The 262613-nt window shown below is 41.7% G+C and overlaps 7 protein-coding genes across 15 annotated transcripts in view; 4 read left to right on the top strand and 3 right to left on the bottom strand.

Moving 5' to 3' along the window:
- Positions 1 to 8129: 8129 nt before the first annotated feature.
- Positions 8130 to 19009, bottom strand: lhx4 (LIM homeobox 4). The gene is made up of 6 exons (XM_080878465.1): positions 18294 to 19009; positions 14487 to 14658; positions 13003 to 13205; positions 12311 to 12465; positions 11573 to 11744; positions 8130 to 10764 (listed from the first exon to the last, which is right to left on the bottom strand). The coding sequence occupies exons 1-6, from the start codon at positions 18370 to 18372 to the stop codon at positions 10382 to 10384; spliced, it is 1164 nt and encodes a 387-aa protein (XP_080734591.1). The 5' UTR covers positions 18373 to 19009; the 3' UTR covers positions 8130 to 10381.
- Positions 19010 to 27235: 8226 nt separating this feature from the next.
- qsox1 (quiescin Q6 sulfhydryl oxidase 1) lies at positions 27236 to 51256 on the bottom strand. The gene is made up of 13 exons (XM_080876909.1): positions 50755 to 51256; positions 49832 to 49932; positions 47966 to 48014; positions 47548 to 47650; positions 46232 to 46322; positions 45960 to 46105; positions 43606 to 43740; positions 43394 to 43523; positions 37387 to 37509; positions 35838 to 35973; positions 34650 to 34826; positions 30028 to 30189; positions 27236 to 29690 (listed from the first exon to the last, which is right to left on the bottom strand). Exons 1-13 carry the CDS (start codon positions 51038 to 51040, stop codon positions 28864 to 28866), a joined length of 2466 nt encoding a protein of 821 aa, XP_080733035.1. The 5' UTR covers positions 51041 to 51256; the 3' UTR covers positions 27236 to 28863.
- Positions 51257 to 52709: 1453 nt separating this feature from the next.
- cep350 (centrosomal protein 350) lies at positions 52710 to 85532 on the bottom strand. Of its 3 annotated transcripts, none has more exons than XM_080878392.1 (38): positions 85189 to 85532; positions 82926 to 83014; positions 82746 to 82789; positions 82505 to 82610; positions 82189 to 82354; positions 80106 to 80701; positions 79882 to 79995; positions 79532 to 79660; positions 77429 to 77548; positions 75708 to 76423; positions 75460 to 75578; positions 73930 to 74942; positions 73636 to 73789; positions 73014 to 73183; positions 72667 to 72853; positions 70860 to 71002; positions 70616 to 70779; positions 69904 to 70014; positions 69607 to 69747; positions 69308 to 69447; positions 68089 to 68193; positions 67752 to 67972; positions 67355 to 67572; positions 66924 to 67202; positions 66665 to 66814; positions 66296 to 66456; positions 64782 to 64904; positions 62874 to 63130; positions 62554 to 62729; positions 62126 to 62270; positions 61443 to 61603; positions 61188 to 61312; positions 61045 to 61106; positions 59013 to 60916; positions 58096 to 58620; positions 57785 to 57931; positions 57387 to 57509; positions 52710 to 55998 (listed from the first exon to the last, which is right to left on the bottom strand). In XM_080878392.1, exons 2-38 carry the CDS (start codon positions 82999 to 83001, stop codon positions 55831 to 55833), a joined length of 9459 nt encoding a protein of 3152 aa, XP_080734518.1. In that variant the 5' UTR covers positions 83002 to 83014; positions 85189 to 85532; the 3' UTR covers positions 52710 to 55830. The 3 variants fall into 3 exon arrangements, with proteins under 3 accessions (XP_080734518.1, XP_080734519.1, XP_080734520.1); XM_080878393.1 differs by having other exon boundaries at positions 62569 to 62729; XM_080878394.1 differs by lacking the exon at positions 64782 to 64904.
- Positions 85533 to 86024: 492 nt separating this feature from the next.
- cacna1ea (calcium channel, voltage-dependent, R type, alpha 1E subunit a) lies at positions 86025 to 204849 on the top strand. The gene is made up of 49 exons (XM_080877175.1): positions 86025 to 86113; positions 86926 to 87022; positions 87319 to 87412; positions 98068 to 98618; positions 134341 to 134607; positions 144433 to 144538; positions 144692 to 144831; positions 162786 to 162889; positions 163605 to 163763; positions 164247 to 164437; positions 165482 to 165585; positions 166218 to 166333; positions 166566 to 166619; positions 169823 to 169918; positions 170080 to 170289; positions 170673 to 170785; positions 170986 to 171098; positions 172722 to 172853; positions 175856 to 175925; positions 176108 to 176225; positions 178024 to 178091; positions 178266 to 178357; positions 180851 to 181735; positions 182837 to 183081; positions 183573 to 183684; positions 185085 to 185214; positions 185684 to 185743; positions 186071 to 186177; positions 186586 to 186682; positions 188693 to 188853; positions 189084 to 189221; positions 189936 to 190137; positions 190411 to 190575; positions 191317 to 191427; positions 191515 to 191595; positions 191678 to 191863; positions 191967 to 192058; positions 193384 to 193552; positions 193674 to 193801; positions 196226 to 196322; positions 198200 to 198305; positions 198397 to 198504; positions 198645 to 198745; positions 199926 to 200032; positions 200152 to 200317; positions 200499 to 200627; positions 200894 to 201041; positions 201940 to 202121; positions 202264 to 204849. The coding sequence occupies exons 4-49, from the start codon at positions 98101 to 98103 to the stop codon at positions 202825 to 202827; spliced, it is 7548 nt and encodes a 2515-aa protein (XP_080733301.1). The 5' UTR covers positions 86025 to 86113; positions 86926 to 87022; positions 87319 to 87412; positions 98068 to 98100; the 3' UTR covers positions 202828 to 204849.
- A 4289-nt stretch (positions 204850 to 209138) lies between these two features.
- Positions 209139 to 239282, top strand: LOC308393810 (uncharacterized protein). Of its 5 annotated transcripts, XM_080877820.1 has the most exons (63): positions 209139 to 209305; positions 211342 to 212403; positions 217254 to 217298; positions 217577 to 217696; positions 218323 to 218361; positions 218561 to 218614; positions 218717 to 218770; positions 219249 to 219356; positions 219463 to 219516; positions 221817 to 221870; positions 221952 to 221996; positions 222145 to 222198; positions 222292 to 222336; positions 222436 to 222489; positions 222569 to 222613; positions 222705 to 222758; positions 223028 to 223072; positions 223178 to 223231; positions 223321 to 223365; positions 223507 to 223560; positions 223640 to 223747; positions 223852 to 223905; positions 223997 to 224050; positions 225410 to 225454; positions 225529 to 225582; positions 225773 to 225817; positions 226513 to 226566; positions 226814 to 226867; positions 226951 to 227004; positions 227198 to 227251; positions 227420 to 227473; positions 227569 to 227613; positions 227712 to 227756; positions 228578 to 228685; positions 230638 to 230691; positions 230840 to 230893; positions 231131 to 231184; positions 231289 to 231396; positions 231532 to 231585; positions 231706 to 231813; positions 231944 to 231994; positions 232838 to 232891; positions 232980 to 233033; positions 233152 to 233214; positions 233401 to 233508; positions 233639 to 233692; positions 234117 to 234170; positions 234270 to 234323; positions 234408 to 234461; positions 234589 to 234642; positions 234790 to 234843; positions 234935 to 234988; positions 235099 to 235152; positions 235242 to 235295; positions 235377 to 235430; positions 235568 to 235585; positions 235687 to 235749; positions 235902 to 236027; positions 236160 to 236289; positions 236365 to 236471; positions 236790 to 236855; positions 236939 to 237148; positions 237675 to 239282. In XM_080877820.1, the coding sequence occupies exons 1-63, from the start codon at positions 209252 to 209254 to the stop codon at positions 237804 to 237806; spliced, it is 5121 nt and encodes a 1706-aa protein (XP_080733946.1). In that variant the 5' UTR covers positions 209139 to 209251; the 3' UTR covers positions 237807 to 239282. The 5 variants fall into 5 exon arrangements, with proteins under 5 accessions (XP_080733946.1, XP_080733947.1, XP_080733948.1 ...); XM_080877821.1 differs by lacking the exon at positions 223321 to 223365; XM_080877822.1 differs by lacking the exon at positions 211342 to 212403 and having other exon boundaries at positions 237675 to 239278.
- A 2745-nt stretch (positions 239283 to 242027) lies between these two features.
- soat1 (sterol O-acyltransferase 1) lies at positions 242028 to 249571 on the top strand. The gene is given in 17 exon segments (XM_080878529.1): positions 242028 to 242163; positions 242666 to 242817; positions 243738 to 243796; positions 244456 to 244604; positions 244734 to 244793; positions 244904 to 245011; positions 245127 to 245412; positions 245545 to 245623; positions 245747 to 245831; positions 245935 to 245980; positions 246081 to 246210; positions 246333 to 246430; positions 246519 to 246617; positions 247912 to 248047; positions 248198 to 248343; positions 248458 to 248498; positions 248500 to 249571. Coding segments are annotated over 16 exon segments (1707 nt in total). The 5' UTR covers positions 242028 to 242163; position 242666; the 3' UTR covers positions 248534 to 249571.
- Positions 249572 to 250621: 1050 nt separating this feature from the next.
- Positions 250622 to 262613, top strand: part of abl2 (c-abl oncogene 2, non-receptor tyrosine kinase) — a 28588-nt gene continuing 16596 nt past the window's right edge. For 2 of the 3 annotated variants that reach the window (XR_013970950.1, XM_080876896.1), the window contains exon 1: positions 250623 to 251264. Coding sequence is in view for 2 of the 3 variants with exons in the window: in XM_080876896.1 (XP_080733022.1) it covers positions 251048 to 251264 (217 nt within the window). In the remaining variant the exon portion in view is untranslated. Of the gene's footprint in view, positions 251265 to 262613 lie in introns of all 3 variants that reach the window. The other variant, XM_080876897.1, reaches the window with a different exon arrangement.

The raw sequence follows: 262613 nt of genomic DNA, 5'->3' as shown, positions 1-262613 counted from the left end.
ATATTGGCAATATATAAATGACATTGTGTGCATCTGTGTGTTAAAGCATCTGTATTTATCCGGCATCACCAGATCAAGCAAAAACAGACATCCCCATTCACTTATCTATAAACGCTATAAGATATCACAATATTTATCATCATCACGACATGGTGTAACATCCAAATCCATCAGAGAATCCCATACATATCACCCACTCCTACTGCAACCAGCCAGGCCTTTTAATCAGTTTAGTCTGTTCTAGTGGTTTGTTCATGATTCTGTTAGGTACCAAGGAATGCTTTCCACGTGTTTCATTAAAGTGTTCTGCAAACCTGCGTCCTTGACTTCCTGTTATCTGTTCAAAAAGAAGCCTTAAGCACTGTTCTAGAGTTCCCCGTGTGAGTGATGTAACCCGATTCCACTTGGGCGTCTTTCTCCACGTACATGTTTACATAAATGTGTGAGGCCATGGCCCACACTGCTGACGAGCGACGTCCGCAGAGCTGCTCGTCTTGCCAATGGACCAATGAGCTTGTGCAATGGTGATGCATCTGCCTGCGCCTGCTTCACATGTGTCGGAGCTTTCGGATTTTAGTGAAACCTGCACATGATGATCACCTGATCCAGATTGTTCTCACGGTCATGTTTGTAGTTTTACGCTCCTAGATTCATATTTTTGGATAAATCTATTTTTTGTGAGCATTCTTGATTTCCAAGTCTGTAAATGCATCATTGATGATCTGCTTGAATCCAAGGAGGGCGCATTGCTATGGTCAGTGTTGGGGAGTAATGGAATACATGTACCTGCGTTACATATTTAAAATACAAAATATGAGTAACTGTCTTCCATTAGTTACCGTTTAAGAAGGTGATATTCAGAATATGCTCTCTCTATTTTTAGTAATTCCACTCCGGTGGAAACCCAAACAAAACGCGCATTAAGAGGCTCTAATGTCTGTCTCAATCTCGCAGCTGCATAATGACGTGAAGAAATATTTTTAAAATTATTATTCAAAAAATGATTTAATATGAAGGCAACAGGCAGAGTGTTGCAGGCATCGCCCTAAAGCATGTAGCCTGATGGGTGGTGTAGTCCGTGATGTGTCTGTGAGCGAGGGAGGAGAAAAGGAAAAGTAGGAGCTGTCACGGAGCAGAAACGGGAGCTGGAAGCATGTAAATATAATAATAATAACCACTGCAGCCAAACAGAGCCTGACGAGCCCAGCTGTAAGTAAGCTGTTAAGACTCGACTCTACACAGTGTTCGTGTTTTCCTCCGAAAACAATAAGCTCCGTTGGAGCCTTTCAACGCCTCTCTCTGTCTCTCACTAGCAAAGTTGACCCAGACAACAAAGTAAAGCTAGTTTTCAGCTACGAGCCCGACACGAACCCGACGAACCCTTTACTACGGTTCGGAGCCGCGGACCTGTTTTATATACGCGCGGAATAGTTTTCTACACGAGATCGCGGCAAAAAGTGCAGCTTTACCTAATGTCCACCTACTGTTACTCATTTATATTAAGATTTAAACATCTTGTTTGTTGGTGGTGTTGGTATGGTGAGTAACCTTCAGTAATAGTAATAAATCACCAGTGTTGGGACTAACGCGTTATTAAGTAACGCGTTACAGTAACTACGTTATTATTGTGGTAACGAGCACGGTAACTAGTTATTATGCCAAAATCAGGAACGCATTACTCGTTACTGGGATTTAGATAGGGTCGTTACTCGTTACTTCGAGTGGTGGCTATCGCGGAGCTTCCACAGATTCAGTAACATTAGCAAGTGGTGGAGGCCAGCAGGTGGATGAAGGAAAAGAGACCCGAGGCGGCCGCCGGTCCAAGTGTGAACTGAACTTCAGGTAAGAAGTTATGACCTGCAGTCTCTCTGGGTCAGATATGAACCAAGTTTAGGTGGAGTTTATTTTCATTATTCTGACTTTTTCCGTACTGCGTGCTAGCTAGCATGACGGAGTTTCTATACAGCTGGGTGGTGCTATGTTACTGATGTTGAACTTTATTTTGTTCATAAGTTATTAGAGTTGCCAACCGTCCCGTCTGGTATTCAGAGAAAATATTACGCGTTTCTTATTGAGGTGAAAAGGAACAGTTTGTCCCGTAATTCAGCTACAATGAAAAAGACACAAAGCTGGAGTTATTCTGTGTCTTTGCTGCACAGCTGCCTCTTCTTTCATTCTCCCCCCTCCCTCTCCTGTTTCTACTTCAATCATGAAACTGATCAATGATCAGCTGATCGGCTCTCTTGTTTGTTTATCGCTCACTTTGCGCCGAAAGAGGAAACCAGCGGATGTCGCGCTAAACAGCAGCAGCACGTTTAAGCTTGATCAGCTGTTGTTAGAATTTATTTAATATTAATTTCTAGTATCAGCTGATGTTTGCTGGAGCCACAGCTGTAAAGCTGCTGGTCATGATATCGGTTTGGATATGTGGTGAGAGGGAAACATGAAGATGAAACCAGGAGATGTCCTTACTGGATCATCAGAGCTGAACAGGTGATGGAGAAACAGGTTTACCTTTTAGGTGACATGGATGAGTTGAAGGGAAGTTATGAACTGTTTCTGAGAGACAAATAACACCAGGATCCTTTTTTAGGTAGCTGACAGCTGGTAACTGTGCAGGGGCGGGTCTAGCAAAGTGTTGCCAGGGGGGCATGTAGGGCATTAACAGGGAGAGGAGGGCACAAAGAAATACTTTTCTTTCTTATTCTCATTTAAAATGTCTCGCTTTTAAAAAATAATTATCTGAATCTTACAACAAACGATTGATAGATTGATGCATATATACCATCAGAACAGTGAACATCACTGTCACAACTGTTTATTTTCACTCAAAGGCTTTATGATTTTTCCTATAACGGTGGGCCGGTCTCTAGTCAAAATGTCCGGGCCAATTTTCTGTCCCAGTCCAGCCCTGTATGCAGCTCATCTGCAGTCTGCTGTTACCTACATCTTCCTATTCAGAAGGCAGAATTTCTGAGTTCTGAGTACAATCAAAGCACCACGACTGCAGTTTTTGTGTTGGATGTAAAAGGCGCACATGACGCTGTGACGTAGGCTAGAATCATGGCAGCAGTCAATGACGGTCCAGGCGTGGGATTTCTCTCGTGGAAATGTGCACATTATCTTTTCCTTTCTATTGGTCGGTGGCACAGTGCACTGTGGCAAGTAAGCAAGCTAGAAGGCTGGCAAAGTTATGGAAGCAACACATTAACAAGAGAATTCTGAGTAAAACCAAAGTTACTTTCCCTAGTAACTAGTTACTTTGAAAGTAACGAGTAACTTGAAGTAACTGAGTTACTTTTGAGAGAAGTAACTAGTAATGTAACTAAGTTACTATTTTAAAGTAACTTACCCAACACTGTAAATCACACAGCAATAGTTCATTCATGTAGTTGTAAGAAGCATGATAATATATTAAGTAATCCAAAGTATTTAGAATACGTTACAAAATACATTTTGGGACATGTAATCTGTAGTGGAATACATTTTAAAAGTAACCTTCCCAACACTGGCTATGATTAAGTGCACGTGCAGTTGCACATACAAAACACCTGATCGTTAACAGCAGCAACGTCGTTTAAGGTAGAAGCAGGCCTCATTACAATAAACCTGATCAATAATCAAAACCAAATCTGGGGGGGGAAAGTTTTATATATTCATAATTACTAAGACGACATTTACTGGAGCTTAAACTTCAACACATGCACAAAGTATTTGTTCTTTTCTAACCTCCAACAACATGTTCGGTTCCTTAGGTTTCGGTGGCCTGATGGACACAATTGTTTTAATTCAAACATTTAAGCCACGTCCCCACGTGACCAGCAGAGACTGTAGTCCACAGAGCACAAACACAACATATTGTATATAGAGAGCAGCCTGTGCATGATTATGTCATATAAGGAGGAATCTGGATGTTCTCCAAAAATAACCAACACATGGTCAGAGTCCAAATCAGCTTTACTGGTCCTCAGCTCTATGACACACACACACACACACACACACACACACACACACACACACACACACACACACACACACACACACACAGTGCAGCAGATGAGAATGCACTAAATCTGGATCCTGCTTCTTAACTACAGATTCACGAAGACGTCGTGCACGTTTTGGGGACAAAGCTTAATCCTTTACTCTCAAACACACAGCTTTGCTTCCCCCACCCTCCTGCACTGTGTTGCACTGGAAATCTGCTCTAACACACAAGGCGTTAGATAACTGTCTCAACATGTCAGCCACTCGCAGATCTGTGACAGCTTTACATGGCCTGGTGAGGATCAGTAGTCATCGCGTAGGGGGGTAGCGGTTCAAATTCGATTTACGTCCTGACAGGTGTTGTTGTGCTGGCAGTAAATTCAGATGCAAGTGAGGTGTGCTGTACACGAGTTGAATTAAGATCCCTCCACGTGATTTCGAAATCTGCATCCGTGTCTCGTTCAGCCCTGCTTTCACAAGTCTCAGCGGGGAAGAGGCCTCAGAGTTTTTATTTCATCTTCCACTTTTGTAGACTCCGGCCAAAGAAGCTTCCTCAATGAAATTGTGTCCATGTCAGCTCATGAATTTTGAGGAGGAACCCTGCATAAGCTAAGACGGCGCCTTTTGAGTATTCAACATGAGTCCGAGACATGATGCTCTACAATCCCACAAAGAGACAACCGCTGACCATCTCGTCGTTATGAATTCTGTCCACATCCAGCCATTAGGCTGTTGGTGTATCTCTAAAGCCTGTTTGGGTCTCGGCGTTGTCTCCCCGTTGCTTCCTAAACCCCGTTATACTTGCTTGAGGTAAGAGAGAATGACGGCAGTCGTGCTTCCCTCCCGGCTCGTCTGCGAGACTCTGACACTAAGCCCATTATGCTTCCATTATGGGGCTTCAATTTTCCTCTGAGCTTTTCACTTCTGACACGGCAGCTCCCTCCCTCCTCAAACCGCAGACTCATACCCCCCAAGGCCTAGTGCTGCACGGCCGTTCAGTTAGGAACTTCAGTACGTTTTTAAAGTACCAGCCCTGATTCTTATTCAACGGCAGTTATTTAAAATTGCACTAAGATGCATAATATGACAACGTTACATGTAAGCAGGCGTCAACAACAAAACATACGAGACAAAGCTAACTTTGCACATTTATACTTCAGTAATGTTTTAGGGCAACTTTAATTTGACAGCAAAGTAATTAACACTTATGAGATTCAGCGTCTTCCTCAAGAAGCTGACATGTGGCTGCAAAACTAGTGAGTACAATTAGCCACATAGCAACACAGCAAACCATGTCATTTGTAAGATGTTATTAAAAAAGACACTAACACCACATACATGACAGCAGTGTAGCCTTGCATGTACCTGAGGTGAGGCCTAGCATACAGTTAGTGGCCGAGTTGGCACCCACCTGTCACGCCAGCCCAGACCCATCTTTAACTAATTTGGCGATCATGTGGAAAAATAAAATCCAAATGGATTCTCACAGGGAAAACAAAACCGTGCTATTCCTAACTGTGGGAAACTACTGCACAGTCTTCAGAGGCAGATTCTGGGGCGATTTTTTAGTTTCAGGGTGAGCCAGCAGGTATTTATAACAAGCATTATTGTCAGCATTACTGACACCTGCATGCAACCAAAGCCTCCTTAATCCCGACTAGAAACAGAAACCCAAACTTCTTGTTCCTTGGCTGATAAGTGTACACAATTTATTTACTATTTATTTATTCGTCAGTACAGAAAAGCGTAGCTGGGATGTTGAGGAATTATAGCGTCATTCTGCACACTGCCTCTCCTTTACTTTCTCTCTCCCGTAAAAGCCATACCATGTTCCTGCTTTGGCCCGCTCTTAATGCAAGCCTTTACCTCGCCACAGCCCTTCCTCCATCTTTTCTTTATGCTGCAGCACGCCCCCCACACCCACTCTCAGCAGCAGCGTGGTTAGGAACCCAGCAGTAAGCAAAAATCCCCCTGCTGCTGAAACAGTCTCCACTAATACCAGATTGGTTTAGTGGTGGCTTGGACTGCGCTCGTGTGCGTTTGTGCAGGTTTGTGTGTCCTCCACTCTGGTGCCTATGTGTAGTTTGCGTTGATGAAGAAGCGTTGCCACTAACTACCGAAACCAAAAAGTTGATGTTTAAGACTTAAGGCGGCAAACAGAGGCTTGGTTCTGAGTTACATTCGAGATTTTTCTTCAGTACAGCTACACGTTGTCATCTACCTGATTTGGCTACCTGTAACCTATCGGATTTCTGTGGAGTGGAAAAGTCCCAGTTTCACATTAAAACAGCATTGAGCTCACAACCTTGAGGGTGTCATTGAGAGGCCTCCGTTTGACTCCAGCTCCTCTTTAAGACTCACTCCGTCATGCTGCGGATCATTGTTCACTGCAGGCTGGATGAAGTTGTTTGGGGAGAAAAATGTCCTGTCTCAACGCTGCAAGATTGACTTTCGGTCTGAAAACAAATCCTATCTATTTTGCATGTTAATTTATTCCCTTTTGCTTGAGAAGGAAAAAAAAACAGTTTCCTTGAGGAAGTTTGTAATAAAAGCCTTGCGATCGATGATAATGGCATTTGTGCTTGTGTTTGTCATCTTCGCAAAAGCAACAGTGGTGGAGTTTCCACAGATTTATTTGTATACTAGTGCTGTAAGTGGCGTGTAAATTATCCTAACTGTCCGTGTGGCTCTTTATCTTTGTAAGCCAGTACTATTAGACCCTATCCATTAATGCCCATAACCCAGCCAATCAATGCTTAAATAAAAATCAGCTCAATTTGTAGCATTTTATGCAAACGTGCAAACTCCAACCAGGCTGACTCTTTGCTTTTTGTTTTTATAATGCTACAGGAATAGCTAAAACACAAAGGAATCGATATCACTTACGTTTGGGTTGTGTTGGCCTGCTCTCAAACAAATGCTGCACGTTGCTGCATAGAAATGAGTTTCATACGGATGTACACTGTGCTGTAATTTCATTATAATTCTATACATGCTGCGCTTAGCCAACACCATAGTCACAGGGAGTAAATCCATTGTAACTCGTGAGCTTTTATCAATGCAGCAGGAACTGCATGTGTGTGAGTGCCAGTTACAACTAACGACGCTGGGTTCACTGCACTGACACGGAGCCGACACGTGACTGTTTTGTGTCATTTCGTGGTAGCGTCTCAGGGGTGACGGCGCCGATCGTTCTGTCTGCTGTTTTGGTTGAAATGTGTTCAACATGTGAATTTTAACAATTTTGAAATCAGTGTCTATGAAGCAGCTCCAGCGTTACTTTATGTTGTGCATGTATTAGGATGCTTATGTGCTAAACTAAGAAGGCCTCTGTCACACCCTCACGTTTCCATTGCAGACTCCTGCTGGGACTCACTGTTATTTTCTGTTTTCACGTTAAGTACAGATGAAAATGTGCAGAGGAGGCCTTTTAGGTAATAATTACTGCAACTAAAATTTAATTTAATAACTAAATAATTTTTTGTAGTATTACAGTCATCTTAGGGTATTTTTTTACTGGCCTCTCAGCAAATTGTTTATTTACCAGCTCGACATGTGCGAGCACGCTGCCTGCATATGGATCATGTTCCCGCTTTGCCTGACTACAAAGCACATTTGCCTATATTTCACAATTAGTTAGCAGCTCAGGGATTAAGGGTAGATTTGACAGTGCAGTGCTGCAATCTGCTGTTGTGTCTCTTTAGCACTGAGAGGATCAGAGAAATAGCCAGCGAGCATCTGTTTCTGCACTTGTTTTATTTCTCTCTCCGGCTTTCTTTCCTTAATCTCTCTTCATGCATCTTTCTTGTCACCCCCCCCCCCCCCCCCCCCCACCCACCCGGAGAGCGAGAGCGGAAAGCAGTATCAATCACTGTTAACTGACTGACCACTGTCTGTTGGTGGTACTAAATGGATCCCCACAATTGAATAGAGGCCTAAGTGTGTGGTAAATGCTCTCAATGGGTAAATGAATTTGCGGGTTAACTCTAAGAGCGTTTCAATAAGGCAAAATAATAAAAACACCTACAGCACATATTTTTCTTTTGATATATTAAAAACAAAGTCCAGCTGAAAATCTTAAGTCTCGCATTCATCACCGCAGGCCCGGAGTACGAAAAGAAAGCAGCCGAGCGTAACCCAAACACAATCCAGCTTTATTTTCCTCATATAGATTTGACTGTACACAGTTCAGACCATTACACAGAAGGCATAAATGAATAAATTCAGTGCTCTCTTTTACATCTTTTTCAAAGACACATGGCAATAATAAATAGCGCTCATGAAACAAGACGATCAACACGTTTTCAAACTGTACAAAATTTACAGCAATTGAGATGCAAAGTTTGGAGGCAACACAGACTGAATGAAACTGTCCTGGTAATATGTTTGTTATTTCATTTAACTGTGAAACTTCGATAGAAGCTCAAACATTACGCTGTAATTACGGTGCACTCATCCTGGGGGTAACAGATGTTTACTCATGGTTGATGTGGGTTATAGACTGCATCCCTTTTTTAACTGTCACATATGAACACATGAACAATTGTAATGTTTTACAGTAGCTCAGTAATTTAAAACGAATGTTTTGATCTCGAGTACACTATTCTTCTTTCAAAACTTTGTCCACGTTGCTTCCAACTGTCATTTCTAAGTGATAAATGAAATAATCAAATATGAGATCTTCCTAAATTTGTTTTTTCTATAATACATTTATTCTTCGTTGTTTTGGAATTTAACTAACTGTAATACATCTAAATGTTACCCCCGTGTTACACTTTATATAGTTTTAATTTTATCAACCAAATAATTACGCTGTAATTTTAGAGCTGTAATCTCGAGTTTCTCTGAATAGTGTCATCTTGTATTTCTTTATTTGCTTCCTGGTATTGAAAACACTCGTTTTTTTCCCTCTTTTCCTTGTTTTTTTTTTTAACAAAAGAAGTACCCACATGAATAAGACTCTGTTTCTCTTTTGAAGCAGAGATCAAATCTAAATGATGGTTCCTGCATGCTCAGCAGGTCAAGAATCAGAAACACCGAATCGTTCCACTGTTTCAGTTGTTGTGGGTCTTTAAAGATGCAGCTGTGGGAAATGCATCGGCCCGGCAGTCGTGCCAGCACTGACGCTAAAGCATCAGCCCTGAATGTGGGGGACTATCGGTAATCCCTCTGACATGCAGGCCAGGCAGTGGGAGAACAGGCTGACGACACATCTGGGGTCAGTAAGTAGGTTGATAGCAGGCAAAGCTGCACTGAGTAGATTACCAAGAGGCGCCTGGATCAGACCGAAGAAACTCAAGAGAGTTTTTATCTGTGTTCCTGCTTGTTAGCATTTTAAGTGTCAAATTTATGTTTGCTTTTCAACGTCTGCAAAAGAATCTGCATGTGCATACAAATGGATAAGATGCGGGGCGTCTTTAGCGGTTAGAACTGAATATTTCCAAACCGTATACATGTCTTGACTTTGCCTTAAACATATAAGCTTTTTATTCCTGGCGAGTCTGTGTCTGAGATAATTTAATACTGACGGACGTCTGCTTCCAGACCAGCTTTTACACAGATGACAACAAGTCAAGCACCTATAAATATAGAAGAGAGATCTGCTTTGTAGCAAACAGTGATCGCCCTCATTCAAAGAGGGGAGACATAAACTTCTAATGAACAGACGGACGGACAGAGGAAAGGACGGGCAGACCAACAGTCATCTATTTCCTAATAAGTTTGAGCACTATGTTAAAAACAACAAAAGCATCAGCGTGGTTCAAAATTAACACTTGTGCCGCTCTTTTTTTGTAAATTTCTCTCCCAATGAAACACTGTTTGTTGCCTTGTGCATACGTCTCTCCTCCTTTTCTCTGCTCTCCCCACATTCCTGTCCACACGTGTAGAGAGACGAGGAGAGTAAAGTGCATCGCCAATGTAAAGGCTTGGATGTGGCTGTACGGCAGGCCTGCTCAGTATGAATGAGAAGCATGCAGGTGACTCCTGGGTTTCGTAGGGACTTTGATCTGGATTGTGTCGCCCTAATGTTGTGTGGTTTATTTCAAGGGATGAGACGTTTCTCCCCTGTGAGCATTACTCCACCGATATATTTGAGATCCGGTCTCACTTTCAGAGAGTGAACGAACAAAACAAAGTGTAAAAAACGATCGTATGATGCAGAGTTGACTCATTCTGTGTGGAGGCGTTCTCGCTGCTTCCGCTCAGACTACATATCTCGATGGCTACCTCACCAACTACGACTGCTGCGGGACTCTCCCTTCTCCTTCGCCCAACATCGCACCCGAAACATACCAGCAGTGGACCGTGGAGAACGATAGAAAGAAATGTAAAAAGCCTTCTGAGTCCACTTTGATGTTTCCCCACAGTACTTTTTTTTTACCATGTCTGAGACTCAAAACTGGGAATGGTCCATCTCGTCCAGCCATGAGGCGGGGCTGGTGGGGAAGTCAGGGTATCCCGTACTGCTCCCTGTGGAGAGGTCTGAGGTCGGGCCTCCTGCCATGGCCCTCAGAGCCTGTCCCACACCACCCGGCCCCCCCTGTGCCACCAGGCTGTCCATGTTGAAGCTCAGGTTGTTGAGGAGAGGAGTGTGGCCGGGCAGAGAGGCGATGGAGGAGGGCGACTGGGGGAGACCGTAAGGGCTTCCCGCTCGGATGTCGTGGTAGGGCTGTCCCGCCGCGTCGACGGAGAAGCCGCCGTTCAGCGTGTTGGTCACATCGCCGACGCTCCCGTAAAGCCCGTTGGCGTGGCCGAGATCTGACAGGACCTGGTCGTCTGCAGAGGAGAAACCGTCACTTAGCACGAGGAGTGTAAAAACTTTGAGACATCAACAGCGCCGTCACCTGTGCGAGCATTATACAGTTGTTATATTTCAATACAGTTAAGTGCTTTTACGAGTCAGATTTATTGTGGCAGATTTCATGGAGGTACAGTAAATGGACGAGCCACTGAAGTCTTTGAAAGGCTTTTTGGTTCTCTTAGCGAGAAAGTGAGAAAGGATGCTCTTTCTGCTTCATCTCTAACCGAGCAATTACTGCAGCACAAAATATTTGTTTCCATCTCGTCCCTCCCCTGGGTGGCTTCAATAACAACAACGCCCCAGAGCGCTTTCTCTCTAATTGACTAAAAGCCTCACATGCTTTATAGAGTTTCTGTCACCATGTTTTCATTTCTCATAAAAATAGCCTTCTTTGGCTTGAGGACTTTTATGACTACCAAAAACGGGGTGTGCAAACATTAAATAACATGGCATGTCTAAAACGCCGTTTGCATCCCACTAAGGACCCTCTCTCTTTTCCAATAAGCTCCATCATGGTGACAAACAGAGGCAGGAGGATGCGTCAGCAGCCACAGGGATGTGTGACGGGAATGTGAAATGAGAATGCCATTTTGGATTTGCCCGACTGCGACGCCACGCGTTGATGAATGCTAGAAAACAAATGAAACGCCACAAAGACACTTCCAATTGCCGCGGCGCTCGTGTCATTTAGCAGCTTCTAGGCTCCCTCGATCCCATTAGCACGGCAGCATGACGGACAATTCCCTTCAGGGATCTCACTTTTAAGCACTAAAAGCTGCATACCTCTGAAGCTCAGCTCGCTGTCGCTGAGTCCTGCGTCGTCAGCTGAGCTCTCCTTCTCCACTTTAGTTCCTCCTCGGCTGCGTTTGACACTTTTATAAAACTGAGTCCAGCGATGCCGCCCTGCGTCTTTCTTCAGACGCTTTTCCTTCGCTCGCCGGTTCTGAAACCAAACCTGTGGAACATTTTATTTATCGTTAAGTGCAAATGAAATTATGAAACACTCTCTGAAACATTATCTCCAACTAAAAATAAATGACAACAGGAACGATACCTTCTTAGTCTGACTTCAGCCTCGGCCTTTGTTTGACGCAATATAGCGTCACTCTTTATAAATGTGTTTATTTGCAACCTGAGCTTTTAAATTCACAAATAAACTCATCAAATTTTAATTATCTCACAACAGTCGATACCAGAAATTTTAGGTAGGAAAACAAACGCATGACACTAAAGTGAATATGTGAAAAAAATGTAAGCTTTGCACGTGGATTCTCAATAAGGTCTGATCTTTTTAGCTCTGAAACACTCTAAAATACTAAATATGCTCATTTAAATTAAAAATTCAAGTAAAATGCATGTGAATTATGTTGTTTCCAAATATGTATTTGCTTTTTAACATTTGTATCAGCACTTGAGAGGCCGGGATTCAGCGATTCCAAAGTAACTTGCTTCATTACAAAAACTCGATCCCAGTGAGTCAGCTTTCTCAGGGACCTGCAGGATATAGCCAAAATACTCTACCTGCACCACTCTCATGTCTAACCCCGTCTCTGATGACAGCTGCTCTCTGACGTGGCGTGCAGGCTTCGGCGAGTTTTTGTAGGCACTTTTGAGGGTCTCCAGCTGTTTGGCGGTGATGGTGGTCCTTGGTCTCTTGGTCCCTGCCTCTGAATCATCTGAAAACACCACACACACGAGCGTGAGTGACTTCTTCCTAGATTTGTCATGTTGCCTCAGCAGGCACTGCCCTCAGGCCTTCACATTGAGCGTGTCTGTGCTCAGTGAAGTGAATGGTCATGTATAGAAGTGTATTATTGTCCTTGTGCATCTGTCCCACTCCCACAGCAGAGGACATAAATCTATTCACTGCCGGAGGAATGGAGTGATTGGAACAGCACCATATAAGAGCATTGCTTCACTTTGCATAATCAATCAGAGATGCATGGACATCTGAGGAGAGAGGGAGGGAGAGAAGCAGCACACACCCACAAACAAACAACACGGATCCACCGGCAGGAGTCGTATTACCGCTTTGCACCGTGAATACAACTTTATCCATGATTCATAGTGTTGTGATTCTGGTGTAGTTAAGTGAAGTCATCAGCACTAAACCAGGTGGATAAAAACTGCTAAGAGTTATTGAAACATCTCTTTTGTCATATTTTCAGTAAACGCTCGTTGTAGCCTAACATCGAATGCTCCTGCACACCTACCATTTTGTTTGGCGGCCTCGTAATCCACCTTGCACACCAGCCTCCCGTCTTCCATGAGGTAAAACTCGTCCCCGGTGGCCAGCTGTCTGCTGCACATGATGCAGGCGAAGCAGTGCAGGTGATAAACAAAGTCCTGCGCCTTCCGCACAACCTGTGTCGGCGGGATGCCCTGCTGACACGATGCACATTTTGTACCAAAACGTCTGCAGGAAAACATGAAGGAGAGAGAGAGAGAGAGAGACGCCATGAAAAAATTTGTAAAACGCCGGCAGGGTGGACTGATGGAAAGAGTGCGAGCAGCTGAGATTAAAATTTCACACACTACATGACTATTTCTTCATCTGCAGCCAAGAATGATGGCACAGTGTCTGTATTAATAGGAACTCCAGCTGCTGAGGAGGGAAAAACCATCCCTGGAATGTGTTTCTGTTAACGGTAGATCTGCCAGCAGACTGATAGATGGACTGGATCAGTGCACTGTGTGGGTTTGAGTGTGCATCTGCATGTTTGCATGTTTATGTGATTGCAGATGAACTAGAGTAAAAAGAGAACAAGAAGAGGAGGAGAAGGAGGAGGAGGGGTCCTCACAGTAAAGACACCCCGAGGAGAACCAATAAAACACTGACTCGGGAGAGGCTTTAAATCACAGCACAGACACACAAAAATAAAAAGAGCAAGGTGAGGCCTCCAAATCACCTCTGGGAAGCAAACACCAGCAAAGCTATGTGTATGTATTATTTAGTATGTGTGTCTGTGTGTGTTTGAACATGCTACAGCCCCCACCAGCACTGCCCCCTGGGTCACCTAACACAGTTAGCTCCCAGTGAGACTCCGGAGCTCTTTAGGTCTCTTTCTAGCTTTGAGCATTAAAACCTTTCAAACATGATTTAGTAAAAAGCCCCAATATGCCGATCGTGTTATGGATAAAAGTCAAACTCAATTTTCTCCTGCAATGCCTCAAACATCCAATTGTTGAAAGAATAAATGGCAACTAGACTGTGAAATAAAGGGATTTTTAATCTTTCCTACAGTGTGACAGAGCTGCCACTACACTGGGAATCAGGCAAACTGTGCACATTATGAGGGCAACCAGCATCACACATGTTCAGTCACAACAAAGAAGAAAACCATCAACCCAAGCAAACACACCTGCAAGCTGTGTTTCTGTTGTTCTTCATAAATTAGGGGAAAGTGGTGAATATGTATTATTAAATAATTAAAGGTAAAAAGACAAAGGTTAGCCTAATACACATGTATGGCACGATGTTATATTGCTAGCATTTTAACCGTGTTAGCAAACGGAAACCAGTCGGTTGCAATACTAAATGCACCGGAACTATTACAGGTCACAGTCGGATTTTTGTCAAGGAAAATTGTAATATTTGTTAGTGCTGCCCTGGAGAAAGGCTGGGCCAGTGCTCACTCTGCAGGAAACAATCCACGCGGATGGTAAGGGGAGAAAGCAAAGGAAGAAGCGCACTTACTTGAAGAAATCCTCCTTGCAGTAGACGCTTCCTGCCCGGGAGAAACATTTGTCCGCCAGCGGTGTCTGGCAGTCGGCGCACTTGAGGCACTTGGAGTGCCAGTGTCTGTCCAGCACCTTCAGGATGAACTTGTCCAGGATGTGCTGACTACAGCCTGCACACTGAGGGATCTCTGTGACGGAAACAAGCGCAGTCCCGCGTAGTTAACAGAGAAGCAAAGAGGCAAAGAGAAATAAGCGCTTTACGCGAACGAAATTCATTTCGTTTTACCTTTACAAAAACAACAACAAAAAATGAAATGACATTCATGGTGACGGAGAATTGTTTCGCACATTAAAGCAGGTTTTCGGGGTTTCCCCTAAATCTGCAAGCCTGTAGTTTAGTTTTAGACAATAAACTCGGGTTTCACTCATATTTCCGTATAGATATAATAACAATGAAATCTGGAGATTATGTGCATGGATGTTTATTTTCTAAAGGCCCGTCACTGTAACAAACACCGTGACGTGGTATCATATCGGTTTCATTTTTTTTTAAATGTTATTTATTTTGCTTCTGTTTATATATTTATTTTATTTTATTACGACTTATTTTGCTGTTGCTATCACAGCTAAACAGGACAAAAAATATATAAATTTCGCGTATTTGTATTGTCCGTCTCTGTCCAAAGTGCTGAACTCGGAGCTGTTCGCTTGTAGGGCGAAAATAATTTTCTGACGAAATATTGATTTTTGTTTCTCTTAATTTCGTTAGCCAGATCTAGTTTGACCCTAATTAATCTCCTAATGATTTTATGGGAAGCATGGTGGCAACCAGTGTTAGAAGGTGAGGCGGTTTCTGGATGTAAATCAGGGTCAAGGGGAGATTAAATTTAATTTTTGTTAATGTAAAAAAAAGAAAGGGAAAAAAGGTGTCTTGGCACACCACACGTGCCCATTCAGAGGCAGATATTAGCAATTAAATTTGGCATCGATGATAAACTACAGGTAAGCTGCACATTTCAAGACGTCTTAAAAAGCGAAATAAAATCAAAACATAATTTCTTTCAAAACAAAAACCGATTTTCTGTCGAAGTAGCACATTTATAGAGATCAAACAGCATATTTTTTATATTTTAATATTTGTATTTGTAGCATTTTTATTATTACAGTAACTCCTACTCCTTCTATTAAATTAAAGATTGTAAAAGTCCACCTGCAATGCTCCATAAACTAACATCACGTCAGCATTTGTCTTTAAAGACCTTTAGACTGTTTTTATTCTCGGCCTGTCTTTGTCACACATCTGCATGATGCTACACGACGAGAAAAAACTGTAAAAAAAAAAAAAAATACTGAGAAAAAACAAGTGACCGGGGCCGGTGACCATGAAGCTAAGACACCCACATATCACAACCTTTGCTGTGGAGAGAAAACATATCGGCCGTGAAATCATCTTACAATAACCGTGTAAAGCGCCGGGTGCCTCATGCGTAATCCCCACACACAATACTGCGTGCAAAACCAAGCTCACTGACTCTGCACCGTGGAGGCGCGGACACGCACATTTTAGAGGGTTTTTATGTACTACTCTTAGTACCTTTGGCATTTCTGTGATTTTAATTTTAATTTCAAGGAGGAGAAATAACTGTAACTCAGTGAAAATGAGCTTTTTTTTTAAAAAAAATCATTTTATTTTCAGTATTCATTCGTTTATTTTGCGAAGAGTAAGAACAGATAACCTCATCGAAATATTCGGTCCTTATTACAGAAGCTTAAATAACCCAGTGCGCACACTGTTACACACAGAGGAACATTCCGGCACAGACACAGCTTGGACTGGCTTTGTGTCTCCTCGGCGAGGTAATTCTCATAGAAAGGGTAGAAGAAGGCAGTGAAATTATTATGAAAGGGTGGCCTGTGTCTCGGACTTTAAAATGGGAAAGCATTTTAAATATCCAGAGATAAGTGGTGGGTGGGTGAAGCCGAGCGGGATGGCTTTGGAGAGAGAAGTGGTGCTGAAAGGAAAGCAGCACGATTCTTGGCAACGACAGGGCGTTCGCCATCCAGCTTCAGTGTGTGTGTGTGTGTGTGTGTGTGTGTGTGTGTGTGTGTGTGTGTGTGTGTGTGTGTGTGTGTGTGTGTGTGTGTGTGTCAGAGAGGGAGAGAGGGAGAGAGAGTAAACCTCGTGTATTCAGGAGGTCTTCTTCGTATCTTATTATCTGTTGCCACCACTCTTCACCACGTGCAGTCTCATCGCTTTGCTCATTTCACACAGCGGGTGAAACACACTTTCAGACTCTTTTAGCAGGGGTGTTGTTTAGAAGAAGAAACGAAAGGAGGAGGACGAAGAAGAAGAAGTGCACTCTGGCAGCCGTTGGTTGTCAAGCGATTTGTGTTAATTAAACGTGAAGTAAACACTCTATATCAACGACTAATAGCCTGCAGGTTAAGGTGTGGGTGTAATTGCCCTGAGTCAGCAGAGGACTGTGTGTGTGATATAAAATGCTCAGATATATTCTGCTTTGCTTTTATTCCTGAAATAATCCAGGTTTAAATCCAGGATGCCTGCTGGCTCTGCAGGGGGCTGAGTGGCAGGATCTTTATCCAATCTTTTAATCTGTCTCGATTTATAAAATTAAAGAGCATAAGCCCACCATATAGAGGCTTCCCCCCAGTTGGTGAGGTTTAAATACTTCACTGAACAGGCTGGAAGTCTTAGATGACTCTTGTCATATTTCACCGTTGTTTACGGTTTTTTAGTTGGATGGGAGCAATGTGGAAAAACCTGAAAGATTCCCCTCAGTTTTGTTATATAGTTTTAGCCATTTGTTAACAGATTTCAAACCTTGAATGTGCGTCTTTAAATGTGCATCATGAGTATTTTGAAAACAGAGCAGTCCAGTAATTTCGCTCGACGTTATCCCGTTCTGTTGTGGATTATTTTTGACGTTACCCTATTAGACCCGGTCCATCTGTACATTGTTACTAACTGGCATATTAAATAATTAGGTCAGAACAGAAATGTATCCAGTTGCACTTAGACCTTGATTGCGCGAACAGATTGTAAAAAAGAAAGAAAGAAAAGGTTTGGCACAGATTAACAGGAGAACAGATGTAAGGCATTTCTCGCCTTTGATGCTGGAAGGTAGAAAATACAGTGATACATCGACAATTAACTACTAAATATCTGCCCTTATCCTCAATAATAATAATAATAATAATAATTTCACTTTTATTAGTGCTTAAATTGTAATAAATAAAAGTGTTTCAAGCTATTTAATTCGACCCAGTGATGAGTGTCAGTCAAAGTCAGTGTGTTTGTCTGAAGGGTGATGACAACTGCGCCTGATCTCTTGACCATGCAGACTCTTTTACAAATTAACAGCTGGGAGGCTCCGTGTGAGCCCAGCAACCTGACGCGGGAAGTTAGAGGCCAAACTAGGGAATCATAAATGTTGCCTTTCACCAGAAATTATTTTTCACCCAGGATGAGTGAAAAATATCACAGTTTGCGCTTCTACTCGCAGCCTAACGCAGAATACGTCTTCGCTATCTGAGGCTGCGAAGATTAATTGGACATGCGGGTGGCTGTGAGGCCGTGAAGCAGAATCGTCTACGAGGCGCTTTTGCACCGTGAAATAAAGACTAAGCATGGCACATTAGTGGTGTACGTGACAAACTAAGACTCCCCAATCTCGCTCGGGTTGCTGGAACTAAGCCCCTCTCCCTACAGTCAAATCCCCGCAGCACCGGTTGCGCTCGCCAACCAGTTTCCAGACTGATCGTGGACAGAAGAAGAGGAAGAACAGGAGAAAAAATGTCTTACGCTGCAGTGGCACTCCGAGAATCTCCGGTAAACTCTTCACAGGACTCTCTGTCGGTAGGACCGCCGCACTTTGCATCATCGTGATCCAAACCGGGAGACAAGCGCACGCACATACACCCGCAAAACGGTGGGCGCACTCCCCCGTCCTGTCTCGTGAAGAAAACAAACAATGATGCTGATGTTGTTGGGCCTTCGTGCGATTTGGAGGCTGATCTCTGTCGCTGTCCCGTCAAGCCTCTATTCCTGTTATTTTCCTATTCCCGGGATGGTGTCCGTGCTGTGCCGTGCCGTGTTGAGCTGTTTTGGAGTGGATCAGACAGGCTGCTTGGTCCATTCAGCGCTGCAGGGGCGGCGGGGCCTGACGTCACCACGGCAGAGGCTGACCAGGAGCCAATAGGAGAGCAGGAAGAGGAGGCCCCCCGAAGGCGGAAAGCATCCTCAATAGGTGTACAAGGAAGAAGGAGAAAGGAGAGGAGCAGGGGAGTCTTACATGGTATATGAGAAAGTCTCTGGAGAGGCGGGGCCTCGCTCCCTTGGAGACCATAAATAGCTCACTGCAGTGGCTTCCGGAGGGTCCCCGGGCAAGCAGGGCTCCTTTAGGAGAGGAGGAGAAGGGACCCGTGTTGCCAGGAAAATTAGAGTTCAGCTACATGTCATTTTACTTTAGAAATGATCCACGAAGCAACAAAAAAGAAAGCGTGTCTGCTGTCCACGCAGATTTCCCTGCGGATCGTCCAGACTACAGTGTTGTTTCTTCAGCACCCACGTCTGTGACCAAATGCGATGCAAAAATGTACTTTTATAGAATATCAGCAGGTGGGATGGCGGCATCAGTCAATTCAATGCAAGTAAACGCATTTTTCTTCATTTTTATTATTTGGTGATGGGATTGATTGGCCCTATAAAACACGCATGTAGGCACCATCACACCTGAAAAGTATCCCTGTAATCTGAGGTCTTACTACAGCTAAGGGTGCAAAAAAAGGGAAAAAATAATAAATGAAGCCACACCACAGAAGGAATATTATTGGACACGTCTGAGTCACATTCACAGCACCGTCACCTGTAGCCCTTTTCCCGGCAGTGGCAGCTCCCGTGCAGCTGCTCTCTCAGTGACAGGTAGGATTAGGAGTCTGGGCGCAGTCCTCCTGACACTGCTCATTTCAAACCCCATCGTCTGAGACTGCTCTCCCGGATAAGATATTCCCTCCGGAGGGCCGCTAGTTCAGGCTAGATGAACTCAATCTTCGCTTCCAATTTACTTCAAGCATGGAAAGAAAAGCACACAGTGGCGCTTTGCCGCCGCGGTCCGCCTCCAAACCAGTGCAGGTTGTTTCCATCAACTCCCAAGTCCGTCTGAGGGTCCCAGGTGATTGTTTGCAGCTCGCTCTCTCTCACACACACACTCACACACACCACATGTTCAACTAAAACAAAACCAGTAATTTTTCTTTATTTAAAAAAACAAACAATAAGTGAAAGCATTTATTTTTAGTTTATTTACCGCTTGGCTATTTTAGGTGAGGTTTTAGTAGTTCAAGCGGTGTATCAATTCGACGCATTTATACCCTTTAATATCCAACACATATTTGAGATCTTCTGTGATGTGACTCAATATTTTGCACTAGTAATAGATCAAAACTAGCGGACTATTTTATTTGGCTTTACAAATATCAGAAAAAGGGGAGAACAAGCTCTGGCAAAGTAAATTTAAGTTGGCGTCATATTATGCATATTTCCCCCTTTTTGCCCATAAACTGATTCTATCTCTGTTTATTATTTATTTTTATTTATTTATTTTATAGCCACCCTATGGTGTTTGGACCCACAATCCCCTTCGCCTGTATGCGTGGCGTTTCCAGATATAATTTAGTAAAATGAAAACGGACATCAGGATGATTAAAAGGCAGGCTGGGATATTACAGGAATTTTATCCGTCCATCCATCCATCAGTAACGCGCATGTGTGGCGAGGGGATCATATGGTCTCACTTTATTTTCATTATACACTTTTCCCCTCAAGATCATTCAATTTATTCGACTATTCAATTACTCTGATTGTTGGAATCGAGGCCCTTTAGCTGTCCTAGAAAACAATGCAGATAAAATGCTCTTAAACTGTCAGCAAAGGGCAACACAATTAGAATAATTGACGGATGCAAATGCAGCGAGAGAGAAGATACGAGCGCGCACATCTGGTTTAGTGGGACAGTAAATGATGAGGTGCGTTTTTCATCTTTAAATGAGATGGCAAAGCAACGTGGCTATTAGTGCACTGAATGATGTGCAAAACAATCCGCATTTGGGGGGTAATCGTTTTGCATTTTACAAATATATGTATGCTGCACACAACAGTTAAAAATAATAGTAATTGAAGTGTGACATTACAGAGAAGATATATTTAATGTTATTATCCAAGGGGACTCAAACGGCTTCCACTCTGTTAAATTCGCCCGGGCAGTCAAATTAAGTTTAATTCGTAAACATTTTTAACACAAATCAGTAAAGATGTTTTTGATTTTTCTGTTTTTATGATACATATTTGGAAGGAGGTTATTTATCTAAATGAATGTAATCTTGAGAGGAGGCAGCTCTCGGACAATAACTCAAACAGAGGGCGACTCCTTTGCCACCGCCGTTGACCCAAGCACCTCTAATTAGATCTAATATTTCAGTGGATGAGTTCATTGTCACCAAAGCGCAAATCTGCGATTCACAGATCCATCTTAGTGAGAGCAGAGAGTCAGGATATCTTATGTGATCAGGCTTTCATGGAGCGCGATTCATTTGTGGGATGAAAACCTGCAGCAGGCCTGGTTCATAACGAGCCACAACAGAAAAAGCTTCATCTGAGTGTTTATTATTTTTGTGCGTTTAAATCTATTATTTGAATGTTAGTCACACAAACCAACGTGGATGTCAGCTGAGCACATTTGCCATGCAATGGTGATAACACGGTTCAGAGCACAGATTCAGCCTGGGTACGATCAAATTCATGCAGAGACTGCGAGCAGAACAAATGCGTTATGTTCCAGTGGCTTCCCTTCGTGCAACACTTACACTTTAGAAGTGCGTAAATGTATTCTCGACTTCCAAGACGAATTACAGCCCAGCGCATCGCGCAGACCTACCTGGCAGTCTGTCTCCTCTCTGCTCTCCCTCCTCCTCCTCGCCTTCTTCTTCTCCTCCTCCATACCGCCGAGGCTCGTTTCAGCGGGGTGAGCCAGAGCTCGCAGGGAAACTGCAGTAGTCAGTCCACACTTTCTCCGCCGTCCACCCGCAAAACAACATCAGGTAGCAGTGGCACCGTGTCCCCACGCATTTGGTCCGAAAGCAGGAAAGGAACAGAGAGAGGGAGAGAGGCAGAAAGCGAGGGGGAAACCTTAGGAGAGAGCTCGGAGGAGAAAATTAAATTGCACTTGGGGGGCAAATTCTATTAGGGAATAGTTATTGTCTCCTGACAGCTCCTGTCCATTTGGGTAATTAGTAGAAGAGATTGGTTGAACAAACGAAATCTATTCCCGTCAGAAATGATATTTTCCAATTCCCTGATTGAACCTGACCCTGTCCTGCTAAGACGAGGCGGTAATAGGCTCATTTGACTCGAATAACTACAACAGTTTAAGCCAAGCCTGCCCGAAGAAGGATTTCATTTGGATTTTGCTTTATTTTCACGACACACTGATAAGATTTAATTGAAACACTATTAATATTATTTATTTATGACAAGATAAAGACACACAAACAGGAGAATTCAGCAGGATCCCCCTTTAACTGAAAGCCCTTTAAATTATCCAGTTTCAATTATAAGTCCTGTGATGCACTGGCACCTGCCCAAGGTGCTGCCCTGTCTGAATGCTGCCCGTCGTGCTGGAATAGACTCCCGACCCTCACGAACTTCATTAGATAAGCGTGGAAAGCAAATGGATATAAGGATGAATGAAAGCTGAGACCTGAAGCTTAAGCTGCTCTTGCAAACCAGAGCGCAAAAAATAATCTGGATTCAGGTGAAACCTCCTGATGCAAAAATGATGTTAATGTGTGATTAGCAGAAGCCCAGAGCTGCAAAAACACATTAACAGCTCCTATAAGATTACAGTTCCTCTGCAGCTCCTGTTGTTTTCTCTGCATTCTCAGATTTAAAATAGGCATTCTGAATTAGTTCGCATTTTCACCGTTCATGGGGCACACGCAGCTAATGCATAGCATTTAAAATACAAGACTGATTTTGACCAACATTATTGAATGAAACCATATTGTTTTTTTAATTTCAGCAAATAAAACCCAAAACCAAATAAAATGCATTTACTCCAGTGTTGTATTTTGATATTTCTATTTAAGATAACTATTAAAATCAGATTATTTTACTGCAGATGACTGATCATAACAAACTACTCAGTAAAAATGTGTGAAGGCCCGCATCCACAACCTAAAGATTTCCACAGAAAGCCTGTGTTGCGTCTTTGATGCTCGGTGAAAGGAGCAGTGTTGGCTGAGTGAGTGAAAGCGGTGTGACTGACAAGTGTTGGCTCTTCTCCAACTTCATTATCCAAGCACTTCCTGTAAGCTATATGCTAACTCTGGAGGGGAAGGGGTGGGGGTAAAACAGGAGCAGAGCCCCGTTTCCCAAAATCATCTATAAGGTAGTTTCATTGTAAAGAAGTACAATGGGAACAAGATGATCCAGGCTTAACAATGTTTTTGGGAAACTGAGCCCAGATCAGCAGAAGTGAAGGTCGGGGTTGTGTTGTAATGAAATGATGCGGAGACGTGAACTCACAATTTTAAGTCCTGAAAGTTAAATTATGAGATTAAACAAGCATGAAGCAGTGAAAGTGATTATATTGGAGGAATTTAAAAATAGTTACTTAAAATGATATAAAACCCATGTCTGCATTATTAATGTGGAAGGAATCACAAATGAATTCGAATAAGACAAACGCATCAACCTGGGTGTATTCCACAGTTTCATCTGGTGTAACTCTGGTTGGCTGGTTGTGCTGGGTGTGCTGGGTGTGCTGGGTGTGCTGGGTGTGCTGGTTGTGCTGGGTGTGCTGGTTCGGGGTCTTTGGGAGCAAAACAAAAACTTATAATCTGTGCTCATTCATCAGCCATTAATTTGAGTGAACTGACAGAAGTAGAAGTTACTGCATAAACTGAAAACCTTGGTACAGGCTGCATGAACACTCACTGAGATGTTTGCAGATCTCGGCAGATGAGCGTCCACATGAAAGGGGGAGGGACTGCAGCAGAGAAATGAGATGGGTCTGACCCTGCGTGACTCCTGCGTTTAAAAGGCTGCATGTTTAAAACCCGAAAGGGGATCTGGCTTAGTTAGGATGCAATGTATACCAATACCATATATTAACCTCTTTTTCATAATTTATTCACCCCCACACCACCCCCACACCCGCATTCTCCCTCTACCCACAGCAGGAAGCTTTATAGTATTATTAAAGTCAGAAAGAGAGATGACAGAAAAATGCATCAAGCCCCTCCTGCATTTTAATATCAATACCGGCGGGGTAATAAACATCGAGGCAGAGAGCGTACAGGAGACGAGTGACTATAAAACTCTGCATTGTCTAATTTATGGAAGACAGCAACAGGGCAGGAAGGTGAGGTTTTTACCCTTCAGTCAGTGGTTTCATAACGCAACTTTGTCTCAGTTCAAAGCATCAGTTTTAGACAAAACACACAAAAAAGTTTAGAAGAAAGTAATCAGCTCGTGTTACTCCAAGAAGATATACGGTGACAAGGTATGCAGGCAAAGCTCCGCCATGACGGTGTCACCTTAAGCTCAATTTGCTGTTTGTATGGTTGCTTTTATAAGCATTTGTCGTCTTTGACCTTGAAAACAAACAGATTTGTAACAAGGTCAATCGGCAACATTGTAAACTGAACAAACGGATGTTTTCAGATGTTGGTGGACTGTGGAAACCTTCCTGTAACACAAGTCAAAGAAAAACATGTAGATGAGTGAAAACACATCAACTGCAGCTTAATCTGTAGGGATTTATGTTTCCTTCCAGTCTGCGTGCGAAAGAACTGATTATTTCTGAGCCTTCTTATAATGCGATTTATTCTTTTCAGTGTTAAATATGAAACTCGAGGATAGGCAACATGGACAAACACTAACAGCTGGAGTAATCCACTGATGAGGCCAAACTACTATCATGTCTGTCCATCACATATGAATATTAAACTGCAGCTGCTATATGGATGGTTTTCAATAACCATAACTAACACTCACTAATTAGTGACATACCAGACATTTTGATCACCAAGTTAGCCAACCTGGGGCTCCTGCCATCCACCTGCTCTTGGATAAAGGACTTCCTGGTCAACAGACCCCAGCGGGTGAAACTGGGTCCTCGCCTTTCGTCCCCTCGCACTCTCAGCACCGGCTCTGCCCGGGGCTGTGTACTAAGCCCACTACTCTACTCCCTCTACACATATGACTGCAGTCCCGCCCACCCAGAGAACATCATTGTCAAATTTGCTGATGACACAACAGTGATGGGGCTGATCACAGAGGGAAATGAGGCAGCTTATAAATAATTTCCCCTACAGATCAATAAAGTATTCTGATTCTGATTCTTACAGAGATGAGGTCCTGAGACTGGGTGAATGGTGTGCATCAAACAACCTGGTACTTAACATCACCAAGACCAAGGAACTCATCCGGGACTTCAGGCTGTGCCCCCCTGCACATCAACAGAGAATGTGTAGAGCGAGTGGAGTCCTTCAAATTCCTTGGCCCACATCTCTGCAGACCTCTCCTGGGCAGCTAACACCACGGCCCTAGTCAAGAAAGCCCAGCAGCGGCTACACTTCCTATGGGTGCTCAGGAAGGAGCAACTAAACACCTCGCTGCTGATGACCTTCTACAGATCCACCATCGAGAGCCTGCTGACCTGTGCAGTGACAGTGTGGCACGCCAGCTGCACCGAGGCAGACAAGAAGAGACTGCAGAGGTAAACACAGCACAAAAAATCATCGGCCGCCCCCTGCCCTCCTTGTCTGCCGTCTACAACTCCCGTTGTCTTAGTAGGGCCAGAAACATTTTAAAGGACACTACCCACCCTGGCTTTTCAACCTAATGCCGTCTGGCAGGTGCTGCAGATCCATACGGGCCAGAACAGACTCAGGGACAGCTTCTTCCCCAAAGCCATCACCGTACTCGACTCAACTGTACAAAAGTAATCTGCACTGAAATATCATCAATTCCCTGCCTGTCTGTCACTGTGTCAGCACTGTACTGTGTATTTATATTTATAGTAGTGTATAGTTATATTATTGTATAGTTTTTATAATGTGCTATAAGCATGTGTGCACTTATATAGAGCTGTTTCCAATTTCATTATACTATGTATAATGACAATAAAGGCTTTCAATTCAATGCAACTATATTCATACTGTCACATAACTGACATTTTGTGGTTTGTGTGAATTCGATTAAACGGTGTAAAAAGCGCAAACAGCTCCGAATGTGTCCTAATTTAGATTTGAAGCCTCTGTCCTCGGTGTGAACTGCTCACCTCAGCCTTGGCAAAGCTGCAGACAGATATTACACTGCTGCCAACTTCCTCATTAACCATCATTAGTCTGAACCAGCATAACACTTGCAGCTCACTGAAGCTCAAGACACCTGATAAAGGGCTTGTGTAGCGTGAGCAGCACACAGCGTGGCTGACGCCAATCCTCTAACAAACACAGGTAAACGTTTAAACAGATTAACTGATCGGACGTGCGGGAAAAGTGCTCGAGAAAAACAACGTTTCCAAGATTTTCATGATGTGCAAAAAGTTTAAGGATACATAATTCCTGCTTCACTCTGATGGTCTTCCATCCCAGCTGATATTTTAAAAAGTGTCACGGTGCACTGGATAAAAGGCATAAATAAACAACTTAAGGAAGGTTTCTTGTGATGAACTGCTTTTCTCAATCCATTCTGGCAATCATAATGTGTCATTGAGGATCTCATTGAAAGTACCTGAGAGTTTGATTAAGTCACACAACCACAGCTGCTCAGCTGTGATGCTCTTCTGCTTTAATGTGGGGCTATTAATCACCCTATTGTGTGTGTGTATGTGTGTGTGTGTGTGTGTGTGTGTGTGTGTGTGTGTGTGTGTGAGAGAGAGAGAGAGAGAAATTGACTGCCTCAACTCACCTATGTCATCATCAAAACTGCAAAGGCTGAACACATGGTTTGGATGAAGGGATAGAACGGGCTATAGGATAAGATCAGAGGTTTTATCCACGTATGCTTTGGTGACAGGTTGGAAGGTGGAGGTAAGGGGCAGGAGTCGAGGGAATTCAAGCCGGCGTTCCAGGAAACACAAAGCTCAAGATCAAGCTTTGGTTGTCCTTCAGCTGTGCTCGTTGTGATCTCAACATCAAACCCTCATCCATCCATCCATTTATCCCCCCCCCATAGTACTCCTTTCATCCACCCCTTATCCCATCATGTTACCGCCCCTGAGGGTCTGCCGTTGCCCTTCCTTAGCAGAGCCCACCTCCAAGTGTGTGTGTGTGAGGATGGAAGAAGCCTCATGAAAGCCGATTGCATTTTAATAAAGTTTATTATCTGCTGGGAGCTAATCCTCAAGGGTAATCTCTCCTCTCTAGTCCTAAAGGAAAGCTGGATTACTCACTTGCTATAATCCCAATGAAATTGTTAGGATTTAGCTTGCGCTGCACAGCAGATGGCAACAGGCTTTTTCCTTCAACCTTGCATGGTTTAACCCCCATTTCTACATGTAACACCCTTCTCCTTCTCGCCATGTCCTGATTGTTTTTTGTTTTGACCTAGAACAACAGGAAGTCACTTTCAAACCTGTAACAAAAACATATTTCGACATTAAAGACAACACAGACGCCATTTACGCGTTTAACACGACCGCCACGTCAGAACAAGGAAACAAAAGACGAAAATCGTTATCAAAAATAATTTTATTGATTCAGACCAAAGCAAATGGAAACATCGAAGAAGAGCAGCGCTTCATCATTCATGGACCCCAGCCAAGAAAACAAAAACAAAACAAATCCCGATTAATCCAAATCCTCGTCCAGTGTGAACATATTCCTCACTCCACTTCAAGAACCAGAGTGGCTATTACGTGGACTCAGTGTGATGTAATATTCAAAGACATCATGTCAAGCTCAAGTGTAATTTGGACCAATGCAGCTCATCTGCTTCTCTCTGGTCGAGTCACAGTTTTCAGCAATAATTTAAGATTCAACACGACTGCTCTGAATCACTCAAAGTTCATTTAACCGTTAGTGCGTTAAAATTCACAAAATTGAGACTGAAATGAAAAAGCAACCAAAACAAACGTAATGTGACTAAATTCTCAGCCACACAACACCGTTAAGGAGGGAATCTGACAGAAAACAGTAACAAAAGCAGTAAATTTAAAAATCCACCAAAAGTGAAAGAAAACCAAACACAGCTGAAACTTATTAGACCACCCAGTACAGCTTTATGCCATAACTAACAGTATTAGTCATTTCCAAAATCATCTGTGTTTCTGTTAATCCGCCAGTTTGTGCAAGCTCTTGAATCAAAATGATATTGGTCCAGTCTTCCTCCCATCACCCCCAGTCAGTCTCTCTTCTCTCAGCCAGGCTCTGCCTGGGGGTTTGTTCCTGTTAAAGGGGAGTTTTTCCTTCCCACTGTCACCCATGTGCCTGCTCAGAGGGGGTTTATCTGATAGGTGGGGTTCTCTCTGTACTATTGTAGAGTCTTTACCTTTATAATATCAAGCACCTTGAAGTGACTTGTGATTTGGTGCTATATAAATAAAAATGAACTGAAAATAAACTCATTGTCATGTGAATTTTCAGATTTACCATTTTACAAACAAAAATACAATAATAAGATAATAAAGCACATTTTCCAATCAAGACACCAAATTAAAGCTATTTGCTTGAATTCCTGCAGAAAAAAAAATGTTTTGGTGGTTTGATGCTTTACCCGATTAATTTCTGACTCCTCTCTGAGTCCACTGTCGGCTCAAATTTGGGATTAAAAATGTGAATTTAGTTTATTTTGCCTAATAAATGACAGCTGTTAGCTATAAACAAGCTTTTTGACACATTTCTAAAACATTTGTGTTTTCTTGTTTTTGATGACAGGTGATCTAATACATTTTAAGCGCTGTATCTATATCACACAGATTACAGAAAACATTTCAGCTCATACTGGGGTTTAAAGTGGTGACAAAAACTGATTTTCCTTTATTTCATGTAAATATACATCTAAACACACATTTTTCCCACAGTCAGTGTGGAAAGAATGAAATTCCCTGCAGGCTGCACGGAAAATAAAATCATGACTGTCCTGATTTTTTTAAAGTAACTTGCTAACTTTCCCTTCTCCTCGTCTGTAGTTGGACAGAAAATAGTGAAATTCACAGTAAAATGTGTCACTGCAGGTAACATTTAACTGGACAGTTATGGAGGGCAGCATTTTATATTTGTGTGCAGTGCGCTCAAACTTAGGAGACATTAACCAAATGAATGTTAATCTTTGTTATGACTCAGGTGAAATTAGCACACATGTTGGCTCAGGGGACGGAGATTTTAGGCCGCCGTCGTCTGAGGCGGTTTTTGAAGAAAAGGTACATGACCAGAAGACACAGGGAGGACAGGAAATAAAGGAAGACACACAAGCTGATGTCCACTTTCGAGAAGCCAATGGTCAACACGGACATCAAGCGTCCCTTGTGCCTCAGCTCAGCCTCCTGACCAAAGTACTGGCCCGCCACGTCTCGCTTCTGCAGCCGCTTCCTTGGCCGCGCAAAATCCAGATCAAAGCCTGCATCCACTGGTTCCAGACCCACCATCCCCAACCCTGCGCCCAGCTCCATGCCGAGCCCAAACACCGGCCCGGGCTCCTGCTCTTCCTTTCTCTGCAGGCTGCGTCGTTTGACTCGGGTGGAGGTAGCCATCTGCAGCGCCTTGGCCTTGTAGTGCTGGTTGACAAACGAGTCGAGATCCACAATGTCCTCCTGCGGGTCTCTCCTCATTCTCACAAAGCTCGGTCTCCTCCGAGCCTGCTGCCGGCCACGACCCAGCTCCATTTCAGGCTTGGCCCAAGGCGTTGGCTCAGACGATCTTCCTACCATGTCACCTGCTAGTCCATCCTCTTCATCTTCCTCTTCTTCCTCTGCTGCCGTTTCATCCTGTGGGCCTTCTTCCTCTTCCTCCACCTCCCCGCCTTTTTCTTCCTCTTCCTCCTGCTCAGTGGGTTCTGTTTCCAGAGGATGTTTTCTGAAGTCCAAGGCCTCCCTGGCTCTTCTCTCTGCGTGTCTCTCAGCTATGTGAACGACCTGCTGGCTGGCATGTTTCTCCCTCTGTTTTTCCAAAATCTGGCTTTCACTCTCCAGGTAGTCTGATGGGAAAAGGGCAACAAACCCAAAACAAATAAAACATACGTGGTTCTCCCTTCACCAACTTTCCAAAAATTACACTCTATGAATCTAGGACCAAATCTTCTCAGAATCTTAAGATACACAGTTACTAGTTTACACTTAGAAATTTAGCAGTCAGTCATTAAATGCATTAAAAATTCAATTAGTAAACAATGCTGCTTCATATATGTGTAACAGGCATCCAGGTATTGATGAACAGGTACAACATTTTTTTTTAAATTTATGTTTGGATCAGTCTAATTTTGACCTCCCAGTTTGGTAAAGTTCTTGAAGTTCATAAAATGTTTTCAGTCAAACCTGTGAGGATTCTGTCGGAGGAGAAGTAGGTCAACAGGAACTTGAGAACCTCCGTCAGGTTCCACGTGTGCTCCCCGTTGTCCTTTACTGCATGGCAGGCTGAACACATGTTGGGCGGAGGCCACTGGATCTTTGGAAATTGAGGATCTTCACTCAAAGCACCTGCAAAAGAAACAGGGTGAGCAGATCGCACAGTGGAGTTTTAAGCACTTTGTAACTGGGAGAATATCAAACGTGCAACAACAGACAGGAAATCAGGATCAACTATCACTGCAGGTTACATGCACCTCACTGTCAGAGGCCTCAGAAGTAAACTTCACATCTTCCTTCTACATTTATGACCATTTCATTCAGAAAGATGTCCTACACTTTATTACTGATATCCTTTTTATCCCTTTTACAACAAAGAGAAATCTTACAGTTAACGTTACAATGTTACCATGAAAACAGACTTTTTCTGTATTCACACTGCTGACAGAACTCAAGCATTCAAGAGATTTTTAAAAAACAAATGCAGACCGTCTCAGTGGCTTCTTTCACAGCCTCAGAGTCACACTAACAAACTCAGAGACTGTCTGTGGCAGATGAAGCGACTTCCAGTCAGATGCTTCTTCTATTGTTGGTGCACGCTGACAGCAGGATGTAAGTGCTTTGAGGACTGGATGCAATCTGCGCTGAACCCATTTGATCTTGTCACAGTGCTCGTAAAAACTAAGTGCCTATATGCATATGTGTATGTATGTATTTAAGAGTGTATATGTAAATCATCTGTCTGGGTGTGTGTGCATGTAATCTATGGATTGATACTTTTGTGTGCACTTGTGTGCGCGCTCGTATGACAGGGTCTAACAATGATCAATGGGCTTCTGGGATGTCCCAGTGGGAGGGATGGTGAGATAATAGATGTGGCCAAAGTGGACAGCATCCCCACTCATACGCGCACCCACCCGCCCACTCACACACACACCCACCCTGTTTTCAGGCACCTTGGTGCTCTGAACCACCTGTCTTGTCCCTTTACACCCCTTTGAAAGCAAAGTCCAATCTCCAAATTGAACATGAGACCAAGAGCAGCCTCAGCGGGGAGCTGCCCTTCTAATGAATTAGAAACTTTCTCCTTTAACGTGTTTTCTTTTATGTAGCCGCTGCCCACCAACGCCGCTCATCGCTCACACATCACTCGGCCTTTGTATGCTTGCAAACACACTGGCAGAAGACACGTACACCCACACACAGGGCAGCATCTAGTAATGAATTGCTTGTTGTCACCAGCAGGCCATTGTGTGTCTGAGTGTGTGTGTTGGTTTGTGTTGGAGAAAAGAAGGGCGGGGGGGTGCAGAGCAGCAGGTCTGTCACTTTACAGGACTGTCAATTTACATCCTCCTGCAGCACCACCACCACCACCTCTACTCCCCCTTCTCTCCACTGCTCAAGATTAATCTCAGTCATATGCATGGGTGTTTGTACTCTGCATACAGTACTTTACATAAAGGATACATCAATTTTACTGTGTGCTGAATGGGTGGCTGTGTGTGAGTGAGAGTGAAGGGGGGCTTTTAAACATTTCAGCAGGTGAGGGTGCACGTGCACATACATCCAGTATGCCTTGCATCTCCTTCCTTAGTCTAATCAGCTCGCCACGTTTGCAGCCAGGGTGACTTTAGCCACAGTAGCCATATCCAGATTGCCACAATAGCCCGTCACAGAGATGTCATCACTGCCAGGCATACATATTCATCAGGTATAAATATGTATTGTTCAGCACGTCAAACTAGCTTCTTCAGCAATAATCCTGCAACCACACATGCTATGCCAGCAGCATGGGGTGCAGGGGTGTGAGTGAAGGGGGCTAATAGTCAAGATTTCATGCTTATTTAAATAATTGGAGAGGAAAAACTCATTTAGGGATTGTTTATTGTATATCAGAGTTTCTGCTGGGGTTGGATAATAAATATCAATATTTCTTGTTTTAATTGAAAAGTGTGAACATGTAGCCCGATTCATTCAGGTGACACGTGCTCTTTATGGAACTACTTTCTGACTTTTGCTAATTTTAGATCATTTCATAGCAAAGTTTTTATGCAATCTATACTTTTATTATGAAATTCTCTCATTACCTGGAAAGATTTTATTGGACAAATATTTTTGGGAAAAGAAAATGTTGCTGAAAAAGTTTAACTTGACATTTTTATTTATTATTTGCTTATTTGTTTGCAATAGCTGCATGTTTGAGTTAGTTTATGCTATTTAACCAAGCTGTCGTCCTGTGTGTGTGCGCGTTATGTTTACTGGGACGTGCACAACAAGCAGATTCTGATTTGACATGCACTTGTGATTTTGTTTAAAGGGTCACATTTACAGCAAACCTCAGTAGTATTGATGCATCTTGAATAGATTGTGTGGATCAAGAAAAAGCAAACGCGAAAACACCAACGTTTCAGATAAAGGACGTAGCTGTGCTCGCACAATGTCCGGGTAACGACGCGTTAACAAAAACAGAAACTACACAGAAGCAATAGTGATGGTTTTAATAAATCAGGAACATTTTTATGCATCATTCGTTGTTTGTTTTTTTCTCCATTTGATCTTACTGTTAAAAAAAAAGTGCGATATAATTTTAGGGGAACCATCCACAACCAACAAAAACATCCCAGGAGGCAGCTGGAGCCGCTGCAGCAGCAGTGCTCTTCCATCTGTAGAAATGTGAATCAGTCTCAGCTGTTGACAAGCAGCAACAGGACTGAGCTGCCACCAGTCTTAATTCTGCCCGTGCAAGAAGGCCGAGGGCCCTGGGGCCTCTTTGTTGCCAGCTAAATTAATTGTTGGGCTGCTTTACAAATAGCTGCTCTTTCATGCATGGCTGCTTCTGAAAGGAGGGGCGGGGAGGCCTGCTAAAGAGCTCCACTTTAGGCAAAGAGGAGGGGAGGGGTTGAGTGGATGGAGCGCGCTTTCCTCGGGGAGACGCCGCCACTCACTGCAGCAAACGCTGCCAAACCCTCGGCTCCTCCCTCGCTCTCCCCTCCTGATTCGCCCGATTTAACCTCAGTGCCCCCCCCCCGGCGACAACTTAACCCATACAGAGGAAAAAGGGGAGGAAAAAAAAGGAAGTGTGTGTGGCTTGTGTCATGGTGTTTGCCACCTGCTGTCTCACATTACCCTGGGAATTGTACGCAAAGCGGGCCGGCTCCTGGGGGACGCATCCTGTGAGGATGCTGCACTATTACTTGTCAAGCAGAGGATATGAGTCCCAGGGGATGGTGAGTGGAAAGAGTGTAAGCTACAGAAGAGGAAAGATGGATGCATGAAGGGGGAGGTTAGATGGTGTTTAACTGTCTGAGGAGCCGCGGGGACGGTGTACTGCTGGCCTCTGCTGCTGAGGACACAAGCTGTCCCTCAGATAGAAGAGGGGGCAGTCACAGAAACACAAACAAAAGGCAGTGATTTAACAAAGTAGGCTGTTAATGACCACGCCACGCCTAATAAAATCAGGAACACAGAAGAGGTAGGAGAGACACTCTGTTTAGCACTCGTGCCTGATGTGAAGAGAGGAATTTGCTGACAGAGCACAGCGAAAACTAAAAGATTATATTTAGAAAGGACGGACAAACCTGGAAATACAGAGAAAGTTATGTTCAACATTAGATATGGATTTGATTTGTAGGCAGCAGTAAAAGATATTACTTGATTAAGCAGAATATAAAACCATAATCTGGCATGGATTATGAATGAGGAAGGGCCATTCAGACAACAGTGGGGGTACACTGGGTGTGAGAGAATGGGAGATGGCGGGGGGGGGGGGGGGGGGGGGGGGGGTGTCAGGAGAAAATGGGCGAGGTGGAAGCAGATGATACTTGGAGGGCTAAGACGTGGTGACAGCTGGTGTCTGATCTGAGGATCCATCCTTCCTCCCCTCAGCCTCTTTTAGTCATATTACAGAGACTAACTGGACACACACACACACACACACACACACACACACACACACACACACACACACACACACACACACACACACACACACACACACACACACACACACACGAAGAAAGAGGCAAGTATGTGATGGGAAAAGTGGGATGGAGTAAAGTAAAGTTTAAAAGAGACTTACTTTGATCTAACGTACATTATTGCAGAAGCAGCAACAAACCATCAATTTATTTTTAATCACTGATTAATCCATGTGGTCCAGTAATGAAAAATGCAAATATAATGCAACAAGTGCAACATCTTAAATGTGCTTGTTTGTCAGATAAACCACCTGAACGTTTCATTTTATCATCTCCATATTTAAACAAATAAACTGGTTTTTCAGTTTTTCACACACATCTCTTAAACATTACGTCACCAGTTTAAACACTGGTGGCTTGGACTGCATTTCTCATCTTTTTTTAAATTGTGGGTTTCATACAACTTGGCTTTCTGTTAGTTTATCTAATATTTGTGAAACCATGCTCGCTTTGGCGTGACTCACACTTTTATTTAAAGCCGTGTTACTGTATGTTAGTTTAAGTTAGTTCCACGATAGAAGATCAGAGACATTTTAACATCATTAAAGTTTGAGAGCTGAAAGAGGGAAAAGAAGATTCTACAAAGAAGCGACAGATGACCGAGCCAACTCCTACCTGCCAGTCTGTTGTTGACCACGTTGTGTCTGGACCACAACCACAAGACTGCTGTGGGCAGTGATGTCACCTGCTCCAGAGTCTCTGCTGCCATGTTCTCAAAGTGTCCCGCACACTCCCTGCAGCCAAAGAAGTTGTGGACGTAGCTTCTCATCGCACGCAGCACCTCTTGAGGATCTGAAGGGGAAAAGCAGAGCAGTGCACAATCCTTTAAAATACATTACAATACGTTTAAATTCAACTTTACTGTAGCAATTATTAAATCTGTCATTTCCTCCAAAGTCGCTCACAATCACAGGCACATCTAAATGAGGTCACAGCTGCAGAAACGCACCTGAGCATGCACCTCCTGAAGGTGTGCCAGTGGCAGCGAGGATCCAGCACCCGCTGGATTCCCACGATTACGTAGGAGTCACCCAGAGCTGGGTTAACCCCCATATTGAGATGAATGGGATAATGCAATCTGGAGATTAAAGGCCGTTAACGCTCTATGTGAATGGTGGCCCGGCTGTTGTCTCAGGACTCCAGCAGCCCGCAAACATATTTCCCTTTAGCCGTTTGCTTTTGTCCTCAGCTTAGCAGATCCTTTAGATGTTCACCAATCAGCTGGTGAGAGCACGGACAGGAGCTTTGAGCCCTTTATGAAAATAACGATAGGCCTGTGGAACACACCTTTGATACTGTACGGGTGTATGCAGATATGGATAAATGATGTTTTCTCTGATAGTCAGAAGTGTGTGTTAGTGTGTATGCCGTGGTGGTCTGCGGTGGGCCAGATGGACACCATTTTTGGCCAGTCCATCTGCAGGTCACATAATGGTCTGTAAACCTGGGGATTAACCTCGGTGTGGATGTATCTGAGTGTGCCTGTCTCTGTGCGTACTGAAGGGAGATTAACGTCCCTGCCAGGAGCGGAGCCTCTGGTCATCTGCCTCCTATTTTTATTAACCACTCACATTCCACTAATCTACAATAATCCCTTTTCACACAAACAATTAGGCTCAATTTGAACTGTTAAAAATAAAAATATAAACTAACTCATCTCTGTCAGATCAGGTCACTGTTGGGAAGGAAAAAGGCCAAACCAGAGCTCATGTGTTTACAAAGCTCTCTCATCCTCAGTCTTCCACTGCATTTTTGACCTCTCAATGACCTTTTAATTCATTGCAACACAAACTGTGTTTGTACCTGAGCCTTTGCTGTTAGCTTGAACAGTAAGAACATGGAAGAGAGTCCACACCCCACAGGGATAACGTCTGAAGTGGGGCTGTGAACCCTGGCAGCCCACCCACCTCACGCCGTCTGGCAGCGTCGAGTTTGGAGACTGAGAGAAACAAAAAGAAAAACAGAAGAAAAATCAAATTACCGGTAAATGTGAAGTAAGGACAGGAAACAAACAAGCTAAATAAAGGAAATCACATTTTCTTTCTCGTTGTTTTAAAATAAAGCAGGAGGCCTAATTTATCATAAACCTGCACGCTGACCTCTTACTCCAGTGAACATGAGATCTGCTGCATCTCTGCACAAACCCCTGCAAACACCTCTGCACAGGCCCAACTCTGCAGATGAAAACGGACCTGAACAAATGATTACTTAACCTCGTGTGGTCACTAGAGCTTCTTGGCAAACGCTATTCAGCTTTTTAGGAAATGTGGGGGGGTTTTCAACAAAAGGGAGACCCATTTTATGATTCTTCAAAGGAAAGAAAGTGTCTTAGTGTTCAGAGAAGCTGGAAAGTATCACCAGGCTTTTCCTCTAAATGAGACAAAACTCTAAAAGTAAAGAGTCTCTCCAGTATCTCGAGATCCGTTCAACTTAATGAAAGCAGCTGCGTGGAGTTTCCTGATCAATGGGAAGTCAATCTCAGGTTAATGGCTCAGCCCTCCACTAATGAACAGAAGCTATCTGCATCTCTAACCACGAGCCACAGTTGAATTCAACAACATATTTTCTCTGACATAAAGTCGTTGCGCTCATTGCACTGCACTGCCATCACTGGCTTGATTGACAGGGTTACTCAGATGTCAATAGTAAAGATTTGGTGCAGAGTCCATTTCCTCCGAGGCGGAGTCTATTCATACCTTCCCATTGATTCATTGATCCATTGATTTGCCTGCTAAAAGCTAATGATGTAAGTAAGTGAGTCTTTCAATTTGTGAGCGGCTGTACGCCGGAGGCACGCGGGCTTCATTCCAAAGACAACAGCACATAGATTTCCAGCTGCATGCGCTAGCACAGAGACAAGCGCAAAGCAGATACGGCAACATCTGGATGCTCATCTTTAAGAGTATTTTTCTACCCCTAAACTTGTACAGAAGGTTTTTTTTAAGATGTATTTTTATGCCCATTTTGGCATTTCTTTGACAAATTATTGTGCTGCCTCTGAACTGATTAAGTGTCCAGACTGACAAGTGACCTTGTGGCTAAGCAGAACGACGAGGCTACTCCCAGCCAGACGCTCGGACATCAGTCTGGGTGTATTTTGTGATGACCTGCCCTCTGTTCTCCCTGCAGCTGCTCATCTGTCTGCTACTCTCTCCTCTCCCTTCCTTCCATTGGCTGCTTTGGCTCTGTTTGCATTTATGTACTTTCTAAATGTAGTCTGCAAACTACAAACTATTTTTGAAACCAGTAAACGCCACAGACATAAACAACGTTACTACAAATGATTCGGATGCACCAAATTCATTTTAATAATAATAATAATAATGTATAATTTGTCCCTGTCAGAGCTCACCTGTGCATCATTTTCCAGTTTTTCTTTAAATGCTTCGTATGAAATGCGATCTCCAGTCTGCTTCTGTAGCCAGGAGTTTAAATCCTTCAGCAGGTTCGTCACTATAGGACGGCCTGGGAAGTACTAAGGAAGAACAAAGCACAACATATTCATGGTTCGCAATACAAACAAGGAAAACATCTCTACTGAGTTCCAGTAAACAGACTAGAAAATGAAGGGCATTTTGGGGAACAGTTGCAGGTTTGAATCCGTCGATTCATTACTGGAATAAGAGACATATCACCAGTGTTGGTCAAGTTACTTAAAAAGTAATCAGTAACTAATTACTGATTACTTCCCCCAAAAAGTAATCCCGTTACTTTACTGATTACTTATTTTCAAAAGTAATTAATTACTTAGTTACTTTTTAAAAACACGATTTACAACCTGAATAGGTGATAAAGCGATAGATCTTTCAGCCCAATTCTACTTTTTCTGCAAGGAAAAGTTTAGGGGTTTAGGGGTTTTTTCGCTGTAAAAAGAAGTTTTCTTCCCACGCACAGCGGACACTAATGTTTTTGTCCCTTTTTATGGAATCAAACTCAAAGTAAGGTCAGTACTTCCACGCTTTAAACGCTGCACGCTCATACTCTCTCTGCACTCGATATATGATCCACTGTTGATCTGCACACAGCTGTTGTCACGAACGTTGCACTCGCTGACGTCACTGTCATGAGACGTTCTCGCCAAAAAAAATAAAAAAATAAAAAAATCACGGTTTTAGTAACGCAGCAACGCAGTGTTCCTACGGGAAAGTAACGGTAATCTAATTACCGTTTTTGCAATAGTAATCCCTTACTTTACTCGTTAGTTGAAAAAAAGTAATCCGATTACAGTAACGCGTTACTGCCCATCTCTGCTCCTCACTCAGGCTGTCACTGTATATGTAGTTCGAGAACCAGAAATCTCATTTCATGCATGTCACTCACTCTAATTACATTTGTGTTGTTAGACTGCAGTGTAGATTACATTAATGCAATAATGATTCCAGCTGAAATTTAATTGCTTGCACAAAGTTTCTACAACTAATTTAATTCATGTTATGAGCTAAACATGCAACTTAAACTAGAGCCAGAAGAATCAATCTTAAATGAAACATTTGTTTGTATCCATTACATCCAATTCAGCCTGATTCATTAGAACCCAACTCCTGAACATGTTTCTGATAGAGCCACTCACCAGCCAAAACATGTTTTCAAATCAACATCTCAGTTTCAACCAGCAGTAGAAATCCTGCAAAGGTCCGAGCAGCGCTTCTGAATAATACCTCCAGATCATTAGGATTATTGGAAGTCATTGCATGCATGCCTAAATGATGCAGTTTGATGGAAAACACTGCGGGCTTCCCATTTACGTCAAATTTAGTTTTTTGCTGATTACCTTGAAATCTCCAAACACCCTGTACGGCCCCCAGACCCCCCAGAGAGCTGCTACATGTCCAGGTTTAAAACAAAGGGGGAGCACGCAGTCGTGGTTTTAGCCTCAGTGATTAGATTTACTTTTAGAGCAAACCACTTTTATCTCTGTTTAAAAAGAATAAAAGAAGTTTGGCTTTTTAAAAGATAACATTTTTACACCATCTTTAATTATTACATGTCTACTTATAAAAACACCCTGTAGCTCTGGTTTAGAAAGAAGCTACGGAAAGAAAAAATAATGTAGTGATGAAGATGTGACGACACGGGTCTTGAGGCTTCTTCGAAACGCACGTCTTCACCCGGGTAGAACATTTGTTTCCTAATATTTTACAAAAGATTGTGGTTTAAGGTTTGTTCCTGCTCAGCACCTAAAGAATTTCAGTAAATGTGACAAAAGCCAAGCTTGAGCTTCTTCATTCATTAAGATCCATTTCCTAAGCCACTAACAACCACTTAGGTGTTCCTCACTCGGGCTTTCTCCTGTTGTACATTTACTCCTCACGTCACCTTGGCAACAGGCACAGCTGTAAAGAAACGTGACACTGTAACTAGCAAAGTGGGTAAACGAAGCGGGAGAGGAAATCCAGCTGATGGGTGTCTGAGACCAGTGATGACAGCCTTAAGACACACACAGAAAACACGTCTGCCCGGTGACTGTCAGACAGACAAGACCGCTTTAATAAACTTTGGCTTAATGTGCTTCCTATTCTTACATTAAGCCTCTCTCTGGAATAGGTTATGATAACGTCTCGTTTCTCAGAAACAGACACAGCAAGTAAAGCTTTTTTCCACAACTTATCCCGTTTTTACGAACACACTGGGCCTCTGGAAGCAATACGAGGCAAGAACAACAAAGCAGGGGAGGATGTGTTCATGGGAACACGCCTGCATATAAACACACACTGATCTGTGCGTTACTCCCACTTCATCAGACCTGCTGCGATGTGCAAAGAGTCCTGCTCCAACACATGTGTCCCTTACATAAAGCACTAATAACTGAGCACAACCTTCCACTATACTTTTTTCATAATCCATTAATAGACAAGTTGACTGAGTATACAGAGGTAAACGGAGGGTTTTCTGCAGTTTCAGAGTTACTTAAGTAATTTATTGGTGTTCATGAAACTCAGATCTCCAGCTCAAATAAAAAGCTGACATCATGCGCAGGTTTGACTGACTTATAAATATATAATTACAAATAAAGAAACCAGATGAATCCTGTAGCCTGACAGCTTTGAGCGGACCGACCGACTCACCAAGCCCCGCCTCCATACACACGTACACAAAGTTGGAAAGTTGGGATGTGAAGAGCAGCACAAAGGCTGTTTGCTGCTCCGGAGGCACAGTGATAATAGGTTTAGGTGTGGATCCGAGGTCTGAATGCCAACTGGTTGGAAAAGCTCATTAAACAGCCATATGAATTTAACCAGAGGAGAAAACGCAGATGTTTTCCACTAATGCGTTTAGGTCAGCATCACCAAGCAGCCCTATTCATGAGCTGTGCAGGTTCGGTAATCGTGTGAAAAGAAAATTTAAAAAGGAGAAAAAAGAGACTCAGACGGTTTCGGTTTGCTCACATTGATCTAAATAAAGCTTCATCCTGCCTGCCTGGTTCACAATCAGTCAGTTTTCACCAACAGCTGCTTAAAGTAATGCAGGCAACACCGCAGCATTTAACAAGTTTCCTTGTTTAAAAAATGTGTTAATTATTAAACTAAAATGTCATTGTGTGCTTTTTCTTTTTCACAGCAACAGTAGGCTGGCATCAGGAGAAATTATACTGGCAATATATTAACAAAATAAAACCATTCAGCTGACAGGACGATTAAAATGATTCATTTATGGATGAAATTCTGAATGAGGGACGCCTGCTGATTATTGATTTTCTTTTGCTACTACTTTTATGATCTCTGCATCTCTCTGCTCCAGAGATCTTCATCTGTATCTGTCGCTGTATCTGCACAATGTGCACAAACACTTCACCCCCTCCTGCACCCATCCCAGTTGGACCATGACAATCCCATTCACCCTGGCAATATGTCATTCCTGATCCGATTAGTATCAGCAGCACTTGAGAAACCGCAAGCTCCTTGTGGTGAGGGTCCTGAGAGGGAGGCATCTGTTGGCTCTAACAGGGGAGACCAGGCCAGGCCGGGGGTGGAAGCCAGGGGTGAAGGCCCTCGGTAATCTACTGCAGACACGTGCCCGAGTGGAAACCAGAAAACAGCAGCCTCATCCTCACACACACGCACACAAAATACATCAAAGCGAATTGACAAATTCTGAGGGAATGCTCATTAAATCTGTAATATGATTCATAATTATCTGGACAGCTAATTTTAAGAAAAGCCAAGGCAATCTTGGCAGCAGAGGCACTTTTACACATTATGTCCTGGGCCGTGGCGTGAGAAGGCAGACGTCTGTGTTCCTTTAAACTAAACCCCTCCTCTTAATTCTTTGTTTTATTCCTCAGCCCCTTTGTCCCCTCTGGGCTGAAGGGCTTCTTTCGAGAAAAGCAGGATAGAGGTGTAATCCTTAAAAACCTCGCTGTAATGCTCTCATGCTTCCCAAGATCCACTTTTTTAATCCTCATATACATGTAGAGGATTCATAAATCAGGCTCCAGCCTGACAAGATAGTAAATCTAGTAATATTACGACTGGGTGCAAAAACGCTGCCATCTACAACATGTGGCACAGAGATGTGATGATTGTATGATTATGGAGAAGAAAGAATTCATGGAAGTGTGATTCTTTGACAAAGCAGACTAATTAAAAAAACGAATCCAGGAAAGAAGACGCTCAGGAGGCTCAGGACACAGTTATTTGTCTAATAAGAGTCAGTTTTATATATTTATTGGTTTTCTTGTCTTAGTTGATGAAAAACAATCATTAGAATCACTTAAAACTATAATTTTCAGACTTTTTAGACAATTAACTGGATACGCAGAAGAATGACAAATGAATATGCTGATTAAATTAATACTGAAAGCCTTACTTGTAGGCACACGTGAGCCTGTGCATGGAGCTTTCCACTCACTGTGTGGTTCAGCTCACATTAAAGAGTCATGATTAAGGAGCATGACAGCAGAGTGAAATAACACTGACATTAAAGGTCAGGCCATCGTGAGTCACTTTCACTCTAATCACATGACTCACACGTGGCGCTCAGGTGTTTTTGTGTTTCGTTTTAAACGTAGCGCTTTAATAATAAGGTGCAGAGAACAGTTTGAAAGTGAGCGATTTTAGACGAATCAAAAAGCGAGTCAAAGATTATCCAGCTGGCTGCACTGTAAACATGACCTGCAGGCATTTCCTGCGCTCGTGTCCAACCCGGTCTCACAAACCACGACTAACAGCGAGTCGAGTCTGGCTTAAAGCATTCTCACCATGCAGCGAGACCTCTCAGTCAAATGTCAATAAGGGCCGTCGAGTGGCGGTCGGCTGTAACAATGACGCCCTCCTCAGCAACACAAAGCCCCGCTGGGCTGCCGCTCCATTCTGGTAAGGGGTGGGGGCATGCTAAAAATACCACTGGGACCTGCTGCTATTCACTAAACAAACTGGAGCTAATAGGAGGCCACAGTGCTCTGCCACACACACACTGACGGAGATGGCTCTCTACGATGCCTCCCTAGAGAGCGAGATATAATCAGAGAGATTGGTGGCGGACTAGGGCAGTGAAACAGGCTGGTCTGTAGCCAACAGGAGCAGGATAGCAGGTCAGGCCTCATCATCACAACATGTTTGCCTGGCTGGCTCACTTCACACAGAAAGGATTTAGCAAATAGAGGTGTAAGAATGCAGCCAAAGGCAGGGCGGTAAAAAGAGTGGAGACACTGAAATATTTTGGAAAAACAACAACAACAAAAAGGAGGAAAGGGTAACAAATGACAATGAGAGACAAACATCACTCGCACGCACCCACAAGACTGGCATGGTCACAAATATTTACAGAAATGCTTGTGTGAAACCACAAGCAGGAAGACAGCATGAGCCTGTGGGCAGCAAGCACCCTGAGAGGCACCATCAATGCCCACCAGAGTCTTTGGACTTCTGCTCTAGTCGGTGCCATTCACTCCGGCTTTCTGACACGTTTGTGTGTTTATGAGTGCGCATACAAACAACAGCACGCACAACAGGATATAACTGTAACAAAGTGACGGAGACCAAAGTTAATAACGTATGCGAAGGAAAACAAAAGCCAAACGCTGGAACAGGAAAACTCAAATCTGCAGCTTTAACCCACATTCTGCTGTCTCAATCTCCACCTAGTGGTGACCTGCTGCAACTGCAGGACTTGAGCTACAACATTGCCTGGTGAAGCAAGTTCATGTTCAGCAGATTTGCTAAAATTGATTATTTTTAGTTTATTTTTATCAATATCTAGAAACAAACAGTTTTTAATGCTTTTCTGACCACAACAGTTTTCAGTAGTCAGTATACGTCAAGATAACAAATCCAGTCAGACAACGAGGAGCAAACTGCTTTAAAAAATACAAATCTGCTGTTTTTTGTACTTGCTGTGTCTGAAAGTTCTGCTAAGTGTACCTTGGCCAAGACAGAGATGTAAGCCTTGAGAGAAGTCAGTGCCCGCCCTTGGAAAACAGACTGAGCACCCAGCTCAACGCGCAGGGAGTAGTGCAGCGTTGACTCCAGGTCTGCCATATACACCCTGAACCTGAGTGCAAAAAGCAAACAATCACATCAAGGCGAAATATGAGTCAGTAAAGATGTTTGTGGATGTTGTGTCTCATTCATACTTGTCGAACGGTCTCCAGGGATCCTCTGTGTTGTTTTTAAGGAGTTCGGTGGAGACTGGTGGAGGCTTCCCTGACCGCACCACCCCCGGTAGCCTCTGGAGGGCATAAGAGTAGAAGGCACGAGCCTCAATGTCACTGTGGGAGAAAGGGAGAAGTGAGGCCATCACTTACACAGGTTAATACAGGATGTTTTCAGTGTGAAAGTGCATCTGTGCAGAGACGTGCACACTGAGAAATGCAACAATCACACCTGAGTAACATTAACGTGTCCATATCTGCAGCGAACCTCAAAAAGCAGTTTTCTGTTTCGTTTTTTATTTCAGTTTCAATCTTTTGTCTCAGCAGTCCAACGCCATAAAACCCTTTTTACGACCTGTATTTTTCACGGCCGTATATTTTACACACTTACGGGAATGCATTTTAAATACTAGGCAGATGGTGCCAGGGTAAGTAGGAGAGAGAGGTATGGCTGATCATTTAGGCATGTGATAACCCTGCAACCACAACCACTAAAGCGCTCACCACCCTCCATCCCTCACATCCTCCCCTCATTTTCCTTCTCTCCTTGTCACGGACGGAGAGAGAGGGAGGGGGAACGAGAGAGGGAGAAAGAGCGAGCGAGAGCATCGTAAAACTTGAACAGGATGGTAATAAGGAGGATGGATACTCGGGGCCAACGCTTACTCACACCAGCCTGGGACTCAATTACACCTGCGTGTGTGTGGGAGTGTACAGATGTGGAGGGGAAGCCATTCATCCAGCGATCCCCAGGGCCAGCAGGCAGGCAGGCAGGCATCAGGGTGAACTGAGGGGGAATGCATTCACCTGGGACCAGCACACATTACATGCATGAAGGATGTGAGACGCCACCCGCACGCTCGCGCGCAGACACGCAAACACAGGCGCACACCACTGTGCTCTCCCAGGATCAATCAGACATTCAGCGATGATGGGAGGCCATCTGTCGCCGTGTGTGGCTGGGGCTTGTTTGGCAGGTGAAGCCAGAAAAGCAATGGCATTGTTTTCATGCAAGAAATTAAAAAACCTCCCTTCTGTACAGTGATGGAGATGAGGGGGGCTGGAAAGGGGAGAGATGGAGGGTGAATAAATAAAACAGCAATAAATCATTTCCTCTTTGCATTTGTCAACTAAAAAGAGTCCTCTTTGCATGCCAAGTTATTGAAACAGCCAAACAAAAAGGCATAAACAGCAGATGAATTTGCAGGGTGAGGAATGATCAGCGCCGCTTTATGATGGTGAATAATGGAGTGATTTTGATGCTCTGATCCCATTAAGAGGCCAGATGTTTAAAAATATTCTCATGAATAGCGTTCAGATAATGAGAACACTACCAAGCTTTTCGGAAGAGAGCGGTGCAGCCGCGTGTTGAACAATGACAACCAAAGGGGAATAAACTTGGTGTTTGTGCAACTCTGACCCAGTTTGAAAGGAAAGAAAACAGGTAGGAGATCCATGCAGGGCACGGACCTTCTAGTTCCACAATATTGGCAGATGTTTCCACAGCCAGCGTGAGCAATGCATGTGCTTCTCTCAGGCTCACTGCCTCAGCTCAGCCATTCAAAAAGAACGGCCTCATTATAATAATGCAGAAATCAGATTTTTACGTTTTGTGCGCTTGTTTCACGTTTCATTGCTTTGGGCAAGGAGCAACTGTGTTGGACTGAGAAACAGACATTTCTACTGGAGCCTTAGACTTTCTTACGTTCTGTTAGTGCTTAGCCAAGGTTACTGTCACATTTTAGCTGGCTGCCTCCACTTATGTGTTTACATAGTGTGGTCGGTTTTATAGTGGTGCTAAACTGGTGGAAACTCCGCCCGCGAGCCTGCACTGGTGCTCACTGCACTGGTGCTCACTGCTACCCTCTTTTCTCACCTGTATTCTCCTCTAGTAACTGCACAGCGAGGCCAAAGCGCATGAAGGACACGTCGTACAAAGACCTGTAACTGCCCTTTTATGTTTGTGCTGTACAGTCCAAAGTTCTGCCCACCCACAGAGATGTTTTCACTTTCTGGCCGATTCTCACGATGTCCAAGAGTTTATACGGAAACAACAAGGTCACCAAATAATGAACAATAACAAATATCAGTCAGAAAAATCAAGGAAATCCGTGAATAACAAGGTTGATTAGACAAACTGAGTAAAAACATTAGATAAGGAGTGTGTGGGTTGTTTCAAATATTTTGATTTTTTTCCATAAGATCATCAGTATTATTATAGAGCGTGCTGAACGCCCTTACATTTTCCTTATACTAGAAAAATGTGTTTATAAACTTTATTTTGTCACTTTTTCAAAAGCAGTTTGACATGCAGTAGATACTGTAAAGACTCTCACACTCTGAGTCTGGTGAAGTTGCCTCCAGGATAATAAAGGTAACAGGATGGAAACTCTGTGACGCCCAGTTTGGTCACCAGGCTTTCCTCAGTGTTCAGGACCCTGCGCACCGCAATGCTGTCAAACTGTAACAGGTCCAGGGTCACCTAACGTACAAAACACACACACACTTTACCTCGCCATGTTTCATAACACGGACCTATTTAATGTTAATACGCCGCCGTTTGACAACAAACACTGCGAGCGTTTCAGTCACATCTCCGACGTGTTACCTCTCGGCCAACGTACGACGTGGCATCTTCAAAGATGAGAGCCAGGTGTTTGACATCGTTCGTCTCAAAGAAGACGTCGACCTCCATTTGGCTGGGGGGAGGGGGGGGGGGGGGGGGGGGGGGGGAGGGAGAGGGAGAGACCCACATCTGACTTTTTAAAAATCAGCAAAGATAAATAAATAAAAGTGAATCATTATGTGTCTAAAGGTCATAATAACAGTATTTAGGGTGCAGAATGGTTTGCGTGTGTTTAATGTGTTACATGCTTTTCAAGAATGTAAAAATAAACTAAATGAAAAACACAAACAAAAACACCACCTTTCTGTCATTTCTCTGCCTCCACCTAAAATACTAAAACTTTACAACAAAATCGTCTCCACCTGTGAAAAAATAAATTTAAAAAATTCTTTTTTTGCTTAAAAAACCCCAAACAAAAAAACCAACTGCATTTCTGAATTTCTGCTCTAACATGACGCTTTCACTTTAAACCCAAAGAGAAAGACTTCCTGGGCCTTCCCCTGCTGAACTATGTGTGCTTTAGTTCACATGTCTGTATACTGTATGCGTGTGTGCCATGCACCAGGGCGGCCATGTAGTAATAATGAGCTAATGGGGAGTCTTCTGAGTCAAACTGAATTTGTCATAAACTTTAGAAATCAACTTTTTTAACCCCTTATTTAAATTTAAAGTGAACAGTTCTTTTTTTTTTTTGCTTATAGGAACAATTCTGCAAACAAAACTACAAAATCCACAGAAAGTTGAAGATATGAATTAAGTTCAACAACAAAAAAAATAAATAAATAAAATACACTGGGAACATGACAGATACTGGAAAGGCTCAATTTTAGGTGCATACACAATCGAGTAAGAGGACAGAAACGAATTCAAAACAAGTTATTTTATGAAGGCAGGGTAACAGGAACTGCAAAAGAAGAGCGAAAAATATTGAAATAGAACCCGTTTTGTGGAAACATGTTTTGTATGCTTGTAAAAGTATGGGACGTGTGGAAATACATTTTGTGGATGTTATTGTTGTAAAATTAAAGTTAAAAGAATCTTTTATAAGTTGCTATATGCGCATTAATTCCTTCAGCTGGTCGTTTAAGCCCCTTGGTAGGTGGTTGCTAGGCAACACAGAGACATCATAATATCATATTAGATGAGAACCCTCGAACCCCTAACTGTGTAGGAGTTACTGCAGATACATCAGCTGGCTTCAGTCGTGAGTGATGATTGAACAGACGATAAGACTGCAACTGTAAAACTGCTGATAAAAATAAGTTTATAGAAACTAGTGTTTCTGCTCGTGTGTTTACCTGGTGGGCTCCAGTGGGGGGCAGGCAGGGGGCCAGGGTTCACCGTGGGTTTCCAGTTTGTCTAAGATCTTGTGACGGAGGTCTTGAACATTACGGCTAAACTCTAAAAATAAATAAATCAAAAATGCAAAGATTTTATTACAGATGATCTTAAACTGACACAAATCCGTATTTACCAAAACATCAATACAAACGAGTCCAAAACAGGTAACTGTACTCTTAGGTTGGTGAAATAAATGATGCACAGTGGATATAGAACACGTTTGAGCTAAACCAAGACAAAATAATTAGAAACAAAGGAGGAAGTTTGAGGGTTAAGCATATTGAAATAACACCATGACTACACAAGACAACTTATGGTGGTGTTTCCAAGAAAACAAGCTGAAGGCTCGGTGAGTGTCCTCTCTGTGTGTAATACCTCTAAAAGGCAGTCCTTCATAATCAGGCTTGGAGTAGGCATGGAAGAACTGAGAAGAGAAAACAAAGAGGGAGGTCTCAGTTAAGAAAAGACGAGAGAGAGAAGTGAGATGTGATCAGACGGGCCTCACAGCTACGAGTGAAGCAAAGTCATGTTCTGTAATATCTGATGGGGGGGGGGGCAGCCCTCCTCTTGACCTCTTCCTGGTTAAAATGAGTAGCAGATGTTAAAGCTCCAGTGCAAGTTCAAAACAGAAGGAGCTCTTTGTTTTATTGGCTTTTGATGCGTGAGCTTGAACACACTCTGCTGACTAATCAAGTATGAGTGCAGATGTTTGAATTTCTGCGATGTGGCTGTTGATCATGCAAACGTTGCATGTGGCAGACTGACGAGATACTGCAGCTAATACAAGAATAACGTTTTCAAAATGACTCCTTGATGTTGAGACTACTAAAGGACAAACTACACAAAGTATTGTTTGTTTTTATATACACACTGTTTTCATACTGCCTTAAACAAATATGCATAATTACAACAGTATTAAAATCTAGAACAGGACCCGTGAATATAACAGTGTTTGATTCAAAGAGTAAAAAAATGGGACCGTTACTCATGCAAAGGTTTAACCATCATCTGCAGAATATGATCAAATCTTTGCATCACTGCTGGAAGAGCTGAGAAGGAAAAGCATGGACCTTCATGGGATCCATCTCCATGTGCCACCCCTGCACGGGGGAATGTGCTGGACTCATTTCTAAACAGGATTCATTAATGCAAACACGGCGAGCAGATCCCAACAAGCTGAATGTAGGACAACGAGTATGTTTGTATAACACAATTTGCAGTTTCTGTGATAGTTTTCTAACAGTCATGTGCTACTTTTTTTTTTTTTTACCCTGTGTCTGATAATCATCTGCTTTTGTACGCTCGTACACTGACACGTCATTATTTCCCCAGTGCAAAACTGAAAATAGAATAGAGAGGGGGAAAGACAAAAACACTGAGTAACAGTTGTAGGTTGTGTCAGCCTTTATTTTAACAGCATGTCTTTTTCCTCTGTGAAAGTTTCCAGCCTCTTCTAGTGAAATATGCACACCTGTGACTTCAGCACGAGCAGTGAAACAGTGACAGTCTGATGATGGTCTCTCGTGCTTTCGTTGTAGCTACTGAATAAAAGCCAGACTTGGTAAAGAGTCTATTTGACAGTGTTTACTTTTGAAAACTAGAACAAAATCTAAATGTGGGACATGGCCTCAGTATGTGGGACAGGGGGTGGGAACGAGGGGTAGAAATGCTGTGTGCTCAAATCTAAGGGGGGGCTTTGGTCACCCTACATGCAAACTGTTACATAAAAGCCATATCAATGCCCAACCATGTGAAACTGAGGAGTTAACAACAAACTGCCTTTTCAATTTCTTTCCAACTTTCTTATTTCTTATGTCTGAATAATTGTGATTTAATTTATTCGGAGAACTAAGTTGTTTACTTTCTTTATGTTCTCCTTTGTGGATCACTGTAAGGATCTTAACTCCAACTCATTGTCAGCGTGCTGTGGTGCAGCACCTGGAGACCAACTACAGCTCTAAGCTTAGTCAAGGGAACTATGGGAGTCAGGTTCTCCTGAGAAAACCTGCAGGAGCAAAGAGGGGTAAAAACAAGCGAACCACACAGAAACATCCTGCCACTCAGGGGGTCCGAACATGAGACTTTCCTGCTGTGACAAGACAGTGAGCCACTGTTTTTGGATGCCTAATTCAGCCTCTTTTTCATATAATCAGCAGCTTTAGTGGAAAGAGTGAATTTCCACACAACACTCATCATAAAGGAAGAAACAGCCATGCAGACAGTTCATATATAGCATACGACCTTTATTGTGGGGTACCCTCGGACTTTGTAGGTTTTGCAGACCTCCCTGTTCTCCTGATCAGCGCAGTCTACAGCTGCCAGATCCACAGCCGGCTTCCACTCTGAACAGACATCAAACAGAGGGAGACAGACCCACAGTAAATATTTATTTACAGTCTACTTTGCTGTGTACAGTCCATCAGCACTGGATGGGGCCCCGAATTAGTCTCGATCCATGAATCAATATAGAAGGTACGGCTTTTAGGATAAAAACTTCTAGCTATAAGCAAACTGTCAGCTGCTACAGGTGAGCAGCATTTTCCTTTGATATTCATTTTAGAAACTTTGCTTCACGAGCAGGATCGTGGGAGTCCACACACCCGACAGAGGTCCAAGGCTCATCCGGTGCTGCTCCCAGTGTAAAATCATTACATTGCGAGCATTCCTAATCCCTCCAAGGCAGGCCGTTTGATAGCATGCCAAGCCATGGATGCCACTGTGGACTGCGAGTGAAAGCACTGGACTGAAATACCCTGTGACTGTGTTGGGCCCCAGCCATCATCAGAAACTTCGTCCTTAACCATCATCCTAATTATATTTGCTCGGATGCTTCTGTGAGATTTTCGTTGGCAGCGGCTGCAGGAGCAGCTCTGAGTTGGAGAGGACGTGAGAGCAGCGAGCAAAATAAAAACACTTCCATTAGATCTCATGCTCTAATTAACAGATGGAAAGTGCAGCTTGGTGTTCTCATCATTTCCGCGCAGAGATGAAGCTCGGGAAATATTTAAAAAGACTAAATTATAGATTTTTTTTATCCTTAAAATGTTTAGCAGAAGTTTCTTTTTAAGGCAGCGAACAAGACCAGCTGTGCAAAGCTGGAAGTGAACACAACGAGAGTCAGAATGACTGAAAGCTTTCAAATGTTGCTGCTGCTCTGTACACACCTTTAATGTCTCTGGCCAGGGCTTTGTACGTCGGAGAAAAGGCGACACAGTGTCCGCACCACGAAGCGTAAAACTCCACGATCATAGCAGCTGTGGAGTTGATCAAAATAGACTCCACATTTTCCTGAGTTAACAACACGATCTGGTCCGAAGCCGTGTACAGTCCGGCCTCCGCGGACGGAAAAAGGAGGCACAAGCACAACCAAACCGCAGATGTTGCCATCTTTCTGGGATGTGTTTGTATTTCTTCACACCGAGACGTGGCACGGCCGGAGCGCCGCGTCATCTTCCCCCTCCGAGCTGCTGCTGCTGCTGCTGGAGCTCCGAGTCGTCTCTCTGAGCGCACACACTCACTCCGCTGTCACAAAACTTGTCACAACTTTTTCTGCCTCTGCTTTTTTTATGCCCACCGGGCTTCGTGGGTCCTCCCCCTGCCGTGCAAACCAAAAGTGCCATACAAACAGCGCAACTCCGCACGATCGCCCATTTGTCGTCACTTTAAACGCACGCTAGAATAAGATGAAACTATTAATTCATGACGATTTAAAGTCACGTGCAGGACACGACTCTACACAGGAAATGTCATTTAATGGCTGTAGAGACTTTAACTGCGAAGTGATACGCGTCCGAGCACACGTTTAGTTTTACGTGTTTAGTTTGTGGTTTTCTGCAGAAGATACAATTTTGTGACGAGACAGAGTTTTGCATTTTGAGGGCAGGTGTCCTTTAACAGAACAGCCACAGAGACACAATATTCAGTTTATTTCCAGCTTTTTATCTATAACGCAAACACACTAGACTAATGAAGAAAGATCCCTAACAATAAAAAAAAAAAAAAAAACACTCTTTGAGGAAGCATTGGCAACTGTGGGAAGGAAAAACTCCCTTTTAACAGGAAGAAACCTCCGGCAGAACCACGCTCAGGGAGGGGCCGCCTTCATAGACTCACAAAGACTACAAAGTTATGAAATCAACAATGAATGGGAGCAGAAACAGAAGTAAACCTGTGCAAAACTCACCCACAACAAAAAACAGACTTCCATGTAGGGGGAGCTGGAGACAATTTACAGGTGTGTGCAAAACAATTCATTACTTGGAGAAATGAAAGTGAAGACCATTTCACAGAATAAGCTGCATTTGACTGTTCAGGTATGACTATATTAGAAACTTACTTTGACACAGAAGGAAACACAACTAAGAATCAAACTATGTTAAAAAAGGAGACCTTGTTGTATGCTTGTTTTGACCAGACTTGTATCCTACACGGTGAAAAGAGCCTTTAAAAGTTACCCAGGACACACTTTGTGAGTTGTTTTCAGTGAAAACAGATAAAACATGGATGGTATCCGTGTTTAGGTTTCAGGTGACTCTAATTTAGGGGGGAAAGTGCAGTTTTATTGAAACTGTGATAAATCCAATAAAACTGATACCCAGCAATTGGGGAAAAAAAACAAACTCTGGTGCTGGTGTCACTTGGGTTGATATAAAGTTGATTCGTTTGCAGTTTTTAGACGAAGCCTAAATGTGTTTTTCAGCCCTGCTCATTATGCTGGAAAAGCAAAGGCCACGATCTTCAACACAGCCCTGCGTGTTTTGGAGGCCTGTAACTTTAGGGATGGGACTTCAGTGAATATGGTAAAGTTATTAAAAACACAATCTTCATTTTCCCAAACTTGGTTGGTTTTATGTTGAATGAGTCTTTTTTTCTTTTAAATGAAAACGATTCACTGATGCAGTGAGATGGATCTCCAGCTCTTCTGCTAATTTGCAGATAGCTTTGCAACAATAGCCTCACGACTGCGCCCTAAAACAATGTGACAAACAAACATCAACACCTCTGTTTGGTCGCACAGTCGAACATTACAGAGAGATTTGTTATCCTGCCGTCAGCACTGTAACATGTGGGAGCTACTTCTGCACACCCTAAATTAAAATTGAAAACATTTCACATCACATTCCTTTAGAAACAATGAAAGCTTTATTTACAGTTTCAAATTTCATTTAGTAAACAAATATATACTATGTACATATTTGCAAAGTAAACAGTGTTTTTTTTTTTCCTTTTTATACAACAATCGTTAAAGTTACCGTAAGTGTGGGTCAGATTGGACAAACAGTATATTTACACCCATAAAAGATTTGTACTAATTTTCAAGTGCACTTGCAGCACACTCACAGCACATTATTATAAATATTCAGGGAAATCTAATTCGACTTGTTAATATGATACTCAAACATCTTGTGCCTACTTTTTACAGAGATCAAACGGCAGGTGCTGCGTCTCCTGTGAAGACCTCGGACCAGACGATAGGAACGACACCGCTACACCAAACAGCTTCAAGCTACTTGAAGGCTGAGTTAATCTACAGACTACAGCTGAGGTCTTAAGCTGTTTGGTCCAGACACACAAAACAATAAGTACAACCAAGTACTGCATAGTTACAGAGGGGAACTTAGCTTCCACCAACATACAATCAATTGAAGAGGACAAAGACGGAGGAGTCGCAATAAAGCCTTGCAGAAAACGTTTCTAAGATACTAATCATGTCACCAGACTTTAATGTCATATAGCATGGAGACTGGTATGAAACGTTTTTGGTCTTTTCCTACATTATGTACAGTTTGAACATACACCTCAACACGTATTCAAACAGCATCAGGAAGGGGAAAAGAAAAAGACTCAGTTTAAGGTCACTTTAGCTCCAAGCAGTCAGTGAGAATTAACAAGCTCTCTCATACATGCCACAATGAGTTTCTACAGTTTGTTGGATCAAAGCCACACTGACAGTGGCACAAAAAAAAGCCCTTAGATACAGTCCTACGTGCTGAACCACATCAGCTCAGTGACTCACACTGTGCAGCCTGTCAGCTTGAGCCACTTGTTCCTGATACAGTACATCAATAACATGACTCAACACTGTCTATATGCACAGACACATGGGCTGGCCTGATAAGAAGCAGGTTAGACGCAAACATTTCCTCGGGCTGAGGCACAGAAGCAAGAGGAGATTTAAAAAACTGTCCAAAAAAAAAAAAAAACTACACAGAAATATCTATAAGGCAGAAACTGAAGCGCTGGTTAACTGGTCAGAAGAAGAGCAGCCTTTGTAGGATCCTTTATAAAACGGTAGTATACAGCAGTTTAAGGGAGACATTCGAAGAAAATAGGTCCAAATGATGCAGAGACATCAGGAAAGTCAGTTTGAAACAAACAACTCAACTTGAAGAAGGCACTTGAACTGAATATGGAGTTCGACCACTTCTGGCTACTTTGTGATGCCTCGTTCGAACTGGTCGATGACTCGCAGCGGCCGTGGTTTTACATGACAGGGTGTTTATTTTAGGGCAAATGTTATGCAAACAAACCTTTCAGAGAGTAAATAATAAAGAAACGAGAACCACGGGTGTTTTCTCAGATAAGACGAAGTAAATGGACCGTAGGACAGCTGAGGCTCAAATCCAGCATTTCGGTACTGTCCCGTAATGTAAGTGTAAAAACATCAGCCTACTGCAGTTGTTTCTCTTCTGTTTTCGTGCTACACACTAAAGTGTCGGTTGCGTTCACACCTACCACATAGAGAAACCAGTTGATAAGGTTTCTCTGTGTGGTCAACACTGTGCTACAATGTGAACATGCTTCCTAAAGTTAGCATACAGCACAGAAGAGGAACGCACTGTTGACCGACTGGACAGCTGTGGCCACAATAAAAAGTCACACAGTTTAGACAAACAGTTTCAATCGATTATTAAGAGAACGACTTTAAATATTTAAAACACATTTCTCCATCTTCTCTGCCTGGATTCTCCTCCCTAATGTATTGCCATATTCACATTTTTTATTTGTGCTTTTACAACAATGTTAGACTTTCTTTACACAAAGTTTAAAGGAGCTCTTCTCTGTATGTTTACTTACAAGATCATTTACAATTCTGAATGTTCTTTGTGCCTCTAATTAAACATTTTCACGCAATAAATAACTAAGGAAGCAAACATGTTTCATAGACTCTTTGAACTCAGCGGTCCAACACAGCAAAGTCTGTCCAGATCTGATCAGAGACCAAGTGTTGCAACTCTAGATTTGTAATACAGCACTGACTATTTAAAGCCCCAACTCTCTGCTTTAAAGGCGTTTGATGGTCTTTAAACTGTAATGGCTGAAATACTTTTTCACAGACAGAACGTGGAGCAAGCCTTTAGTAAACCTGCAGTCAAAGCAAACCATGAGCGTTGTGAGCCAAAGAGTTGAATTTTATCATTACTGGTAGGCAAATCACTTGACCCAATGCCAACTAAGGAGGTGCTGTATTTGCCAAAGACCAGAAAGTGATCTAAAAGTCCCCGTAAACAAGCAAGAGCTACAGCGGTTAAGGCAAACTTACAGAACCCTGCAAAGAGGACTGTGAATAAAACGAGCTGCAATTACCCCCCCAGATCACTGGGTCTGGATGTGAAACCTACAAATTAAAGCTTAGAGTTGGTACTTTAACCTGTTTAGTTTCAATGTGCTGCATTACAAAGCCAAGGCTATAATGTATCACTGTCAAACCAGACTGCACGTTATATTGCTCATTTGTTGTTCTACTACAATTTTTGAATCCACATATATACACATTTACCTAAAGATTTACAATTCAAAAGAATTATCTACTACTGTTCTGAGTGGATGTTATTCCAAAGTCCACGACAAAACGATCACTTAGCAGCATTCATGGACCTTCGCATGCTTGCAAATGGCACAGTCCATCTCATCATCATCAACAGTCTGCAAAACGGCCGGTCCAGGCGAGAGCTCAGACTCGTGTTAAGGTTTTAGAGGGCGGGATTGCTCAAGAGGCGTTTTGAGCGCGACCGTTGTCGCTATTACAGTCAGCTGATGCGATTCAGCGAATGAATGTTGGAGAACTAAGGACAATTTGTTTAGCTGCGAGGTAATACTGAGACTGAAGGCATCAGAGGGTTGCTGTTGGCACATCAGCTGGTGGAAGCCCGAGCAGCGACAGTTGGCTGGAGTTCACCGTGGTGGGGAAAGAACAGGATTGAGCTAGAAGTTGTAGTTTAAACTCAAGCAGAACGCCATCAGGAGAGCGTGTCTCTGTTGGCTCTCTTGTCAGAAATGAGTGTGAGCACATTCACTGTGTCCTTCAGTAAAGAATCGAAGATGCTGTCTGCTAGCTGCATTTTGACAAACAGCTCGTCCTCGTCATAGTTGACCCACTGGGCCTCCTCCTCGTGGAGTTCCTGAACCTGAGAGAGAGAAAAACTGGTTTTACTACAGAAGCACAGTGACTGACAGCTGTCCCTATGACAAAGAATATATAGTAACGCAGTAATCTTACTACTATGTAAAGTAGTCTGAGGTGACAAACACCGTGGTTGGCACCACACAAATAACATCAGAGACATTTCAGGGAGCGAAGATAAAAAGTTAATGTTCTGTGTTTATGTAAACCAGCATTTGGTTTGTCTGTTATCCTGGCTAAACATTAAAACATAGCATGATAAAGAGCTGAAAGACTTTACAATAATTTCTATGCTTTCTTGGCACAAAAGGGGAATAAATAAATTAAAAACAAATAAAACAACTGTTTGTTTTAAATATCTGCCCAAAACCTTCGTCCGAGCACATCTATCCATCTGGACCTTTCCTCTCAGGAGTCATTTCCATGGAGCCAAAAGGTTCCACTGTTTGTGTTTCCACTTTGGTGAAGGCTCATAAAGATTATCAAGTCAGCCTGCTGACACAGCTGTTGCACAGGACCGTGGAAAGCAAACTCTCGTTCATGTTCTCTCCTTATAAAAACTTAGCAATCAGTCTTACTACTTCCCCCCCAATCTCTTCAAACACACGTCTGTGTGACGGCCGGTAAAGAAACAAACACAAAGCAGCAACAGTGGACTCGCTGCTTATAACCTGCCCTGTGGTAACAAGCTGCACCTCCTCACAGAGAACTGGACCATAGCTACTGTAAAACAATCAGAGTCACAGTGTCTTTATTAACACCATTGTTTGGCTCAACCACTAAAGCAAAAAATCCTCATCAATCCATTTTCACATCTTAGCATCTCTTTTCTATTTATTCTATCTGGTTTCACATAGTTTCCTCTGAGAGGATAACCACATTTGTGTATGTTCCCACCAGGTTAATCCCCTCTTTTGATTGCAAAATGAAAATGAAGACCCCTAAAAGTAGAACTTTCTCACATTTTCATTTTGCAGTTGTAAACGAGGGAATTAACCTGGTGGGAAAATGGTTTAGGCTTTCCAAAAACCATCTGACAGTTCCTGTTGTGGAAAATGGCCTGTGTGGAGCACTTCTCCTGCTTAAAATTGCTCCTCTTCTCTAAAGACATTAAATGAACCTGCACCACCTGAAATAAACCATCGCAGTATGAAGCTTTTCAGGCAGATTATGTTCAACTTCCTGTAATTTTAATAAATCATTAAAGACTCTAATCTGCAATGCATGTTTTCCTAACTCTAAGTAATCCTATTACCTCTTTAAAGCTGTTGCTGTTATTTAGTGGAAATAAAATCATTTCTCATGTGTTTACTTCTAAAAATGAAAAAGGCAACATTTACAAGATGCTCCGTTTGGGCCACAGAGAAATGCAAATGGCATTCGGGGGCCTACCAGTATGTGATCGACTCTGTCTCGCTTCTTTCTTCCAAACTTGAGCATCTTCTGCCAGTCGTTCTTCTGGTTCTGGTCTTTTGTCAGACCATAAAGCTTCAGTACTTCTTCTGTGATGAACTCCTGAGAAACAGCATAAGGGGGACAAAAAACATGTTAGTCGCGATGCTGGATTTGAGTGACTGTAAAATCCTTATTAAGAATTTCTAATTTGGTGGTCAAAGGCCACTAAAAGTAATGCTCATGAAAAGGATTATAGAACATAAGTCAACTATGAAACAATTTCACAAAAATGTAATTATTTTATAGTCAAAAATATCAACAGTCAACATCACTACAGCATCATTATTGTCACTGTTCAACAGTTTCTCTCAGTGTTGCTGCCATCGTTCTTTTACCTGGATCTTCTTGATGTCTCCCGGTGTCCTGACTTTGTGAAATGAAGAGGACTTCACTCGACGCGGTTTGACCCACTGAGGCTGATTAGTATTGGGGTCTTCAGCATAGATCTCCTGAAGGATCTCCCACGTTAAGTCATACACAGCCTGAGAAAAGAGCACAGGTAAAAATATGAAGTACTGTATGAAATTTACATAAATAAAGCTTCTCAAGTAGAATAACCTCAATTTAGGTGGTTTAGCCCAAAGCCAGCTTTGGAGCTTTAAAAACATGACTGACATTTTCATGGGTCCACACGTCTTATTTATACCTTTCTGTAGCTGCGAATGGACAGCGACTCCTGGTTCTGGGTGCTGTCCTCTTTGCCAAGGTATTCTAGTGAAGGTTGTGGACTTAGCAGCTGCCCATGAGTGAGCGTTCCCTTGTTCCCGAGGTCAAAGCTGTCCCAGAGCTCCCGTGTGGCAGCATGGACCATCTTCTCCACCTCTACAGCTGAGTGGGGTACCACCATGGCAGGCTGCTCAGGTAGTTTAGGAGGCAAGGGGAGAGGCAGCTCCGGTCTAGGTGGCGTCTTTACCTGGGGTTCTCCACCTGATGACGGACCCATTTCCCCCATAGCTGGGCCAGCTGATGAGCTAGATCTCCCAAATCCCGCTCCCAGTCGTGCCTCTTCCTCTTTGAGTTTCTGCTGTTTCCTGCGGGAGCTAAGGCCAAAGTCTTCATCAAACCAGTCCTGATCATCACCGAGGTCATCGAGCAGTTCACGGCTCAGTTCCAGCTCTGCTAGACGCTTGGCGAGCTCTTCTTGACCAATGGCTCCTAACACTGGACTCTCCTGTGTTGAAAAAGTAAAAATAAAAAAGGACAACATCAACATCAAGCTTACATTCAATTCTAGATTTGCATAAATATTAACATCTGATTGCAACATCACACCACGAGGCCTACAATAAGTTTCGGTTTTGCATTTTAGTGTCAATTTTGCTTACAAATATTTCACAAAGGCTTCAGCACCGACCACCAAATTCAATGAAGTCTGTCAATATAAAGTTGGACTTTGGCTGAACAAATCCCGAGGACAGGCTCAAATAAACAAGTTACTATCTTGATGTCATCACTGCCAGCGGTTAGCTGACTGCTTTGAGCTTATTATTATTTTTATCCACAACTCATTACAAAACAAAGAAGCGGAAATTAAATAATCTGCTATTAAACGGTTAGACTCACCGGTCGGTTACACAGTTCTGGAGAGGACAGTTCCTCCTTTTCAACTGGGAGAAAGAAGGGGAGATCATCTTTTTGATCCACTGTAGATTTCCATTTTTCTTCTTCTTCTTCATTTTCACCAAACAGGTCTCCATTCATCTGCTTGGCAGCTTCAATCTTCTGCTCTTTCGCCCTTTTAATTTCAGCACACTGTTTAAGAGCGTCTTCCACAAAGTTGTTGACAAGCCTGTCTGCAACTGTGTCCAGAAAATCCTTGTCCTTTTCTTTCCTCTTATCATCATGTGACTCTACGTCTTCTTTTTCAACAAGGGCTGTAATCTCCTTTTTACTCTCCATCACCTGACCTGTTTTATCCAAGTCAGAGATGATGAGAGTGTGCGATGCATCTTCAGAATTCAACATCATGTCCTTAATGTTCTCATCAGAAAATTGATGTTTAGATTCTTTGTGATGTTGTGAATTAAGCTGGGGCCTGTCCCAATGTGGATCCTGGCTCTTGAGAACAGAGCCATCAGTTTCCTTCTTATCATTTGACCCAGTCTCCTTGTGAGAGGTCTGTTCATTTTCCCTGTTGAGATTTTCTTGCATTTGGAAATTGTCTTCCTTAGTTTTAGGTTCATTTCTATCTTTATCTGACAAGTCATCAAAGAACGAGTCCTCATCTTCTGTGGTATCGGTGTAGAGCTCAAACTTGTCTGGGAGGTGTGAGATTTTGTCTGGTGGAGCGAATATACCATGGCGCTCGTCACACTCAAAGTATACTACTCCATCGTAAGTGCCATTGTTGCTCCCTTCAGACTTGTCCAGCTCAACCCCTGCCCAGAAACCATTGGCGAAGCTGGTTGGACCTTTGAATCGCAAAGTGCCGGGCTGAACACCACCAACAAGAACTCGGTCTCCAATGTAAAAATCCGGCATTTCATCTATAACAGGAGAGAGGGGGACCTGCAGAGAATAGATGGTTGGTGAGTGTCTGGAATTAAAGCTCTCATTGTCCCGTTTAAAATCTACTGCCTGCTTATTGAGATCCAGCAGTCTTCTGGATTTATGGCTAGGCACACTGATGCCAGAATGGTGACTCAGATCTTCAGCTATTTCTTCCTCTACAACTTCATCCGGGCTGTCAAATGCCAGGCCCCTGCTAGATGCGTCTTTTCTTGAACCCTTGATTTCATGGGAGGAAACGTGGGAGGTCTGAGACTCAGCCTTGGAACTATGATGTTCTTCCTTGGATGAAGAATCCACTGATGACTCAAAGTCATCGTGATAACCATCTGCTACTGGAGAAGCCTCAGTGTCTTTTATGGAAGCCTCCTTCATTGAACCAAAAGCATCTGAGTTTGGGGATTGGGCCTGGTCAACAGATGCAGAGCTGTAGTTTTGATGCGCTGAGGTTTTGAGGTCCGCTACCGCTGAATGTGGCTGACTAGAGGCAATAACGTATGGCTGTAAAGGTTCCTCTACATCAGATACTTCACTCTGCTTCATCTGATTTCCCTGTTCAAGGCCAACAGTTGATGAATGTTGTTCTTCTTCATCCACAGAAGAGGAAACACATTTAGATGTAGGCAACCTCTCCTGAGAGTCAAGTCTGTCTTCATTTTCCAGTTTTAGAAGATGCTGAGTTTGTTCATCCTCAACTCTGGAGCTTATTTCCACCTCCAGCTCTTCCTGAATATCAGATCTATAATCAGACACAATATTCTCATCTGCATGTTCTGACTTGTCTTCTGTGGAGTGCTGCCTAATAAGATCTTCTGTAGACTGATGATTCCTCTGTCCTGAGGTTGGACTTTCTGGGCTGCCGGATATTGCCACACCCGGAGTGACTCTTTGAGGCGCCTCAGCAGACACGTCTCCAGGCACTGAAGTGGATCTACTTAGATGTGGCTTAGGAAAGGCATCTGTCATAAGAGTTGGGAGAGCCGCATTATTACTGGAAAATATTTGTGAAAACACATTTTGAATAAACACTCCACGTATTCTATTTATTATAATAAAGTATTTATTATGATGACTTTAAAACACTCACGATGATCTAATGATGCATCAATTTGTGTCCTTTCAGACTCTGAGATTTTGATGAGTTCAGACCTGAGAAACAAGCATTTATTTTTAACTGCACACCATTCATTTGAAAATTATGTAGAAAAATATCATTATTATTCTCTGTACCTGTGTGAAGATGGAAGATGCTCTAAAACAGAGTTGGACTCGTTGATCTGGGAGTTGGTATCAAGTGTTAAGTCTGGCTCTTTGTTAAGGTCTGCCTTAGTTTTCTCAATGAAGTTGTTATAGTTCTGTAAAATCAAAATAAAACACAGAATGATAGCAGAGATAAGAATACACGCACAAGTAAACGTCCATAGAAGAAAAGAAATTATTCAAATCTAACTGGATGTTTAAATGTAGTTTACACATCATGTTTACCTCCAGCTGTTTCAACAGACTCGCCTCCTCTGCCTTCAGCCGCTCCTTATGTCGCTTCTTCTGCTCCTTCTTTAGCTCGGAGGCCATTAACTTACGTTTTTTGAGTTCTTCCTTGAGCGCCTTGATACGGCTCTCTATGTCACTCTGGTCTGAAATGGTTTCTAAAGAAAAATGTACATGACAAATCACAACTACAATGTGAAAATGGTGCCAGACCTCTGATTAGCAACGGGTAATCCAACCTTTAGCCCACTCAAACACTAACACATTTCTTTGGGGATTACTGTACATTTTCTTTACCGGGAATGTGTAAAGTTCATTTCCATAAACACACTGAACAAAAAGAGTATTGAAAACATTTAAAAAGTGACCTGGAAATGAATAAAGCACACTCAGCTACAACACGAGGCCAGCACAACAGTTTGCACTGGTACGATAAAGTGCAATGCAAAGAGTTCCCGTCTCCTATCACACAGTTAAGCTTGTTAGGGAGCAGGGAAGTGGTTGCATAATGCATTTCTGGCATCATCACATTCTTCCTGCCTACACAGCGCCAGCAATATAGCTGCATTATGTCAGCTGTCTGCTTTACCCATCCTTTCGTCTCTAAAAACTGTCGGGAAGAATTTCACACTCCAAAAGCGTTATAATCTCAGCGTGGGTTTTGCACACTAGTAACTCACCAGACTGGGTGGCCATTGGAGGGTCGGTGGGCTGAGTGCAGGGGCGGATAAGTGTCCGGGCGGTGGAGCGGAGCTGCATCTTTGTTTTACTGCTGCCCTCTGAAGGAGATGCAGCAGGGCTGTGGCTGCCTTCAGGAGCATTAGACTAGATGGGAAGACAGAGGAACACTACTTCAGGACATGTCACATGACATCACAGTCAACAGATCGTATGCTTACATTAATATTTTACAGTCACAGTAAATTAAGTAAGGCTTATGAACCCTTTTCCTAATCCTCAAGAAGTACAGCAGAGGAAAAAACGCAGCTATAAGATTCTTTCTCCTGTACACAGATGTGTGTTCAAAACCCCAAAAACTACAGTGAGTATCAAAGCAATTAGTTGAAACAATAAAATACAAAAACGCTAAAAATACAAAATCCATTACATGCAGTTGACTTGCAGGTGATTGTGATGCTGAAGTGAAGTCCTGGGTGTAATTTGCAGGGCTGCCCTGGACAGAGGCCAAAGTTATTTCAGAGACTGAGGCAGGTGGAGCCGGTCCCTCCGTGTGCATACTGGACTCAGGTGTCACTGACGAACAGTCGCCCTCGCTAACATCCTCTGAAAAATGAAACAAATCAACATTGTTATGTATTTTACTCTTACTCCCACACCACACTGTGTATTTTTTAAATCCCATTACGTTGTTATTTTCCGGTTAAACCATGTTCTACACTTGAAAATAAGAAAATTCGGCAGCTTCACCTTTCTCGCTGTCAGTTCTGGGCTCTGAGCTGCGGCGGTGACTGAGGTGGGAGCTTATATCAGAGATGTCCTTTTCCTGTCCCTCTGACACGTCAAGATGATTGTCCCGAAGTGTTTTCTGGTCCCATGCAGCCAGGGCCTCTTTCTCCATCCTACGGACCTCTGCCTCCTCCTTGTCCAGTTGCTGCTTCCATTGTAGCAGCTCTTCAGCGTGGTGACGTCTTTGCATCAGCTGTTGTTCTCGTTTGGTCAGGAACCTACAGAGGTGGATGGAAAGGAAGAAATGGGAAAGAATAAAGTGATGAAGAGGAAGTGGAAGAACGGTTAAAAAAAAAAAAAAAAAAGAGATGAGAATGGCAGAGAGGAGGAAGATGAAGGAAGAGAGTTGAAGAGAAGCAGTACAAATACACTGAGCATTAGAAAAGGTTAAATATGACCTGCAGAAGCAAGCAAACCCAGAATCACCTTGACATTCAGTTATTACTGCAAACTCAACTCAAACTTTTGTCCAGCGCACACAGAATTAAAACACACATCCCACACATGCCCAGAATAATCATCCAAATACAGATATGTACAAGTACCCATTATATACAATAAGTGATGAAATGTCCCTTAGGAGAAAAGAGGAGAAGGAAGATAATAGTAAAGATGTCAGATTCATGCATCAGATTCAAACCCAGGGAGCAATAAGCATAGTCACACACACACACACTAAGCAGTTTAAATATGATTTTTTTAAGTCCTAAGAACAAATTCTTCAGTCTCCGAGTGTTCCTTTACGTTCCTCCACCTCCTTATATATCAGAATAACAACTCAAAGAATAGTTTTGTTGTCTCGCAAAGCAAGAAGACCGTTTAATTCTTCAATTCAATGTATATCAGGGACACTAACACGTACAAATATCTGTCAAAATAAAGCGCAGTCAGGTATAGCTGTTTTGTAATATGGTCTCCCACAGCTATGGGTGCCATTACAGTGCAGTATTATTTAGCCTTGATCTAATTTAGAAGCCTTTCTCTTGACCTAATTTATACTGATGACAGCCCAGATACTAAAGACCGAGACTGGGGAGATTCTTTAGTGCCTTCCCAAACTCTATTAGAGCCAATGACCATCTGTACTTATTATCCCATCCTATGCAACAGTTACATAATAAAAGCGCTAGTTAAGATTTACTGGGCTCATTAAAGAGATAAACCACTCCATCTCTGGTCTTTTCTCTGAAAACTCCTTTACTTCAATGTCACTGTGCGGTTTCATTTCCAAACATTTTATTTTGATAACTAGGCTGCAGCTCTCAGCTAGAAGCCACAATGTAAAGAATAATTTCCACTGCAAATTTCGCTAATTCATTCCAAGAGGCAAGGAGGAGGGAAAGAGTTGTAAATTAAACATGACACAAATTAGTGAAATCCCAGTTTTAAGTCTGAGATTCCCATCCAGCAAGGAAGGCTCCTACTAAATAACATAACCTTTGACCATCGCAAATCAAAAGGTTTCTATTTCCCAATTTTCCCTCGTGTTTATTGTTTTACACTCGACCAGTGTGCTTTAATACCTTCTCTGGTAACACTGGATTTTTTTGTCTTGCTGATGCCACAAATATCAAGGACTAGAAAAAAAAACATGTTTAAGGTTAGCTTATTTCAGTAAAGCAGCTTTCCTTGGGCACTTTAAGCTTTCATCCAAACTCTGTCCCCATGAAAAAGCCCATCCTGAAAGTTACAAACCTTGAAATATCCCAACAAAGAACCTCAGACATATCAGCACACATCATTCACCATCCCACCCCACCAAGGTCCCAGTGCCAGTGGACAAACACAAGCATGTTCCATGGGGTGGGGGTGGAGTTGAGGCAGGGCAGGGCAGGGCTAGGTGCATAGGTAGAGAACACTGTACAGTACCTGACCAACTGCTTGTAGATAAAGAGCCTGAATTTAGGGTGAAGGTTGGGAAGACAGACACTGAGGGAGGCCCAGTGATGGGCCGTGAACACAGAGAAGAAGCAATGGACAGGAGAACAGTGTCTACAACACACAAGCACGCAGAGACAAAGTCAAAAGAGCCACACAAACGAGGATACATTTACAGCGCACACGCAGACACACGTACGTAATGTAAAGAAAACAGAACAAGACGCAGAGGAAAGAGACAAGCAGAGAGAAAGGGAGAGAGTGATGTGAGAAAATGTCGTTTTATCGCACCCGAGGTGTCAAGCTGTTACGTTTAAAGCACCACTTCTCATGTAACAATCCTTTTATCAACATTTGACTCAGTGTGTGTGTTAAGGTAACCTTGAGGGTTTGTCAGGATGTCATTACCGGCTAACCTGCTTACTGAGGCAGTTATGACAAACTAATCTGTAACTACGACAGTCAAACTAATTAGTGTTGGTTAACACCGTTAGGTGAAGTTGTTACTGGGTATTTTTGTGCAATTGCTTTTGCCATTGTTAACAAAACAGCAGATTTGGAGAACAACGGGGAAAAGGTCGTCTAAATGGTCCGATTATATTAAACTATATTACCTGCCTGAAGCCTGTAACATTATACAACAAAACCACAGTAAAACTGCTCAGATGTTTTTTGTTGTAAGCCTTTATTTGAAGAATTGAAGCCCTAAAAATTGCTGAAAACGGGTAATGGAAGGCTGGTCTGTCACTTATACGCAAATTATAAATCCCAGAACAATTCACACTTGTTTGTACCATCTAGATTTGAGAGGCTCTGCAGTCAGCTGACCAAAGCTGGTGACCAAGTTTAAAGCTTTAGGTGACCTACAGCTACTGCAAGCCCATGGCCAATATGAGAGTCATTGGGTGTAATAAACTTTATGGAATACACGGCATACATATAACTGAATGTTGCAGTGCTAAGGTTAAATGGTACTGTAAATATTTAGGGTCTTTGATTATTGTCTGATGTTCTTTCTTTCTTTCAAACATATGAGTAGGAGAGCTTTTTACAAAGTAGCTTATATGAATCGAAACTCAAAGATGTACTGAGGGAGTGTGTGGCTGCTTGTCTAAGCTAAAGAGACGAGCACTTTAAAACAGCAAGAGAAGCACGCCGAGCAGCAAGAGAAAGATGCCACTGTTTCAATTAGTGCTAGATAAGGTCTCCCACAGTAAATGTACATCTCTGCTTTGTATCCTGTCAAACTAGAATTAAAAAGAAGACATTTATAAACTACGATACCTTTTCTTTTTAATGAAGCTATGCTATCCAAGAACATAGCACTAATGGAGGGATGTCTTTGCAGCCACATACTAAAAGCAATTCAGATTTTAATCAAAGTAAAACTAAAGTTAAGTTGAAAAATAAATGAATACATGAATTCTTATCATTCAGTGGGAGGCTTGTCAATAAGGAGACAGCCAAGCCCAGTTAATCCATGAAGATTAAATTAAAGTCCTTACTTTTCATCCATGTGAGAGCGCATCTTCTTGAGCTTCTGCATGATGCTGCTAGTCTCACTTCCAGAGACAGAGAGTGAGGGAGAGGGGCTGCGGTTATCATCAGCATGCCTCATATCTGGGGAAGCTGGCTCAGACCCTGGGGTTTCTGACACCGGGGTCTCCTAGAGGATGATCGACACACGCAGAAAGATTGAGAATTAACAAGGGAAAAAAGAAAAGAAATGAGCACACCAACATGTCTGGTTGAATGTACGCTTTTTTCCTGTGTTTATTCAAGACTACCTGTCACGAACAAAGCATGAACTGAACTGAAATCGCCTTAATTCGCTGGTTCTTCTGCAGGAGCTGATAAATGACTGAGCTACTTACAGGAAGCGCTTCAATCCCAGCACACTTGAGACGTTCCTTCAGCCTGAGTGTTGAGTTTCTCATCCGTTCAATCTCCTCCTGCTGTTTCAGCAATAGCTGCCTTTCCTTCCTCGCAGCTTTGTTGGCCTCCTGAAGTCGCCTGATCTCAGCCTGAGAAAATGAGCACAGTGAGAGAGAACACTGCTTAGTAGCAAAAGTTAACACCACAGCATTCAGTGAAGCTCCCTCAATGTAACTGTGCTTTTGCCATCCACAGTACCTGCTCCTGCTGCAGCTTTAAGAGAAGGCCTCTCTGCTTCTTCCTGATTGGTGGCATTTTGTCATCCTCTCCCTTATCTCTCAGCTTCTTCTTCAGGTGCTCTAGCCAGGCCAGCTCTGTTCTGGTCTTCTCCTTGAGTGCTTTCTGGCGAAGACGCAGCAGAGAGCTCTGGTGCTGCAGTCTTACCTCCTCATCTTTCATGTACTGGCGAACCATGTCCATGGTGAACTGGGAAAAGCTGTCCTGTCCACCAGAGAAGGCTATGTTTGAGTCCTGTGACTGCAGGAGAACGTGAAAATGAGAAGACAGTGAGATTTAAGAAGGAAGAGAAATCACAAGTTCAGTAAGGAACAGGTAAAGAACAAGTAAAAAATGATTTCAGTTACATAGCTGCATCAACTGATTGTGCTGGCCAGTGTTTGGACTCTCACCTTAAAAGAATTGTGCAGCCCCGGTCCTGAAACCAATGTGCTGTGATTGGCTCCATCATCCTCTGACTCCTCGTGGTGGCGGGATTTTTTCTCCATGGTTCCCCGGCGATGTGCCTCTGATGGCAGAAGAGAGCGGAAGGAACGCTCTTCAATCTCGTCTTCTGTCATGGACTCGTCAAACTTGAGCGAGTACTCTGTGGCCACAGATGTACTGTCTCCTGAAGGGGCAGAGACCAAAAGAAACTCGGGGTGAAGTTTTGGGGTTTTTTTTTTAGATAAAGATCAAAGGTGGGCATCGTGTTTTTATATTTTCCTCTAACAGTGATGATATCAACATCTGACTGTTTACACGGGGAAAAGAAACAATTTAAATGCATGTCGAGTTTTTAACTTTTACCTTTTTCATCCAGTACAGATGGAATACTGTCACTGCAGACGGAGTCATTTGCTGCTGCTGCTAGAACTTCCTCTTCTATGGAGCTGCTGGCTGCTTCCTGTTTTGGCCTTTTCTCGAGTCCACTATTCCTCCATTTCCCCTCTATGGCCTCTTTTTTCATCTGCTTCTCATGGTTTGATAAGTGATGTGATGGGCTGTGTTGGCTGCTTAAGGCAGATCCACTGAGCGAAGGGAAAAAAGGCATATTGAGTGGGTTTGTTTCAATTCGTATTCCTCAAATATAATGAAAAAATTAAAACCTGCAGACATGGCACTGCATAAAGAGACTGACTGGTACCTGAGATTCGGTTTCCTGAATGATAGCGAGTCAGAATGACTCGTGCTCAGTGAAGACAGCGGCTCCTCTGACCTGGTCCTTCTGTTTGATGGTTCACTCTGAAAGCTGTAAGAGAACAAGATTTTAAATTTAGGCCTTTGAGGTAAAAGGGTTGACAACACTTGGGTTGTTACCCTAATGCATGTCCAACTAGTTGTTTAATATTATTAGAGATAGGCTTAGCTGTGAATATCTGAACAGTTCAAAGGTGGGTCCAATAGTGAAACCAGTTACAGCTAGCATGTCAAAAGTCTGCCACAGCTTTGCAGAGTCATGCCGACAGATAGAATTTTTATTTCGAACATGCAAATATAACTGAAATAACAAAGAAAACAAAAGTTAAAAATCGTCAAGTTTTCATGTATATATCCATGTCTACAGAATGTGTGTGCTCGATGAGGAGTAGGATGAAGTTTAGACTTTTCCTGTTCTACCCCCTTATTTTAAATTTCATTGCTTACAAATCCATACCCAGAATTCAACATTATTTGATCCATACATGTTTAACTATGTACAAGTCTAACACATGAACATACACAAATAAAACCATTTTCATCACGTAAACCAAAACAACAACAAACTACATTTTTACATAAACTAAGCACCTTGTGTTTGACACCAGCTTAATCTCTGAGCTTATTTTATATCTATGTGACAAACACCTTAATGAACACTTAAGCTTGGGGTCCTCTGGACTTGATCTGTGAAATAGATCAAATGGTAAATGGCCTGTATTTGTATAGCGCTTTACTAGTCCCTAAGGACCCAAAGCGCTTTACACATCCAGTCATCGACACGTTCACACACTGGTGATGGCAGCTACATTGTAGCCACAGCCACCCTGGGGCGCACTGACAGAGGCGAGGCTGCCGGACACTGGCGCCACCGGGCCCTCTGACCACCACCAGGCAACGGGTGAAGTGTCTTGCCCAAGGACACAACGACCGAGACTGTCCAAGCCGGGGCTCGAACCGGCAACCTTCCGATTGCAAGACGAACTGCCAACGATCGCCCGCATCAAGGCTCAGCACCTCATGTGATAACACGAGGTGAAGGGTAATCTTCAATTCGTCAAGCAGTTCCCTGCAAAAGCATTTTTGCTTTGCGTGCCCATCGCTGTTACAAAGGATATAAAAATCAGAAACTGACAGGAAAGTGAGTGTGATCGTTTGGAGTGTACCTGTCAGAGTCTACGTTATCCTGTCGATGCTCCATCGAGTAAGTGTCATTTTCTTTTCTTTGCTCCACTGTGGAGGAATCAGTGGCAACAGGAGGGACAACCACAGATCCTGACATCTGCGACCGGACTAGTTCTGTCATCTGATGAAGTAAAACACAATAAGGCGATCAAAATGTATGACCTCGTCACTCTTAGGCTGGATGTTATGCTTTTTCTCTTCTTCAACAATCAATTAGCTTTTGCTGTACAATTAGGACACAGGCTTTTTCCAGGCAGGGAGGAGGGAACTGATTGCTAACCTCTTTGATGTGTCGGGCAGCATCGGCTGTGTACTGCGCTGCCTCGGCCTGTTGAGTCATCATCTTAGTAGTTGATTCCTGGAGGCCTCCCAAAGTCTTTTTTTGAGATGCTGCCAAGGTTTCCTGCAGTTCTATATGAGCCTGGACAAAACCATATACATACATATACATTACACAGACAGAAAATCAAAGCGCTCATACGTTGGAAATTAAAAGGTTATAAAGCAAACGTTGAATCTATTATCCACAAATACATAAACATTTTGTTGGTTCTTGTGAGCTGATTGTGTGCAGTACCCTGGCCACTCTCTGCCTGTTTTCTTCCAGCTGTAGTTTTGTCTCAAGAGCTTCTCGTTCAGCCTTGATCTTCAGCTCATAGAGCTCACGTTCATGGCGCTGCTGCTTGGCCTGCAGGGTCAAAGTTCACAGAGTAGGTCAATAAAGTGTAATACAGTAAAACAGCAGGTAATATTCTTGTTTTCACCCCAGCTGGTGCTGCAACTAATACAACATTTAGAAATAAAAAGAAAACTTAAAGAAAAAGATATTTAAATACTGACCTGTGTTCAAAACATCAAATCATATTTCATGAGCCAGAAAGATTATAGAAACTAAGTAACTTGTAATCCTTTGAAACTTCTGATAGGTAAAGATTAATGCCACAGCTAATATATATCTCTGTCTCTCTTCCACAGCATGTCTTTATCCTGTCTTCCTTCTCTCACCCCAACAACAGCAGATGGCCCCGCCCCTCCCTGAGCGTGGTTCTGCCGGAGGTTTCTTCCTGTTAAAAGGGAGTTTTTCCTTCCCACTGTCGCCAAAGTGCTTGTTCATAGGGGGTCATATGATTGTTGTTTTTTTTCTGTATGTATTATTGTAGGGTCCACCTTACAATTGAAAGCACCTTGAGGCGACTGTTGTTGTGATTTGGTGCTGTGTAAATAAATTTGAATTGATCTGAATATATATCATCACATTAGTATTTCATAGGAAACATCTCCTACTTTACCTTGAGCATTTGGGCCAATGATGCACTCTCCTGCTGTGCCATGGACACACCCATTAACCTTTCCACATCCCCCAACTGTCTGAATGACTCCTCAATTGAGTCCAAATAATGGAGTTCTGCTGCCATACGCTGCTGCAGGACACCAGGTGAATACTGTAGCTCACCTGGGAGAAAGCAGAGACGAAGGGAGTTAGACATAAATAAAAATAGATAAAATAAATAAGCAAAAGAACTTTATTTTTACCAGTGGACTTGGTCTCTGCTCTACCACCAGGAGCTAAAGTGCCTGTGTTCTGGTTGGACGCATTTCTCAAAAGCTCATTGGGAGATTCTACTGTTGGAAGAGACCGGGGGATTGGAGAACTAGTAGAGGAAATCAATCTGGACCTGCAATAACAAAGCGATGAAACATCATCAGTATATGGGGTTTGTCAATGTAATAGTTAGCAACATGTTTTAATACATTATTTGATATAGAGAACAGAAGGGGAAGTGGGAAAAGCAGGCATGCGATATTTTTACAAACTGTTGCAAAATTGACATTATGAAACTGGCATTACATGTACAAGATTGTATAAATATTTAAATAAGAGTTTCAAATATTCACTAGAGCATGTTTTACAGAAATGGTTGCCTATTCTGAAGAACAGGAGCCGAATGGCAAAATGATAAAGAGCGAGACAGCTCGGGTCCAGCAAAGGTGAGAAAGTGAGAAAGAAAAAGGCGCTGCTGTGAGAGGTCAGAGTTATCAATTATGAATCGTTTCTTCAGAAAGAAGGAGCGTCTAAAAAATAATAATACTTTCTAAATCTGTACAAAAAAAAAAAAAAAAAAAGCAGACAGTGGCACTTTTTTCCTTTGATCAAAATCTGCACAATGACATGAAAGCATCTTGTCAAAAGTCAAAATACTACAGAGGGTGACTTCCCTTAAGAACATTTTTAACTGTTTTTGTCTTACAGAGTTAAAGAAAAAAAAAGAAAAGTGCATTACTAATAATAAAAAGTTTATAATTCTCTCACAAGTTTCTTCCTTTATTGTTGAAGACACACAGACCGTGCAGAATCCCAAGAATCTGCCACCTGGGCTTTGGAGTACCATTAGGGGGCTCAAATATCACTGCTGCACAGTGGGATTAGAAGGAAAACAAGTCTCTTTCCTTCTCTCTGGGAGCAGGCGCAAGCGGTGGTGAAGCTGAATGACCCGATCAACAACCCTGTGGGCCTCCAAAACAAAATAAGCAGTGTTTTCTGTCTTGGGTTGAACTACAGTGCGGTCCTGTTGCTGGGCACTACGCGGCTGCTTAAACCCTCAGGCCCTCAAGAGAACAGCAAACCACAAGACTGCTTAGACTGGCAGCCTCAACTGAGGCTCCTCTAAGTGTAGTTTAGTAATTAGTCATGCTTAAATACATTTACTTTTGGTTAATAAATAACAGTATATGCCAAGTGGAAATTTCAGAGTGGTTGGAACAGCAACAACCGAGGTTGCCTAGTTCAGAAAATATCCAAATGATTGAGATGACTGAGTGCACATTTTTAAGAGAAGTTTAGGTTAGTTTGGAAATACTCTGGGAAGCAAACAGTGTAGCTCGTGTGTGGCTTCCCAGGTTAATGTAAATTTTACTTCATACTTGCCCTGCATCCAGGAAAAAAATAAATAATTAAATGTTTTAATTTATGAAGCCGGACTGCATCCAGAAATAAAGAAATATATTCATGCGGTGATCCTAAATGAAAAATATATAAATACACCTATAACCTACCACATTCAGACAGCAAATAGATGCGTCACTGTAAGCCAGAAGAACCCCCACGACACAAAAGCAGTGTGGCATTAAAGCTTACTAAAAACCAGGAAGGAAATACCAGAGACAACTGAACGCGAGGGCAACGTAGATTTGTATGAACAGTACACACCATTCATCCTGCTCTCAAACAGTTCTGTACATACTTCAGTTGGATATCTTAGAAATGATCTTAACAGAAAAATCTGCTGATTAACATATCTGGTGACATATTGCAGCCTTTATAGCACTGAAATAAGCTTACTGTTGGTGAGAATGGCCTGAAGCTTCCCCTAGTGTGTCATTAGAGTGGACACTCTTGGCCTGGGTGTGGGAAGAGTTTTTGTCCGAGCCTCCCTTTCTGGATTCAGACGATAGCGCTTCCGAGGCTGGAGAGCAAGAGCTCCTCTGCTCCTCTACAAGAGTGGTGTCACTCTGATCTGATACTGGTCCTGCAAAGAGACAAAGCTTTGTTCTGTTGCAACTTATGACTCCAAAGACAGTTTAACTGAAATTCAGCTAATAAGCTTAAATGTATTAATTTAAAAAAAGTTTACAACCTGGTCATGTCAGAAAATAATCATTACAAAGATTAAATAACAAAAAACTCACCTCTTTTTCTGGCAGAGTGCCTGGAGAGGGGCGAGGAAGCAGGTGTTGAACCAGAGGAAAGATGCTGTGAGTGATTGGATGACTGAAAGGATGAATGGTGGGAGTGACTGCAATCTGTGCTTTTTTCATAAGGTGACCTCCTCATCAGTTCTTCAAAGTGATTATTCACACTAACAAAGAGTGCAGAAAGAAATCGTGAACATTGGACTTCTATCAAGAGCATATCTCCATTCTGAGTTCTGTTAACTCAAAATTTACAGAAATACATTGGTTGAAAAAAAAAAAACCCCATAACACAATCAGACACAACACCCCACTTCCTCACACATGACAACAGTAATATGTTGTCTTCTACTATAATACATGGAAATATGGATAACATGATAAGGATTCTATTTATCAAGTCAAAGCTTTGTGAGGACACACGGATGACCAGTTTTAAATCAGTTTCAGGGTCTTTGATACGACACATACAAAAACAAAGCAAGGAAACAAAAGTGATCCTGAAAGTTGATCTTTACTCTAAAAAGGAGGACAAATGTTTGTATCTGAGAGTGCTGGAGAAACCATCTGTGTGACATGAATGCCACCCAGTGGTGACTTTGAAGACGTCTTCAGTTACCTGGGGGAATTGGAGCTTCTCTTTATTTGCCCACTGGCTTTGCTGCTATGTGACGATACAAAGTCATCTTCATAGACTGCTGCGTCTCCAGGTCCATTTCCAGAGGCCGCAGAATGGGCGGAGGGAGAATTCCTCTCCACATTTCTATCACTCACTAAAGAACAAGTTGGAGACAGAACACACACGTCCTTATCTAAACTGACCGCTAGTGTTTTGCATACATATGACCACTGTGGTTTTCATATTAAATGCATCATGTGAAGCTATTATATGCATAGTCACACGTGAACTCACCTTTAACGTGGCTGTGATGGTTTTTAGTGAAGATGTTGATTACGCTCAGAGGGCTTCCTTTGTTCAGCTCTTCCCAAACTGCTTTGTCCTGGTCCTGCTGTGCAAAGGATAAGCTGAGGCCTGAGCATTTCTCTGCTTCCCGCTGGAACTCCATCAGTCGCTGGTAATCCTTTCTTTGACGTGCACAGTAGTCCGCCGCTTCCAGGCGATCTGCTGGTCTAGGTACATAATTATATCTAGAGGGGTGAGGAGGACTTTGCTCATCCTCAGAAAAACTCCCTTCACTCAGAAGAGGACCCTCACTAATAGATCCACCACTCGAATCATGGAGATCTGTCCTGTTCTCCCCCTCGTCCATAATTTGTTTCCTTTCTGATATTTTATTCATTCTTGATTCCTTCTCCAAGCCATTGACTAGCTCCCCCCTTTCTTGTGTGTAACTGTTAAAGATGGGATCGATTACATCAACGGAAGTCTGTTTACCATTCTTCAACTTCTGCTCCCTGAAGGAATGCAGACTGCCTGCTCCTGGAAGAGCTGTGCCATTGTATGAACTATAATTTGTGGTAGTCAAAATCTTCTGGATCCTCAGAGCCATGTTATCTTTTTCTGTGTCACGTGCTGCCGTTCCTGCCCATCCATCGACAAGAACAGAGGGCCTAGGCACTAAAACAGTATCCATATCCATTGATGTTGCATTACCGTAGTTGATGCCTTCCCCAGCAAGCTTCCGTGCCTCACTTTCTATGCGGTTAGAGAGGGATGCAGCTGTGGCCTTGATGGCTTCGATGCGGGACATTTTGGACCGGGACCTGCCGGAAGGGGCTGTGGCTGGTCGCAGGGTTTTCATGCCGTTACTAGCAGCCACTTCTGCCTCTATTCTTAAGAGTTGAGAGAAGAGACGGTCATCGTCCGATCCTTGAGCAGTGCTGCTGGGTCCAGTCAAAGGTCTAGCAGGTGGGTACAAACGTTCTTGATGAGGCAAAGGGGCAACTCCAAGATCAAGATCAACCCTGTGACAAAAAAAAACTTTATTTAAAATGTAAGAAGACAAAAGAAGACTAAACACATCTAAGTGCAACACCCTTGGTAAGTAAGGTAAGCAAACGGTAAAACTTCCACAGAGAGTAGTTATGGTTTCAAAGAGTCCCCCACTTCATGTTTTTAACACAGCATCCCAAACAATCATCCTGTACTTTGGTGGTAAGAGATGTAAAAAACTGATAGCAGCCTATGAGGCTATTGATTTCCAGTCACTTATCGCAGATGTTCTTTATCGTGCACTATTTTTGTTTGTTCCTGTAATAAAACACTCGTGGGTTGTTGCATGCGATGCTCATAAAACCAAACATCTGGATTTTTTTCAAAAGCCAGATGATTTTCTAGTTATCAAACAAAGATCATTTCAAGAAGACAGAGGACTGTGTGTACCGGCAGGCTGTTGTTGTCTATTTGTGTTGAATGTACTGAGCTTGTTACTTGTGACAGAGGTAAACACAGTTTTGTACTTGGGTATGAGCATGAAAGTACCTAGTTAATGGAGGTGGTGGATGATCATTCAAAGACCTGTCACTGCTTGATGGGCTCTGGGGTGCCTCTAGTCGTTTGTTCTCTTTGTCCGACTCTCCCGAGGGCTGGTACATCGGTCTCTGTAAAAGAATACATCAACAACACTTATTTTCGTTTTATTTTTCCACTACATAAGTGATCATATCTTTGTTTTTGCAGTTTCCATGTTTGTATAAATGACATTACCATGTTTTTGTGACCATACTTACCAGCTGAGTAGAAGGAATAGCAGGGAGTGTCTGCATGGCCCCTTCGCCCAGCTGGGCCTCCTCCATCAGCAGTTTGTTGTAGGTCTCTTGTAGTCGCTTTTGTACAGGGGCCACGGGAGTCTCAGTGGGGATTGCCACAGTTCTAGCAACCTCTCTTTGCTTCCTGTAGAGCTCCTGCAGTCTCTGGTGTCTCCTCTCCGATTCCTCCCTCATCGCCTTCTTCTCGTCCGCCTGACGCCTTTTTCTCTCTTCTTGTTGCCGGGCAATGTACTGGCGTACTGTATCTGCATCATAGTGCCTTTTCTTGTGCTTTGCGTCAGTTATGTTGGTAGTTTCTGGACGATGGACGGGGCTGGCACTGCGACAAACTCTCGATGAGCTGTTTGCTGCCGCAGTAGTTCCCCAAGTAGAGACGGGCGTCCTTGTTCGTGACCCTGAGCCCCCTCTCCTACCACTGCTGCTACCCCGGGACCTTTTTCGGGCCCTCTCGTCCTGCTCAGCTGCTTTGCACTCCAGCTGAAGGTCATCCAGTATTCCCTGGATGTCTGCTGACAACAGGTCTGAGCTTAACCCTCCTGGAACCTTGTCCTGAGGGATAGATGTTGGTGTGAGGTGGCTTTGTGATTGTCCCTGAAATCCACTGCACGGCCGCTCTGTGCTGTTTGGACGTGATCGTCGCTTTGATTCTGAGCGTAGATCTGAGCGGTGGCGGGAATCTGGTGAATATTTCCAGAAAAGCAGATATATCAGTAATTCATTCACAATGTAAACAATGACGCACACTAAAACAATGTGTGTTGTTAAATGACTTCAACCAAGAAAGACTCCTGTTTAATAAGTGTAATATCAACTTGACCTTCTATGCCAATAAAATGAAATATTTCATGATAAATATCAATAAAAACAGGTTCATCCCAGCTTGAAAAATGAGAGATCCTCCAACATGTGACTACAGCTGATTAAAAAATTCCTAAGCTGAAGCATCAGACATACGCATAAGCATAATAAATGAGGCTTAGGGGAAGGCATGCTATGGCAACTCTAATCTGGGCCAAATCGAAGATTCCCATGTCGTATATAATCCAGACTTTTTTTTGTTAACACTCCCCTGCCATCCCCATGGTACATGCTGCATGCACTTGGGTCAGCCTCTGGAAATCAGGTCATGTCTTGTGCATCCAACCAGAAAAGCCAGTCGATTTCTATTCCTTCTGGTCAGTGGTGGCCAGTACAGACACAGCGAGCAAAGACAGAGTGAGGTGTGGCTTTATGTAAGTGTACTGCAAGTGTGCAGCAGAAGCTATGGACTTTATTTAATGATATTCCTTTGGCAGGCTCGGTTTTCTGCATTGCTGTCAGATGTTCCAGACAAATGAAACTATACGTCTTTGAATTTTCTTATAATATTTTCAAACTACTTTATCACAGATAATAGCATCGAGAAATGTCCATGTATTTCAGGAGTTAAAAGGCTTAAAGCGGCATAGTTAACAAAGGCAGATTTAAGTCAACTGAAAACAGTACATTTTTTTTTAATGAGGAGGTGCGAGAGGGTTAAAAACCTATTTTACACTTCAGTTATTCTACAAGCAACTGAGTAAAGTCACACTGACACGCTGTGGGTGAGTCTTTAATGCTTAATAGACTTCTAATGATCTTTTCTGTCTCTATGCTATTCAATTTAACTTCTTTACTGTTAGGTGAGAGCTTGCTGTTCTCACCTGTTCGGCTCAATAAGTCAGCCGCATGTGGACTGTCCTCCTCTCTGGGCAGCTGAGGAACTGGACCTAGTACCATCTTCACCAGCTTCTGGCCCTCTCGCCATGATGCAGGGCTGATCGCTGCAAAGTAACAAAGTTCACACGTGAGACTGTGTGCTGCTATACTGAGTATAGTTGCTCTTGGCCTCATGAAACATAAGCATCTATATATCCATCACCAGAATAGACACACAGCTAAGAGAATGAAAGACAAGCAGCAATCTGACTTTCCTTTAGTGGGATTTAAATGATTATTCAATCAAATAGTATTACAATAAAAAAATAAATAAAAAAATGTAGGCAGTTGCTCTAAGTCTATTTTTCAAATCACTTAAGTTGCTGTGTGGAAGAGTCGATGCACCAAAGGAACAATGAGTGCAGAATACTGATTTTGCAGTACAACCAAATCCCAAAATGGATATTGTCCTCCTTGGCTTTAGTGACACAGCAGGTACAACACTCTCAGCACAAAAGCAATGTCCCTCTATCTGAAATCTCTAGAGCACCCTCCACCCTGAATTCTCGTGAAGAGCAGTTCCCGGTAATGAAGCTGCACTTCTGCTCACCCAGCAGCTGTTTGTGCAGGGTGAAAGAGCACACTGAACCTGGCCACAGATCTAAGAGGGCTATTTATAGAGTCGTGAAGGAAAGAGAAGAAACCACGAGACCAAAGCGAGCTAGAACACAAGATAAAGATCTTTTACGGCTTTTAGGGTGTTTTTTTTAACATCGTTTTCATTTCTGCCGTGGAAAAAAGAGGAACTACATGAAACAGGATGCCAGTTAGAGTCAAAAAGCTGAAGTTGGTGTCTTAACCTTTAGTAAGCTAATTCTGCACCAATAGCTGACAAATCAAAGGGCCATTACCTCAAAGCAAGGTTAGTGGGTTATCCATACCATAATGTAGAACACTTTTAATGAGGATAGATTAAGCTCAAACGGTGACCAATCAGATCTCTTAAAACAAGAAATCACACAAAAACCAAACATGTACACAGGAGTCTATTATAAAGAGACATAATGAACAGCAGACAGACAGGTATGTGACAGCTGAGACAAACTTGTCTGTCCCACCCTTTCAGTTTCGCGCTGACGAAAGAAAACTTCCTTCCAAACCAGTTCTCTGAAAATGTTGCTGCCTTTACATTCTTGATTCATTACAGCAGCTGAGAATAAGATTTTACCATGATAACTGTAAATTAAAAAAACAAAAACAAAGTGGTACATCCTTTGTCACTACAAAAATAATCATTTAGCACTCTTTGAGCAGTAATAGGACACTTTGGTCAGGCAGACCTTAACATTACATTCTAATTATTGAAGATGGATAACAATCAGACACATTAAATGTGTACTTTTGATGGCAACTTATTGAAGGGGTGAAGCTCTGCGATGATCAGGTTTCGCCAGTGTGTGTGGGCACAATTCTACTATGCTGGTGTCTGTACGCTACTAGCTGGCCACAAACTGCATGTCACAAATGCTGGACATTTCTTGAGAGGTTCGAGTCTTAACACTGCACCAGCAGCCAGCAATACACTGCCACACACATACACACACACACACACACACACGCACACGTTAGAGACAACTACAAAGATCAAAAGAACACACTAAATACTAAAGCACAAACACTTGCAGGATGTTTGGGCAGGCTGCTTGCATGTAAACAACACCAATTTAAAAAAACAGTAACATTACTCTGATTGTGTACATGCTAGCCAAAAGTTTAATATTTGAAAGCATCGAAATCACTACTCAACTGAAACTCAAGTGTGCTGGGTAAAGCAACAACAAGAACATCTATGAATACATATACAAGGGAATAAAGGTACATAAGAAACGCTGTATATACTTAGAGTGCAGACAGGAAATGAGCAAAGCAAAGAAATGAGAAAGTACCACAGAGATGGTGCAACATTTGAGGCTCTTGGTTGGCAGCAAGTTCACTGACCCGTGACAAAATCCTGCCAGACTGTTCCACTTGCTTAGCTTTCCCACTGTCACTAATTAAAAATAGATCAGGGGGTGGGTTTGCCCACACATAAAAGAGGATTATTGTACCTGGTTTTGGATTTAGGTCAGAGGCAGGGGCAGCTCTGTGGACCTTCCTAATGGTTTTGGGAGGCCTCCTCTCTTTGGACCTGTCTGCTCTCTGTTCCCTCTGCTGTTGGTGCCTGTGTCTGGTGCTCTCTGAAGACATAAAAGACATACAGAGTATAAGCTATAAAGCCAAACAGACAGGGACAATTCTAATATTTCAACATCTGGGATATTGTAAATCAAAGGCTGTGCATAAATCTAGATTTATGCAGAATCCAAAAACATTTAAATTAACTACTGTTTTCAATAAATCTGTTGTGTTTCAAAGCTCAGACAAAAACATCATGACATGAAGAGTGTTTTGTGTTTACCAGCAAACTGCTTTGACAGGTCTCTGTAAAGTTCTCTGCTGAGGTTATGGAAGTCCTCTTCCTTCCAAACTTTCCCATCAGGAGTCCGGATCTTTGTCTCTGTACTGTTGAAACCTGTGAATAAAATGATGGTTTAAATAAAACACAGCATCATGTTCCCTGCCATACAACTCAAATCTGTCAGAAAGGTTGAAGATGATGAACCAATCCTACAGTGGAGATACCTTTGTATATGGGAGCAGGTGGTGCAGCTGCTACTTTGCGTATTTTGGCTGCCGGCTTGTTGCTTGTACCAGCATCAACAAATGTGGCTAAAGGCTGTTCCAGATTCCCCATCAGCTTCTCCCTCTCTGCAGCCTCCTCCAGATGTTGTCTCTGCCTTCGAATACGCTCTTTGAGTTTCTCCAGCTTGTTGTCGGGTTGATGTCGTCTTAGGTTTTCCAACCGCTGGGAAGCTGAACCAGGACTGGTGGATGGCGTGCTTTCCTCTTGTCGGAAAGAGCCTGGGGTGGAAGCAATACATGGGCTTGACTGTTGGCTATCCATGCCAACTTGTGCTTTGGGGCTGCTTTCCTTAGTCCTTATGCTATCCAGGGCTGGCTGGTCATTGAGGTAGCGCACCTCAGTGCTCTCCCGACCTGAGGAGCGTGTGCTGTCTAGGTCCTTGTCAGCCTCCTTGTCTATGGTGTGTTTCTGGTAGACCAGCTGGCTGGGCAGAGAATCTGAGCGGGGAGGAGAGGATGGGTACAAAGACGCTGGCACCAACTTCTGACTGTAGGCCTCTGGCTGAGAGGAAGGATGTGGTGGTGGGGTGGCCTCTCTGGACACAAATCAGATTACATGGGATCAAGAAGAGGATCAAGATTTACTTTTAATTCATTGCTCACCGAGTTTACAGAAGAACATACTTACTGGCGACCATGGGTTATAGAAGGCTGGAAAAATGGACTCTACCAAAATGTTTAATGATGAAAAAGTGAAAACCTTTGACCACACTAAAATAATGATTTGGATAAATTCATTTTTAGTAATAAATTTTAACACTACCCGCAGTGCACAATGAGATCGTATGTGATGCTTTCTACGTATCATGGACCATTAAGTACATAGCAAAAAAAAACCAAGTCTGATCCATCTCCTTCCACTTCCCATACAATATTGATACCTACCAGTCAGTGTTAATACTTAATGAGTTAATGAATTAATCATTATAGATGTTGAAGGACCAGCATCAGGCTTGACTTAGTCAATGCTTTCCTAACACTGTAAAATAAAATGTAAAAGATATTTACATCCAGTTACTGGATGTAAATAAAGACACTGCTCTGACCTCAGTGTTAGAGTAACATCAGACTGCATACTGCTAATTTCTCCTTTTTCTGCTTGCACTGAGAGTACACTACACACACACACGTACACACACACACACAGCATTTCAAGTCAGGCTGACAAAGTGAACATTAACTGAGTTGACGACAGGTTATGTGACCGTAAGTGCAACAGAAGATTCCCAGTAACAGTTACATTGTACATAAACAGAAAAGGTGAGTAGGAAAACATCTTCGTGGGAAGTGTTACCGTAAGTCACCTGACCCCACTCTGCAGTGACGTAGAAAATTATTGCAAACATACAAAGAAAAAGCTGCTGGTCCCGCAGTTCAGTCTTTGCTGTTAGCATCTTCTATTCTATGCTGTTTCTCACACTATGGTAAATGGTAAATGGCCTGTATTTATATAGCGCTTTACTAGTCCCTAAGGACCCCAAAGCGCTTTACATATCCAGTCATCCACCCATTCACACACACATTCACACACACGTGATGGCAAGCTACATTGTAGCCACAGCCACCCTGGGGCGCACTGACAGAGGCGAGGCTGCCGGACACTGGCGCCACCGGGCCCTCTGACCACCACCAGTAGGCAACGGGTGAAGTGTCTTGCCCAAGGACACAACGACCGAGACTGTCCGAGCCGGGGCTCGAACCGGCAACCTTCCGATTACAAGGCGAACTCCCAACTCTTGAGCCACGATCGCCACACTAGTAACATACGAGTAACTTATGCACTGTATAGTACACACACACACACACACACACACACACACACACACACACACACAGCATTAACTAGATACCATGTGCATCTCACAATATGTCACAACTCCTCAACCATTTTGGGCTAGAGAGAAAATTCAAATGGTTCCAGAAAGATGAGAATTATGTTATAATTTTATAGCCAAAAGCAGCCAGGCGGCTTTGTAAAGGGTAATCGAGGTTTCATGAATGCATTTTAGTTCATTATTCGTACCTGTATGAGGCCAGCGGTTCCCTGAATTCCACGCTGTTGTTTCTTCTGACATTTCTGTCCTGGGTGGTATTTCTCAAGGGGCTACGTGAGCTGCTCTTTTCTGGGCTCTGCTGACTTCGACCTCTGGGCTTTGAAGACTCTCTGATGTCATCAACTTGTCGTCCATCTATCATAGAGAGCAATCTTATTAAAAATCATTACAGAACTCACAAGTGACCTTGTATTCAGACTGTAGTATACCAAAATAAAAAAGGAAACCCCAATTAGCCATACTACAATTTACAAAGAACAAGTTTTATATCTTAGAATAACCCACCTCTGTGGTGGGCCCTAGAGGATTTCTTCTTGTTAGAGTCAATGACAGAGTCCAGGATAACTCCTGTTCCTGGAGCTGCTTGTATACGATTTTCTATGTGCCGCAACTACAAAGAGGAAATACCATTGTCAGACTGCGCACATACTGCAAATTCAATTCTGCTTCTACAAAAAAGACAGTGATTTAGGAAGAGCTTACAAAAAGCACAGTTTCAACAGAAAACCATTTCAGTTGTACTTACAGCAACTTTGGACTGAGCCAAACTTTTCCATGCAGCTGTCAGCTCTGTTAAAGTGTAACAGTGAAGATAAAATGTAAATTCCAAAACCCATATCACCCATTTAGGTTACAAAAAGTCAAATTAATTCGTATTTCAAAAAAACAAAAACACCAAAATTAAAAAGGAAATTCTTCTACACACCTGTGCCAACATTATGATCAGAAAGGTGCTGAGCAGAACTTTTAAGAGATGCCTCAGTCCTCCTGCTGCTCCTCATCTCTCCCACTCACCTGCAGTTAAACAAATTACCAAATATATTACTGTAAGTGAGATCCACACAAAAACCAAACCAAAAATGTTGACTGAAACCAAAACAAGGAACAAAGTACTAAAAACAACACTGAAACAAGTCAGTGACAGACAAATAATGATTTAAAAACATGAAGCATTACAGTTCGTACCCAACATATTAACAAGTTAAAATGCAAAGTAGTCATGGCTCGGCAGAGGTATGCAATTTGTCACACAGCAACAGCATAACTCTGCTACTCTGCCATTTAAAACTGGTTCTACAGCCTCACATTCCTAAAATGTAAGCACAACTCAGATATGTGATGTTTACTCAAAACACCTGTAATGCTAGTCACATGTCTGCTTTAATGGTAGGCACTGCATATATCAAGTCTGTTAGCCGTTTTATCCTGAGTAGGAAAAAGTCTTCCTCTACAGCATTAATGGTTGCCAATGTATTCAGATAATTACAGCACAGATCTGTGAGAGTCAAGTCTAGTCAGTGAGACACTTAAGGGTGTTTTGCACTAACATTTAACACTTGTTGAGTCATGAGGAATTCTTGAGAAGTCATGCCTTTGCCTCATAACAATCACGTGACACAGCCCTGGGGCGAGATAGGAAAAAAGAAGAAGAAAACTAAATCCACTCTTCTTCAGTGGCCCTCCCTGTTCTGTTATCAGAGCCATAAACAAATTACTGATAGGATACACTCGACTCTATTAAAAGACTGTTTTCTACCACAGACCGCTGTATTTGCTGTTGTGCGAATCCAAAACGCCACACAAAGAGCAGCTAAACTCTGAAACATTAAACTTTTTGTAAAGTTAGTAAATTCAGAAGGAAATGTCATTTTGCTGGGCTGTCACGTTCACTACGGAAATATGCTGACGTTGGCTGAGTTTAGAAAAACTGCACACCCCAGCATTTGTGAAACACTCTCTTTTTCTTTTACAAGTTTAACCCAAATAACAGGGGCATTACAACCAAAGTGAACTTATTCTGCCGATTACCTTAAATGTAAAACCCAGAGAGTTTAAAATATTACTGTATACCTGAATGATCCTGTATTCCTGTATAAGGGAACACACTGCTTTTAGACATTTGGGACTTCTAAAGTTTGAAAACGATAATATATTGAGACCCCAAACTTCCAACAGAGAAATCAAACTCTTTAGCAACATATCAATGGAGTAAAGGAGGATACTCTGTGAGAATTTAATGACAAAAACACTTTCACCGATAGACTGGAGGTGTTTCCACCACTAAAGCCGTGTAAAATCCAAGATGGCACATAACTTCTTCTAGTTAACCGATTGACGCGGCTTTCAGCAGCAGCGGCTCGGTGCTGCCGCACACGGGAAGAAACTGTATTACAAAAACACTAACACCGACTTGACTGCTGCAATGCAGCTTCACACCACACGTGTCACTAGTGTGCAAAAGGTTACTTAACAGCACCTCAGTCGTTCAGCAAGGAGGAAATAATTGGCCATCTTCGACTTTACATGAGCTGTATTGACTTAAGCGTAAATCATCAGGACTCGATCTTAGTTGTGTTTTTGGTTTCTTTAGAGCCACCTGGAGTTGCATTTATGCCGCCGAATACGGCGCCGATAAGTTTACCTTACCTTCAAATAAAAATATCATCTAGTTGTAAAACGCTGAGTACCCAAAATAGACGAATTCAGACTGAGCGCATCCGGAGATACCCAAACGCTATCTGTAGTCAGTATTAACAGCACCCCTATTATTATCGATTCTGTTAAACATTAACTATGCGACACAGGAAGTGATAGTAATGTTAAAAACCTTTAAACTGTTCTGTAAAAGAATATAGCTAACAGTATCCAGGAATTATTCGCTCAAGCAACGGGGCAACAAAACTAATCGTATATCTCGTATTGGGTGTTAACTTAGAACCCACGGTATTATGGATTTTACATAATTATTGTTTTTAATAATAACTATGTTAAGTTGTCCAATATACTCTGCGTGCGCTCAAAAATCACGTTTGTAACTCCATCCGACTTAAAGATGAGGTACCGCGTAATGTCTTCGGTCCAGTGAATAGTCGGAGCCCCAACTCGAAAGAGTGAATAATAACGCTAGCTAACTAGAAAATCATGATTGTACTTGGCTATTCCAGCTTTAGGAGAGTAATAATATGTACCTTCAGTGAAACGATCCGGTGCGTCTAGATGTCCGCATTTATGTCGATATCCTCATGATAAGAAAATCCAAAGTTCTCCGGGTGACTTCTTCAGTTTCGTTCAGCTGTATGTTTGCTAACGTTAGCATCAGCTAACGATGTGAAAAACCAGTGTCAGTTAGTTAACCAGTGTCACTAAGCCAGCAACTTTTTTCTACATTCACCCATCGCTTCAGAGTTAGTCCAGAGAACAACGTCTCCCGTGTTTCGCTGTGAGATTCCTTCAAAGAAATGTCGCCACCCGCCTCCGAGGTCGCCTTTCCCGGGTTACTATGATGATGTTTCTCAACAGTGAAACTGGAGTATCCAGGACGTGTAGGTAACTGAGACACCGAAATCTCGCGAGAATTCAAACCCGAGAAACACCGGTAAAAGCCCACCTCCGCTCCCATGGCAGCAGTAATAATAATAATTATAATAATAATGATTAGAAACATACCTGATATACTTGAAGTGTCTGAAACTTAATTTAATGAACCAGTTTGATTATATTAAATCATAAAGTCTAAAAAGCAGCTGTACAAAAACCCCCAGATTATTTCACAGAATAACGAAGAAAAACTAAAATCTGAAATGTATTTTCTAAAAATACTTTAAAAAATGAAATAAAAACACATCTGAGAATCGAAGGGCATTAAAACCAGAAAAGACTTCTTAACTCAAGTTATTTTTGCCTATGTGAAGCTGGACGACACTGCGTCAAGAGTTCAATGAACTTCACCAACATATCAAAGAAAAATTTTTTTTTTACTTGTTCCAGAATTATGTGGTCAAAATGAGCAGCTGGAGAGAATGGAGACAGACTGTGGGAGGCAGCTGAGGCTAAATGTGTGTGTACAGATTAGACAGACTGCACACACAATAAAAGGGCCAGCGACTGTTTCAGGTACACAGCTCTACATGACGTATCCTAAGGTGTACTCAAAATGGTAAGATGTGTACCTAATAATTTAATCACAGTCAAAGCATGCTGGCAACACATTTCGAGGGTATATGTGTGTATTTTCTTTATTTCTGCTTTTAATGTGTACATTACATCAACACGCCAAATAAAGTTTTTATTTATTTATTTATTTATTTATTTATTTATTCAGATTAAATTTAAAATAGCTATTTGTTGAAACGCAGTAAAATATTGTGCATTACTGTAGCAGGATGGGCAGAAATTTTTACAGTGAAGTCGGGTTAATCACTTTTTACTCATTGCCAGACAAAATAAGAGAAAAAGTCTTTGAAAGTTTTTGTAATTTGTAACAAATTTCCCACGCGTGGGACTAATAAAGGTTGTCTTATCTTATCTTATCTTATCTTACGTCGGATTACATCCTGCGAAACTAACCTCAAGCACTCAGTTTTATTGTGTTGATTCGCCTGTTTGCACAAGTGTGACAATAGATGTATTGAAAAGACCAGGTACTCCCTGAGGCTTTAATCTTGGCATATAGGCTACACCCATGAATATTTCAAAGCTTCCTGAACAGCTAGTCAAGCCGCACAGCACGGCAAGAAGGATAACGCTCAACATATGTGCGATTACTGCCCCCTTGCGGCTCGATTGTGTATTACACACAGATATAAACTGCTGGTTGCATGGCGTCACCGTGAATGCTCCACTTATTCAAGAAGTTACCTCAGCCCACTTACCTTACGTTCAGCTCATTTAATTCACTTTCCCCCCTCGATTGATTTTTATTGTAGGCCACTCAGACTTGGCGATTGGTCTCTATGACAACAAATGAAGTGCGCAGAGAAAACTGGACAGAATAGTTTGATGATCTGTTCCCGGTGTTAATAGGTGAGTCATAAATATAAAAAACTGTGCAGCAGAGATTGCCATGAAGGTAGAAATTCAGGTTTCCAGGTTATGGCTGCTCGTTAGACAAAACGGAAAGCAACAAGTAAGCAGCCGTGCTTAATAACAGATTACGAGTACATTTTCTTATTGAAGTAAACAAATTGTCTAAAGGCTTTAATTAACATATGGAATATTTAGTATTTTCAGTAAAGATTTGCAGCTGGCAGCTGCTCCATTTCCCCGGATACCCTCTCGGCAAATAACCTGACACGGTCTCTCTCTCTTTCTCCGGGCAGGCAGGATAGTACGTCGGACGTGGTCGTGTCTGCTGCTACATTTTCATTTTGTCTTGAAAGGTGAACGAAATGGAAAGGAGTTGTTTCTTTGTAGGTAAGGAATCCGGCGTTTTTCCTCGTCAAACAGGTGTTAAGTGAGGGGGGGGAAGCAGTTTCGCGACTGCATTCAGCTTGTAGCCTAAACCTTTTGCTGGCAGATGTTATGTTTGTGAAAACCAAAAAGAAAGGGTGCAGAAATCCCAAATGAGGAATATCTTATCAGTATTCACTGATGCTGATTAATAGCAGACAAATCGTGGATTGTGAAGGTGTTATGTGATGTGACTTGAAAGTAGAATTCATTTGCTGATTGGATCTCGGCTAATTAAAGTATATACTACAATTCAACATAAATTAACTTTAAAAATATTTTTGTATTATATATTACATGAACGTGATATGCTGTATGTCTTTTTCTTTTCTATATTTCTTTTTTGGCAGGAAGCTTTTTTTCAAGTCCACTCCCTTTGCCATGTTTGCATACATATCATTCAACAACGTTATCCAATTAGCAGCGTGCTAAGACCATTACAGCGCCCCAATCACTCTTCACTGTGGCTTTTACCAGTGTAACAGATTGACAGGACAGTGGAGTGAGTCATTAGAGTCACAGGGATGCAACAAGATTCAATTCAGAGTGCCAGAGTAGTTGTCAGTATTAGGACCATGTGGAAGCAGGCTTTAGCCAGGTCCTGCTAATAATTTAGTGGACCTATACCAGATAATGATAAAAAAAAAAATTCTAGGAAAGAGACTCTCTCTCGCTCAGTCTCAGAGGCTGTGGGAAAACAGCCATCATTACCTCAAGGAGGAGGAATTAATTAAAGTAGAGAAAATCGAGAACACATTTGCTGCAGTGAACAGGAAGAAAGTGTGTCTGGCATGTTGTTCCTGAGGTTTTACCTTCTAAAATGTAATTTACTTTCCTCAATCACTCCTTTCGCTGCCATACGTTTCTTTGACTTGAGACTTTGGGGATGTAAGTTTGTCATCATCGTCTTGAAAGAAGAACCCGTGTTGAGACCTGTTGCAGTACAGTCAGATAAACTAATCCCATCAGTCTGTTTTCTAATGTAACTGGAGTTTCACAGTGGAGGAAGAGGCAACCTGAATAATCAGTGTATGCATTCTAAATGACAAGCTGCTAACACTGTGCCATCTTCTTCACTTGAAAGATGTCTTTGTCGTGAGCCAGTGCCAGTTATTTCTCCCATTGCTGCCCAGTACTTCAGCAGGCAAGGTCATAACCTTTAATTACAACTGATCAAATTATTTTATTCAGACAAGCCATTGCTTAAATCAATTCTTTCAACTGTCTTCCTAAATTGTTTCATCATGACACTTGTCAATTTCCTTTAACTGGACTACGTTAATCCTTTCTTGTCAACAGCTCTGATTGTCCTGATTGAATAACACCGCTCTACTAGGGGGTGTAAATTGGTTTTCTTGGTGTATAAATTAGTGCCTGTGATCAGCACCAAACTGAACCTAATGAAACCTCTTGAACCCATTTTGCAAGACGAGCTGTGTGTGTATTGTACCACCTGCTTCACATTTCCTGTGATTCATCTTAAGTATTTTTTTTATATTATTATTTTAAAGAACAGCGTAACCAGAGAAAGGTTGCTGTTAATTCTGCCCTCGTAGGCGGGTCTCTAACCGTAATGAATTTTTAATCTCTAGACTAGGATTTTACCTCTTTAAATACAGCGAAATGAAAACGAATGGCAAATACATACGCAAGTGAAGAATGTCTCTGATCAAGTGTACTGAAAAAAAAAAAGAACAAGACTCTTAGCCGGCTATAAAATTCTGAGCAAGGAATGATTGGATGGAATTAAATCTAAGATACTGCCTGATAACTCATCAGTTCACCTTGGACAAAAGAACAGCTCGAAACAGGAAAAATAAAACTATGATTTGAGGCTTCAGACTGTCCCTGGTCCAGAGGCTGGCGACTCAAAATTGGTTCGTTTTTTCAGACACTGCTCGCTTTGTGTTCATACTTTGAACCACTCGTGCACCATCTTTGGGTCCTGTTTGTAGTACATACACTAATGTGGTTCTTCACTCTGATAAACCGGCGTGGCAGAGCACTAACATAAAGCCGATGTACTTTTCATTCAGATATGCCCAAATGTGACCAGTTTCCAGTAGTGAGTCCCATTTTCTCCAGCAGAGAGAAATAAGTGTTTCTGGCAATAAATCCATGAACTGTATTGATTTAATTTCATCCCAATGTTCAGAGTGTTGCAGCTTGGTTATGAATCCGAGGGACGCAGATTTTTCCACGTTTAGTTTATATTTTTGTTTAGAATGGCTGCATATCTTCTTCTTGTGGATACATTTTGCAGAGGCTAAATGTCAGCAGTGTTAGTGCCATGTGCTCTTTGTGGACAATTGTGCGCACAGCGATATTGTGCAGCAGACTGTTCCTAATAAAAGGGCGGATTATGGGATGCAAACCTTTAAAATGATTTCCAAAACATTTCAGAGTAAATTCCATCAAAGCTTTTTATCTAGTGTGCAACTGTAAACCAGCGACACTGCAGATTCATTTGTTTATACCAAAAGCAGCGACTTCTTTCGCTCCTTACGCTTCCTGCTGCAAGCTGTAAAATATGATTTACCTGTAACGGTGAGGCGCTATGTTTATAGCTTTCAGTGATTTTATAAGACCTGGGGCTCTGGGGTTTCTCACGGTGGTCCCTCACAGACATAGATGACAAAGAAGTGTAATCTTTCTTGACCTCTCTGCATCGAAACATCATGAAAGATGGATATTTCCTCTTGTGATCGTTTGTTGCTTCATTAATTCATAAATACATTATTAAATAAAGTTGGCAGGTTTTTTAGATTCTAATATTCCAGCCTTTGCTCTGCTCCCTGAAGCCTCTGAACCTTCCAGTGATTAGAGCATAAGTGTGAAGTGTTCCTATTAGTGATCATTACTGATCTAAAGGGTCACTATTGCATAATGGTCTTTGCTAGAAGGTCATGATAGCAATAGGATCCCTCTGAGAAGCATCTTTTCATCTTCTAATGGCTCTGTGCTGTGGAATATGTGGCTTCAGTAAAAGACATAAAACATGATCTAAAAGAATATTATTTACTTTTAGAGTCTGTGTGCATATCAAGAGTCTAATCTAAAGAATAATAGTGAAACTGATCCACAAGTACAGTTACCCTGGGTGCTGTCAAATGTCCCTGACTCTGGTTTCCCACAATTTGATCTATTCTAACCGAGGTCTTACAGAATGAAAACATGAAACTTTAATGAACCCTGCAGGAAAACCGGGCCATGACTATTGCAGAATAACACATCATATTGGTAGAATGAAGCAAAGAAACGTGGAATAAAAATACAATTAAACTCAATGGATGCATGAAATAAATGGCAAGTAGAGCACCGTGCAGACTCGGAGTAGTAAATATTAAATGGAGGCATCTGAATGGAAAGTGTGCAAGCTGCATGCTGAATGACAAACATAACGGCGCAGACAGCACATGAAACAAAAGGGAATACGTGCAGGACCTGGTCAACACCAGAGCAAAAAAGACCAGAAAGGACCAGACGGTAATGGATTTTATTTCCAATAAGTCCACAGAAGGCGCTGCATGACAAAAACAAAAAAGAAAAACCCATCATTACATACCTTTCATTTTTTTTTCCCAAATACAGAGGAGCTGAATTAATGATGCAGAGACAACAATAGAGGCAGAGGGACATTTCTGTGGGTGTGAGTTGAGTTGGCAAAGCACAGTGGAAAAAGTTTATCTCGTTTACATATTATCTGGCCTCCTCTGTTATTGTGGCCTCAGCTGGAAACTGTGCATTAGTTTCATAAGTTTTAAAGGCGGACAATATTCTGCCTGTCACACTTAACGTTTGCATGTTTTGCTGCTTCTAAGGGCTCACTAACTGTACCACAGCGTGTTACCGAAAGCTGTAAATCTAATATGTAAATGTTGGCACTGCCGAATGCACTCAGTATAATTTAGTGCAATAATATGCAGTGACTGTATTTCAGATAGAGCAGCTGTTCAAAGTCAGGGGCTAGCTGAGACTGAGGAAATTAGACTTCTGACGCAGTACTTTCACAGTGTGCACTTTTCTCCAGCTCATACAGCATTTAAGTGTCAGAATTTGTCCGTCTCTGCAAATTTCAGCTGGTTTTTGTTGTTCTTGTATAAATCCAATAAAATGTTTTGTTTGCACGTGAAATATTATTGCCAACTGGGGCCACTGCTGGTGGCTTTTATCTCCTTGTGGAGTTTTCCTCAGGCGTTGTAGTTTTATTTAATCTCATTCCCCTTTTGTACTCTCAATGCTTCCCTTAAGCTTTCTCAACACTGACGCTGAATATCCTGAACCTCAACTACCAACAAGATGGTTATTTTCAGCTGGCTGAAGTGTTGCCACTGATTTTTCCCTCAAACATACTGCCCATTAGTTTCGGATGACATAACGCTTCCTGAAGCATGTTTGGTTTGGCCGCTTACCAGGCTGACACTCCGGCTGGGTGGAAGGATATGGTGAAATATGAGGTGCAATGAGGCAGTTGTGTCGGCTAATGGGGGCAGCAGGTGTGAGAAGGCTTCTCGCCTGCCTCAGCCTCTCCTTCACTCCTCATTATGAACCTGGAAACACCTGGCTTTCCAGCAAAGACCGTAAAAACTGTTTGGCCCCTGTAACAATTTCATTCAGTTTTAGTGAAAACTAACTTTTTTTTTCTTTTTTTTAATCTGACGCTAAGCGACCGAGAAGTCATCAAAGGCTGTGAACAACACATTAGCTGTTCATGAAAAAATTCTGATTATGGGAGTGAAAGCCGAGAGAGTACAGCCAGTCGACGACCACCTTTTAAAAGCTAATCTGAAGAATTATATGAGCACACAATCAACTTCCCTGGCTGTAAGGTTTTGATAATTGTGAGGGGGAGCCACAGTGCAGTGGAGCCTTGATGTTTAAGTATGACTTGCAGTGTAGGTGTTTTCTAAAGCGTTGTGGTCAGTGCCTGTCTTTGGGTTGGTGGCATTTTTCTGTAATAATGATCCTAATAATGGTTACATTACAGAGCTGGCTTACATAAATGTTTCTTAGAAGTCCAGCCTGTTTTTTGTTTTTTCCCCTGATGATATAAAAGCAGGGAAAATTTGATGGATGGAAACAAATGACTCTCTCTTAATTTTATTTCTGTCATTAATCTTCATTCTGACTTTTTATGACAGCTGTAAATGGCAGGGTGACATTTTAGGAGCCATTTGGCTCTACCTCGAGCAGCCGATTAGCTTAGATCAACATAAAACTGGATTCAAGAAGCTAAGCTAACTATCCAAACATCACAAAGCCTCTTCCTATGAATATCTGTAAGCAACAATGGGAAAACATGAATTAATAATCAATTAATTAATCAAAGTGGAATAACTTGTGTACCTTAGAAAGCCCAGGGTAGCCATTTCCCCCTGGTGGGCTGTGAAGGTACTGCAGACAGGCCTCAGTAATAACAGAAATTCAGTTTAAATTCATTACTGTGCAGCTACATATTAATGCATTTATTCATATAAAAAAAATCAGTTCAAACTAGTAATAGGAGGTGGTTAATTTGTGATTACTGCTCTTGTTTTGAAGTTTGTGTCGTAGTGACACGTGGGTCACATTTCCTGTATCACTTTACATGAGTAGTATTAACAACAAACAGCCAACAGCCTGTGTTGTTGTTTGTTTGTTTTTTTTAACAAGCATTTAGATTTTTTATTTTCTTTTTTGATTAGAGTAAACATTTCAGATCGTGTGGGCCCTGTGGGATTTTTATTTATTTATTTTTTACGTAGGATCTACTCCGAGTCTTCAGAATTCCTGAATTTATGAATGACTGCTGTGCAGATACTTGGAAGTTTACTTGTTTCTTTAAAAAAAGAAAAGAAAAAAAAGAGCCCATTAACAGCCTAATAAGACACTGATGGGTATTGATTAAACGTATATCAATATCAAAATATACCTTTAAAATAGATCACAGGTGTCGAACTCCAGGCCTCGAGGGCCGGTGTCCTGCAGGTTTTAGATGTGTCCTTGATCCATCACAGCTGATTCAAATGGCTAAATGACCTCCTCAACATCTCTTGAAGTTCTCCAGAGGCCTGGGAATGACCTGATCATTTGATTCAGGTGTGTTGACCCAGGGTGAGCTCTAAAACCTGCAGGACACCGGCCTCGAGGCCTGGAGTTCGACACCCCTGAAATAGATGCAACGTGGTATCAGCCTGTTCCTGTAACTCTTCACAGACTTATTTTTCCAGTTTTTGTACAATACATTTAAATCCAACTCAAACTATTTTAGAGGAGTGCAAAGGCACTAAGGGGATTATTTAGGGTGTCCTACTCATATCTGTATTTTTTATTGATGTTTTAAAATCTCATTGTATCTGTATTGTATCTTGTAAAAGCAGATGGTTGGCGCCCATAAAAAAGTCACTTTAGAACTGGATAACCTGTAGCTCAAAAACCAGATAGACAAATATGGTGTAAATGGCCTTTCCCTCACGGAGCAGTAGATAGGCACTCACTGTTTGCTGATGAGGCCTGGATTGACTTAAAGTAGCTTTGTGCTTTGGAAATGTAAAGTCAATGTTTATTGTCATATATTTCTTGCCATCATCAATTTCTGTGTGAAATTATAGCTCTCACCCTTTGGGAGCTGCTATTTTGCACTCTAGTATAAAGTATATTTATCTTTTTAAGAAAACTTTTTTGATGTCTTGTAAGTGTTTTTAGATTTTATTTTATTATGACCGACCACAAAAACAGTGCCTTTCTGAGTGCAAGTTTTTGTGTTGTTGCATTTTCTTATTAATGTTGCTGTGAAACGTCATCGAGTATCATGCTCAGTTCTAATTGTCTCAGTGTGAGCATCTGCATAAATTATCTTGCTGTGTGGGCAATCCTGTTCAGCCAGTTTGAAAACATAATTTGCTAAATGGATTCTGTAACCAGCAGATCAATGACAGTTGTTCTCCTGCCATATCTAAGGCCAGGAACTACACAATGGGCAATAGTATGCATAAGCAACTTCATATATTTGTGTATATACATCATGTACTTTTGCTAAGATGGGATGACTTTGCACTAACTGCTTTCTTTCTGTTTTCTTTCTTTTTGTGTCAAAGGCTCAGTTTATATTTATTAAGCACTTTGTTCCCATCAGTTTCACCGTTTCAGAGCTCCAGCTTTGTTATTATACATCATTAACTCCACAAGGAGCAGAAAATTGAAGATGTTAGATGTTACAAGCACCGTGAGTCAGAAACTATAAAAAAATGCCTGACTGTGTGCTTTAAAAAGAAAAGCTGTTAATGTGTGCTAAAGGCATTGATTGATAATTGATAGGTCTTGCCAATCAATAAAGACCTCCAGGAATTTGATTTGATTCTGAAACAGCACTTCCTTTCTGTTGTGTGTGTTTTTACGGAGAGAGGAGGATGAGCGGCAGCATTGTGGTTTAAAGATGCTCTGGCACGTGACAGTTAGTGTAAGAACTGAACATTGTTACCGATTCTACGTAGTTATAACTGTAACGTGACATTCGACGTGACATGTCATCAACTCTTCTTTTGATTATGTTGCCAGATCAAAGCACTTTTGATCATCGGGAGTTGTTGCATTTTGCATTGCAATAAGTTGCACTAGGTTTCATCCTGTTCAACAAATAGTCTCGGTTCAGATCCACCGCTCTGTTGAAGCCCAAGTTTTCCACAGAAGAGCTCAAGTGCCTCTTCAGTTTGCTTGGCAATATTAACAAACTCCCTGCCACAGATTGCTTGGGCACCCCTGGTCTGGCTGAAGCCAGAACACACAGAGCAGACTGTTTAACCAAAATGTGGGTCACATCTGCTTTTTTCCTTGGTCCACATTTGACCTCAGCAGACAGTGTTGACTTGTGGTCTGCTGCCACACCAAAATGCAGTGCTGTGCAAAAGTCTTGACTCACCTGGAAAGTATCTGATGGCAGTGGTTTTTTTTTTTAGCATGACAGTGATCCCAAACAGACTGTCAATGCAGTAACAGCAAACCTGAATAGGAAAACACACAATGGAACACTATGAGACATGGATTGGCCTCCCCAGAGCACGTGGATCTCAACATTACTGAAGCAGTATGGGATCATTTTTAAAAGGTAGCCAATGTTCAAAGAGCTTTGAATGTCCTTCAGGAAGCCTGGAGAACTGTTGCTGAAGACAAGAAGGCTGCTTTCATAGAGTTCATGCAATGCTGAAGAAGAAAGGTGGTCATACCAAACACTGACTTTCAGGCTCCTTAGAATATTTTAAACTCTGTTTTTTATTTTCCTTATTTACTGTATTTCCATGTATGTTTGCACATTAATATAAATCGCTGCTCCTTGTCACAATTTTCCAAGCAAAATGTAAAGAAAAGAGAGGAGACTTAACACTTTTGCACAGTATAATATAAGCCATGTCAGGTGACATGAAATTGATGCTCCTCCCCCCCACACACACACACACAATTTCTGTTATAATAATGGATTGCATTTATATAGCGCTTTTCGGGACCCCTCAAAGTGCTTTACAATTCCACTATTCATTCACTCTCACATTCACACACTGGTGGAGGCAGCTACCGTTATAGCCACAGCTGCCCTGGGGCAGACTGACAGAAGCGAGGCTGCCATATCGCACCATCGGCCCCTCTGGCCATCACCAGTAGGCGGCAGGTGAAGTGTCTTGCCCAAGGACACAACGACCGAGACTGTCCGAGCCGGGGCTCGAACCGGCAACCTTCCGATTACAAGACGAACACCCAACTCTTGAGCCACGATCGCCCAAATATTTAATGGTTTTACTCTGAAAAACATCCCTAAACAATTTTTTAGCATATAGAAGTTGCCTCTCTGTTAGAAAGTGCCCCCAAAATAAAGAAAATCTATCTATCTATCATTATAATATATAATGTTTGGGTAACACATGGTCCCAAAGACTCCACACCTGGATTCCCTTGGAGAAGAAAGATGTAAACCAAGTTTTTCTTTTAATGATTCATTCACTTTGGTTGATTAATTTAATATTTACCAATTTTGGGACAGCAAATAGAGTTGTAAACATCAGTACTTTATTTCCTTTTAAAGTTGATTAATATATAAGCTAAAAGTGGAATAATGACAAACAAGCTACAGCAGACGATATCTGACAAATTTCCTCCAAAGGGAAACATCTGGCCCTTACTAAAATTTCCCAAAGGGGACACAAAGGGGAGCAGTAAAGTGGGATTTAAAATAAAATAAAATTAGCTAAAAGACAGTAAGAGAGAGAGTATATTGTTAGACTTTGTAACAGTGCAGCTAAACAGCATTTGTACAAACACAAACAGCAGCTGACCCACTTCCATTATCTCTTGCTGAGTGGAGACAGTCATCCTTGCCTCAGGAAAAGATAAAAGTTCAATGCTTAATTTGTTGTATGTTTTGACACATTTCACTTCATGTAACTATATTTTCATTCAGTTTGTGACAACTTTTCATATGTGGAGGCGTTAGTGGGGACCTCTTAAGGAGGTGTAGATTCGTAGCGGAAGTCGTCATCAAATCAAGCCGGCCTAGCAATGTTCAGGTGTTGACCTCAGCCTAATGAATGAGTAAGAATACTGAGGCAGGCTGAACACAGCATAGTTCCTCTTCCCTCTTATCAGCTACACTATGCTCGTTTTACTGAGCAGCAGCTTCACCACACACAGTTATTTAGAAGCTTTCCTCTCAGAGGGGCTGTAAAACCAGCGATCGATCATTTGCCAAACTGAGATGGTGAGAGCTCCAGCGTGAGCTGCAGTAACGTAGAGGCTGCGTGATGTACAAGTGAGATGTGCAGCATGACAGGAGAGGACGGGTTGATAAAAATTCTCTCCCTCTCAGTTTTTTTCTTCTTAATTGCACAATTAAACACAGCTCTGGCAGCATTATATTACCATTTGTTTTGAAGTCTGTGTTATTACAGCTTATCTAATTGGTTCTGACACTTGGAGGATTGCTGATATTTTAAGTCAGCTAAGGACACTGAGAGCTATTGGGACACTGGCAAATTACCTCAGGAGTTTAGCTGAACAAATGCATAGTTATACAGTAGCCGGATGTCTTCAGGCTTTTTTACTTGTATTGCCACCCACCCAAACAGCGAGTGTCTGTGTTTCCAGTGGATAGAAGGTAGATGCACAAAGTCTGTTTCAAGAGCATAAACAAAGCCTCCCTTTGTGTCTTTGTTTTACAAAAAATGTTCATATTGTGTGATAGATTCAGCTTTAATAATACAGTTTTATTCAGAACACATTATACTGTTTATACTGTGGATGAATATTGGAAATAGAAGACGTTAACAGTATGAGAATACTGAGTAGCCAAACGATAGACTACTGATACTGGAAAGAGCTCCCAAACCTCAGCTTACAGGTTTCCTATCTACATTCAAGTCGTGTCCTCATATATCACGAGAAGCCTAATAAGGATAGATATTCAAAAATGAAACTTTTTAATCACATTTGTATTTGCTGTCATCTGTAATTAGTGTTTCCACTGCCATTTCAGCTGAATATGAGACCCAGACAAAGTATCTGTTTGATGGTGTCTTTGATATCAGTGATGACTGTGTTCATTTTCTACGTCTCTAACATCTCCTTTCCTGCATTCCTTCTCCTCTCTGTTGCAGCACTATGCTGAGATCCAGAGGCGCTTCCCCACCATGCTGGAAATGGGCTCCTGTTCGGTTAGCTCTCAGTCTCTGACAGGGAACCACAATGCTAGAAGCCCAGGAGGGCCTGACTATCCAGTGGGTGGTTTGGCTGTGGGGGCAATGTGTGGTAGCAACACCCCCCGGCACCACATCATCCGCCCATCCCCAGCGGACTGCGAGAGCTGGCAGAAGCATCGCGCAGGACTGGGTGGAGGGTCAAAGCTGTATCCTGAATCACACTCCCTCCTGGAGCCCGAAAGCCTCTCAACCAGCTATGACACCCTCCACCTCTCACACGTGTCTGGCCACGCTCCTCCTTTACACCCAAACCGCCTCGGTCTCACCCTTGATGTGGTTTCCACTTTTGATGTTGGAGTCGGGATGCTTGGGGTGGATGGAGATATGGCAATCAGTCCTAATGTGATCAAGAGACGTCGGGGTGGACTGATTGAGCAGAGAGACATTGTTAAAGCCCACCAAGCTCATAAGATTCAGAGCACACCTCAGGCGCGACGCAAGGAGTGGGAGTAAGTATAAGGCTGATGATACACACTCTTAGATCCCTTTATCTTACCTGCTAAATTACCATGAAGTTGAACTTAAAATCCAAATTTTAAGGTTTATTTTCTCCCAATACTGTTCTTCAGCAATCCAGTGCTCTAAAATCCAGAACTCACATCTGCCTGCAGTTCCTATAAAAGACCACAACCCTTTTTAAAAACACCATTAAAAATAGCTACACACATGTTTTGATATGTTATAGTACCATTACTATGTTGTGGTGTTCCAGCTGGTTTACTTACCTTTGTTGGGACAAAATCCAATCTCCAGACGATTAGTGGCTAGGTTTCAAAAGTCAGAGAAGCTATAAAGCAGAAACAGATTTAGTGTACTGTAAACTGCAGTTTCTCTTCTTTGTTTTGTAGACTTGCCTCTGTGGCACACCAGGTGTCTATTTATCATTCTGTAAACAGACATGTCAGTCCTCCGGGGACCAAATTTTATTTTGACAGAGCGGACAAATCTGCTGCAATACTAGTAAAACCAATTCAGTGTTCAGCTTTGTCGGGGCCGCTATTTATTTTTGTTTGTCATTAGAAACAGTATTCAGCTCAGGTCAGGAGTGTGAAACCACATCTCCTATTTAAATGTATAAAACAAATATACAGTAAATGTTACAGAGCCAGTAGCCTGAGGATTACAGCTCACATCAGTCTCAGCAAAAGTATATTCACAACTAGTGACTCTGTCATGTTTTTCTCTAAAGGGAAGAACTTTTTTTTTCCATTCATAGCATCAAACACACACTTGCAAATCAGTCAAGAAATATTTTAGAAAAAAAATACTGTTGCACTTATACGAGCTTTTCATGTTTTTATACAGACAACAGTCACTTAGCTTAATATTAGGACTGGAAACCAATCTGCATAAAGCAACGAAATTCACTTAGTGCCACATTTACAGCTCGATTGTTCTCCATTGTGGTCACAGACATGGACAGCTGGAGATGGTCGAGTTCCTGTTGTACTTCTTTGAAGTCTGGGGCGGATCCACAGTCCGTGTAACGTAAATTCTCTTGTGGTTAAAGAAAAAAAAAAAAAACCCTAAACAGGCAGACATGCTGCATCCGCACAGATTGTCGAGCTGTCTGATGGTGAAATTGACATCACTTGGACCACTCAGCAGTTAACATTTTGCTAATCTAGTTAGCTTAGCAATTAGCTAAGCTAACTAGCTAATGGCAATGACTTCGTATAGAGCATAGCATAGCATAGCATCTTTATTTATAACGCACTTTACATCTAACAATGTTGACCAAAGTGCTACAAATATAAAACAGAGAGGAAACAGTTTAAATTGCATATAAAATATCTTAAAATTAAAAATAATATAATTAATAAGAAACATATTAAGAGACATCAACAAGTCCTGCTGTGCTAAAAGCCAAGGTAAATAAATATGTTTTAAGACGTGATTTAAAAACAGATAAGGAAGGTGCCTGTCTAACATGTAAAGGCAACTCATTCCACAATTTTGGTGCTGCCACAGCAAACGCCCGATCCCCTCTGAGCTTACGATTAGTCCTGGGCACGCTCAGGAGGAGCTGAGGGACCATGAAGGTATGGGGCAGCATTGGACAAACATTTAAAAACAAATAAAAGCAGCTTAAAATGGATCCTAAAATGCACGGGCAGCCAATGAAGTGAATATAAAACTGGGGTGATATGTTCGTATCTACGAGTGCCAGTTAAAAGGCGTGCAGCAGCATTCTGGACTAACTGCAGTCGAAAAATAGAAGACCGACTCACCCCAAAATAAAGAGAATTACAGTAATCCAGCCGAACGGTTACAAAAGCGTGGATTACTGTTTCAAATTGCTGTCTCGTAAGAAAGTGCTTAATTTTGGCCAGCTGCCTCAGATGAAAGAAACTAGACCTTACAACCAACCCGATCTGGCTTTCAAGCTTAAGCTCAGGATCCATTTTAAAACCCAGATTAACAATCTCTGGTTTATAGAATGATTTCAGGGATTGCAAATCAACACACGGAACAGCAGTGGAGGCAGGTCTGAACACCATTACTTCAGTCTTAGAATCATTAAAACAAAGAAAGTTTAGCGCCAACCACGACTTGACGTCCTCCAGACATGTTTGTAAACGATTGACAGACGACCCATCTTTCTTTTTAAGAGGAACATAAATCTGGCAGTCATCTGCATAACAGTGAAAAGAGAGTCTGTGTTTTCTAAAAATTGAGCCCAATGGAAGTAAATAAAGTGAAAACAGGATAGGGCCCAGAATGGAACCCTGTGGTACTCCGTGAGACAGCGGAGCTCGGGAGGACTCACAGTTTCCTAAGCAAACTGAAAAGGTTCGGTTTGTTAAGTAAGACCTGAACCATTTCAGAGCCACACCTGTTATACCGACACACTGCTCCAAACGTGAGATTAAAATTTCATGGTCTACAGTGTCAAATGCAGCAGTTAAATCGAGTAAAATAAGAATGACACTTTCACCAGAATCACATGATAAAAATATATCATTAAAAATTCTTAAAAGTGCTGATTCAGTGCTATACATTGCTTTAAAACCAGATTGAAAAATCTCCTGAACGTTTTGTGCATTCAAGTATGAGATCAATTGGTCATATACAATTTTTTCCAAGACTTTAGATAAAAAGGGCAGCTTAGATATTGGTCTAAAGTTCTCAACAGCGTTTGTATCTAGCCCAGGTTTCTTAAGAAGTGGTTGCACTATTGCATCTTTGAAATTCTTTGGAACCACACCTGAAGTAAGGCTGCTATTTAAAATGGTTAAAATGGTTGGACCTATGGTAGAAAAAACTTCTTTCAGAAAAAGGGGAGGGATAGGATCATAAGGTGAGCCTACAGGCTTTAAATGATCCACCACCTCCTGTAGCTGAGCAAGAGTAACCGACTCAAACTGCTGAAAGACAGCTGAGCAAACTGGAAGATCAGAGGGGTCAGATGTGGGCAAAATAATCTGCGCCCTAGCCGAGGCTACCTTGTTTATAAAGAAGTGCAGAAACCTTTCACACATTTCAAGTGAAGGCTCAAAACTAAGAGCAGAGGGAGGGCTTAAAATAGTCTCAATTGACTTAAACAATATATGTGGTTTCTGATAATTCACCATAATAATGTTTGCAAAGTGTTTCCGCTTTGCTTCTTTTATTGTAAGCTGATATAAGGCCCAGAACTCTCTTAAACTTTGTAAAGAGACCTGTAAGTTATCTTTTTTCCATCTCCGCTCAGCCCTACGACATTCACGCCTCGCAGCACGGGTTTCATCGTTCAACCAGGGTTCAAGCTTTGTCTTAGGATGCTTAATTTTTAGAGGGGCAACAATATCCAAGACAGTCTGACAAGTGGTATGAAACCAAAAACTGAGTTCCTCTACGTATTGGAGTGTCTCAGGAATGGAGAACTGATTATAGTAGGTGGAGAACCGTGCTGCCGTGGAAGAATTTAACAAACGAGATGTCTTTGCAGGGACAAGCCCCCTGAATTCATTTCTAGATAAAGAGATGTCAAGCAAACACAACCCAGGCCCTGCCCACATATGTATGAGTATTTTGTTAAAAGTCACACTTTGGCCTTTTGTCCAAACATGAATGCTTTTTTTTTTTTTTTTTTTTTTTTTTGGCCACTGAAACTAGAAAATCTCCTTGGCGGGTGAATAGTTTCCTTGTTTACATGGGTTCAGGGCCTTTTTTTTTTTTACCCTAGATTGTGCTCCGTGTTCTTTTGTAGGCTTTTGATTGACCAACAGTTTCACACATTTAGGGTTGCTTTGGCATGTTCTTGACATTTTTTTTTCTTTTTCTTGGTGACAGAAATATTTTTGTATATAAAAATGCCCGTGTGTGTAAACGTATCGTAAGAGTAGATTCAGCCTCATCTAACAAATCATTTTTATGTCACTTTTGCACATCTTGTGATTGTTTCCTGTTTGAGTTAAAGCGAGTCTTTCATATGCGAAGGTCTAGTAAATACTTTTCATTCAAACTATATTTTTAACACACTGAAAACATATTAAAAACACCATCTAATGCTTACTCAGTGAACAATCCTATAGACTATGTTGACTGTGTGATGTCTGCGAGTATGTGTGTACTCATTCACATGTTCGTACCACGTGCATGTGTGTGCATATATTTAATGGTTTCCTGCCCTGCAGCGCTGTGGAATTTGTAGCTGATTATATCAGTGATGTCCCCCTCGGTTTCTCTGCTGAAGCTGAGGCTTCACCTCTAGTGGTGTTGGCACCCTCTGTGCCTCCCCTCATATCCTCTTCACCGCAGGTACAGGATGCCACGTCTTAACCTGAGCTACTGTATATCTATAGTTAAAGAGATGAAGGACTGTGGAGAATGACAGCACATAGTGGGAGGACAGATGGAACAGAGATGACGTACACTGAATGCAGGATAAGTGTGAGTGGGAAAGAGACTAACGTGAATCAGTTAGAGGAGCAGTTTTCATTGAGAACTTTTCCTGCTTTAATTTGCATTTGATATTTAAATCCATGTGACAGTAGTGTGGAAGTGGGTGATAACCATTCAAACCAGGCCTGTGGAGATGCTCGGCCATGGACTAGATTACTATTCACCGCCCTGCCTAGTATAATTATTACAACACTACATGACTGATCTATAGCTGTGCTGCTGAGGGGACAATGACTAAAGTGAGTCAGGAATCATTACAACCATAAACATCCACCTCTCAGAGCCACTTAGCAGCAAACCCTCAGTTACCTGACACGGAGGATGGAAAATGAGATGATGCACCTGAGCCCACCTGCACACCTGCTTTTGTTTTTCAAAGCAAATTAGTCTGATTTCAGACCAAGCTGCAGCCACATCTCATGAAAAAAGCGAAATTCATCATTAGTGCCATGCTGTATAAATTTAGCCAAATTTGAAAACTCTACAGTATCTTTAAGTCATTATAGTTAATGAGGCCATGTATTTGTTTTGTTTTACTTTCTACTTTTATTTCAAATTAGTTTATATGGAATCTTATTTCCCCACTGGAAAAAACATTTTTTGCTTTAATAACCATTAATACCTAGAAAATCTGAGACATCAATGTTTTTTAATGGCCTAAACAAGTAAACTATGTAATGTAGGATGGACACGCTGAAACATCTCTCTGGTGTCAACTTGAATCCATATGTTCAGTTAACATTTCAAAAAGGAAAAACCAAGGCCAATAAGTCTGCTGTGGACTTTCACAAATACATTCATTCTCACGATCTGTATCAGATTTGGCCCTTAACAATATACAGTATTGTAGTCTCATTGTGATTCATTTGATGGGCATGTTTATGCTCCACAGGGGGAAAGAAACTGTATAGTGTAGACAAGCAGTCACTGGACTGTTTCCTCTGAACACTTTGTTCTGTGAAAAATAATGAGCTATGGATTTTGTCTTTTGGCATTTTTATGTAATTCCTGTGGGAAACCAATGAAATATTAGCTTGTCACACACAGCTTAGTTGAAAGACAGGTTGAAACAACAAACACTTGATATCATGCTTTGTACAGGAAGCAATTAAGCATCCAAGACTAGTAACGTGTCTTTTAATCAGGAGTGGACTGTGTTTGTGTGTTTGTGTCTGTCTTTGCAGGTGCGTGTGTGTGTTGCATTTCAAACATAGCGGTTAGGATATTAACATCCGTTCGGAAGATCTTAATGAAATAGCAGTGTTTGGAGTCGGCATTAACTTGATGCTGATGACAGTGATCAGCTGGAATCAGTCTGGCTTTAGGAGGCTGGTCACCAACAGAGGAAAGCACCAAATATGTTTCTGGTCCTGCTTGACCTTTGTGTTGATTTGTGTCTGAGTACGTGTGAATGAAATGAGTAATGGGTGAAATTGTAAGATCAGTGACTCTATACAAAATATGCACGCCTTTCCATATTTGAACATGAGTGCAGTATTCAACTAGCATGCTTGGTTAGTGTGTAACCGGCTTCTGCTTCACCCACTGCAACAGGCCGGCCCAAACAGACTCATCGACTCTGTGTTGTGTTTTTACGAAGACAAGGAGTCTCTGATTGATTGTCGCCACTTTATTTCTCGAATGGAAACAACGGTGTTGTATCAGTGCAAAGGGCACGCCACACACCACTCCGCACAGCACACTACGGCAGAACATCCCATTAGCATTCTGCTTTAGCATACAGTTTAACACAATATTAAACAAATGCAAAGTACATAAAACTGGTGTTGGACATGTGTCCACTGAGCACTGATTACACTCGGTGCCCATCAGTTGATCAAACAAGTTTTATGTGTCTGTACTACTTAGCTACAGCAGACTGGCAGCGATTACTGCAGCAAACCTAACCGGCCACACCGAGAGGGGGCGCTGTTTCCCCATTACGCTGACATTTGTGGCAAGTGAAGTAATACCACAGAAACACTGTTACATTAGCAACTCACAAACAGTATAAAAGGTGGGCAGAGCTACTGTTAAGTTGATTTCTGAATTCAGCGTTTTCACCATCGCCATCTTAAGGCTTCAAAAAAACTGGAAGTGACAAGAGGAGCGGTTCAGCCTGTAAAACTGTTAAGTGGTGAATGACTTTTCAGTCTCAGTTCATTAGCCAATAAGTACAATAAACCTCTATTTTGAGCCATAGAACGACCAGGACTTATAAAATAGTGTTTACTATATGACCAGGAGTCTTTTTGCAATTACAGCTATCGCCATCTGGTGGCCTTCAGATATATTGCAGGTTTAAGGTGCTTCCACATTGGTGTCACTTTTCACATCTGTCCAAGTTTTATAGTGTCTGTTGAGGTTTTGCATACATGTTACCACATGGATGTTAAATTGGGCCTGTGACAGTCAGTGTAGGATCAAGTGGACAAGGCTCCATCCGCAAACGTAAGTCATCAGTCTGTGAACATCTGGTAACTGACTGGTTAGAAAAAAACTCCTTGTGACTGCTTTGGTCACAAGCAGCAAGCTGTAGTGAGAGTGTGACACAAACGGGAAATGGAAATCCATGAAAGGTAAAAGTTCTGCCTTTTCAAATATATTAGCTGTAGCTGAGTCCTAGCTAACAGTCCCCATTTCAGGTTCGCGTTACACTCTTTTAACTTTTTCTACTGCTCGACTACTAGTTTTTTATTTTTGTTTTTTTCCTACAGGCCTACCACAAAGGTCTGTGAACAGCTACATTTTTATTCCATGAGAATTGACTTCCAATCCTCAAGTGGCCATTAGAGGAGCAACACTTCTGGCGCTGCCATGTTGGCTTTGTTTTTCTCCTCCAGTGATTCCCGCTTAAGTCAGGTGGATATTATGATGTTTATTCCTGTGGCAGGTTTTAATTTTTGTCTATTTTTCACACATTTTACAAAAGCTCGAGTGCACTATCACAGTATTCAGTGTCATTGCACAGTTGGCCATGTTTTGACGATGGCATTTAGATGCCCTCTGCCGAGGTCCCAGGATATACTCGTGGCTTTTTAAAAAGGGCTTGTGATTATATTCCTTTCAACATTGGGCAATTCTTTCTAGAAGAAGAGATGTTTATAGGCCTAAAAACTGGGAGGATTACAGTATAAAGTTGGGAAGCACTTGTTTGAATATTCAGCGCCTCTATTCTTAAATATATACTTTCATGGATGTAAAATTGCACATTTGCTGTATTTGAATAAAAGTACAAAATTATACTATGAAATCCAGCAAGTGTGGAAAAAATGTTCTTCGTTGTTTTCCTGCACTGATCAAGACAAAAGCTCATTAGCAGACAGCAGCGGCATTAGGTGCTGCAGACAAAATCCTAATTTCCGGAGCAATCTTATCGAAGTGAAGAGAGAAACAGTAAAAGAAGAGCTGCTGGCTGAGTGGGAATGGTGGTTAATTTAAATGCTGCAAGCCACAGATTCAAGGCAGTTAGAGTTGTTAAACTAATGGCAGCATATGTTGAATCCATGACTCATTAAGCTGAACTTGGAAATGGAAGCTGAACAGACTTCTGAAAGAATGGCATGACGATCTACCGTAAGCACAAACTCAGTATACAAGTGACAACACTGAAATGGGGCTTTACGCCTTTAGTATATTCTTGAAAGTCTGGGTAATTATCTTTGAAATGTTTATTGTATGTGGATTCCAGGTGTAACCCTAATGGTGACTTTAAAAACTGTTTCTGGTATCACACCTGCATCTGGGTTTGCTCTGTTTCTTCTGCTCTGAACTCTTCTGTCTAAGGGTCCTTATACCCGCCTAAGTTCTGCCAGCCCATATTTATGGTAAATGGATGCAGGATTAATGAGAATTAAGTGACTGAGTGCAGTGAGGATACAAGAGGAGTGTTCAGTACACCAGTAAATACCAACACTTCATCGCGGTGCTGGAGACCCAAAAATGGGTTAATTGCGTGTTTATTTTCTCCCCTTCAGATGCAAAACTGAGCAATATAGAGTCAATATAAGTGATCAAGTTCTTGTGTCACTGTTTTCATAGAAACCACTGGTTAAAGAAGGCGTGTTGAGAAATTGCACTGTTTTATTTATTGACTTGGCACAGAGTTCATGTTGTGAATTGGAACAAGCCACAGGGTACTCATTAAAACATTTTCAAAATGGAACCTTTCCAAAAAAATCATTAGCAATAAAACTCACAAAAACATTGAGTCCTACCAGAGAGAGCAGAAGGTACAGCACACTCCTCTGGTTGCTCAGCTCGGTTTCACTTTTGCTTTTCAGAGAATATACTGCAACAGTTACTGAGCTGAATCAGTCATACCGCCCAAACTATTTACTGATCTGCCTTCACACACATATGAACCTGAGTGGCATCTTATTCTTAATCCATTAGGTTTAATTTTATATCAGCCCACCGTTTGTAGCTATAACAGAGTGTACTTAGGGGGATGTTTCACTGTCCTTCCACAAGTGAATTTGTGAGGTCAGACACTGATGTTGGATGAAAAGGCCGGCTCGCAGTCTCCACTTGAATTCATCCGGATGGTGTTCTGAGTTTTTCTACACCACACTTGTCCAGTCAGTCATGTTGGAGCAGAAAGGGACCATCCTGAAACTGTTCCCACAAATTTGTGAGTATGAAATCATCCAAAATATGTTGGTCTGCTGAAGCATAAGAGTTCCTTTTAATGGACCTAAGAGGCCAAATGCAGTTCTTAAGAAACAGGCTCCCCACCCCCACCGAACTACACTTGACACAATGCAGTCAGACAAGTAACGCTCTCCTGGCAACTGTCAAACTCAGACTTGTCCTTCAGATTTCCAGACGGAGAAGCGTGACTCGTCACTCCAGAGAACACATCGCGGCTCTAGAGTCCAGCATGGCTTCACCACTGCAATGCACTGAAGCTTTGCATTGCTCTTGGTGATGTAAGGCTTGGATGTAGCTGCGGAAACCCATTTCATTAAGCTCTCTATGGCCTGTTCTTGAGCTAATCTGAAGGCCACATGAAGTTTGGATGTCTATACGCCCCACCGAGCCTGCTCTGTGATTTTACGTGGCCTACCACTTTGTGGCTGAGTCATTCCCAGTCGCTTCCACTTTATTATTATAATACCACTAACCGTTGACTGGAATATTTAGTAGTGAGAAAACGCTTGCAGACTTCTCACAAATGTTTTCATGACACGAGTTATTGTCTCTGTAATATGATTCTTTGTTTTTCTGCTGACCACACGCATTAAAAAATCAGCACCCCGAAGACTTATCGAGGGACGTCAATTCAAGAGTTCATGCAATACTTCACAGTGCTTCACATCCAGCCGTGGTCATAGCAGACGAGGACACGAGTGCATCAATGTCGCTTTGCATTTGTGTGTGAGCGCATGTGGTTTCCTGCACAGGCCTGTGTTTCTTGTACCTGTTGTTAGTATTCCTGGCAGAAATGTTTACAAGATTGAATAAATTGTGTGATATTTATTTCCCATGATTACACTCTGATTAGAGCGAGCATGTAATTCCATCCCCCACAGATGAAGGTGAAAAATTGCCTGTTTACAGAAGTGTCTGTCTGGTTCTTCACACACTGGGCACAACTTATTTATTCGTACAGCCACTTTAAGAAGAAAGAGCTTATTAGGTCTTATGGTTGAGTTTTTTAATTGTAGAGTGTAAGACCCATATTTCATAAATTTTAGCCATGCTAGTTGGAATAGCTTGTGGTGTAACAGTGTTGATTTGTTAGAAGTGAAATATCTCAGCCTATTGACATGGATACGCATAAGATTTTCTGCCATTCATCACCAGAGATGGGCACGTTACTGTAATCCAATTACTTTTTTCAAGTAACGAGTATAGTAAGGGATTACTATTGCAAAAACAGTAATTTTTTGCAATAGTTTTTGCAAAAGATTACCGTTACTTTACCGTAGGAACGCTGCGTTACTGCGTTACTAAAACCGTGATTTTCTTGCAAGAATGTCTCATGACAGTGACGTAAGCGAGTGCGACGTTCGTGACAACAGCTGTGTGCAGATCAACAATGGATCATATATCGAGTGCAGAGAGAGTATGAGCGTGCAGCGTTTAAAGCGTGGAAGTACTGACCTTATTTTGCATTTGTTTTTTTTTTCCATAAAAAGTGACAAAAACATTAGTGTCCGCTGTGCGTGGGAAGAAAATTTCTTTTTACAGCGAAAAAAACCCCTAAACTTCCAAACAAGCACCGAGTAGCTACGACGTGATGGGAAACTCACAGAGAAACTCGCGGATTCTTCAACTGACCGCGGCACACCTGCACCAGGGTAACCCTCCGCCTGCCCCACTCCTGCTTTACAGGTGAAAATAGAGCAACAGGACCGCTGAGTCTTTGACTTTATTTATTTTCTGCTGTGTTTTACTTGCATCTATTTGAAAGAGTGAGTGTAAACACAAAAAATATTTTATTTTATGAGCTGGAATGTGCAGAAAATAGGTTTAAATGTTAAACTAATTTCTTCCAGTCAGAGAATGTTGCATATAATTAAATCTTTGCTTGATGCATAAAGTTAAAAGATTAAAACTAATAAAACAAGTTTTAAAAAGAGACTTTTCCATTTGATTACATTTTGTATGATGGATTATGCAGAAAAAGTAGAATTGGGCTGAAAGATCTATCACTTTATCACCTACTCAGGTTGTAAATCGTGTTTTTAAAAAGTAACTAAGTAATTAATTACTTTTGAAAATAAGTAATCAGTAAAGTAACGGGATTACCTTTTTGGGGAAGTAATCAGTAATTAGTTACTGATTACTTTTTTCAAGTAACTTGACCAACACTGTTCATCACTGCAAAGTCTGCCTGCTTTCTCAGTGTGTTTGCCTCTTGCATTAGCAGAAGGTTCACATTTCTGGGCTGGAGTTAAATGCCTCAGTAAATCTTTGATAGATTGCCATGAAATTTGGCTCAGACATTTATGTGATCCTCAGGATGAACTGTAATTGCTTTGGTGGATCTTTCATTTTCATCCAGTCATCATCAGGTAAAAAATTGTAATATAATATAATAATTTGGTCTGTAACCCAGATCAACAAAACAAATGAAATCAGCAGCTCTAGTTGAAATTCCTTTTAATCTTAATGCACCACTGTGCAAAGAACAAGTATAGCATGACTTTTACCAGCCATGTTAGAGTCAAGAATGAAGCTGTAAAAGTTATTAATAAATGATAAAAGTGATACTTCATTGAGTAATTATATTTAACAATTAAATTTGAATGAATGATATTTACTGATAATTAATTATGTCGTAATTTGATGAAATAATAAAAAGGAGGCTACACAGCAGTTTTTGTGAAAAGGGTTCGATGTTTTTCCTTTTAGCTCGGTAAACCTGTACAGCAAGACTCAAAGCTCTGATTACCAGTTTTATCAGTGGTGAGAGAATTCAATGCGATCAAGGCAAGAGCAGTCAGTACACGGCTCCTGTCAAGACACAGGTCCAACATGTCAATAAATCCATTGGATGCTGCAGGAAGTTGAGGCCACAAGAAGGAGTACTGGAGGCAGAAGAATACTGGAAGTTCTTCGACGGTTGCTTAGTCCTTGAAAACTACGCCACAGAGAGGTGGACCAAGTGCAATACTGAAGGCAGGAGAGAGCTGGTGTGATGCAGAGTATCCAGGAGGCAGCAACAGAAGACTGTTGAGTGAAAGCGATGGATCCCAGGGCCTTTGGATGCAATAGACCCAATCACTTGATTGACCAATATCCTGGAAGGAGCTCTGGAGCATTGACCAAGGCGGGCTGACCAGACTACCCGCCATGGCTGATCTCTTGCCAACCCAAAGTAATTTAAAGATCTGGGAGAAGGAGGAGAGCTCATCATGCCTGCAATGCGGAAAGTCAATATTTGATATGACTGCCTTAATTGTTCAACACAGCCTGAACTCTCTTAGGCAAGCTTTCTTGTTATTCCTTTAAGTAGTCTTCAGGAATAATTCTCCAGATTTCTTGCAGGCCATTCAAAACTCTTATTTCTATAGGCTGCCTTTTGTTCTGTTCTCTGTCCAGATGATCCCTCATTGCTTTAGTAATGTTAACGTGTGGGATCTGGGGAGGCCAATCAAAGACAAAACAGTGTTCCATAGTGTTACACAGGGTGGGCCATTTCTATGGATACACCGTAATAACATGGGAATGGTTGGTGATATTAAAGTCCTGTTTGTGGCACATTAGTATATGTGAGGGGGCAAACTCCTCAAGATGGGCGGTGACCATGGTGGCCATTTAGAAGTCGGCCATCTTGGATACAACTTTTGTTTTTTCAATAGGAAGAGGGCCATGTGACACATCAAACTTATTGGTAATGTCACAAGAACAACAATGGTGTGCTTGGTTTCAACGTAACTTTATTCTTTCATGAGTTATTTACAAGTTTCTGACCACTTATAAAATGTGTTCAATGTGCTGCCCATTGTGTTGGATTGTCAATGCAACCCTCTTCTCCCACTCTTCACACACTGATAGCAACACCGCAGGAGAAATGCCAGCACAAATGGCACCCAGTATCCGTAGTTTCAGGTGCTGCATATCTCGTATCTTCACACATAGTCAATTGCCTTCAGATGACCTCAAAGATAAAAGATAAACCGCCCGCAGGGGTGTGCTGGGTGTTTTTTATATATATATATATATATATATATATATATATATATATATATATATATATATATATATATATATATATATATATATATATATGTATATATATGTGTATATATATATGTGTGTATATATATATATATATATATATATATATATATGTGTATATATATATATATGTGTATATATATATATATATATATAAAATTGTAGGTTGTGTATCCTTCAGGTGTTAATGGGGTTATTGAAAATGTGTATATGTGCGTATGTGTGTATATACGTAGGTATGGATAGATAGAAACATATATGTGTATATATTAAAAAATAAAAATAAAAATTACACATAACATATAATGTAATTACAAGGAGGTATTTCTGTAGTCTATTGATACTAGATAGTGGAAAAGGGGTGGGATTAAATAAGCTTATGCTTCTTCCTGCTCCTTTTTGAACATGGACGTTATTTGGAGTTGTGGTTGCTCGTTTTCCTTTTGTTTGCTTTGTTCATTTGTCTCTTTTAATTCTATTTTTTTTTTTTTTTATACTTTTTCAACATGTTCAAAATAAAGATTCAATCAATCAATCAAGCTAGGACAGCCACTGATGTTTCTTCATTAGTGACAGTTTTCTTGCGTCCACATTTTGGCAAATCCAACACTGAACCAGTTTCACGAAACTTAGCAAGCAGTTTGCTAACTGTAGCATGGGAGATGGGTGGTCTCGTAGGGTGTCTTGCATTGAAATCTGCTGCAAAGACCCGGTTACTGCGTTCACCAGATATCAACACAATTTCGATCCGCTCCTCACATGTTAACCTCTTCGACATGTCAATGGCTGTGAACAAAGAGAAACTTGTAAATAACTCATGAAAGAATAAAGTTACGTTGAAACCAAGCACACCATTGTTGTTCTTGTGACATTACCAATAAGTTTGATGTGTCACATGGCCCTCTTCCTATTGAAAAAACAAAAGTTGTATCCAAGATGGCCGACTTCTAAATGGCCACCATGGTCACCACCCGTCTTGAGGAGTTTGCCCCCTCACATATACTAATGTGCCACAAACAGGACTTTAATATCACCAACCATTCCCATGTTATTACGGTGTATCCATATAAATGGCCCACCCTGTAGTGTGTTCTATCCAGATGTCCAATGCTCTTTAGACACTTGCCAGATGTTGCTGCATGGTGCATCAAATTCTAAAGGTACTTTTCTGCATTCATAACTCCATCAATTTAGGTTCAGCAGTGCCAGACCATGACAGAGCCTGTACTGACTTCTTACAGATGGTTGTAGACACTCTATGAATCAAAAATTACAAATTTTGTTCACTGAATAAAACCTGATTCGACTGATTTTCAGTCCAATTTTTGTGTAATTTAACATACCTCAATTTTAACCTGGATCATAATGTTTTTTAAGACAAAAAGAAGCTATGCTCCTTAAACACAATGAGCTAGCAAAATCAAAACCAGTAATAACAGAAGTAAACGGTGTGAAACGAGTCCCAGACCAGTGTCCACCCTGCAAGGTATTTATTGAGCATTTATAAAGCTTTACATAAATAAGCTGAAACTTTATATTTTTTAATAATGGATTGCATTTACATAGTGCTTTTTGAGACCCTCAAAGTGCTTCACAATTCCACTCTTCATTCATTCAGTCATTCATTTGTCGTCGTCATCATCTATTGCACTTCAAGACACACCTGGTAGACCAAAGTGCTGTACAATATAAATATAGTAATACAATAGCAAAAACCAGACATAGCAATAAAATTAATTTAAAAAAAAACAACGTCAGTCACCCACAGAGTTGTTGCATTCACACACTGGTGGAGGCAAACTACAGTTGTCGCCACAGCTGCCCTGTATTAAAAATAACCTATTAGTTGGCCAGTTAGTATTGTTGTCATTTAATTTTAAGAATTTAAAAAGACAAGTTTAGATTTTACCAAGAGAAAAGACACAAGGCAAAGGCTACATTGTGACAAAGTGGCACAGAAGGGAGGACCAATACACAAGAGAGGGAGAGATCATAAAACGCAGGTGATACAAATCGGGGCACAGCAGGTAATCGGAGCAGAGGGAAACACACAAGGGAGGAATCGTAGCTTCTAAAAAGACGAGATTAATAGATAAAAAGCAAAGTGCAGAAAAGGGCAAAAGGTGCAGAAAAAGGTTTGACAGTAATTAGACTCTTCATGACAGTAAATTCATCCATGAATTCAAAGTTGAATCATTAGATTTTCTCCTCATGTTTGCACACAAAGCAATACCACAGGAAGAGCACTCTGCACTGTGGTGCCCTCAGAGGCTCTCACACATCAGTGCATTTGCAGCCTGGGAGGAAATAAGTTGCTCTGCAGCTCATTTACACATTTTTATCCCACATTTGTCTCTCATAAGCACAGGAGACGTGTGAATACAACTCAAAACTGCACACAAAACCCCAAAATCTGAAAGTCATGAAGCGCTGCTTGTTTTGGTGATTCCACCGCCACGTTAAACACTTTCTGTTTAGCTTCCTGTTTTTGTCCTTAGAGTGACTGAAACTCTTCTTTGGCTCAATTTTAGGTCAGCGGTTGAGTTCTGTAAAGGTCATCACAGCTTCTTCCATCAGTGTTTTGCGAGTAAAGGTTCGACACTATATTAGGCCTGAACCTTTCTAATTGCACACAGCTGAGAGAGAATCGGTCTCTCCCTGTGTTGGACTCCTTTTCCTTCATAATTGTCTCCCTGTCAGTGTCAGGCAGACACCCAGTGCAGTTTAAATGTCAGAGCTGTTTGTCATAAGTGAATTATTAATGATGACATGCTGAAAAGCTATTTTCTTTACCACAAAACCATGCGCTGTCAAACCATATTCAGAAGGGAGAAGGCAGCGTTATTAAAATAGAACGTGATTCCTGGGAAATCCATACAAATGGCTTCTGTTTCACACGGTGCAGCAGTGTTTTCATTCAGGCTGGCTTGATGCTTTGCTTGAAACAACTGTCTGTGCTGCGTTTAGGACGGAGAGCTTCTCATTTAGTGAGAAAATGATGAACTGTTTCATTAATTCTCTCTCTCTCAGTTCGCTCTGTCTGTTTGGTTTGCAAAATACTGAAAGCTGACATTGATGATGACCATCAGAGAGATGGAAAGAGAACTTGAGTTTGAGCGATGTGTGACCTGTCAGCGGATGATGGTTTAGGAGTTTGACTAAATGTTGCTCTCGGGTGCAAAACAAGGAAACAGTGATGGGAAACCTTGTGAGTGAATCAAGGACAGGAAGGCACAAAAGTGGTTTGAACTCTTCTGATTAAATTTGATGCACTATTGTCTTGAAAGCTGTTCCCTGCTCAAAATGAGTGTCAGAGGGACGAGTACAGCTGAATGGTCTGCATATACACAATAACACTGTTACCTTACATAACAGAAATCTATTTCTCTGATTACTGTGGTAATCATTTTCTTCAGAAAAGGCAACCTTACAACATTCCTTTGCTTTTATAAGCCTGGATTCATTCTGGTGAAGAACGTTTTACCAACCACCCACCTATTCCCATTTTCAGTCTCTAATATCACTATAAAACATTTCAAAATAATCTACAAAAGCAAAAACACGCTTACACAACTGGTGTTTTGATGTCATAAATGCTCATAGTTACAGTTTAAACATAGTGACGTTTATCAGGTATGATGGTCCCACGATCAAAAGTTAAGAGACTAAAAGCAAACGTCTTTTAGACTCGCAGAAAATGTCACACATAGTTGTGTATTTCACAAAACCTTGTCACTTCACCATTTTTGCAATTTAGCATATTTAATCAGATGATACCTCATTTACATCTTGAAAAATCCATCCATCTGCCTTATCTAGCTTAAGCATTACCAAGCAGCCAGTGTGTCCTAAGTCTGCCCTGAGGCCTGCTGCTGGTGGGACATGCCCAAAACACCTCACCTGGGAGGTCCCCAGGAGGCATCCTGTATGGATGACTGAACCAGTTCAACTAGGTCCTTTTGATGTGAAGTAGCAGCATGCTCCTCCTGTATGACTGAGCTCCTCAAACTATTTCTAAGGCTCAGCCCAATTTTTGTCACTTAAATCAGTGAATAATGTGATTTCAGTATTGAACAAAATAATTTCAGTTGTTGTTTGGCCTCTTGACCCTCTGGGATTTTCCCTCACAAACATCTGTAGGGTTCCAACAGGTCATAAGAGAATGTCCAGACTGCTCTGAACTCATAGGAAGGCAATAATAACTCAAATAACCACACATTAGTCAAAGGCAAGCCTTTCTTAATGCACAACACGTCAGACCTTGTAGCAAATGAGCTGCAGCAGCAAAAGACACACCAGATGCCAGGAAACTGATGCTGCAGTTCACATGTGCTCACCAGAATTGGAACATGGACGACTGGAAAAATAATGCTTACAACATTAACCTGCAAAGTAAAACAAGAGAATACCAAAAGACAAAAACACAGACAAGTTTAATTTAGCTTAACTTTATTAAAGACACACACGGGTCCATAGAAAATACACACACACACACAGAATACATTACACCAGATATAATAACAGAGACAGAGGAACAGGCACCTTTAAGACAGGAGTCGAGGGAAACACTGAAAGAATTAAAAGCACAAGAGGAAATAATGAGCTCAAAACAGAAACCGAAGCTCAATAAAACCAGAACTCAGATACTCAAATAAGTCAAGAGCCAAAGCCCAATATCACCACAATGGTAATGAAATCAAAACAGGAATGGAAAACATCTTCAACACACAAAAAACAAACAAAAACAATCACAAACGAGCTCAACGCTGAAAGAAAAAGGGATTGTTCACCTTCAGTAAAGTTGATCGATAAATAGGGGGTTTCCTTAAGTGAAGTCCTCAGCAGGGTAAGTTTCATGGTAGCATCTGTTTAACCTTGCTTATGCTAAATACTGGGAGAAGTGATAGGATGGGCATCACCAATATCTATACAAATGGGTGACAGTCAGTACTGTAGATGACCTGACCTGCTGATAAAGCAAAATCCATGAATATGGACACCGTTGGTACCTGTACCAAATTTGTCCACAAGCCTCAAATACAGTCTCGATCCAAAGTTTAAGACCACTTGAAAAATGGCAAAAAAATCATATTTTGCATGTTTGGATCTTCACAAGGTTCCAAGTAGAGCTTCAACGTGCAACAAGAAGGAATGGGAGTGATACAAAGCAGTTTGTGAGCGTGCAAATGATTGAAAACAACGCTTAAACTGAAACAGGCTGTTTTACAGCTGATCAGAAGCTTACGACCACACCTCCAAAAATCCCAATAACCCCCCAAAACAAAAAAGTTCCAAACATGAAATCAGTAATTACCGTTATTGTTGATCACTTCAACAATTTGTTGCAGTGTGCTTGATGCAAGAGCTTCCACGAGGTGAGTGGGAACATTTCTCCGAGTGGTGAAGACAGTCGCACGAAGGGCATCTACTGTCTGGAACTGTTTTTTGTAAACTTCCCTTGCCATCCATCCTCAAAGGTTCTCAGTTGGATTTAGATCAGGGGAACACACAGGATGGTCCGACAGAGTGATGTTATTATCCTGGAAGAAGTCCCTTGTCCTGCGGGCATCGTTACCCCACAGATGAGGGCCCTCAGTCAGGAGGGATGCTCTCTGCAACATCTGGACATAGCCAGCAGCCGTTTGACACCCCTGCACCTCCTGAAGCTCCATTGTTCCACTGAAGGAAAAAGCACTCCAGACCATTATGGCGCCCCCTCCACTGTGGAGCGTAGAAAACATCTCAGGTGGGATCTGCCTGTCATCCCAGTAACGTTGGAAACCATCAGGACCATCAACGTTACATTTTTTTCTCATCAGAGAATAAAACCTTCCACCTTTCAATGTCCCATGTTTGGCGCTCAAAGTCCAGACGCTCGGTTCTGTGGCATTCAGAGAGACGAGGCCTTTGAGGACGAGTTTTGTTTTTGAAGCCCTTCAGTCTCAGATGCCGTCTGATGGTTATGGGGCTGCAGTCGGCACCAGTAACGGCTTTAATTTGGGTCGAGGATCGTCCAGTGTCTCGACTGACAGCGTATTGGATCCACCAGCTCAGTGCTGGGGAAATTTTGGGGGATCTTCCGATTTACTTTTTTTGTTCCATAACCCTCAGGATCATTTAAGAAATTCCAAATGACCGTCTTACTGCGCCCGCCTCTGCAGAGACGGCGTGCTGCGAGAGACTGCTTATGCAGCCGACCACGTTCAAAAAGGAAAGGTGTTTTGCCATCAGCGCGTCAGACCACCTGACAGAAAATGACAATAAATCCACATTTTTGCACAGATTTCTGCACATTGCTTTTCAAGGCATGTGGTCCTAAACGTTTGATAGGCTATAAAACAGCCTGTTTCAGTATAGGATGTTCAAACAAATGCTTTGTCTCACTCCCATTTCTTCTTGCTTAATGTTGAAGCTCTACTTGGAACCTTGTCAAGATCCAACCAAAATATGATTTTTTTATTTTTATTTATTTTTTGCCATTTTTAAGTGGTCTTGAACTTTTGATCGGGTCTATATTTAGCAAATATTTCAGTTTGGGTAAAAGTCAAAGAAGGGCATAAACAAAACAATATTCCTGTTTTGTGATTAAATACCAAAATGAAGGTGTTGCCACAGAAATCTGCCTGCACTCTGTGCTCCCATTTTTTTTCAGTGCTGCGGTTGCTGCAATAGATGTTTGATGCCCTGCTTTGCTGCAGCTAAACGTCCTGAGGGAACTTTGAAATATGGCCACCGGTACTCCTGTCCAATGCCACGTGACATCAGCATGCTTGCCCACGTGCTGTTGATTCAGATTCAGCACAGTGAACAACTTCATGATGGGGTCCAAATACAGATGGCTTGCCAGCACCTTCAAAATTCAACATTTATTATTTGTTTAATAATTAATGATCTACAGCGTGCAGATAACTAACTTACCAGAAGCAATATCTTAAATTGATGTTTAAGGCTTTTTGCTGCTGGAGTTTTACTGTCAGTTCACACTTTTACTGGTTAGTGCACTCTATCTGTCACGACTGCTTTTCCAGAAAATAAAACAGAAATCTGCCAGAGGAGCATGAAGCTAAACCCCGAGTTACTCAGAAGTGTCTGAGCATTGATTGAAGGAATGCATGATGTATTGATCCAGAATAAACTGCTATCAGCTTCTGTCAAAATAAAGTGCCTCCCATGAATTGTTAATATCTTTACATGAAATGATGTGAGATTATCATTTTAAGTGTATTTACTGTCTCTTCGTCTTGTTTAAAAACCTATTTCCAGAATGAATTTATTTTTCATAGCGGCTGGTGGGCTTGTATTACTGCTCTGTGATATTGAAACCCTTTAGTGCAGGAAGCAATGCAACCTGTCAACCAGTTCCATCAACCTATCAACGGGTATGAACTTGCACAGAGACAAATAAAACACGCTCATGTAATTAAGTTTGGTTGGAGTGAGCGTCCCTGTTGACTGTCAGGTTGCAAAAAAATCGTATTAAATAATTTATTCCAGACACAACTGCATGAACTCCACGTTTAGAAAACAGCAAAATATAGATTTTAACTTGTGTTTTCCAAAGTTTTTATTGTTGTAATAAGGTATAATGATGCTTCATGTTTCTCTATTTTATCTATGTCTACAATTAGATCCATAACTTTTTGGACAAAGGCAAAAAAAAATTTACGTTTTTGTCCCTCTACAGTAGATTTTGAATCAGTCAGTCAATGTGGAATTTAAGTGTAGACGTTTCTCTTTAATTTAAGGGGTTTAACACATTGTCAGAGGCTACCATAAAATTAAATATAAGGATTTTTTTAAATAGTTGGCAGCCAATGACTGTATGATGTCTAGAAGTTATGGACATCAAAGACTAAGTTTCTTTTTGTCCTCAGTGACTGAAACGCTGCTCTTCTGGGTTAAAATCAGACGACTGGCATGACAGTTGAAGAAAATCCCACTCATTTGCCTCGAGAAACTCCTGCAGTATCCTTTGGTTCATTATCTATTTGCAGAATGAAACGCTGTCTGATCAGTTTTGCAGCATTTGGCTGAATCATCAGTAAATACCAGTGGCCCCGTTCCACTGGCTGCCGTACATTTCCATGCCATAACATTACCTCCATCAAGGTCTCCATAGTTTCCTCTCCTTCTCATCATTCTGATACAAATTCATCTTTGTTTCATCTGCTTTTAGACGTTTTCTGTCAAAGTGGCACCTTGTCGTAAACCCTCTGTCTGTCCGTTCATGAAGGCGTCTCTCGAGGTTAGCGCTTGACAGCGGCACACCGACCTCCTCGAACATTTTCTTGACTTGATTGGATACTTTCAAGGGTTTTTTCTTGATTGACCCTTTAAAGCCCAGTGTATCGTATTTGATGTGTTTTTGTGACTTTGCTTTACCCTCAATGATATAAATTGCATGACACGTTTTTAATGACTAAAATGCAAAAATATTGCTTATGTAACAAATGTGATGCAAATTAAAATCCTATGCAGATTAAAATTTGATATATATTGTCTAAAGGTTCAACAAACACTCCAGTATCACAAAATTTAAGATTTCTTGCAGTTATTTTATGGTCCAGGTTTTAAAAGGTTAAGGAAAGAATTCTGTGATCATCCACTTTAGTTGTCTTATGTGCTCTTTCAGACCTTTTGACCACTGCATTAACCCTTGTAAACTTTTTGCTGTGCCTCTGATGGATTTATTTTTCAGCCTAGTGTTGGTCTTCCTCACTTGCACTGAGATGCCTGGAATCAGCTCCAGCTCTTTTTGTCATTTGTCATGAAGTAACAAGGGAGCCTCGTCCGGCTATTAAATTGCTTGTCAGTCAATTGTCCAATTACTTCTGAGTCTTTGCAAATGGAGGACTAAAAATGTGTCGTCGCCATTGGAACGCCAGTGTGTTTGACACTGCAGCTGTCACACGTGTCTTTGAACATTAAAGTGACCCTGAGGGGGGATGAATGTGAGCCCTGTCACAGACCTCGAATTCACTCCCTGCTATTCATTCAACGCTTTAGATTTAAATATCAAAGATGATTGTGATGTGCTCTGAGTTCAGTGCTGTTAGCTTATTGGAGCAAATAACGCCTTTGTAGTGCTGTGGGATTTCTTTCAGCCGCTGGTGCTTTCAAACCAAATAGACTTAGTAGGAGCCTTGGCTGTAAATGGCTTTTTCGGCCCATGTTTTGAGATTACAATTCAGTGTCGGGCTGGCTAGTATGTGGTCAGCATCAATATTCACGCATTAGCTTTTGTTTGAGGCAAGTATACAGCAGAATCAGGCCAAACCTGTGTGTGTGTGTATGAGAGATATTTATCACATCCAGTTCCTCACAAAACTAGAGAGTGCTCAGTTGTTGCAGCAGCATGACTTATGTTGCTCCAGGAGGGACTAGTTCTAACAAATGGGGTGAAGGATGCTGGGTAAGCAAACTGAATCATCATCAATATCCACCTGAGGTGCAAACTGTGATTTCAGTGTCATGACTGTGACCCCTACTGGAGCTCTAGAGAACTGGAGACTGTACAGTCAGACTCATGCATGCATTCATGAGACAAATGGATCGTGTGCTGCCTGTGAAGTGAACATTTGTCATTAAAGGGGTTTCTGAATCATTCTGAAGGCATTCACAAGAGAGGAGCGATAATTAAAATAGATTTTTCACATGTAGATAAAATGCAAACAAGAAGCTGAGAGATCACACATTTGGAGCTCTTGTCAGGTTTAATATGACACCTTGAAACCCCTCCGCATAGTTAACCACTGATGAAGACGAGCAGTGATGGAGTCTACAAACACACAGAACTGATGAATCATCGTTCCGTATTTTTCATCTCAAGCCAAAGTTTCAATTTATCCTGTGTGTTAAATTAGCGTCGTGCATCCCACCAGAGAGCCTTCATGATCCACGGTCTTTGTGATTCACTGCAGCCTCAGTCAAGCTTGTCTGCACAGTATGTTTTCCAGACCAGAGCAGCTGCCACTTAAGAAGGGATTAGGTAATGATGTGGGGATGTACTTTCATGTGGAGTAAAAAATCAAGACTACGAGATCTGCAGCTGCTCCCCCCAGTTTGTCTAATCAGAGTGATTCAAACACAGTTATCACATGGCCTAATTTTCACTGCAGCTTTTCCTTTCCTTTCCCTCCATCACTCATGCACATTGCATAAAAACCTATACTTAGGCCTCAGTGGTGCACCACCTTCCACCAGCCTACAGGCCATCTGCTGATAACCAGCCTGCTCTTGCGCACCTCTGTGGTAAATTTACAGCTGCCTGTTGACAGTATTGATCTGTGGAGCTGCCGCTTTGATAATAAACACTCTTTTCATTCACTGTAATTTTATGTTTGGTGGATATATGGATAAGCACACGGTTTAATTTAAAAGGTAAATGGTCGCAGCGCTGAACAGTCACTGCAAATTTTTTTATTTATAGATTTTCTTTATTTGTTCAGCACCTGCTTCTTTTTCACTAAATTCCAGCAGGATTTTTTATTTATTTAGGGTTTTTATTTATTTACACCAAGAAATATCTCTAAAGCCTTGTTGTGTAAAACAAACATACTAATGTGTTCTGAATAAATGACATTTTATAGTTCTTGTTCTGCGATTCCTCTAAAGAAACATGGCTTCTGTATCCATTTGGATAATTTGTCTTTCAGAGAAAAGGCTCATATTGCTAACGGTGCATGATTAAAGTAAATCGCATTTACATTTCTATAACCAACAGCAGGTTTAGATAGTTTAGTTAATTACATGTAAATTAATAATGACTAAATACAATAAAATATTAATTAAATCGATCAGTTTATTTTAGATTACATAAACTCTTTAGACATTGCCGATCATAACGTGTTTTCTTTATTTCTTTCTTTAATGTCCCTTGGGAGGGTAGGACAAGACTTTGTCCAATTTTCATTGCATATTATTGGATTAAAAAAGCCCTCTTGCCAACTATTGGCTGCAACTCCATTCAAATAACAGAAAAATGGGGATGTGGGGGAAAGTTCTGCTTTCACAAGGAATTATATAAGGTCATTTTTTGGTTTATTGGATATTGGACAAGGCACCGGGGATGATTTAAATAGAAATCTTAAACTCTAAAAGCCTCGTCAGCAAAGTAAACCTCCTTAAATTTGGTTAAAGATAATGACCAGATTATCCACACAGCCGTGCAGCACATTTATTCCTAAATGTCACCCTGTCCTGCTGACTTTCTGTCCATTTTTACTGTGGTGCAAACCCCCCCTCCCCCCATCCCTTTTTTAAAATGATCCAAACAGACTGAAATTCAGTTTAACCCTATAATGCCCTTTATGTCATATTGTATCATATTTGATACATGAGTTTCTGAAACCTCTATCTCATCAACATAATCAATACTTGCCATAATTAATGTATAATAAAAATATATCATTCACAACATGATATAGAAAAAAATTGTGGAGTTTGTTACAAGAGTTAATGAACATCTCAGTTCCAAAAAATCTGAATTTTCTAGCTGTTTCTTTTAAAGGTTGAGTCTTAAAACATTATGTTCTATTAAATAATGTAGTTCCCGTGTTTGCCACTAGATGGCGGTTGCTGCCCAGCTATCTTGTTTTCCAGCAGAGCTTTTGACTTTATCCAAAGGAAAAGTTACGCAACATGCAACAGCTTTTAGTATTCATGGAGCAGCTTGGTAATATTAGGACACATATGCATGGGGATTTTAACACTGTCTTTTATTAGATATGTTAGACATGAGCCTAAAATGTCACCTGCATTTCATTTGAGGGCTTCACTTATGGATGGAAACAGTTTGATGAACCTACAGTGACTTTGAGTTTTCCTTGGACAATTTGTTCTCCAGTTTGCAGCATAATGATGCCCTCCAAAAATACATTATTCATGTAGATTGTACAGTTTTACACCTTTTCCTTGTCATCACAGCAAACATTGTACGACATTGCTTCATATTAGTGGAAATGCTAAAGACTACTCATAGTTGTATTCAAATTTGCTATAAAATGTGTTGACATGTGTAAGGATTAATCCCACACGGGCTTCAAAAATGTATATTGTATGATGTGAATATTACATTTATGATTCAGGCAGCGCTGGTGTCAAACACTGCATTGCGGGGCTTTTATTTGAACTTTCTTTGGTTTTTAAAATGTGCATAAAGCTTTTCTGAATGAATCAATCACCATAAGAGATTCAGTGCATGTGACAGCAGACATCTACTGGAAACAGCAGCTTTCAACTAGTGTCTAAAAACACCTAAAACATGCTTCCCAACTGTTGCTTCTACCACTCGAAACTCGCAGTACATGTGGAAACCAGGTTAACAGCACGCCTAGGCAGTCGACGCATCGAACATAACTCTGCTCCCTGTGGGGAATGATGATTTATGTGGGCTGTTCCATAAAATCTAGGGTTGCAACAACAGATTTGCTGGGCTGAGAATAGGGGGCATGTCAGTTCAGTTGCTAGGAAACAAGTGGAGGAATACAACAGTGGAAGGCAGAAATCTTGGCTGGAGAAAGAGGGGGAGAGAGGTTAAGACAGCTGCAGAGATAGAGGTGGGTAAGAGAGAAAGAAAGAAGAATGTGCCACGGGGTAAATGTGTTTCATCATCTTTCCTCTGGGCGCTGAACGAGGCCCGGAAAGAAAGCAGCAGTGCTGCTGTTTCCATTGTGTGTTGTTACAGATGGATGACTACTGATCTTCCGAACCCACTTTTAATTATTCCTGTTTCCATCATTAAAAACAAACTCTTCCCAATGTGAAGCCCAGACGTTCAAATGATGGTTCCTCTACTGCTCATGCTTAACACACAGCCAGCTACACACACAGGTCCTCTCATGTTTCAGCCATTACCATCTCAATGAAGCTAAATATAGTCCAGTCCCCTGGTCCCTTCATCTCAACACATCAATAGGTTGGGCTTTGTCGCCTGTTGGTCCGTCTGTGTTTGACCCGAGCTTTTGGGCTCTGGGCGATAACACGCTGACCCAGCACAGCTGTTATTCTTGGGAAACTTCACGTGTGGTTTTTGGAGATTTGAGTGTTTGATATTGAAGCTGCTGAACGAGAACACTTTTGACACTTTTAGCATTAAAGTCTTGTACTCAGAAATATAATATCATTAACCCCACACAGCTGCTGTGCTGCATGTGAAACTGAAAACTCTCAGAAATCATACTTGGCAGTACAGTCATATTTATATCAATTAGCTTGTTTTGTGTTTTCTGCAGTTAATTCCAAAACTGTGTGTTATCATTTTGTTATGGTCTCGTATACGTGATGGTCCATCGTGTCCGGGACTGCATGTTGCAACGATGACACAGAGAAACAGTTTAATCAGCTGGTGATAACACAATAAACCTCAGCTTTCTCAATGTTTTCGCATATTTAATATCATTTATTGCCACAGGCAAACACACTGCTGTGTACATAATGTAAAGTACTTTGTAGGTTTTCTACTGTATCAACGTTGATCCTCTTGGAGGGGAGATTCATCGTGTAACTCGGCTCACCTGAGACTAAAAGCTGGTCCATGCTTGTCTCTTCCACAGCACAGATGAAACGCATCCACTCGCTGCTTGCATTGCTGATGCTGCAGACGCCCTCACTTCACTATTTTTTGCGTTAGTTTAATCAGAATATGTTGCATCTAATTGACTTAAATCTTGCGTGCACCCCCAGTTTGTTCGAGTTTTACTTGGGCTCGTGTGATTAGAAGAAGGGAAAGGTTTATAATTATTGGTTCTGTTTGTTTTCTTACTCTAAAGTGCAGAAACAAGTTTACACCAGTACAAGAGGAGGCTGTGGTGGGGAAAAGGGGAAAATTTTAATCAGCCGGTATTCTTTGGAGACATACGCTGAGAGGGAGAGAGCAGTAGCTCCAAATAAATGAAGACAATATCTGACCGTGTTAGAGCGCCAAACAAAGAGTAAAGAGGGATTCATGGCTCTGTGGTCATTAATTTGAAATTAAATGTGATGTTGTGCTGCCTCACTCAGCTAATGTTGAATATATATGGTATTTTTACAAGGAGGCTGCTGTCCACTGTGTGGAGGCGTCCAAGTTTTACTTCAGGCGCCCAAGTTTTACTTCAGGCGCCCAAGTTTTACTTGGGCGACCGTGGTTCAGAGAGTTGGGAAGCTCATCTGTAACTGGAAGGTTGCCGGTTCAATCCCCCCAGCTCTCTCTGCCCTGGTTGTCGTGTCCTTGGGCAAGGCACTTTACCCTACCGCCTACTGGTGTTGGCCAGAGGGGCCGATGGCGCGATATGGCAGCCTCGCTTCTGTCCCAGGGCAGCTGTGCCTGCACCAGTGTGTGAATGTGAGAGTGAATGAATAGTGGCCTAGAAAAGCGCTATATAAATGCAATCCATTATTCTGTGACCACAATGCAGAAAACGACCGTTGTTTGATCAAACAGCAACAGATTGTTTGCTTTTTTTTGGCGCAGCTCCTTCTCCATGTTCTGTGCACCCAACTGTTAAAATAAGTTTGAGTTCCTGCAGCACCTTCAGGTGTGAGCACCTCTATAAAAGCTGAGGATTTTGCAGTTTGCTGGTCTGGAGCATTCAGGTCCCAGCATCTCTCCCCAAGGTCAGACTGTTCAATACTCAACGAAATAAAAAAGAGCTCCATGTCAGACTCAGCCCTCAATGAACTTGATAAATGTTAAAATTCACGACAGTACGATTAGAAAAAGACTTAAGAAGTTGAAAACGTCTTCTCTCTATAAAGAACATGACAGCATGGCTTAGCTTTGCAAATTTGTTCTTGAAAAACACCACAAAAGAGGTTTGGCCATAATGTGCAGCAACCAAACACTTCATACCACCTGTCAAGCACGTGGTGGAGGGGTGATGACAGGACTCACAGGACTGGGACACTTAAATGCACTGAGTTGACCATAAACTCCTCTGAATACAAACGTATTTTAGAATCTGCAGACATTTGTGCAACAGATAACGCTTGGGCAAAGTTGGGGAACAGGTGAACGGTCATAAGTCTAGATCTACACTCCCTCTAAGCCGGTGGCAGGACGTTAAATATATAAACTAATAGCTAAAATTCCTCCACAACAATCTAAGCGATAAAGTCGTATCGTAAATAATTACTTCGTTGATCCTTCAAAAGTCATTCTACAAGAATCATAGGGTGTGCTTAGTTTTTGCAGGACTACCTTAAGCCCAGTGACATGACTGCAGGCTTGCATAGCCCAAAAAGGCTCAGCAGAAGGTATTTCTGTGTATAGTTTGAATTATTAATTACAGCAAAAGCTGGAACAGATCCATTTAAAAGTTCACATAATGTTAGGCAGTTTGCAAATTTCATTTTCAAGCAAATTGCAAGCAGCTACAGCGATACATCTTTTGTAGTGTGTGTGTGTGTGTGTGTGTGTGTGTGTGTGTGTGTGTGTGTGTGTGTGTGTGTGTGTGTGTTGCTGGCATGCCCCCATGACATTTTCATGCTCTGTAACAAACAGCAGGACTACTATAAAGATTTAAAGCACTGAAACGAGCTGATGACGTGTGAGGTGTCATGGCGCTGATGCCTTAATGTGTGACTGCAGGAAGAACAGCTGTGCTATTGTGGTATCTAAACGTTTCTCAAATTTGGCCCAGCCGATATGAATAAGGCCACTTTTGTTTGCATCCCAGGATGTATGATGCTGCATGTGACATCATCATGCAGGGGTTCGCCTAGAGCGGCGAAACCTCCCGAGCAAACTTTATCTCTTCAAAGACCCAAGGCTGTTATGTTCAATCATAGCCGTTGAAAATACTTGGCTGTATGCTGTGGACTGAAGGTTCTGAGGTTTATAAAGGGAAGTGTCTACTTCCAGCAGTGTGATAATGGAGTGGCGTAATGGAGGAGACAAGAAAAACAATTATGAAACTCTGGTGACGTGTTATGATGGGATTGCCTGGGTGTGTTTTGGTCTGCTCTGTAATACCTGCACAATTAAAGCTCCTCCCCTGGCTGTCATCAGCTGCGCTCTCCACACTGATGAAACTGTGTTGACAACTCTGACTCACACTCAGATTCCTTATATTACGTTTCTGTCTCTCTCTGTCTCACACACACACACACACACACACACACACACACACACACACACACACACACACACAGTAAATAATGTGTGTTATCTACTGCATTAGCTTCCAGCACTTACACCGCTCCAATTAAAATACTTCTCATTTAAGCAGTGATTAATTCTTCGTTTCTTTTTTCCTCAGTAGAGTTCACATACTCCGCTGTGTTTTGCAATAAAGTGTAACTAAAGATGAAAAAATAGACACCTAAATAATAACCTAGATCATACAACTCATTTATAGGAGTCTTATTTACGAATGATGCACCTCTGCTGACTCCTAGTAAACAAATGGGACCAGGCCTTTCACATTAGACTCTTATTGACTGTCTATTAAATGTATTTTAAAACATTCTTCTGTTGCAAGGCTTTTATGAATCGATTAGCCCACCTTAGCCTGTTTATTTCTTTTCTGATCTGTTGTTGTTTATATGTTTGTTTGTTTTTTTGTTTTAAAATGTCTTTATGGATTTTTTTATTCTATGGAGCATCTCAAAGCTTTGTTAAGTAAACCTCTATTTAAACATGTTTTCTCTATGATTGTACTCTACTATCCTGCATTCAGCAGCAACTTTTTATTTACACCGTGTTGGTGCAGAGTTTTAATTCTTCAACAAGGTGCTGGAGACATTCCTCGGGGATTTTGGTCCATATTGACGATTCAGATTTGTGAGCTGCACGTCCGTGATGCAAATCTCTTGTTCCACAACATCCCACGGGGGTGTTCTAATGGATTGAAATCTGGTAACTATTCAAGAAACCAGTTTTAGATGATCTGAGCTTTGTGATGTGGTGTGTCATCAAAGATCGATATGCTGCGGTCATAAATGCTCAGCGTCAACACACAGATAGGCCGTGCCTTTTTAATTACGCTCGGTTGGTACTAAGAGGCTCAAAGTATGCTAAGAAAGCATTGCTCACAGCATTGGAGTAGAATAGAGATACAATTATGAGATATAGTTAATTGTTTTAATGGCGTTTGGATGGAAGCTTTCTGTAGTGTGCAGGGATGAGCCCTTATTGATCTGTAGCACCTTCCAGACGGCAGCAGATTGAAAAGATGGTGGCCAGCATGAGAAGAGTCCTCAATGATGTTCTGTAGACGTGCTCGAGTGAACGTAGCTGACTGTTGGTGGTCCAGCCATGCTGTCATGTTGTCTGCGATAAATTCTGACCCTACCATCTGGATGTTGCAGCAGAAATCGAGACTCATCAGAGTCTGACTGGGTGTGTCCTTCTGCTGCTGTAGCCCTTCTGCTTTAAGGCTTGATGTGCGTGCAGAGATGCTCTTCTGCATATCTTGGAGTGGTTACTGTTGCCTTCCTCAGAGCGGTCTGTCCATTCTCCTCTGACCTCCAACATCAACAAGGTGCCCAGAGAACTGGATCTTTACTTTCAGATCTGTAAACCCTGGAGATGGTTTTGAATATTTCGCCCAACCAACAACAACTGTGCCACATTCAAGGTCACTTTTCTTTTTCACCTTTCTTCCTCAGTGAGATCTTCTTCTCATTCAGTTTGATCTTCTGAAACGTGTCCAGATGTCTAAATGCACTGAGTTGCTGCCATGTGATTGGCTGATTGGACATTTGTGTTAATGACCAGCTGAACAGATGTATCTAATAAAGTGGCTACTATGTTCTATTTAGTGTTAAAGTTTTAACTTTGAGTTGAGAATCTGGAACATTTTATGCCCCAAAGTCTTCTTTGTGCTGCACTGGAGACCTTTTTCTTGTTACACGTTATGCTGTATTCATTTCTGTCTCATTTCTGTCTCATAATTCTGTTTTGAAGAGCACGTGTGAGCTTGATGTCCTTGCTGAGGTGGCACCATGACACTGAAGCTGTCCCAGCCTTCCCAGATATTTTTGCAGAGCACAGACAGTACTGCCTCATGAATGTGTCATCTTCTTACTTCTCTGCTCCAAGTCACCGTGGGACTGAGTTTTTAAAAAATCAGTCTATCAAAACCACAATCTTTGTCATTGTTTGTTGAGGAAAAGTTGTAAGGTAGGAAGTTAATCCTTGGGGAATTTTTCCTTTTTTAGATTCAGTTTATTTCTGCATTTGTATGGATGGATACTGTCTGGCTTAACTGGAGCACAGTATCATGAAATTAGTTCATGTTCATGACAGAAAGTGGGTTAAGCAACCTGAATTCAACACATGGGAGCTTTGTGGGAATACGTTGCTGAGCAATGACGGACTAAAAGTGTCAAATGAACATACGTGCATGCACACGTTTGTTCATACGTGTGCTCGGTGAGTAAGTTTCAAAACTGATAGGAGAAGAGAAACAATAATGTTCAGGTTTCAGATAGATGCCTGCCAGGTATCTCCGTTCACACTTCTATTTTTGAACCAAAATCTCTCATTCTGTGGCACCAAGTCCCATTACGGGAGCAGAGACTGTCAACCTGCTGCCATGTCCATGTTCCTGATGTAGATTTTCTGCAAGCTACACTCCTATAGACTTTCCAACATTAACAACACGTCTAAAATGCCAAAGTAGGTGCCTGTTGTCTAGAATATTTCCTTTCAGTAATACTGTTATCATGGTAAAGCGTAGGGGGGCAGGTTTGAATCTGCTTTTGTTAATACAGGAAGCAGGAAATTTGGCTTTTACAGATTATTAGTTAAGGTCTCCCATAAACTTCTAAATGAGCCTCTGGCATCCCTGTAAGAAAGATCATTAACGGATTTATGTAATTATTTGGGAAGCCAAAATCGACCCTAAGACTGTGTAGTGGTTTACACATTTGCCCAATGAGTGAAACAGCCCCGCTTTGATCCCGGGAGGAGACACAAATCCCTTTGGGGTTGCATCAGGAAGGGCGTCCGGCGTAAAAAATCTGCCAAGTCAAACATGCGGCGCTGCCTGCTGTGGCGACGCCTTGTGAATAAGGGAGCGGCCAAAAGTAGCTTTTATGAGACTCATTCGTAGCTGCAAAAGAAATTTAATGAAAATCATGAAAACATTTGAAAATCTTTGTACGCTTGGACACATGGACACCGAGTTCGTTTTGAGCTGGCGCATCTGATCAGGGCTTTGCCCACACACTTTATATTAAGCTGCATTTCAAATAATATTTAGAAGTGATGATATTTTATTATCAACATTTTATTTTTTATTCCTAAACCTTTTACTGATAGATGTAATTACCACGTCCTCCAATATGATGTTTATTTCTCTTTTAACTTCTCCAATATCAAAATAATAATGATCAGAAAATCCCTCCTAGGACTGTTTACCCACAGTCTGGAAAAACTTGGATGATCCAACAGTGAATTTATGTAAATTGACAACTGTGTACTCGAAGAACCATTAAAACAGCCTTTATTACATAAAATGTACATTCATGACTGCAAATGGAAAGTGGCCTGGTTCTTATATAGTGCTTCCTACTTTACTTGAGCACTCAAAGCGCTTTGTACCACATTCACCCATCACACCCATTCATACCCTGAGTGCTTTCTACTTAACATTCACACACCAGGGGATGCATCAGAGATTACTTGGGGTTCAGTATCTTGCCTAAGGATACTTTGGCATGGGGACTGGAGCATCCGGGCATCGAACCACCAAAAGTAGCTTTTGATTTACAGCAACCCCAACTGCCAACTTGATAGCTGATTAGAAAAGATAAACACCAGCCAGATGGATTTTTCGAAATCCAGTCAGAATGCTCTCCAGCAGCTCAAAATCAATGAAATCAATCAAGACCCTCGTTCGTCTTTTGTCCAGAGAAGAAGATTTACTGTTCCTAGGTCAGCACCACCGACCACAAAACAGAAAATGAACCCCACCCAGACCTCGCTGTAGTTCTTGTAGTTTTGCATCATGCCTCATCAGAGCTAAAGGGACCGATTCATCTGACTTGAGTCAACAAAGTAAGTTTACAGCTAAAAGTTTTTTTCATTAGAGAGAAACTGAACTGAAAGCAACATGTTAAACAAAGAAACTGTAACCTTTTGCTTGCTGTCTTTTCCAGGAAGGAGCCGTCACCCTTCCCTCTAATCATCCCTGCCGCTAACACCTAATTACCATAATTCACCCCTCACCTCTCAGCTAAGAAATCTGTGACTGCTGCTGCTGCACACTCCGGCAGAAACAATGTAATGGTATCACTCGCTTAGCGGTGCACAGAGGAAGTGGCAGAAGTAGCATTTTTATCAGACAATTAGTTGTTAGAGAGAAATAAAAAAATGGAGCGTAGCTGTTTTTTAATTTCTTTTTCCTCCCCGAATAGTTTTGGCTCATCACTCCGACGGACTGTTACGGGGAAATCCGAGGCGTCTCTTCAGCTTAAATGTCAGATATTTTTGCCTCTTGTGCGTTCTATTTTTAACGCCTATAATGTGTTGGAGCACTAATGACTTGGAAGCCACACACCATTGATCACTGCCTTCGTCATAGCACCATTACAAAAGCCCCATCAGTGCCGGTGTCGTGGTTAACTCTCCCCTGTGGTTCCTCTTTTCTTTGTCTTCTGTTTCCATCATCATCCGTTTACTCTCTCTCTCTCTGTCAGTTAGAAAAATTATCTGATGAAAGCCGGTGGATTTTATTTTTGCATTAACTCCCTCAATTGTGCTATTAGATAAAACCTTTTAAGGCTGAAGTTATACATATGAGTTCATATATTTTTGGGCAGGGACTGTTTAGAGTCTCATTACCAACCCGTCAAAGACGAGGCTGTTTATTTGGACATTTGTCCCTATGGTTACAAATCACTAATATGTCAATCCTCTTCTTGGTACTTTGACATTCTTGCCTGTCTGTGCCTATTTTAAAGCTGTAAAAAGCAGTTAACAAATATACATTTTTCAGTAATTTCCTAAATCCAGTGCATAGTGTAGTCTAAGTGGTTCGGGGCTATTTTCAGCTGTAAATTAATTAACATTTAGTGTGATAATGAGCAGCCTATTTAAAGCCCGCTGATGTGTGTGAGACTGATACATGCGGGATTTGCAAAGTAGAAGTGTCCGGCTTTTTTATGATGATGGAAATGTCATCCAGTGCAGTTGCTCATTATTTATTTATCTGTTTGTTTGTTTTTAACAAGGATTAACTTTATAAGCTGACTCTCATTATTGCTTGTTCCACATTAAGGTTTCGTGCGACTATATAAAGATTTTATTCCTTCATTCTGAAAACGTGTCATCATCCTCACACAGCAGCGTGACTCGCCCTCACTACGTGACTCGCAATAGTGGGTTTTGAACCCCGTAATTAGCCGAAGAAGCTCGCTGCTGTCCTCCTGAGTGTATTTAACAACAGGTGTTTACTCCTCGTCAGATCTGATGCGTGAGCAGCATCCGGGTTGCTCTCCCTGAGGTGTGAACCGAGCAGGGTGAACAACAAAAGTCAAAACAAATATGACAGCGTGGCCTCTGTTCAGATAGAAGCTGACCAGCCGACCTGTATAAGTGATCCGGTGAACATTGGGGTTTTTAAAAGGCTGTTGCGCACATTTTTACTGAAACCATTAATCCGTGTGTGTTATGACTTATGGCTATTTCAAATATTTACCTTTGGAATAAGTCGTTTACAGGCGTTTACCTAATGCTTGATGTGTGGTTAGACATAATCTCTTGGAGATTGAGGCGAATAACTGTTTCCATTATATGCTGACATTATTTATTCCACCCGTGACTCGTGTTTTATCTGTCTTTCTTTCCTGTCAGCACCCGATTTGTTAACTATATTCACACCTCGCGAGCTGCATAGGTTGGACAGAGGTTATTAGTGTTGATCCTGTCGCATTAGGAGACACAGTTCACTCCTCCTGCTCTCACACTGCGGGGGAAAGAGGAGACGCTTCCTTTACCTACTACCCTGCTGCAGACGAGGCGGGTTTTTCTTTCCCGTCTCAGACACAGTCAGCTTATTTTGTTGGCATGGAAAATGTCAAAGTTCTTTTCCCTTCGTGCTCTTAACGCACGCTCTTGGTCGCTCTGCTGGTAGGTGGTCAGCAGAGAAGAGGAGACGGGAGATGTGCTCTGAATTAGTCAGTGGACTGTTGCTAGTTTATTTAAAAATCCATGGATCAACCTGCTCTTCTGCTTTTCGCGCAGGGGACTGAGGATGGCTGAAGACGTGACCTGTTGCAGCTTTTCTTTCAGATTTTAGTGCTTGGATGTAAAACGGAGCAAAATGAATCAGTTTTCTCGGTGTGGCGGATTGTTAAATGAAGACGAGTTGAATTACTTTTTGGGACTTGTGTGTTTTTGCGCAAAGCGACTTATTTGGGGAAATTGACTCGGGGTTTTGTCCGGGCTGCTTACTGGAGCGATTCTGTGATTTTTCTTTTCTAACTTTAAAAGCACCGGTCGCGGTGTTGTTACAAAAAACCCTGACGATGGTCTAAAACTGATCAGGATCTCGCCACCCCGCCGCTGTCACGCCGAGCGCGGTACCGCGCCCTGCTTTCTAGGAGAGTATAACCGCATTTTCTCCCCTTTCTCATCCCACCTCCCGTGTGGTTTGCTTTTAACAGAATGGCCCGTTTCGGAGACGACGTCCCGGGCTTGTTGAGTTCAGGGGATGGAGGGTCAGAGCGCATCCGGAACCGCGATGGCGCTGCCGTGTCTACAGGTGGTATATCTCCAGCTTTCAAGCAGACCAAAGCGCAGCGTGCCCGCACCATGGCCTTGTACAACCCTATTCCGGTCAGGGAGAACTGCTTCACCGTCAACAGGTCGCTCTTCATCTTCGGCGAGGACAACGTGGTCAGGAAGTACGCCAAGAAAATCACTGAGTGGCCATATCCTTTTCAGCTTCACGGTGAAAGCACACTCATCCAGTATCTGCACAGACTCGTGTAAATAAAGTACAGCGGTGAGTAAACTGTTATCCAATTGGTTAAAACAAATTAAGTTTATTTGTGGTTCTACAGTCTCAATACTTTCTCCTCATATTTCCACAAGTTGTGCCCAATTTCACAGAGGGCAGAAGTGCTTCAGTATGTTGCCCTCAGTTTCTCAGTGCAACAGAGACTCAAGTGTAAATTTCAGCACCATGGACAGCACACACGGGACAATATGTAAGAAATTAAGTCTTCACCACATAAACAGGCTCACCTGGTTCTTAGGGTGCAGTAAGGAAAAAAGAGGCAAAGAACAGGATACAAAACAAGTTAGAATCAGACTTTTTTCAGACTCGTAGGCTTAATTTTGCTATTCTATATAACAAAAATACAAAATGACTGAAGTTCTCGATCAGATTGACAAAGATTATGGCTAAAGCAGCTTCTAGAGGGTGTTAGTGGGTGTCAATGGAAAGTGGATTAGAGGAACATGAAAGTTCATGTCTGTAAATCTTCTCTGTCAACAATAAGCCGTGACGGCCTGCTTTTTCCATCATATCCACTGCCTCAACTCAAACTCAAGCTGACTGTTCAGTTAACCCACAGAAAATCAATTCAGAGGTGCTTCCGTAACTCATTTGGTGTTTTTGGTCACTTTTTACAGCAAAATGTTACCCAGGACCTGATTATTACATCTCGCTGTTTCTGAAAGAAACACTGTTATCAGCTTGTTGCTGCTGGCAACAACACACACACACACACACACACACACACACACACACACACACACACACACACACACACACACACACACACACACACAAACTGTCCATTGGTGACATGTTTGTGCTTCTGCAGCACAGCTCACCAGGTGTCCTGGCCAGGTGTGGCCTCTTTACTGACTATTGTTCTGCTCCATTCAACAGCTTCCTGACTGACTAACTGGCCTACTGCTGATTTTAAAAAAAACCAGCAAATAGAATGAGTCCGCTTCTATTGTGGAGTATTGTGTCTATTGTTGTTTTCTCTGGGTTTGCCTCTTTATTGAGTTGATTAAATATAGAAGGAGATTTCAATCAACGCTCGGGGAGGAAAAGCATTATAGCGTGTGCGTTTATTATATTACAGCTTCCGAACCTGCAGGGGCTGGGTTATTACCAATATTGATACTATAACTGCACCGATGAGACACATTTTGTGTTCTGCAGCAAGGAATGAATTGTCTTTAAATAAAAATAAAGCGTGTGCTGTAGTGACCAAAAAGAAAAAAGCAATGATCCAGAATAACCTCCAGGTTAATGTGTCGCGGTGGAGGGAGTGTCTACTTACATATAATGAGCTCTACTGTATCTGATTAACAGACATTTACAGGAATTATATGTAATGATGTCTGATCGTTGTGTCATGTGCATTACAACCAGTCATTAGTCACTGACTCATACTATATTACACTGTTTACTAATATTGTTTTGAAGAGAGTGATGCTGAGCTGACTGATGCTGTGTTCTGGTCAACATCGTATGTGCCTGTTATGATCACTGTTCTGAGTATGAAGGTTCAGGCACAGCAAGAAAGCACAGATAATGCAGAAAGTGCAGTGAAATCTATGAACAAAGTGGTTTCAAAGGAAAGGTTTTACATTTTGGGAGATATTGATGCTTATTTCCTTTCTTCCAAAGACTTGAGATTAGACTGCACTTGTATTAAAGAGTAGCCTAATAGGCCGTTGATTCTGTGGGGTAACCTGGCAACAAATAATAGAATTTGCTGAGATTTTCTTGCTGACTAAACTAAAATGTGGATCAGATACTTTCATACTTATAATAATAATTAATGATGAAAACATTGTTTCTGGGCATTTGCCAGAAAATGGTTGTCAACCAGTGGAGTAGCCTATCAGACAGAAAAGGAGTCGGAGAACTGCCTCGTCCTGTACAAGGACAAGTATCAGCACCTCAAAAGGTCAACAATTAATGTGTTATATGTCTCTTTTCTAATCCACTCAAGTCATGCTTTTACATTATCATGTACTTAACTACTTGTTAGCCAAGAACACTGACTTCCTAAACCTGCATCTTTTCCAGAAATCATTTTTGTTGTTATTCCAAAAGTTGCAAACTTTAAATAGACCAAGCAAAGCACCTCACAAATGTACTTGGTGCAATGGTTTGCAACTTGTACTGGTCCTCTCAGAGATAGACGTGAACAAATGCACACACATATATGCACAGTCTCTGCAGTACATCAGGTAAAGGTCAGCCTCGTGGTTGGAGCAAAACTTGCTCCTGTCACCTCACCGTAAGAGCTTCTTTTTTTTCTTCTGAGTGCTCAATTAACAGCAGATGATCAATTAAGGAATTATCCAGAAGCTTCCGTGGCTGGGTGTGTAAGGATGGTCCGTGGCTGGGTGTGTGGGCTTATTAGAGCACATCAGATTGTGTTTTGATGGTTATTTGCGTCCGTGATTTCTTATATGGAGTACAGTCTCTCTTTGGAAGGTGTGGTTCAATGTGCAGTCGATAGAAGCCGACGGAGGCCTGGTCTGATTAGGCAGTTATGATGAATTTGCCCAGGTCCAGAGTTTAGTGTGGCAGGCCTGGTGAGGACTTGCAGCTGCTTCTCCTGTCTGATCCCCACTGGGATACCCCACAGTGGGAAGTTTCCCATTGAGAAGGTACACTTTTAAATAATTGATTGATGGTTTTAATGGTTTGTTTCATCAGTGATGCACACAGAAATAATCATGTGAGAGCTGGTTAGCACACTTTGAGCTTCTAAGTATAAAACGGTGCATATATCCTGCCTTATCAGAGACATTCTGTAGTTTTCGCTATGAAATCTAACTAAGATTTAAAATACAATCGCTAATTTAACCAAGGGGGAGTCAGCTTATGATGAACTGATCTAACTGCATCCTAATAACCTTTACTTACACTTACATGCTGCGCGGTTAGTCTATTTTTTGTCCAATTCAAAAGTCAGATTTTTTTCATATTCAAACTTTTTTAGTGAATGAGAGAAGATTTCTAAAGTGAAAGTCTCTAGCTGTTCACATAACCAGTATACAAAGCAAATATGACATATGTCTCACCCTGCTACAATGTGCTTTATCATAATTTATAGTAAATGTGCGTCTTTATAGCCTAAGAGAGTGGTATAGTGTATATAAGGAAGGGCTGCAGCTGCGAGTTCACAGTTTGAGGGCTAAGCTACTGCATATAAACATAACTGAATGAATTATGTCTGCATTTATTCTGAAGATTGACTGGCGAGCTCTGCAGGCCACTGAAGTATAGAGGCATTGTGAAATTGAACGGAGATTTGACTATGATGCCATTACATCCATCCTTATGACAATAATTCGAATTTCCCAGAGGAACCCACCCGAGGGATTAATAAAGTTCTATCTTATCTTATCTTATCTTAATTCAAGTTTAATAAATATAAATTAAGTTCTCCATAAAGATTATTTCTCAGGCTTAAAGAGAGCTCCAAATGGAGATCACACCAGTAACTTTCTTATGTGTTTACGTATTTAATACTGGCCTCTGCCACAAACACACGGACCTATACACATATGCCACAAATAATTTACAGAGTTCTAATAAAGCCGGCTCAGATGCCTGCGATTCGTTTTGATTTTCACCTCCATGTAATGATAATCACAGCGGCTTGGATCCAATCTGGGCATGAACGTATTCTCAGTTGCACAGGGCACCACACTCTGTCTCCATTTCTATTTTTACACGCATGTTTGAGGAGTCGAGGCACAGTGCCAGTGTCACTGTGACTTGGGATTGCTCACAAGATAGCTTGCGCTAAAGCTGGTAGACGAATCATGATCGACGTCACACATCAGCTGACACCCAGTGAAGCACCGAGGAGGGGGAATGGGTTTGGTTTAGGACTTCTGTTAAATTTGTCCCTACAAGTGAACCAGAGATCCAGCTTTTCACTCTTCCTTGGAGAATGCAAATCAATCCCACATGGATCCAACGTTTCCAAGCAGAACATTGCTAGCTTAGCCTTCTTCCTATAGTGCTTCCTCGTGCCAACACTTCCTCACACATCAGGTAAAATTATGCATCATTTATCAGACAAGGCAACCTTCTTCCATTCATAGGAGGTGGTTTCCATGGTGGATGGGGGTCAATATGGGCAGTCTGATGTGATGTAGCCCCATATATGCAACATTTGAACCAGTATTAAGGTTTTCAGAATTATTCACAAGTAGAAACAAGACGAGAGAGAAACCACGGCTGTGCAATATAACACTAATAAGAGTTTACTATCATCCGTCCGTCCTTCAGTCTCCCACCCACCTCTACCTCCCTGGTGAAATTACCTTCTATAGTAAATGTTTCACATATAGGTATGAAATGTTAAAATACCTATAAAACTAAAACATTTACATTTTCAAAGAGCAGCCTTCACTCACACATTAATGACCCTGTTGATGTAAACTCATGGTCATGCAATACCAAATTGTTTTCAAGCCCAGAGCATGTTATGTTCAAAATGTTACCTGGTTTGACATATTCAATTCATTCACTGTTGTCCACATATCTGAAGTTGGGTGGTAGCAGGATAAGCAGAGTAGTGTCCTCCTTAGAAACACTTTCGAGTACCTGCTGTGGGATCCCAAAGCATTCATAGACCAGTTGAGATATATCATCTCTCCATTGTGTTCAAGGTTTAATTCAATTATATTTTACTTGTATAGCACCAAATCACAACAGCAGTTGCCTCAAATCGCTTTACATTGTAAGGTAAAGACCCTACGATAATATAGAGAAAGCAGAGAAAACCCCAACAATCATATGACTCCCAAGGACCAAGTTCTTGGGCGACAGTGGGAAGGAAAAGCTCCCTTTTAACAGGAAGAAACCTCAGGTAGAACCAGGGAGGGACGCCATCTTGCCATGACCTGTAGAGGGTGAGGGGAGGAAATCGGGACAAGGATACGCTGTGAGAACCAGAGATTAATAATATCTAATTATTAATATCTTTTTTTTTGTGTGTGTGTCCCGTTTGGATCTTTAGCCATCAGAATTGTTGTCTTAAGGCCAAGAAAGATGCCAGGCAGATTTATTTTACCAAGTGGATCATCATGGCCTTGCCATATTGGTCCATTTGATTGACCTTTATTATAATTATGTATTTATTTTATTTTCAGTTGCTACAAACGGGACAGACATGACTGGGGGATAGGACAGGGAGAAAGAATGAAAGAAAGAGAGGGAGAGAAAGAAAACCAAAGGGGAGAAGAGACGGTGAGAAGGGGGGGAAGAAAGGAAAAAAAAAACACAAACAAAACACCTGGGTCACCTGTATGGAGAAAAAAACAGAAGAGAAAGCAAACAACAAAGAGCAACATAATAAAAAAACAGCACCATCACAATAAACTAGCTAGCAGTAGATAACAGTAGATACTAAAGAATAAACGATATTGTGCAGCACGCAAGATAGACAGCGCACAATGTGCTTTGAGGCAGCAGCCAAGAAAGCTGTAGTCCGCGTCTGTGAACACCCGTGTGTACACCTGTGTGGATCAGCATGCTTGCATTCCAAAGGTTTCTCCATGTAACGATCTGCTAGGGAGTGTGGGGAGCCACAGCCCCGTCCTCCAGGGTATGAAGCAGGTATGGAGGAGATCCAGGCCCCAGAGTATAAGGACCCAAGGAGGACCACCAAAGGGGGGGAACCGTGCCACCCTCCTGGGAAGAGCTGAGTAGAGCCCCAAAGGAGAGGTCACCCCGCAGCTACGGAGCAGGGGCAAGAGGGGGTTGCAGTGGCGTGCCCGCGGGCTCTGCCGGCAGCCAGCTGTGCCAGAGAGGACCGAGCTTCAGGCCCAGAGGCCTGAGGGCATCCCACCCCCCGGAAGGAGCCCAGCTGGGCCACAGGCGCCCGGCCCCGCCAATCAGCCACCAGGAGTGAGCCGGTACATACATGAGCGCCCAGCCCCAGACGACAAGGACCACCAACACACCAACGTCTGAGGGCATCAACCACCGGCAGGGAGTGTGGTGAGGGGAGATAGGCCTCCGTACTTAGGAGGGCCTGAGATGTACCCAGAGAGGTTGAGTCTAAGACCCAACCTGACATATAGACACAGACGAACAGGCGCACGCGGACACAGACGTGCATTCCCACCCCATATGCACAACCAAATACTCGGCACTCACCCAACGTGTAGACAGACACAAATAGACACTGCACAGACAGTCGCACTCCCCAAACATACTCTATATCCCAGGTCCAGGTACCCCCGCCCCCAGAGGGGCAAGCCGCACCTAGACCCAGGACATGTAACCCTTCTCTCTGGGGTGGAGGCAAGCGGACCACCTCCTTATCTGCAGTAGCGGGGAGGCCCCGCATCCCAGACCCCTAATTATTAATATCTAACAAGGCCACTTCTTCCATTTGTCCTTTTCGTTGGAGGTGCTTTCCATATTTCAATATGAAAAAAGGTGATTGAAGAAGAAAACTCGCGTCATGCCCCCAGCAGCTTAGGCCTATTGCAGCATCCAGGTCTGCAGCTGGGTCTCCTTCCAGTTGTACACATCCAGAAAACCTTCAACAGGAGGTCCCAGGAGGCGTCCTTTTTATTAGATATTTATAATAAAATGAAAGTTTATAGTACTTACAATAGGACATACACTGGCCAACATTGTTTCATCACACACTAGTAAAATCACAGGACAGAAAACAAAGATCACGCTGACGTAAAATCATGACAAAAGAAGTTTTGTGAAGACTTTCATTTATTTGTGTGTTTGCAGTGATGCCGCCTCACAGATAGTTGAGCTGCCCAGTAACCGTCTCATAGCATTGACTCTTGTCTGCAAGAGGAGCCTGTTGCCGTGGATACCTCTCTTCTTTCTCTTTCTATCTTCATTTTCTCCCCCTCTCTCTCCCCCTCAGTCTCTCTCTTCATCCTGTCTCACCCCTCCTCCAGTTTGCTGCGAGTGTTTCAGGGAATGTGGGGTGTGGCGGCTGCTCAGAGCTTTCAGAGAGCCTAAGGTGATGCTACTTATTGCAGGGAAGTGAATCAAAAGATACACTTAAAATACAAATACAGACTAGAGCTCGAGATGTTCTTTTGGGCCGTGTTTTCCAGCTCATTTATGGATTTGTTTATCCAAAATCTTCTGGGTCAATCTGTGGTTCAGCCTAGGTTTAAGCTGGCACCCCTGCAGGCTAGTGGGAGTAAGATTGCATTTGCTCTGTTTATTTAACTTCTCATCACTCACATGTCCCAGAGTAACCCTGCTAGCTACAGCTGCCAGCACAACATCGATCTGTCCAGTTTCTTATTTAGCCTCATTCACTCCTCCTCGTCAACCTGTTTTGGAAGCTTCTAACTCTTTATATAACCATCATCTTCTCCTCCACCACTCGGCCCCCTTCATTTAAATTGTCACTTTCTCCTGTTGGATTCTTCCCTGTTGTCTCTGCCTCCTCCTTTCTTCAACTCTCCCTCTCCTCTCTGCAGATTTAAGCTCCCTTCCTTCCTTTCTTCCTCCCTCTGCTGCACATAACTAGGATAGAGGGGAATGCCCACGCAGAGCTTTAGATAAAAAGCACATTGCCGGCTTAGTTCAACCAAAGAGGGGCTGGAGTTGAACCAACAACCAATCTAGGTCTCACAGTACAGGCAGCGAAGCTCGAAGTAAGAGCGACCCTGTTTATAAGATCACAACCCAGGTCTTACCTGAGAAGCCTTCTGCTACTCTGGCATTTTGTTTGTGTGTCTGCATGTCTGTGTATCCCTGTCGGCTGAATGCTGACCTCAGATAGCAAAGCTAAAGGGCTTCCAGCACGTGTTACCCTGCTGTTGGGTTCGATTCCCTGTAATTAACCTAACTGCATCCATTTGTGTTTGCTGGGAAATTCAGGTGTCACTTAATTAAAATACTTAAATAATTAAGAATTTTTGTCAGCAAATATTATGAAATGAACAAAACCAACAATGAATCGTTGATACTGAAAAGTCTTGTCTGTGTAGTCGGATCCTTATGCAGCAAATTCCTGCCAAAGAACTTGACATGGATCAACCTGCTGCTGCACTGCACAAGAGCAACACGCTTTATTTCTGTGGAGTAATGGTGATGCATTTAGAAAGCTTAATAATAGACAAGTATTCTAAAGGAAAGTATCCAATACTGTACTTGAGCTACACTCATTCCTTTATATTTTGCTTCCAAAGACTTTCTTGTAATTTTTAAAAGTGGTTCAAACAGTTCTCCAAACTTTTTTTGTACATCTGTACTTTTTCAGTCCATTCCTTATACCGGACCATTTTCAGTGAAATGTTTTTGTTTTGTTTGTTGAAAAACTGACCTTCAAATCATTCAAGCATAAAAACTGTACCTAACTGAAGGGATAAATCTGTGTTGTATTTACACAAAATAGACAATTTAACAAAGAAACAATTTTTAAATGTATCTTGAGGCACTTTGTTAATAGCAGCTTATAACAAAAACACAGCTTGTTCCCATTTCTTTAGTTGAATCTATGAAAAATACCAAAGGTAACACAGGTCGATGGGCAAAAATCTTAAAATTGTATCTTTTAAATCCCGTTTAAAAACTCATTTATTCAACATAGCTTTTCCATCTAGTTAGTGTCCCTATTTTATATTTGGTTCAATTTCTTATTTATGTACTTTATCTTTTAGCTATATCTGTTCTTAGTAACTTTGTTCTTATATTCCCTTTTATTGCTGTATAATTAGTGCCCTTAACCTGATGACATATGTGCTACTTTGTTAATAGTCTTTTATTTATTGTCTTAACTTTCCTGTTTTTATTGTAAAGCACTTTGGTGTACCGCTGGTCTTTTAAACGTGCTATACAAATAAAGTTGTATTGTAAAAAATATTTTCTGTACCAACAAAATCATTTTTCATCAAATACTTGGCATATCTCGCCATGGTGTGTCCTTTAAGAAACTGGACATTTGGAGGACAAAGGAAGAAGTGATAGGCCTAAAACAACATGAACAGGATCTGGAAGTCATGTTCTTAAGAAATTAAAAAAGACCTGACACAGGAACTGAGAGATGCATTTGGCCCTTCAGCTGATTCATGGGCCGTTTGCTGAAATTTAAGCAGAAATGGTCTCAGTGCAGGAGTGGCATTCAAGAAGCCATCCTGAAGCATTCATCATCTAAAAAGAGAACAGAACAAAAAGGCAGCCAACATCCAAAGACGAGCTCTGAACGTCCTTCATAGAACCTGGAGAACTATTCCTCGAGAACAATTAAGGAAATCACAAGAAGTCTTGTCCAAGAAAGTTCAGGCTGTGTTGAAGAATAAAGGTGGTCATGCCAAACATTGGATATTAAGGTTGTTACAATGGCACAAACTCTGTTTTTAGCTCACAGACTGTATTTCAGTGTGTGTTTAAATGTGTTTTAAAAATCATTGCACCTATTTCTCATTTTCAAAGCAACATGTAAAGAAATGAGGGGTTACTCAAGATGCTTGCATATACTGGCAATTGCTGACAGTAAGAAAAGCATAGAATCGATAGTATTAGTCTTTAAACTAGCATAAATCCAGAAAAAGGATACTAAAATATAGCCACTGTAGACGTAACCTATGCATCCACTGCCAAACTCCCAGTCAATAGTTTTTTTTATTATTAATCCATCTTTCTGTTTTTGGAGCATCATGACGGGACTACATATGCAATTTCATCTCACAACTTTATGCTGCATAATGAAAAACAAACTGTTGACATTATCTGAGCCAGTTGCTCCTTAACTTTAGCCTTCCACTCCATTTGAGTACATGATCCTCGCCACCATCATCGCCAACTGTATCGTGTTGGCTTTGGAGCAGCACCTTCCCGGAGAGGACAAAACACCCATGTCCAAAAGACTGGTGAGCTGCACATAATCCACAAACACAGTCACAACTCATAATCTCTCAAATCAAAATATAAGACTGTTTGAAAATGCACGACACTTTCATTTGCAGCAGCTCTTTGTCAGCTCAGTGTGAACTTATAATTTCTCTCTTGCTTTGTACTCACAGGAGAAGACAGAGCCCTACTTCATAGGGATGTTCTGTTTTGAGGCAGGCATAAAAATCATCGCCCTGGGCTTTGTGTTTCATAAAGGCTCTTACCTCAGGAATGGGTGGAACGTCATGGACTTCATTGTGGTCCTCAGTGGGTGAGTCCAACAGTGTGTGCATGTGAATGTGTGTACATTTACAGATCTGTGAAACAGGATTAGCATCTTGAATTGAAAAGGCTGGCGACTCTATGAGATTTATGGTGTGAAAATACAGTGCGCAGTGTTCTTAGCCTCTTTTTTAAGGAGCTCGCAGTTATTTCTAGCACCATTGGCTTCAAATGCTTTGCCTACTTGTTGCTTATTCATTGGTAATGTTTGAAACCTGAAAATCTTTCTTTTATTGTGGAATTTATGTTGCTAAAGCTGATGAGTGAACCATATAAAAGTCACACAGGAAGTCTTTTGTGTACCTTATAATGAAAGTGGGACGGTGGGAAAGTAAACCTCTTCTAAACCAACTGTTATTTGCTCTTTTTGTCTAAACTTAAACACATTATACTATGAATAATGCTACTGGTGCCTTGCTGGGGAAAGAACCAGGTGAGGATGAGTGTGCCATATCATATTTCATATTCATAATATAGGACATGTACCTGTGTATACAGCCAACAGTGACCTTTATCCAAACAGAACAGAGTAAAGGACATTTGCATCGTGCTTTTTATTCCATTAGTACGTTCAGAGTAACAGTTTCTATTTGCTTGAATAAGTTGTGCAGTGCTTAGTATTCACATAAAGGTACTCTTCTGTTTTTATGTAGCTGATTAAATTAACATTAGAAAAAAATATCCCAAAATTTAATTTTCCAGGAAACGCGCAGAGGGACAGATGTGGAGAGTCCAGAGCTAAACTGTGGAGAGCCAAACACTCAGTGGCAGCTACTGTACATAGTCTCCCAGGCAAAAACTCCAGGGGGGGCTCCAATCAGCATTCATCACCATTATGTTATAAATAATCTGACACTAATAGAGCAGAGCTGGACACATCAGGCTGCCGTGCTAGCTAAGTTCTAACTTCAAAATAAATTAAATAATTTCATTTCATTTAATAAATGATGATTTAAGTCTCCCCCACAGTTGAGGCTAGATATATGTGTATATATATATACATTTATATGCTTGTGGTGCTTTATCAACTCTAAAGCTTTCAGAAAGGTGTTTTAGTGCAGCGGTCCCCAACCCCCGGGCCTCGGACCGGTACCGGTCCGTGAGTCGTTTGGTACCGGGCCGCGAGAGTTGAGGCTCAGGTGTGAAATGTTTGGTTTTCAGGGTTTTTATTGGTTTTCAGGGTTATTTTGTTATCGTTTTTATCGTTAACTCGGTTTTCCTGGGTCTTTTCACGTGTGTTATGAATCTTATTTTTTTCGGTACGGGTACTGGTTTTATTTTGTTGTATTTATCCGCGACACCTTAAAGGCCGGTCCGTGAAAATATTGTCGGGCATAAACCGGTCCGTGGCGCAAAAAAGGTTGGAGACCGCTGCTTTAGTGCAATCAAAACTCTGCAAGAAACCACAAAACATTTAACTATATCTGTTGTTATGAAACCCACCAGAAAAAATATCTAATGAATGTAAACATTTTGGCTAAAGAGGTCCTCCCTCTCTCAAGTTTTGGTCTGCTGTAGCAGAGCTGGTCCTCAAGGGTCTGAAATTCAGCACACAAACAACTTGTCTGATCAACAGGTTGTGATAACGCAGTAAGAGGCTGCGCTCTGCCAGCACAGGCAGGGAAGCTAAACATGAATGTGAATAAGCCTGAATTTGAAATACTTAAAGCAACAGATTTGTAAATATTTAATGAGGAGAAAGTACACGTGTGTGGACCTCAAGGCCAGCCAGTTTTGCTCTGTGAATGTAAACATGACCAACCATGAATTTCCACACACTAAACTTCAGTGTGCTATGACCAGAGCACTGTACTGGAAGCTGACTAAGCTGTTGAAAAGCATCTCACTCAGTGTACTTACAGTACATTAATTGAATGGGAGTTAAAGACTCTGGGGATGCTCAGCCTGCTCTGTGGGGGGGGGGGAGGTGTTGCATTATAGTGCATTTTACAGCAGTTAAATCCTCGGGAGACACGAGCGCCTCATTGTCAGAGCAGAGAGGGAAATGCTCATGGTTCAAAGGAAGAGCTTGATGAGACAGCAGATCAACCTCGACACCTGTCTCTCGCTCACACACACACACACACACACACACACACACACACACACACACACACACAAATGAAATATTAATCAAGTCACAGGATAGAAGTACAAAGGGTGGCAGACACGGTTCTTAGAGAATTCTACATGATTCTGGCTGTTCAATTATTGATGAGGTCGGGCTTCTCATGATACTCCGCTCGCTGTTGGAGAGAGGAAGGACGTGAAGTTTGAGGAGAAAGATGGAGGAGAGGAGGGCACGGGAGAGGGGCGGCGTGGAGAGATGAGTTTTGTTCCCGCCTCAAGCCTGTTGATCGGCTGACGCCACTGTCACATACTCTTGTGAGGACACTCAACATACAGGCTGTTCTGATGTGCTTGTATCTTCTGAGTGTGCTGGGCTCCAGTCATGTAAATGTAAATGAATGCATCTGCGTGTAAGTTTCACGTGATGATGTTTCAGATGAATTCCATCTTTACCGAACAGATATTTGGGGCAAAAAACAGATGAAGGAACTTTTATAAACGTGAACAACAGCAGCTGCATTTATTCCACTCTCGCATGCTGTGGGTTGAATTTGAACTACCAGTTGTGACTCAGGGCGGAAACATGCTCGATCTGGCTGAAATAGCCTCTAAGGTTTTATTGTATTAATATTCATCATGATGAAGTGAGCTGCAGATAGTTCCCTCTCTAAATTATCATTTTAGCCCGTGCAAAGATAAATTAATGAAAATGTTCTCACCGTGTCTCTCTCTGTTTCCCTTTTTCCTTCCACCCGTTCAACACTTCCAGTGCACATCAGCACTTCCAGACTTCTAGGCTATCACTCTAGGTTTGCAACTTTATTGGAAAGCAGATAAATGTTATGAGATCTGGTTGGTATTATGAGATGTAACACCAGTTTTGTCTATCAGTCAGTAATTAGGAGGTCTCTACAGACAGGAAGAGTCTGAGTGTGTTGCAAATATTCTGCATATAGATGCTTTCAAATACAAACACTGAACTGTATTCATATTCCATTACAGTCGCTTGGCAGCGTCCCTCTATTTTTGATTGATTGATTGATTGATTGAATCTTTATTTTGAACATGTTGAAAAAGTACAACAAAATAGAATTAAAAGAGACAAATGAACAAAGCAAAACAAAAGGAAAGAGAGCAACCACAACTCCAAATAAAGTTCATGTTCAAAAAGGAGCAGGAAGAAGCAAAATTGCAACCAAATTTTCATTGTGGTTGTAAAGCAACACTTTCATTCGTGTAGCACTGCAAAGAAAGTTTCTGTGCAATGAGACGGCGACAGCTGAGCTAAAGTAGGAGCAAGAAAGACTGAAATGGTGACCAGTCAAGCGATTTTTATCCCTTGGCTGCAAAAAGGTTGATGGGGTGTTGGCCTGACACCCTCTGTCCTCAAAGGATGCCATCCAGAAACTTCAAGAAAGATAAACAGGCAGAATAACTGTTGATGCAAATAATCAAAGTACCAATAATCAAATTAACATATGGAGAAACAAAAAGAGTGAACATTTAAGGCAAATACAGCATTACATATTCAAAAAATGTGCGTCAAAGAAGACATTGAGCAATATTAGATGCTGCTAAATGTTTCAGGAGCATGTGAATGTTGACCTCAGAGTGCAGTCAGTCAGTTAACAGTGAAGTGAGAGTGTGCTCTGTGCTCTTTGTGAGCCCCAAAGATATTAAGTGGGGAAAAGACGATTACATATTTTGTTTTACTCACTTGCTAAATAAACAGTTTGACCTCCATTTTTGAAAAAATGATCACGTGAGGGGATTATTGTTTTTTATTTACCTTGTGGGACTCTGAGAGATTCTGTTTATGTGTGTTGAAGCCTGCAGTCACCAAAACGCTCAGAAATAGCAACTTCAAGTGGACTTGACTTACAAGATTATGAGTTCTTATAGTGCAGTTACAACAAGCCTGCAGTAAATCCACTACGCTTTCAATCACACAGGCGGGAGCCCTCATTTAAAACATTGCCCGTGGAAGCATAACACACGAGTGTTAGCTCAGACTACTAAACCTTTCCTCAGTGAGTACCCCGGACTCCCTCAACATTTTGTGCGAACATGTGTAATTATGGAAGCATTTGCTAAAAGTGTCAACGCTGGAGGCTGTGATTACCTCAGCAAGCTTCCTTGGTGTTTCAAGCTGGCCTGTATTACACAGAGCGCGCGAGTGGGAGGGAGGTATGAAAAACCAGATGGCACTTACTGTTTCCTCAAAAGCTGTTATCGTGTAACGGAGGGCTGTTGTGGTGGAAATTGGAATAGAGGGTTTTCCTCAGGCCCGCTCACATGGTTCACCAGCCGGTTACTCCTGCTGAAAAAGCAAGCTGTGAGGCAGAGCAGCGAGGAGGAGAAGCATGGGAGAAAGAAAGGAAGTGAAGAAGGACGAGATGGATAGAGCTGGAGCAAATACGAAGAAAGACTATTTGCGTAATCGCACGTACTAATTGGTATCGTGGTCGACGCGTTGGCTGGTAAGCCCTCCATTAGAGTGGCAAAAGTTGGCAGAGGCAACGCCCACCACGGGTTTGTTTCATCACTGTGTGCCAGACCCTCAGGGGGGTGAGGAGGGGGGGTGGTTAGTTCAGAGGCAGCTGATGAGTGTAAAGATAAGGAACCTGGGAGATGAGCATTTCTCTGTGGCTCTTATATATAGGATAATGTTTTCATAAACATTGCTGCCAAGTTTGTTATGAAGATTTTTTTCAGTCTTTTCTTCTTTACTTCAGAAAACACATCTTGATTTTATTCATTTGGATCCCCATTAACTGTGCCCTAGAGCTCAGCCAGTCTATAGAGATACTGCCAGCTAAGTACCTGAAATGTAATTTTGGAACACCAACAAGTAGAAAGAGGAGAGGGCTGTTTAGAAAGCCTGTGACAGGAAAATGTCTGAAGCACAGAGGGAGGGAAAGATACTCGGGAAAATAAATGATGTAATATGGCTCTGATGTAGCAAACACTTTAAAATATTGTTTTCAAGACTTTGAGAAATCTGTCTGTTTTTCAAAACGGCAGCTAGTTATCTTGTTAATGTGATGCTTGTCTGTAAATGATAAATCATTGAAATATTTTTAGGGCAGTCAAATATTGCTCCTAACGCTCGCTCAAAAGAGCGGCACAAGTCGTACTTTGATTATTCAGGTTTAGTTACATATAAATCCTGTAATGTAATTTTGTTCTAGTGAAACAATCACAAGTAACAAAAGTGAACGTAATGTTTATCGTTCACTTACCATCATATAGACTCATTTGCCACTTTGTTGGGTACACCTATACAACTGGTTGTTAACACGATTATCTCATCAGATATTCAGAGATGTAGGCAGGATCAAGAAGACCCACTGAAGTTCAAACTGAGCATCAGAATGGGGGAGAATGGTGGTCTAGGTGACTTTAAATGTGGCATGGTTGTTGGTACCAGACAGGCTGACCAAAGCACTTCAACAGGCATTTTCCCACCAATCAGGAAAAAAAGAAAAAGAGAAAATATCCAGTGAGGAGCAGTAATCTGGGTGAAATGCCAGAGGTCAGAGAAGAATAGGCAGACTGCTTTGGGCTGATTGGACAATCCAGCATCACAGCAGCAAAACCTCTAATAGACACGCCGGTCCACAGAGTCCACTTCACACTCTGCTTCTCCAAAACATGGAATGAACACGCATGCAGACGTTACAGTTGATCAACTGAACGTTATTTAAATGCAACAGTCTGAGTATCCGTGACCTTCCCTTTATGACCACACTGCATCCATCTTCTGATGGCTGCTTTTAGCTCTGTGCTCCATGTAACGAAGCTCAAATCATCTCCAACTGGTTTCTTGAATATGAAAATGGGTTGACTACACGTGACTATAAATGGTCTCCATAGTCTCCAGCTCTCAATCCAGTAGAGCACCTTTAGGATGTGGAGAAACAGGAAACCAGCTTTCATGGATCGTGGAAAACTGCAGTATCTGTGTGCTGTCATTTCAATATGGACCAAAATTTCCGAGGAATATTTGAGGGACTTTGTCTCGATTCTTCTCGGAACAGATTCAACAGCTCTGAAGGAAAAAGGAGGTCCAACATTTTGCAAGGTGCATCTAATAAATTGTCTGATGAGTGTATTCTGTAGAGCCGCTGTCGCTAACATTATGTGAAAAATTAAGTTGTTGGCTGTGGTCAAAAATATCTGTCACAATTTGTATAATTAGGACTCAAATGCAGGACACGAGCAGACTGATTAACAAAAGGCGACTTCAGGGGGCTCTCCACCTTGAGCCTGGGATTCTGGCTTTGCTTAGGCACTCGGGCCGCGGCTGGTGAGTCGCCAAGGTTGTCCCAGGAGGACCAACTCAGGGTCAACCGCGACCCCCCCTCAGAGAAGAGCAGAAGAGAGCACTCTATCCCTCTTCTTCTCTTTTATTCCCCCTCTCTTTCTGCCAGCTTTCTCCCCAAATTCACTTTCTTTCTTTTTCTTTTCTGTCCGTTATGGTTGTAATAATCCAAAATAAAAAAATCCTAATAAAGTTCTAATAAAATATGACTATCAAGTGGACAGTTATAATAAATGCCACAATGCCCCACTTGTACTAACAATTCTGATTGCTGCACTGTTGGACACGACAGGGGAAAAGAGTAATAAACTTTAAGCATCAAATCTCCAGATGGTGGAGAGAGAATCAAAATCCAAAAGGACAAAGTGACACAAGAAACCAAACTCACTTCCAGAGTAATTAATCAAACCATGAGAAACTAGAAATCAAATGCTAAGAACTAACATAAAGTGAAATAGGAATCAAAATACCCATCCATCCATCTTCATCCGCTTTATCCGAGGCCGGGTTGCGGGGGCAGCAGCCTAAGCAGAGAAGCCCAGACCTCCCTCTCCCCAGCCACCTCCTCCAGCTTATCCGGGGGAACACCCAGGTGTTCCCAGGCCAGCCGAGAGATATAATCTCTCCAGCGTGTCCTGGGTCTGCCCCGGGGCCTCCTGGTGGGACATGCCCGGAACACCTCACCCAGGAGGCACCCAGGAGGCATCCTTGTCAGATGCCCGAACCACCTCCGCTGGCTCCTTTCGATGTGGAGCAGCAGCGGCTCTACTCTGAGCCCCTCCCGGACGGCCGAACTTCTCACCCTATCTCTAGGAGGAAGCTCATTTCTGCCGCTTGTATCCGCGATCTCGTCTCTTTCGGTCACTACCCAATCAAAATCAAAATACCTCAAAATAATAAAAACTTAAAGCGCTAGAAGAGTAACAATGAACAGAAAGCCTAAACCAAGAGACCCAAACCAGGACAAGAACTTTATAAACCTGTTGAATTATGCTGCGATGTTATCTCGTTGTTTTGTACATTAGCTTGGGAGAAAACAGAAAATGACAGATTTATACCTTAAACTGACAGAGACAGTTCCCTTTGCTGTGAGAGCAGTTTATACTGCAGGCATCAGACTTTATTCTGACCATTTCCTGCTCTGTTACTACTGCCGACCAGAAGGGAGAGCTAACGCGAGAGCTTCAAATTGATTTACATCAGTGAAGCCAACACCCTTAATATCAGCCAGCATGGGATGTGCTATGTTTCTCTCCATCTCTTCACTGTACTTCACATCTCGGCCCTCTTTCACTTGCTTTGGTTTCTTGGCTTCAGTTCAATTTTCTTCAGTTTTTAATAAATTTCTTAAGCTTTGCTCTTTAAATGATATTAATATGACAGATAAGTTGTGAACATGCATCACTGCACCTGACTCACTGAAGGCTGCGAGCACAATCTGTCTGGTGTGTATTACTGTTACTCGTGCGTATGAACCAAATGTGCCACTACTGCACGTCTTTTAGCCAGCAACACCGTATGTCTGCTTGGCATTCATGCACATGTTAGACGTGACTATATCAAACTGTCTCTCACACACACACATATTCACACAGACGTGTCCTCTCCAGTCTTATTTTCCATCTGTTGTCTGATCGATTGATGAGTTCAGACATAGCAGGGGTGGATATGTCCCCCTGAGCTGTTACCGTGGTGACTGAGAACCCCGCCCCAGGTCAGGCTGTCACTGGCTCCAGTCCCGCTGCTACAGTTAGTCAGAAAAGGACAGAAAAGTGCAGATACACCTGTTTCTTTGTATGTTTATGTGCGTGAGTGATGGCAGCACTCTTCTCTCACATTTCATTTGGCCTTTGTTTTAAAATAAACAAAGTGAAACATGATTAAGATGAAGAAAGAGAGAGCAGTTAGTGACATTTGAATCCTCGCGCAGACGTGGTGTTTTACCTGTGATCTCATCCCGAGGCAGTGAATGATGATCATGATGCCGAGGAAGCTGACAGCCTAACAGGTTCTCTCTCTGCCCCTGTGTGCTCTCCCTCCTTCATCCTATAAAGACAATGAATGGGCTGCGAAACAAAGCCCGTGTCAGGGGTCTTTATGCAGTCCAGTCTAGTGTCTGATTAGAGACGATGAGGTGCTACACTAAGATCAAAGGGGTTCCTCTTTTTGAAGGAACTGAAGTCAAATGAAATTCAATTTGCAACTTAAAGTTACACAAACTGAGGGAGGGTCAGGGCCATTTCTCAGTCGTGACCTGGCAATTTGTCTTCACGAACTCAATTTTACTCAGAATTTAATTTTTGCTTGCAGTAAATCCTCTCCAGTCTTACATTTGTCTCTGAACGAGATCTGGTAAAAGACGTGATTGACAAACTACAAAGAGTACGGTCGCAACTGAAGTCTCCTCAGATGATGTTCAGAATGAAATTGCATTTTTCAGAGACAAACAGAAATGCGTGTGCAGCCGGTGGCAGCGCCGAGGAGCTTACTTAGGATACAGTGAGAGAGGCTGAAACACACATGCTACCCACGTTACAAAACACTGGCTAAATCTGGGCACTAATTTATATTTTGAGTGCATGAGTCATAAAGCAGAACAGTATAAATGTATTAATACATCAATAAAGATGTTACATTTTTAAAAAAGTTCATTGTTATTGGGCACATCTTTGCTGGGTTTCTGTGTCCAGTTAGATTTGAGAGATGCTGTATAGCGATTTACATCACACCAGCAAATATGGCTGAATTTAATGGCTGAATATAGAAAAAAGTTATTAAAATGGAGGATTTATCCACTCAACATAGAATTGTTGTCTTAAATCCAAAGTAATTTTGGTGCTTTGTGGTTTGGGGCTTATTATAACTCCTTTTACAACATGAAACACACAGCGTGCCATTTAGTTTCTAGGTTCTATGCTTCCTCCCCACCTAAGCAGCATACTCACAGGAACACTAGAGGTCCGTTAGCTTCGGACATATATGCCGTTAGTGTTTTGTTATTTTCTTTCATATTTCAAAGTGAGAAAAGAGGCTGAAGAGAAGATTTGTCCAAATACAACCTGTGTCTGTGAATCTTGTTTTGACCACATCTTCTAAGAGGAGTCAGAATCAACAGTTATGTTGCCAAGAGAGGCTACTGAGATTAAACTGAGCCTGAATACAGACACTTCGCGCACCTCTGGAGATTTTCACTTGTAGAAAACCGGCGTTTGATCTCTGCTGGAGTCTAAGCAAAGGACCTGACTAACAATTGACCGTGAATTTGCATTAGAAGATTGCTTTCAGTGTACTGTGGCTTGTAAAAAGCTATGAACTTCGACCTTAGATGCTGCTCGGTGTTTCTTAAGGGCACTCTGGTTTGTCACTGTCAAAATGACGTCAGTGTCAGTGGAGCTCCTTAAGCCATGTTGCTGTCACAGTTGTGTCACTGCCAGGAAGCAGCATAGCACTGGCTTTGAGACAAAAGGCAACCTTCAGCCCAAACACAGTATTTACTTCTTTATATTTGTGTCCATCTCAAAAGGAACACTTGAAAAGTCATTGTAAGTTTGCTATTGTTGACACAGGGACTATATTTTTTATACTATATATAATTGTAATATGATAATACAGTAATTCCGATAATTATAATATTACAATATCATGATAAATACATTATAAAATGAATAATTTATAAAACATCCTATATTATAATTTACTGAGATGCACACACATGTGCAGCTCCCTGGATAAAAGCACCTTTGACAGCAACAGTAACTCCAATAACAAACTGTTACAACCAAAGTATGCAGAAGAGCATCTCTGAACGCACAACATGTCAAACCTTGACGCAGATGTGCTACAGCAGCAGAAGACCCCACTGGTGCCACTCCTCTGTTAGGAACAGAAAACAGAGGCAAGGCAAGTTTATTTGTACAGCACAACTCAACAACAAGGTGATTCAAAGGGCTTTACAGAGACATTAGAAACAAAAACAAATAAAAAGCATGATTTAAAATTGATTAAAACAAGCAAACAAACAAACTAATTAACAAACAAACAAACAAAACAGATAAAATCAGAACAGTAGATAAAATCAGTAGTTAAATGTAAGTTTTGAAATTTAAGCTTAAGTGTGGATTTGGTGCTTTATTCAAATGCAGCTGAGAACAGGTGAGTCTTCAACCTGGATTTAAATAAACTGAGTGTTTCAGCTGATCTGAGGCTTTCTGGGAGTTTGTTCCAGATATAAGGAGCATAAAAGCTGAATGCAGCTTCTCCGTGTCTGGTTCCGACTCTGGGAACTGATAAAAGACCGGATCCAGATGACCTGAGGGATCTGGAAGGTTCATACTGGGTCAGGAGGTCACTGATGTATTTTGGTCCTAAACCATTCAGAGCTTTATAGACCAGCATCAGCATCAGAACAGAGGCTCGTGTTCACAGTGTTTTTTATTCGCTGAACTCAAATGACCTCCACGAGCATCAGATCTCAATCCAGGAGAGCACATTTGTGCTGTGTGAAATGGGGCAGGTGCATCACGGATGTGCAGTCGACAAATCTGAGGAACTGTGCGATGTTATTATGTCAGAATAGACCAAAACCACATTCATGTTTCCAGCACCTTGTTGATGGGGTTCAACCGGGTACCAGTGAGGTGGACCTATTAAAGAAGTGTAGAAGCATAGAAGTGTTTTTGCTGCATAACACGTTTTTGTACACCATCAATACTTCTCATTGATGGTGTGATTTTAATCAATTTTACCAGCATCTACTGATACTCAAAACTTTCCCTTTATGACCTCCTTGTGAATTAAATGATAGTCATTTATAACAGGTGTATGTGAGTGTGTGATGTAAAAAGTGTTGGTGACTCATGTCTCCAATGAGCTAAATTAACATCTCTCCTTCATTCACTCTCTCTCACTTTCTCTGACTTCTAACAGATGGCTACTGAATCATTTACCCATATTTATTATTCATTCTGGCCAAAGAGCAAACATTTAGCTAACTGACATATAAACCAATATGCAGGCTGATAAACCCAGGCCAGTATCTCAGGCTGTTGATTTAAGGAATAGTTGCATTTGACCTACCTTCCTTCCTTCCTTCCTTCCACCCACCCCTCTGTCCGTCCGTCCGATCTTGCACAACAAATTGTGTTTCTTATGTGTGCGTTTGGGGTTCCTGCTGTTTTTCGGTGAGGAGGAAAGAGAATAAAAAGGACAAATGAGGGGGGGAGTTAAAAATGAGTGAGTACACTGTGGGAGGCACAGAGGCTTATATCAACTAAACCAACCAGAGCAGCACTGTAGGAGTTTTTTCATGCAATTCCTTCTTCTGCACACACCACCCACCACACTGTGAGAGCAGCGGTTTTAATTGATTGTCCTGCAGAATCTTACATCTCCCTAAACAGGAACCCTGTGATGTATGTTTTTTAAAAATCACACTCAGCTGTTTCTTCCTTCCACAAGTAATAATAATAATAATAATAATAATAATAATGGATTGCATTTATAGGACTGTGTTGTACTGTAAGTGAAAAATTGTTTCTCTATTGTTAGAGTTTTCACAAAGATTAAGACTCGTGCTCATGGACACATCAGCTGGGAGGATATTTGCTGGGACGGCAGTTGGGTCTTACTTTAAGATGCTAGTTTTAATTAAGCTATTCTTTCAACATTTAGTGTAATGCACAAAATATGGTGTTAGTCTTCCTGCTGAGACAAAGCTTTCTATCTCGGTGCAAGAGTTCTCATGTGTGCACTGTATTGTACTGCGTGAACTTAGTTGAAGCCTCTTCTGACAAATTCCCAGGTTCATTCCAGGAGACGAAAGAGGGAGAGATCATTTGGAACAAAGTGATTATACAGCTTGAAGCGTTAGAAAATAGCAACTGCATAACCAGCAGTGACAAAATAATTCAATAATTAACTGTGACAATAAAATAAAATCACAGCATCTGTTGCAATAAATCTGCTCATTTCCAGTAGCCAGTGTGCCTTCTTAACTATTTGTTCTTGAGTAATGTTTAAAACCCCTACAAAGAGCAAAATGGCAACAAAACACCTTCAGTATCTTAATCTTTGATTAATTTTTATTGTTTATTATCCAGTTTCCTTAGCTTCACCTCGTGCTATGTTTCCCTGTGTAGTGCTGCTGGAGTCTCTCCGCCTGATGCAATCTACTGGAATTTGTACACATGAAACATGATGACTGTGTGCCGTACGCGCTATTGGTCTCTGTCGTGGAAGTAAAGGCAATCACGGCTATTCTGTATCCCTCAGCATTACAGAGGTCCTTCAGTTGACTTTAGGATGTGGCTGTGTCCAAAATCAGTCACTCCTCACTATGGAGCGGACTGTTTAGAGGTTGCCACTATGTAGTGGGGCAACCGTGGGTCAGGGGGTTGGGAAGCTCATCTTGTAACCGGAAGGTTGCCGGTTCGATCTGTCTGTCTTTGTCGTTGTGTCCTTGGGCAAGGCACTTCACCTACTGCCTACTGGTGTTGGCCAGAGGGGCCGATGGCGCGATATGGCAGCCTGGCTTCTGTCAGTCTGCCCCAGGGCAGCTGTGGCTGCAACTGCAGCTGCCTCCACCAGTGTGTGAATGTGAGAGTGAAGGAATAGTGGAATTGTAAAGCACTTTGGGGGTCTTGAAAAGTGCTATATAAATGCAATCCATTATTATTATTATTATTATTATTATTATTATTATTATTATTATTATTATTATTATTATTATTATTATTAGTGTTGTCCAATAGGGAGAATAGTGGACACGGAGCATCCTACACTGGCATAAAGAGTAATTTCCAACTCCTCCTTATTACCCATGATGATAAATCAACATTTCGACCCAAACAGAAAATCCAGTTTGCACTTGCACGGAGTCAGACGTGCACAAAAAGGTCATAAGGAACACGTAAACTACATCAAACACTAACAGGAGTAGGAAGTACCAACACGAAAGCCACACAAAGATCTAACCTTCAAAATAAAAAAAAATCAAACATTCCCACTGTGCAGTTAGATCGTGTTTCTGTGTTTCTTAGTTAGTAGTTATCCACTTATTCTTCCTTCTTCCTGCTTCGCTCTGGTCAGCATGTCTCTCTGGTGTCTTGTTTTCAGTTTTACTTCCTCAGCAGTTTTGTGGTTATTATTCAGACCTGTGTGTCATTACCTTCCTGGAGCCAATTCCCTGATTACCTTCATGGGTATAAATAGTCTGGTCTTCTTTAGAGTCTTTGTCAGATTATCTCTGTCTTCCTTTGTGGGCATAGCTAGTTTGTGGCACTTGGCTCTAAAGGTTTTTGTTCTTTCTTTCTGTAATGATTACAAATGCATATCTTACTTCAGCCCATGTGTTCTGAGCAAATTGTTTCATGCGAGGCATGTAACAGAGAAGCACCACTGAAAAATACACTTTGATTATAAAGGATTTTTAGGGGAAAAGAGGTATTGCCTAAAAATAATGAAAAGAAATTAACTGTATTTTCTTTGTCTTTTCTCCCAGAGACCTTATATGGCACCATCATTCATCCTCCTCGTTTAGGAGTTTTATGACTTTTATAAAATTCTCTGCGACTGTCACTGATCTTGGCTGACTTGAAGTAAAAACTGATGATAATCTCAAATCCTGGCAATGTATAGAAAATAATGCAAAATTAACTGTAGTTTACCTGAATTAATCAGTTAATCTAAAAATCAGATTTAGGGATAGTTTAAATTTGTGTCCTTCAAGCACTCGTTTTATCAGCGCAGAGTGATTTTTATAGTTAACTTACTGAACAAAAATTCTAAAAATGTGCCAGCTATGAGTAAATGATTTCAAATAAAACCATAGACCCATCGTTCTTCTTTTAAATGGCAGAAACTTTCAGTCAGAAGGATAAATACAGATGTAAATAACAGTGCTAATCACCGAGTAACCGGGCTCTGTGGTGCCATATTGTGCGTGCTTGCTTGAGGCACTAAAGGCCCCCACAGACCCACACAGGTGTTTTTAGTTAACATGCTAATTACACCTGTATTGTTTTGCTTTTTTTTTTAACTATAACAGTGTTACAAATGTAATGTAACAAAACTGTCAAGCACTAATAAAATGATAACAGTATACCTATCCTAACAGGTGCTACAAAACTCACATGTCCATCAAGCCCGACTGGTAGACGCCCACACAGTCCTTAAAAGAGCTTTCATCAGTCAGCATAAGTGAAAACACCTGCATGGATGCGCTGTGGGGTTTTAATGAAAGGAAATCATTAAAGTCATGTTAATGTTCCTTGTAACACCTTTGATTTTCATGCTCTTGCTGTTGCAAAGGTTCATTTTGGAGAAATGGAAACGCTGTAAGTGAGCGATGGCTCTCTGAATACTGTTAGAGGTGTTGCAGCGTCAGATAATGACACGTTACAATGAGCAAATACAATATGGATTACTGTGTGTGTAACAGAGTCCACGGCAGACCTGATGACATGCTCACGGTTGCCGTACACAATCACACGCTCGCAGCTTTCCAGCTCAGCCGACACTCCAACAGCATGACGTCAGTCCGCACAGAGGCGTGATTGCGGATGCCGTGCAGGTGCGTCCACCGTCCCTGCAGCAGCACCGCAGACCACGCCCTGTCACAATGTGTTGTACACGTTTAAAGTTATTCCATAACACACAATCAATCATTGAAGAAAAATCAAAGAGGATTTTCTTCTGCTGGAATATAATTTGAATCCTTATTTTAACACACAAAACTGATCCTGTGACTCAAAAGCTGCAGACCGGTAATTAATGTCGTTACAATATCCAGGTGCGCTCACATCACATTCGTTAACAGCTCAACAGCGACACGGAGCATAAGCCACGACGTTATCAGTATCACGCCACGACAGCTGTCACGCCAGATTTGTCACGCAGCGGGGAGCTGTCACCTCTGCAGGGTATGTCATTGTTACTCACTTATCATGGCTGACAACTCTGACCAGGCCATCGGCTAAGTTCACTACAGTGCGTCTCATATAACGCTCGCAGACATGCTCAGAGTGAACGGACACGTTTTTCTGTCTGACAGATCCCAGTGACTAAAAGCGACTTTATTCATTTTCAGAAACACCAGTCACCTTTGAGCTTCGAGCCGTCCCTGAGATCGGTTAGGTTGTCTAAAGATTTATTACAAGGGTAACCCAAACCCCCTTGTTGCCATAGGACCCCCTTCAGTTGTGGGTGTGGCTAGCCCTGTGAAAGGCTCCCGAATGAATTTTATTTGGAAATCTATTGAAAAAATAAAAGAAACTGCAGAATAACCAACACTTATTTGTGTTTGTTTTGTTTCATCCTTTAACTCTGGACCACTTCATGGTGTTCATGAATAAAATGGTGACTAATACCACTAAAAATGAATATTCCTGCATTACCGAGAAGGAAGTCAACCGGGAGGTGCCAAACTCCTTCTTTGAGCCAAATCGGCCATGTGTTGTGCTTCCCTTGGCTGATTTAAATCTGCCACTCTCTGAGGCCAACCTTCACCTTCCTCATGTCCATCACGTAGGTGGTGCCAATGGCCAGACGGCTGTAATGTGCAATATGTCTGTAACAGTAATGAGTATAGCAGGCTGTGGGACAGAGGGAATTGTTAGTGAAAGCATGTTTCTGCAACATTTCATTAGATAAATATGTGTATATATTTTTTTCCTAATAAATCTAATAACATATAGTTTAATTTGGTGCTGATATGTCTATTTATTACCCAAAATATTGACTCTCAGATGGCATTTTTTAAATTTGTTTTAGCAGAGGAAGCTTCTATACATCTGAGCCTTCGCTCTAATGGCCTCAATCCATTTTCATACTATGAGTCATTTATTTGTGTATTGGTAGGCTTTAGCAGTAACTACCAGTATGCTTAGTATGGCTATAACATGTTATTTAGAAATGTTGTCTCAAAATCTAACAAACAAGCAAAAACTTTTACCCCAAAATGGTTTTGGACTTTTCTAACTGTGGTTGCACCAAAGTCCCAGAACACAATCTAACTTCTGCAAATGGTTGTTGCTGCAAAACGGAGCCTGGGACGTCCTCTGAATATCAGCGGACTGAATGAGAAAGCCATTTTTAGAGCCTTCATCGCCATAACAGTTAAAGAGCAGTCAGGACTGATGGTCTGAAGAAAGATGGAAAGATGAGGGAGGTCGAGGATGAAATGACAGCGGTGTCAGGAGGGAGCGAGTGGTTGGATTAAAAGGAGGGAAGGAGACGAGAGAAAACAGGAATAATCAGCGTGTTAGTGAGCTGTTGAGGCTGGGATGAGGAGGGAGTGGCTTCAGGTGTGAATGCAGTTCTATTTCTATATCTGCGTGGATGATGGGGAGCTATTTTAATCCTTCTCTCGTCTCCTCGTCCCCCATCTCTTTATCTTTTTTCTTTCTTTTCATAATTAAATCAAATGACACTCCTTGTCTTCTAACAGTACAGACCGAACTAATTCTCACCACTCGATCACAGAAATGTAATTGGGTCTGTGATGCTGCGTTTCTAGCTGTGTGATAATCAAGTATGCAATTACCGTTGAGCAAATTACTGCACATAAAGATGATACCATAAATCATCTGTGATAATCCACCTATCAGTTTGCTTAGCTCGTCTATGTCTTTACTTTTTGGTCATAAGTACGGTCCTGAAATAAAATGCTGTATCACTCTTCCCTTAGCGAACCTATCGTCTACTCCCCTTGCACTGCTTTTCTTTTGTTTATACCTCACTTCTTCATCCTTCTCTGCCTCCCACTCTGCAGGCATCGAGGTGAAAGTGGAATAAATAAGTGCTCAGGTCGGTGGACAACGTAAAAACAGAATGAATCAGAGGTGGAGTATAATTGGGAAGGTGGTTGAATGGCAGATAGAAGGGGAGAGGAGGGAGGGAGAGGTTTAGGGATGAAGGGCAAGATATGAGGATAGAGAGAAAGGGGAAGCAGGAGGGCAGACTAATGAGAGACCAGGGGTGAGATCACCAGACACGACTTTTTTTCTTTCTTGTCATTTTGAGGACTGAAGGCCACAGAGGTGTTTTTTAGAGAGAAAACAAGACAAACAAAGTGAAAATGAGACCTGTGAAGGGCTTTGTGTAGAGCATAAAAGGCTGGCGTGTTTGTAACGTGTGCGTGTCCACATGTGTGTCCGCGAGCTTCGCGTCCCTGCAGCCTGAGGGTGTCCTGCCTTCTCCTGATGGAGCTGCTTTCTTTGTTCTCCCCCTAAATAGCAGTTGTCACGGCCGTCCTCCCACACAGAGGGAAAGAGCCAAAAGTCCCCCAAATAATCATTGTTGTTGTTTCTCCTCTGTGTTCTTCGCCTGCCGGAGACCCTCTCGTCATCACAGTCGCTATCTAAGCGCTGCAGCCGTCCTCCGACACTGTGCGCGCCGGCCTCGTGTTTTTATTTTTCGACACGGCTCCGCGCAGCCTACAGAGCATGAAATTGTGGTATTAATGTGCATCTGCGAAACAGTGACAGTCCTGTTCTTTCTCTTTGTCTTCTGTTTGTGTGGGTTTACACATGCACACGCGTTTGCTCGTTAAGGATCCTGGCTGCAGCAGGGGCACACATGAACATCTCAGTGGACTTGAGGACGTTGAGAGCTGTGCGAGTACTTCGACCTCTCAAGCTGGTCTCGGGCATCCCCAGTGAGTTTCACTTATACTAAATCAATGTGCCGTTGTTGTCCTTTTCATCTGGATCTATGTATGCGCAGGCTGCGTGTGATAAAGAGGATTAATGGGTAAGCTTAAGCAAGTGGCAAAATAAAAGCAACCCCGTTATTGGCAAATACTGATATTTGGTATCAGCATAAGGGTTAGCACTCAACACCCGTACAAACCCATATGGAAAAGATATATATCAATCTTATAAAGTTTGTATCTGTCTTGTGTGAAACTTGTATGAAAAGCATACAAGAGTGAAAACAGATATAAGATCCCTTGAAAAATTATATAATGAAACTTGTATGTTTTGGATACTTACTAAAACAATATATGAAAGTAATGAGAAAGTGGCCACTTTCATGAGTAAATCATGTAAGTTTTTACTATTTCTTTTTCATATGGGAAGTTTTATTAGTTTTATTATGTTTACAAATACAAAGAGCTACATGCACACACACACAAACAACAGCAGAAGCATAACCTCCTTCTTTCAAACATAATTTATGTCAACAAATTTGCAACACTTTTCACTTTGTAGCGATTTTTCACTAAAAAGAAGTTCTAAAGGATTTTATGAGAAGCTTCAGCTGATTCATTTAAATTGTTGTGTGTGTGTGTGTGTGTGTGTGTGTGTGTGTGTGTGTGTGTGTGTGTGTGTGTGTGTGTGTGTGTGTGTGTGCGTGCGCTCTCCCTCCAGGTCTGCAGATAGTCTTGAAGTCTATAATGAAGGCCATGGTCCCTCTGCTACAGATCGGTCTGCTACTCTTTTTTGCGATCCTCATGTTCGCCATCATCGGTTTAGAGTTTTACAGCGGCAAACTCCACTACAGCTGCATCCCGAAGCCTGGGATCCTGGGTACAGACGCTCAGAGTTCATCTTTGAATGTCAAAGAGACGACATTGTCTCATGGATAAGTTATGTTTGTGTACAGCAGTCTCATGCATGTTTATGCACTTCTTTAGGTAGTAGCTCTGTACTCATAATCACAAATGCATACACACATGGGCACAGACACACACCATACTAGGCTGCACCTGGAGATGTGATCAAACCAAACCCTCTTCTGTGTAATTAAACCCAACAATGCAGGCTGGCACAATGGCTCATTGTACATTCATAGGTATCATTAACCTCCGAGCAGCTCCTGTCACACACGAGCTGAATGGACAGTTTGATAACACAGACATACTCGAGTATTTTGTGGTCAGATTACTAGAAAGTGGACATTGATTGGTTTAAGCGTTTCATGCTAAATCCTAAAGTGGACCAGATCCGGTTTTTCACTTTCACTTGTCTTACTGTGGGTCTGTTTTTCTCACTTTTCATCTCTCTCTTCAGAAAATGAGACTATGGACTCATCTGAGGTCGAGTTTCCGTGTGGCGTGCGTAAATGTCCCGCCAAATACACCTGCAACGATACCTGGATCGGGCCCAATGATGGCATCACGCAGTTTGACAACATCCTGTTTGCTGTACTCACCGTCTTCCAGTGTATCACCATGGAAGGATGGACCACTGTACTCTACAATGTAAGACAGCTAACATGCACGGCTCTGCCATTCATAGTATTTTGCTGGATCGCTGCAAATTATTAAAGCATAGCAGTAGTTTGTTACAATTCAGACTCCATTAACCTCAATGAACAGAAAGCAGCTTTAGCTGCAGGATGTTAATGACTGCTAAGTGGATGTTTGCGACCTCTGATGTAGTTTAGCTGCGGATGGAGAATATGGGGGAATATGTTAGTAGGAGATGATTGCAAAGAGCTACGTTGGTTTTCCTTAGTTCTCATCCTGCCATTTTAAGACCTCTGGACCTCCTGTGAGTGTTGTGAGCTGTCTCAAAAGTTTAATCTATAAATAATGACTCTAACTTCTGTTATGTGTCCCACTTACCATTATTTTTATTCAGTTAGTAATTGAATAAAAACAATGGCGAGCAGGACAGTTTGTGTTTTTCTTCAATATGAAGAACACTAAAAGAACGGATGCATGACATGCACAGCCTTTAATTGTTCATTTTTGCTTGTATGCTTTTGCTTTTATCTCAGTAAAGCAAAACGCACGCTGCTGTGCCAGGGTGCAATTTGCGGTCAGCTGCCTGCTCTTTCAGTTTTTATTGAGATGGATGGAGGCATACGATTTGCCAGACTGATTGCATTATGTCGTCTAAAGTGATGGTGAATGAGTGAGGACCGACAGAGGACAGAAAAGGATGACATCAGCGCTACTGTGCTGCTGAAAATGATCTGCGGACAGTGAAGACGTCCTGGGGTTTAAGAGAAATATGCACCTGCGCTGTGTACACAAAAACTAAAGCCACTTGAATAAACAGCAGTTGTGTTGTCATGCTTAGGTCCTGGTGCTATAAAATAAAGAAACAACGTGTTATCTAATGATGTCCAAGAGAATAACCCCCACAGATCTATGGACACAGTATCTGTATCGGTTCCTTGCCTGCAGACCTGAACCTTACACCTGTGTCTTTCTGCTGTCTTTTCCTGTGGCAGCATGGGTCATGCTCCAAGCTGTCTTGAACTAGCTAAGATTTTTATATATATATATATATTTCAGACCGACGATGCCTTGGGCCCCAGATGGAACTGGCTTTACTTCATCCCTCTAATCATCATCGGCTCCTTTTTTGTCCTGAACCTGGTGTTGGGAGTCCTCTCTGGGTAGGTCCACTGACATTTTAATCTGTCGTGGGTTCAGCCTGTTCCAACACTGATGTAAATTTAAGGGGATTTTTCTTTTTTCTTTTTTTAAATTCACTGGCTTTTTCATTTCTCGTCCTCTATCAAATAGTTGTGAGCTAGAAGAAGTGTCATCAGCAAACAGCCAAATTAAAGATTTAGAATAGAAAATGAAATTAAAATGACATCTTCCTGGTTCAAGTAAGCGTTTGGTCAGTCTACACACTACATTAGAGTTACTGTGTAGTTTGCTAACAGACGCAGGTTTAGGGCTCTGCTGTTCTACACCTGTGTTGGGCTCGTCGTTCCCTGAGATGGGCTGCAGCCATACAGCCAGCTCGGTTTGTTTGTTGATTTAAGATGACTTAGACTTGCTTTGTTCACCGATAAATAGAATTACTGACAAACTAGCTGCTGCCAACTCAAACCATTTCACTAGGCGCTGTCTATGCAAGTTAATTAGTTTTACAGAAAGGTCAGTTCAGGATCCATTGTCATTATCTCCACAGGGAGAGAGAAGAGATTAAGTTCAAGACAACAATAGCTTTTTCTTCGAGAGGAATACTGCATCCCTGTGGCCTTTAAAAGTGTGCCTCATCTGTTTGCTTCTGCAGAGAATTCGCCAAGGAGAGAGAGAGAGTTGAAAATCGCAGAGCCTTCATGAAGCTGAGACGCCAGCAGCAGATTGAGAGGGAGCTCAACGGCTATCGGGCCTGGATCGACAGAGCAGGTGGCTTTAGTCCCAGTCACAGATGAACTTTTCCTCAATGAGAAATAAAAATAATCATTTCTTTCATCTTCTATAATCCTGTCAGTTGTGAACCATGGGAGGTATTCGATGCAACATATAAGCGTTACGTTTTGCAACAAAAACGCTGTAAATACATCACAACAGATGGCGATAGAGCTCCTTCATGTGAACCATCAGCTGCTCAGTTCTGACCATACTTTTTTTTTTATAGAGGAAGTTATGCTTGCAGAGGAGAATAAAAATCCAGGACCTTCTGCCCTTGATGGTAAGTCAACAGGGATCTTTGTTTTTCCTGCTATTGCAGTAGATCCTATCTTAGTTCATGCTGGCAGATATGCTTTAAAAAATGTATGCTATTATTTTTTGCACTGCGGATCGGCTTTAGATTGGCACACACTGTTTAAGATTCAGACATAGGAATAAGAAGTCTTTCCAGTGAAATGTATTTCTTTTCATTGTGTTTGTTCATTTTTGGCTTCTATTGTGGCTCAAGCTGATCCAGACTGTTCATTGTGATAATGACTTTATTCTTGCTTATGAATAACTCCTAATAACTTTAGTAATCCTCTGATTTTTCATTGCCAGCATCCAGTCAAAGTTTCAGTTTGTATATGTTTCGGTTTATGAATAAAATAATGACATGCTTCTTAACTGTTGCTATGCTGAGTTAGCATTTACTCAGAAATATCTCAAAAGCATAAATATAAGAGATGGACATGGCCTCTTGATCTGAAAACCGATGACCTTTGACGTGCATTCTTTTTAAACTCATCTGATTGCAAAAAGTAGTCCGATTATATGATGCAGGATTTACAATACTGCGTTTGTGTGCGTTTGTGTAGGTATTTACCTACACAGAGTTGTTTGTGTGCGGTCCTCAAAAAACAAAAGACAGAAAGAAAACAGCATGCAGCTCACCAAGGACGATGCTGACTGGCTGACAACATCAGGGATTAGAAAACTGCTGTGGTGATTGTTTGTTACGCTCATTTCATTTAAGCTTTTCGTTTGTTGTAATTTTGCTCCACGCTGCAGCTGGCTGAAGAACCAATGACAGCACAGTCAGCAGCAGCTCACAGACTGGTTGTTTGTGACACTCCAGGCTGGTGACAGCAATCAGTAGTCAGCAAAGTTGAACTTAGGCAAATACGAACACAAACGCAGTGCCGTAAATCCTTTATCCTTAAGACAGACTCTACATTCTTGCTGTATGACCTCCTGTTATATATGGACTCAACTGCAAGTTAAAAAACGAGGCACTGCTGTATTAGCGCGCAGCGCTCCATTTGCTCGTCACGTCTGATTTAAAGAGACAAAGATGGCCTAAAACGCTCATTTTGAGGTTTCAAAACAGGACTTCAAGAATCAGTGTGTGTCCGTCTTTTATATACATGCAGTCTATGCTCAAATGTAGCTCACCAGTTTTGATGATCACCTGACTTGAGCACCATCGGCATCTGAAAATGCAAATTGCTGTAGTTAATAGCTGGTTACCAAATACCTGTAAAAATAATAATACTAATAAATTAAGTTAGTGCTCATGGTAAACATAATGCTTTGTTAAGATCAATAAGTTTGCATGCACAAAGTAAAATGAGGAAAAGGTTGGCTGAGCTTTCTTGTCAAAGCCTTAAATGATGCTGTGATGTATTATTAGATCCTGAAGAATATCAGGGGATCAGGATGTACCACAAAACATCTTTTTATGCCATTATGTCATTATGAAAATGTACCGAGCTGACTTTAGCCTTAGGCTCACATTAAATAGGTGGGAACCCATCTTTATATCTACTTCTAAGTACGCAGCACAGTGTAGAAGTTCAGGATGCTGTCGTGCATTTGTAGAAATTACTCGTATCATATCATCTGTCTCAACAATTGCCACACAGAGAGCACTGATAGTGTGAAGCTTGTCATTAGATACAGTGCCCAACGGATAGCTTAGTGCTCCTCTGACTCTGACCCTCTCAACACTACTGTGACCTTTACTCGCTGCACTAGCATTTTATTAAATGTTGATTGATTGGCAGCTCTCAGGAGGCTCCCAGAGTGGAGTACAGGTGGTGTCTATGGTGAGAACCGTTCTCTCTTCTGCACTTTGCGTAACCCACTTCTTACCCCATTTTACCACACACAAGCACAAACACACACATGTGCGGCCACTAATAAGCAGAGAAACAAACTCTTAGAGAAAGGAAAGAAAATCCTTCAAGGATGTTCTTCTACAACAGGGGTGGGCAACTCCAGGCCCGACTCTCCAGGTTTTAGATATCACCCTGGGTCAGCACACCTGAATCAAATGATTAGTTCATTCCCAGGCCTCTGGAGAACTTCATGACATGTTGAGGAGGAAATTTAGCCATTTGAATCAGCTGTGTTGGATCAAGAACAACAAGGATCTAAAACCTGCAGGACTGGCACTTGAGGCCTGGAGTTGCCCACCCCTGTTCTACAAAGACACAGTGGTTACATTTAATTGTGCAACACTAACCTGTAGCAGAAACACACAGCGGCTGCAGCTGCTGTGATAACAATAAATGCAGATGCTCTTATAGCTTTGATTAAAAAGAAAGGTGGTGCACAGCAGTTGCCTTAGCAACCACCAGTCTCAAAATGCAGCCGTATGGATGTGTGACTGAGCGTGTGTGTTTTGGCAGGACTCTGTCTGCTAGAGTCTGGTCTGCCATTAGAAAACACTGCTGTGTGTGTGTCTGCGTGTGCGCGTGCACGTTTGGTCAGTGGTTTATTAAAAAGTCCCCAAGCAAATATTGCCTGCAAGTAGATTCAGAAATCACAACACAGAGGAAAGGTGTGTGAAGGGGTAGGATAAGATGAAAAGGTAATCATAAACACATCCATCAGTGAAAAAGGTCAAAGCAGGCTCATCACGTCCACTTCCAGCATGTGTGCGCTGCACGCCGTGTGTGTGCTTGTGCTGTACGGGAGCACTCGGTAACGGCTCAAAAAAGAGGAATGCATGGACTGTTAAGCAGCCTCGGAGCATGGTTTGCCATGATGAAGAAGCATCCGAAGATTTGCATTCAGCTTTTTGGATCATTGCACCAACATTAAATGATCATTTTTGTCTCATTTAGCTGCAGCGTTATTGAGCTGAATTTGCCCTTTTAGCTGAAACTTCACAGACTGTAGCTTGACATGCATTTTACTCTCACTTTGATTTCTTCTCATCATTTATTTTCATTCTTTTCATTGCATACTTGCATAATGCCTTGGTCCAACTATGGACGTTGTTTTTTTTAAATATGAGGGTGGTTATGCACAAGGCAGTTTAAGGGTGTTGTTAAGAATTCCTCTACTCAAAATATTCAGTACTATAGCAAAAAGTTAATTCTGTTTTCTGGCCACAGTCACCCAGAATCAGCCTTGTGTCGCTGCCCTCAGTGTCATTTCTCAAATTTGACACGTGCAGCTTGAACAGGTTGTTTTACATTTCTGCTCTGTCTGCAGTGTTGAAGCGAGCCACCACCATCAAGAGGAGAGGCATGGATGTGGTGCATCAAGGGCAACCAGGGGAGGAACAATATGGTGACATCTCCTCTGTGGGTGAGTGGGAGTGCGCAAAGGCTCAGACATATGGGCACAGAAAGTCAAACAACAGCAGGTGCACGCTGAGCCCTGCTGCAATTTTTCTAAGACTCAGAGTGGGAACATGCTACACTGGATCTATTCGACCGCAGTTTGTCTCCCTGTCCCCCCCCCCAAAGGCATCCCCATGACCAGAACGAGTATCCGGAGCACTAAGCGAGGTCCGACGGCATATTTCCGCCGTAAGGAACGTCTCCTGCGCATCTCCATCCGCCGCATGGTGAAGACACAGACTTTCTACTGGACTGTGCTCGGCCTTGTGGCTCTCAACACACTGTGTGTAGCCATTGTTCACCATAACCAACCCTTATGGCTCTCCAACTTTCTCTGTGAGTCACAACTCATTGTGGTAGCATTTTGCAACATGAGACGTGCTCAGGAAGTCAGTCATTTGTCCGGCTTGAAATCTTTCACTGTCCAGTTTTAAAAGCAAAGGTTGACTTTGCTCCAAATAATGAAAACGTACAAATCTACAACTAAGAAAAAAAGAGGCTGTAGCTAATAAAAACGACAGCTCTTCACTACAAACTTGAGTGACAGTTATAGAAAACATGAAACGACGATTCTTTGTTTTATTTACAAGAAAAGAAGCCATCAGTGTAAGTTAAATACAACCTAATCATTCAACCTAGGCATTAATTAAATCTTCTCAGTCATTGCATTCGGTGGTGGAGAGCACTGATTGACATAACTTTGTTATTTACGTTTCTAGACTATGCAGAGTTTCTGTTCCTCGCTCTGTTCCTGACTGAGATGCTCCTTAAGATGTACAGCTTGGGCCCACGTCTTTATTTCCACTCCTCCTTCAACTGCTTCGACTGCAGCGTCAGTACTCCGCCTCCCTCTATTTGTGTCTAAGAAAATTCAGATGCTTGCGTTTTTAAATTCAGTCCTCTCTCCACGTCTGTCTCTGCACCGTGTTTGCCTCTCCTCTTCATGACCGTAACATCTGTCCACTTCTCCTTTTTTTGATCAATACGCTGCTCTTTGTAAACTCGCTGTAACTTGCTTGCATGTCTCTTTAGGTCATTGTTGGCAGCATCTTTGAAGTGCTGTGGGGTTTCTTCAGGCCTGGCACTTCCTTTGGCATCAGCGTCCTGCGTGCACTGCGTCTGCTGAGGATCTTCAAGATCACCAAGTTAGTCCTGCAGGTTTCCTCACTCTTCACCATCTGTTGAGATTTTATATTATTTGCATTTCCCTGTTGACCAAAGACTAGCAGTATTAGTAACATGTGGGTCCCTTGTAGAGCAGGGCGATATGACCAAAAATATTTATCACGATATACATTTGAAAATTTGCGATAACGATATAACTGCCGATTTAATTGACACGAGACAAAATACTTTACAACTCCACAACTTTATTAGTGCAAAAAACAAACCATCAATGTATTTTCACTTAAACAAGCAGCTGTTTTTTATGTGCATTAAAGTTATATAAAAATTAACAGTGCAAATGCAAATTCCTCGCTGACAGTTTAACCAAAAGGCATTTCCAGTGGAAACTGGCCGACATATCCTGAGCACAACCATGTATAATATCCACAAAACCTAAAAAGAGCTTATACACACACAATATGGTAACATTATGTTGAAGCACAGTACGTATCACTCCGCGAGGCTCCGCCTACGATAGCCGTAACGCTCCAACAATCCATCAAGCGGTGCGGCTTCGTAGCTCAGCAAAGTCGTACTGAAACATTTGACAGATTTTCGAGCGCCGTGCACATAAAATCGTTTCCAGGTCAGTAAACACAACCAGAGTTCATACATAAGGCACACGGGATTATAAGGGGCTCTGTCGACTTTCAGAAAAATCAAAGGATTGATTTTAAGTGCGCCGTATTTTCCAAACAACACGGTAATAACGACGGCCCGCTAGCATGCGCTACCAAAAATAGTGCTTTGTTGTGTATCTGACGGACGAAAGCTAAACCAGTTCCACACCAGTGAAGCTGCAGCACTTTTACAAACCAGTCCAGGTTCATCGTTTCATTCAACGATCTGCTTTCGCCCTCATTCTCCGTCGCTGCAATGCTTTTTCCGCCGTGTGCGTATGAAAACAAAGGCACTGCGCATGCGTGTTTTACCCATACTCTATCGCCATATTTCATTTTCTTATCGTTGCCTGACATTATACCGGTATTACCGCGAACGGTATGATATGGCCCAGCCCTAATCCCTTGTATGTTAAACTACAGAGCAAACCACCTGTTTGATAGTGTGATGTCATAGTTTCTATAATAACACTGAGCTAACAGTAGACAGATAATCCGAGTTTAGTTTCTTTACTCCACTCCATCATCATCCTTGTTAAAATGATACACCTGTATTACCCACGATGCATCTCTGTGCGCTTTCCTAATCAATCTTATCCTATATAAACTCAACACCTCTCGAGGAAGTTTTGTTTCAGGGTTTCTTTTGCATTTTGAGCCTCTAGCCTGGATGAGGAGCCTCTTAAACTGTGTGATGCTTTTTCTTTTTTCATTCAAACTGGTATTTTTCAAACCCAATCAACACTGACAAAAGAGACGACACTTGTGGTTATTTATGAAATTCAGTTTTGCAGCTTCCTCTGGAGAAACAGAGGCTTTGTTCTCATATGCTCATAATTTATTTCACATTATTTTTCATTCTCCACCAACAGCTGTAAACATATTCTTTAGATTTAAATGTTTCCCTTTAAGTTCTCGTTAATGGGGTGGTAGACCGCACAAACCTGAATCCAAAACCTGTGCTTTTTTATCTCTTTCAAGGTACTGGGCGTCTCTGAGGAACCTGGTCGTCTCTCTGATGAACTCCATGAAGTCCATCATCTCCCTCATATTCCTTCTCTTTCTCTTCATCCTTGTCTTTGCCCTCCTTGGCATGCAGCTCTTCGGTGGAAGGTAAGACTCCACATAGATTCATAGATTTGTTTAAAGTCGACCTATAAAACTTCTTCTCGTGATCTGTCATTTATATACACTGAACAAAAATATAAACGCAACACTTTTGTTTTTGCTCCCATTCCCCATGGGATGGACGTAGAGACCTAAAATTCATTCCAGATACACAATATAACCATCCCTCCCAAACAGTGGTCACAAATCAGTCCAAATGTGTGGTAGTGGGCACATCTGCCATATTGAGATAATCCATCCCACCTCACAGGTGTGCCACATCAGGATGCTGATCTGACATCATGAGTAGTGCACAGGTGTACCTCAGACTGCCCACAACAAAAGGCCACCCTGGAATGTGCAGTTTTGTGCGCTATTGGGGGTCTGGGGACCCAGAACCGGTCAGTATCTGGTGTGACCACCATTTGCCTCATGCAGTGCAACACATCGTCGCATGGAGTCTATCAGATTGTCAATTGTGGCCTGTGGAATGTTGGTCCACTCCACTTCAATGGCTGTGCGAGGTTGTTGGATATTCGTGGGAACTGGTACACGCTGTCGTATACGCCGGTCAAGCACATCCCGAACATGCTCAATGGGTGACATGTCCGGTGAGTATGCTGGCCATGCAAGAACTGGGACATTCTCAGCTGCCATCTGCCCTGAACAATGTGAACCATGATTCATCCGTGAAGCGCACACCTCTCCAACGTGCCAGACGCCATCGAATGTGAGCATTTGCCCACACAAGTCTGTTACGGCGACGAGCTGGAGTCAGGTCAAGACCCCGATGAGGACGACGGGCATGCAGTTGAGCGTCCCTGAGACGGTTTCTGACAGTTTGTGCAGAAATTGTTTGGTTGTGCAAACCAATTGTTCCAGCAGCTGTCTGGGTGGCTGGTCTCAGACGATCTTGGAGGTGAACCTGCTGGATGTGGAGGTCCTGGGCTGGTGTGGTTACACGAGGTCTGCGGTTGTGAGGCCGGTTGGATGTGCTGCCATATTCTCTGAAACGCCTGTGGAGATGGCTTATGGTTGAGAAATGAACATTCAATGCACGGGCGACAGATCTGGTTGACATTCCTGCTGTCAGCATGCCAATTGCACGCTCCCTCATTGCTTGTGGCATCTGTGGGATTTTGCTGTGAGACAAAACTGCACATTCCAGGGTGGCCTTTTGTTGTGGGCAGTCTGAGGAACACCTGTGCACTACTCATGATGTCAGATCAGCATCCTGATGTGGCACACCTGTGAGGTGAGATGGATTATCTCAATATGGCAGATGTGCCCACTACCACACATTTGGACTGATTTGTGACCACTGTTTGGGAGGGATGGTTATATTGTGTATCTGGAATGAATTTTAGGTCTCTACGTCCATCCCATGGGGAATGGGAGCAAAAACAAAAGTGTTGCGTTTATATTTTTGTTCAGTGTACTTTTAAAGGATAGAAGCTCATATTAAACATGGCAGGAGTTTCTAAAATCAAGCTTATTTTACAGTAATCCCTCTGAGACCAGAGATAAGCCTTCAGACTGCTTTAAACAGTCTGTTTCGGACTGTTGTTTTTTACCAATCATGGAGCTTTCTGACGTCATAGCCATTTCAATCGTCTGCTGTTGAAACCTTGTTTGTGAGGGGCGGCCAATGAGACGAAAGATGGCTTAAGGGAGAGGAAGTAGAATAGCTTGCTTCAGGCTGTGGATCAGCAGACCGGCTGCGTCATGTCCCATCAGAAGATAACAAGGATCATTTTTGAGCAGTGAATCATGCAAAGCAGCTGTGCCCGAGCTCAAGAACAAAGATATGGAGTTGAAAATGAGAATAGAACCTCTTTAAGTAAAATTCACATTTTATAGTAATTCAATTCAAGTAAATTCACGTTCACAAACATAATAATAAGGATGAAGCAGACTTCATGGTGTAGTAGATCCTTATTTACTGAACTGAGAAGACAATAAATGCAATAGATGCTCCTGTTCAGTTGTTTTTATTATACCAAGACACTGTGTGAGCTCAGTAGAGATTTAAGACTCACATTTGACACACACACACACACACACACACACACACACACACACACACACACACACACACACACACACACACACACACACACACACACACACACACAGCTATTGTTTCTGGTTTCCCCCTGAGTCAAGGCCCTTTGCCACAAGCTTTTTCCTCATGAAGAGCTGGCTGAGGTAGACGAGCATGTCCTTGTGATGAACTGGCCTCTAGAATTAAAACTGAGAAGACAAAAACATAAAAGTCTGTTAGCCAGACTGTCATACGTTGGATTGTCATTTGTAGACTGATTTTTATGCCTCTGCACAGGCAGCTGTTATGGAAATTTCTTTAAATTTGGCTCAAACATCCTGTCAAAATTAAGGACAGTTTAATTCCGGTTTTTGTTTTGTTTTTGCACCAAATCATAAAACCAGCCACCCAGAGGGGTTTTATATTGAAAGGTAAACAATAATTCTGAGAAAACTCCAATAGGGAGACAACCCCCTGTGAGCAAGCACTTGGCGACAGCGGGAGGGAAGAACTCCCTTTTAACAGGAAGAAACCTCCAGCAGACCAGGCTCAGGGAGGGGCGGGGTGAGGGAAGGTTTAGTGGGAGAATTATTCACTGATTGTCTCACAGTTTCACACAATGATCTAATACAGGGGTGCCCAATCCCGGTCCTCGAGAGCTACCGTCCTGCTTTTAGATGCATCCTTGTTCCCACACACCCGAATCAAATGAATGGCTTGTTATCAGGCCTTTGCCAAACATGATGGCATGCTGAAGAGGTAATCAAACCATTTGATTCAGCTGTGTTGGAGTAGAGATGCATCTAAAAGCTGCAGGATAGTAGCTCTCGAGGACTGGGATTGGGCAGCCCTGGTCTAATAGTAATGTAACATCCCAAAGGTCCAAATTAAAATTTGGGCAGACATGGGGATAAATGTATCAGTATCAGAGTACTTGATTGTAAATGTCACTTATTTTTTACAGGTTCATCTTTGAAGACTACACTCCGACAAACTTTGACACTTTCCCTGCAGCTATCATGACCGTCTTTCAGGTCTGCAAATGAACCTGCCAGTTTCTACTTTCAACACAGCTTTTACACATTTGTTTATTACTATTAATCAAAATGTATAGGAAATTTACTTTTAAGTATACATTTTGATAAATGTGGACCTAGAGGTGATTCACCAGCAAAGCTCTGCATGGCTGTGTGCTGCTGTGGGTGTGTTTTCACAGATCCTTACCGGAGAGGACTGGAACGAGGTGATGTACAACGGTATTCGCTCCCAAGGTGGAGTAAAGTCTGGCATGTGGTCTTCTGTCTACTTTATAGTTCTCACCCTTTTTGGAAACTGTATCCTTCATGCTAAAAATAACAGACAGCCTGCTGTTATTATGTAACGTAGGTTTATTCTAATGTTTCTTAATTGCACCTGAAATTGTAGCCATTTTTTCCATTGTTCACTCTCCCGTTTGATCTCATTTGTAAAGCTTAACATATCGATTTGTGTTAGATTCTTGAATTCCAATTAAGAGAGTGGAAGACACTGTATACAAACAGACATGTGAAGCAGACAGATCAATAATATTGACCGTCTGCTCGATGTCCTTCATGAACTCCTTCTAGTTGTCCTTTGTCTATAGGAGGAGGAAGCTTTTTACGTTTTTGGAAATTTCTCTTTTACCAAATGGACAAAAACTACCTACAGCTAACTAGAAAGTGATTAAAAGTAAAGAACTATTATATACATAAAGAACTATATACATCATTTGGTCTCAACCAAACCTACACTCACTGGATCTTTCATTTGGAACTCCTTTCGAGTGCTGGTTTGCCCCTTTTGCCTTCAAAACTTATTTGTCTTATTTGTGACATGGATTCAACAAGGTGATAGAAAGAGGAGATTTTGCCCCGTATTGACATGATAGCGCCACACAGTTGTTGCAGATTTATTGGTAGCACATCCATAATGCAAAACTGTCCCACCATACCCCAAAAGGATCGAGATCTTAGAACTGTGGAGGTCATTTGGGCTCATTTTAATGTTCAAGAAACCAGTTTGAGATGATTTGAGCTTTGTGACATGGTGCATTAACCTACTGGAATCAGCCTCCAGTAGATGGGTACACTGTGTAAAGAGGTGGTTAGCAGCAATACTAAGGTTGGTGTTAAATGATGCTCAGTTGGTACTAATAAAGAAAATATCCACCATACCATTGCATCACCTTCCTGAGCCACTAACAGAAGGAAGGATCCATCCATGCTTTAATGTTGTTTGTGTTTTGTCCCCACCATCCAAATGTCTCAGCAGAAATCAAGACTCATCAAACCAGGAAATGTTTTTCCAATTTTCTGTTGTCCAGTTTTGGGAGCCAATGCTAAATTGTAGCCTCAATTTCCTGCTTTTAACTGACAGAAGTGGCATCTGGCGTGGTTTTTGCTGTTGTAGCCCATCTGTTTCAGTGTTCAATGCTGTGTGTTCACAGATGCACTTACCTTGGTGCATCTGGTAAGTGCACCAAGGTAAGTGCACTGGTGGTGGTCAGAGGGCCCGGTGACGCCAGTGTCCGGCAGCCTCGCCTCTGTCAGTGCGCCCCAGGGTGGCTGTGGCTACAATGTAGCTGCCATCACCAGTGTGTGAATGTGTGTGTGAATGGGTGGATGACTGGATGTGTAAAGCGCTTTGGGGTCGTTAGGGACTAGCAAAGCGCTATATAAATATAGGCCATTTGGTTGGAGCAAGTGCTTATTTGAGTAACTGCACAAAGCAATCTGGCCATTGTCCTCTGACCACTGGTATTACTGTAAGAAGGCATTTTTTCCAGATAACTGCTGCTCGCTGCATAATTTCAGGTCTTTTATTTTTTGGGACCATTCTCTGTAAACCCTTAGAGATGTTTGTGGAGGAAAATCTCAGTAGATCAGCAACTTGTAAAATCATCCAACCAACCCATCTGGCGCCAACAGTCATCCCTCATTGATGGTCATTGTTGTCAGACCTTGAACATTTTTGAACAAGGACACAATGTCGCTGTCACAGTGCTGTTGCACAGGTGCAACGTGGTTTTTATGATTTCAGTCTGCAGTACTGTGGTGCATCTGTCTCTTAACAAAGAGTTCATCTGTTAGTCCTTAACACAGGTGTAACCAGACACTTTGCTTAATGTCTTCTTGGCCATTGCTGTGGATAACCTTGCCAATGCACAAGAGCTAACAAAGGTAATAAAACATGAATAACAAAAAAGCCTCATTTAATCCAGCTCTCTTTATTAATGCTGAGTAGTTTTAAAAAGCTCCCCTCTTTCTTTTTCGCTGTCTGATTTTATTCCATTATTTACAATTACAGATGTTACAGCTGTTCATTTCCTCTTCATCTTCTCTTCTTTTGATCAGGATGAAGAGGAAGCAGAGGCAGCGTTCAACCAGAAGCATGCTCTGCAGAAGGCGAAGGAGGTTGGACCATTGTCCTCCTTCATGTCCTCAGAGTAAGTGCTGTATGCAGCCTCTCCTGCCTGACCTTCTCTCCTCCCTCTCTCTATCTCGTCCTCCCTCTTGTTCCCTTCTTCAGCCAAGAAGTGTGTCTAGTCTTCCATGTGGTGCAATAGATTTTGGCTTACTAGTAAAACTACAGAATGTAGAACAGTCAGATGTGCCGTCAGTACAAACGATGACTAAATCGAGTGTCTCTCAGTGCTGGCTCGTAAACGTTAAACATCACTTAGAGGTTGTCGAGTGAATCGGTTCTAGGTGCTGTCCCACTCCAGACTTATTGGTACGTGTCCACTGAAAGGTCTGCTATCTATCCTCTGCCTGACCCCTGCTCTGTAATTTGCTCCTAATTGAAGTCTATGTCTCCATGGTTACTGGCTCCACTCTGGGGTGGGAGGTGCTGACATAGTTGTTATGGAAACAGGAGTACTTAGGATCCAAATTAAGGGTGGTGTGTTCGTTACAGTAATACACGCCTGTGCCTCTGCAAAGCAGATGTTTTCACTGGAAAATGTTATTAATAAAATGATGTGACCTTATTTTCTCAGTGTCCAGGTCTCCAGCTTTCAGAATAGATGCTTTTGTTTTTTGTCCTTGGGAACTGATTGAACATTGCTTTGACATAGTTGGTGGAAGTGCATGTGCATGAACACAGGTGGGGACCTCCTGCTCTGTACGCACGCTGTGTATTGAGAACCAAGCGGTTTGTTGCATGGGCATGAAGAAGACTCTATGGGAACACAGAATATTAACATAAATTACTTTATTTATTCTGTCTCTGTCTTTCATTCTTGAGACCTTGCCCTTTTTGTTAAAGGTTCTTGATGAAGAAAACAAAGATTAAAACAAAACAGAAGAAAATTGCTGAGTATTAACTTCACTTGAACCAGACGAGGGTCCGGGTTCTTATCAGAGCCCGTAGAGCAGACTGGGAGGGTCAACTTGACAGAGGACACTTTGAACTTTAAGGGTTTCGGGTCTCATCTCTGATGTCAGCAGTGAAACTGTAGCAGTGCCTGCCCCTGCTAGCCCCGAAGAAAGTTTTTGCATGGCAGCATTTCCTAAGTTAAAGTGCAAGACGCTGCACGTCGGAGGTTGATTATTGTCTCATCTTGGGAAACGCATGCTTCTGGTCAGCATGATCAAAGAAAAACAGAAAGATATGCACGCACACTCACCCAGAATGGAACATTTTGGTGTGTGCTCAGTTTTTCTTTCAGCGGGAAGTCTTTAATCCCGCTCTCAAACACTCCTCAGTATTTTCAAGCTAATATTTAGAAGCTCGGCACTCGAATTCCCCCGTTAGCTCTACTAGCATGAATGCTAATCTGTGAGTGCTCTGAAGTGGCAGTCGTGTTCAGAGCTGCATCCCAATGTGCTGGTTTTGTTCAAAGGGTGTCTGGAAATGTACTCTTTGTCTGCTGACGGAGCCCATCTCTGTGTTTTCTACCTGTCCTCATACCGTAGCTCAGAATGTGTAACATTTCAGTCTACTCAAGATGTCTTTTTTATCTATGTTGTGCTTATTGTTTTAATGTTTATTAATGTTGTTTAATTGTTTCTGATACTGTTACCATCTTGTTTGTCAATGTGCTGCTTGGCTCCAGCGGAGACACACACCAAAGCATCTGGAATCCCTTTAATCTCATTCAGAATATTTTTTTCAAAGCAATGTGGGAATAAATGTGGCATTAATATTTCATTTTATTTATGTGTGCAGAATTCAGAAAATAGTTTCTTCCCTCCAGCTATGAATAATAAATTCACAGCAGCTGGTAAATGGCACGAACAGCCTGGATAGTTGTTTTCACGGCCGCGTCTTTGTGTGCGGCGCCAGTTTGCTGTGTGTCTCCTGGCCTGTTTTGTCTCTGCTTACAAAGCACTAATGTCTTGTTTTCAACCAATCGCTCATTGATAACACGGATCACACAAGAGTCCACGCTCCAGTAAGTAACGCTGTCTGTTCAACTCTCTGAATCTCTCACTCATAGACTCATCCTGTGTGGTGTTCTGTCCGTGCTCTGTCCTGTACCTTCCGACTCTCCAGCATCATTTGAAGCTACATTTCTTTCTAAGACTTATTCCACTGACATCATTTTGCATCTTAGCATTTTTGTTTTTCAAGTCGCACGACAATTCCTGGCTTATTTTTTCACCCAACATCTTCATCGAAAAACAAAAAAGTTGCTTCATGTTGGATGAAGTTTCTCTTTGTAACTGGTAAATCACTCGAACATCAACCCCAAGCACTTGCGGTGTGCTGTGATGTTAATGTGATGTACATGTTTTGACTGCAAACGTACATTTCATAAATCAAAAATTAAAAAATGAAGTTTCAATCAAATCACCCATGACAGACTTAGATCTATACATTACGACGCTAAAATAAAACCATTTCAGCACGAAAGCTTAAAGAAACCTTATTTTAAACCTGCTTAATGCTTTCTGTCTACGTATGCTGACATCGTACCTCGTTTTCCTTTTTCCAGGGGAAGCCGCAGGAGGCGGCCCTATCTGTACAGGAAACGAGCCATTCACCGCAGCAGGCCTACCTATGCCTGCTCCCTGGAGGAGGCCCATGGCAGTGTCAGGGAGGGCCGCCCACCCCCACCACTCAACCCCTCTAACTCTTTCATGTCCAGGAGAGAGAGAGGAAAGAGGATGACCATGTCAGTGTGGGAGCAGAGGACCAGCCAGCTGCGGAGACACCGCCAGATGTCCAGCCGAGAGATCCTGTTCAGTAGCCCCACCGAAGAGAAAGACGGTCCTCCTGCCTCGAGCCAGGCTCACGTACGTCCACTTTCGCTGCACCGCAAGGCCGTGCAAACACCGTCAGGGAGTATAAAGCATCTGACGGATCCCCTAGCCTCCCCAGCCAAGACCCAGCCTTCAGGCTCCTCCATATCTGTGGATGTACCACTGGATGCAGCTCTGTCTGGTGACATACCCGAATCAGTGGAGCCAGAATCAGCGGATCCCACTGATTCTGTGTTCAGGAACATACCAGAGGCGCCTGATTCAGTGCCCATCCCTCAGAGCAAAAACCTGGATGTTAATCAGAGTCACAAACACGTCAGTGAGCGTCACAGCCCCAGATTGAATGGTGAGCGTCAACACAGGGCAGTAAAGAAGTTCAGACCTCCAGATAATGGGGAGGCACTGACTCCAGACATGGGAGGTCGTGGTGGAAACAGGGGCAGTAAGGACTTGTATCACTATGACCATCAGACCAGGACCAGAAGTCAGGGGTCTTCTCCTGCAAACGGAGGCCAGGCGGCGAGCTGCTCTGTCGTCGGGGACAAGAAGAGTAACCCTGGGAAAGCAGAAGACTCTAAAAACAAAGAAGGAGACGTCTCCAAGCATGAGGAGAGCAGGTGAGACACACAAACAAGTCGTTTTAGTAGCTGAGGTTATTTGGCAGATAAAGTTTAAGGGCGATGGAGTGAAGAAATGGAAAGGGAGAATGCCATCCCAGCAGAGGGCCCAGGTTGGATACATCCCAGGAGATCACATTTTAATCCCAATACTTAATTATGTGACTTGGAAAAAGTGTAGCAACATGTTGTACAATGGAGAAAAAACACAACTTCTAATAAGATATTAAATAAGGGGCAGGGATAGCTCAGTAGGTAAAGTGGTCGCCCCATGATCGGAAGGTCGGCGGTTCGAATCCACTTAACGGCTACCCTGAGGTACCCCTGAGCAAGGTACCGTCCCTACACACTGCTCCCCGGGCGCCTGCTTAGTGGGCTGCCCACTGCTTCACTGAGTGAATGGGTCAAATGCAGAGAAAAACAAGTAATTTCCCCATGGGGATCAATAAAGTATCCATTATTATTATCATTATTATTAAGATAACAAATTAATAGCTTTTTTCGTTCATGCACCTTTGACCATTTTAATGAAATTCAAACCTAATTTAATCTAATATTAGTTTTCAAAAGATAAATCTAACGTTTCTGCGAGGAATCATTGACCGAAGTGTGCGTGGATTTGCAGTTGTTTGAACTAGCATGCCACAGCTTAAGGTCCTTTCATCAACCATTCATTGGCACCTGTACATAAAATTATCTCCCTATTCTCCATCCATGTCAGCAGAGCTGACAAACGATCTGGCAAACAAGATGCAAGAGACGATCTAATCTGTCATGGTTTTTGGTCATTTCATGCCACGTCAGAGATGTTGAAAGGACCGAGGTCAACATTTCACACTTGGCTTTAAACTGCTCTTTTAATTGATCTCAGTATGTTTCCTTTAAGTCTTCATTTGTAAAACTCTCATTTGTGTGACCAGTGACTGAACTGTACTACTCTAATCTCTTCTTATGTCTTTTATACTCAAACTTTTATTTCTTCTCCAGCTTTGGAGTCGATAGATTCGCCACCCAGCAGCAGCTGTCCTGCTGCGAGCGTGTCACAGCAGGACAGCTGCTGCTCACATCTGTCCAGTAACGTGTTCCTCTCTCCATCTCCAGACCGAGTGATAAGAGTGCAGAAGGGGACAGCGCTCCAGCAGATAACCAGAGCCACACTGGTGATCAGTGTCCCCAGAAGCAAGAAGAACCTCCTCAGCCTTCGGAGCCGCCTGCGCCTGCTGTCCCAGAGGACAACAAAGAAGAAACAGAGATGCAGCAGGAACGGGATAAATCTCAGCTGAGCTCCAGCGTGATCGTCGAAGTGCCCAATGTGCAGTCATCTCTCGAGCTCTCCACAATCAAAGGTAATGGACCAAATGTAGATTTGTGATTTTCAGGTAATTTCTTGTTTTCTCTAATGGCTTGTGACGAGGCTGCTCGTATTTGCAGCCTCGTCTGAAAGCTCATCAGTGATCGTTTACGTGGGACTGGTTTCCATTCTCACAGGTGGATGATCTGCAGCTATTATAAACTCAAAAAAGCATTTTTGAAATGTTCTAGTAAAGCTCTGAGTAAGGATGCAGTTATAGGGACGTGCTTGATCTCATATCTATCACACTTAATTTACATTGTAGCCTCCAGAGATAACGCATTCTAGGAAACAGTGAGTCATGTCATCACCTAAGCCGGGCCCCACAGTTCACGGCTTACCGCTGCTAGACTTCATCACCTCTCTTTTCTGGTTAAAAGTCGCCACAGAAAACTTTCAGTGTTTAGGTTGCCTTTCTGAGGCTAATGCTGTCCTAGTGGGCAGACTGTGATAAAAACAGAATCTCCTTCTCCTGACCTCCTGCAGTCAACAGTAAGGACCCTGAACAGTGTAAGTCAGAGAAGGAGGAATCAGAAGAGACGAAGCCGGCCAACTCTGTGATCCCAGACAGTATGTTCATCTTCAAACCTGACAACCCGTAAGTTGCTGTCTCTTACATGGACTATTGTATCATGTCTGTGTGACGGGGAATAATAGTGCAGTAGGACTGCAGAGAGTTTGATTAGAAGGTCAATTGCACTCTCGTGTTTCAGAGTCTCCTCTAGTTGCCAGACAACCTCACAGTAAGTAATGCCTGGATTATCTGGGCTTGAACCCATTGGGTTTCAAGCAGCTAACTCTCAAAATACTCTGTTAAATTAACGGTGCATTCAAGTGCACCTTGTAAACCCAAAAGCCAATAATTAAATGGAGAAATAAGTAGTTTAATATGGCTTTAAGTGTCAGTGGTTTTATAAATCTGGCATTTTCTCAGTCTTAAATGAAGATCAAGGGGTTTGTTTTTGAGGTTTCAGTCTTTAAAAGCAAACAATCCATTAAATTAAACAGCTAACAGCTGCAGAATATTCATGCATTCAGGCTGTGAATGTGAAAAACACATGATTGCTGTCAGCGTAGCATGAGTAGAATAATTCATGACATTTTGCAAAAACTGGTGGTCCAGTCAAATGTAGAGACACACTTGGATTTAACCCTTTAAAGTCAAAGTGTTTGATTCATGAGTTTTAGTACATTTTTGAGATTTCTGTGTTATGTTTTGTTTTGTTTTTTCGGACAAAAAGCAAAATAAGCAAAACTAAAAATTGCAAAAAGGCCAACAATATGATAAACATTTAAAATCATTTATGCAAATTAACATTTTCTCGAAATTATTTCGTGGTTCAGGCTTTAAAGGGTTAAATCCACTTAGCTGTTTGTTTCGTTACCTGTGCCACTTAACTTCAATATTTAATATGAGATCATCTTAAAATGCAACAACACAAAATGCTGTCTGTAAATATTCCTGTGCAACTGTTGCTAACACAACGCTCTGCAGTGTGTCACCCTTTAATACCTGTGGCAAACCTGTGGCATTTACTGAGATCAGCTCTGTGACGTGTTATGCATCGTCATGAAATGACAGTCAGAAACATTTCTTCAGAGACGCCTTTCAGAGCGAAGTTTTCTAGCTGTGAGATGTCGCAGACAGCAAACTGAGGAAGAAGCTGCAGCTCTCACTCTTGTGTTCTGATAAAGATGATCAGGCACTCAACAGAAATGTTTCTCGGATGTGTCATGACTCTAAATCCTCTTAATTTATCTTTTATTTAGTTGCTTTTCAGTCTGAAACAGCACAGCTTGGTGACATGAGGAGAAGTTGGAACCGAATGGGATATTTGTTTGAAATGAACAAAAAAGAAAACAAAATGTAGATTTTTTTTAAATTCTCCATTTTCATATGAATTTGTAATCCTTTCATATTAGTGTATAAACTGTGGCTAAACGTTTAGTCTTCTTCTTTGCCTGTGCCTTACGTGGTCTCCACTCTGCTCTCTCCAGTGTGCGTCGAGCGTGTCATTATGTGGTGAACCTCAGGTACTTTGAGATGTCCATCCTTCTGGTCATTGCTGCTAGTAGTATCGCACTGGCTGCTGAGGACCCTGTAGCCACCTCGTCGCACTGGAATAAGGTTTGTGTTCACACTAATGTACGAATCACCTGTCTGAGGCAGGTGTTGCACGATTGTCTCAGTGGAGGATCCAGTCTTTCTGCTTTTTTAATCACTCTCATCCTGAGATACGAGTTCGATCACGCTTTATCAGCACTGTGGGTTTCTCAGCTCCCCTCAGGTAAGCAGATTAAATATCATTAAGAACAGAAGGGAAAAAATCCTTAAACTGTTTTGCAAAAGGCCGCTTGATGGGGGGGCAATTATATCTGATGAGTGTGGCAAATGAGGTCTGAAACACACTGAGCCTGGTTATTCACTGGAGGAGCGGGGCTAATCCTGTGCTGCATTAATGTCATTTGAGGGGACTTTTTCCTGCTAAGCGACTATCAGGAAGCATATGAAAGAAAAAACATTGTGAAATTGTTTTCTGCGCCCTTTGTGTGTCATCTCGGATATTTCTAAAGCGTCTCTGGCTGTGACTTTACAGGTTCTGCGCTATTTTGACTACGTGTTCACTGGAGTCTTCACGTTTGAAATGATAATAAAGGTGAGTTATTATGAAAAAATGTCAGAAGAAATGCTGCTGAATCATGTAAATGTATCTAATGGGTTTAAATTCAAAGACATCCTGTGGTTTAGCTGGATGAGTTCAGCAACAGACAGAACAAACACAGAAAAACGGTTTCTTATGAAAACATATCTGACTACCAAAGAAGTTGAAGTAACCAGTTTTATGTTAGAATTACGACCCTCTGCTGTGTTTCAGCCTTGAAGTAACAAACATGGATTTATTGCAGCAAGTTGAGGGCTGTAATCTTTCCTCGCTGACTCATTATCACCTCTAACTCGCCGCCTGGCTCTGTGCTGTCTCCAGATGATTGATCAGGGTCTGCTCCTCCACGATGGCTCCTACTTCAGAGACCTGTGGAACATGCTCGACTTCGTCGTGGTGGTGGGAGCGCTGGTGGCCTTCGCCCTCACGTCAGTCACGTGATTTATTTTTATTAGTCTCATGAGCTAATCATATGTCTTAACACAAAAGTGTCTCTAAATCAACTGTAAGTTATCTTTTGCATCACAGTCTGTTCCATTTCCTTTATGGGTTTGTAACTGTTGTTATAAATGTCCCTCTCTCCTGCTTTAACTGTCTGTGGATGATGCCTCTGTGGGATTGACCAGCAGCAATGTGATGGGGTAAAAGACTAAGAAAAGTCCTCTCTTATGAAAAATACTAACTTTAAATGTAGTCATTTAAATTTCTGCAGAATGCCAAATTAGTAAAACGTGTTATACATGTTGTGACATGTTGTTGTGGGTTAAAGGTGAAAAAGAAGAAGAAGAGGCCAAAATGGGGCATTAACGATGTTCACGCTGTGTGTTTCTGTACAGAAATAACAAAGGACGGGATATCAAAACCATCAAATCTCTGAGGGTGTTGCGCGTCCTCAGACCACTGAAGACCATCAAGAGGCTTCCTAAACTAAAGGTGTGAAATGCTTTTGACTGTAGTTGGCTTATTTGTCTGTTTTGGTTTTGATGAGGCAGTTCATTAAAAATATATATACTCTTATACCAAAGAGAAATCAAATTAAATAAAAATTTAAAAGACAGAATTTAAATTTGGTAAAAATGTTGACAGTCACATACATTTGTATGTCAGAGCTCAAGCATGAACTTGCACGTTGCTTCAGGTTTAGAGTTTCCTTTGTTTCCTGTTATGTCAGTTCACTTTTATTTATGTAGCACTAAATCCCAACAACAGTTACGTCGTGGTAAGACCCGACGATAACACGGAGAACGTTTATGCCTGCGTTAGCTGTGTACTACAACAGGTTACATATGCAATGGTCCTTCAAACCTGCGCGCGCGACCCGGTCACTGCGCACAGGAACTCTGCGCTGCGCACAAAAAAGCTCAACCACAATTGAAATTAAAATAAATACGTAACATTGTGTTGTTTTGCAGTGTGAGTCAGTAAGTGACCGGTGACTTATAATGCGATTCACATTAGTGTTATGCAGCTGTGACAGCGTCCTTATGTGCCGCCACCAGTGTTTTAGCTAGCAAAGCAGCATGGCCGATGTGGAGTGAAGACACGCTAATGACAACGCGTACAGCCAGTGGCGATGTGAGCAGGACAGACGGAACAATTGACGGGAAAAGTGTGGACTTCAAACTAAATACCAGCTTTTATAAAACGAGAGTTATTATTCATTATGTTTTTTATTGTGTTTTTTTTTCTGAATAGTGTCGTTGTTTTTTTTTACCACGGGAAGAAAGCGCTCTGCCTGTGAGTTTAAAAAAACAACCCCACCCTTTCCTATTGGTGGAAAAATATCCCATGTCAACCAATCAGAAAATGACATGGCGACGCAGCATTTGGTTGTTTAGGAAGAGCGAAAGAGAGAGAGTTTTGAGATGTTAGAGATTTGTGACGTTTAGCGTGCTTGGAGTCTACAGTCAGTGTGTTGTGTAGCAGACAGTTTTGCTGTGTGTGTCAGAACAATGAGGTGACTGCTGAATGTGCTGCCAAAAAGCTACTAAAGGCAGATTACAATGTAAATACTGTCTCCAGGTTAAAAACAGGTGGAGTGATACACCTGCTGCTGTCGGGCCTGCAGGTATCAGGCTCCTCCGAGTGGCACAAATAATTTGTGTGGCATCCTATTTGATGCACAACAGCTGATTGTTCTGTAAATAGTTATTTAAAAAAAAACGCATTGACTGCATTTTTAGATAAATAGCTGCAAATAACTTTGTTGTTTGCAAAATTCAGTTACTTTTTTTAAACTAGTAACTATAATTAATTACTTTTTCAAAATGGCTTGCCCAACATTGGTCATTATATACTGTATTTTGCAGACAAAGAGTTACAGGACTCTCTCCCAGACCACAGCAGGAACTTCACGCAGAGCTTTATAAAAACATGTTAAGTGTGTTTTCAAAATTGCAATTCAACTTATTTTACTTCCAGTAGTGCCAACATGCTACAGGTCATGAACAAGATTTTTCATTGTTAAGTGAGTTATAGCACTTAATTAAAAGTACTATAACAGAAATGCTGTAATTTGATTATTTTAATAAACCATGTAACTTGGATGGATTTGATGCTGGCGTGACCACAGTGCATGCACACGTCTGCTGCTGCTCACAGTGGTCCTGAGCTCAGGGAGTTTTTGCTCTGACACATGAGGAATTAGACGGAACCTTGCACATGAGGGTCTGTTCTGTGTTTTTCTTATAACTGTTTGTTGCAAACCAGAGAGAACAGAAACCAAATGAACAGACAGACAAGAGTAATAAAGCATGAGCAGCAAACTGTGAGCACTGAAGCGTGGAGACCCGTTCTAACTGATCAGATCTCCATCAGAAAGCCTGGAGAAGTATTGCTCAGCACCACTGTAAAAATAGCGAGGTGGTCTGGCTTCCTGGAAGCAAAATATAAAGAAGCGGGGACTGGCCATGGTTGATCAGTATCCGTGTTCCTCTCTTCCAGGCGGTGTTTGACTGCGTAGTGACGTCTCTGAAGAACGTCTTCAACATCTTAATCGTCTACAAGCTTTTTATGTTCATCTTTGCCGTCATCGCTGTTCAACTCTTCAAGGGGAAGTTTTTCTACTGCACCGATAGTTCGAAGGACACAGAGAAAGACTGCCAGTAATGCTCTCTTATATCTCTACATTTTATACATTAAATTGTAACTTGAGGAGAATGCGGTTAATAAACCTGAATGTGTAAGCGTGATGGTATGAACGTCTGTGTGTTGAGTTGGGTGTGGTTGAAGTTGAGGCTGAGGGTGGGAGGTGAAGCAGGGGGCAAAGGGAAACCAAGACCAGTGACGACAATGACAAAAACAACCTCACCACGATGGTTGTATGTTCCTTCAGGGGTTACTATATTGACTACGGGAAAGACAAGAAAGAGGTGAAGAGAAGAGAGTGGAAGAGGCATGAGTTCCACTACGACAACGTCATCTGGGCGCTCCTTACTCTCTTCACGGTTTCCACTGGAGAGGGATGGCCTCAGTGAGTTAACTTTAGATATTCGTGCCAATTTCAGCTTTCTTTCATTGGAGCCTTGTTTAATTTTATGTGCATTTATAACAATTTAACATCTGGCTTGTCCTCTGGTTCCAGTGTGACCTTTCATGAAGGAAATTTATTAGATGTGATTCATTCAAGAACTATATTGCAATTTTTTAATCTCAGGCTACAGATTAAACGGGGCTCGTGGGTTTGCACTGTCCCAGCCCTTCTTAATTGGCAGTTGCCAGGAAATAAACCTCTGGAAATGATTTCCTCAGCCACTTAGGAAATTGGTATTTGCTCTCCATCCTGGCGAACAAATTCTTAAAAACAATTTCAGAAGAAAAAGCTGCTGCAACACATGATCTAATAATGTTCAGAAAGAGAAAGTTTCCTGCACAGAGTAACGCTTTCTGGCACAACTTCACTACTTCCAGGAGGCACGGAGAAGAAGGCTGAAGCTCCAGCAGCGCTTCTAGACTTTGTTGTTTTTGCTTGAGCAGCATTTTGGTCTGCAGCCTTCATCAGGGGCGTCACCGATGACGAAACGCTCTTTACACTACAGGCGTTGCTGGAGCTTCTTCAAAATTTCCTCCACACACCGTCCTAGGACCGATATGAAGGCTGATATAAAGGCTGTTTGGTTCTTGTCGGTCATGGTTTGATTAGCATCTATATCAGCATTGGTTTAGCATTGCACCGCTGCTTTCCCAGGGTTCTGCAGCACTCTGTGGATGTGACAGAAGAGGACAGAGGTCCGAGCCACGGCAACAGGATGGAGATGTCGATCTTCTACGTCATCTACTTTGTCGTCTTCCCGTTCTTTTTCGTCAACATTTTTGTGGCTCTCATCATCATCACCTTCCAGGAGCAGGGAGATAAGATGATGGAGGAGTGCAGCCTGGAGAAGAATGAGGTGATGACATGCAGGAATCAGTATTGGTACAATCTAGTGAAATTAAATATGCTAGTTAGGATGCTGCTCGCAGCTCTTCTTGGCAGTCAATAATGTTAAAGATCAGACATGGAAAAGCCCCATCAATCAAAAATACAGCACACAATTCATTCTCTTAGAGTCAGCGAGTCTTTTGCTTTTGTCTAATCAGAATTTCCTCACATTTATTTTACGGCACAGCTGATTCTTTGTGCTTACTGCCGTGTTTTAACTGTGGTTCTCTCTGTATTTCAGAGGGCATGCATAGACTTTGCCATCAGCGCCAAGCCCCTGACCCGATACATGCCGCAGAATCGGCACACGTTCCAGTACCGTTTGTGGCATTTCGTTGTGTCGCCTTCGTTCGAGTACACCGTCCTGGCCATGATTGCGCTCAACACTATCGTGCTGATGATGAAGGTGAGGAAAAGGAGGAAACGACAGGAAAGAAATCAGAGAACTTATTAAATTTTGCATTTTTTAATGAGAGCAGAGCATTAGATTAGTGATAAATGAAAGCAGAAGCGCTATTATCTGCCTCACGTCTTTCCTTTCTCTGCAGTGACTTAGTCTGGTGTGTTATTTTCCACACATCCATTTGCTGATAGGAAAGCACACCTTGCATCACTTCTCGGCAACATATTCTGTGATGAAAGTGCGACTGTTAACACTTTGGGTTTAAAATAAGCCGAGGTGCGTCACTCTGCGGTAAAATAAAGGATGTGCTCGTCTCTCGGCGCCGCCTGAACGCGCTGTGATGTTTGCGTTTGGATCTGCTGATGTTTTTGCAGTATTATTTCTGATCTGGCCTCTTCTGGGGTTGTGCTGGTTGTTCAGACAGACAGGCGCTCAGTGACTCAGCCTGTATTAAATATTGATCTATAATGTCCGTGCGCTGCTATTTTGCATGACCTCATTAACTGTGGCCGCCGCCCCTAGAGGAATGACTCCTTTTATAGTGCGACAGATGAGAGGTGCAGAGACAGAGGCACTATTTATGGGTCTGTAGGAATCTTCCATCAACCTGCAGATCTACAGAGTGCAGGGTTCACACCCATCAGAGAGGAGGTTGATGCGCAGTGAACAGGCTGGAAAACGATCCACTTCTCCTCATAATAAAGATCACTTTATATTTACATGTTGCCGCTTTTGCGTTTCCAGTATTACTCTGCCCCGCCGGCGTACGAGGCTGTGCTGAAGCACCTGAACACGGCTTTCACTGTTCTCTTCTCTGTCGAGTGCATCCTTAAGATCTTGGCCTTTGGCTTTCTGGTGAGAGGAGACAAAAACACGCAAAGCCTTAGAGTGAATTCAACAAGTGTTTGGAAATGACTCAGAACAGCTTTCCTGTTTCAACAGAACTACTTTCGAGACACGTGGAACATTTTTGACTTCATCACCGTTTTGGGCAGCATCACTGAGATCGTGGTAGACCTGCAGGTAAAAAACAAAAAGCACTATTCCTCTGCTTCAATATGCTGTCACAGTATTCAACTTCTCCCATCTTGTGTCTCTCTGCCAGTTTGTTGATACGATCAACATGAGTTTCTTGAAGCTGTTCCGAGCAGCCCGTCTGATTAAACTGCTGAGACAAGGCTACACCATCCGTATTCTGTTGTGGACCTTTGTTCAGTCCTTTAAGGCTTTGCCCTACGTCTGCCTGCTCATTGCCATGCTCTTCTTCATCTATGCCATCATTGGCATGCAGGTGAGAAGTTCCCCTGCATCCTAGGTGTATTTTTATGGTGAAATAAATCCTTCAGAGCAACAGTAAGTTTGTCCTCGTTTGCCTGTTTGTGTGTGTCAATCAGGTGTTTGGGAACATTAAGTTGAACGAGGAGACGCACATTAACCAGCACAACAACTTTAAATCCTTCTCTGGTGCTCTGATGCTGCTATTCAGGTAGGACACTTCAGTACCTGCAACCTGATTAAAATAGATGCACTATTGGAAGCTATGTAATCTAAAAATGTGGGTTCAGTTAACAGCGCTCCAGTTCCAGTAAATAAGTTTCTCTATTGTAGTCTGAATTATGTCGCGAGATTACAGTAGCGAAGAGCTTTACTGTCCCAGTGTCCCCGGGGCTACCCTGAGTCAAGTGCACTGAACTTACCTCGTTATCAAATTGCTTGGCAGACACTTTGAGAGTTTTGACAGATTAGTGTAAACAGATGTCTGGAAGGAAGCGTTGAGTGATTGAGTTGTGTTGATGTCTCATGGTGGAGTTCAACATTGTTCTCATGTGGCATAAATTTGAAGGATGACTGTGTGGCAGGTAAGGTAGGACCCAAGTGCAGGAGAAACTCCGAAAGAAACTCCGAGGCAGCAGAACTACCGGAGTAGACAAAATAATTCTGGATAAGCAGAAACTAAGAACCACGGACCACACGGCGCATACAGGAAACTGAGACAATAGACACACAGGCAACAGGTGGGAACACAGCTGATACTAATAAGAGACTAAAGGGAAAGCAAAACATAACACACAGGACAATCGACTGTCAAAATAAAACAGGAAGTAAAAAACACCAGGAGTCCAGGACTGAGACATGCCAGCTTCACAGAGCTAACACAGCAGGGGAGACAGAGGTAAAAAACTGTAATCCTGTGTAAAACGTAAATAAGAACAAATGAAAATCTCATCTATATGTTATTTACAGTAAAACACAAAAATGTCTCAGGAGAGCTGGGACAGGAAACTAGGACACCAAAGGAAACATGAGCAAACAAAAGAAACATCAATGAAAAATGGGCAAACTGGGTTGTTGACTCATACATTCAGGACATGTCAAGGTTTTAGTCTATTAAGTATTTAGTGCAACGTTTAGAAACATTACACAGTGCAAAAGAAACAACTGCATAAATTAGCATTATTTCCGTCACATTACAGAACAAATAGGACGGCATCCTCTTTACAGTAAGGACAAATCTGTGCTTGCCCACTAACTGCACTCAGCTTTTATCCGCAGATAGTTGTGGTGATCAGCTGGTTGTCCAGAAGTTTACCGTGCACGTTCATTGGACAGGGTCGCAGTTTTCTCTAACCAGTGTTTTCCTTCGTGTGGCTGCAGTATTCAGTTTTATCCACTAAACAACTAAATCTCGCATCTAAAAGCTGTTTCTGAAATGGAGCTGCAAGTCTTACTCTGGTTGCACCCTCCAGATGGCAGGCATGACTGTGTCCTGACAACTACTTCCCCCTGGTGTCGTTTAATGTTTGTATCCAGGAGTGCTACTGGGGAGTCGTGGCAGGAAATCATGTTGTCTTGTCTGGGAGGACAGAAGTGTGAAACGGACCCGTTGCTCCAATCAGAGTCGACAGACCCGGAAGGGGGCTGTGGTTCCGACTTTGCCTATTTCTACTTTGTTTCATTCATCTTTTTTAGCTCCTTCCTGGTAAGAGAAAAAAAATCTTGGCCATTGCTCGTCCCTTTATTTATTTGCAACAAGAATAATCATAGTTTTTCCCACAGCACGTTTGGCACATTTATATGCAGCTTGTGCTTTCTCCATTCAGATGCTGAATCTGTTTGTGGCTGTAATCATGGATAATTTTGAATATCTCACCCGAGACTCGTCCATCCTGGGTCCCCACCACCTAGATGAGTTTGTTCGAATCTGGGGGGAGTACGATCGAGCTGCCTGGTCAGTATCCTTGAGTCTTTACTCCAGTTTACACACAAAGTTGATCTACTGGTGGTATTATGATTATGATATGATGTGGAAACCTGTGATATAATACATGAACTGGTCTCTGACACTTTTAAAAGAGCACGTTCACATATTTTTACTTTAAGGGAATAATGAGATTTCATTTCAAGTGCTCTCTGGTAACGCTCATGAATATTCCCTGTGGGCAAGTTACTTTGAAAAAGTAATTAATTATAGTTACTAGTTACTTCTTCAAAAAAGTAACTGAGTTACAAGATTCTAAAAGTAATTAATTACTTGAAAAGTAACTATTGCTTTACTCTGGGGTTCAGGGTATAATTGGCCATTTTTAACTACTTTTGATTTTCCCTCCACATTCCACCTTTAAAAACTGCCTTACTCAGTAGTGCTTACTTACTTTGCCTTGTTTGGTATCATCCTTTTCAGCACAGCCTCACGTGGCTGAAGTTACAGTCATGTTCTCATTTTGACAGACTGTATTAACGCAATTGATCTAAAATCAGACAAAAAACATAAAATCAGAGTAGAAAGTTATATTTTTTACTGTAACAACCACAAACATGTTTAATGAATCATATTTCTTAACTTTAAATGCAAATAGAAATTATTAATTTTAAAATCCTGTGTACAACTTTGGCAAACAACAGAACAATCAGCTGTTCTTCAATAAGATGCCACAAATTATTTGTGCCACTCCAAAAAAATAAGAGGTCTCGCTGCGCTGTCTTTAGACAGTAAACGTGACAAAACTATTGAGGAAAAAATAAAAATATTGTTTATCATGACTCTGGTTTTACGCGGCCTATCAACACAATTTATAAACTGGTATATGTCACCTTGTTGCTTTGTCTTTAAATGGTCATGTGATTGGCTTACCACGACTACTTTACTCTTCCTCAGTCAAACAGCAGCACTGATGTGGTTGTTTTGCCCCCTGAGCTCCAGGTGTTTTGCCAAAAAGCTGTAGCGCCCAGATTACTTACATGCGGTAAGCTGAACACAGCTTCAACCGTCTGTTTGTTGAAAAATAGTAACGCGACCGCACCACATTTTCTTGTTGGTAACGGTAACGGCGTTGTAACGATAGAAATAGTAATTAGTTAGATTACTAGTTACTGAAAAAAGTAGCACCGTTAGTAACGCCGTTATCACTGGTAATGCTTGTTAATTAGACAAGAGGAGAAGAAAGTTTCTCTGCAGTCGTGAAAAAATGGTGAAAAATTCTCCACCAAATTAGCAGCAACTTGCAACCTTCACAAGTATGATGCAGAAATGTGAAGCATGAATCGCACTACTTAGAGAATGGCCGTATACATTTATTGTTTGCACCTTAAACGTGCGAACAATAAACATATTTGGATATTAATGGTTGAATATCTTTTGTCTGATACGTCTCATGGATAGGATCCACGTTATGATTACACAGCCCAATTCCAAAACCTGAAATGCTGCGTGAAATGTAAATAATAACAAAATCCAATGGTTTGTCAGTCTCATATACCCATATTTTATTTACAATAAAACACATAAAATGTGATTATTTAATGAAAATGATGAGCTTATTTTGGATTTTATGACAGCAGCACGTTGAGCAAAAACAGCTGTTACTAAAAAGAAACAGCTGGGGGAATGTTTAGCAACTAATTGCTGGGTTAGTTAGTAACAGGTCAAATACATTATTGGGTCTAAAAAGGGATATCAGAGAGTCTGCGGAGCTTGGAAGGAAAGTGTCTGGACTTCTTTACTTCTTCTTTATCACACGAGCAGAAACTTCGGCTGATTGTGACCTACACCCGTCTCCACACCTCGGCTCGTGTGATTAGGTAGAGGATCATTTAGGGGGTCCATTGTCCACTATTTGACCCTAGAGCTGAAGAAGCTTCTCGGATGAGAGGTGAAACATCTTCAAGCAACCTAAAGAAGTCCAGATGCTTTTCTTTCCAAGCTCCTTAGACTACGAGGACTTCACAGGCATCTCAGAGAGGCAGAATTATACAGAGGTTCAACCATCTCCAATAAACTGCATCTACAAATGTGGAAAATGTTCAAAATATCCATCCACCTATCGATCCTGGTATATCTGTTATAATCATCCTGTGATATCTGTTACATGTTCGATCTGCAGACCACAGTGGGTTTAGCAAAGCAAACAATAACTAACTCTCTTTCTTCAGGACTTGGGAAATGTGCGAGTGACCTGTGTCTGCTGGAAGTATTACTGCTTTATTTAAAAATCAGACGATTAAGAATCGATTAATGTGATTTATTCACCACCAATTTATTGTTGCAATTTCTAAAACTGCTGAGTTAGAGGACAGCGCCTCATTGGCCCTTATTGTGCACTATAGTATGAGTCTGTAATTACACCGTGACTAAAGACTTGTATGTTTTTCCCAGTGGTAGGATCCACTATAAGGAGATGTACAAAGTTGTACGCACTATCTCACCTCCCCTGGGCTTTGGAAAGAACTGCCCCCACAGGGTGGCTTGCAAGGTTTGGTTCCCCCATATCAACAAACCTCCCCTCTGCCTCTTTGATGTTGGATCCTTCCTGACTTCCTCTTTTCCTGCCTTTCCTTCCCTTCACCAACTGTGACCCCCCCTCCCCGCCGCTTGATCGTTAGGGGCGTGTTAATCGGGTCAAAGAATGGCAATAATTCAGTCTTAGGGTACTAAGGCACATGACGTTCCTCAATTTCCACACAGCTGTAAATCAGTAGATACACTTTAATTACACTAAAACCCCTCTGTGAGGCTTCGAGTCTCATTTTGATACAATAATTGACCAGTTTGAGGGAGTCCAGTGTCTTTCTACCTTTTGGATCTGGTTTAAAGGTGTTTGTCATTCTTCCCACTCCCACACAGCACAGCCCAATGTAAGTATTTAGTATTTACACCAGATCCAGCAAGGCTGTCATTCCTTTTCTCATCCTGTCCAAGGTTTTCTCCTTTCCCAGATTTCTATGCCCCGTTGGCAGCATAGAAAGAAAACAACCTGCTTTAGTCTCCTCGTGTGTGATTGCCTGGAATAATCCTTTCTCTTGTATCTCCTCTATTCTTGTTCCTCTTTTTTTACCCCTCTTTTTCCTCCACCATCCCTTGGGACTGCACTTCCCCTACACCTCCATCGTCTTTCAATTTCTCCTCCACCTCCAACATCGTCCACTTCATTTCCCTTCCCTTTCCTCTCTTTTTTGTCATTCCCTCATTCTTCATGGCTACCTGGCGCCCCCAGTGGTCGTATCCATTACACTGACATGTATGAGATGTTGACCAACATGTCACCACCTCTAGGCCTGGGCAAGAAATGCCCCTCCAAGGTGGCATATAAGGTAGACTGAACACCAAGACTAACAGGCACCACCTTCATATTTCAATCAGCAGAGATGAGCTCTGTAAAACATCATTTTGTGTGTCCCACACTGAAAAAGGCAAAGCATTTTTGTGTGTGTCGATCATATGATGCAGTATTGCTTGTTAAAGCAGTTTTAAGTTTGCGTTTGTGTCCACTGGGGCATGGTTGGCGCTACAGTAATGATTTGCCTGTTTGCTTTGCATCCTGGCAGAGAACTCGGACGGATGAAAGACAGATTGTTACTGCTGTTGATTATTTAGCCAGAGAGGGGACGTAAATGAGAAAGTTGTTAAACATCGACATGCTGGATCTGCCGGCGTCTGTTGTCAGATGATCTCACGGCGTTCTTACTTTAGTTTCTTCCATCTACCTGTCTGCATGTGCCTCCTGCCACAGCCTCTTGTTGCCTCGTTGTTTTGTGCGCTTTATGCATGCTGTTTGAGTGAAGCTGCAAGCATGCTCCATCGCATGTGTTTGTTTTTTTAACCTTCAAGTATAGAAGGACAAGAGAGGGCAAGTAAAATAATATTTTTTTGGGCTATCTGTCTTATTTCTGTCTTATTTTGGCATTAAATACAAATGTTGTCTTCATTTAAAGAAATAATGATCCGCTTGCCTTTTCTCTCCTCCTGTATTGATCACAGTAATCTCATTCAAAGTGGATTTAACTAAAACAAATTTAAAGCTAAGCTACAGGGAAACCGTTTCCCGTTAATTATCCCCATGTTAGATATGTAAATATATCTAAATGAGGAACACTGATATCAAGTTGTTTTTTATAATGAATGTGATGTTTTGGCTTTCGTAACTGTTCATCTCTGCAATGTTTTGATTTTAACATTTGCTAAATTAGTATTTGGAAAATTAGCTTGAGTACACGTACCTCTGCATCAGAATTCGTGTAGCGATAAGCAGTCACAGCCGTCGTTGCTCAGGTTGCACTGTGCCATGTTGTGCCGTTGCCGGCTGGTATTGTGAATTATGACTGACTATGAAACCTTTGCTGATGTCAACAGAGACTCGTTCTGATGAACATGCCTGTGGACGATGACATGACGGTCCACTTCACCTCCACCCTGATGGCCCTCATCCGCACTGCTCTTGAAGTCAAGATAGCCAGAGGTTAGACAGAAACAGACACACCGTGCATTTATTTAAATGTGGGTCAGTTTCTATGTCTAATTTTGTGTTTTGGGCATTTTTTTATCTGAAGGAGGGGAAGATAGGAATCAGATGGATTTGGATCTGCAGAAGGAGATTAGTGTGATCTGGCCTCATCTCTCTCAGAAGACGCTGGACCTACTGGTTCCAATTCACAAAGGTAAAATCAACATCATGACTTACCAGTAAAAAAATATATTGCATTACCCTACGAGCCATCACCGGCGTTATTTCAGGAAAATAGTTTCAGTTTGATAGAGGTGGATAATATCTCACTGCTTTCTGCCTTCTCCTTTACAGCCAGTGACATGACCATAGGTAAGATCTATGCTGCCATGATGATCATGGACTATTACAAGCAGAGCAAAGCCAAGAAGCTTCGACAGCAACTGGAGGAACAGGTGCTTTTTTTTAAATTGCTCATCTTGCTGAACCGCCACTGATGTTAATGTGCCATAGTTACATATTAAATTAGGCTCTTAGGGTTATTATTTTTAAATGTGCGTCATCTCCAAGCCCAGTATTAAAGTAAAACTTAACTTAATCAGACGAAATATAATTGCATGTGCTGTGGTTTGCAGAGTAAAAGGCCCAAATGCAGGAGGTGAGGCAGGCAGAATAAAAGTCCACATTCAGCACAAAGCAGACATCCACACGCTCGCAGGAAACCAGAGGAAGAGAGCAAACACATGTTACAACAAAGACATTACACACTCACTGGTCACTTTATTATTAGGTGCATCTTTCCAGCAGTGAGTTGCACTTCAGCTCCAGATGCTGCAAACATTCCTCAGAGATTCTGGTCCATGTTGACATGATGGACTTGCACAGTTGGTGTGAATCTCTTGTTCCACAGCACAGTGAAGGTGCTCTACTGGATTGAAATCTAGTGATTGTGGAGACCGTTTGAGTACAAGGAATTTATCCTGTTTGAGAAACTAGTTTGAGATTATTTGATCTTTTAAACACAGAAACCAAAACCCAGTAACATCCCAAAACTGAAATGCTTCACAGCAAAGGGCCTAAAATGAAACATACAGGTCAAGACTCCAGTGCTATCACAGCACTCTGCATACAGCTTCACAAAAATCTGAACCGTAAAACATAACCACTCGCAGGGACCGTGCCAACATGGCCACAAGATCAGTCCCTTATACCCACAGCTTCACAGCTGTCGAGGACCGTTTGCAACTTTCACCTTCTCACGGTAAATGAGGACGACCCTACAGAGGTTAAATGCCTGGGCCTCTTCATCAGTTTTTATAAGTGAAGAAGCCTCTTGGATCAGAGGTGAAATGTCTTGAAGAAGCTAAAGAGAAGTTCAGTTGGAACTCAACTCAGGCTCTTAAGACTATCACGACCCATCATGACCCGAATGACCGAGAACCTACAGACATTCAAAAAATGCTTTAAAAGCAGCACTGAGCCGCATAAAAACACATAAAACAGCTGTTTAAATAGTTGACATATGTATCATAAGCAGTGTTGTTAGGAGGCCCTTTGATTTTCATGTTTCTTACCCTAGTATGTTTATCCTAGTGACCTGTTCCTGTTTCCATATGTTTCTTTGTCTCCTCGTAGAAACACGCTCCAATGTTCCAGCGTATGGATGCTTCCTCTCTTCCACAAGAAATCCTATGCAACGCCAAATCCCTGTCATTCCTAAGGCATAGTGCTGGATCTGCTCTGTAAATATTAAACTTTTAATCTCCTCCAAAAGTTACTAGCTTTCAGTTATTTATGATGGCAGAGAATACAAATTCTGGTTGTTGAAGCAAACCCATGATATTTTTCTGCGTCCACTTAGTACCAGAGGAGGTTTTGTGGCACTCAGCCCGATCTCTCCCCAAGAGATGTTCCTGCAACCGCTGTCCCGCCCCAGAGAGGAGAAAGAGGAAGACGATGAAGATGATTACCATTCGCCCTACCACCCCTACCGCATTCACCACCACCATCATCATTTACACACACTGGTAACAACTATGAAATCGAAATCATCTGTTCCAATGAAGGTTGAGAAAATGTTGATTTTCAGCTTTCGGCGCTGTCTCGTAGCAGGATGACAGTGCGGTTGATTCGATGTTTGAATGTCGAGTGTGAGCAAAAGCAGTGTATAAGGTTTGCTCAGCCTGCTCCTCTGTGGTCTTTGTGCAGGTCCCAGAAGTAGTAGAGTATAACCAAGTGCTGCAGCAGGCCCGGCAGGACCCAACGCTAATGAAATCACCTCAGCGTACAGCATCTATCAGAGCGTCGTCCATGCCCAGGCTGGCTGCTGATCCTCAGGTAATAAACAGTAATAACCTTTATTCAAACCTATATTCAGTAACAGATCTTATATTAGTAGGTGCTTTAAAAATCAATAAACTATTAAAATCCACACAGGGCGCATTTATTATGCTCGTATTTGCTCCTTGACAGCAGTGAATAGAAACAATTTGCCCGCACATTTTAAATGACTATTACAGACACCAGAGTGAGTTTGTGTGCTCGTTGGTGTCATTCCTGGTTACTTAAATAATGCGTCTTCTGGTTGTTTTGCATGTATATAGCCTGGGATGTCTGCAGACAGTAGGCTGATGAAGCGCTCCTTCTCTACCATCGGAGACCAGTGTGTGAACGGTCTCTGGCAGGAACAGCACTCTCTGGAGAGGATCAGCCCTGATGCCACATACAGGCCCCGACAGAGGAGCTACAGAGGTCATAATTACAACCGTGAAGCAGCTGCTGTGGTTTGATTCTGATTCAGAGTAAAGTTTTGGGGGGAAACTGGTCAAAAGAAGACTATTGTGCAAAAGTCTTGAGCCACCTCTCATTCTTTATATTTTGCTGAGTGATTTTGAGCAAATATTTGTACTGCAATACAACACAAAAGCAATAAAATGTATATGTAAATAATTCTTCTTAAACGACAGCCACATCTCGTTAGAGGCTGAAAGAATTTCTGACATTTCTTCTTCTGTTTACATCTTTGTTTCAATAAGTTACTCAGTGAAAAAAATCCTGATTCCATGCCTAATTTATATAATCTCTATATTTGCCATATTCACTGCCAACACCCAGGCAGTCGGAGAGCTTGCTCTCCACTGAGGAGTAGTAGAAGGGAAGCAGCAGCTCCCGGTCTGGGTGAAGGAAGTGCAGCCGCTGCTGGGCCTTCTTTACCAGGGCGTTGGTGTTCTGGGTCCAGGTGAGATCAGCGGAGATGTGGGTGCCCAGATACCTGAAGGTGGAGACAGATTCCACCCATTCTCCATTTATGGCGATCAGAGGACCTGTCTGTGCCTCCTGAAGTCCATTATGAGTTCTTTTGTTTTAAGGATGTTAAGCTTCAGGTTTTCTCTGAGCACTACCTCGGCCCTGTACCCTGTCTCATCATCTCCATCAGAGATGAGACGTTGGTGGGGTGTGTTGGTGTACAGACTTGTGTGTACAGGGTCTACAGCAGGGGGCTGAGAACAGCCCTGCAGGCATCCGGTGCTGAGTGACAGTGGGGGGGAGTGGGCATGCATGATAGATGTACGTAGGCTGAATGCAGGTGGAGACTGTTGCAAAGTCTTGGTGCCACAGACTCAAAGGCACTTTGATCTTGTTCTCTCAGGTCCTAGAATCAACCACAAAGAAACAATTAGTCACGAGAGAGGGCGATCCAAGGAGCGCCGCCACCTGCTGTCCCCTGATGTGTCGCGCTGCAACTCCGAGGAGCGGAGTCGAGACCCTTCGTGCGAAAGGAGAAGGTCCCGCTCACCTAGCGAAGGATGCACACAGACCTTACAGAAACAGGTGCTTCAGTCTTTCCTGACCCGGCCACTGTGCAGATCTGTCATATAATAGGATCAGGATCTGTTTTCTACTGCTGGATGAGAACCAACAGTCCTTTTCTGGCAAAGTCTTTTACTCAATATTGTGCTTGATTTATTTGCAGGTGAACACATCAGACAGCCCTGCCCACTCAGCCTCAGAGTCTGGTACTCCTCGTAATCGCCGCCAGTTGCCCCAGACTCCCTCTCGCCCACGGCCTTACATCTCCTACTCTCCTCTCGTCTGCCGAACCCAAACCTCTTCCACAACAGCAGCAGCCGCAGCCTCAAATGAGGGACAGAGCCAGCCTCAGGACACTCCTGCTGGCCCCACAGAGGCCTCACTGAAGGTTGACAAGGAGAGCAGGCCTTTATCTGCAGTCCAGGGGTCATCCGGAGTTCACGTTTCAGGACCGAGCCACCCCTCTCCTCATCGTTACATATCGGAGCCCTACCTCCCATTCCACGAGGACCTAAGCAGTGGCGAAGCAAGTGAGAAGCAGGAGACGCTTACCTTTGAGACTGCCGTGGCCACCAGCCTGGGTCGGGCCAATGCCATAAGCTCGGCTCCTCAGCTCAGACACTCCTGGCAGGTCCCTAATGGGCATTTCCGAAAGCACTTGGGCCAGACAAGTCCAGCTGGCGCCAGCGAGCTCTTAAGTGACACAGACGAGGATGATCGCTGCTAAAAACAACAAAAAAAATCAGAGAGAACGATGAAGAGGATGCACAGGGCACCTCAGAACAGCCCACGCGGCACCACAACGCTTTAGCTCCACAGCGGCCCCGAGAACCCGATGTTCTCAGCGCCAGTAGCATTACGAGCAGGACTCAGTCCCACTGCTGTTTATCTGGATGCTGGTGTCTGTCTGCATGTGTCCTCGTGTCCGTTTGTTGTAGCTGGAGGAGACTACATGTGTGCACACGGATGTGAATTTCTGTGTGTGCGCTCTTAAAAGAGATTTTTTTTGCCAAATCACGAAAACAGCAGAGACTGAAAATACCATTAGTAGCTCACTGCGGGCAAACCCACATGTTGCCAAGCCTTCCCACGCAACTTTGTGTTTTGAGTGTTATTTGAACAAAATATGGTGAGATGTGGAAATCTTCTAGCTGAATCCAAGACACTGATTTAAGTGCATTTTCTGTAAGTGAAGCTTGAGGTAGCATGTAAACATGTAATAAGATGAATGTATTTTAGTTTCATGTTCAGGTCATTTGGGGAGGTCGCTGTTAGTCTGTGCATTGTTGTGCATTGAAACAAAAAGATGTTTTTGGCAAGTTTATAACGGGCAGCCAGCCATTCCCAACAGTTCCTGTTTACAGCAGATTATCCACAAGATTCATGGGCATTAATCAATCAATACAGAAAATCAAGTACCAGATGTTTAGTGAACTGAACAGCTGTAACAGAGTTATTTTTTTGCCACAATGTCAAAGCAACAGTATATGAAGGTGGAGTATAGTCCAGGGCTGTGTGTGTGCAAATGATGAGCAGATCACACAGTAAGAGAGGTTTTGTCTCAGGATACCAGACCATTGAATTCTGAAATCCTCTGCAGAAAAACACTCACTCGGGATCTCCAATGAAATCTGAAGGACTTTAAGTGACTCTTTACCCTACGGGTCAGTCAACATAGTGCGATCATGACTAACGTAAGAACTGAACAGATCCTATCGTGTCCATCTGCTCCGTTTGTGGACCACAAAATCCTTGGCACGAGGACAGCCATCCATAGGACCGATAGCCTGGGTGTTGTTACTACATGAAGCCAAATGGATGTTCAGTTTCCACATGTCTGTGCTGAATAACGACTGCTGATGCGTTAGAGATGTGACAAAAGCCATGTTCCTCCTGTACATAGAGCCGGGGATGTGTCCTCTTCGGGGCGTGTTGCCTTCTTTCGTGTAATGACAGAAGTGATGGGAATTTGATGTCTTTCATACATGTGATGCAACATGGATGCTTCAACAAAAGAGCAATCAAAGCTACTGTTTGGTTAGTCTCTGTGCTCCCACCGCATCACTTTCTGTCAGTAAAAAACAAACAAAAAGCAGGCTTTTCAGTATTTTCCGAGCTTCAGAGTTCTAGTAATTTCCACATGCATGATCACGGTGACAGCGATAACGAGAGATGGGTGAGAGAGCCGTGTCTTAAAGACGCCTGATTACTTTTTGTTTTAGTGTGCCCATGATGTTAACTGAGATTCATTTTGCCAACAATGTGATTATGAAACAGAGCAAAGCAGAGAAATGTTTATTCCCGGCATTCCCTCTGCAACATTTCAAAATTATAGATGATTTGTCGTTCCCTCTAAATGAGATGTATATTTATATCACGTGTTGTTGTGTTGTTATAATATGTTGAGTTTGAAATGTGAAAACGGGATATATCTGAGGGGTCAAAGTCACCCGCTGACGACCTGAACGTAAAGTCGCGATGAAGAGACGGTGTCATTTAGCAACAACACCACCTTTGAAGTGTGCTGACTGCAAGACTTGAGTTATACAGTATACCAGTTAGATTACCTGTAGTATATGAGGCCATGCTTAGCATGTACAGTGCAGCCTAGGACTTCACCTTACTGTCTGTACAGAAGAGCCTAATCTGTGCCTGGGGAAAACTCACCCAAAGAGTTCCCTGTCAAGCCTGGATTTCTTAGATAGAGAAGCTTTCTGGTAAATATATAGTATAAACTGTACAAAATAAATCCATGTTTAATTTATTGCAATCTTTACATTTTTATTTTATTCATGATGCCTGTCTACGAGCTTCACAAAGGACAATTAAAAAGAGGTCACCTGACTTTTCTTCACTGAGTGATGTCACTGCCAAGAATTTGGCTGCATGCAACCAAATCGAGCACCAGTGTTGGTCAAGTTACTTGAAAAAAGTAATCAGTAACTAATTACCGATTACTTCCCCAAAAAGGTAATCCCGTTACTTTACTGATTACTTATTTTCAAAAGTAATTAATTACTTAGTTACTTTTTAAAAACACAATTTACAACCTGAGTAGGTGATAAAGTGATAGATCTCTCAGCCCAATTCTACTTTTTCTGCATAATCCATCATACAAAATGTAATCAAATGGAAAAGTCTCTTTTTAAAACTTGTTTTATTAGTTTTAATCTTTTAACTTTATGCATCAAGCAAACATTTAATTATCTGCAACATTCTCTGACTGGAAGAAATTAGTTTAACATTTAAACCTATTTTCTGCACATTCCAGCACATAAAATAAAATATTTTTTGTGTTTACACTCAGTCTTTCAAATAGATGCAAGTAAAACACAGCAGAAAATAAATAAAGTCAAAGACTCAGCGGTCCTGTTGCTCTATTTTCACCTGTAAAGCAGGAGTGGGGCAGGCGGAGGTTTACCCTGGTGCAGGTGTGCCGCGGTCAGTGGATGAATCCGCGAGTTTCTCTGTGAGTTTCCCATCACGTCATAGCTACTCGGTGCTTGTTGGAAGTTTAGGGGGTTTTTTCGCTGTAAAAAGAAGTTTTCTTCCCACACACAGCAGACACTAATGTTTTTGTCACTTTTTATGGAATCAAACTCAAAGTAAGGTCAGTACTTCCACGCTTTAAACGCTGCACGCTCATACTCTCTCTGCACTCGATATGTGATCCATTGTTGATCTGCACACAGCTGTTGTCACGAATGTCGCACTCGCTGACGTCACTGTCATGAGACGTTCTTGCAAGAAAATCACGGTTTTAGTAACGCAGTAACGCAGCGTTCCTACAGGAAAGTAACGGTAATCTAATTACCGTTTTTGCAATAGTAATCCCTTACTTTACTCGTTAAAGTTACAAGTAACGCGTTACTGCCCATTTCTGTCGAGCAGTGGTTAGCACTGTTGCCTCACAGCAAGAAGAAGCTGGTTTAAATCCAGTAGACAGCTGGGGCCACTGGGTTTGGATGTACGACCCTTTGTTGCACGACTTTCTCGTTATGCCTTTTTCCATCACTGTTATTAAATGGAGGTGAAATACCTGCAATTCTTGTAAGAGAGCATGAAAGTGCAATGAACAAAATACACGAGTTGGAAGCTCGACTGACCCGTCTTGTTGGGAATCATCTACACGAGTAACACATTCATAAAATCCAGATTTGGCCTGAAATTTCCCTTTTTCAATACCCACGCTGTTTTTTGTGTTTCTATTTTGTTGTTCACATATATTCCCAAAATAAATACGTGTGAAGGATTAAGCAGGCTGGGGCTTTTAAGTGACGGAGGTGAGAGGTCGAGTTTGTTTTGTGAGCAGACTCGGACCCACAACTCAACAGCCATCAGTCAGTCTCCTCTCACAGTCATCACATCCAGTTTTAATGGGTAAAAAAGCAAAAGTTTCACTAAAATCAGCCTCTATAGCCTCATCATGTCATGGTCTACGGTGGGTGGCTGGAGTTTCCATTAGGCTCCTGAACTGACCTGGGATCCGCCCCTGGGCAGGGCCAACTCCAGCTCCTGCACACCTGGAGCCTATTGCAGGCTATCAAGCCAGAGGGATTTAAACCACACATTGATGTTCACTCACTGCCAGTTCGTCATCAACCCATGTTGGTAACAGGTCTTGTGTTTCAAGTTCTCGCTGTAATTCATCTTACTAACTAAGACTCTTTTGTGCTACAGTCGCTGTACCCACCCTGGCTCACTCCACCTCTGGACTCGGAATACCTAGTGATCATTTTGGAAATCCCTCTGTGCCTCACCTGCCTGCCCTCCTGCCATCACACTCCATCTGGAGCCCCGGATCTCAGGTCAGCCTTTCCACGCCACTCAGCCTCCCCTGGATCTTCATCATCCCCCTCTCAAACACTCCAGGTCCCTAACTGCAAAGTAAGAATTGCTGCTCTTATACTGGCCACTTCTGAGCTGCCTTCACTACCTGCCTAACTTCTATATCCTCTCCCCTCAGTGTGACTGTTCCCCACTCAGCTCCGTTCCACTTCTCAGGCCTCGTTCCCTCGCCCTAGCCACGTTCCCCTGGGCACGCCACACCAAGGCTCCACGTCTCGTCATTTTCTGTCTTTGCCACGTTTCCCTTTTTTTTGTTCCCCTTGCACTTAACTGTAATAAACTATTAAATCATCTACCGTCTCCGTTCTGGGTTCCTGCACCTGGGTCCTATTCAGTACCGGCCATCCGTCGCCGTGACACATCAAGGTTGATTTTTATGTTCACAGTGGGTTTGTGAGTCATTCGCTGTATATTAGTTGTATAAAACATATTTGCTGCTCTATCATCGCATATTCTGGGAGCTGGATATTCAGACACCTTATCAATAATCCATCATATGTCTGCCGAGGTGAACATACTGCTGCTCCTGGACCAGCAGTCAGCACTTATTACAGAGGATATTAGATGCTGCATTCAGCCTTCTGTAAATATTACCAGTGAAATGCAACACAAACTTGTTAAACACATTTTCTTCCAGGTATAAAGTTTTGTGGTGTTTTTAAAAAATAAACATCTAACTGGGACTACCTTTGCTGGGCAAAACCTTTGTTTGCATCACCGCATCAGTCAGTCTGAAAAGTAATTGGCTTAGCTGTAATAAGCTACTGTTTGTTTTCTCTGAGGCAGAAACCCATTAATGGAACAAAACTACTCACAAATTAGCATGCAAACTAAGTAGAGACTGTCGTCTTCAGTAGATAAACAGAGTACGCATGTTCTCGGAAGAGACTTCACAAGGTCATACCTGACTGCAGTGGGCTTGTTTATCTAGGATGGATTCATTTTCCATGATGTGCAGCTTGAAAGGATTTAGCTCAAAGGTCTTTAACTTGACCTTGAATGTTTCCATACCGAGTACTAATGCCCTGTGAATCTGACAGCTTTGTGATATACTTGACATCAACACGTGAAGCAGCGCTCGGTGAGGACACTGTTTAGTTTCACTATGATGTCACAACCATGGACTTAAAATCTGTGGACTCTTCTGGAAACTGTGCGTGTGCATTGACTGCATGCATGCAGCACGTCACGTGTCGCACGGATCGGGGAGCACGGTCCTGGGTCTGTGTAGGTTCTCTCCGGGCGCTGCAGCTTTCTCCCACACACATGCCGTTAGACGGGTTCGATGACTGGTGATTATAAATTGCTGTAGGCGTGAATGCAAGTGTGAGGGATGCCTTTCTGTCTGTGCTGGCCCTCAGATTGGTGATCTGCCTCAGGTGTACCCCACCTCTCGTCCTATGGTAGCTTGGATAGGCTCCAGTCCCTCCCAAAATTCATCCTGTACTTGGACTGTTACCTCAGAACAACACTTTGAACTTGATCCTGCTGGGAGGAGCTTTCCGTCACCACATACTCTTTACTGTAATCCCAAACCGTGGTCACAAATCCCCTTCTGAGGCAGCAGCCCCTCACTTTTTTATCCTTATGTCACATTCCTCACCTGGGCCACAGTCCTCCCCCTCTGACCCTGGACAAAGAAGACTGAGGTGGGGGGAATGGGGGTGTTGCATCAGTGTGAAGTTCAATGGTGAATTAGGCAGACTGGGGTCATATAGGTCGATTGCATGACAGAAAAGTCGTCTTTGTTACTTTTTGTGTCCAAAAATAAACTTTATGGCAGAGAAAATGTAAATTTTTAACACTGGTCTCACTTATGCTTGTGAATCTGTGATTCTCCAGGTAGTCGTCTTATTCTTCATCCCAAGCCCAACTCAGTGCAGTGGTGTCGTCTGTGAAGTCTCACCTCAGACAGTCTCTGCCACATGAGAAACAAAGGACTTACACCTTCTGTGCAGCAGCAAGCTTAGACGAAAACACCCCCGAGTGTCTGTCATTGTTCACACTGTGAGATATGAGGCACTTGCTAGCTTGCTGAAGATCAAAGACACTGGCGTCCACCAGCAGATGGATATGTTCATGTGATTTTGTGCTGCCACAATGTTTAAATGAGACATCTCTCTCATGCTGAGCCTTCAGCTGTCTCGTTTGGTTCCTCGATTTTATCAAACAAAAGACCACAGCCTCAAACAAACGGACAGCCGGGCCAGTGCTTGGCTCGGGCCTCCAGGAGGGGGGGGGAGTGCATCCTCTGGTGTTTATCAGGCAGAGCGCTGGCACACAGTTCAGACTGAGGAGTCCGGATGTTACCAGAAGCCATGCAGGGCTCTTCTGTGCTGCTGCTGCTACTGAGCTACGTAAGTCTGGCTGCACTGAAGTACTTTTATCTCTGAAAAATACTGCTGATATACTTCTGTTTAATTTTTCCAGTGGACTGTCAACTAGTAGTAGAAGCAGAAAGTGTAATTATTTCTGTTTAGGTTAAGAGTAAAGGTACAAGGCTCTGAAATGTAAAGGAAAAACCAGATCGCTGTAGATTTCTCACTCATCTACACTAAGAATCACTTTACTTACATTTACTGTTTTCACCTGCCTTTGCTCCTCTTCTGTTTCTCTCAGTAACTGTAGCAATTAAATAATTTTGTTTTATTTACACGTTTCAAGTAATTGGCTCTTGTTATATGTGCAAATGAAACAATCATCGATGGTGGAGGACTTTTACTTCAACTGTAGCAACATAGCAAATAAAAGAATAATTTCACCCCTTAAAATGTTTTGACCTTCATATTAGTCACAGACAGAAGAGGTCAGTGTACTAAACCTGCCTGAAGGACAGATGCATGTTTTCACAAAGGAATCGATTATTGGTCATTTTTACCTGACATATTTATTGTTCACATAGATAATTTTTTGGTTTTGTCTGGTTTTTCTTTGGTTATGAGAGATTTAAACACCCTTCTTTGTCAGCTTTTTCTATACAGAAAGAGCAACAACAAAATAAAGCATTATGTCATCTGCAGGACAGTCAGACGACATAATAATAATCTAATATTATGTCATAATATGCTAAATACAGTAAAAACTAAGGCACCACTGAATGGTAATGTATATAAATGTAGTAAAACATCTGAAGTCTGTTTGTGTGAGATATTAATGTTGCTGATTCTGGCATCCCCGTGTGGCCACAGCTGAGACCATGTAGCATGATGAGCAGCGTTTATATGTACAGAAGAAATGACATTTCTCTGAGCAACGAAATTCTTCCTTTGCTGTCCGTACACAAATACCACGTTAGTTTAAAAGAACAAGATAAATAAAGATAAATAAGGATAAAAAATTATGGAAGATAAATAAATAAGTAAGTGAAGACAAGTGAGGTATGCAGATGTCGATGTCCACCACAATAAAAACAGAACTCACCTTTTTAAAGTATAAGTGAGGTTTTTCCTCTGGTATTTATATGTGTTTAACATGCATCGACTTCTGTGAATCATAACATTTCATGGCAAAGACTTGGTTTAAGGTTGAATCTGGGGTCAGGATTAAGCAAGTAGTAGTTATAGTTGGGCAAACCTCTGCCTTCAGCAGCTGAGCATCACCGTGGAGATGAGAGCATCATGTGCTCATGTCTAACAGACACACAACGCTGTGACAGTCAACAAACAAACACATCGTTTGATTTCTGACAGCGTTTTATTTTTCCTGTTATCAGAGATCGTTAAGGTGTCTAAAACACACTAGATCAGTTGTTGCTGCTACTCATCCTAATATATATGTGTTCCTTTTTGTTCCTTTTACGGATGATGTCTGTGTTATGTGGAGTGTAGCATAACTGGTTTCTATGCTTTAGCTTTCTTAAAGTAATCAAGAGTTACTAACAGTTATACAGATTTGATTTAGATGCCAGCCTAAGCTGCAGGCTTTCAAAGCTGGACTAAGTTACAGGGTCAGTAATCTCTACACAACAAAGCTGAAGATATCTGCTAGGATTAGCTGGTGCACACCCACGCAGTAGCATTATCTGATAGTGTGTACACCCTTTAGTAATGTCTCCTCAGCCCTACAGCTTCACGCTTCAAGTTCATAAGGCCACACTGTGCTGCCCTGTTTGCTTTTCTGTTAACAAATAAGTGTGACTCTATGACATTTAATAACATTTTTCCATAGTACAGTCTGTGTTTGTATTGGCCGGTGTGTCTGGGGGAAGCCACAGAGGGAGCGTTTGTCTGCGAGCTGAGTAACTGTGCTTTGGACTTGTGTGTGAATCCACGAGAAGCAGTTTACTGAGGAATGTCATTTAGGCATCAAATGCTTTAATTAAATGTTTAGCAAAATGAAAACTGCAAGATGGTTGAAAATGGACTAAAATGTGAAATATCTTCACTGTGGTCAGATTTGCCTGCAGGCTGGATCTGTAGATGAGACAAACCTTCAGCCTGGAGTCAGAGTATCATCCAGTTCAGAAAATTCCCCTCAAAGCTCGACTTCGCAGGCTGGTCACACTGAGGTGACGCCAAGGCTGGATCCAGTAAGCAGCGCTTCCCCTTTGAAGTCGCATCCTGATCCTCCCATACGTGATGGAAACGCCAAAGTATTGAACAATCATGCAGATCTAGATACAAATACTACAAGTTCAACCAACAGAGAAGCAGACGAGCCAAAGCCGGAACCGAGGCCTCGCTCTTCGACTGGAAATGAGCAGCTTTCCAAGTCGCATCTTAACATAACTGGGACGGGGAGCTCAGAAGCACAAACTGCCGAGATGACAGTTGCCAGCCCTAACATTCAGTCTGAGGACGCCACAGCTGCAGCTGCCTCATCAGGAACTCATACAGAAACAAAAACAGGGACGGTTTCATCTATTCCTGCTTCAGGATTCACCACAGAATCTGTTGCTTCCACTGTGGACCCTTTACCAGAAAAAGTGGAAACAGGCAAAATTAGACAACAGGCTTTGTCATCAGTGGTTACCAGTCCAGTCCCAGTAGTCGCTATTCCCTCCTTTAAAGACTTCAGAACAACAGAGGAAGACGTATCAGTGGAAAGGGCAGCTACGGTTGTAACCCCCACACTACAAAGTGGAGAAGCTCTGAGTCCCAGGGTCACAGAAACTGAGATGAGTAATGTTTCAGCCAGTGAGGAAATAGAAAAGGAGGCAATGGAAGACACGTTTGAGACTGTTTCACCCACAGGAAAAACAGTCCCGTTTCAAGGTGGAGATGGAGTTAATGGGACGGAGACAGATGAAAATGAAACAGATCCAGAGGTGGAGGAAGGGCATGCAGACGGTGACAGGTTTTACAGTCATCCCTCGCCTGATTTGATCTCCCAGTTTAGCACCGTAGGCTTCAGCATCCAGTCAGAGACTGAACCTCCACAGCAGACTGACAGAGCAGCGAATCCGCCTCCTACAAACACAGTCAGACGTCAAACACCTGGGATCAGAGGTCAAAGGGTAGGAATTTGTTCATGCTTTGCAGTAACTATGTATGAATAAGACTTGATTTCACTACTGTAGCTATTTTTACCTTTGTGGGTCTTGGTACTATAAACAAAGATTCATTCACATTGATTCAGAGTTTTAATGAAATTATAAACAAAGCACACAGGAAATTTTAATCACATTTGTCTGATATTCTCGGCTTATTTACGGCCGTGTCCTTGGATGAAATTGAATTTGCACAAAGCTGATTTGATGACTACGATGGCAGCATATATCTGTGTCAGTTCTAGCACCTAGAAAACCGTGTGTGTGTAGGGGAGGGGGGTTAGTCTCTCCAGTGAGATGCACTGGCTCCCTCCTCTGGCTAAACTGTGGCACTGTAACCCTCAGGCGTATTTGTAAGGTCATCAGCTACACTACACCTTTTTTCCTTTTCCCCCAACAAATATATATTTGGTTTATTGTACATAACACACCCCCAGTTACACTCATGTTCAGTGTGTCATCGTTTAAAGTATAGTTTTGTTAAAAGAAAATTGTACATAGTGCGATCAGCTACATGAAATGTAGCCATATAACAACTTTTGAGTGATAAACTTATTTTAGCAACTAACAGCTTCCTCTTTCCTGAGAACATACAGATGTAGAAAAGGGGAACCTCAGCTTTGAGTTCTTGGAATAACTTTGTACACACATGTAACCAGCTTGTATAAATAATCCATATCAGGAAGATCATAATAATCCCTCACCAAGTGAAAAATTAGAGATCAAAGTAGAAGTTTAAAAAGGGCTGGATACAGACCCGACTGAATACATGTAAATACAAGAGGAATAAAGTGGAATAAACAAAAGGCTAAATTAAATTAGAGATAATTAAATTATCTCTAAATGGTAAATGGCCTGCATTTGTATAGCGCTTTTCTAGTCCCTAAGGACCCCAAAGCGCTTCACACTACATTCACACACTGGTGATGGCAGCTACATTGTAGCCACAGCTGCCCTGGGGCGCACTGACAGAGGCGAGGCTGCCGGACACTGGCGCCACCGAGCCCTCTGACCACCACCAGTAGGCAAACATGGGGTTAGTATCTTGCCCAAGGATATTTGGCATGCAGGCAGGAGGCAGCCTGGGATCGAACCACCGACCTTCTGATTAGTGGCTGACCTGCTCTGCCACCTGAGCTACAGCCACCCAAAATTATCTCTAATGTATTCAAACTGATAATAGCAAGGATAACAACCTGTAAACTGGTATTAACAATGAAACATAGTTGGGATGACGTCCATGCCCAGAATGAATAGAATGAATGAAAGCAGATAATTCACACGAAGACATATTAAATGAAATAGAGAGATGCATAAGGTATATTAAGGTTGTGTCATCGTTCAGCCAAGGAAAGTGTGTGAGAAGGAAAATGTCTCCAGCTTGGGAAAGGGTGAAACTGCAGATCACCCGCAGCGCTTGATGGATACAAAATAAAATATAAATAAAATATTGTAATATACTATTGCTGTTATATATATATATGTATATGTATATATATATATATTAGGGGTGCAACGATATTCGTATCGACATTGAACCGTTCGATACAGTGCTTTTGGTTCGGTGCATATGTATCGAACAATACAACATTTGTAATTTATTTTATCAACTTTCCTTCTGACGATGCTGTCTGTGTTGAGCGCTCAGTGGATCTGCGTTCGACTACTCCGCCTAGGCTGCACTGTCGAGCGCAGATCCACTGAGCGCTCAACACAGACAGCATAGTCAGAAGGAAGAGCGCAGGGCACCTCCCCACCCTCATTCAGATCTGGCGTTTGGAATAATTTTGGTTTTCATGTGACGTATGACCCTGAAGGTAAGCGAGTCATGGACTAAAGTAAAACAGTATGTTGGATGTGCCATGCAATGCTCAATTACATGGGTGTGAACTAGTGTGTTAGCGCAGTTAGCTCGTTAAGGTGTTGGCCGTCTAGCCCCATGCACGGAGCGATCGGCGGTAGCTCGTTAACGGAGATTTGCCGTGTTGTGGCGTTAAGGTCATTTCAACGAGATTAACCTGAAAGCACTAGTGGGAACACAACGAATATGACTGCACATTTACGCCGACATCATCCTAGTGCAAAGACAAAAACAACAAGCATGCTACTAACTTTAGCCGAGTCATTTAGACAGCTGTTAGCACGTGATTCTCCTTATGCTGCTGAGAATATAGCCCAGAAGAAGCGGATAGTATAGCTTTTATTTTGGAAAGAGACATTTCTCTGTAATAAACTCTCTTTTCCAAAGATGAGTGATTCCTCAATCAGATACAGGGCTTGCAAAATCGCTAGCCCGACGTCCCGGGGCTATCTCTGCCCTGCCCGTGGGGCTATTGTAGGAAAAATATATGTCAATGCTTTTGCATTCTTTCAGAAATGTAGCTGGGTAATTATGTCATTGGCATCGGTGAGCCACTGTCAATATGTGACATATTGAAATCGCGTTTGAATTTGCGCTTGTTTTTTTGCTTTCACTTTGCAATGACAGCACTGATCTGTGAGTGATGATAATTTGTGCACCAATTCCTCTGACATCGTCTTATTAATCGTTAGCTTACTATGCAAACATGACAAGTGAAATCTCCCGCAGCTTAAACATGTGAGAGGTTGATCGCGCAGAGAATCGCTGAGCTTATGTGAGTGCGTGTGTAAAAGCATTTCAGTTCTGCTGAGCCAAATAAGACAGGTCAGGGTGAAGAAGTGACAGCCAAAGAAAAGCTTACCACAAAACGGAGAAGTTATGACAAATGAGACTATAAGGCAAAAAGAAAGTGCAGCTTTATGGTTTCATGGACAAAAGAATTTCTGTGGCTGCGATATGACGAGCTAAATAACCAGGGCTGCACATAAGTGGTCCACAGGTGCGCATTCGCTGTCAAAATAAAAAACGCGCACAAGGGTTAGGGTTAAATTTAAAAACTGTACTTTTGAGTTAAAATATATATTTATAATTTTAATAAATGACAAATTAAAAAGGCATGAACATTTTTTTGTATCGAAAAAATATCGAACCGTGACACCAAAGTATCGAACCGAACCGAACCGTGAATTTTGTGTATCGTTGCACCCCTAATATATATATATATGTGTGTGTATGTATATGTGTGTGTATATATATATATATATATATATATATATATATATATATATATATATATATATATATAAAAAGATAATAACATTAATAATGACATAATATTAATATGAAGAGGCACCTCAGTCAGTTATGATGTGAGGTGGATAATTGTTAGAAGTAGTCTGCATCAAGCTTAAGGTTTGCTCAAGTTCAGTACAACGACATATGAGATGAAGGAAATAAAGAAAATATCTAAACTAATTAAGTGCATAGAGGCAGCTGACCTGCTTGAAAACCTGTCATCCTAGATGAGACTTTGCTGAGATGTAGAGCACACCTATACTAACAACTAATAAGCTAAACCCTGTAGACAACAGCTAAAGCTACAGGATTGAGAAGCTGAATTAAATATGTGGACACTGCTAAGCTGATGAGCAAGTTACACATTTTGCTGCATGCTATTAAAGCTCACACATGCAGCTGTCTGTGAGCTCAGTTTTTTCCTCACACTTCTGATTTGTTTCTGGCAGGCAGCAGTTTTTTTTTGTGTCCTGACTCGTGTGTAAAGCGTTCATGCCATCAGCAACTTGTTTTTGTTTTTTTGTTGGTTTGAAAAACACATTTGTGATCATACTTGTGGATCACAGTGACACATAATGATTAGGCATATGATTTACTAATGTCTTGTTTTAGAGCTGTGAGCAGTGCATCCACATTGAGATTAAAAGCCTGGTGCAGACTTTATATGAAGCTGCTATAGGAAGAATGGAACCTTGTGGGAAAAGTTCAAATAAAGAAGTTTTTTTAAATCCTAACTTAAAAGTTTGAAATATGTAAGATGTGTGAATTCTTTGAAAAAAATAGAAATGACCTAAAATGCCTTAAATAAAAATGTAGTGTTGCATCTACAAAGAAGAAGAAGACAGTAACTTAAAACTAGCATTACAGACAAATACAGTTTTAGCATTGCCTGACTATGATAAGCCTTTCTACCTGCATGTAGATGGAGGAGCAGGTTACATGAAAGCAGTTTTAACACAGGCATTTGGAGAAAAACAAAAGAAAGTAATAACTTGCAACTACTTAAGCTAACTGGCAACACTGTAGAGAGTCTTTGTGAGGTAAATATGGAGACGGTTTTAATGTTCTGTCAAAATGCCAAATTTCATCTTTAGTGCATAATATAAAGTTTTGGAGAATCTTGAGAAACAGTACGGGAGAAACTGCCTGTGGTATGAGGCATCACAAAAATTCAATTACTAGTGAAACTCATGGAAGCCAACTGCTTGAGACGATGGACCCAAACAAATCTCGTCGGCAGCTTAAAAGCCAGCTTCCGAGATTTGTTTGGGGCTGCAGCGCATGTTTCAGAGGTTGTTTGCACAAAGATCCCAAAAGCATCTTTGGTACCTCCTTCAGGAGGAACCATCCAGACATCATTCTCTTCATTAAAGGTCTTGCGTATCTCAGAAAGCTAATCGAATACAATGTTCTACACCTATTAAAATAGCAAGGCTTCACATTAAAAGCTCCCATGCAGAAGGTAAAATACCTGCATCTGCTCCAGATGTGTAAAAACATGTGTGATAAGTCAAAAACTAGTGCAACACATCAAATTCATAATGAGTGTGTATTTAAAAGAAATTCTAGTTTTACCCATCATGTTCACTTTGTAGTAATCTTAGTTAAAATCATTTTGGGTTCACATGATCCAATGACTCAGCTCTACTGTTTGTTTCAGGGATTGCACGGTTTACCTGGTCTACCGGGACCTAAGGGAGATAAAGTGAGTGTTAAATTAAACTTAATAAAATTCATCTTGGTGTAATTTAAGCACTTGTTCATAAATAGATATTGCAATGAGCTCGGAAGCATGGCTTACAATTGCGTTAATCTTCTTTTTTAGTTTTTTAGAGGCGTAGATTTGTTGGTTTCTTTTCACATTCACGTGTTTGTATTTTTCTTGGTGGTAAATTGTCTTCATGAATCTTTAATAAACTTTAAGTAAAATGTCAAATTCTTGTTCTTGTTCTTGGTTTTGTTTTGGGGGGTTTGTCTTCTAAGGGATACCCAGGCGTGATGGGCAGGACCGGGCAGATTGGATACAGAGGCCCCGTTGGTCCAGCTGGGATGCCGGCTATTGTTGTGTTTAAAACTTCTGAAGAAGAGTGGGAGGCTTTCAAGGTGAGCTGCTGCTGTGTTTGATGAAATGAAAACTATTTTAACAGACGTGTTCCAAGACTGAGCATATTTAATAAAAACAGGAGATGTACATTCTTCTGCTTAGCAAATGTAAGAAGTGTTAGTTTTAGTAAAATTGTTTAAATATTTATTTCTTGAATGTGTCATTTTTTAAGGATTTTTTTAAACATTATAAGATACTTTTGCTTGACAAATATATAGAGAACTGAAATAAGTGAAATCAGATTAACTGAGAGACAGGAAAATACAAACGTGATCCTTCTGGATCCACTGAATCATTTCATGTGCGATCTAGAAGAGACTGACTTGTTTCATTTGTACTGACTACGATATATAAGCAGTTTTAATGTTATTGGATCTTTAATTTTTCAGTGTCTGCTTGTGTTTCATTATATCACATGTTTGTCCACTTTCACTGCTGACGGATGCGTTCTTATAACTGTGACAATTTAAATCGGTAATTATTTCAGAGCCTATAGTTACCACTGCTGTGTTATTATTTTTAAAGTTTGTTTTTGTCAGGGTAAGTATGAATAAGCTTTTCTTTCTGTGTGTGAACGCTCAGTAATCATGATTGAAAAAATCCATTCTTCACTGTTTTCTTGCAGAAAAAGCAAATTTACAAAAAGCTGGTGTCCTCGTGGCCGGTAGGCGTTTGTTTTATAACATGAATGCACCTAAAATGACTTTTTACAGTAACTCCTTTCTTATAGCAGCTGAACTTTGGTACTCTGAGAAGATTATTTTTTAGGTTAATCAAAAAATTATTCTTTGCACATTTTCATTTGAATGTTATAATAAGACATGTTGTGCCTGAGCTGTAACACTGTGTGTTTTTGTTCTCAGAGACTTAAAGGGCCTCCGGGTCCTCCCGGACCTCCTGGAGATGATGGACCAATTGTAAGTAGACAAAGACATTATGGCTAAATTCAACTTGAAAGTTTTACCTGACAATACAAATAAAGGACTGTAACTAGACTCCAGTGGTTACTTTTTCTCCAGGGACTACCTGGAATTCCTGGAAAGCAAGGACCTAAAGGAGTTCAAGGAATCATCGTACGTTTCTCTGATTTGTTTTTGTTTTTTTGCATCTGATTACTTGAGTGCAGGATCATGGGGCTCACATCATGACAACTAAAAATAAGTGTAAGGCAAAGAACATGCTAAGGTTCACACACATATTGCAAAATGAGATGATTAATGCTTTATTGCAAAGCAGCTGACTATGTAAATATCAAATGTTTTTAGCGTGATTAGGACGATCAGTAGGGTGATAACTTGTATATTATTCTAGCGATATTATGGTGGATTAAGACATTAATATGATGCTTAAGTGGATGCTGGCTTGTTGTGATTGGTCAGGACAGAGGTTTTAATATTTCCTGGATATATTTTAGTAGTAATAGGAATTCTGGGTAGAAGCAAATTTATATTGAATAGAGAGGAAAGATATTACTACTATTGTCTGTAAATCTGCTCTGTAATGTCTCGTGATTATTCTTCTACCTACTTTACATGTTGCGTTGTACTCCAGGGCAGTCCTGGTCCACAGGGTATCCTGGGTCCCCCGGGCCGACCTGGAAGAGACGGGACCCCAGGACACAATGCTGACCCGGGCCCTTCAGGTTTACCTGGAGAGCAGGTAAATCTCCTGGAAAACATGTATTTATTTCTTTTTAGTTTCCATGTATGGATTTAAGTTAGTCATACTGGTGCCTGGGGAATTAACTCCTTAGTTGTCCTTACAGGGTCCCAAAGGCTACACAGGAGAGCAGGGCAGCAAAGGGGAGCTGGGTGAGTGGGTAAGATTGTCCTGAACTTATAATGTTATCAGGATTATAACTGTGGAGGCTTTAGCATGCACGTGCATAGACAGCATACATTCTCTGGCCTTTTTATTAGATACACCTGTTCAACTGCCTGTTAAAGGCAAATATCTAATCAGCCAATCACATTGCAGCAACTCAGTGTATTTAAGAACGTAAACATGGTCAAGATGACCTGCTGAAGTTCAAACTGAGCTTCAGAATCAGGAAGAAAGGTTATTTGAGTGTATGATATGGTTGTCGGTGCCAGACAGGCTGGTCTGTGTATTTCAGAAACGCCTGATCAACCATCACTAGTCTTTACACAGAGCTGATAGGAAGGCAGCAGTAATTCAGATAACTACTTATTAGGCCTGAGGTACACAGGAGACCTCTCTGGATGGACAAGAGAGACGGGCTACAGAAAAAGACCACAGCAGCTGCCATTACTGTCAGCTGGTCTGATGAGTCTCACCTATCAGATGGTAGAAAGCATGGATCCGTCCTGCCTTGTATCAACAGTTCAGTATAATGTTGTTGGCTCACCTGGTCCCCTCAGCACCAACTGAGCATCGTTTGAGTGCCACAGCCTGCCTGAGTCTTGTTGTTGACCATGCCCAGCCCTTACTGACTCGCCATCACAAAGTTCAAAGCACCTCAAACTGTTTTCTTGGACGTCGATGTAATGAAATGGCTTTCACAGTCACGAGGAACCTGTCACGGACTGAGTGGACTGAGTGAGGTGGATCCAGCAGCAGACACGGGCGAGAAGACGGAACTGAACTTTGAACGAAAGGCGAGCTTTTATTATGGCTGAAACAAAGTGGCCAAAACAGCTGGCACGACGCGGCAATAGTAATAATAATAGTAATAATAATACATTTTATTTGAGGGCGCCTTTCAAAAGAACAAAATTAATAAAAGGAGCAATAGTCATAAAATACATAAAATAAGTTAAAATTGCAAAACAGAACTTGACAACAGATAAAATCGGCACTAAAGTGAATAAGCCAGTTTGAACAGATGTGTTTTGAGCTGTGACTTAAATACTGGAAGAGAGTTTATATTTCTTATGGCTGGTGTCACGGCCTTTTATGTTCCAAACGCCAAAAAAGTCCAAGAAAAGGCCGTGGGTGGCAACGGGAGGTTTGTTTTCGAACGCACTTCTGACTCCATTGTTTAAAAAATCATCTGCCGTTTATTTCGTGGAAAATTATAAACAAAAATCAACCAAATAACTTCTTAAAACTTAAAATTAAACGTAGGTTAACTTAATTTGCTTTAACAACTTCAAAAGTGGTCAAAAAAATCATTTTTCGTCTTCCCATCAGACGTTTGGCAAACAAAAACCATCTTTACCACCCCAGGGTGCTCTTAATCCCCTGATTAATGGGAGGGTCCATAAGCCAATAAACCAATCACTTTCCAAAAAACTTTTCCAATAAAATGAATTACAAATTTACATAACAAAACTAGGTCAGCATATTCCCACAACTTTAAAGAAAAAACAAAAATGAATACAAATTGCATTTTATAAACATTCAACAAAAACGGCCACAACAGCTGGAGGAAGAGAGTTCCAGAGCCGAGGAGCGGAGCGACTGAAGGCTCTGATCCCCACAGTGGTGAGATGAGGGCGGGAAACAGTGGTGATATGAAGCAGGTCACACAAATAGGAAGGAGCAGATTTATGGATACACTTGTGTGCGAGAAGTAAGACTTTAAAGTTTATCCTGGCTTCTCCGGGCAACCAGTGAAGCTGCTGAAGAACTGGGGTAATATGAGCTCTTGAACAAATGAACAAAGGGAGACGGAGGACTTAAATACACACATGAGGTGATCAGGAGAGGTGGAGACACGTGAGGACACAGCTGACTCGAATGAAAATATAAGGACAACACAGGGGAGAGAAACACTGGACACGCTAACATGAGACACGGACCTTCAAAGTAAAACAGGAAACATGACAAGCACAGACTAGACGCTGAACTAAACCTAAGAACAAAACTCTTAACCAGAATAACACTGAAAATTAGGATTACATCTTCAAAACAGGAGAACTAAAGAATAAAAAAAAAAAACATAATACAGAAAAAACACCGAAACACATGAAACTAAAACTGCTGAGTCAAAATGACCCAGCACCATGAAACCACTAGAAATCTGTATCTAATGATTTGGCCAGTGAGTGTGTATCTGTCTCCCTTTGCATTCAGCGACAGCCACTTATTTGTGCAGCTTGCTCATACTATTATAACTGTATATGTTAAAGTGTCAAACATTTTCTCTGCCTGCAGGGTTATCAGGGCGAGGCGGGGTCACAGGGACCCAGAGGACAGAAAGGAGACAAGGTCAGACGAGTCATCTGTAGAACTGCTGTCGTTTTGCAGGAGGGCTGCACGGGATTCTGATCCGTGTCTTTGTGCCTACAGGGAAATAAAGGAGTCAGAGGCCACGCTGGGCTTCCTGGCTACATAGTAAGCTCAGATGACCAGCTCCATTCCCAGCACATTCAAAAAGTTGCTTTTTATTACTTAATATTTGTAAAACAGATGACTTAAATTAATTTTTGCTCTCAAATTATGTACATTTTAAAGCTACATCTGAAAAGTCCAATGTTTACAGGGCACGTCCGGAGCAAGAGGTCCTCCCGGTTTCCCAGGACCGTCAGGGCCTTCGGTCAGTGTCACACAAACAGATAGAAAAAATGATCTGTGTTGGTGTTTCTACTGTTTCTACTTTGCATTCATTGTTGCTTTTCATTGTTTTCAGGGACAAACTGGGGATTTAGGCTTCTGTGGTCCGAGAGGCCCTCCGGTAAGTTATATCCTCCCACAAAACCATCACACTGAAAATTATTTTTAATTAAACATGAGATACTATTAATGAGCATCTATTAATCTGCCTTCTTTTCAGGGCAAAATGGGTCCCGGAGGAGGAAAAGGTGTCCGAGGAATTACAGGACCAACAGTAAGTAAAGTAAACAAACTCAAAGTGGTGTTTGTTTGTTTTTTAAAGACATTTATAGAGCAATTATTTAAACTGTCAGGGTCATCAGGGTGAAATGGGCCCCAGAGGAGCAGCTGGGTCACAGGTGAGAAAACACTTATATTTGCTCCCTTTCTAGCAGACGTTGTCACTTACCTCAGTAAATGTCCAAAATATACATACGTGCATTGCTTTAGGGAGAGCCCGGTCCGGATGGAACAGTCGGGTTTCCTGGTGTTCGTGGCCCTCAGGTATTAGTAAAGCTTTTGTATAGCATGAAATGATCACGTGTGAAACAACCAACACGTTGTTCAGCGTTTGGTAAATGAAAGTTGCACGTTTTTGGTGTGGTCACGTGTAGTTTGTGAACAAAGGAAGGTGAAAATGAGATAATATTGATTAAAAACGAGAGTAGGAAGATAAACCTGAGTAAATCTTTTTAGGAGTAAAAAAAAAAAGTTCTTTATCACATGTTGAAAAATTAATTGTGAGTAAAACACTTTGATCAATGACCTCACAGGGAAACCCAGGCCCTAATGGACCTCCAGGTCCTAAAGGTAGCACTGTGAGTATACTTGAAAACATAAAATGTCAAACTGGTTTGTGAACGTACGCAGTTACCAGTTCGGGTCACTGCCGTTTGAATTTTCTGTTTTTTACATTTCACCAGGGTGATCCAGGAGATGAAGGGGAAGTAGGTCAACCTGGACCACCTGGACTAAACGTAAGATAATTAGACTAAAGAGTAAGTGTGCTGTGCAGCGTTTGTTTACGCTGTAGTGAGTTTACCTGAGCAATGTCCCCTTATTTTAGGGAGCCAGTGGGAATCCAGGAAAGCCTGGATCCTCAGGTGATCCCGTAAGATTACTTAAAAGAATTTAATTTCTCACTCTTGCTAAAATGGTTACAACCTTTATAATGCATGACATTAATTGATGTTCCCTTTTGGTCTCCTGAGCTGTTGTTTTCTGTTTACTTATGTGTTTCTGTCACCACCAGGGTGTCAAATCCAGGAGAGGTGAGAAGGGGGATCCAGGATTCAAGGGAGCCCAGGTAATTTTCTTGTCCATCTGTCCGGTCTGTGGTTGGTTAACTGATCAGATCAGTGAATCAGCTTGTTTTGTTTGTTCAGGGTCCTCGTGGACCTCCAGGTAAACCGGGATCAAAGGGGCACGCAGGGCCAACGGGACTTGAGGGACTTGGAGGATATGCAGGGCTACCAGGACTTCCTGGACCTGCTGTGAGTGTAAAAAATAAATATATATTTAAAAAAACATGCTCACTTATGATGCTAAAGCTTCTGTAATATCAGATCTTATTTCATATCTTCATCCAATGTTGTAGGGCTTTGATGGCATCATGGGAGAGCCAGGGAAGCAGGGAAAAGATGGCTCCAAGGTGAGTTTGAGCAAATAGTTGAATCTGTTTATCTTGACTCTTTTTCTTTGCTGAAAAGTGAATTTTGTTGTGCAAATATGATGTGATGTAGGGAAACCGAGGACCAGCTGGTATTCAAGGAAGTCCTGGATCTCGAGGCAATAAGGTAAGGAGTCTGAATAATTCATATCTATAAAAATAAATGAGTGTTGTCAGCGTTAATCTCGTTAAATTGACGTTAACGCCATAACCGCATTAACGCGGCAAATCTCAGTTAACGACTTACCGCGGATCACCCCGTGCGTGGGGCTGCATGGCGTCAACACATTAGCGCGGTTAGCTTTTTAACGCGTTAATGCAGTTATGGCTGACAGCACTAAAATACATCAATATATTTGCACAGAAATTTAGTTTGACAGAATGTTGCATATCTCAGTGTGACCTTAAAGATCAGAGGCCAAACTTGGTATTTAACCCTTTAAGACCTACCATAGAACCAAGTCCGCCAGAGCTTATATTATATTTTTACATGCTGTGGAGCCATTTTTGGGAGTATTTCAAGTTGCTATACATCAATACAACCATTATAGCCCAAATTTTAATAATATGTATGCATTAAGTGCATAGTAATTACATAAATTCCAAAAAGTGCAATAAACTACAAAAAAATTGAAAATCGTTTTTGTTTTTTTAACATATATTTCTAGTTAGAGAAATTTAAGAGGCTTATCCCTCAAAACTGTAAATACAAAAAAGTTGCACAAAATAGTTTACAACAACAGGAAATTTATTTTGAGTGTCTTCATAGTTTTATTTTTGAAATACACCAATTTTTATATACTGCAGGAAAAACAAAAATAAATATTATAATGCAAATTTGCAAAAACAAACAGCATATGCATCAAAATAAACTATTTCCAGCAGTGCAATATGAGTCCTAAGCATCCCAGAAACGACACAGAAAGTCATAAAGTCAAACATAACTTTTAAAAACACCAGTATAGGCTCATGAGGCCCTGATAGTAAAAAAAACTACATTTCCGCAAAATGACGTCACTTCCGGTTTCGGGCAGTGCTGATGGACATAGGAAGTGTTATGAACAGCTGATCGGATCGGCAAAGGGTGTTTCTGGAATATTATGTTTTTGTTGCTACAAGTGCTTTTTATGCAGTTTTTGCAAAGCTATATGTGGAAGGAAACTGTGACCGAGGACAAGCTGATGGCATAAGATGTAAGTACAACTCCTCCGGTTTCATATGCAAAAAAAATTATTGCGCTAGCTTACTTGGTTGCAGAGCTACTGGGATTTAAAAATAGTTACGCAAAACAGAGCGTGCCTGCACCGACTGGCTTTAAAGGGTTAAAAGACATTTTAAAAAGCAAAGTCAACATAAAATTGCAAAGGAGGTGTTTTTCAGCTTTTTCTTACTTTTAATATTTCCAAAAATATGTGAACTGTAGTATTGTAGAGGGAGCAGTGTTGTAACATTTCTTAACCATTAACAGTCATTCTTCTTGTCAAAGGGTCGGGAAGGTCGAGCGGGATTTTCTGGAATCCCTGGTCCTGTTGTGAGTATAAGTGACAACATGTTCAGTATAGATACTTATGTTTGTATTATTTATGTATTTATTTGTTATTGCAGGGACAGATGGGGACATCAGGAGAGAGGGGACTTCAAGGAGAACCTGGTATTAAGGTTCCTATATGGTTAAAGTTCTTACTCTGTACTTGCATGACTGCGCTGTTAATTGTTGTTTTTTTTACATCTGTGACTGAAGGCATCGACCAATCAGTGCATTGAAAAAGCTCTTACTATTGCATTAAACAGAGGCATGTCAAAGAGTTCACACTGTGTTTGTACCTGATTGTGTACCCCATCTGTTTAGGGGAAGATTGGAGTCCCGGGGATGCCGGGTTCAAAAGGCCTGAAGGTGACCATGCTGTACATGTAAACATTAGAGAAACACATGTTTATAGCTTTAAAACAGAATTGATCTATCCACCACACATGACATCTGCTTAAGCTACTATCCAGATGATGGCACTATTTATATACCTCCTCAGTCTCTATACTCCCAGCCGTTCTTTATGATCATCTGGTCAGCTACAAAGCAACGTTCCAGTAAGATTCAGGAACTTGTTTCATTGGCAGATTTTTTCACTTATTTCAAGGTAAAATATCTTGTATTCAGTGAAAAAATCTGCCAATGAAACAAGTTCCTGAATCTTACTGGAAAGTTGCTTTGTAGCTGATTTTGTCTTATTTTAAGTGTAATGAGATAATTTTGACTAGAAATAAGACAAATATACTTGCTGAGATTTTGAGTTTTTGCAGATACTCATTTCTCTGCATAATCATCTCTGATCTCTACTTACTTATGCTTTTGTTTGTTCTCTATTTTCTCTATTTTACTTTGTTTTAATGACTTACTATTCAGTGTAATCATTTGCCATTGTTCCTTACTGTGAAGCACTTTGGTGTACCCCCTGGTTTTAAACGTGCTATATAAATAAAATTGTATTGTATTTATATGGATTTCAAATATATGGTAAATTTTAACTCCTTTTTTTTATTCACACTAGAAAAAACAAATAGAAAAAAGAAGACATTTCTTTCATTTTTCAGGGATTTAAAGGTCATCTGGGCCACAAGGGGCAGGATGGCAGTCGTGGAGCCTCGGTAAGACTAACCATGTGCTGTGTTTGGAACAGAAGCCTCCCTTATTAATGGGAATTATTTTTCTTTTTATGTATTTATTGTTATGGGTTTGTTATTCCTACAGAACAAAATGGGTTAAGTGTTCCAGAATCAGATTTGATCCTTTCTTCTTTAGGTTAATAGTTAACATTTAATCTGTCAGAAATGATACTTGAGCAGTAATATTACCAGGGTAACAGATATTAAACTAATATGATCTTTGCTTCAGGGACCTGTTGGTGCAAATGGAGTGAATGGAGCGGTCGGACCTCCAGGACCTAAAGTGAGCTCGTCCTGTTATATGACAGCTGCATTTGCTTATCCTGGAGTGGGACAAGTTATTATCTCATGTTCTCATTTCCACAGGGAATGCCTGGAAAAACAGGACCTCCTGGATTCCAAGGCCCTGTAGGAAAGAGTGTAAGGCAATTTTTAAATTCTTGCTTCATGAAACATTGTTAGTATTTTTGGAGACTATGGGAGTGACTGTAATAAATGAATTCATTTATTTATTAAGATGAGGATCTAAAGTTTTACAACAGTGTCCTGTGATCACTCAGCACAGTGAATTATGTGACGTTAGGATCATAGCGTTGTGTCATTCGACTTCCAGGGAGAATCTGGCAGCAGAGGAACGAAGGGGACATCGGGACAGCCAGGAAGGAGAGTATGTTACTGTGCAGCTGTATGGAGAGTACTCCTGTGTTTGTTGAAAGAAAATAATGAAGCCTTGAAAATTCAACCCAAACAATGATATATGAATGTAGACTTTCTGGAATTTGTGGTACTTTCTTTATAGCCAGACCAAAAAATCCAATCCTGATGTTTCCTTTAGGGGGTTGTAGGTAAACAAGGCCCCAGCGGACTAACAGGAAGTAAAGGATTTAAGGTATGAGCCTCACATCTTCATTACTAAGTAGCAGGTTTATCAGTCACTCGGTTATTTAGCTCCTCATATGCTAAGATAACGTTTGTGCTGTGAAGGGTACAAGAGGAGAGGAGGGACCGAAAGGAATACAAGGCCCCCGAGTAAGTGAATTAGTCCCTTATTTTCTACTATCGCCTGTTCATTATTTATAAGTGTTTCTCTAACTTCTTACTAAAGTCAAGTTCTTGTCATTCTCCAGGGAGAGATGGGCATGCCTGGACCACAGGGATACAGAGGCGCTCCTGTAAGATCATTTTAATTATTTGTCCATACAAAACGTTCATCCAGTCCTTTGTTTACACATTCTTTTGGTCAACTTATGCCTTTGATTTTATTGTGGTAAATGTCTTGATGTTTGAGAATGTGAGAATGCTGTAGCCCAGGAGGTCGGACGCACTGATTGGTCAGCGGTTTGAGTTTCTACACGTCAGCATTGGTTTGTGAGTTAATTAGAGAATTAGATGAAGGCAGGTGTGTGGAAAAGAACGTTTTTCATTGGACTCTGTGCAGTCCTGTGATAACGTGCCACCACCTTTAGCAGTAGTAACTTGAAGTAATAGTTTTCTGTATAATTTTCAGTTTCTCGTGTCGTGGAGGAATTTTGTCCAACTTCTCTTGAACTTTATTTTAAGGTCGCTTCAATTCATTGAGGTTTGGTACCATTTGTGTCATGGTCTGTGTGCGGGGAGGCAGCAAAGGACCCAAAATGCAGACTTGCAATTTGTTTGTATTGCATTCAAAAAATTCAAAAATTTGTGGCATTAATTTGTTAGCACACACCTGAAAGCTCCAGACCAACATCTGCTTCTATAGAGATGGTCACACTTGATTAATCAAGTGCATTTGATGAGCAGCAGCTTGCTGCTACCTTCACTCTTAAACTCCGAGCTCCGAGCGTGGGCTTTGTTTTTCACATGACTGCAGCTGTGTGTGTTTTCTACACACAGCATGTGAACGTCTTTGAGTATTTAACTAACAGACTTCAATCAGATTGTATAAAACCAAGAAATATTTTTAGTCTATGAACTTTTTTCTCTGTTTTTTAAACATACTTTAATCCAACAGGGTATCCACGGCAACATTGGACCATGGGGTGAAGTTGGGTCCCGTGGTCTTCCAGGCGGTCAAGGTCCACAAGGCCCAGTTGGTCCTCCTGGAGTTACAGGTTGCTCTGTAAGGTTTTGTTGTTTTTTGGGGGGGTTTTTTGCTTTTGTTTTCAAATATAATTAGAAGTTTGGGAGCCTAATTGTTTTATTTCATACACAAACTGAAGCTCTGTCAGTCTGTCCAACATAACTGTCAAGGTTGGCTGTGTACAGAACTCAGGCATTTTACATAATGAGGAGATAAAAAACCAAGTAGGAACACAGCTGGGGTTAACTAAGGCTACGTTCACACTGCAGGCGAAAGCGCATCAAATCCGACTTTTTTGACCCTATGCGACCCATCTATCCGATCATGGTGTGACAGTGTGAACGGGACAAATCCGATATTTTCAAATCCGATCTGGGTCACTTTCGTATGTGGTGCTGAATCCGATACAAATCAGATGTTTTAGAAAGCGACTGCTGTTTGATGGTCATGTCGCATTAAATCCGTCTTTTACGTCACTGACACAAGACAGACGCCAATTATCAGCGCCGGAGAAGACATCGCGAACGCTTCCTGGCCATCCAGTGAAACTGTTGGGAAGACAACGTGAACATTTTATTTGTTCTGTATAATCTGCAGATTCTGACAGAAATCTGCAGCTATCCTTTGAAGCACCGCTCCTCTCTTAAACAGCAATAAGGATCATTATTAGGTTATTTACATTATTATGTAAATAACAAAATAACTTAAAGCAAAAATTGGGAAATGTAAAGTCCGAAGTCTTTATATTAAGGGCCATCAGTCAAACAACACTGTTTGCTCTGGGTCTAAACAGAGCGCGTTGTGTGTGACGTCTTCTTTTGCACATGCGGGCCGCTTTGAGCGTTCACACTAGAGCGCGTTTGCTGTCGCATTTTAGTTGTAGTGTGAACGAGCAGACAAAAAAATCGGAATTGAGCATCAAGACCTGCAGTGTGAACGTAGCCTAAGATAATGACTGTGGAGGACGTTAACCAAGACAAAGGATACAGAGAAGAACAGTCACCAAAATAAAACAGGAAGAGAGCCACAACTGAAAAGGATGCAAGACTAAATTGACACAAGTTACAAATCATAAATACAAAGATGAAGAAGAAGCCAGATGTGGAAACATAAGAGAGTCATGAATAAACAGGGATACAAGGAAAATAATCCAAAATACAAAACTAGAAAAACCCAAAATCCCAGACTCAGAACACATCATTAGTCACACTTTGTTCATCAAGTCAACTGTCAGCCACGTGAAAGGTCACAAAGCCTTCATGCTAATCTCTCTGCAGTTTTGCTTAACTGCAGGATGAACAGTCCTCTTGTGATAACTGCAGAAACACTCGGGAGCGAACAGACACTTTCTTTCTTTCCAGTTTGCCATGAACTCATAATTAGTTTCTCTGGGTCAGTCACCAGACCAAGTCGAGCCCGGTGTCACCAGACCTGTTGGAAGGATGATGATGTCGGGTTTATTTACACCGCATTTGAACTGATTCGAAAACTTTGATAAGCCAACGCATGTACGATTAATTTTCATGGTTTTAACCCTGCTCTTTTCAAAAGACAAGATGGATCCGAGTCACCATTATAATTTGACGACTTTTGGTTGAATATTATGGTTGTTCAGGCAAATACAGGCAATTTGCCGCCGTTTTTTGTGAGATATTGTTAATAATATTAATTTTCAAGATATCTCTGACAGAAAGGTGCTTTTTAAAATTATGCCTTGGCATTAATGTTCGATGCACCAATAGTAACGTTGAATTATAATCTTTGCTTTATTCTTTGTTGTGCATCAAATTATAGAACAATTATTTATGCAGTATTTGGTATAATGAACATGAAGCAAATACATCCCCTGAAATTAAAATTCAAAATACATTTGGTAGAAAAACCTGCTCTACCAAACTGCGAGCTCACTAAGACGGAGCTGTCTTCCTTTTTTGATAGGATGTTTCTTTATATTATCTCCCTGTTATTATCTTAAATTTCTTAACACGCAGGGTAAAGATGGAAGTCAGGGGCCATCTGGATCAGGCGGTGTAAAAGGAGATAAGGTGAACCTCTGAGCTTCTCTAAGTATCTTATCGCCTACTTAAATACAGAAAAAGCTGTATGCAAGTGCACGTCAATAATGCTGTGTCATTTGAAGTAACTTAAGACGGTTCTTCTTCTTCTGTTTGTCTCTACATGTCCTGTGTTCAGGGATCCAGAGGACCTGTGGGGCAGGAGGGAGTTGCTGGTCTCGATGGTGAGGAGGTAGATTGATTAGCTTGGTCATGGATTCAACTGTTTTCAATTTCCATTTAACATAAAATTAACAAAACCTAAAGTAAGAAAACTAGAGATGCGAAGAGTACAGAAAGCACAGATAATACAAGAGAAAGAAAGAAAATCAAAGGAAAATGAAAGACCTAGAAGATCATAACTGTTAGAGTAACTTCAGGAATATGAGCCCATGAAACAGGACAAACTGAGCGTTGTTCTTGTCTTTAGGGTCCAAACGGACAGAAAGGATTTCAAGGGCCAGCCGGCCAAAAAGGCTTATCTGTGAGTCCAATATCAATCCCAAAATTAAGAATAAAGGTTAATTTTGCTATCAGTTTACTGCAGCATTCGTGAAAATTGCGTTACTTATAAAACTGTGATTTCAGGGTGTTATGGGAAACACAGGACCTCCTGGGCAGAAAGGACCAAAGGGGTCTGAGGGTGAAAGAGGAAACCAAGGTTCACAGGGACCGAAGGGGCCACAAGGGAAACGGGTATGTAGTAATCCTAAAGTATAGTTTACTGTAACACCACTGACTTCCATACAGGGATATTAATTCAAAAAGAGCAAATATAAGGAAGACTGTGCATCGCCTCTGCCTTGTCTTTACTACATGTGATTTTCTCAGGGGTACAGGGGTGCACCCGGAGATAGAGGACAGCAGGGGCCCCCAGGACTCAAGGTCAGTCATTTTAACTCATACATGTAGAAACAATGATGAAGAAAACCTGAGAACTGGTGTTGCCTGTAAACAAAATGTCTGAGTGAAAACCTGATAGTGATAATGATGATTTACTGACAGGGTGAGCCAGGCCCCAGGGCTTTATCAGGCACTCGTGGGCCATTTGGAGCTGGAGGCCAAACTGGGGCAGCAGGAACGAAAGGCCAGAAAGGGCTCCAGGGACTCGCTGTTAGTACCTGAGGGGGACTCTGTTTGCTTCAGTCATCTTAACAACATGTGCTGTGTCTATATGTCTCTACAGAACATGCATGTTTGACTATAATGCTGCTGAACAACATTATATCTGTTTTTCTTTCAGGGTCCTCCTGGTACTACGGGCCCTCCTGGACCCACTGGACCGTCACCAGCTGTACGTTTTACTTTACCTAACATTAACTTTCCATTATTATACTGACTGTGTGCTAAAATGTGCACTAAATGTTCGATATTGGTATCACCTCGATGTGTTTGTGTTGAATTTGAGTTAAAAATGTTAACTAAATCACACACACTCACCGGACACATTATTAGGTACACTTAAAGTACTAATATCAACCCCCTTTTGTTTTCAGAACAGCTATGATTGTAGCATAGATTCACCAAGGTGCTGGAAACATATATTGACATTAACATGATAGCAGATCTGCTGGCTGGACATCCATGACGTGACTCTTCTTCATTTGAATTCAGTTACTGTCCAATTTTGGGGATCGCATGCAAACTATAGCTTCAGTTTCCAGTTCTTAGCTTCTAGAAGTGTCACCTGGTGTAAGCTCGTGCTGCCGTAGCCCATTTGCATTTAGAGATGCTCTTTTGCATACCTTGTTGTAACAAGTGATTATTTAAGTTAGTGCCTGTCTTGCTATCGGCTCGAAACAGTCTCCCCTGATGCGCCGCTGACCTCTAGCACAATGTCATGGGCTCGAGCTACGACCCGGACTGAAGGGGACAAGACTCAGATCAACCAGTCTGAGTCACCAGCTGTTCTCAAAGTCATTTAAACCCCCTTTGTTCCCCATTCTGATGCTCAGTGTGAACTTCAGCAGGTGTCATTTGAACAGGTGGACCTAATAACGTGCTGTGCATAGGCAACAGTGACGTGTTGTGGAGCATATTTAAAATATATAACTTAATTTAGGCCTGAATGTGAAAAAAAAGGTTTAGTTGTTTCAGTGATATGTAAGTTATTTATACATTATGTGTCTGTTTTTAGGGATTACCTGGCAAGAGAGGTGCTGAAGGTAAAGGTGGAGTGCCTGGAGCAAAGGTATACTGTACCTTTCACACATGTTAACTGTCCAGCTAAAACATTTCACTGGTTTTTAACTGTCTCTGTTGGTTTTTCTATAATTCAGGGCAGTCTTGGTGAAAAGGGTATGCTGGGTCTTCCAGGCATTCGGGGAGACGTGGTTAGATTTCATTATTTGTTTCACTCTGTGGCCATAATAAATATGGTCAAGCATATTTAATATCATGTGTGCAAACACAGTGAGGCCATGTGTCTGCATAACTGTCTTTGTTTCCCAGGGCATCAGAGGTATGAAAGGCGTAAAAGGCGAGTCTGGAACACGAGGGAAAGTGGTAAGACTGGTAAGAGAGCATTCTTAAGCATTTAAATTGCAGTTTTAATACTTAATAGTAAGTGCCATAAATGACTAAATGATCTTACCGGATCATCTGACATATTTCAATTCCAAAAATTACATTTCTATACTATGCTGTTGCTATTATAGTGTGATTCTAGAAATTTCTGAGTATATTTCACTGTGATTTTAGGGTACAATGGGGAAGATGGGGGTCATAGGCTCTCCAGGTCCTAAAGGTCAAACTGGACCTGGTGGCCCTCCTGGTCCTCCAGGAACTAAAGGAATCCAGGGACCAAAGGTAAGAAGAAAGCGTGGCTCAAACATGTAACTCTAAAGCAGTTTCTTAATTCCCTTAAATAAAGCTATCATAGTGAAGGTACTTTTAACCTGCTTCATGCAACTTTCATGTCACTGAATTCATTTTGAAGGGAAAAGGTGGTGAGCCAGGAAGTAAAGGGACACAAGGAGCTGCTGGGCAAATTGTGAGTTTTGTTTTAAGCCGAGTGTCCCTTCACATCTCAGACTGGAGTTACAAGATTAGTTACTGTGACTATTATGAAATATAGTTTATTTCAACATTTACGGATAGTATAAATCCCACGTGCACTGGGTGTGTATTATGCTGTCTTACCAATTTGATGCTATTTTTTAATCTGTTTTAACATGATTATCTGGTGTCTTAATTGTTGTTCAACACTTTGTGACTGTTATGTCAGTGAAAAGCACTAAATAAACTTTACTTACTTGCACTGGGTGTCTGATAAACACAGATTAATTATTCAGTCTTCTGTAAAGCCTAATTAATGATTCACTCTGAATTAAATAATAAACAATGAGTGTTAACAGTAAAGGTTAAGCGGTTTTGGCCTTGATTTCATCCGGTGAAGTTTCTTGTCTCTTTTGTAGGGACCTGAAGGCCTGCCGGGGAGGTCAGGACCTGCTGGACCACCTGGAAAACCTGTAAGCATCCCAACTAACAAATGCAATTCTTAACACGAAACACCAACAATGCTCATTTCGTTTGATCGTCTTTTCTCGTTTTTGCGATCATATTCTCAGGGACTGAGCGGTCTGGATGGGTTGCTGGGAGTTCAGGGTAATGAGGGAGATCCGGTAAGAAAGTTTGCCTTACTAAAATTGATTTTAACACATTTCACAATTTTTTATTAATTTCTTTTTCCCCTGCTAACTTCATAGGGTGACGTTGGTCACAGAGGAGCTCCTGGAACACCAGGCAGGCCTGGCAAGACGGTAATTTCACTAAGGAAATGAATGACATGCAAATCTGCACAATTACAAATGGAATAAGTCTTTTGCAGCTAAGCTTTTCTTACAGATTATTGCATTATGTGGTATTAAATACATGCATACCTTGCAGGGAAAACCTGGATCTCCTGGGATTAAGGGAAACGCTGGAGAAGGGGGGGTTAAGGTAAGCAATCATTTATACATTTCAGGTGACTATTATAAGCACGTTAATATTATAGCATAGTGGTGCTTATAAATTTGTCTTTTTTATTTTGTTTGATGTAATGCATTGTTGAAATGTTTCTTACTAAGGTCTTATTAAATATCTCAGGGTACGAGGGGTCTAAAAGGAACACGTGGGCCTCCTGGACCAATTGGGCCAAAGGTAAAATGATTAGAGAGCAGAACGTGATCGCTAATAAAAACCTTACCCCTGTTAGTGTGAACATTTGCATCATCTGCTGCTGTTGGTTCAGGGTATTCCAGGGCTGAGAGGAGAGAAAGGTGAATCTGGAAGTCTTGGCACGAAGGTAAGAGTCAGTTACATATTTTGTGCATATATTCATTCAATATGTCAGAATCTCATCTAACATATATTTGTGTATTTGTAACTCCTTTAATTTCTTTTCTTTCTACAAAGGGTCTCCCAGGTGATACAGGGATACGTGGACCAATAGGTCCACCTGGATTAAAGGTGAATTGCAGTCAATTTAAATATAAAATGCTTTAAATGAAAAAGGTGGATTTTGGATTAATCTACCACATGTCTGACTTCTATATCAGGGGAATCCTGGTTTGCAGGGATTTAAAGGTGAAAAGGGTGATAAGGGGAAACAGGTCAGTCACACTTTACTCCCATTATTGCATTGTTTTTAATTATTTGTATCCAATAAATAATCAATTAACCATTTACTACAGGGGGACACTGGTCCTCGTGGTCCAGCCGGGCAGGAAGGCTTCTCAGGAATCCCTGTAAGTTGCTTTGATGTTCAGTTTTTTGTAATGACTTACTAAAATATCTTGATTAGTGAAGTTTTACTGAATAATATTTTAAAAATTGTCATGTTGTAACCTAAAAACTTTGTTTGATACACTCGTCTCTGTTACAGGGCCACCTTGGAGTGAAAGTGGGTGACTGACTTTGTATTTCTATAAATGTTTAAGTCTTAGCATTAGTCAATTTTAATTCAATGTTGTTCATTGCTGAATTGTGTTTGGGTCACTACAGGGAATGAAAGGTGTCCGAGGAAGGAGAGGTCCAAAGGGAACGAAGGGCAAGCCGGGACCTCAAGTAAGAGTTTGCAAACACAATATAAGCGAAGAAGCTTTGGACCTGATCGCTGAACACAAATGCAACACGCTAGATTGTTTTGAGATGTATGTAAAGCTTGATCCATTTCTCCGAATATCCTGAAAGTTTGCATCATGCCATGCCTTTCACAGGGAAAACCAGGAGCCCCTGGCAAATGGAAGCCTAAGCAAAGACCTGTTAAAAAATATAGTTTTCAAACTGCACAGAGTTCAAAGCAAAGCCCCGGCCTCCCGAAGCAAAGCGAAGGGCAAGAAAAAGTTGGTGCAAGCTTTCTTATTCCGTGCACATTATATACAGTCACAGAATGTCCTCATTTGCTCTGCAGTCTAGCTTTAAAAGTAAAACATGTTAAGCCGACTGAGTGAATGCTGAACACTGTTTTCCTGTAGCCCAGGGAAGTGACAAGGAGATGGTCTCAAGAAGATGAAGCAGAGTTCTTCAGCTGGCCCCTGGGCACCAGAGATGATCCTGGAACCACCTGCCATGAGCTGAGACTCATACGTCCACATCTAAATGATGGTGAGTATCTGATGACTGTTTTATTACGTTTTCCCTTATATATTTCAGTACGTTCCATTCAACTTTTTTTTTCAGGTTACTTTTACATGGACCCGAACCAAGGCTGTCCCTGTGATGCCTTGAAGGTCTTCTGTAACTTCACAGGAGGTGGAGCAACCTGCATAGAACCTCTTTACTCAAAGGTTCAGTCATTTTCACCTGTGAAGCTTAACGTTATCAAAGAACTAACTTCATTATCACAATATCAGCTACAAAACATGGAACTTGAGAATGTTTGTAGATAGTTTGGACTGCATTTATGTCAGATTATTGAAGGAAAAAGTAACGTGTGTGTGTGTGTGTGTGTGTGTGTGTGTGTGTGTGTGTGTGTGTGTGTGTGTGTGTGTGTGTGTGTGTGTGTGTGTGTGTGTGTGTGTGTGTCTTCTCTGATTAATGCTACTACAAAAATCTTGTGTTTTTATGAATGGCTTCAAAAATATACATCATATCCCACTGTTTAGATTCAAATATGGAGGGACCCAGAAATGATGAGGACATATGTGGAGAGGTTTACTCACCACCAAAAAGTAAGTATTAAATAATATGTGGCTAGATTCAGGAAACTATTATTTCTAGATGTGCTTTCTAACATTAATGCTCTTTCTGATAGTTTGATTACCCTGGTGTGGAAGCTGTCCAGCTAAAGTTTCTGCGGTTACACAGCCACTCATCTTTCCAGCACATCACTCTCAGCTGTACAGAAAACCAGACGAGTACTGCTGCCACAGATGATTTAGCCAGTCAGATTATCCACTTACTGGGAGACTCTGGCAAAGAAATCGATTCACACTTTGTCACAGTGTCCAGAAAACACTCTGAGGTAAGACTAAACGATTTGTGACAGTTTTTGGGGGCGTTGCCAGCATCTTTCTATAACTGTGACTGTAATACAAACAACACATTCGTTTTACATTGTTGTACATAAGGCGTCTGAGAAAAAGAAGTGGAATCGATTACTTTCAGGAACCATGCATCACATTTGTGTCAGATCAAAGTCCTTTTATTGTGATGGAAATTTATGAAAGGAAACACCAGTCTCCAAAAGATAAATAAGTCATGTGTCGGTACAAATAAATCAAACACTGTCTGAACTATGAGAACTTTTTAATTTCAGCTTTTGTACGATAGCCTTACAAGGTAAATTGCACACGTTTTATAGTTATGGGAATAAAGGAGATTTAATAAAACAATATTAGACTTGAGATTGCTCAGAGATACCATACAGCTGCTAAAAATCATTTCCCTCGCCATGCACAAGGGTCTAGTCTCTGGAATTAGTTATGAATCCAGGAAGAACAAACTGAACATATCTCCTTGTGTTTGCTTTTTGTCTGCTGCTTCTCCAGCTGGAGCTGTTTGTCAGGGTTCAAGGAGATATGGAATTACTTCCTGTCAGACATCTGGGTGTAGAGACGAGCAGTGTCTCCAAGCTTGTCTCTGAGATCTCTGTGGCATTGGGACCCGTCTGCTTCTTGTGACCGGTGTGTCTGTGTGCGATGAAAGTCTCAAGAGCTCAAGAAAGAAGGCAGCTGGACGTCTTTAGGATTGTGAAGACGTTTCACATCACATCCAATACGCTTCTTCGGTTCTTAAAGCAACTGGTGGAGACTCCCAGGAAATAAACCCCAGTGGTGGGTGTCCTGTGTGGAGTAAGTCCTGAAGGTTGCTAACCCAATACTGATCATATGAGTCACCACATGAGCCAAGGTGGGAAAAAAGACTATTATTCCAGCTTCCTATCATCCAGAAAGCTGGAATAATATAAAATATGTATATTTGAAATGAATAATGAAATAAAAGTGCTCAGTTTTGTATTTTGCTGTATATTTATTCAATTGTAAAATTGTTAGATTTTTGACATATGAAACATTTTTGTTATGAAAATGTAGCATCAAATGTTCAGTTCAGTTTGACTTATAACTTTGTATTTACACTAAAAGTCTTCGTTTTTTACTTTGTCCTCAACTCAGGGGAATGTCGTCCCGCACTATCAAAATAAAACAATGGCTCTGAATGAAACAGAGCCCGTTGTTTTGTTTGTACTGAGCCTGCGCACATCACACAGTAAGGGGTAATCCTCAAATAGTTACAAAGTAAAAACTTGTTGATGTTTTCTAGGCCTAGTGCCACATTCCTACGTTCCCAGTATTGTAGAAGCACTGGTTTGTGAACAGGTTTGCATCTTCTCAACCATCCGAGTGCAGTGATGTCAACAAATTTTAATATTCTTGGGAGAAGAAAGAGTGGCTGGAGTATGGCAGCTGACTCTGGCTGGGTTCACCATAGAGAGACACAACATGTCTTTTATAACAAGCCTGTTGGGAAATTCTTCCATTCTCAGTGTCCTAATTCACTCTTGAGCCTTTGGACTGACTTAATCACAGACCACAGGAAGATCCATGGTTATATGCACCATCCTTATGATGTCTGATACAGTGAATGTCTTGTTGTCTCTTTGAAATTAACCGTTTTGCCACAGTAGGCTCATGAGACCAGTTATATGAAGGTTTGACAGCATGTCACGCTCTACTTAGAGGCGCTCCATCAAAAACGCGTTTAACTTGCACACGGGCTCCAAAACTGTCTTTTAAATGAATGGGGCAGTAATTTACAAAACAAAATCTTGTGAATATTTCCCATGAAATGTCTTTATAACTTAGCATATCTTTGCTTGTTTAGGCTTGTGAACTTAGTGTAAAGATGTGGAGTGTGATAAAAAAGAAAAACATGTAGCATAAAAATAGTAAAAATAACATACTGATAAACCATGCTTCTGTCTGATTGTAAACGTTTCTCCTAAAAAACAGCCTATTCTTCCTAGAAATATGTTTTGATTCATGGTACATAACGAAAGGTGTGGTGGGTTTACTGTGTGGATATTTTGTATTTCTGGAGAGAAATAAGAACCATTAAAGCAAAATACCAACAAACATGACTTGAAAAGGTGGATGAGTGACCAGACGTCTCACTTTATGTTAGACTGCACCGCATTCTTATCCACTGTCAGAATTTGTATAGTTTTTGTTTTTTGATCAGTTTTTATTTTGTTTTGACAATTTCTTTTTAATTCAACAAACATAGGTTTTCTTGTTTCATTGTATTGTTTATTGTTTGAAAATGTTTAGTTTTAGTTTACGTTTTAAGACTTTTAGAATTACTAATAATATTTCTTTGTATTACCGTATTTAGGGCAAATATTAGAGGCCAGATTTAGGAAAATCAGTTGCTATTAAAATAAAAACAGAACTTTTTGAAAGCAGGTGATTCACAGTCCTGTAGACATCCAAAGTCTCAATTAACACATCCATCAAAAACCTCATCGGGCAATACTTACCAAATTGATCAATACTAAAACTAGAGTTGTTTCCTATATTCATATTTTATTTTAATTCACAGAATTGTTTTTTCACTAATGAAACCTGGTGATTACCAGACAGCTACAGGTTTGGCTTGTTGGCAAATGGAAGGGAAGGACAAAGGGAACAGATTAGGTTACATTTTACAATAAAAACAAGCTTTAGCTTACAATTTCTCTTCATTTGTTAGTGTATTTATAAGTTAGGAAAACTGCACTGAAATACAATACAGTATATTTGACTTTCAAATGATCAATGCCAGAGCTTTAACCTGCATTGTCCCACACAAAGACTGCCACACCTCTAGTGTGTTAGGATATGGTCATCTTCAAAGGCTGAAGTATATATATTTTTAAGTCATTTTATGGATGGCATCATTGAAGGCTTGTTGTACTTGCTGACTTTAAAATGAAAAAAACAAAAAAGACCAATAACATGTCTATTAAGTTAAGTTCTTTTCATGTTCATTATATAACAGCAGACCTATACAGCCAGGCAGCAAGAACAGCTGTTCAGAAACACCAAAGAAATAAATAACAAATACATATATTTCTTCTTCTTCTTTGCAAGCTACATATTCGTTGTTTAAGACAATACAATCAGTCAGACCTACAATTATCGTCACTGTTTGATGAATACTTATTTACAGCTATGCATGACAGCACATCCCAGTGACCCCGGGAATGCCACTGCACTAAAAGTAGCTGCTAAATGTATTTACAGACAGCATCGTACAGGTAATGTCGCCGTTTGTTCTGAGATCAGCTACCACACATAATTTTTTTTAAGGATTTGAGTGTTAGAAAAAGAAATCCCGATGGTTAATTTTATAATCCTGCTACCCCGGGCAGTTTATATATATGATCCATATAATGAGTTTTGTCTACAGGTGGGTGGATCCAAATATTATCTACTGATTGGAAGGTTAGTGGTTCAATCCCTGGCTCCCCCAGCATGCCACACATTTAGTATCCTTGGGCAAGATACTAAATGTGTGTGAATGTTAGCTTTGAAGCATAGAAGATATGAATGGGTGAATGCGGCATGTTGTATAAAGCCCTCTGAGTGTTTGGTGGTGGCTGTGTGCGGACAGGGATAGGACCCAAGATGCAGACTCCAGAGACAAACCTAAACCAAAACAGCTTTAATGCTGAACGCAAACATAACATAACTGGAAAAAACTCAAAATAAACTAACACCGGTGGACTGGCAAAACACACAGCAAAATAAACGGTAGATCGCGACATGGACACAGAGAAACACAGGGCTTAAATACACAGAGGGAGCAATCAGGGAATGAGTAACAGGAAGGAAACACAGCTGGGGCAAATCAGGCCTAACGAGACCAGGGGAAGCAAAACCAGACACATAAACATCAGACATGGACTTCCAAAGTAAAACAGGAAACATAACACAGACTCACAGGCAAGCACTAAAACAAAGGGAACAGAGACGTGGGACCAGGGCAGACACAGACACTGACTGGACGTGGAAATACAGCAGACAGGGGAGACAGCAACAAAGGAACACAGACAGAAAACCAAAACACTAAAACTCTAACCAAACCCCACCCAGAGGACCTTAACTAAGAAAAACCCGTAAAGCAAAGCTAGAATATAATAAAATAACAAAATCAAATAACCAGAAACACAAAACACTGGGTCACCGACCCAGGAACCCTAACACTGAGTGCTCCACGAGAACAGAAAAACGCTAAATCAGTCAATTTACCACGATACCAGCGCTGGCATTGGTATCGATACTAGTGCATTAGGACCAATACTTTGTTTCTATCCTTTAAGTTTAGGATGCAGCACACTAAATTGTGGTAAATGAATCGGGGTTTGGTTTCTTGTTTTTTTGTTTTTTTGATATATAAAAATATACCTCAAACATTCCCCATATTAATGACATTCATCTCATAATTCATGACATGTTCTCCCCTACATAAACTGTCTTTATAGGCTGAATGTATCAGTAATACTTGCTGTGTATTTATGTACTTTACAGTGTAGCACACCACTGGTTAAAGAATGATTAACGCGTGTAAGAGGAGTTCGGGAAAAGACACATTATAATCTATTATAATAAGATTTTTATTTTGAATCTAATTAAACTGCGAGACAAATTATTTCAGCTTGCAGCAGGAATACATCGCTCCATTTATGTTTTATCTATTTGTTAATCATTACAAATATAACCGTTTTGTTTGTTTTTTTAATAATATTTCTTACGAAGCGGGTGACGTTTGAGAGTCTGACCGCGCTGGTCAGCAGTTTAGCGTCGGTGACGTCAAAAGGAGGAGAGACTTTCGACCAATCAGAATCGTGGGTGCTGCTCATCTTCTGTAGTGTTTATAGAATGGGGAAGGTGAGCAGCGGCTCGGGTTGTGGTGATTAGAGGAGTTTCACATCTGGGTTCGCTCTCATTAACGTCAGAGAGAGAGGCTTGAGAAGAGAGGACCTGGCGGTTGAAACGAGTAGGTATTCAGGAAATTGTGCTGCCCGCAATTTTACATTTCTGTCAGTGTCGGTCAACCCGTCCCGCAGGAGCGGACGATAAAACATCAAGTTGGCTGGTTTGACTAGCTTTAGTAAAGCTTGTATTGCATGCTAACAATATTCGCGAGCGTCAACAGGCAGATTTAGTATCAGAGTTAGTGCTAGCGGTGTATGATATTAACCCAGGTAGCGATTTAGTTCAGCGAGCTCCATGAATTAGCCGCTGCCTGTCTCATTGAGGCTTGATGCCAGCTGGACAGGAGCTAACTCATGTGCTAGCTGCGTGTCCGTGTCATGTGAGAGTGATGTGTTTGCCCACTGGGTTTGTATTGTCAGTCAATATCAGCATCGATGTTAGGTGGCACAGCAGTGATGTGCTAGCTTGTCTTCCTTGTGTGTTCTCAGGGCTTGTCTCGTTTGTTCAAGAGCTGCCGCCTGTTCTTTCCCTTGTTTTAATGATTAACCTATTTGCTTCCGTAGGATGGAGAGCGAGGATGACGCTATTCTCCGGCTCCGCAGCCGAGCCATTCCCACGATGCCTACCTTCCCTGACTTGAAAAGCTCTTTGGATGGGGAGCTCAGTCCGGGGAAAGGACAGCAAAGCAGTGAAGACAACCACATCACCAGCAATGGTGAGAAAATCTCAACTCCCTCATTAGTGGGGCCAGCCGAGAGGGCAGTGACCTCTGATACAGTGAATCTGTTGACTCAACAGCTCAAAAATCATCGTTTCAGTAAATTTCCCCTCTTGGGTCAAACGTATGACTAACTGAAAGTTTCATGTGTGATTAGTTCCTCTTAAGCAATCATCGTGATCTCTGGTTAACCCGGGCAAATGACGCCCAAGTTAGTCATGATGATCCAGTAAAGACAAAATGTAAAGGTGAGAAATGAAATACTGGTCTGACACCTACCTCGGGACTATATTAGTTCTTTGTATGCTTCTACGAAAGAGCTAAACACAAAGCATGATAATACAATGCACGTCTTTGTGACAACGTCAGCTATATTGTTGACTTTTTCTTGCGTGATGGGTGGAAAGCTACTGTGCTTAAAGTCATTTGTGTGCCTGACCTCAGTTAAAGTAAACAAACCTATTCATCATCAGACAGCTGTAAAGCCTAATGACCTACAGTAACCTTGACCACAATTAATTGCATTTGCTTAGCTTTCCGGCCACAGGACATGTGATTGTACTTGTTGCATGTTGTCATAGGTGTGTCTCCCTTTGGATTTTGCAACTTTGGATTGGAGACTGAAGACTTGTATGATGTAACTTCTGCTATGTCACAGACTGTAGCATTTTACAACACAGTAACCAAACCCACATTATACCGTTTTATTTATTTTACTGCCATTTTCAGTGTCAAAATACAGATATTATTACTGATAGTGATAGGAAAGTTTTGTACAGATGACATGATTGATTTAATTGACACTATTGCTAATTGCTGTGCCCAAAAATCAGAACTACATTTTAAAATAAGAAGATTACACATATGTTTTGGGGTTGTTGTTTTTTTTAACATATGTGTGTCTCATTCAATTTCAGGGAGGATTGACGTGGAACACGTCATCAGCAAAAAACTACAACTGAAAAAGAAAGCAGAGGTTAGTAGTTTCTTTAAGAAATGACTCAACATCATGTCTTTTTTTGGGGGCGGGCTTTTTTTAAATTGCTTACTTAAAAGTGTACTAAGGAAATGTGAGCAATAGTGGATTTCTTGCAGCTGATGTATTTCTGGTCATTAACCTGGGCCAGGACATCCCTGCGGTTATTTATTTGATGTCTTCTGTTACATTCATCATTTAAACCATGCAAATGTGAATCCTTGCTAGAATGATCAACATCATCTGATCCCCCCCCCTGAAATGCTTGAGCAAGTATTCTGATCAATTCAGACCTCTTAAAGGTTGAATAAGAACATCGCACACTTAGACGCTGGACAACACTGCAAGCTATGTCTCTAATGTTTTTCACACTTGCTGTGTGTTTAAAATGCAGCGATAAAAGGCACTGAATGTGTCATAATGATAACGCAGAGCTGTTGCTTTTGTGCACAAACTTGGGTTTGAATTTAAGATGCAGTCAACGGTGCAGTAAATCCACTCTTGGTGAGGGCATATTTATAATATGTAAAATCAGTCGTTAAAAGTAGCTGTAAGGTGAGAAACTAATTTTGCATATACAGAAAGAAAATAATTATTGGCACAGACTTTCTATATTTTGTAACTTAATAACAATTTCCGTGTCCTTTTCTGTTGCCCAGTACTTGAAGAGTGACCTGATGCGTCAGTTTGACACGCAGGTCAATGATTTTATGGACAGTCTTATTGAGGAATCGACCAGCCTGGAGCCCGCACCGGTACCTGCTGTATTTTCACCTCCAATGTCAGACAAGGAGCGGAGCAAACTCAGGTACTGCAGCTTACTATGCTACCAAATGAAAAGCTGCATCTGGCGTTTGGTTACAGCAGATGCTAATGCCCTTCTACTTCCCACTCTCGTGTTAAAAAGACGACAGCTCATCACTGTGTTTTTCTGCAGGCACTTTCGTCCTCCTCACGGTGAGGGAAAGCTGTTTGTAAGCCGCAGATCCCTCCTAGAGTAAGTTGATGCAGTCTGGATACTTTATCACTCGTGTTTGCGACGGTGCTGTTGAAAGATGGTTTGTTGACTTCACAGTTCCTCACTTAGTCTTTTGTTTTTCCTCACAGTGAGCTGTTTGAGGTGAACCACATCAGGACCATCTACCACATGTTCATTGCCCTGCTCATTCTTTTTATCCTCAGTACACTTGTGGTAGATTTCATTGATGAAGGCAGGTAATATAAACCTGCTATGAATCGTTTCTCTTTTGATTCTGTGTTATTTGACTGTCTATTTCTGTTGCTTTTGTTGATAGACTACTGATGATTGCTTTCTCTCCTTCTGCCTTAGACTGGTGTTGGAGTTTGATCTGCTGGTCTATGCCTTTGGGCAGTTCCCTCTGGTGGTGTGCACGTGGATCTGCATGTTTTTGTCTGTGCTGTTTATTCCCTACACCCTGTTCTACCTGTGGGCACAGAGCCACTCTAGCTCCCACAGCCATCTCAGGTTGTATTCTTTGCTGTTTGGCACTTTATTCCTGCTCTACCAAGCTCTGGGTCTAGGATTCCTGCCCACCTATACGGTGGTGACCAACAGTTTCCCGCCTGCGTCCTGCTTCATCATCATCCTGGAACAGGTAGATGAAGAGTCTAGTCTCTCTTCTGATCAGAATGGCTTAGTTTACATTTGTGAAGAGTCTTTGCATATATCTTGACATGCATAAGGCTGCCCTTTGAAATGTAGCTTCTTTGATTTGTATCTATTTAAGGTGCGTCTAATGATGAAAGCTCACTCATTTGTCAGGGAGAATGTACCAAGAGTCCTCGCATGGTGTAAAGAAAAAAATGGTACTTTTTGAATACAACCAGGTTTCCATTTACATTTATTATCAGACGGTGTGCTCACCTTTCCTCTCTGATGGCTTTTTTGTTTGTTTGTTTGTGTTCATATATTTTCACTGTCATCTGCAGGCCCTGGTCCAGTGGTCCCTCAGGTTTCTCAGTATCTCTACTTTCTGTTTGCACCCACACTCATCTACAGAGACAAGTACCCCAGGTACTGTGTTTTGTTCTCTCTCATGGAGCATATATAGAACCCTTTTTTTGTTTTGTTTTACAGTAGAGCTGTAAAAGCCCCTTTCCTTTCTTGCCTACTACAGGAATCCGGTGATTCGGTGGGGCTACGTGGTCTCAAAATTACTTCAGGTACCAACCTCTGACACATTTATAGCAACTTCACTTAAATGTCCAAGCAGCTCATTACTTTTAAATTACATTTACTTTCTTGACCACTCCCACTCCACAGGTACTTGGCTGTCTGTTTTATGCCTATTACGTGTTTGTGCGGCTGTGCATACCTCAGTTTCGCAGCATCAGTCTGCAGCTGTTTGATCTGCGAGCCATGGTTCTCTGTGTCTTTAACTCAATCTTACCAGGTAAGATTAGAAACAAACTTTTGTGAAAACCTCATGTTTTGTTTTTGATTTTATCTTTTCTCATATTTGAAGGCGAGAGATGTGTTATTGCTGTTTGTTGACCAGTCATGTGTTTTTGGCAGGGGTGCTGGTCCTCTTCCTGGGATTCTTTGCCTTCCTCCACTGTTGGCTCAATGCTTTTGCTGAGATGCTTCGGTTTGCCGACAGAATGTTTTACAAGGTACTTGTTTTACCCTCGTTTTAAAATTTGGACTAAATCTTCTTTGTGCTCAGTGTTTGACTCGTGTGATTTTGACTACACGTTACAGGATTGGTGGAATTCGACCTCTTTTGCCAATTACTATCGCACTTGGAATGTAGTTGTCCATGATTGGCTGTACTACTACGTTTACCGGGACTTCCTGTGGGTAAGTGGCTCTTCTGTTGATGCAGCAGAGACTGTAAAAGCACACAATTGTAAAAATGCACCAGCAGTCTTCATAAGTTTGCAGCTTGTTCAAAAATGTCTGAAATAAATTAATGCTAATGTAAGTGGAGTCAGTAATTTACTGAGTTTATTTAGCAGAGATGGAAAGGACACTGTACTCATAAATATACATGGATTAGTGTGTAATTATGTCTTCCAATAAACTGATGCATTCTCATAAACTGTCAGTTAATGTATTAAAAGTGCATAATGGTGGATTTGTGGTTTGTGGAAGCTGCCATGTTCCCTCACAGTATTTGAATACAATGGTTGGGAAAGACGTCTCCCTTCTGAATAATCGTGTTTTACATATGCGGTTAGAGGATGGCCACATGCATAAAAGTCTCTGGCGTTTGTGTGCCATGGATGTAAATTCATGTACGCACCTTCAGACATCATATCTGTGGCGTTCCCTTCACCAAAGAAACAAAAGCGCGAAGGAAAGAGACGCCACCCACCGGCATATTTTTAAATTGTCAAACAACGGGGAATAAACATGCTTGTTTATTGGTGAAATTTCTTATTGTCAGCAGATTACACATATATTCATCCTGGCTAAACCTCAAGCAGCTGTTTATAGGTAGGGATGGGTACCGACATAAACGGTAGTAACCAGACCGAAAAGCAGCGCACATTTTGGTGCTTTTTTTTTTCCCTGAGATGTAACACACTTTGAATTCCAGCCAATCATTTTACCTTTCCAAGGATAGTAGGCGGGCCCAGGTACGTAGGTTCTTTTAGAGCAGAGCTACAGATTAAAAATGCCCAAGGCGAAGCGGTCAAAAGTCTGGCTGTACTTCACAGCAAAAGATGCAAACTCAGCAGCAACAAGTGCTTTAAGCTGATGCTGTGCAAAGGAGGTAACACCTCGAATCTGATGAAATTTGGCACCGTTATCGGATAAAACCTAAACGATACCCATCCCTATTTATAGGTTGACATTATGCCAGGTAGTCTTGAGCTAAAGTGTCCTAAAAATCTGACTTTGCCTCTGTTAAACAGTTGGATTGCATTCTTGCATTCTGAGTTTATTCACTAACAAAGTCCAGTGACTGACTAAAACATGTTTGTCGAACAGCAATCGTCAGAGCTTATATAAACTCAGACTGCAGTCTGTAATCCAGTGGCATCCAGCAGTGAGAACTTTACACGCTGTACTTTAAAAAAACTTTCAAACTTAAAGTGGATTGTGCGTTTTGTTTTTTTAACATTTGTGTTCATGTCTCTGTTTCCAGATCTCTCAGAAGCGCTGCCGACCAGCCGCCATGCTGTTCGTGTTTACAGTGTCTGCAGTGGTTCATGAGTACATTCTTGCAATTTGCTTTGGTTTCTTCTACCCTGTGCTCTTCTGCCTCTTCATGTGCTTTGGAAGTAAGAGACTTTGTCGCCTTTAATAAAAATGATATTACTTGAGTTGTACTGCATCAGATGATTGTGGTATCATGTCTGGGTCACGTAAACCCAGTCAAGTTAAATCTGTATGTCAGTTTTTCATTATCTTCTCTCTTTGTCCTCTCACAGTGATGTTCAACTTCATTTTGCATGACAAAAGGAAAGGCCCCATCTGGAACATAATCATGTGGACGTCCCTGTTCCTGGGTCAGGGAGTCATTATCTGTCTGTACTCTCAGGAGTGGTATGCCCAGCGCTACTGTCCCCTGAAGGAGGTACTGCTTATAAAAATCACATGATGTATATTCTTTCCAAAGATGCAGTGAAATTCAGTTATTCAGAGTGAGAGTAGACACAAATTCAGCTTTTAATTGTTATTTTTGTTCCAGCCTTCCTTTTTTGAGCTACTGAAGCCTCGCTCTTGGAGCTGTGAGAGGCCTGATGACAGACTCTGATGGGCTGTGACCTACAGCTGAGCTGCTGGGACGACGATTATTGCTGATCAGTATAAATGAGACCAGCCTGTCTGCTACTGTCACAACTTCTGGACTTTGTTTTATTTAAGGTTCATAGTTTATTTTAATGTATGGAAAAAGTCTCTGCCAAAAAAAAGCCAGCAAAGTTATAATGATGCCTTATTTGTTTTAAGTTATCAACTCCAAAACAAAATCATCGTTCACACAACAGAACACGTGGACTCTTATTTTTATTCGTTCCTTAATCTTCTGACGTTTCCATATTCCCCTTTGCCTCGATAAACTGTGAAATCACTCCTTGTGCCATTATGAATGTGGCAATAGTGACATAGCAGCTGAATACAAACATTATTCACATATGCAGTAAAGTCTAATATTTAACAAGTGTTTACAGTTGCTACTCTACTGAAGGACAGTCGGTGTCACAGGATCAATGATATCTATTTCAGTGCCAATAAGAGTCAGTTTGAAAAAGACTGCCACTGTTTGCTGTTTTGTATAAAATCTTGATGTTTCAGTCAGTTAAAGAGGAAAACAGTGGGGACATTTCACTCACTAAGAAGTGGACCTGTGCAGAGTTAAACGCACCTAAGCTCCACATTTCCCGTTTTTCTGTTGATTTCCATGTATCAAGACACAAGTTGGAAGCAGGACATGCAATAATTGTATTTATACATAAAATTGTAGTTATAATCTAAAAATTTTGATCATGCACCGAATGTAAAGTGTGAAAGCGGAGCTTTATGGATCTACTAATATTGTGTGACTGGTGGATGTATTAATGATTAAGTTAAACAGGTTTGAACATACAATAACTGTCACTGAGGATAGTTAAGTGATGTGTTTTGTTCCGTGTTGCACAGTGATTTCAGAAATGTCTACTTCTGTAAAACTTGCAGTTGGCTGCTAAAATGTTTTAACACTGAGGTTGGAAGGACACTTGATCAGCACTAAGGGCTAAAACATTGTTATTTAAAGTGCACTGTTATGCATTTTGTTCAAGCCATTTCAGGTTAGTCAGACTTGGTTTCTGCTTTTAATTTTGAATGGGTTTCAGGCACTATTTGCATTATTTTGAATCAGCGGTCGTTACACATTGAAATGCATGATGACTGTGTTTATTTGTATGAATGAGGCCTGCCATACAAAGTTAAACCAGCAATAGAATGTGCTCTTTTAAAAAGTAAGTGACCACAAGGTGGCACTGTTTTAAAGCGTTTATTTTTAATCTCTGCACATTTTAGCGAGAGATTTCCAGATTTCTTTTCCAAAATAATCAAATATAATCACAAGCAAACTGTTGTTAATATGTACAGATAACGCAGACATTTTCAGGAAGCTTTCACACAGCTTCATCCCTTTACGATTTTATGAATAAATAGAATATTTATTACAGTGAAAGGCCAAATTGTATAAATCCTGTTTATTTGCATAAGAGGTTTATTTTCGGGGACCAGAGCTTTTCCTACTTACTGTGGTGTTTGTGTTCATTGTTATGTCTTCTGGCATTGAATCGACATAGGTATCGTGTCACGTGACATTTTTATGAATCATGTCTATCTTTGGATTGTAGACAAAGTTTTGATTCATTCTTTGCGCATCATGTACAAACTGAAGAATTTAAATAAAATGAAAGTATTTTATTTACACATTTTATTCAAGTGTATGTAATAGCCCATGTGGAAAATAAATAATGTCTTTATTGTGTTGATTTACATGTTTAAATTTCAAATACAGGTGTCTACGTTTAAATAACCTCTTGAAATCTGAAGAATATATGAAAAGGTATGCTGTTATACGTGTATTGACTTCAGATGTTTGAGCTGTATTTTTTTTTAATAAAGGAAATATATCCGTTTAATATTGATGAGTACATCGACTATATCATCTTAGTCATATGTTAATTAAACTTGGTAATCACATTCTTTTAAAAGTGGGGAAGAACTTCTAAACTTTTTAGTTTTTCTACATGTCCCCTCCAGCGGTGTAGGTGCGGGTGCAGGGGAACTGTTGGGACCAGGTTGGAGGTGGAGGATCACGCTGACAGTGGATAGTGGATCCAGGCGAACCCCCCGCCTTGTGCAACACACATCTTCTATTCTGCGGTAAAGATGGCGGCGTCAGAGGGGGCGCGCAGCGGCCGCACAACGGCAAAACGATTCTAACTAGCTTCAATTTGACCGAATATAGCCAACCGGGTGTCTTTTATTACTACTCGGATGCCACCCGGAGCAAGGAATTAGAGGCAGTCGCTGTCACACGCCGGGGTTGGGATTTTATTGTTAAAGGCAGGGTGGGTGGGTTTCACTGATAGCAGCTAACGTTAGCTAACGGGCTAGCTAGGCGAGCTAACACGGGCTAGTTTTACTTTAGCCCACTGAAAGAACGGCGGGGAAGGGATTGAGGAAGAGTATTCGGGCCAGGCCGCTCCAGCTTTGGGGGAATGTGAACCAGACGCGCGCAGGGGGGTTTGCTTGCTTCGTCCTCACGCCAAACTACCGGGATGGGACAGCAGGTTGGCCGAGTCGGTGAGGGTACATCGACCGGGCTCCAGCCACCACAGCCCCACGCGCCCCAACCACACCAAGGGAAGGGGAACCGGGGGAGCGGCGTCGGGAGGAGACCCCGGGAACCCGGCAGTAGCACCGGGACACCGCCAGGCAGGACAGCTCCAGTCAATGTGCCCGATCCAGGCATCAATATATTCACGCAGCATTCAGGTAAAGAGAAATAAGTAGCTGTCAACCTACAAGCGGAGATAAAATCTAATTTGGTTTTTTTTTTCTTTTCTGCTGATTCGCTAATCGACTCCATGCTATTTGACAACGACGCGTTAGCGGAAATAGCCATGCCATCCAACATTAGCTTTCCATGCCTCATCCATTTTACTGTGTGTTAATTTCGCTATTGTTTGTGTATGCACACAGAAGTCAGTTATTTACTGAATAGTGGTAACAAGATTGCCGTGATTTCACACAAAGTCATTACTTTGTTGGGGCGTATGAATGTGATGCATGTCACCAAATGATCCGAAAAGAGGTGTACTGTTCCTAAAGAGAGGAAGAGTCTTCTGTGCTCGATTCAAGGGGTCATACCCAGAGGTTAACTTGTTTCCTCCAAGGCCCCTCTATGTGATACCCGGTTTGGAAACACTGATTCTTGCCTCCAGTGGTTGACTAACAATTCCACTCCATTAACTCACAATAGAAACCACCTCAGGCTCACATTACAGCACCTAGTGGGTTTCACATGCTCGCTTCTATCCTCTGTCTACTGTTACAACAGGCTCAGCAAGATGACTGCTCAGATTGATCTAATGGGAAACGTGTCAATTATTTAAGTGACCTTCTGTGATTATATGTTGACACCGAGGAAACATCAAGGTTTAAGGCTATTCCTTTCTTGTTATACTGTTTTTGTCATGTCTGTCCTCAAGATCAGATAATACATAAGGTAACTCATGATTTAAAAAAAAAAAAAAAAAAAAAAAAAAAAAAGGCAATGTGGGTTTGGGCCCCACAAAAAACAGAGGAGGTGCTACCCGTGTTTCAGCTTCAAAGCAGTGTATTCAAGTTGATATCTGCTTGCAGATCTTCAGTATCTTTCTCTTTTGAGTCATGGAGAGTCGGCGCGCCTTCTTCCTCAAAGCCCTCTCAGCTGGTTGCTTAATGAGACTTCTGGGGTTATAAGTAATGGAGGCTATAGCATATCCATTAGGTTTGCATGATCTCATATTCATTATAATGCATTTTATTCTCAAAGAGCTTCTCCTAATTGTTTGCTCACACATCTTGATTGAACACTCTGCTCTGAACGTAACCTCGGTCAAAAGTTTGATGTGTACATGCTGCTGTCTTGGTTTCTCATTCGTTTGTGCCCTTGAATGAATGTTTACGTCACACATGCCGCATATATGTAGAACTGCTGGCATAACTCGCCTAGTTTTTTCCACTGATGTCCCAGACCAAACGCCCTCCCATCACTGCAGTGAGCAAGGACACATGGAAGGTGCAACCTTTTGGGAATGGAAAGCATTTTTAGTTCCTGGCTCTCACATCTCAAAAGTAACAGTCCTCAGCTTGAAGTGCATACACAGACAGGCAGACCCACTAAGTGCAACACCGCTCACTGTCGGCACTGTTCTGTTTTCTCCAGTGTCGGGGCAGGAGTAGCCTTTTTATAGCATCCAGGATGCAGTCACACAGCCACTCTGCAGAGAGACTGCTACTCTTCAAAGCACACAATAATAGAACAAAGACTCTTAAGTGAGGAAGCTTGGAACTGTGCTCTCAGTCTTTCACTGAATATAAAACTGCCTCTTTGCTAGTAGTCTATTCATGCGATAATGATATAGCATTATCTTACATTTTAAAGGAAGCTCTTTTGATTATTAGGAAGTAATATCTCATTGTTTAGGCTAAAACAAAAGTGGTTGCTAGTTTGTAAATAGCATTAGCAAATCCAATATATTTGCACTTTAAAAGCTGAAATTTGTGTCACTGTTGCAGTTTTAGTATGACCAAAAGCCACAAAGCAACTTGTTGTTTTTGCATAATGTTTTGTGAGGTATGGAAGCTCCTTCAGTTCATATTGTTTATCATTATTTTGTGAGAAAACAAATACATTTTAAGTCAGTTATATAGTTTGAGATTGCTTATCTGTTCACTTGGACATCAAAGTTGAGATGCGTTTGATTGATCCTATGTGGGAAAATTCCGGTTCCATTGCAGCAAAATTAAATGTTAATATATTGTGTGAGTCAACCAAGTAGGTGAGGTTTTTCTTTTTTGCAAAATTACTCTTTGATGTACAGTAATGTGCAAAAAACTTGAGTCAGGCTTAATTTATTTATATTTTGTTTCCAAGCAGCCAGATGTTCTTGTCATTTATGGGGTTTTTTTTGTTTTTGTTTTAAGTGTTGTTGAGCAATAGTGCTCCAGGCCTTCTGAAGGTTTTTTCCTAAAGAACTTTTCTTTGGAAGTTGGCTGCCTTGTCACTCATATTCAGTACAGTCCTAAGAATTTAGAGAGAGAGGTTTTTGTTTGTAAAGCTGCTTAACACTGTGCTATGAGTCATTCAGGAATACGAGGTGCCTAACCCATAGGTACACATAAGAAATAACTTGTTCTTTAATAAAGAACCAATTTTAAATTGTATGTTTTGGCAGCCTGTTGTAAAAACAACCCCGTTTCTGTAGTTGAGTCTATGAAAAATGCCAATGATAAAACAGTTTGACAGACATAAAATTGCATTTTTGCACTGACAAGGTGATTCCTAAAGAACTGTTGGGATATCTTAACATGGTGTGGATGTGGTGGTCGGGGAGGGGGGGGTTACAGTCAGTACTGCATGGTGTATCAAACCCCATCTAGAAAGCATCTGACTGGTAAGACCTTCATTATTTAGCATAACAGTGTACTCAAACACACTGCCAGTGCAATAAAAGCACACCTGGTTAGAAAAACACATTATCAGGAAACACTATCAGTCATGGATTGGCCTCCTCAGAGCGCAGACCACAACATTACTGAAGCATTGTGGGATCGTGTTTACAAAGAACTGAACAAAAGTGAGCCAGCATTCAAAGAATAGGTTTGAATATCCTTCAAGAAGCCAGCAAAACTATTCCTGAAAGCTGCTTAAAGTAATTACAGGAACGCTTGCATAACAGACTTCAAGTTGTGTTGAAGAATAAAGGTGGTCATATGAAATACTGACTCTTAAGGTTGTTGGAACTGTATAAAATCTGTTTTTGACATATATCACATTTCCATGTATATTTGTAGGTTTCAATAAACCAGTGTATCCGCTTTGCCATTTTCATAGGATAATGTAAAAATGGCAGGTGTAAGATCTTTTGCACAGTACTGTAATGTTTATGTATGGCTTGCCAGTCGCACCAGCAGGACTCATGGCGGGTAGTAACATGGTGTGCTATCTCCTACAGCGTGGAGACCACAAGAGAGGGCATCTGAAAGTTTACTGAGTGACCTACACACCCCTGTAGAAGTCTGATTAGCCTAGCAGCAGACACATTAGCCCAACAGCAAACATCTATACTGGATATACCCCAGAGGAATGTGGGTTTACCCTCAATTCCCAGATTGGAAGTTTGTTCTCCATCGCTTTGTTGTTGTACTCCAACACAACAGCCTCAGCATCAGTTCCAGTCGGTGCACGTCCACTAAGAGTGTCAGCAGTCATTGCACTCCTGAGATATGTATTTAAGTGTCGAACAGCTGAAGGAGCGCTTAGCACTGTTAGTGGATATGGGCAGATGTCATAAATGTAGGCCTCCATAGTTCAAGGTCCACAGCATAATGTTAGCAGTACTAACTATGCAGACTCTCAAAAAGTCCTAAATGTTTAGGATGTTTTCAGTATTCAAAAATGTCTAAAATGACACGTTTGGTGATTTCTCAGCTGCTTATTTGCTTGCTAACGCACAAAAAAAGGACAAAAACAAAAACTCCAACGATGCCAGGCCGGCAATTAAGCATCACAAAGTTTGACCAGGCAGTGACCCTGTATCCACTGACATTAACCCCAATTATCAGCTTTAATATGTATTTCCATCACAGCATTAGTGAGAGTATGCAGCCCAAAAAAACCAAAACATCGTAAACACAACCGTTTAAAAATCCTAAAATACAGATTTTTATTTTTTTAACTAATTGAAAAAAGTTTTTTAAATGTATGCATTACTGGTTACACATCTGTGGGATTATGGCTGTTGACACCACTGAAAGCTACAAGTTGCATTAATCCTGCTTCTACATAACAAACTTTATAACAGACTAGCATACTTCTTGGGTTTAATGATGCCTTCTTGAGATGTAATTGAAAGGTGCCAGTCTATGAGGAATGCATGTTTGTCTGCTGAACTCATGCTTCTGTGTTGCTGCCTGTCTTTCTCGTGTCAGAGGGTATTACACGAGCACATGCTTTCTAGAGTTTTTATCAGTATGCCGCATTTGTCGTTTTAGGGTGACAAATGAGGCCGGGCCTGTTGGTGTAAATTGGCTGTCGATATGCTTGGCTCAAGGACTCTGTTTTCGCTCTGAGACATCTGTAAATTGCAGCTTTGGGCAGGCTTTCTCTTTAGTGAATTTAAAAAAAGGTGACTCTGCCCTTGTCCCCTGCTGAAGGTTTCCTCAGTTCAATTCTAATGTGGCATCATTGTCTACAAATAAAACCCTGGGAGAAAGACAAGCCGGCTTTAAAAACGCTCAGCTGAACGAGGAGCAGACTGCCTCTGTGCTGATGCAAAGAAAGCTGGTCAAACAGTCGCCTCTCTGGGTTATTGGTTCAGTTGCAGTATTGGTGAATCAGTGGCTGCAACATATTGATGGTCTCCCTCTTCAGCACTGTCAGGAGTTCAGAGATGTCATGTCTGCAGTGGGTTCATCTGATACACTGCAGTGAGGGGAGTGTCCTGTGCTCTTGTAGAAGAGCAAATGTGCTGATAAACTGTGAATAGAATTTCTGATTCAAGGTTGTGCTGCAGTTTGTCACCCTTCACAACACCTTTATATAAGATAACCTACATTTAAAGGTGTAAAGAAAACCCACACTCCTTCTGAAAGGTTTATAAATTCAACAAAATAACAGTCTGATCTATTTTTACTCTAAACAGATCAGAGAAACTGGGACAGATCAGTAGATTGGATTTTTTTTCCTCTTAAACTGTAGTACTGATGATGCACATGGAGCCAGCTCTATCTACAATACAGTACTGGTAAATCTGCCCAGAGGAGATGTGAGATTTCTGGATCCAGGATTCAAGGACGTAAGCTGATTTGCATCATGGGTGAAATTAGATTAGAGGCAGATCTGCTTTTCTGTGGACTCTATGTGCTAAAACTCCCAACAACCAGGATAAGTCTTGCAGCAGCCAGTGAAGTATCCTGAGATGGCTGTTTCACACACCTCAGTGGCTATGGGGAGGATTTGAATTCCCTTTCTGAGATAATATCTTGGAGTAAAGATAATATGTTGATAAAAGAAGTCCTAATGACTCCCATTAACCACTAGGAGGAGCCATGACCACACCTCCTCTGGGTGAGAAATTTGGGTAAAACCGATGAGTCTGATTGTATTAAGTGCAATACAGTGGGTGCTGCACAGAAGCAAAGTCTTTCTGTGCAGATAATTTTAACACTGATAAATATGACTTATGCCTGAAGATTACATGCACCGTTGTGCACTCTCGAATGGTTGTGTGTTAAATAATTTATGTTGGTCTGTGCTCTCCTCATGCCAAAGCTGCTCTGTACTGCAAACGACTGAAACCTCTCGGTCAAGCAGACCGATAATTTGCTCCTAGCCCAAACTTCTGCTGAATCCTGGATGTGGAGACGGGCCTCGATCCCAAATCGGTCTAAGAAGAGTAAAATGTCTGTTAAATGTTAGTGCTTTGCGATGAACAAATGTTACCATGCAGGAAAGAATTCAGTTAACTGAGTGTCAGCTATGACATTTGATAAAACAGAAGAAATAACAAAGTAGAGATTGGGGAAAAGGCAGCTCTTTTCTAAAGTCTTTGGTTTGCTCGCTCTTCAACTCCCAGTTGCAGCCTTAAGCCTTTGCATCTGCTACCAGTTGGTGTTGTAGTTCCCAAAACCGCAATCCTAGTTTTTATTCCTTGGCCTCAACTCTCTGTGGCTTTTATCATTAAAGGGTGAGGATTAATCAGAACAGCGAGTGATTGGCTGTGCAGATGGTAAAGTCATCTCCCTCATCTGTCAGCTTAAAAACACCAAATGTTTTAAACTTTGTAGGACGATCTAACCAAATTGTTGAAGTGGCTCCCAGTGAAATCAGTTTTCACTGTTAAACTGCAATGGTGTAGCACTGGATATGGCTTACGAGCCAAACCCCTTAAACGCTGATTCGCTTAGTCCTCTGCTGCTGGCATTATCATCGCTTCTTAGAATGAGCCCCCTACTGCTGGCATTATCGTTGCTGCTTATCTCCTCAGCTGCAGGCTGGAGACTTGGCTAGAAATACACACTTGCACATGCTTACTGTAAGCAGTTGCACACTTGTATTTATGTGCTCGTACACTCTTTCGTCCTTTCCATCCTTGCTAGTGAAGGTGTATTGTGGTGAAGCTCTTACTGCGGATTATGAGGTGCGTCCTTCTCTTTAAGCGTAGTTGCCCACCAGCTGACCGGTCTGTGTGCCTCATGGCACTGCTGTGCTCCAATATCCTGTGTGATACATTTGATTACTCTTAGAGTTCAGAAGTGCAAGAGGTTTTGTAAACATTGCTCTCAGAGATTTGATCTGTTAAGGATTGTAGGCTTAATTTTACATAATTATACTGCAGTAAATAATGTTAAATAGATAATTAGATTATGTTTAAACCAAGTAGAGAAACAATCTAATCAAGCAGTAAGCTGACAGGGCATTTACATTAAATTTAAACGCTCTAGTGGGTCAGTTTTGCAGCCAGGGGCATTTCCACTATATTGTGAATATGCATATAATGTGATATCCCCCCCCCCTTTGGCTCCAGTTGTTTCTTTAAAATGACTCAGGGTAAAGTAGATTAAACCCACACCCTAGCACAGCTTAACCACACCATACACCGATTAGCCGTTCAGACATGAAGATTAGTCACCGGGTCCTTTTGTAAACACTCGCTGCAAAAACTGAAGACAAACACAGCGATGGTAGCGAGGAGAGTGTACCCTCAGGCTTTGGAAAGTTCTGTCCTGGTGGTCACACCTCTTTACCTGAAGGACGCTGTCAAAATAAACACCTTGGTCTGAAGTTTTGTTCATCTGCATATGTAAGAAATTAATATTTTAATCCCTGCAGTCTGAGGGATTATTTTGTGTAATAATATGTATTTATTTTAGTGTAATGAGCATCGATTGGTGATGACTGGTCAGTTTAGCATCATATGGCCCTCTTCTTCCCTGCTGTCACATTACAGTAGCAATTAGCACTGTTGCCAGCACACCTAGAGGGAAGCACTCATACTGGGGTGACTGTAGCTCAAGCGTGAGAGCAGGTCATCTACTGATCGGAAGGTTGGTGGTTCGATTCCTGGCTTCCCCTAGTCTGTATGCCAATTATCCTTGGGCAAGATACGGACCCCAAATTGCTCTCCGATGTGTGAATGTTAGCTAGAAAGCACTTAGAAAAATGTGCTTGTGCACAAGTGAATGCACAAGTTGTATAAAGTGCTTTGAGTGCTCAGAAGACTAGAAAACGCTATATAAGAACCAGTCCGTTTACCATTTACAACTCATTATTAACCCATAACGCGAGAGACTGGTCGAGGCATCAATTAAGGCTCCATTCCTGAATGATCCAACTTAGGCCTGTCCTGATGTTCCACTCCCTTATTGGTGTGTTTGATGTAGCCATGGCGCTCTACATGGGCATGTAATGGATGAATAGACGAGAGGCGCTTCCAACAGGGGCCTGTAAGTGCATGTGTTAGTGTTTACTCAGAGGGGTTTGCAACACCGTTGAGGGTGATGTAACTCTGCCGGTAATCACAAGAATGAGCTGTATGCATAAGCAAGCAGAAGCTCCATGTTTCCATTTTATCAAGTGCAAGGGCATTTCAGGGAATTCATTCCTAAGCCAACACACACACACACACACACACACACACACACACACACACACACACACACACACACACGTGATATGTCATTAATGAGGCTATTGTCCTTTGTCTTGTCCACATGAACAGCAACTGATTCTCTCCTATTTCTGTGGATACTGTTGACTGTTCCACAAAGTACAGATGGATTTCTCAGTGTTGTTGATGTCTCAAAAACAGATTAATTTACTTACATAATGTTTGCCTTTTCTTTTATATTTTTTCAGTATTCAGATTTTTTTTTTTTTTTTTGGGGGGGGGGGGGGTTCAAACAGCACTTTTTAAGTAGTGTGTAATGTACTAAAGCATTAAATAAATTGTTTGCCATGTGGCCAAAAATACCAAGAAATTGCATAAAGCTCTAGGTATCTAAAGTAAAGCAAAGGCTCCTTGCTTTACACACTTGGTTATGACCTCAAAATTCATTTAACAGTGACTGTTTCCATATAATGTATGGCTCAATGGTGATTTAAATAGTTTTGTTACTGAAATACATGAATTTAAAAAAACGTATTCCATCAATTTCATTTGAAACCACTTCAAGTCTAAATTGTTATTTTATTCAAAACTATGTTACTTGAAGGATGTTTCTTTTAGGGCTGGGCGATATGGCCTAAAATCCATATCGCGGTATAATTTGAAGCATGTGCAGTAACGATATATATCGCGATATATTCTTTTTTTCTGTATAACGTATTTTCCACACTATAAGGCACACTTAAAATCCTTTAATTGTCTCAAAAATCGAGAATGTGCCTTATGTATGAATTCTGGTTGTACTTACTGACCTCAAACCGATTTTGGCTGCAGAAATCTGTTAAAAATGTTTTAGTACAACTTTAGTAAGCTGCACTGCTTGATGGATTGTCAGAGCATTACGGCTGCCGTAGTGAGGAGCTTCGCGGAGTAATCTGGGTCCAAAACTCAGGTCCCAAATTCAAACGAACACCGAGAGTTAAAAATGGTCTAAATTCTTTAATCTTTAATAAAATCATCAGTGTTGCTGCTTTACCAGGTGTAACAATTAAGTTTAACATCCAGGCATCCATGAAAACAGAATTTATTAAATTTAACGGAGTTAGAAGTTAGCAGGAAGTTAGCTCGCTAGCTTCCACCTAAACATTTCATAGCATGTTCTGACTGAGATTTTTGAAACTAATTCAAACGTACAGCTCTGCTGCCACTTCCAACATAAATGAAGACAGAAAACTAAACAGCAGTGGCGTTTGCAGGGTTACTTGTGCTACGTGATTGCTAGCGACACAGCTATCTTAGCATAACATTAGCACAGTGAAGCTGGAGGATGAACGCCAACTTTTTTCCACTTGATAAAAGTTAACGTGAGGGATTCTGGTGGTCAGGCACAAATGCAATCGCATAGCAGGATGCTGTACACGGGCCAAACTTCAGTCAGGAGAACAACTGAGATCATTCATCCACAATACCAGGTTAGTCATTAATATACTGCAACAACATGGGAATAGAGAGCAGGGATAGCTCAGTAGGTAAAGTGGTCGCCCCATGATCGGAAGGTCGGCGGTTCGAATCCACTTAACGGCTACCCTGAGGTACCCCTGAGCAAGGTACCGTCCCTACACACTGCTCCCCGGGCGCCTGCTTAGTGGGCTGCCCACTGCTTCACTGAGTGAATGGGTCAAATGCAGAGAAAAACAAGTAATTTCCCCATGGGGATCAATAAAGTATCCATTATTATTATTATTATTATTATTATTATTATTATTATTATTATTATTATTATTATTAATGAATCAATGTTACGGAAGTGGAGGAAGCGCAGTTTTTGGCTTTCCCCATATTTCAACAGTGCTTCATCTTTTTGCTATGACTGTCGCCCAGCATAATTAGCAGATGATAATGGTTGTAGCCGCTGCGATGCTTTCGACCAAAACAGGCGCAGCTTGATGACGTCATCGACATGCGATAGAGCGGCATAGTCAAAATCTCTATCGTTGGCCAAATTTATATCGTTTCTATCGTATATCGTTTCTATCGCCCACCCCTAGTTTCTTTATTACATACTGTAGCCAGTACACAGTGTGAGCAGTATTTCGTGTCCTTGGCTTCATGTTACAAATGTGCCAAGTAGTTGTTTTATCAGTTACTAATAGTTTCCTCAGGCATTTTCTTGTTTTGTCAGTTAGAAGTCCGAAACCAGAAGCAGACGATCTAAACCTAAATAACAAACCAATGTTTAAAATTGTGAACTCGTTTTTCATAGAGTTACTGTAGAGTGAGACAAAGTACTGTAGACGTGCTTTCTGCTGTGTAGCAAGACCTTTAGGTTAAGGGCTAGGATAAGAGTGCTGGTAGGGCCCATGCCTTCCTCCTGCTGACTGTATATCCACTGGACAGTGATCTAGTCACACTGTACTAGGGAGCTGACATGTTTATTATCTGAGTTTCTCACTTGAATGGTAATGTCAATAAAAATTCAGCTTAGCGGTGCACATCTGAGACAATTCGAGTGTTCTAAATTTTGCTTAAAACTCGTACAATTAAACAGCATCAGACATGTTGTGGATTTCCTATTTGATCCAGATGTTTAAAAGTAGACATCGTAATGTGCTGTACAGAATGTAAAGCCACATGTCCAGGACATTTGTGAAAGGCTTTTTCTTGACTTCAAACTCTCCATGAATGTCTTAGAAAGTCTCCTCTAATTCTGAAAAACACAAACTCTTGCGAGATTTGAGGTTGAATTATGAAGAACTGGATAATCGTCATTGAATATGAAAGGATAATTGGTGGTGCCAGGTTATAGCATGCATTTCAGCCCCCAGGTCTGTCATTTCCAGGATTATGGAGTGAATACAGTGCAGGATCTGATCAGGCTTGTCAGGCTCACATAACGTCTTGTGTAAGCGGGTCTCATCCGCAGTATTGTATGAGGGTTTTGTTCACACTTCCGGCATTCAGCCAGCCGTTTATCATCACACCGTCGTCACTGTGTGCTTTGCAGAGTTATTCCTGGATGTCATGCTGCCATGTTTTGTTTTGCAGCAGCTGAAAATACCACCTGACCTCACTGGTCACTAGGGCTGAACGATTATGGAAAATAATCTAATTGCGATTTTTTTTTTGCCCCAATATTGCGATTGCGATGCGATATGCGATTATTTTTTTAAGGTCTTTGTCTTCTGTATTATTAAACAAAGACAAGCAATACATCATATAGTATGGCCAATACTATATTACATTAATTTTAAACTGTTCTTTCCTGGAAGACAGACCTCTGTTATGATGACATGAGGTGATGCATGAATTGATGACTGACATTTTTATTTAACTTCTTCAATCACAACAGTATATTTGAACATACACAATAGTTTATTTTTAGCTTACAAACATCTGAGCATAAAGTGCTGACAAGGAACCCTGGTGTAAACATTAAAATGAAAGTCAGTACAATGTGCAGATTGCAGAA

Source organism: Rhamphochromis sp. 'chilingali' (assembly GCF_963969265.1).
Source record: "Rhamphochromis sp. 'chilingali' genome assembly, chromosome: 3".
In the NCBI taxonomy this organism is placed as follows: domain Eukaryota; kingdom Metazoa; phylum Chordata; class Actinopteri; order Cichliformes; family Cichlidae; genus Rhamphochromis; species Rhamphochromis sp. 'chilingali'.
Note: the sequence above shows the minus strand (reverse complement) of the source record. Positions and strands in the feature narration are given on the sequence as shown.

Bases quoted from the DNA above. Each gene is read 5' to 3' on its own strand.
- lhx4 (XM_080878465.1), bottom strand. From the start codon at position 18,372: ATGATGCAAAGTGCGGCGGTCCTACCGACAGAGAGTCCTGTGAAGAGT. The intron at 13,206-14,486 runs GTAAGTGCGCTT...GTTTTCCTGCAG, and splicing joins TGCAAGGAGGATTTCTTCAA to ACGTTTTGGTACAAAATGTG. The intron at 10,765-11,572 runs GTATGCAGCTTT...TCTCCTCTGCAG, and splicing joins CAGCGAGCTGAGCTTCAGAG to ACGACCAGGTCCTGTCAGAT.
- qsox1 (XM_080876909.1), bottom strand. From the start codon at position 51,040: ATGACGCGGCGCTCCGGCCGTGCCACGTCTCGGTGTGAAGAAATACAA. The intron at 35,974-37,386 runs GTGAGCTCTGAC...TGTTTCTCTCAG, and splicing joins AACTGGAAAATGATGCACAG to TCTCCAAACTCGACGCTGCC. The intron at 29,691-30,027 runs GTTTGACTGAAA...TTTTCCCATCAG, and splicing joins CTCCGACAGAATCCTCACAG to ACTACCTGGAGAGTGAAAGC.
- cep350 (XM_080878392.1), bottom strand. From the start codon at position 83,001: ATGAGGAGCAGCAGGAGGACTGAGGCATCTCTTAAAAGTTCTGCTCAG. The intron at 73,790-73,929 runs GTGAGTTCACGT...CTTGTTCTTTAG, and splicing joins CCATCACAGCCACGTTAAAG to TGAGTGATAGAAATGTGGAG. The intron at 58,621-59,012 runs GTGAGTCTAACC...TTTTCAACACAG, and splicing joins CAGAACTGTGTAACCGACCG to GAGAGTCCAGTGTTAGGAGC.
- cacna1ea (XM_080877175.1), top strand. From the start codon at position 98,101: ATGCTGGAAATGGGCTCCTGTTCGGTTAGCTCTCAGTCTCTGACAGGG. The intron at 162,890-163,604 runs GTGAGTTTCACT...CTCTCCCTCCAG, and splicing joins GCTGGTCTCGGGCATCCCCA to GTCTGCAGATAGTCTTGAAG. The intron at 175,926-176,107 runs GTCTGCAAATGA...GTGTTTTCACAG, and splicing joins CTATCATGACCGTCTTTCAG to ATCCTTACCGGAGAGGACTG.
- LOC308393810 (XM_080877820.1), top strand. From the start codon at position 209,252: ATGTTACCAGAAGCCATGCAGGGCTCTTCTGTGCTGCTGCTGCTACTG. The intron at 222,490-222,568 runs GTAAGTAAAGTA...TTAAACTGTCAG, and splicing joins GAGGAATTACAGGACCAACA to GGTCATCAGGGTGAAATGGG. The intron at 234,324-234,407 runs GTAAGAAAGTTT...CTAACTTCATAG, and splicing joins AGGGTAATGAGGGAGATCCG to GGTGACGTTGGTCACAGAGG.